The following is a 243,492-nucleotide window of genomic DNA, read 5'->3' as shown; positions in this document are numbered from 1 at the left end:
AAACTACTTCTACCTGCGGCTTCGCAAAAAGGGCAAAGGATAAGTTTTCAAACTAATGTACGGATACACATGGATAGTTTTTCAATCCCCGAAGGTATGTACATTGTACAAAGGTGCTCATATACTAAGTAAAACTTAGTTATCACTAGTTATGTTAGTGGTCCCATGTACTTAATAGCAGATAAGTCTGGGTATAATTTCGAATTCCATGCTAAAAAATCAATGATACTTTATCCACCAGACCAAGAACATTATCTTGTACTATGTCTGTTTTACATCAACAGCATATAATAGTGGCCACTGCTGACCAAAGCCTCTTCTCACAAGGAGGAGTTTTGAGCATTAATCATCACAATTGCTCAATGTGGGTTGGCCATGTCTCTTTATTACCACTCAAAGAAGGAGGCAGAATTTAAAAAAATAAAACAGTCGCCTAGCACTAGAAAGCTCCACTTGTCCGTCGAGCGGTGTTACGTCACGGCGATGCAATGGACAAATGGGGCCCAGTAGGGCCGATGCCTGATCCGGAGCTGCGGACTACCTAGCGGGTTTACCGGGGCTCCGGCTTGAAAAACAGAAGAAGGAACGGGGTGGTTTTAAGTCACCAAGAGTCTGACACTCCCTCTCGCCTCGCCCAAGGCGGGAAAAGTCATTGGATGATTTTCCGCCCTCAAAACAAAAAAAAGCCTTTATGTTTTGACTCAAAGTACGTAAAAAGCCATCAAACAAACAAATATACACATTTAACATTACTACGAATTCCCTGTAACGCTGGAATTCTCGCAACTGAAGTACGTTAGCACCAGGAACAAATACCTTCGGCTGCGGATGTTTGTAAATCAACACTCGATGTTTATTTTACTTGGAACTTAGTATAATTTGTAGGGCAATATCTGGCGGGCGAATAAATGGAAACGTCATATTATGTAGCTAAGTGTTGTGAATATGATTAACGTCGGAACGATTATGTAAGTTGGTATTTTATGTTGCTTTTGTATTTTCTTTAGTAGGAGGCATAATTAGGTACACCTACCTTTTTTTTATGACGCCGGAAAATTAGAAGGCGCCTAGATTTTTGTAAAAAGACTAGGGCGTGTGGGATTACGGGAAAAAATATTATAGTACTAAGGAAGTCTCCGTTTCTTTTCTCTGTTCTTCAAAGTTTAGGTTAATAAGCACTACCTATTCCTATCACTGATTATAAGTCACGGTGAAAAGTATAGCTAAATGCCAATCTTCAATCAAAAGGTAAAAATAAAACTACGAACAAAAATCGTGAAATACTTTAACGTACCAAGTGCTAACTAGATTCATATTCCTATGAATGTATTTATGGGCTTAAAAGTTCTCCCGCAAAGCCAAGATTAAAATAAAACGGGTGATATCTACATACTTAATATGTACCACTACAAAACAATGTTAATAATTTCTTAATTTTCATTATATGATTTAATTCAATCCATGAGAAAAAATAAAAAAGGGAAAAGAACTACATAATATTGTTTAGAATTTGAAATATAGTACCAGTACCTACATGACCTAGGAATGTATCGAGTATTGCACTGAGCTTGCCTTTAGTGATGTGAATTGTTTATTTATGTATTAAGATACATAAAATACATAACACAAAACAGAACTACAAATTATGTAGTTCACATCTGGATTATATCAAAATAATAAGTGCATACACCTAAATTTAAATCTACTAAGGTTTAAAATAATGCAAAAGAAAAAATATTTGTAATAGTAGCATAACAAAAATAAATCTGCCAAAATATTGTGTACCTAAATGCAACTCTGCATATATCAACAGAAATAATAGACGTAAGTAATGTTTTGTAAAGTCTGCAAATACCTGACAAAACAATATTTTTATTGACTACAACAAAAAATAGTTTACGATAATAGTCAATAATACTTTGATTTACTACCAAATAATTTTACCGTAGAATAAACATTTACGAACGTGAACGTCTAAAGACACCTACACTATGTTTCTCGAATATATTTTCTTATGAAACAACTCAAAGAAATATATAATCTATTTATATTTATTTAAAGGTGTTATTGCCCTGTCTGAGTGACTGACTGAGTTCAATCACCGGATGGTTTAAAAGAATGAGATTTGAGTTTTAATAAAAGAGTTTTTAATGTATGTGGAAGCGTAACTCTTTGCTGGATCATGTCGCTTTCAATCCGATGTTTAGTTGTTGCAGTCTTGTTAATGATAATTATGGCGAAGGGTCATTGTGATCCAAACACAGGGTGTAAACGAAACGCCGCAAACAGGGGCTAAAAAACGGTAAAAATATTAAGTAATTCAATGTATATTATTTGCAATAAAGTAACTGACGATGAAACAAAAACGAAACGAAAGATTAAAATTATATAAAATAATTTCTGTAACGTTTTTCGGAAACGTTCCCTTCTAACAGACGACTAAACCAAATACCATAATTTAATATTTTTGATAATTATCTCATAAGCTTTGCAGAAACACGAATATAAAAAACACGTCCAATGTACATTTAAGCCCAATACGTAATTTTATTGCTGCCTAAGGTTGAGCGCAAATAAACAAAAACGAAATGTAACAATAAAAAAGACAAAGTACATCACAAGAAGCGGATCCATCAAAATTTCCATTCAATAAAAGAAATGTTTGCACTTCCAAGTCAACTATGAAGCGTGTAGTCGTTCGTTTGAAGCCGCCCTTAGAATGTTTCGTTCCCACAATTTGTAATTTAGTTCAGTCGCTGGCATCACGCGGAGCGGTCGTGTGTTCCCGAGAAAACCGAACATAGCGTAAATTTTTAATACCCAGCCAAATCTGAAGGCGTAAAAACCGAAACTTCTTAATCCCACGTTCCGGTTTTTCCGTAATTTCGTGCAGTGATGTGTCAATAAATGGATGTTCAGCACAAATGTGAACAATTCGTGGAGATTTTTTTGTTGTTGTGTTGAATTTAATAAGTTTTTTTGAAGTGAACGCGTGCTACGTTCGAGCGGTCGTCGTGAAAATTATTTCGACAGGTAAGGGTTTTTTGTTTTAGGTTTATAATTTATTTTTTTCGGATTATCGGTTACATGCAACATATGTATAAACATAAGATTATTTTTAATTGTAAATAATTTGTATTAATTTTTTAAGGGGTAGGTAAGATATAATATAGTTTTAGTAGAACTTAGAATGTAATTAATTGGAATAGTATTTTATTACGTCAAAAAATTTAATAGAAATCAAAGTCTGAGTATAAGAATGGAAACCTGTTATCTTCAGAAGGAAACAGCTGTACTTATACCTATTAGATATATATTTTTACCGTAATCCACACATTGGAAGGTATTTGATATAACTTTCAGGGATTGATTTTATAAAAAATCCTTATGTACTCAAAATTATTAGTTCTTACATTGAAGATGAAAACTAAATACAGGCGAGGTATGCTTGCGTTAAATACCGAAATATGTTATCTCGGTTATATTTAACCATTAAAATATATTTACTAACAGTTTTTTTATATGTGTTATACAACGATAATAACAATTATTTAAACAGCATCGCGCGCTTCGTGAAAAATATTTAAAATTTGTAACGATTCTTTTCAATAAATAAACAGACGTATTTTTAACATACAAATAGATATAAATAGGAACTATATTTATATTTCTCTTTTTAAATAGTAGATATAAGTAACTACTTCATATTTTTTAATCATGTGTCCGAGATACAGTATAAAAATATAAAGCGTCATGTAAATATTTTTTTACACAAGTCAGATAAAATTTTGTAAGCAAATCGTAGTTTACAAATTGTACCAATTTGTATTCAAAGACATAATATATTGGTAACTTAAACTATTCCTTAGTAACGATTTTGTTCCGAAAATAATTGCTAAGGACTGGGTTAACCATTAAATGACTGAATACGGCGGTTAGTCAGTATATTTAATTACCATTAGGTAACTCAAGGTTGTAATCAATAAATAAATCATTACAGTACACTACTAACATAAAATCATTACCAGATAATTGATGGGACGGGTAGAAACTATACGAAATAATGAGACAAGAAACCATACAAATTTGATGGCAGCTGACATTTCTCATACATTAAAGTATCTGTACTAACATTTATTTGGTCTTCAATGTCCATTTTCGTTTTAAATTTTTAATGCCCAATACCTTACGTTTAGGGGTTTTACGTTGGAAGGCGAAAATAAAACCCTTTTCGTGTTTTACGCACAATTTTGTAACGTGTTTATTTTATGTTGTTGTCTTCGTCTTTTCACTTGAAATAAAATGTCATTAGTAATAATTTTGTGATTTTATCTTACTAGCTACTACTACTACCTAATTACCTGCAGCTACGCCCACGATGGCTAAATCAATAAGTAACTTCGCATTTCCAGATTTTAAAAAAATATACTCTTAAACGCGACGAAGTGTAACAAGTACAAACAAACATAGTTTCGCATTAAAAAAATATACTGGTTGGGTTGCGAATTATGACATCTTAAGTTACACTTAATATTACAATTAATATAATTTTTCACAGAAAACAGAATTGGTACACCTACCTACCGAATATACCGAAATTATACGTACCGAGATTTCCGACTTTCGTATTGGTTACTAGTTTTACCTATGTTTCGGAAAGCACATAAAGTCATTAGACCTGTGTTCTAATTCTCTCAGGTTTGGTTGGGTTGCCATCCTATCGAATTATAGGAGCGATAGAACTGAAAGTGCACTTGGATTTGCATGAACTTGTGCTGTATGTACCTGTAATATAATTTGCAGAGGTGAATAGTTTACTTGGCTGGTCAATTTATAAGTATGTGTTATGAACTAACGTCTCATTTTAGCTTTGCTTAGACCCTTGTTATTCGGTGAACTTTCTTTTTTTTTTGTAAATAAGATCTACCTGGTAGTTATGAAAACAGCTATCCATCTAGCAACATGTTATGCGAATTATTTTCGTGCGAAAAACTCATAAAATATTGGAATATTTTCAGATTTCGCATTGCAAATGTTGAATTCAGAATCTTATGACCTAAAATTATATTATGTATGTACATATAAGATATTATAACTTTCAAATTAAGTAATTTGGAAGTTGTCTTGAACAAATCAGATATTTTTTGTAGTGTCTGTCATTGTTAGAAAATGCTGTATATGAAAGAGTTTCTGAACACATTAACAATTTTAGAAAACATCCAGACAAAATTGGAAAGGAAGGAGTGTGACTTATTTATTGGAACATAACAACTATTTTCCAATAACTCTTCATATATCAGCTAAGAACTTCCAAATGTGATCATCAGTTCAACAGTACAGTCATAAACTTCACTACAGACTAAAATACTGCAGTATAAACAAAACATATTTCACATAATATTTCTATATCATAAACAAAGTGTCTTGAAATAAGCAAAGCAAATAAACGGATTGCTTTCAAAGTACTTGTTTCACACAAGTAATTTCATCGCATTGTAAATTGTATATTGTTGATAGGAAAATAATTGTATTGTAATGAATAGTTTAGTTTATGTTTTATATTTTAATTTTCAATATTCATAATGAAATTGTATTCTTTACGATTTATTTTTTCGTGCATAATGTTATTACAGTTGTTACGTATTGATGTTTAAAGTTTGAAATTTCAATTATCATTTTAGTAATATGATTCTCGTACCAGCTTCGACCAGCTGTTAGGTATTTCCCGATGTTCCCAGAAAATATATCAAGTTTTGCTTTCTTACATACATTGTCTTAAGTCTACAAAAATAATGATTAGTCAGTTTTGATCAGTACATCGGTACTTCATTGTACAACCTCGTTCCCATGGGATAAAAATCATATCATATATGTTATGATCATAACCATTTTGACGAGATTGAGTAAAATACCTTACACTTCATTAAAACTCATTAACATTTATAATATTAGTAAGATATAGCAAGTTTCTTGTTATATTAAGTGCCTAATGTGCCTAAATATTTTTGTATTTTAACATTGTATTTTCACAACTTTTCTCAAATAATCTTGTATTCAAACCACGGAAGCATGCTAATGACTGTTCGCCTAACGAAGTTAAGAAATATTTTTCCAACAAGCCAATGGAAGTTTTATCGGTAAAATGAAAATTGTGTATGAGGAAATTGTGGTTTTATGAATCATTAGTTAGACGTAAATTACAGGTTCGGTGGTGAAGCTAAATTATTTTTTTCGATACTATGTTAAAACTTAATAGTTGTTATAAAGGGTTTTTAGACATGAATTAGTACTTTTAGTCACATATTGTTTTTAAATATGCAGTGTCTTTGTTATAATTTCCAAACCTTTTAATTCCTATACGAATAGGGAGAAGCGTACTCAATAATTTCCTTTTCTATATGTGTAGTGTATGTTATAAAGTTCAGATTACAATAGCAAGCGATCTTGATCAATGTGTACGCAAGCTACACGCTGGGTATATTTCAAGATACTACTTACAGATCCAAAGCCAAAGAATATTCAACAATTTTTAATTAAAGTACAAAATTTTGTACATAAATTATTGAGCCACAAAACCTGACCTAGAATATTAAACTAATGCTACCGTATTTTATAGAAATACTATGCAAACTTAACAGTGCAGTATTTAGTTCTTTGTGTCCACTTTCTCTGAAGGATTTGCCTGCAAACCTGGTTCCCACATAATCCTACAAAGAGAAGAACATTTCTCTTGGTTTGTGAGACTTGAAACATTTGTCTAACGGATTTAAATTGGTTGCAAAGACCTGTAAAGAGTATTATATCACCTATTCTCCGAAATTATTTGTGAGTCCTTATTATATAGGTTCAGAAACTTACTCCCTTGTTCTATAAGGTCGATAGAAACTACAGAGCATAATCTACTACAGTATTTTATGAACCTTTAACTTTCATTTCTGCAATTTCTAAATTCTTCGGTAAGAAATGTTTTTTAGATACTAATTGGGATGAAATTGAGTCAACGGGAATGTCTCAATGATAATATTTCAGTAGACACGATTATTTTAATTTTGGTTAAGGTATGAAAATATCTTCCAAGGTGGGGAAGATCATCCAATGACTTCTCCCGCCTTGGGTGAGGCGAGAGAGAGAGAGAGAGAGAGAGAGAGAGAGAGAGAGAGAGTGTCAGACTCTTACTGACTATAAAACTCTTCCTAGTCAGAGCCCCGGTAACCTACTAGGTAGTCCGTAGCTCTAGAGAAAAATTCTATATTAATAATCTCATGAACCAATTCTCTTTCTACAAAAAATAAACACATTTAAATAAAGTAATGAACGTAAAGTGTCCCGAGACAGATCATTGTCATTCCCCCCTTGTACTCAATATAAGCGTGAAAGCATATAAGTGTACCTGACAGGTGACAGGTCCCGGGAGTAAGGGCACGGGAAATTCGCCATATTATCCACCTTTATAGTGACGTTTTGTGATCATATTTGTCTGTATTCTTGAGTGATTCCGTGAAAACAGAAGGTCTTTAGGTTAGATTTTGTTGAAGAGAATTTATGTTACTACCTATCCGTATTATATATTATATTTAGCATCGTTTTTTTGTTACTAAATATTCTTTATTCTAGTAATCAAATTAAATGGAGAATTTAGTCAAGTGCTTATTGTTTTTATTGAGCTTGTTTCTTGCAAAAAATCAATAAGATTCATAAATCAGTTGACGTCTGATTTGTCCAATGGAGAACATTTCAATGTGCCATCTAAAATTATGCTTAGATACTTCTTTACCTTCTGTCATTCCGTCCCGTCATTGTTGGTGCGGTGGCTGGGTAACTGGCTGCCGCGCAACGGGTAGCGGGTTCTGATTCCTGCACGGAGCAACTCTTGTGTGATCCACAAACTGTTGTTTCGGGTCTGGGTGTCATTGCATGTGAACTTGTATGTTTGTAAACGCACCCATAACACAGGAGAAAATCCTAATGTGGGGCAACGTTTTTTTTAAAAGAAAAAAAACCTCATATTTATGCATTTGGCTATTTAAGCACACTACTTAAGAGATATAATGTACGTTCCTAATATCATAACTCAAGAAAATTTTAATAACTCCTGTAGTTGTTCTATTTACCAAAAGCATAATATTCTGTTTTATTTACTAGAAACAAAAAGCTACTGAATAGTATTCGAAATCAAATCTTCGTGCAGACGCTACAATCTGTGAAACCATCACGATTAAGAACTAATAACTGTGGAAAGCGCTTTATTACCATCCTTAACTAAAGCTGTCAGCGTTCAATCCGCTCAGGCGTACAGCGCTCAAACGATTTTCATCTCGCTAACATTTTGAAGCGGAAAATTATATCTCTCGATAGTTGGAGATAGTTTTGTCTTCTTAAATGATGTTGTGGTGATAGACCTCATGATATAGTGATGGATGTCGCTAGCTATTATAATGTAATCTATATATTAATACGTGATGCAAAAACTTTGGACCGCTTTTTACGAAAATTGCGCGGACGTAGGAGCATAAAATTTGGTACATTTATAGTTTATGTGTAGGAGAAGTGGAGAACGCTAATATTTTTCAAAAATAATGCTTATAAAGTACATTAAATCAATAAATAAAACATTACACACACATGCATAGTATCTGATCGTATTTGACAAAACGTCAAAATTAATAGACATTGCGATGATATTCTGACGTCTCATATGAATAGAGTTTTATAAAAGAGTTTGTTTGAGTTTGAGTTAAATAAAAATTATCCTTGAACGTATGTTAAGTGGTATTGTAAATTAAATCGTATATGGTCGAATTTCGACCACTAGGCGACCACTAGTAAGTATTAATGGTCAAAATAATGACAATAATTAATATTATGTTTACGCTATTTATTGCACTTCTAACCCCCAAAAGGCAACGCACTTGTAACGCCACTGGAGATTCGGGTACCCATGGGTGGCGGCGATTGCTCACCAAGGCGTGATCCATCAGTTCGTTTACCGGCTTATACCATAAAAAACTATATTAAGACATCGAGAATGTTTTTTTTTAAACTTTGCAAGTATAAATAATCCACACTTAATATCCATTTATATTCGAAACCAGCAAAACAACTACGCTTTTTATATAATAATAGGATTAAAACACAAAAGAGTAGTCAATTAGCAACATCAGTCCGCCATCTTGGATGAGAAGCATTGTTTACTACCTCATACGTAATTAGCTTATACGTTCTACCTTTCAGTAATTAATTCTGTTTCGTGTCGCTTAATCCCCTATACATTTCCTCGAGATCTTTAGGGTTACTCTAAATCTAATTTTGAAAGAATTAGCTCCGCATATGAGGTAGGATTTAATATGAATTATGTATGGTGATTTCATACCCGCAATTGTACGACTTAAATGTTGCCTAGAGGGAGCCACTTACGTTTAAAAGGAGAACCGAGTTTACATTCGAATTTTGAATGTCGAATCAAGTCTTTGATTGGTTAAATTGCTGTCAAATGGTTGAATATGGATTCGAATCTGATTGGATTAGCTACTGTGTCAGTTTAGATTTGATTCGATTTGAGTGAAAACGTTGGGAATAAGCCTCCAGCTTATTTCTGATTAGTTTAATTTAGTGTTAAATCTCTTTGTTAGCTTTTTGATACTTGAGTTTATTGGTTTAAGTACTGAGTTTGTAGCACGAAAATGTTGAACTTTCTTTTATTTTTATTTTTTATTAAAGTTGCCCCATACTAGGATTTTACAAACATACAAGTTCATAATACACATGACACCCAGACCCGAGACAACAATATGTGGATTACACAAAGAGTTGCTTCGTGCGGGAATCTAACCCGCTACACGTTACGCGGCAACCGGCTTCTGATTTTTAATTTTGTTGTATTGTTTGAATTTAGTATTATATTGAATTCTGAACACTCATTTGTTTGTAAAATGTAATAATTATTATCGTTAACAATTTTGCTGTCAAATTGGAACATAAATTGGAATATGGATATAAAACAAATGAGCTTGCCAGGCAGCGCCGTTCTTCAAATAAATTAGTTTTTGTAAAACATTAAAATATTTAAATAGACAACCATTTTAATATCAAAGGACAAAGACTATCTAAAGGTCGTAGCCTAGTGAAATAAATGAAAAACTGCCCCAAAGTTTGTAGTATTGTTGGCTTATGAATGTGATAGATAACGATTAAAAAAATATATATTTATTAGGCTTCGCAAAGAACTGGCCACAGAAATGAAGTACACAAGGAGATGTGAAAAGTTTGTTACAAGCAAGGTGTACGAAATATGTCTTGACACCCTTACCCCGACACTCTCTATTATAGATTTTTTTATTTTTTTGAGGTGGTAAAATCATCCAATGTCTTCTCACGCCTTAGGTGAGCCGTGAGGGAGTGTCAGGCTCTTACTGACTAAAAACCACCCCGTTCCTGCTTTTCGAGACGGAGCCCTGGTAATCCCGCTAGGTAGTCCGCACCTCCGCGTCCACCACCTTATAATAGATAGACTACTAATTACAAAGCAAATTCACCATCAATTGAAAATCACACAACAAAAAATAATTAATCGTTGACGTCGAACCAAAGTTATAATATCTCTTTACAAAATTAATGTCCATCGTTCATGTCTGTACTTATTCATTATAATGATTTTTCCTATTTGCTTGAATTATCTACACATTGTAAGAAAAGTGTCATCTTAAATCCTAGGCAGCAGAGAGGATCTAAATACACGTACCGAAACATTTTTTTAAGATTTGAGGATTAGACTTGGCCTGTGACAGTTTCTTAGGTCTTATTTAGGCACCTACACGCTCCTAGGTTTGATGGATGATTTAGGGAACCTTATTACTTTTTTCTTGTGCTAGGATTTTCTCCAGAATACAATATTGTGGTGTGTCTACTATCCTAATTTAAACATACACTGTACTGTACATCACATCTATACTCAGAATAAAATTTAGTGGAGCTAGACATTTTTGTTCTTTTTTTATGGTATAAGCCGGTAAACGAGCAGACGGATCACCTGATAGTAAGGAATCGCCGCCGCCCATGGACACCCAAAACACCAGAGGCGTTACAAGCGCCTTACCTTTTGGGGGTTAGGGATTTCAGTATTGTTCAGAAATCTGGCTTTGAGAAGATAGGGAAGGGAGGTAAATAAAGGGCCTCCGGTAACCTCACTCACACAACGAAACAACACAAGCGTTGTTTCATGTCGGTTTCCTATGAAGCTGTGGTATCACTCCAATCAAGCCGGTCTATTCGTGCGGAAGCATGGCTCTCCCACGCTTAGTTAGGACTAAGAATTGGAACCATGTTTTTAATTTTTATTCTTTTTTTTGCGTCACACTTTATAAAGTATTTTAGACATATTTTTAAAGCTTTTAAAATAATTCTCAAATGAGCAATCGACAAACAAACATGAGTAAATAAAGTTCCGTATCAACATTTTGTTTCTTAGTAGTGTTTGAAAATGAAACTTCATTTCCTAGAGCAAATATTGAATTGCCGGGAACAGTAAGTACTATGTTATGAACGATTGCAACTTTCTTGCATGCTGCTAGTCTTTTTTTATTAAGAGAATACTTACCCTGGAAATAAAATTAAAATAAAGAAATGTGTTATGGCATCCAACTTGGGAATGGCAGAACCATTTTTTTTTTGTTATGTGGATTTTAAACTTAAGAAGAAGTCATCGTGAAAGTTGGGAAAATTCTTAATGTTACGCTTATTATAGCAAACATAAATTGCCTTCGGTTTTAAACTGGTTCACTTTGCTAATAAACCCCTAATTTGTGTTACTCATACTTCCTAAACTTATGTTAGAGAGATTAGTCTTTTCGTAGCAAAAAAAAAAGAAAAAAAATTCGGTCTGAAAATAAAATAGAATGTTCGCACGTAACACAAAGAACATTATAACAAATAAAAAAATCAACCCAGACACTGTCAAAAGCGTACGTGACCAGAAAACAACGGAGCTTCGTTGAAACTGATTCTTCGTCCGAAAAATAGGCCAGTCAAGTAGAAGTATAAAAATTTCTTTGGCAGTTTACAAGAAGTAAAAAGGACTATTACATACAACTTTTATCAAAAACTTTTCTGCTAAACCATTCAAACCAGACCTCAACAAATATTCCATCTTCATTTATTTTAGTTGAAGGATTTGAATCCTTAGGGACCCGTTATGTTAAAAAGTCAAACAGTTACTTTGTTCCAGTCCAATCTAGTGCTAATGAACCGAGGGAGCGCTATGCTAACTAATGAAATATCCACAATGCATTGGAAGTTACTCGAAGCCAGTAGTGGAAGCGAGTCGTGTTGTTATTCGGACCATATTGCTCAAGTTTGATTGTTCTATCGGTTCCCGTTTGACTTGTTTAATAACTTGCTTATTGTTGTATTGTACGAGTGAGGTTTCATACTAAACGGGGCACGGTAATTGAATTTCGAATGTCTACGTACCTAACAATTTTAGTTTTATTTTGTTTTATGTGTTTAGTGACCATTTACACGAATAAGCACTTTATCTACATATCTATAGGGCCGTCTTTTGATGTGATATTCGGATCGAAGATAATGATTACTAAAATTTTCCATTTCGTAAATTCTAAGTAATGTCTTTCAACAATCTTAATCTGTATTACTTAGAAATTATTATGGTTAGGCATTCGGAAAATACATCAATTTCTAAATTAAGATATCTAGCTGTTCATAGAACCGTCATGAATACATTATGAGATTCATGCACATTGAGGGTCAGGTTTTTTCATATATTTTTATGTAAGAAATAGTAAAGGGTATATTTGCTAACCCTTTAAATAATAAATAGACCTTTCACCTTCTGTATGTTGTCAATGACACTTCTGCAGAATCTAATTAGAATAAATAACTAATAAGTTTCAGAAGAAATAAATACTACGTAATATAACGTAACGTCACGACTCTTTTTTCCACGAAAAGGTAAGCAGGCATGCAAAATATATTAACTTTAAATATAATACACACTTTTTGCTGACCTGCATATCCTTACTGCCTGGTATCTGTTAATTGTGTAGGCTTAATCGACACCCACGTGAAGAGCGAAGTTGGTGATAAATGAAACACGTACTTTTCACCAGATTTTTTTTGAGGGGACAAAATCATCTAATGTCTTATCCCATCTTGGGTGAGCCAAGAGGAAGTGTCAGACTCTTACTGACTAAAAATCACCCCGTTCCTGCTCCTGCTTTAAGCCGGAACTTCGGTAACCTGTAAAATTATCCGCAGCTCTGGATACTTTTCACCAGCCTGCATACTTACTGGTATCTTTTAGATATGCCATCTTTTAGTTTGTTACTCAATCCCGTCAAAACGGCTGACGGGATCGGAATGAAATTTGGAACAGGAGTAGATTATGGTCTGGAATAACACATAGGATACTTTTTATCCCACGGGAACGCGGGCAAAACCGCTGACAGAAGCTAGTTAGTGCATATGCTAGGTATTTCATAATATTTCCTAAGAGTTACGACAGTCTAGGCTTTGTTACGAATCTTGTAATAAATTATTACCTTGTACAAGGCTTTTCGGGGCTATTTAACTGCTATTAGAAGTTAAAGTTTCTCCAAGGCTAATAGCTCGAGTAAGGAAATTGGTGACATATGATAAAGTGTTTCGGAAGTTTTAGTTTTACATACCTAAGTTGAGTTAGTATAGGTAGTATTCTATGGTATAGGTTCCTAAATTTATAATTTTGAAAGTACGTTTGTAGTTTGTCGTTAAGCTAGGTGTACCTATGTGGAATTAGTCACGAAATTTTGCTTCTCTCCATTTTTTTTTGTGGTGTGAAAATCATTAAATGACTTTTCCCGCCTTGGGCGAGGCGAGAAGGAGTTGCAGACTCTTATTGACTAAAAACTACCCCGTTCCTACTCCTGCTTTTCGAGCCGGAGCCCCGGTGAAAGCGGGTAGTCTCCAGCTCCGGATCAGGCTTCAGCCCTACTGGGCCCCATCTGTGGTGTTGTGGTGGCCGCGTCCTTCCTTGTTTCTAATTTGTTTCTAATACCTACAACGTTGAAATGAATAAAATTATAACTTATTGTGTGAAATCAGTTAATACGGTGACGTTTAACCCCATCGAAAGCAGATAAAACAGTTTCCATTTAACCAATTACGTATCGTTAAAACAATATTGTACTAAAAAAATCTATACACATATTTATATAACATTCAAATTACAAAGCTTTCTATCCATTATTTAGAATTGACTTGTAACAACCAAACAAAATGTAACATAATAATTTCCGGCAACAACAGTGTTTTTACATTTGCTCCTTTTAATTTCGATGATGACTGTAAGGCTATGGACACACCAGCGCTAGCGCTGTACGACATTTTTCTCGCTTGGTCGCGCTACGTTTGACACTCGTTATACAACAGTAGAAGAATCTACAATAGAGTACATGTTTAGTTAAGTTTACTTTCCATTTCTTCAAGTAAACATCTCATTAAAAGTTTCGTCTCATTTCGTTGTTAGGTTGGGTGTTTTGTTACTTATTCTATTAATGTTTACTTACGATCTTTTAAAAATTAGAACATAAAATAAAACGCACATTCGCGCGTCCTCGATTGTACACCAACCCTAACGTAGCCGCGGCTATTCCAGTTATTTAGAGGGCAATTTGTTAAGCGTCCAATTACGTGAAAAAAAAAATACAAAATTACGCACACGAATGACTATCAACACTGTTGAAAACGTAACGCTCATATTTCCCGTGTTGATCCTTTGAGCTCTCGTATATTTTCATTTAGGTTTGTATTCCGCCATTTTCTTGATGAATACCATTGTTCGTAACGACGGTCGAATTAATAAAAATGTATGGCGGTAGCTGCGATGGTTTACGGAGTCGTCAAAGTCAATTGTACGAGAATATTTATTTTGCGTTTGTAAATATCTTTATTGGTAAATGGAGCGTGTTTTTTTGAGCCGTTACAATGAGTGGTGAGCCTTAAAACAGCTTAGTTAAATTGTTTGGAATGGGTAACTCGATTGGTACCGTAGTGATATTGGTTGACATAGTACGTTTCCTATTTCCTAATACGCGGAATTGGGGAATTGGTTACACGTGCCGATAAAGTTTTGAGGCAAAAATGTGTATCATTTTAGTGTTGTATTTTTTTGAAATGTTGAAATAATAATGCATTTTTGTATTCGGTTCGATTAGTTCTATATTTAGATTGTTCTGGGTAATATTATTTTGTGGAAATGAAATTGCAATTCTCAAAAGTAGTAAGTGATTTAAATTTCTAGTGAAACAAATGTATAGTGTTAACCGAAATACCAAAAAATATAATTTGACTCAATAGGGATGATGACACAATGTTTTGTCATGTAAGATGACATACTTAGATAAAACAAGTCAAAGTTTAGGAGTGGGAGCAGTATGTCATTTTTACGTATGTGAAATCCTAAACCTAGAATTCATCGCAAAATTTAAATTCAATAAACTTTCGAAAGTATTTGTTTCCGTAAGAAAATAAAAAATACGTATCTAATGTTTTAAAATAATATACAAGACGAACATTAAAATTAGTCATCTATCCTATTATCTGGAATAAAAAACAGAGAAACTAAATACAAAAAAAATAAATGATTACCGCTATATATTTTTGTCAAACTCGCGTGTTATATACTTGCGTGTCGAGTAAGACTTGCCGCTTATTAAAAATAACTTATATACAGTGTAAAGGTTTGTACATGAGCAATATATTAATCTAATTATGTATAATGAGTCTACGCACTAATATAATTGTTTTAAATTATCATCGAGCCACGGTGTAGGTGGACAGTTGAAGGTTAGAGGTTAGAAGTATTGGTGACGTCACCCCGACACGTATTGGTGATCGATACATTTTGTGACGCGGTTTTTAATTTACCGTACGTATCATTTTTTTTTATTTGGCGCCCTAGTTCTATATGGGCGGTGTTTAAAAGAAGACGAACTTAAAAGTACTCTCAATCAATATGTGTGAAGAGGTTGATGAATATAGAAAACGCAAAACAGTTATGCTTTTTTAAGAGACTCTTACTGACTAAAAACCACCCCGTTCCTACTTCTGCTCTACGAGCTGGAGTCCCGGTAAACTCGTTAGGTAGTCCGCAGCTCCAGATCAAAATGAGTTATGCTAGAATCGTGACACCTGGGGTTCCGTTGACTAAACTAGTGGAAGACAGTTCTGGTTGTCTAAATAAATCTCACTATATCCAGTCCTAACCTTATGCTAAAACAACTTTTTATCATATTTTGGTTGATTTAACAAACACCTTTTCTACCTTATACGTGTCTATTATTCTACGTGTCATACGCTATATCATACTCAAGTTCAATTTGCAAAAGCCTTTGAAGTTCCTACGATACACTTAATATCAAAGTTTACGTCGCTATACTTATTTTTTCCGCTTACGACCGCCTATCTTAAGCTCAAGGGAAATTCAACCAAGATTGTGATAATGTTCTATACCGCACATGCTATGATGGTACCTATTTATCTAGAAAGAACTTAGTTTCAGTTTCAAGGCAGTGTAACGTCTTGTTTGTGAGGTAATAAGGTTCATTTTTCAGTGTGTTGTTCTTTGTGATGGAGATTTTGAAAGGTTTTAGTGTTTATTAAAACATGTTGTAATTTAAGAGTGTGGCGTTTATTGATATATTTTAGCAGACGGATATGATAGACACTGAATGAAATATAACAGTAACGTACGGGTGTCCATGGGCAGCGGCGATTGCTTAATCGATTGCATCAGGTGATCTTGTTAGGAAATGGTACAGGGGTGGTTGATAAAAACAGCCATAGTAATTATAAGCCAAGCAAATAAAACAACACCCTAAAAAGGATTAAGCGTTCACAACGCCACTGAAATGAATTTTAAACGTTAACTAAATATTAAAGTCAGTCATTTCATAAGTACTGCAATAGCACTCACGTGTCGCCCTCTCTGAGGCATTGGAGCGTAAACATTATCTACACATACTTATACAACTATGTAGCTTTATATTATGTTTGTAAAATACATATCACACTTTAACGGAATCTTTGAATATCAATCTTATGTCTTATGAAATATTTTACGTTAATACAAAAAGGCTGTAAGCGTGTGGTCCACGCGCTGACAACACGCTTACAGCATTTTTGTATTGTTTCCAAAGCAAAAAACGCCGTGCCGTCTCCGTGCCGGTTATGTGTGCGATGCTACTTCCATATAAACGGGGGAAATATTTCATCACACGTTTCTCGTTTTGTACACATTGAGTTATACAAAACCAGTATATGATGGTCTCTCTTTGTATGATCTTTCCGCACACTCGTCGGTCAGTTTATACTGGTTGTGTAACTTAAGGTGAAGCCGTATACCTGAAAATTTACATGAGCCTGTTGCAATGGGGGAAATAAAATGTCGGTTCATTTTGATGGCTTAAAATGTTTGTTGTATTTTTGTTTAATAATATCGTTTTTTTTTACATTCAGCGAAAAGTTTTAATAAAATAGGCTTGTGAATTGGGAAGGGAGAAGTCCGGTGAATCCTTATTTGGCCAACTTTTCCACTGGACCGTGATTCGATCCGTGAATTCCATGTAAAGTGGGTCATTTTTGTGTGGGTTTCGTCATGTGTGTGTCTGAAAGTAAATAAAAGAAATAAATATTTGTTCATAAGCGTTGTTAGGTGAAAACGAAACATATGAATGAAAAAATGGAGGAAGGGTTGAGTGAAGAACGAAAAGATCATGAGAAATTAACAATACCCTAAGTACGAGTTTGCTTTACGTTTAAAGTTAATGAAACGAGAGTGCGTTCGACGCTGTGATTCGTTGGTTTATTCGAGCCGATCAATCAGAGCGCTGAAAGCGCCGGGTACTGACATCAACCCCCCATAAGTTACGATAAGAAATATATAGTTAAATTATTTACAAAGTCACCTTATTCTTCAAAAGTAGTAGTTTAGTAGTCTTCACCTAAAACTCGATAAAATTTCAAGTAACCATCAAATAAATAACATTTAAAAACTCAGCCCAAACAAAACTACACCTTCATCCTCAAGGGAGCAAAAAACATCACTACTGCCATCTATCCTAAAGTTTGAAACCTTTTTCTTACAAAATAGTTTGTAAAACATTATTCAAAGCGATATGGGGAGTCCAGTGGAATCGCGATAAATCCGCTCTATATTTTTACCTGCTGTTTAAGGTAGTATAACTAAAAGGAACGCTTTGTGTGAACCTCAATTTTTGGAGTCGGTTAATATGGGTCTACCTTTATTAGTAGAATTTTTTTGGTCATAATTTTATTTTGCATAACAACGCATGGCAGAAACTTCATTTCGCAGAAAATCATTTGGTATACCATCATTTGCAATACATTAAATACGCATAATTTTGTAAGTCAGAATCATCTTTAGGCATAAATTGATACGCATAATAATTGAAACATAGAACCATCATATTGCAGAATGTTCACTGTCAGAATCGTCTTTTGGCATAAATTTCATAACCATAATAATTAAAAAGTAGAACCATCATATCTCAGAAAGTTCACAGTTAGAATCGTCTTTAGGCTTGCAACAAGCAAGCAAACAAGCATGCAGCGTGCAAGCAAGCAAGCAAGCAGCAAGCAAGCAAGCAGCAAGCAAGCAAGCATGCAAGCAAGCATGCAGCATGCAAGCAAGCATGCAGCATGCAAGCAAGCATGCAGCATGCAAGCAAGCATGCAGCATGCAAGCAAGCATGCAGCATGCAAGCAAGCATGCAAGCATGCAGCAAGCAAACAGCATGCAAGCAAGCATGGTTTCCGTCACGGCTCCGGCGCTGCGGGGCTCCGGCGGCCCCACGCGCGCTAATCGCCGCCTCGCCCCTCCGCGCCTACGCGATTTTAAATTGCACTCTAGGGGTAGGGCAGACAAGACTACGTGCAGTCGGTTTTGCAGCGATTCGGTTCTGTCACTTTACTAACTTTTATTCTACCATCTTCTTAATATGCCAAGTGAAATTATGCCAAACAATCGTCGCTCTAAATAAACGTTATGTGAAACAAAATTATGCAAAATTAAGCTTTGCCAAACGTACTTATCTATACATATAATAAAATCGTAGAAAAGTGCTGTCTGTACATTGAAAATAAAAATAAAAAAAATAGCAGGGGTTATTGTTATGTCGATGTCGAACCCAAAAATGTAATTAACTTTTTTTTTGTCTGTTTGTCTGTTTGTCTGTTTGTCTGTTCGTCTGTGCGCGCTAATCTCAGAAACGGCTGATCCGAGTTGGATGCGGTTTTCACGAATATATTGTGGGATGCTTAAATTTACATTTAGTGTTTGTTTCATGTCAATCGGTTCATAAATAAAAAAGTTATGTCAAATTAAAGAATCACGTCGAACATTCTATGCTTATACCATTAATCTCCGCAACTATTTGACGGATTTGGTTGAAATTTGGTACAGATATAGTTTAGAACCTTAGAAAGGACATAGATATATTTTTATTTCAAAAATCAAAAAATAAAAATAAGAAGTAAATTATTTATAAATAATTCTATGTCGATCGTTACACGACTTCGGTTCATGTTATTGTTTTAATTTATCGAAAAAAAGTAAATAAATAGTAAAAAGGTATGAAAAAAATAATATCAATATAATAAAACATTTAGTACAAAGAAAATGCTCTAACGGAGTATAGATAATTCTATGTCGATCGTTACACGACTTCGGTTCATGTTATTGTTTTAATTCATCAAAAAAAGTAAATAAATAGTAAAAAGGTATGAAAAAAATAATATCAATATAATTAAACTTTTAGTACAAAGAAAATGCCCGAACAGAGTATAAATAAATAATCCAAGTTGTCTTTATCCTCGATAGATGGCGTTGGGATCGAAATAGATCGCGCTATGGTTTCGTTACATTCATTTGGTTGGGTATCGGCCGAGCGCTTCGGTACTATCGTAGAAAAAGTGTATTATCAGTCGTATGATTATTTGTCTGTAGTGGTCCTGCTGTTTCGTATATTCTAAATTGGTTTCGTTGTATTTGTCAATTAATAAGTTTATTTGTTGGGTTTTCCTGGTTTTTTGGTTAAACTATTTAACGTAGGTTTAGTTTGATATCGATTATTAGTAGTTACTGTAGTTAGTTTTTTTAATAAAATTGTAAGTCTAATTTATAAATTAATTAGATTAGATTTAAGTCGTTTCTTTTAAATTATTTAGTTTAAGCTTGGTTATTATAGCATAGAGGATAGGTTGTAATATAGTTTCTTTTTTAATTGTTATAAATTCGTAATTCGTAGCTTTCTTTAGTTTTAAGTTAGTTTAAGTCCGTTTTTAAACTATTTTTTCAATGCCCTAAGTGAGTATACATCTATTAAATTAAAACGCAGAGCTCATTATGTTGATTTTTGAAGAGTTCCCTGGAATATCTTCCACATCTCATTTTTGAAGAGATCCCGCGAGATCGGGAACTATGTGGTTAAAACCAAAAATTTGCCGGAAGTCACTATTCTACGCGAACGAAGTCGCGGGCAAAAGCTAGTGCCAAATAAAATTCTACCATCTTAAAGGTATGCCTTTGTAAATTCGGACATATAAACATTCGGCAAAACAATAATTATATTAAACAATTTTTATGCCATATGTATATTCGTTTAAAGAAGATTCTGCCAGGTGTGTTATGCCAAACAAATTTCGGAGCATTAAAATTCTGCCAGATAGAGGGAACCCGGTTAATATACCTAAATTCTTCTCCTAAGTCTGAAAAATAAATGAACAGCAAACCAGTAGGTTTACTGTCCTATACTATAAAAGAAAAAAAAATATAATCCAACGGGATCGCGCGATAAAACCCTGTCTTGTTGAGATAATAAAAGGACAAGTATAAGAAAAATATTCAGAATATTTAAAACTACCACGCTGAAATAACTTTGTTACCGAAGTCGGGTATAAAGTGGATTATCTACCCACACATGCTTATACTACAGTTGCGTTGTTTTTGGGTTTCGTGATATTTTTAGATTGTGTTTTGAGATCAGAGAAAGAAGGATGCGAGTCATGGTGGGTTTAGCGCTTTAATTGAATTCGTCTTTTAATTTCAGGACCGTGAGGTTGAAATTTCTTTGTATTTTATTGTTTTGTGTTACTCATTGGTAAATTTGTATGAACATAAAAGTGATGTGTGCATAATTGTGGTATGTGTGCCATTCTTTAACAGATGGCTCACTTTGTGAAGATTTTAAAACACGCAGATAAAGTCTGGTTTGTTGGTTGCTGTTTAATTGAAATTGTCTTTTAATTCCATGACTATAAGGATGAAATTTCTTTGCATATTATTTTTAATTGTTTTCTCTGTTACTCATTGCTATATTTGTCTGAATATAAAAGTCATTCTTTAACAGATCTTATTTGATTATTCTTCACGTACTAAGCTCACTTGGTAAAGATTTTAGATCATACAGATAGAGTCTGCCGTGGAGTTTGTTGGTATTCAAAGGGTGCCGGAGAGTTTCCACCAGAGATTTGCTATGTAGCTTTACTATGAAGTTGTGATAACTAAGCTGTGAAACTATGTGGCCGTTTCCACTAATACTTAGCAATCAATGTATCGATAGTAGAGAAATCATCCTTAGTATACATCCATATTAAGCATCTTTCCATATAAAAAACATAGCATAGCTGAGTCTGTTTCCACCAGTGTTAAGCTATCTATGAATATGATTGCTGGAAGCCAAACGCTTTATAGCACATCTGTGGTGGAAAAGCACCCTAATAGTGTCAAATTGTAGATTTTTACACGATGATAATAAAAATCTTGTCATGTCTTAAACAAACAATTATTTCCGATCAATACAACAGTTATTAATATTAGGTATAATTTCTCCTTTGTCTCCGAAGTTAGACATAAATAACGACGAGGTGTTACGTTGTCTCATTGAGATATTTATTGTGACGGTAAGCTGCAAAACTTATGCAACAGTATCCTTCTATAGATAGAGTATTTATTGAAAATTAATATTAATGGCACAACAGGATTCTTGGTACAAAATAAACGCTCTGAAGTTTTTATATTCGTGATTAATATTGGTTTTATTTCCTAGATTAAAAAAAAAACGTGGCACCACACTAGGTTTTTATTCTGTGCCGTGGGTGCATTTACAAACATAGGAATTCACATACACATGACACCCGAAACAACAATTTGAGGATCACACAGAGAGTTGCTCCCTGCGAAAATCGAACCTATTACATCTGCGCGGCAACCTGTGGCCCAGCCACCACGCCAACCATGCAGTCTATTTCATTTATTGCTATAGTTTTTCAATTAATAAAGCACGTATTTACTATGTAATTTTACAACTAATAAACAAAACACCATAAGAAATATTCAGTTATGTGTAATTTAGTGTACAATTATGTTTTAAAATTAGGTTAATCGATGTTATCTATTGATAAATAGTATTTCTCTTAACTGTAATAATAAAATATTATATCTCAAATAAGAAATGAATAATCTCAAAACCCAGTACTAAGAATCCTAGAGAAAAACAAAAGTAGAAAAAAATGTCTCTAAAAAATACATGCGAGAAATCACAAACTTGATTGTGTGATAATACAATTGTTCTTATAGCTCCCTGCCGAGTAGCTCGGTAGCCATTTTGGGCGTACAACTTGCATAGTGTATGCCGGTCCTTAGCTATATGAGCGGTACATGGATTATTGAGTGAGGCTGGAAAGGACATGGTATTTTGGTTACGTATGAGGCCAATTTTTTATCCGCGTGGAAAATAAATAATTTAAATTAGCTATAAATCACGGGTTACACATGAAAATTAATGGAGAAAAGCTCTACTAGTTTCGAGTCATAGACGGATTCTTCATCATGAGCAGCGTGCGCAGACGCGGCGTTGTCGCGTAGCATACTCAAGTGTGTGTATGTGTAGTTTTGTTTTATTATTGACTTTATCAGTTAAAATACTATATTGAAGCTTTAAATCTCTCAATTATATATTTTTTAGCCCTTTAGCTTTACGAAAAGTGACAATTTTTGAAATTCGTCATTTACTTCGACGTTATTTGGTTAAAACGTGAATCATAACTGTAATTGTTTGTAAAAATTATCGCCAAACTTGCCCCATCCAGTAGCTATCCTAACTATGTCCGTGGAAAGAGAACTCGGTATTTTTCCTCTGGGACCTTAAGAGAAACTGGCCAGACGAAATATGTGCGTCTCTACTAAAAGTTATTCGATGTTAGCCATCTAGAGTCCGACATTTTTATTCGAGTAGATAGACGTCTTGAAATAATTCAAATCAACTTTGAAGTAATAAAATCAGCAGTCAATTGGATCATCGCAAATACTACTGTTAAGGAACCCTTTTCTTAACAGTAACAGTCTCAAGATCTTTTCTTAGGTTAAGAATTTGTCAATTTTTGGAATCATCGAAAGCTTAATTTGTGAATTTGCAACACTGCTCAAAGTCTGACAACTGACGAATAGTGGAATCTAAATATTAATTAATGTGCGTGTATATCGATCAACTCAATATGCTATATATGTATTAACAAATATTTGTGTAAACTGTACATGTCACTTGTTTATTTATTATTTTAAGGAAAATTATCCAATGATTTCTCTCGCCTTAGGCGAGGCGAGAGGGAGTGTCAGACTCTTACTAAACCACCCCGTTCCTACTCCGGCTTTGCGAGCCGAAGCCCCAGTAAACCCGCTAGGCAGTCCGCACCTCCGGATCAGCACTTGTTTATTTAGCGTGTGGAATAAATGTTTTTCTTTCTTTCTATGAGTATGAAGATTTCTAGAATTTTCTAATGAGAATGAGTTTCTAAGAAATAAGTAGGTATAATAAGATTTATACGTCTTCTCAAGCTCCATTTTTAACTAAAAAGAAATTAGTTTTAATATGTAGTTGTATATGTATAATGAAAGGTGTACTTACAAGTGCGGGTAAAGTTGAGAACACTAATTAGGTTTAGGATTAGGTTGTTTTGTTTGTAATTGGGTATTAGTTTGAAGTGTGTTTACTTTTACTTTACTTAGTTCTATAATAAATACTAATTTACTTGAATTATAGAAGTTTTTTTATTCGAGGTGAGAAAATAATCCTATGACTTCTCCCGCCTTGGGCAAGGCGAGAGGGAGTGTCAGACTCTTACTGACTAAAAACCACCCTGATAGTTGGTTTATTCGATATACCCACTATGGATATTTCAGTAGCCTCCGCATTAACAACTTCAACTTCCCAGTATAAAGTTATGAAACATTAAAAAAAGTGTGATATTTAGCTATGCTACGAAGCTAAGCTGTGAAATTATGTGACCCTTTATACTAAGCTATATAACTATGCGAGTAACATGTGAAGCTCGAGTAGCCAGCCGAGTATTGTTAGTAGGGAAGCTATCTATAACACACATCCATAGCACCATAACACACCTTCATATAAAAAAATATATAGATTAGTCGTATAGTATAGTATTATAGCTTAACACTAGTTGAAACGTACTGAACTAAGCTATATAATATGTACCAATGATAATGATTGATGGAAGCCAAACGCATCAACAACAACGTAGCATAGCACAGTATAGTGGAACAGCAGTCTATTTCCTAGACAGTTGGGACGTGTGACCGATTTATACCACTACAATAACTCAACCTAATTCCAGAAATACTTGACATCTCAGCTAACGTTAGTGGTCGCTTTTGTCAGAGGATCGTTAGGTCACGTGAAAACCTTTTGTGGTTCCAAAATACCTTAGTTTTGGGTCATTTAGGTCTTAGTATTTTGGGTAAAGGGTTATTTGATTATTGAACTAGACGAACTTATTTTGTTGGGAATGATATAGAGTTGCTTTTGTTGTTATTTCAGGTATGAACTAACTTTTATTATTAAGTATTTGTAATATGAAGTTTGTCGTAGTTTTTGGTGATATTTTTGTACGTTTCACACAGTTTCAACCATCAAAATGAGTAATTTTTAGCTATAATAGGTATTCAAGTATTTATTGTTTGATAAAATGCAGTAAATATTAGCAAATGCAAACTAAAAAATAAGACGTTTATAGAAGAATTTTAGTTCGCCCACAAAATAATCAAGTGAAAATGATCTAAGACCAAAGCTAAATTTTAGGATTCATAAGTGCGAACTAGACAAAACACTAATCCTCGCCTTTCAAGATAATAAACACATCAAGAGAACGTTTTAGAAGTGTCTAGTCGTGACGAAAAAGGTCGTCTGACCTCCCATTACAATTTATATGATAGGAACGAGTCTAAATGTCCATTTACTTAAGTTTGTCCATGTCCGGCCCCAAAAGTATTGTCCGGGATCATAGCTTGCCATTGTCCCATGGGAACAGCTAAACTCAAATACCATCGCTCGAGCAGGAAAATGGCCATGGGGAAAAGCTGACCAATTTTTCTTCTTTTTTTCATCTGTGTGTATAAAATATGGAGTTTTGCGTTGTCATCTGTTTTTTTTTTATTGGGACATCTCAATGGATGTTATATTCGTAAAATATTCGAAACTTAGTGTATTTCAGTGATCATTTGAGAAACAAATGTCGAACAAATTAAAATTAACGTAGGATTGGAAAAGTAGGAAAACAATACGATTTTCTTCTATATCGTGGGTGTGTTTACAAACATACCAGTTCATATACACATGACACCCAGATCAGAAACATGAAACTGTATTAAACCATGATGCTTACAATCATCAAGCTAAGTCGACAACAGTCTAAAACACTATTTCCATATTTTTCTCCACTTTTCATGCAAAAGACAACAAAATCACAGAGACTTTCTATTACCACAGACCTTTGCAAAAATAGAAGCAAACCGCCCAAGGATTCTTACACGATATTTGCATAAAGCTCGTGTAGTAACAATATCTGCGTGGAAAATATAAAAATCGCGATGTTTTCGCATTGAGCCTGCTCCTTGATGCGAGTATCGGTTGGCATTGTCAATATGTAACTACATTTATACCTACAATGCAAGGAAATAGGGTTGCTTCTTTCAATATCTTTACTTGATGGAAGATTTTGTTTTGTTAGCTAATAAAACATATATAACCTCACGCCTGTATCCCATAGGGGTTGGCAATGACTATGGAACGCCAAATGCTACGACTCTTATCTTTCATACCTCTTTCGCTTCATCAACAATCGTCAGACTTTTCATGCGTGATAGTCGGTTAAGAATACTTCTAATTTTGCCCTACTTTAATGTATCTAGTTCACCAAATAATCTACTGTGGGTTCCATTCATATCCGCTGGATTAATATTAGTGAATTCTGTATAGAAATCAAGTGAATCAAGACCCTCGTCGAACCGTTACGTGAGTAAGCTGAAAACCATACTCTTAGTTTCTTTGGCGTTCATGCACACGATGCCGTAGCCGCGCCACCGCCGCGCCTGCGCCGACTTGTCACCGCGCCGCCACCGCGCGGCCAACGCACCGTCTCCGCGCTTGTTCCCATCCCATTATTGGTCACGTACATACGTACGCATAGTCCGATTAATAAAATGTATCAGAGGTAATAAGGGCGGCACCATGTGCAGAAACGCTTAAGAAAAAGTGTTTTACTTAGCAAAAATCACTAACATCAATAGATTATAAGTCATAGTACGAACAGTCTTCTCTTCAAGTCTCAACAAAGAGATTCTCTTAAAATCGTCAACCCTATCCCAACTGCATATCATTATTTACACAATACGCTCCGTGTCCAGTGAAAATAAAAATATTTTTCTCTTTTCATTGTGAGTATTGCGGAGGTGTATGCCGATATGAATTTTATTATATTTCGGCTTTGGCTTTGCATATTACGTACAATACTCGAAATATATTTTTGATCACGAATATTCGATGACAAAAATTCTTTGTCATTAATTATTTTTTAATCTTTAACAAGGATTGAGCGCGTATTTTGTTACCCAAAAGGTTTAATGTTATAGATATAGACGCGAAACATCTATTAGGACTGTGGCCCCAGCTTGTGTTGCGTCAAGGTAGCGTCGTTTTGACATGCCCCATTAGTTCGTTGCGTTCAATAAGTGGGACCGGAGCCTAATTCAATTAATTCATTTCTTTAAAAAATGCCTATACATACATCTTATCAATCATCAACATCTAAACAATTATCAACCATAAAACCTTCCAAACCCACACCCAAAAGAAAAAAACATAACAAAACCATCCAATTTTCAATTTGCCAAGCGCAAGGCACTTTAGACACAACTTGTCCGCAAACTGAGTCCATTTTAAAGGCAGAATAAATTGCCATCAAGTGTTACAGTTCCATGTTGTAAGTGAATTGAATATTTGATGGAAGTCACATGTAACATGTAAATATGTAGATGTGTTGAGTGGTTCACTACAGTTTACGTGTGTAACACAATTTTGACGATTGCACTGCGGTGTATGACTATGTAAGTTGTCATATTGCGAAGTTACGAGTACCTACGTGTATAAGTGAGGGTGTAGATAGTGTAGATATTTGCATGGAATTGAATGATAGGTTCGTTTGAGTTGGTAGTAAATGTAACTAGTTTGTTGAGTTTGATGTAGTGGTATGGGTTGATAAAGATGTGTTGAGTTTTTCGACTTGGCCTAAAGACAGTTAGACAAAAAGTTTTTGAATATCGTATGGACACTTGATACACTAGAGACGTTACAAGTACGTTGCTGTTTGAGGGTCAGGAATTTAAGAGTTGTTGGGGAATCGAGGATTAGGAAGGGGAGTAATTGGGCCTCTGGTAACCTCACTTACACAACGAAATACAACGCAAGCGTTGTTTCACGTCGGTTTTCTGTCAGACTGTTTTATCAATCCGGTCGGTGGTTGGTGTACTAGCCTGAACCTATTGCCATATACACAATACGGAGTGGCACAATTTTAATAACATGAATATTAAAAATTTAAAATCCGGTCTTATCCGATCTTAATCGTAATCGATCCGTGATATGAAGCGTATTCATTAGTCATTTCACTTCATTTTCTTCCTTCTAATCGAGTATTCTACCAAAAAAAAAAACAAACAACTTTCACTCATCACGTTCAACCGTTTCCGACGTCAAAGTAACCAATCGATATTCGTACAGTACGGTACCCGAAAAAAAAACAAAACTCGAATTGGAGCACAATTTAACGAAATCGATTCGCTGAATAAATAATTATGGATGTCGATTCAATCTACCTTACGAATAATAATCTATATCTACTGTTTGTTTGGATAATAGGTTATCTGTACCTCTACCATGAGTTTGAAGCAATAGTATTTGTCGACAGTCGCTAGCGACGACGTAATTTTTTTGTAATGGAAATAGTTCCACAGGTGATCGGTAGAGGCGTTGTAAAATTCGACATACAAAAACATTCAACTAACAATATCAACATATAAGTGGTCACTGCCTATAAGTGGTCACTGCTGACCTAATGCCTCTTCTCACACGGAGAAGGTTTGAGCATTAAGGTCTCAGCACACATATGGGATCGGAAAGGGATCGTCACCGTATCGCCTCGAGCCGTTCAGAATGGTTTGTATTAAACTCCCTACTGCAACGCACACTAATCGGAATAATAACGTAATCGCCTCGCCTCGGAACAGGCTCCGAGCTTGAATTCCCGCGCTTACGGCTCATCGTCCCCGCGCTTACGTTTCTCCGTCCCCGCGCTTACATCTCTCCGTACCCGAGCTCACGGCACGTAATGCCGCTATACGACATTGTATAGCGGCATTACGTGCCGTAATGTGCACCTCTGCCTACCTCTGCGGGGATAAAAGGCGTGACGTTGTGTGTGTGTGTGTGTGTATTTCAATCGTGTTGTGCGTTTGTTTTATTTAAAATTTTAAGTTTACCGCTTAGATTTTGTCTAGGCCCCCAGGTCAGCCAGGGGGCGGCGAGGCGTAAGCGCGGTGTCGCCTAGCCGTAGGCGAGTTGACGTACAGGCGCTGCTGATACGCTTTCGTTACGTGCATACGGTAGGTTGACGCCTGGTTGACAGCGAGGCAAAAGGCGTTACGGTTACGATCCCTTTCCGATCCCATATGTGTGCTGAGACCTTTAATCACTACGCTTGTTAAATGCGGATTGGCAATTTCAAACTTATAAAAATTGTGTCATACTAGCTTCTGCTGGCGTCTTCATTCCAAAACGTAATTTAACTCTGTTCCCAATTTCATCTTCTTTTATTCCCTTCAGCCGTTTTGACGTGAAGGAGCAACAAACAAACAAACATACAAACATTCACATTTCTAATATTAGCAGCATTATTATTGTCTCTCTGCTTTTTATAACCGCTATACAACTACAACAGTTCACATAGAAGGTTAATCAACAACAATAGTCAGTTATTTACTAGTTCCTAGTAATAAATGACTAAATGACGACAGGTACGATTCTTAGAGCAACACAACCATTTATCATTCATTCTACTTAGAACTTAAATATTAAGTTCCGAAGAAAAAACTGTATGCTACCGAAAACTACTGAGTTTCTCAGTACTTTGTCACTGTTGCTGTTGTTCAGGACTGAGCTTCAAAACTTGTTAATTGTAGTTCAGTAGTTACTTGTAGGCATTCTGGAAAGTTCTTTCGTTTTTGTAGAAGTACAAGTCAGTCTAGTTGACGTTAATACTGTCATCGTTGTTTGTTATTGACTGAACAGGCTAAAATTGGTTTTTAACCGACTTCAAAAAAGGAGGGTCTCAGTTTGACCTGTATGACTACGATTTTGATGCGGTATTCAGCATAATATTTTTTCAGACTTATCATTAGGATAACGGTTTTTGAGATATTACCAGACTCAAACAAATTTGAGGTGGTAAAGAAAATTGAAGATGGTTCTTTTTTATAGCATAAGGGCAGTTTCCTCCAGAGATATTTACAATATGCGAATGAGCTACAGCTAGCGAGAGCTCATCCATTCCACTGTTTACTTAGTATGAAGAGATACATCTTTTTTTGAGACAGTTATGTACCTTTTATTCTCATTTAAGTCCAATCTTAATAAAACATTAAAATATCCACCTCATCGGTAAGTGTGCGCTCAGACTAATAAGTACCACTAATTGAGTATTAGTAATAAGTCTTAATGATTTTGTTTGCAGACATGAAAATAAAATAAAAGTACTCGTAGATCATTATAATAGTTAAAACTGTTCGAGAAATCTTGATATTGATAATGAGTACCTACCTAACCATTTACTTAATTATTGAAATGGAAATTCGAGTACAATCGCAAGCAAATGCTAATTCATTATGTCTGTTTGTAACCAATCAAAATATCGAATCAGACAACGATATCATCTGCCAAGTAGAATACCGAACATAAATCATTCGAGCAATTCGCCACTCGAATGATGATTAAATTCTCGATACTAAATCGATAACCGCAACTCGATTTGGAGCTCACATCGTGTGACTTCTAACTGATTACTATTGATCGAAGGTGACTTGTTTATACGTCTAAAAACAATACTGTAGGACTATCCGACGCTCAGGGACGGTCAACCGCGTAAAATCAATAGAATTTAGTTTGGTAGCGTTGCGTGTAAGTAAATTATGGAGACATTGAACTGCGTGTAAGCGTGTAACCGATTTTTTTTTTTGATAAACACACATGTCACGATGATACAAATGTTGATGTGACCTATATTTTGTAGGGCGAATACATTATACTGATGTTTCTTTAAAGGACTACTGATAGTAAAGGCCGAATATTCAAATAGGTAGGTAGATAGGCTAGACATTTTATGTGAAAATTATATAGAAAATTTGTATTTAAAGACGGTTTACAAGTATGTATATTTTTTTGTAGTTGGTTTATACGCTTGTCTATTATTTCGCTTGTGGTATAGTGGTGGTCAGACCAATGATGGAGCACGTCTGTCTTGAATTTATTAGTCTGCTACAAATGTTCCTAGCTTGCTTATGTTATACGTAAAGTGAGTAGGCCCAGAGAGAAAAAAATAAAGAATCAAATAATGTATCAGTGTGATTATAAAACCACGTTTTTTGAAAAGAGTAATGATGGAGTTTCTTGCTCGTTCTTTTCCATTCGAAACTATAGTTTGAAATGAGCACCTGACAGACATACTGACTGACAATTATAAATTTTGAAACAATATCTATTTATTTTCAAAGAATTGATTAATTTCTAGGCAGAATCATTGGATCACATTATCACCTTTCCACCTCTCTAAAAAAGCAAATAAATATGACCGTCACTGTCACTTTTCGAATTTTAAAATTTTAGAACGTTTATAGTGTCATGAGTGCACGACAGTTAATCACGACTGCACGGTTGGTGCGGTGGCTGGGCAACTGGCTGCCGCGCAACGGGTAGCGGGTTCGATTCCCGCACGGAGCAACTCTTTGTGTGATCCACAAATTGTTGTTTCGGGTCTGGGTGTCATGTGTATGTGAACTTGTATGTTTGTAAACGCACCCACGACACATGAGTATTTAAAGGAGGATTTAAAAAAAAAAATAGTATTTGTGTGACGCTCGTAAGCAAACGTCCACAGACCCACGTCGTTCGCATCGTACGCATTCCATATGATGTCATCAGTACGCATCGCATTTAGGCATTGCTGATGATGCGGTCCGTACGATGCGGATCAGTGAACGCAGTTGTATGAGTTTCTATACAAGACAAACTAAAATCCGTTGCGTGCGATGCGTGCAATGCGTACGTGCCTTTAGCCAGCATATCGTGCAATAAGTAACTTCATTCCAAAAATCTATGAAATAAATAAAATGACAAACCCGTCAAAAACAATATTCATTCATTGGTGCAAGCATATTGGATAATGTATAATGCAACAGGCTAAAGTGTTCAGGCTGTGTTTCATAACCTGCAATTGACGTGGGACGTGTCACATGTCGGCTCATTGATCGAGCCTTCACTTGTACTCAATAATAATTACCTACGATTTGTTGCTTATTATTGTGGTCTATTTTTTTGTTTGTTCATACAACTGCGTCCACTGATCCGCATCGTACGGACCGCATGATCGGCAATGCCTACATGCGATGCGTACCAATGACATCATACGGAATGCGTGTGATGCGTACGATGCGAGTCTGTGAACGCTTACCTTTAGCAAACGTACCATACGATAAGGAACTTCATTCCAAACATTTATGAAATAAATAAACTGACAAACAAATGTTCATCAAAAACAATATTCATTCATTGGTGCAAGCATATTGGATAATGTATAATGCAACAGGCTAAAGTGTTCAGGCTGTGTTTCATAACCTGCAATTGACGTGGGACGTGTCACATGTCGGCTCATTGATCGAGCCTTCACTCGTACTCAATAATAATTACGATTTGTTGCTTATTATTGTGTTCTGTATTTTTGTTTGACGGCTTACATACTTATGGTTCGTAGTTGAATCTTTGAAAGGGTGAGCAGAGGTGAATAGATAGACTAGACTAGTAAAAAAAAAATAGTGTTTGTTTGTGTATTGATATATCCGTTAACTACATACAATGTAGGTACATACGATACATATAACAAAATAATATTTTTTACTATTTTTGTGTCTGTCTGTTTGTTTGTTTGTTCTGGGTAATCTCTAAAATAGCTGGACCGTTTTTGACGAGAATTTTATTGATAGGTAGCCTAATGTACTAAGAAGTAACTTACGCTATTTTTATTAGTTACAGAGACCGTAATCCACGCGAGCAAAAACGCCTAGCTTATTATACATACATATAACTTCCACTTTTAATCGATTATTATGAGTTTTATGTAATAACGATGTAATCGAATCTACAAATAATTGTATTATTATTATACTCGGACATAATTTACGATTATTTGCAACTACAAAAGTTTTCTGAAAACCAAACACTTAGATTTTGGGATCAAACTCCACATTTTAATGTATCTAATCTAATCGCACTAATCTATACTAATCTATACTTCTATACTATACTAATATTATAAAGCTCAAGAGTTTGTTTGGTTGTTTGAACGCGCTAGTCTCCAGAACTACTGGTCCGATTTGAATAATTCTTTTTGTGTTGAATAGTGCATTTATCGAGGAAGGCTATAGGCTAAAAAAACTAAAACATCAAGCTATGATCAATAGGAGCCAAGCAGAGCGGGTGAAACCTATAATTAATATTATTAAACTAAAATCTATACCGAAACTATTCACTAATAATAATAAGAAGACATACAACAACCTTCAACGGACAGTAATTTACGCTTAGACAAATAAGAGAAGCGTTCACCCTGTACTATACAGGGTGCACAAACGTTCACAGTTCATACAAAAGATGGCTCGACATTCAGTTCGGCCGCAGCGCCGCTAGGTCGTTTATCATTGCCACACATAGGTAGCTTATGAACGTCAAGCCGATCTCTGAATGGGTAGAACTGATGTTACTATTGTACAAGATGACGGTAACTTTGTTTGTGTTCCGTGCGTGCGGCGCGTCGCGTTCCGCGCGCGCCTCAAAGAGCCATCAGACCACCACAGATGGGGCCCAATAGGGCTGATGCCTAATCCGGAGCTGCGGACAACCTAGCGGGTTTACCGGGGCTCCGGCTCGAAAGGCAGGAGAAGGAACGGGGTGGTTTTTAGTCAGTAAGAGTCTGACACTCCCTCTCGCCTCGCCCAAGGCGAGAAAAGTCATTGGATGATTTTCCCCCCTCAAAAAAAAAAAAAAAAAAAAAACTTTGTTTGTGTTGCTTTCCTAATCGCTGTAATTGGTTGGTAGATGGTTTTTTGTTTTTATAAAAATAATGTGTTTTTGATTGGGTATTACTGTTAGGTTGCGTCGTGGTGATCTGGAGATATAAGATGCCTCACAACGGCAAGTACCAATGTGACCTTTTTCGAGTTACATGTACTTTCTAAGATTATTTAGACACCACTGGCAAATGGTGAAGGAAAATAAAACCTGGGTTTATAATTTCTAATTATAAGTTTGAAATCGCCAATCGCCAACACGTATTGAACAAACGTGGTGGTTAATGCGTAATGAGTTGTGATCCACGGAATTGTTTGATATTATGGCCATTTTCTACCATCGCACCACTCGACAATATCAAATACACAAAATAAAAGAATATCAATGAATTCCTCAAAAAAATCACAATTTATTCAAATTCATTTTAACATTACCGTTGTATGTTCCTTTGTTTTGTTTTTAAAAACTTTGTTTTACGTACGTGGACGTATGAATACACAACGTTTGGCAGTTAAATTGCGAAGCTTGGGGCATGTTTAAGTTCTGAATTAATAAATGCATACTGTATTTGTTCTGAACGTATATGAAATACGCTAGGGACAAATTTAAAGGACGACTTTTGCCCGACATTGTTTTCAAATGAGAAAATCATTTTGATAAAATATGAGACGTTACGATTTTGTGTTCTGAAATTTAGACTGTTTCACCATGTTTTAGAATATTTAGGAAATATCATTTAGTATTTGCTTTAAATTCATATAGCTACTACACTTTTTGAAGTACATTAAAGAAAAGTTTGTCGTCAAAATATAACCCTATATTATGTGCCTATGGCTAAAGTGCGAAGGTGGTGATTACTATAGGTACATTTCTTCAATGATCACCAGTAAAATATGGTATAAAATAAATCTCTTCTGGTGTTGCAGGTGACCATGGGCGACGCTGATCGCTTACTATCAGTAACCTTAGTACCAGTTTGCTTTACGTTTAAAGTAATCGAAACGGAGCGCGTACGGCACTCTGAATGGCCTTATAAATACTTTAAACGTAAAACAAACACACATTTTAAGGATACAGGAGATCCGTCAGCTCGTTTGCCTCCATAAAAAAATGAAGGAAAGCACTACTTTCATTGGTAACACAAAATAATAACAAACCCTTTTTCAATCACAGCTTTATCCAACAATCGTATACTAGGTCATTGACCGAGCTACTGATATACTAAGAAACGCTTCACTGAACTCTTAATATCTCATCGGCTATTGTTGAAACCCTCAGCTTTCTTCTTGACATTGAATCTTGCCAAGAGTCCTTTATACTCCTTGAAAATCCCTTGATTTTGAATGAAAGCGTAGGTGATATGGATAAGATGGTAGGTAGGTATATTACTTTTCCTTTTTTATATAACAACATCGAATAATCTGGAATACACGTGGATAAACAAACTTGTTAGTTATTTTTATTTTAGGTAGATATTTTGGTTAAGAAAGTTTGTTACAAAAAAAAAATACTTTTTAGATTTAAGAAGAATACTTGTATGATCCGACTACTTATAAAGATACTTATAATCTCATTGTTGAAGTTGTTGACATACATATAGGAAACTAAGCAATAACACTTTCTGATAAATTTTAACATTTTAAGTTGCGATCTCTGACTCGGCTCTTAGGCTGAACATGGAGGTTATAACACAGAATAGAATCAGGCGTTACTTTGCAGAAATTCATGCTACATTAACGATCAGATTTTTATTGAATTTTTATTTTTTATTCCTATTGTCGGCGGCTCCCGCAGCACGAAAATAATTTTCGAGTCGACATCTCCTGAAAATGCTTTGTGGAGGAGCGTGACATATGTAGAGTGTGCTTCGAGTGTTTTGTTGCTTGGGTTTTTGTATTGCACCTACATATGCTGCGCGAGCATTTATTTGCGGGCGGGAGGGTGATGCTACATAGACCATACTGAAAAGATATCTACAAGCGCAATTAAAACTAAAAGTTTATCTGATTGTTAGCCCAAAGGTTATGTATAATTAAGTATAGAAGAAGTCTGTCTAGTAGTGTACTGATACAGATTGTATCACTATCAGGTACAAGGGATAAGTATTAAGTTGACAAGACAAATCTCAATTGAGCTTCTGAGTAAATTGTGGGCTAATAAAACGAGACGAGACGATAGAGGAAGAATTATTACCTAGTAAGACTAGACAAAGGCGATGGCTGCTCTTAAGAGAGAGAGACACCACACGTTTAACTCCTCGGCACTAGTGTTACCTGATACTTACACCGTTGTATTGTGCAAGAATACACGTCATACGTTGTCGCTCCAGTTGTAGAATTATTCAAATAATTACTATGTATTTATTACTGATTGAGATATTATCTACTTAATTAGACGTACATAATTTTGAAAATGATTTTTCTTCTAAGATTTGCTTTAAGGTATATTTAGTAAACGAGCTTACGGATCACCCGATGGTAAGTAATCGCCGCCGCCCACGGACACCCAAAACACTAGAGGCGTTACAAGTGCGTTACTGACCTTTGAGGGTTAGTATATTAAGGGATTAAGATATTCAAGGGCTTTAATCATTCTTGTAGACAGAAATGAGGGTTCATTAAAATTGTATAGCTCCCTTAGTAGCGAGATTTGATAAATTATTCCAGAATTGTAAACAGGCCAGATAGGCTGGATAGGATTTTATAGTTTATTTTGTATTTAGTCTTGGAGATAGAGATTTTAACAGCTGTTATTATGTTATTATTATATATTTTATATAATGAAAAGGTACAAGGCCATGACTTACTCATATAATCTAGCTTGATGCCCAACAAAACTTTATAGTTTGACTGTTAGGTCTTATTGTTTTTATATTGTATTCTGTTTGTAGTTAAAGTTAATGTATTTTAGTAACTGTTATAATATTTTATTTTATTAAAATTATTTCTCTTGGGAAATGACTCTTTGGTCTGCAATGTTGGTATAATTATGGTAGTTACAAATACGATTGTCTATCAAAAAGAAGATTCATAGACCCGGGATTCGAGTTAACCTTTAGACCGTGTTTATCTTCAGTTAAATTAAAACACGCAGTTACTTGCATGTTGCAATTATTAGGATTCAAAAAATTTATAATAATTCTGGAATGGTGTACGATCTCAAAAAAAATATGTCTTGCATTTAACATGACCCTATGTTTAGTTTGCAATTAGGATTTCATACGACATGACGATTGTCAAGTGCATTATCGAACTACTGTGCAATGGTCGAAAACATTGATTCTCAGGCATTGGATTAGTAGGGCGGTCCAACTAAATGGCATGCACAATGACCAGAACCTAACGCTGGTTGATTTTTACATGAAGTCCCTTGTTTATACAAAAGGAATTGGCCCCGTATCGTAATTCTTCTCCGAAACATATTTGAAGATAATTACGAAATAAGACGCATATTCAGTTCAAGAATGACCGTCATAGAGATAAGGAAGTGTGTTCGGGCATGTATTCGTCGTAGGGAAGATCATTCTGAACAAAATTTTGCAAATTATGATGTTTTTGAAATTGCACTTTTCTCTTTACACTCTACTTATCATCAATTAATTCATTAGTTTTTGGGAATTTTGTAAATAATTTGACGTTTCTGGGTAGCTAATAAACCAAGGAAGTTTTTCTAATAGTTTGTACGCTTAGTGTCATATATTTTTTTCGAAATAAATCCAGTTATCTATTGACCAAATTAGTGAAACAAAACAAAATTTCATAGAAAATTACTTGCTATTTTAAAACGAATGATATTTCTGCCATTATTAGTATTTATAAATGATAACTGAGGTATTGGCAACTGATTAAAACTAAAACTACTAAAATCCAACCAGTATTTTTTTATTTATTGATGTTTTTGTAATCAATTCGGGATTTTTTTACGAAAACCAAAAATGTTGAATATCTCAGAAACTAGCCACTTTCCGCCCAAGCACCTCAGGGCTATTTTTGTAGGAAATTAGTTGTATTATCACCTCCCGAGAGGAATACGTCGAATTCAAAGTCACCCTGTATAGAGGTAGAAAATTGGCAAATAAATACTAACCTACTCTACGATAATACAAGTCTCATTTTCACAAAAACACTATTTTCTTAGCGGTTGCAAGTGTAACAATTACCTAACACCTTTGTTTTATCTAACACTGGTGTTACTTAAACTAAAAAGCTGTTTCATTACTGAGAATATTTTTAAAACAAACAAAATAAAAAGAAAAACAAGCACCTCGTAATACTTACACAAAAAACCACTCTCTCTCGTCAGCTAGAAATAGAATTTCAGACAAAATTTCACGTACATACGTTCTTCTAAAAGAAAAATAAACAGGTTCCTTTTTTGTTATTAATGAATAAATTTATTTTAAATTTACATTTTACGCTGTTTTTTTGGCATTTAATTTAAAGCCTGTACGTATAAAATAAAGCTTTGAACAAAATCGAGTATCAAATAACAATTTTTAATTGGACATCGGTAACATTTATTTTCTTCTAACGAGCAAAAAAAGTACCCTCAATGAGGTCAATAGTTTGTTACTGTTTTTATTTATAGCTCTTTTAAAAGTAGGTCAATTTATCAGGTTGTATTCAAGCCTGTGTATTATGTTTTTTTTAATACTATATATTCTTTGTTATCTCACATTTTCATTTAACTTCTTTCGATGACTATTGTTAATGTTAAGTTAAGGGTTCCATCAATGACACTAAATCTTCGATTATGCCTTTAATGTGTACTGGAAGACCAGGGGTTTAAGACGCCCGCTTCTCATGCATAAGGGTGCGGATTCGAAGCTTACCAACGGTACCAATGTGACTTTTCTATTACTTAGACACCACTGATAAACGGTGAAGGAAAACATCGTGAAGACATTGAATGGCAACAATAACACAGATAGTTTAATCACTTTATTTGTTTAAATTGTTGAAAACCTGACCGATGCCTCAGTATAGTAGCTATCTCCATCTAATCCTTGCTTCCCATTCGATTTTCAACTTTATTTTTCTGATTATAAAGTCTGAAATCCAATGAAAACAATCGAAAGTATTTGTGTATTTAGCTAGCGACTGTACCTACACTCTACACCTCCTTAAACATGTTATGTTCTAGATTAATCACCGTTTTATGTAACCAGGTCGTTAAATCGATCGTATAATCTTACCTGAATTACGAAGATTATGGTTTCAGGTCGCGAAGACATAAAGCAAATTCATACTAATTGATAATAAAATTATGAATGAGGCTATTTAATCTTCATTAACAGTTTCTGAGATGTTTTAAACATATTATACTAGCTGACCCGGCAAATTTCGTACTGCCTCAAACAATTCTTTTTTTACCATTTTTTTAAACCTTACCTGAACTTCCACAAATAATTCAAGACCAATCTTTGCCAAATCGAGTTTTAGTGAGACTGACAAACAGTACTTGATTTTTATATACATAGATTACACATCACATCAACGGTCTGTGACAGTTCATAGCTGGATTATGAGCCTATTAGGGGTGTAAGGGGTGAACTACCACCATTTTGCCCAAATGCCAACCTCACCTGCCCGTGGTGCATCCTGCCGATTAGCGAACGAGGCTCTGGCGACCGACTGATGGCGGGATAACCATCACTATTAAGGCGTAAACTAAATTACAGGCCAGTGACGGGCAGCAGCATCACTGGCGCGAGAAGTTTACGCCCTGCGATCGCCAACCCGCCTGCCCAGCGTGGCGATTACGGGCAACTCCTCCAATGTTTAAAAGAACAAGGCCGCGGCCCGTAGTTCCCGGCGGCCCCGCTAGGCCTGGCCACGGTGGCGGTCATGGTAGCGGCGGGGCAGGGGGTGCGAAGAATCCCCGGGTTATGGGAGGCCACCAAAACAAATCGACCCTGGCGACGTACAACGGACGCACACTACGGCTTGACTCGCATCTGGCGCAACTGGAGGTGGAGCTTGGGAAGATTAGGTGGCACGTTCTGGGGTTAAGCGAAGTCCGAAGAGAGGGGAGGACACCGTAACCCTAGAGTCCGGCCACCTAATGTACTTCCGAGAGGGAGACCAACAATCCCAAGGTGGCGTTGGGTTTCTGGTCAATAAGTCTCTCTCTGATAACGTTGTGGAAATATCTAGTGTGTCGAGCAGGGTAGCGTACCTCATTATCAAGCTCACCGAGAGGTACAGCCTTAAGGTGGTGCAAGTGTACGCACCGACCTCGGCACATTCAGATGATGAGGTGGAGGAAATGTTCGATGACATATCGAGGGCCCTCCACTTCACTACTAAGACCCACTACAATGTTGTCATGGGAGACTTTAACGCTAAAGTGGGAGTACAGAATTGCAGTGAATCGGTAGTAGGATCCCATGGTTTTGGAGTCAGAAACCATAGGGGGCGGATGCTGGTCAACTTCCTCGAACGAGAGGGGCTGTTCTTGATGAACTCGTTTTTCAAAAAGCAGCCCCAAAGGAAGTGGACCTGGCGGAGCCCCGACACTATGACAAAAAATGAGATCGACTTCATCATAGCGGACAGGCGATACATATTCAGAGATGTCTCCGTGATCAACAGGTTTAACACCGGCAGTGATCACAGACTTGTCCGAGGCACTCTGAATATCGACTTTAAAGCCGAACGTGTCCGTTTGATGAAGTCCAGGCTCCGACCTACTATGCTCCAAACCATCACTGGATCTGAAACGTTCCAGCTTAATCTGGAAAACCGATTTGCTGCCTTGGAAACCACAACGGACGTTAACCAGAACCTAGAAAATGTAGTTCGAGTCCTCAGGGACGAAGGTACGAGATTCTGTAACATGCGACGTAAGGGCAGGAAGTCTAAACTTTCCGAGGAGACCCTGGGGCTGATGAGGAAACGACGTGAAAACCCACCCGTCACTTCGTCAGGAAAACGAGCACTGAACCGGGAGATCAACAAACGCGTGCGGCACGACCTCCGGTGCTCTAATACCGCTTCTATTGAAAAAGCCATCGAGCAGAATCGGGGGTCTAAGGTGTTCGTACAATCTCTCGGCAGAAGCCACCTGACGAAACTGACCACAGCAACTGGAGAAGTTGTTGCCTCTAAGCCGGCGGTTCTTTCGGAAATAGAGGACTTCTATAGCCGGTTATACGCTTCGCATGCATCTCGCCCTGATCCCGAAAATGAGGACTCTAGAGCTACATTAACGCGCCATTTCACTGAAGACCTGCCAGAAGTCAGCATTGGCGAAGTCGAGATTGCTCTTGGGCAGCTTAAAAATGGAAAAGCCCCTGGAGAGGACGGCGTTACCACAGAGTTACTAAAGGCTGGAGGCAAACCCGTACTGAGGGAGCTCCAAAAGCTTTTTAACGCTGTCCTATTTGAAGGGAGAACTCCAGAGGCGTGGAGCAGAAGTGTGGTCGTCTTGTTCTTCAAGAAAGGGGACAAAAGCCTTCTGAAGAACTATCGACCCATTTCACTTCTAAGCCACGTCTATAAGCTGTTCTCAAGAGTGATCACGAACCGTCTTGCGCGAAGACTCGACGAATTCCAACCACCGGAGCAGGCTGGATTTCGGAGCGGATACGGCACCATAGACCACATCCACACAGTGCGGCAGATTATACAGAAAACCGAAGAGTATAATCAGCCCCTGTGCCTAGCATTTGTGGACTATGAGAAGGCCTTTGACTCGATAGAGATCTGGTCTGTCCTGGAGTCCTTGCAGCGATGCCAGGTTGATTGGCGATACATCCAAGTGATGAGATGTCTTTACGAAGCCGCCACTATGTCCGTCCAAGTACAGAATCAGCAAACACGTCTCATACCATTGCATCGAGGAGTGAGACAAGGGGACGCCATATCCCCGAAACTGTTCACTAATGCAATGGAGGATATGTTCAAGACGCTGCACTGGAAAGGACGTGGCATCAATATCAATGGCGAACACATCTCTCACTTGCGATTCGCAGATGATATCGTCATAATGGCAGAAACGCTGCAGGACCTACAAGGGATGCTGAACGACCTGGCTGACTCCTCTGCACGCATCGGCCTACGGATGAACTTGGACAAAACCAAGGTCATGTTCAATGAACATGTTCTACCGGAACCGATTGCGACTCACGGAGCCGTCCTCGAAGTTGTTCAGAAATATGTCTACCTCGGGCAAACGTTGCAGTTAGGTAGAAACAACTTTGAGGATGAGGTGAATAGGAGAATTCAGTTGGGTTGGGCAGCTTTCGGAAAACTCCGTCGAGTCTTCTCATCGTCAATCCCACAGTGCCTAAAGACGAAAGTCTTTAACCAGTGCGTCCTACCCGTAATGACATACGGTGCCGAAACGTGGACACTTACGGCTAGACTGGTCCACAAACTCAAAGTCGCTCAGCGGGCTATGGAAAGGGCTATGCTCGGTGTCTCTCTCCGAAATCGCATTCGAAACGAAGTGATTCGGCAGAGAACCAAGGTGATCGACATAGCCCACCGGATCAGCAAGCTGAAGTGGCAGTGGGCCGGCCATATTAGCCGCAGGACCGACAACCGTTGGGGTAAGCGAGTCCTGGAGTGGAGACCGCGTCTCGGTAAACGTAGTGTAGGACGCCCCCAGGCGAGGTGGAGTGACGATCTGCGCAGGATGGCTGGCAGGAGCTGGATGCGAGTCGCTAGTGATAGAGCAAAGTGGCGAACAATTGGGGAGGCCTATGTCCAGCAGTGGACTGCTATAGGCTGATGATGATGAGCCTCCTCTACAAAACAGAGGATTGCTATGATCTCCATGCTGTGGAAAAGGTTCTGATAGGTGTAGACCTAGTGAAAAGGTAATATATTCAGATCTGCGGTTACGACGCGATAAATATTGATACATGCCTATTTTGTAAAATAATGTAGGTATCTGTGGCGACACACATGACAAGTGACAGATGACAGAAGTCGCACATAGACGATCGGCGAACAAATCAACGGATGACGTCATAAATCAAACAAGTGAAGTTTACATGGGAATAAATATGCGTAGAAAATTCTAACGAACAACAATGGGACAGAAAGCCCGCCAGACATGATCACCTGCCTCGCCTGGTCAAAAGATACTCCTTTTCCGATCTTATAGAAATTTTCTCTTCGATCTTTAAATATCTCTCATGAAACCAGTTTCAGAGTCAGTATAGGTACTTTAGCTTTTAATTAAAAAATGTAGTTGCTGGTGAGACGGAGGAAAAAGTTCATTGCTGTATTTTATTAGTAGTTTAATGGGATCTGAAACTGTCAGGTTTATAGATGTCGGCGCTATTAATTCAGACTAATACACACTCGCGTCAAACTCTTAACCAGACTATGAGTGTGAAAGAATAATGAAGGACTATAGTATGCTGTATCCTTTACACGTTAAGGTACTTTTTCCCTTGCCAGTATTTACGAATTTTGTATTAAGTGCTACCTTTGACGTAGTACACAATGTTCGTTTAATTCCGTATTCGTCGAACGTATTATTTATTTTTATTTCTCTTTTATAGAAGTGGTGACGTCAGTAATGTTCGCTGACGTAAAGGCGGCTTATGAAAGTAATTTCGTAATATCAATGAATTACTTTCTTTATAAAATCGGAGTTCTGGTGTCTTATAGTTACATAAAAGTTTTAGTCATTTGTAGGTATTTTTCCTTTACCATATACTCTTGAAACAGCTAACCAAGTGTCAGTAATTGTATTCATCTGAAAACAGTTGGTTGAAAAAGTTGCTGAGCAGCGATTTTTGTAGATTTTCTACCTAGCCTAAGTAAACGCTTTGTTTTCAGATGGGCCTATAAGAGGACACAAATACTTTTTTAATCTATCTTAAGATTTAAAACTGAATATTTCGTTTGAAAAAAGAATCTACACGATACGGACCAATCACGACGCTACTTTCTAATTAAGTACTCCGAATTCTCGTTAAACACTAAATAGCCATCAAAGTATAGAATTTCTTCTAATAACAAGTTCGGGAAAACATCGAGTATTTTCGTTGAAAGTGTATTTCATTTCAATCAATACTCCTTGCTTTAAATTCTTTATTGGGTTTCAACCCAATTTGTCCCACTTTGGACAAATTTAACTACTTTCTATACTTTACCGCCTTTTGTTGAACTTTGGCATTCGATTTTTGATTTCGTCCATTTAAACCCGTACAGTGTACAGTCTATTACTCGGTTATGAGAATTCTTTCGATGAAAGAAGGAATTTATTGAATGTTGAGGGTGGGTCATCATTAATTTTCTTTTCAGAAACAGTTTTTCCTGGTTCGGTCATCGGTTTGGAAAAGTATTGGGATATTCTTAAGATTTTCGAGTTGAGTTTCAATATTTTTAGGGTACAGTGAGTAAAGTTTCCTAAGAAAAGGAGGCGACGACCAGGCGAGGTGAACATGCCTGGCGGGCTTTGTGCCCAACTGTTGTTCGTTGGATTTTTTATCCATGTTTATTCGCATGTCAACTTAATATGTGCGATGTAGGATTTGATAGTCAATCATCTATGTCACTTGTTATATGTCATAACATATTAATTTGTGTTCATATCAGAAATCAAGAATGATACATAAGAAACTTGACACAAAAATGAAACGTAATTAGATTGTTTTCTAACGGAAATACAAAATTTTGGTATAGCAGCGATTAGGACAATAAATAAATATCATAAAAAATAAAACAATAACATACATTATTCGACCAAGAACAAGCTTACAGAAATCTCAATCTACACTCTACAGCCAATAGAAGAAAGATTATACAGAACAAAGAAAGGAACGAAAGAAATGAAATCCTTTTCCATGCAAATACTACACAAGCTTTACCTGGAGAATAATTGAAAATATAGGCATTTGAATATGGGTACCTCTAGCTACGCTCAAGCCGAGATTAGACCCGCTCGGCCCAATTACAATTGGTTCCCCTGTACCGTTAGCTCGGATATTTTTATACCCAATAAATCCATTACGCATTGAGCTTGAGTTACACAATCATTTGCGTCCGATTTTAAACTGTCAATCTTTGTACGTAGGTTTTAAAATTGATTGTGTTCTAATTACAATTTTTTACTGTTTAAAATAATTAGTTTTTTTTATGTAAAAGTATTTTTGTTTAGTACTTAGTACTCGAAACCAAAAATTTATTTCAATTAATCCTTAATTCGGCACTTTTGAAATGTCAAATTGAATTGTCCGCCAGTCTGTCTGTCAGTGAATATTATCTTTGTTACTTTAACTAGCATACATAGCTGTAAAAGAGCTAATTTGAATATGGCAAACCCAAAATGTCACTGACCCCATATGAAGTGATAATATGGCTAAGTGGGGTGATTGAACTCTGCTAATCCAATTAACATCCCTTAGAATCAAGTTCCAATCAATATAAGGAAGAAATTTTACGGTTTAAACTGTTTGGCAAATATTTGCTTTAGTAAGAGCCAAAGGTTGGAGATTTCCAATTTCCTAGATAAGTAAATAGTTCGGTTCGAAGTATTTGAGGTTGGTTCTCGAACGATGAGATTATTAGCTGTGATCTGTGATTAACTCTCGTTTATCTAGACTCTAGAAGAATAAATTATGTTCTTAGTTTGATTTCTAGACGGACAGTAATCAGTTGTAGTACAGAAAATTGGAAGGAATATTCTGGTGCTTTTTTGAAAACTTCATCAAAATCGGTTTGGATTTGGATTTGGATTTCGTGAGATAATCGCACACAAACATACATACATATATACCTCGATATTTTTTCAAGTCGATTAAAAACAAATTGTGTCTTCAAACCCTAGAAGCTGGAATTCAACCTAGTTGCTTTCTATTACTAGAATAGGACCCTGATTATTAACAAACTAGTTTTCGGAAAACTAATTCGAACTTATGACATGGGTTCGGTAACAATATGCTGTCTGTGACTGAAGTTTCAGAGTTTCACAACTATCCTACGATTGGATACACGATCGATTTGAAATTACTTTAAATCGATTTGTCAACCTATGTCAAACTCTTTTAACTGTAAGCATTTTGAGTTGAACCGGAGCTGCGGACTACCTAGCGGGTTTACCGGCGCTCCAGCTCAAAAAACAGGAGTAGGAACAGGGTGGTTTTTAGCCAGTAAGAGTCTGATACTCCCTCTCTTTTCTTAACCTTTTGAACGCCAATGGCATGTATAGATGTCATGCGCAAGCGTGCCCTGTGCGCCACCGACATCTATAGATGCCAAGAAACAGATCACAGAGAAAAACAAAATAAACACATTAAATCATTACTTTCACGTGTTTTATTGACCTATCTTAAGAACTGAATACCCAGTTATTACATAATTGTACACAGTGAACGAAATTGCAATATAGTTATTCTAATATTTGTTTGTTAAAACCAACTTAAATATCGGCTAAAAAAGAATGTTCTCTCGCGCCAATGGCATGTATACATGCCTACTAGTGATGTAGTGTAATTCAAGTAATATTAAAACTTCAGCTAACATGAACTCGCTTATTTTTTGTAATAACTATTAACAAGTATATATATAACCTTAGTCTCTGAGAAAAAAGGTAAATATACGATACTTTAAACTGACAAATGGGTTCGGTAACAATATGCATGTCTGTGACTGATAGTTTCAATAGTTATCGACATTCCCTATTCGCCAATCATGCGCATCCCTGGCATACTACCGATATGCAATCCCTTCTGCGCCATTGACATGTATAGATGTCGGACTCGTGACGTCGTAAGCGCGTGCCGTGTTTTTAAATGCGGGGAAGTTGCAAAAAATATTTTATCGAGTACCTACATTATAATTGCTATTTATTTAGTAAATTTTTGTTATTGACCACCATTATAGATAATGTACAATTTAGTTTTAAATTTTACAGTTTCAAGACTCTTAGTGAGCATAAGGTTTTATATAAAGGACAAACGAGAAGACTTTTACAACACCAGAAGAGTTAAAATTGCGTTGCCGATTTTTAAAGGAGGAAATTAAAATATTCTATACAATAACATTATAATGGGAATGTGTGTTTGTTTGAATGTTTTTCCGTAAAACACTCTGAAACCACTGAACGGATGAACGGATTTTAATTTGTAATGAAATTTGGTTGACAGGATATGAGCTGATTTGGGTGATAGGATATTTTGAATTTTTATCCTACAGGTACGCGGGCGAAGCCGCTGGCACAAGCTAGTATAGTTATAATGATACTAGATGATGTTAGAAAGTTTGTTATTTTGTGTGATTACGTTTTATTTTGATTTATTTTAGCAAGTAAGTGTTTTATAAACATTGATAGGTTGCCAGAACTACGCATAATAAAACATTTAAAACTACTAAAAGATAAAAATGAAAGTAAAGTAAAGCAAAATAGAAAAGTCTGATATAAATTTTATGTTACACTTTATAGCCCCACAGAATGGACACCTATTAAAACTAAAGCTGCGTTCGTAAATATAAAAGTTTCGATTCAATCGTTCTAGAAATATATTTTGATGTTATTAGTTTGTACGTCCATTTTATTAATACCAAAACAGTTAATACGTTATTTGGATGAATATAAAATAAAAGATTATTTATTTTAAAAATAGGAACATGTAAATATGTTTTAATGGGGACAACGAAACGAGAGCGCATTCGGCGCTTTGATTGGTTGGTACATTCGCGCCAGCCAATCAGAGTGCCGAATGCGCTCTCGTTACTTTTTTAGTACTAAAGGTAACAGACTTCGAAAAGAGGAGCTTCTCAGTTTAACCGATATGTAGATATGTATGTTTGTGCGCGATTATCTCGCGTTTGGTTGAACCAACTTTATGTGGTTTTTGGCTTGTGTTTTTCAGACTTAGGAGGAGGTTTTAGGTATATTTCGACTTAAAAAACTGAGGTCAGCATTTTAATATATGGTATGTATTTAGTTTAGGTTTATCTAGAATTCTTTTTGTTTCAATAAGTAAAACTGCAAGATAAGAAGACACACACTTCAAGTATCCTAAAAAACTGTAGTACACAATATCACGTACTAAATTGGACCTTGAAGTGTACGGTATACGAATAAATATCTCACATATTATTATTCCATAAAACCCGTCACGTCACAAGTGCTTAACTAACAAGTTAGGTACAACAATAAATCTGTTTCTAACAGCTCAATCAAGAAACAACGTTTGTTATATAATAATAAGTCGCCCTCTATTCATTACTCTAGGCCTAGTACGTCAGAGCCACAGAGCAAATTACTTTACGGTACCCAGTACGAAAGTTAATCGGATTTGAGCCCGTAATCACGTGACATCGAGTGGTTTTCATTAAACAAACATGGCGCTTGACAAGTATTATTATGGCTGCTCTCTCTACTCATTAAGTAGGTAATATGCAGGGATTTATAGATTATTTTTAAGTTGAAATTTTGTTATTGGTTTTTTGGATTTTTCATTTGTATTTGCAGGTGACAGCACACGAATAACAGAATAGCACACGAATAAATACTTCGACTTTGACATATTTTTGTGGAATTTGTCACTCCCCCATGCTGAGATGGAAAAGTAAAATGCTTTAGTTACCATCCCTACTATTCTCGGAATTATCGTAAGAACCGACTAAGAGTCATCGCAAACACAATCGGCAAAATGCTGTAAGCGCGCTGTTAGGGATAGGGCCGCGCGCTTGTAGCCTTTTTGAATTGACGTTATGAAATGTATCATACGACATAAGATTTAATGTTCAAATTTCAATGAGAAGTTTATTGCCTGTTTGGAGCGGTTCCGTTTAAATGTGATAATTATTATGTTCTTAAGAGACTGACAGAACGGACTCTCTCTGTTAGGTACTCATAGAAAACCAGCGTGAAATAATTTTGTTTTAGGCCAGACGCATTAAGTTTTAAGCAGAAATTAAATGTATTTGGTAATTTGTAATATTGTAAAATTTATTATCTAAATTCTGTCACGCCAGCCAAGCGAACCCATTGTACTAAAGTACTATGTTCTTTACAAGAAATAATTTTGAACAAGAAAGCGAACATTTTGGCTACAATATTGGTCAAGTAATAACGCCTAAAGATTTCAAGTTTAAGCAATATCGCAAGTTTACTTAGGCGAACTTGGTTAGGACACGGTCAACACTGACCAATTTGGAATTGGATGACCTTACCGGTACAAACTATTGCGATTATTAAATAGTATTCCAACCAAAAATATTTGATCTGAATATATCTCTTTGAAAAGCTTTAGTTTAGTACTGATATTAGTTGAATAGTTTTCGATTTGACTTGACTACAAGTCTTTGAAAGTAGTGGTGAAATGGAACAGTTTGTTCTAAGAATGAGGTCGTGGTGGCCTGGAGTTTTAAGATGGGGTTCGAAACTTAATAACGGCAAGTATCAATGACTTATTCCTAATAAATGCACTTTCTAAGATTATTTAGACACCACTGAGAAACGGTGAAGGCAAAAATCGTGACAAAACTAATATAATTTTTAATAAAATTATAAGTTTCAAATTGCTACCCGCATTGCTTTTGGTCAGCAGTGACTACTTATAGGCTTATAGGTTTATGTCTGAGTCTCGTAAAAATATCATACCACCCACCACCAAAGAAATCGGGGAAAAATGATAACAATTAAATAAATATCAATTTCATCATAATCTAAATACTGATGGAGTAAACAAAGCAATAAGTACGGTACGTATGCAGTTCGCAAATCCATTTGCAACTAAACGTTTGGCCTTCACGGATTAACAGATTGTGTTCATGTTAAGCACACATTTGTATACATTATAAAGTGTATGTTAGTTTACGCATACATATGTAATTATTATGCATATGCATGAAGCTGTTTCGTAGAGATAAAATTAATTATCGGTAATCGGTATCACAGCGTCGGTGACTAGAGTCTTACGTGGCAGTTAACGTGTTAAAGAGTGATTGTGTGTGTTTTTGAGTCTTACATAAGTAGTAGTACGTTGCATTTAAATGATTACCGTTTCTAAAGTATTTGTTTTTTGATGGGAGAAAATCATCGAATGACTTCTCCCGTCTTGGGCGAGGCGAGAGGCAGTGTCAGACTCTTACTGACTATAAACCACCCCGTTCCTACTCCTGCTTTTTGAGCTGAAGCTTCGGTAAACCTGCTCGGTAGTCCTCAGTTCTGGACCGTTTTTAAAGTCTTAGTGAACATTAGTATTTTGGTACAAAGTCAAAATCAAAATCAAGGTATTTATTTAAACTAAACTATTAACAGGTACATTTGAAACGTTAACTCGTAAAGTTCACGACTTAAATAAAACCTTTTTTTAACTCTAAGCGATGTCGATCTTCTTATTAATTTGTAAACATTTGAATAAAAACCAAAATACAAACACGTCTCGATTTTTCAATTTTCTTAACGACAAAAGTAAAATGTTATTCCTTTTTTTAAAAAAAAAGTTGTTCGAGAGAATAGCATTAAATATCACTCAATAAGTATATTTGAATTTCGAAACTTCATGAACTTTCTAGCCGATTACCCGTTTTCATATTTATGTATAAGATTTAAATTTTGTTCGAAAACGTTATTAAAACTGCATTAGCACGCTATTGTTTTTAAAATCTTTAAGCTGCTTTAGATAGAGATTAAAACTTTGTGTATATTGGAAAATAAACATAATAAACACAGATTTTTTACTTTTTAATTTTCGTTTCGTCTGTGGTAATAATTATTTTTTCAGTAAATTTTACGTAACGGAGTAAAATTATGTTGTGCACTTAAATTAATCTCGTTCTTCTTAAATCATCTCACAATAACTTACATTCTTTGATTATATATGTAATCAAAGCTTAGGTACATTCACTATTTCTAGTTCTACAAGACACAAAGAACAGCTGTAACCAACCAAACCAATTTATCAACACATTAATCACAAAACCGCTTAGAAACTCCCAGAAAAAATAACAAAATAACAATAAAATGCTGCCATAAAACTTTCATACGTTCAAACAATTCTTTTCGCCAAAAGTACGATTAACCCCAAAAGGCCTGCTGAGGGGTAAACCAGACCGGTTTCAATTACTAGCACATGTTGGCCATTACCGCGACACGACCAATATGCATTGCTCCTACCTACTGCGTATTTTTTAGCTTTCGTTGCAATGGATATTGAGATGAGATAAAAAATGCACGGAAATTTGCATTTTGTCGACATGCATATTTCTGAGTACTGCAAATTTTTGTTTCGGGTCTGGGTGTCATGTGTATGTGGTATGTAAACGCAACCACGATACAGGATAAAATTGTAGTGAGAGGCAATGTTTAAAAAAAAAATAAAAGAAATGAATAGCGTTATCGTGTGATCACGTGAACTTTTTGTATTGAAATTGTATTGGTTGTATCAATGAATATTTTTATTAAAATTTTATATTCAATGTAATTACGAAAATAAATGGATTGGTATAATAAAAATAAAAAGTTATTTGTGTTGTTTACAAAAACATCTGCAATTTCAAGAGCGGGAAATGCTTTTTATATCTTGTGTCGAAACAAAAAACCTTAGAAATTATATATAGTAATTATACAATACATTAATTTGAAAAATCGAGACTATTTTTATATGTACAAAACTCTTCTTGTGTGCATTTCCAGATACACATTCCAGAAAACGACAGAATAAAATAGCTTTTTTATTTCTATTAATTTAACTTTTTCCATTGCTTTTTCTTTTTAAATAGTTCAGAGTGTAAAAGTAGAATTACTTGTCAAGACATCTAATGCGATATAAACATAGATTTAATCTTAATAAACTGAAGAGTGCAATGTCAAACTTTTAATGCACTTGTGACAACTTTAGGAATTAGTCTGCAGCAAAGGGATTTTTGTAATACGTGTTATTTCGTTTGTAAATTAACCTGGGTACTGTTGAAACAAACATTCAAAGTACGAAATATAAAGCCAAACTAAATACCATTTAGTTCATCCAATGTTCACGCAATACAGATGCAATGAGCCCTAGTGTGGCAACTCAAGAGTACAAAATTTAACAATATTAATGTCGATCGACCGGAATTGGATTAAAGAGTAAGAGCCTCTGAGGTTTTATCAGGTGTCAGCATTTTTTTTTCAAGTAATGAACACCGCAGCGGGAATTATTCAATTTAAAAATCCTTTAGATTTTCTAATCTTTTTCTACTTATTTTTTTTTGTTTTCAATAATAAATTTCCAATATAGTTATTATTTCACTCTTATTATTTAAATTGTTTTACATACCTCTATATACATCTTATAGCTATTTATTGCAGACCAACGCTTCTACAATGTGATAGGCGTGGGACTTCTAACCCGTTAAGGCTGAGTACTACATCTAATTTTATCGACAAAAAATATAATATGGGGGTTGAAACCCTAAATGAAAATATTGAAAAATAGTGATTTTTTCGGTAAAAATTATTCACAAATGATTTTTTTTCTCACCAAAACATTATCGAACATATGAAAAAAGTAATGAATTAGTTAGCCAAGGTTATTAGCTACCGTTTGTCGTTTTTTTTGTTTCTACGACGCATACAACCTTTGATATCAAAAAAAATATTAACATAGCCATAACTTTTAGGGGGAGGGGATTCGACCTCTTCGACCCCCGACTTTTGTCGATAAAATTTGATGTAGAATTCAGCCTTAACGGGTTAGAAGTCTCGCCCCTATCACATTGTATATACCTACTACACAAGATCAGTAAGAGTGTTATTATGTTCGCACAACTCACATCTAATTGTGTTCCACAGATCGTTAAAAGCACCCGTAATTTGGATCCTTACTTTATTACTGTCTATTTTTGCCCTAGCAACCGTCCGGTGCTTATTTTTAGCAGACGAAGTTACCTTTCTAATACGATAAAATTACTTATTAATGTTTACATTGACATATTTTTTATGAGAAAGTTATTTGTTGGTGTAATTAATTATTATGGTTACTTCTTCTTACTTTTGTTAAGCCGTATGTTCAGAAGTTTTTAAGATGAAGAAATGGGGACAATAGGCAACGAGTATGGAACTGCATTTTTGACAATTAAGAGTGGCGTGGTTTGTAACGTTACGCATTATGTTAAAAGGAAATCCAGTTATGACATCTTCTCTTTGCATTAGCTCCATATCAGGTAAGGATTTTTGGGGATTTCTTTTTTAAAAGGCCATTAGAGAGCATGCTCTTTGGCCTATTCATGCTCATTAGCATTTCTCAAAAAAACTTACTAAAATGAAATAAAAAATGGAACTATTACCTCGGAATTTCGGATCAGTCATTTACTCACTCACGATACATGTCCTATACATATAAATAAAAATTGTTTTCACTATACTTTTCACGATAAATTATTGTAAATAATGGTTTTTGTTCAATAGGCCGATTAACCCTAAAGGTGCGGTGGGTTCAATACGGCCAGTTTCAATTAAAGCCATGTGAAAGCTATTACTGCGGTCCGACCCAGATGCACTATACCGTTTCATGTGGGAGATATCTACGTTTTACTAAAAGATTAACAGTTGAAGGTTAAAACCATGCGATAAATGGAACTCTATTGTGTGTCCCTTAAGGTACAATATTTTTAAACAAATGGGGCATTTAGTACGTTTCATCCAGTGCTCTTAAAAATATTTTGTTTCAGAATACAAAGTTGTTGTTGTTGCATGCATTACTGATATTTATTAATGCTGTACAGTATGATATTTAAACTTCATTAGGATGTGATATGCTACGTTGCTGTGGATATGTTTGGCTTCCACCAATCATATTCATTGGTACACATAGCTTAGCACTGGTGGAGACTAAACTCAGTTTTTATATGGAAAATGCGTGCTATGGTGTGTGCAGCACAGCTCTCGCACAGCTACTAAGCCCAGTATCAGTGGAAACGGTCACATAGTTTTACAGCTTAGCTATTACATTTTCGTAGCATAGCTACATAGTATATCTTTGGTTTAAAAGCACCCTTAGACTTAGACAAAACATAGGAAACAAATAAAAAAATCTACAAACAAAACTTTTGAATTTACTTGTATAAAACTGTTACAAGTACTCATAGAAACCACAGTCTTTTGTAACTTACAAAAGAAAAGTGTCACCCAAGGCTAGCTTAGTATACCTAGCCTGTCAGAGTTGCGATTCTAGATAACATAAAGTTAAAGTACAAAGAAAATAAAAATAATAATATAAAATGCGACCTTGTAGTGGAACGAATTGAAACACGACATCGCATCGTACTGTAATAGGTTCCGGGTTGAAAGAAATGTGCTTTATAAACGTAAGTTTCTAATTTATCAAGCGAATGGGCATTATGGGCAGGAATTTCCACCAAAATACCCTTTAAATTATAATTTGCACGAATTATTCTTTTTTTTTTCTATAAATTTATGTACCTACACCTAAATATCTGTATTACACAGATTTACACAACATGATTTATATTTTAAGCGTGGCCCAATCTTTTTTATCTTGCGTCGTTTACAAACATATAATTTTACATAGGTACACATGACATCCAGACCCAAAGCAACAATTTGGGAATTAAAGAATTGTTCCGTGTGAGAATCGAACCCTCTACTCGTTGCACGGCATCCAGTTACCCTGCTGCTACCACGATAACCGTGCCCGGCGCAACAACGTCATGTTATCAACAGAATTAGGTATCATTAGAATAGAATAGGTACTTACATACTTACCGCATATTCTCTGAAGGATTTTTTTTCTAAGACTATTGACTACAATATTATATTCTTGTGACGAAATAACCTAATTTTAGACCCTTATCTATTTTGTATCCTATACACTTTATTTTTGTACAGCCTCGACAATCAGTGCCAGACAGAGCCAGCCATGTAATCTGAAAGTCCCTTGAATAATTTAACCCAACAAGATCTGGTTATAAATCTCCCTTGTCCTCAGTCCCTTGGGGACGACCAAAGCCAAGGTTTGGCCTCCACTGGATGACCTTATAATAATGAGCTTCAATGTCCTGGTAGACAACAATGACTGCGAGTAGACATTATTGTTTATACTTAACATCTTAGTAAATATTCTGATTTGATATTCTAATACATGGGATTTATAACACATATAAATGATGAAAATTGGGTGTGCAGTAACGTAACGTGCTGCAATGTACTCTGCCCTTCGGGGATAAAAAGGCGTGACGATTCGAATTGGAAACCAAAAATGAACCGATCACCGTCTAAAACAATTTTTTACACAATAAAATCCCATAGACGTTAAAATACCAAGACCCAATCAATGTAACCCAACCCTAGTAAGTAAAATAACAAAGAGAAAGATTTAAAGAACAAAAGTCGACAGAGACAATTACAGAAACACCCCTTTTTTTGCACCAACCAATTTTCTCAACGAATGAAACAATCTGTAAGTGGAAAGAAATGGGAAAAACAAAGATAAAGCTAGCTGAATGGACATAATAGAACAATTAGCTCGTTTGAAAAGGCTGCAATAATAATTAGCAGTTCAAAACAAGGCCGTTAGGAATTCTTTTATTTTAGTTCGACTTGTTGCTCGGGTCGGCTTCGGTTGAAGAAAATGGAAGAGGAGTAAGGAAAATACTTCGTGTAATTTTATGTGTGATTTTTACTAGTAGATACTAATGTGGAATGGATAGAAACTAGTTATAGCCTAGGTGGTATTCATTTATTTCGGATAAATTAATGATATCAGTTAAAATTTCTTGGATAAAAAGAATCAAAGTTTAGAACTGGCAAATAGGAAATTTCTACGTATAAAACGTACCTAGAAGTGACTTTACGTTATATTTTAAATCAATATAATTATCTTTGAAAGTATTTGTTTCCGTAAGAAAATAAAAAAAATACGTGTCTAACGTTTTAAAATAATCTACAAGACGGACATTGAAATAAAAATTAGTTTATCAATTAAATTACCAATGATATTCTATCGGGCAATTGACATAAAACTACACTAGCGCCACTATTACCGCAAACACCCACAAAACATTCAACCTTAATTAATTAAACAAACAAAACGCACTAATGAATAGCAAGCTATGTATTTTCGAATGCACTACACGTTCCAGACATATAACTATATCAAAGCTAATAGCGTTAGCGTGCAAATTCAATAACCACTCATACGATCGTACACGGCCATTGATATTATATTCCTGTGCACACATTTACACATCAAGCTATACCACACAACCAGTATAAACTGACCGACAGACCTGCGGAAAGATCGTACAAAGCGGGGTCTTGATAAAGTGGTTTGGTGTAGTTTGATATGTAGCGGCTTACCTGCATTGATACCTGTATAGGTAGATCTGTAACATGTTACATTACATGGTGCTGTATCAATATTCATGCCGCGGGCGAATACGACAACGGTATCGTGGTTCTGTGAATTCCAATTAATACGTTGCATTTTGTAAAATTATTCAAATATTTATTTATTGTATGGAAAAGTGGAACCAGTCAGTCCCGCCATCAAACTATCTTAACAGTTTGGTGGGTTTATATACGTAAACCCATATATATAATATTTTGTTAAACAAATAAAGGATTTTATTATTATAAAACAAATATTGAACTGTGGATTATAGAATTAAAATTGTACGTATTTTTTTCTTTTTTACCACACAATCGCAATTTACTCTCTCCCTACAGATGAGAGAACGAAACTCTCATCAAAGTCACAAATACACACTCTCATTTTTTATCTCTCTCTACACACATATACATATAAGTATATAGGTATTTATACTAGTTGAATATAAAACGATCGTTGGGATAACTACAGCAAGCACTGAAACAAGCGTGCTGCATTTAAATCACAGTAATTCATATGAAATGTTTAACGTCACGAATTGTTTGTTTAGAGTTGCCGGAGAGTTGAATTTTCCAGTCAAAGTATCTATTAATGGTTTGTTTGCTACAGTCCATAATGCGGTCAGTATTCGGTTTGCTACCGTTCTGCTTGTTTACTGAAACCGTCAACATTTTTTGTCAAAGAATTTCGATAATGGTGTAGTTTTTTCTCGACTTTTATTTTGGACTAACTGATGCTCGCGCGGATTACGGACTTTGTAACTAATAAAAGTATTCTAAGCTACTCTTTATTACATCAGTTACCTGCCTATAAAAGCGCCTTCAAAACCGATCAAGCCATTTAAGAGATTAGCTAGAACAAAAAAATTATAACAATATTATATTGGTGTATGTATCGTATGCATGTATTAAAAAGCGGTTATTTCAATATTACAAACGGTCACACCAATTTTATTTGTTAGTCTAGACTAGACTAGTTTTTGTCCACGACTTCGTCCGCATGGATGGTGGTGGAAATTGGGATTTCTAAACCCTTCGTGTAATGAACTCTTTTCTTAAAACATTTCACTGACAACACCATGCAGTGAATTAAATTACAAATTTAAAATATTTTCTACTTCATAATATTTTCAAAATAAAAGTGAATAGTTATGTTCTTGCAATATTCTTGAAAACTACCTTTTTAGTGTTTTCAACTTTACTGCGACGTTGAATGTTATTAAAATGAATTCTTTTAAAAGTTGCATAGTAATTTCACTTTTATATTCTTGCTTGCTTTTTTAAAGGTGAATCACCTTGTATCTTTTAGTTTTCCATTAACAGAATTACTAAAAGGTACCTTTGAAAATAAAAGTCATATCTTCTACTATCTGTCTATCTATTATCATATAACAAAACTGTAGAAGAAGGTAATTCTGTACATTGAAAGTATTAAAAAAAATAGTAAGGTTTATGTAGTTTGGGTTTGAGATGTGAACGGATGTAAGGTTCGTTTTGACTGAATCGATTCTGATGTTTGATACAGATTTTAGTGAAGGCTTTATATATAAGTCAAAATCCCAAAGTCATTATTCCACGCGGTTATTACGGAATTACTTAACTATAAATAAAACACGTAATAAAACGTTTCATAATCTTCACCCATGTCCATAAAAGTTTCTCAAGGCTTCCTCCATCCCGACTAATTTGGTCCATATTTATTAAGGCTTAACCAGATTCTATTTATTACTTATTTTACGAGGACCGTCTGTCATCTGTCCTCAATAACTATAGAGGTGATACAACAATAGATTTTATATGGCAACCGGATCGATGCTTTTAAGTGTTTTCTTTTGAAGCAATAATTAATGTTATTCTATTCAATTCTTCTAATGGCTTTTCTTTTAATTCTCTGTGGAACCTAGCTTAGTTTATACATTAGGTGCTTGTTTCTTTGAGGGGATAAATTCTTCCAAATGATTTCTCCGGCCTTGAGTAAGGCAAGAGGGAGTGTCTGACTCTTACTGACTAAAAAGACCCCGTTCCTATTCCTGCTATACGTGCCGGAGCCCCGGTAAACCTCATAGGTAGTTGCATATACCCTATTGTGATGTTTGATACAGATTTTAGTGAAGGCAATAAGTCAAAATCCCAAAGCCATTATTCCACGCGGTTATTACGGAATTACTTAACTAGAAATAAAACACGTAATAAAACGTTTCATAATCTTCGCCCATGTCCATAAAAGTTTCTCAAGGCTTCCTCCATCCCGACTAATTTATTACTTATTTTACGAGGACCGTCTGTCATATGTCCTCAATAACTATAAAGGTGATACAACAATAGATCGTATATGGCAACCGGATCGATGCTTTTAAGTGTTTTCTCTTGAAACAATAATGTTATTCTCTGCAATCCTTCTAATGGCTTTTCTTTTATTTCTCTATGGAATCTAGCCTAGTTTAAATACAATATGAACTTTTTCCGCCTTTGGTGAGGCAAAAGGGAGTGTCAGACTCTTACTAGCTAAAAACCACCCCGTTCCTATTCTTGTTTTTCGAGCCGGAGCCCCGGTAAACTGCTAGGTAGTTCGTAGCTCCTGTCGGGCATCGGGCATCAGCCCTACTGGGCCCCATCTGTGGTGATCTGATGGCTCTTTGAGACACGCGCAGAACGCGATGCAAAATTTGTGGAAAACATTCGGTAGAAAATCATGTAAAGTCAAGTTATTTTGTGTAAAGATTCATAGTTCGGCACTGAAATGGCACGGGCTATTAATGATGATGTGGATTGACTGTAACTTCTTTAAGATGTTGAGAACGAGTGACATATTTATTCCAAAAACTAATTTTAATCAATAAACTGGTTTGATTAAATGGTTTGAAAAACTAACGAGCTCTCGTTTCGATATCCAACCAAAATAACTAAAGCAACGGAATTTGATTCCTAGAACATAAAACGCAGTGCAACACTATTATCACCGTAACCTACAAATGACGTTATAGCAGTCATTATGTCAAGTTGACCTTTCATTTTGAATCGCAAAGTTGTGATTTCTTCAGCTTTGTAAATATGACTGCAAATAGGTTCGTAGTTTCCACCTTCATGTGCCTGCAAACTTGTTTGAATAGCGATTGCTATCTAGATGGTATTTACTCGTATGTTGGTCACTTCATTCCTCATTTGATTCTCGGGCTAGCGTTTTGAGTTGTGAATTTTTGCTTACTTTACAGTACTTTTTTTATGACTGTTCGAGTTCTTACCATGTTTGTGGTTCAAGATTTGGTTATTAGTATACCTTTTTTATGGTATAAGCCGGTAAACGAGGAGACGGATCATCTGATGGTAAGCAATCGCCATCACCTATGGACATCTAAAACACAATAATAGTTACAATCGCCCTTACCCATGGACACTCGAAACACCAGTCATTACAAGTACGTTGCTGGCTTTTGGGGGTTAGGAATGGGGAATCGGGGATTGGGAAGATTGGGAAGGGGGATAATTAGAGTAAATCTTCTTCTTTAGATGCTGTCCATATTTAACTATTGGCATTTTTTCGCCATAAATAGTTTCTGTAAACAACTTTGCATACAATTTTAGGAAAAACTTCAATTAAAAAAGATTTTGAGAACGTTCATTATTCAAAGTTTACTTGTTTTTCTTTCGTAAGTTTGATATGTTTTCGATACTATGCATTTATGCATTGTATTTTGTGAGTGTGTGCGTTCAGTGATTGATAAAAAATATTTTCGTTCAAAAGAAATATGTAGTATTTTTGTTCTGTTATTGAATCTGCAAACCGAATTGTGGAATATTTTTTATTGAAGCGTGAAATTATAGTACCTAGGGACTGCTGTCATGAATTTTGCTTCAGGCGTTGGTCAATATTGTCGACAAGAGAGGAATAAAAACTAGCTGCTATTTTATTTATATTTATGTTATGAAAAGTTTTATTTAAATATTAACACCAACAGACACTCAAGATAATACCTTTTATCATAATATTTGACTATTTAGAGTTCTACAAAATAACCATGAATTGTTTTGTGACGAAGGACTGTCCTAAGGACAGAAGTTTTTGAATATTATTGCTCTGACGTTCAAAACTGCCTTCCTGGTCTATTTGAAATACTTCTACCGTACTACGCGTTTTTTTTTCGAAATCCCATTAATATTAGGTACATGCATTTTGGAGACTCGGTCGGAAAAGAAAGAAGGAAAAGAAAGGTGCAATACCTTCTTACAAACTTAATTTCCCTTAATTTCCATTCAGACAAATTGGAGTACCGTAACTAAAATTATACCATGTCCACTTTTCCGCATTTTTCTCAAAATAACACTGATTTAAAGGGCGTATGTTTTTCTTGCTTTGACATCATGTTATGTTTCTGTGACTTGGCATGTTTCCAACTAATATCAACTAGGAAGAGATACAGATTTTTGGGTCACGTTTATGAACAGTATGCATGTATTAAATTCGTGATGATTGCTCAAAATTCATTCGTAATGTTCATAATTAGTTTTATGTTTTTAGGTTAAATAAATACTTTTCTTTTAATCTAACTTTATTGCAAGAGAAACTTTTATTTCCATTTTATTTATTTCTGGTAACTAATTCCAAAGTATCTTATCAGAGTCTGAAGCCAAATGCCATTTAACGCTTGTCTACTTGTAGAGTAGAAAACTAAATTGTAAGGGATTCACGTTAATTTTGACATTTGTCAGAGTCATTATCCCCATACTATACCTACTATAGATTTCTATTCTCTCTGTAGACAAGCGCTAAAGCTGTGGCTAGTGGTATTTGACTCAGGCTCAGTAGTTATTATTTTTCATTACTTTTAAATGTTTTAATCATCTGTTATGATATGATACTAAATCCAGTGATATGGGTATATAAACCTAAGTTCTCAGGCGACAGGTTCGACCTTTACAATAAAAACAAACGCACAGTAAAATCCACATCTCTAAATGTAGGATAAATATCCTACTGACTGAATTTAAACATTCCAAAACATAAAACAGGAGGTCATTAACCTGACAAAAGCGATTAACGTAGTTAATTGCTCATATTCGCACCATTACCCACCTAATCGAATACTTAAAAAGAATTTTCGAAAAATCTCGCCTAACTTTATCGCTAAAATAAAAATAAAGCTTCAGGATTCACTGAGACGGAAACTAAACTCGGTGAAATTATGTTAGAATTGTGTTATGAGAGACATTAATTTCGTTTTGAATAATTTACCTAAATGTTCCTGGAAAACTACAGAGCTGGGTGGTAGACTGGGTGAAAAACGAATAGGTGGATCACTTGATGGCAAACATTCGGCGCCTCTCATGGATAATTAAAAGACTTTCTCGTGCGCTAGTGCCAACTTTTGGGGGTTAGAGATTTGACAATTGGGGGATTTTAGAGGGATTGGGGCATTTGGGGTGAGAAGGGAAGAAATGGAACTCAGCTAACCTCAGTCAAACGTGGAACAAAACGCAAGCGTTGTTTCGCGCCGGTATTTTGCAAGGCTGTAGTATCATTCATTACTGAAACATGGCTTACTTATACTTACTTTTTAAGTCATGTTATGAGTAAGTATCATGTTTTAAATGAATGTTTTATGGCAGCAATCAGCGACTGACCTAGTAAGTGAATGCAACATGTTGTAACATGCATAATATACGAAGGAAGCGCGGTAAGGTTGTATCAATTCCAGTGCATTCTATACTTAAAGCATACGTATAAACTCCACTAAAAATCATAACGTTGGTTTTTTTTCAGTAGAGAAAATTACTAAAAGACCGTCCTTGGATGAGGTGAGAGGGAATGTTAGACTCTTACTGGCTCAGCAAGAGTCTGACACTCCCTCTCGCCTGGCCTAAGGCGGGAGAAGTCATTGGATGATTTTCCCCCCTCAAAAAAAATACTCTTACTGACTACAGACCAACTCCTTTCCAACCTCAGCTTCGAGCCGGAGTCTCGGCAACCCTTGCGGTATTCCACAGCCCCGTCAAATAACATTGATCTAATTGTCACTACAATATCAAAAAAACTAAAAAGAAACTAACTATGTACCAACATAATTGAAACCTACAAAATTGTAACCCGCAACACCACATGGCATTTCCCTCATTTCCATAAACCACCTAAACAACACACATTGTTGCGCTAACTTCAGTGATATATTATATTTATTTCTATCCACAAATGGCTCTACGAATGGAACTGTTTGTCAATACGCCACAATTACGATAAAATGCTATGTCATTCAAAAACTATGTTCGAACTATTTAAATCGATAGAACTGCCGCGTACTATATTTAGTTATATGTTAGAGCTATGATTTATTAACCCACACGTCATCTAACATTTATTTACGTGGTTCTATTTGATTAATAATGTACACATGATAAGGTCTACGTTTTTTATTACCGGCTTTCTAGGAAATTAATTAATTATTCTATTTAGCTCGGGGTTTGGTCCGCTATTAGCGGCTAAACGTTCGCTATTGATTTTTGTGGGCTACATATTTATAAGAGATGTTGCAAGAGAGTAAAGAGTTATATGCTTATAACATTAAATTGAACTAAAAGTTATTAGAAATAAACACGAATCATTGATGAAAAATAAGCATCTTTAATCCCCAAAGGGGTAGGCAGAAGTGCACATTGTGGCACATAATGCCAATGCACACCCACATTTCACAATTGATGTTGTAAGTCCTATGTAATAGGGGTTGAGCCTATTGCCATATACTGAACACAATTCCAGACTCCGTACTACTACTGAGACATTTTCGAAAAACCGAAAAAAGACCGACCCGGGTATCAAACCCGAGAGCCCTTGTCGGGCAGTCACACTTGCGACCACTCGATCAACGAGGCAGTCTCGTTTATTATTATTAATGAAATATGTTTATTTAAAACTCTTGCCAAGCTTTGTTTGAAGACATGGTGTCAATGAAGTATTTATCCAATGATTCAGTTTACGTAAACAAATTTGAGATATTATGTTGTCATTAAACACATTAATACTTCGTCACATTATTAATTAGAAGAAACGGAAAATCCAAATGAAATATCTTCAAAGTTCTTTGTGTAACAGAAATAAATTTAATGACGGATATAAATTGGTTTATAAATACCGTGTTTATGATGTGGATGAGGATATTCCCGGACTTAAGAAGATTAATATTTTTTATCATACTGTATTAACACTCATCAAAATTTGTGTACAAATTTGCTAACGGTAATGAAAGGTTGTATGGAAAAACATCCACCCATTGTACGCATACTACTTCAAATTTATGTAACCTAGGCTACTCAAATGTTTACAAGAATAACATTAAGCAAAATATATAAATAAAAATAAAACAAATAAATGACATGTTGAACTTACTATGGTCATGAAGAAATTGCGATTCATTTAATAATTAAAAAAAAAATACTATTTTTCTTAAGGTTTTACCTCCATATTGGGGACTATTTTGCTTACAAATTTAAAAATATTTTATAGTATGAAGCTCACCATAACAACGATGAGTCAGATCTCAAAATTTAATGCATTTTCATCAAAATACCTAAAAGTAGAGTTTCGGAGAGCTGTGGACTGCCTAAAGGGTTACCGGGGCTCCGGTTCGAAAAGCAGGAGTAGAAACGGGGTAGTTTTTACTCAGCACGAGTCTACACTTTCTCTTGCTTCAACCAAGGCCGGAGAAGTCAGTGAATGATTCAACCCTTAAAAAAAGTGTTTCATGGAAACAATTTTGGTTACTACACAAACAACTCAAGCTGCTTAAACTAAAATATCAAGGTCAATTTAGCAATCTACATTTTCTTCCACAAACTTCAGAAACGTTTACAGCATAAAATATGAAGATTATCATGTCATTACAGAGATGTGCTGTTATTTCAGGCTCGATTACATTTTCAAAATGAGTTTGGAGACAGTAGGTAAGAGTATAGAAGCTTCAATTATATATTATACTGTTTGAAAACCTGTAATTTCGAATAATGTCTCAACCTTCTGATTCTTTTACCTATTTTTTTTATCCTCGAAAGAGCAGGTTTAGTTGAGCATACTAATCTTATTTTTTAAGTGTGGGAGAGCCACAAAGAGCCGGCAACGCACTTGTAACGCCTCTGGTGTTTCGGGTGTCCATGGGCGGCGGCGATTGCTTACTATTAGGCGATCCATCTGTTTGTTTACCGGCTTATACCATAAAAAAATATAACTTTCACTATTTCACTGTGAACTTATAAATAAAGAAAGTCTTTCAAAATTACAATTCACCTTACTCTAATACTCAAACTGTTGATATTTCCGCTACGTTATTCATGCTATTACGCTAATCACTCCGTTATTATTATAATCCAAGAAATGAATACTGAAAGGAAGGAAATAGTACTGCTTACTCGTAGTAAGCAAAAAACGTATACTACGCAAGCTCTAGGACTACTAATCCAGGAAGAAAGATTAAGACTCTGTTTTAATTAGACTCAACCTCACTGCATAATTTGCATTAAAAAGGTGACACACACTACAGACTGACACGCATATAACTTAACTTAGTTTATTAGCATAAAGTCCTAAGCTAGTTCCAAGTTGATATACATAAAGTAACACGTATATACATATGTATGTATGTATAGAGGTTTTAATACTATGCTGTATACCGGGATCTTCACTGGCTTAGATGCAGAACATTATATTCAGTCCATTTGCGTCGGTATGTAGTGCATAGTAAACATAATACACAAGGTAGCAAGGGCCTGGTAATATGCTGAAGAATAAAATTGTATTAGGTAGGTAGCTAGGTATGTTAAGATTCTTAGGTGGGTTTCATTATGAATTTATGTTTGTTAGGGATTACTTAATGTAATCGAAAATACATACACTGTACAGTGGCATTACGTGCCGTAATGTGCATCTCTACCTACCCCTTCGAGGATAAAAGGGCGTGACAATAATGTAATCGAAAATAATACCGTTTCTTTTCTGTCCCTCTATCCTCCTAGTAATCATCAGTATATGTAATACGTTTAGTTGCCATTAGATCCAAAAAGGCTCAATTGAGCACTGATTAATTTTATCAACAACCCTTAAAATTACTAACCCCCAAAAAGGCCAGCAGCGTCGGTAACGCCTCTAGCGTTTCGGGTGTCCATGGGCGGCGATTGCTACCGTCAGGTGATCCATCTGATCGTTTACCGGCTTATACCATAAAAAATATCTGATTAGAGTGAGAGATAAAGAATTAATTAGCCTCACGTCAATCACTCGCATCTCTTCCGACTTTTTGCCTCTTTCATCCATCAAAATAGAACATTTTCCTACTCTAACTCAACACACTTTTGCAACAGTTTATAAAAAATCTTTACTTCCTATATACGTAAGACGGGAAACTAACTTAAAATAAATTGACATCAATATACAAACTCGAAAATTTAATCCCCCAAAATAATCATCCACTATAAAAACCACAAAAGATATGAAGCTCACATTAACAGCTTTAAATACACCCTTTGACCATAGCGATGTCACATTATGGTCAACACTATGACTATTTCAATGTAATTAAACTCTATAACCTTCTCACTATCGGACCATCAGACATGCGTTATGTATTTGCATAGGGCGACCATCACCGCTGTTGACACGTGAGGCCATTTTAATCAACGACCCAGCATTACCTATGAGGTCTCTTGGGCCTACTTTATATGACGTTATAGCGACCAAGACCTCGGTTTATGGACGTGACATAGTGTTTTGTTTGTTGAAAAACTTTTTAGTTTGAAGTAGGTATTGTATTTGGATGCTATCATATTTTGTGAACAAATATCATGTCTTATTCCCTAAAGAGGTTCTGGTGTTATAGTGAGAAGAGTAAAAGAGATAGTTGATGATGAAACATGGAGTTTGCGTTAACGCGACGTCTTGCGTGAGCGATCTAGAAGCGAACGCGAAGCGGTGCGGTGACACGCGTATTCAACACGATGCGTTGTGACCAAGCCAATTGATCGCTCACCGCATGCCACGTGCGGTTGCTCACTTAGGTCATGTCAATAGATTTTGACAGTTTGTTGGTTTCGCGTTGCACCGCATCGTATTGCTTTCGCGTCTAAATCGCTCACGCAAGACGTCACATCAGATGGTGTTTGAGACGTATTAAGAGAATAAATTTTTTTTTTTTATTGAACTCAACTTTTCACTGGTGCGTACCATTAACTGACAAACTGGACATATTAGATGTACCAGAGGACCTATAAACTGCAGTCTTTCTAGCTATTACCATATCTGTTATATTTTCTGTAGTTTTTTTCGTATGTACTAAAGATTTGTTGTTTTTGTTTGCAGGTAATTCTTCCTTCTGTTAGCGGGCTAAGTTATTATGGACATCATGAGCTTAAATTCTCTAGAATCCTTTTGAAGTAAGTAATACTGAAATGTACCTGTTTGGTAAAGGATAATTTCATAAATTAATTTATGTATTACAAGTAAAAGATCAGTTAAATACCTATACTGATATCAAGTTTCTAACAAACAAGTTAATAACAAAAAGTGATGACTCACAAAAATCAATTCTAAAAAACAAATCACATAAATAACCTTTACAAAATTAATGTACAAACAAAATTACCGACATTCCATAGAAACTTCTGACGTATTGTTTCAAATAGCGTGATCGGCGTCCAATCCATACATAATGCGTTGATAATTACATTGTGTTAGCCTATTATACTTCTAGGAAAATTGTTCATAGTTTTTTCTTGCCGTGTGTATTCCGTTTAACGGTTTGCGTGTTCACAACTTATGCATCTTTGATGCACGGACGGGCCAATAATGTCAGAAACTTTTTTATTTTTAGGCTACCTTATAAAAGTCACACCGTATTTAGTGCATTAGGTCGACTTTATCGATCGATTCGAAAATAGTAACAAACGGATAGTGACCTAATTTTGGAGGTTTTAACTTATGATTAAATGTGTCGCCCGCCTTTTGAGTAATTGGATCTATTTATGGGGCGTGTGTGAGTCTTTTTTGTCGGAGGTGCGTAATTTTTTTAATGGCTACTTTATTATAACGTGGTTATTTTTAGTACGCATTAAAGTGTTTATGTTTTTGTTCTATATTTTAGGGTTTTTGTCTTTGAATGAACTTAATTGATATAAACACAACACACAACACAAGAAACAAATCAAATAAAAAGTTGCACTAAAATAATATACAGAACTTACACAGGTACATATAAAATACAAATATTTATTTTACTTAGACGAAGCTCCCGGGCTTTAGTCGGATAAGTGCGAACTAAAGTACTAGGCTATCATATTTTGACAGGAGCGTGCCTGTTTCGCAAAGCGTATTTTAAATGGGACCTTTATTTTAACTGTTAATCTGGATTTCGTTGAAACGAAAGAACTTCTGAATAAAAAAAAACTTTATAAATAAGTATGAAAAAATAAACTTACTTGTCTTTATTTCACATAAAAACAACAATGGTAGGTACATATTATTAGTATAAAAAATACACTGGCATTAGTTGAATATGCGTGAACAACGTACTAGGCGTTCATATTTTAGTAAGAGCGTGTCCAGTTTCACAAAGCATATTTTAAATGGGACATTTATTTTGCGTAGTGAAACTAAATACGTTGAAAGAACTTCAAGTACATTATTTTATTTTTGTAGTACCTAATCTATTTAATTATCTTTGATATAATTTGAGATTAAGGAACGTGACTGAATTACATTCATAAAATAAAAAGAGACGTGATAAGTAAAATAACTCAAAGAGCCATTAGACCACCACAGATGTGGCCAGAAGGGCTGATGCCTGATCCGGAGCTGCGGACTACCCAACGGGTTTACCGGGGCTGCGGCTCGAAAAGCAAGAGTAAGAACGGGGTGGTTTTTAGTCAGAAAGAGTCTGACACTACCTCTCACCTCGCCCAAAGCGGGAGAAGTCATTAAATGAATTTCCACCCTCAAAAAAAGTACCTTAAACAATATTTCAGAAACGTAGGCGTACTAGATATATCACATAACCTCATTACACCAGTAACGTAGCTTTGAAATAAACTCCATACGAAATTATAAACAAACAGCGAAGTGAAACAGAGTAAACATTATTTTGAGTCCATTTTGGGCCGCTGTCAACTCATAAATGCTTTAGTGCGATTAAAAATGTACGCAAGTAAATGTCTACTTATGTACTAACAAAACTAACATGGATATACGGTTCACGCTATATGTATAAAGAAAACAACCTCTTTACTTTACTTTACCTTGTATATAGGTCACTGAATTACGCGTTAATTTTTAGATACATACGTTTATAAAAGGTCACAGTTGTTTATTATGTCGTTTTGTTTATTAATTTTGTCCATTTTTTGTATTTGATACATAATATGTACAGTCTGATGTTTTTATCACCAGCTAAATTTTTTCTGATAGTTAAGTATCATTCAAACATTTAATTTAGCATTGTGAAGGAGTAAAGCTTTAATAAATAAATATAAAATTTGCCGTTTAAAATAATGGTAACAAAAAAAATTGAGAAAGAAGAGTCGGCATTATAATATTTACACGTTAGATAATGATTACATTTTAATAGCACGGATGCAGCATTAAATGCTTTTCATACTATTTAATGCAAATGGTTAATAAAACATAGCTTTTACTGCATACCATTTGCATCGATATAAGAAAGAAAGTCATATTAATGGCATAAATGCCCTATTTTCGTACCGGAACACTTTCTTTAATACTTTATAACCAAACTCATTTTACACTAGCGCTATGGTAATTGGTGGCTCTTTGACATTTATTAATAATAACACCGCGGTTCAACGTAAACGGTTCACGGGTAAATTGTAGTGTAGGGAAATTAGGCCACGCCCCCCACTTCTATTGGTTTATCGGCGAATCAAATTGTAGTACATTCGAATGACGTTTTGAGGTAGCATTTGGTCTTACTTTTTTTGTGATGTGAACCTCATGTAAACGCAATGATGATGATCAACTATTGACTGATACAATGATGTTTTGTTCTTATATCATGAGATGTCATTAAAATGAGACGAGTAATCATTAAAACTCCTTGAGATTGTATTTTCTAATTCCAAGGTTGTTCACAAAACCACTGGCACAAGATAGTAAAACATAGATTTAATTATGGTCAACGCAATAAGGACTAATAACATCAAGGCCAAGTTAAAAGTACCCTTAACCGACAAGTATGAATGTAAAGAATAATGACTGTTAATGAAGCGAAAGATGTATGTAAGATCCGTAGTAAAGTAATTGGCGTTTATTGTCTCTGCTTACCCCCATGGGAGCCAGGCGTGAGGTTATATATTATATATTACGTATGCAAGCATGACTCAATTCTTTTTTTTATTTCTATGATGGGTCGAAGTTTGGCTATTATCTCGGATTGTAGTATTTTATATTCATTCACCATTTCCATTTTCAAAAAACAACTAAACATCAATATGTCAGAACAAAATTTTTGAACACAACAATTTTCACCATACATGCATTCTTGTTCCATGCATTTCTCCGTTATTTTCAGCTAATTTCCGTGGCCCAAAGCACAGCAGAGACGTAGAAATTTCCATTAAAAACTTTACGCTTTGTTCCACTTATACAGTTTTTCAATTATATCCTCTAACCAAGCCAAACTTTATGGCTTCATAGTTACCGCAAAGCTTACTTCTGCTCTTTGTATTTACAAATTGGCTGCCCTGTAGATTCTGTGGACTATTCGTTACTGACTAATAAACTCCGGTTTGTTAACTAAAATTGTGGTATTTTTTGTTCTGAGTTTTATATTTTTTCCTTTGTTGGGGCAGCTGCGGAAATGTTATTTTTCTTTCTTATATTGGCATATTCAATACCACCATTCTGCTACATGTTTTAATTCGCATCCGCAGTGCTATGTAGAGGTGCACTGCACATACTAATCTTATGAAAGCGAAAGTTTTTGTTTTTATTTTTTATGTGTATATTTGTTACTCAATCAAGTCGAGTAAAATCTAGAAAAGAAAAGAAAATTACATTGAATGTTTCCCATATAATTTATACTGCCAACAGTCCTACTAACATTGTAATTCAAATATTTGTATGCTTGTTTCTCCTTCACGTCAAAACGGCTGAAGGTATCGAGATGATATTTGGAACAGACAAAGATTATGATATACGTATAGGCCATTTTTTATTCCACGGAAACGCGGCCAAAGTCGCTAGTAGAAGTTAGTGTACAATTATAAAATGTAACTCTAACAAGTAACACACGAGTCACATGTAACAAAGGGCGAGATTTTACAAATGCATGCTGCAGAAATTGTGATATTTTGGGATGATTTTAATTTGATTTTGAAACACGTCCTTAGTTAATGAGCATCTCAAGTTTAATTATCGTTCAAACAAAGCGCAACGTAAGTATGTTCACGAGCTTTTTGCTGAATGTAAGTCAATAAAAACTGAGGGAGAAACGTTAAAATTTCTCGTATTTTTGAGAAAGCGAGGAAGTTTGACCACCATCCATAGATATATATCTATAACACTACAGACCTTAATATGAGTTTGTTTTAAGTTTAACGAGATTGAAACGTTATAGTGTTCAGTGCTCTGATTGGCCTGCTCCAATGAAACAACCAATCTGACGGCTAGCGCGAATCATAAACCACAGTTAAATAAACTCGTACTAAACCCACAGACTAAAGGACTAGACTAGACTACGTGGAGGACTAAGGGGGAGGCCTTTGCTCAGCAGTGGACGTCTCTCGGTTGATGATGATGATGATGATGAAGCCCACAGAGGAGTCACCAGTGTACTCTTTAAAATTTTTTTTGCTATTTATATTATTTAGTTGGCTGAAGAGTAACACAGGTTAACTAATTTCCCTTCACCAAAGTCAGGTGAAGTTGTGGGTAATATCTAGTATCACATAAAAATCTAACAAGTTCAATTGGTTCACTTAACTACTTAATTTTCTAATACTCATAGCATGCTAAGCAGAAATAACCATTAGGTAACATTTTATATTTCGCATTCCGAAGTTGTGAATTTCAATACTTTAGTTCTAATTGCTTTATTTTGCTATTACCTTGTGAATAATAGTGCCAACAGCAGCTAACAGCTATTGCTAAAGATTGTAATAAATGGATATTGTGCCTCTATAAAATCATTTGCAAAGCCAATTTTATTTAGAACTTTGATATGTTTTAAATAAGATTAGTGTTAGCATATTAATATTTTAAAAGATACAATAACTGATGTTTATCATGGTACCTACAAATTTTTAACAAAGCTTTAAATTTAGATTAGTTTGTACTAAAGGTCTGAGAATAAGAACGCAACTTGATCGACGCATAATTTTGACACATTTTATAATAAAAATAAGTACCAATGCAAAATTTTCTATGAATTTATTTAGACATTATTAAAAACAATTTCAATTAATTTTAACTGCCGTACACAGACATTAAATAGTTACCTAACCCAGTCCTTAGCAATTGTTTTCAAATACAAAATCAATTGGATATAAAATCGTTTGAATAATCATTAATTACTGGTCTCTGAGTATAGTAAAATTCATTAGTTATTTCATTGTCACTCGTTTTATTTTTCACTTTTATATCAACTAGAGCGAAGTTCCTAGTATTCTTTTGTTCACGCGGTATTTTTTCAAATTCCATTCACTGCCCGAGTGTACAAGGAGCATTCTTCTGTGAAATTAAATTAAAAACTTGGAAAATTGAAGGAAAAACTGGGCGACTGTGAGACAAGTACGTAGATGAAAAAAAAAAATGCTGTCGCAACTTTTTGCTTTCAGGATACTTGATAAAATGCTGTTCAGCATATTTTTTGGGTACTTTCCTATTTGATTGGATGGTTGTATACGTGACGGGAAATCATAAGGTCTTAGACTATTCGATTTCGGGAAAATATTGTTGATTTTTAAATTATCATTTTCATACGTGCATAATTTGGTTTTATTGAAATACTTATATGAATTGAATTTGAATCTTCCGAAATTTTCATATACCCATGAATTGTAGAATAGTAGGTACCATGCAATAATGTGGTTGTGCACTGTGATACAAAAACTCAGTCCTGTCCAATGATAACCGAAATAAAAAGGTGTAAATAGGATATAAGCGCTCAGAAAGTGACACATTAAAATGTGGACAACTGACAACATTTTTGTAGTATGGGACCACTAACTGGATGGATAATAGAGAGGGGCGTGGTTAGCGCTGGTCGCGCTGCCCGTAAAATGTCATACATTATGTTAACGTGACATCTAGTTATGACAGTTACTCTTTGTATTTGTTTCATGGTAGGTACCTTTCCACCGTGTTTGTCTATAGCCTAACTCTCTATTATAAAGGGTCTAATTTTTTTAACTGACATGGTCACCAACTAGTATTAGAACTCCAAACGGGATATTTACCATGTTTTTCTATTTCTATGAGTTTCCGATATTTCGGCACTGTTGCAAGCACCAGATGAACTGGAGTAAATTCGGGTGGATGTTTAAGAGCAGACAAATCGGTCTGCCCTCTTTCTCGTTCGTTTTTTGCTGACACCGCTACCACTGTCGGAAAATATAGGAAACATAGAAATAGAAATACATGGCAATTATCCCGTTTCCAGTTCTAATACTAGTACAAAAGGTCTAATAATAATTACGACTAAGCGATTAGTTTGAACACATTACATCTCTGTGTATCTCTTAGAACAGCAGTCAGAACATTCCTTTTACGACATAGCAGCATTCAACTGCTTTCAAGTAATGAACTGGCCTTACAATGTATTTTTTAGTCTCTCTCTCAGTCACTATATTGCATTCTTTCATCCTACCGTGTCTCCATGGCTGGCGTTCATAATGTTGCTTCATTGAGACGAGTCGCGCGCTCATTACAAATTCTTAGGGCCAATTCCCGCTGGTACAGGGATGAAGATAAATAGGTAGGTAGGTCTGTTTTATGAAAAGTTTTGTTTTTTTTTTTTTTTTTTTTTGGTTTTTTTGGTTGGCTACTGTGAAAATAGTAAGAGATGGGGAATGTTATAGAATTTTGGAGTAGATCGGGGAAGGAGCAGGACAAATAAAAAAAAACACGACTTCTGTACTCAGGGTCAAGAGTTCTGGAGCTGCGGACTACCTAGCGGGTTTACCGGGGCTCCGGATCGAAAAGCAGGAGAAGAAACGGGGCGGTTTTTAGTCAGTAAGAGTCTGACACTCCCGCTCGCCTCGCCCAAGGTGGGAAGACATTGAATGATTTTCCTCCCTCAAAAAAAGGGTCAACAGTAGATTTGAATCTTACGATTAAATGAAATTCGTGAGCCTAACATGAATGGCTTGGGCTCGCTGTCATTGCAGCGGTAAGTCCCCTCTTTGAGTGGCTAGAGAGGCGCCATGGCGTCCTCATCTACCGCCTGACGCAGGTGCTTACCGGACATGGGAGTTTCGGTAGGTTCCTGTCTTTGATTGGGCGGGAGGAAACGCCCGGGTGTCATCACTGCGAAGACCGCCCGGAGGACACGGTGGAGCATACGGTTGCGGTCTGCCCTGCGTTTGAATACCGCCGTGCCCTCAGGGAAGTGATCGCGACGGCGACCTCTCGCGTCCGGCTTTGGTTCAGAATGGTGCGGAGCGAGGGGGACTGGGATGCCATCTCCTCCTTCTGGTAGCAGTTATGCTAGCTAAGGAGGAGGCGGGACGCGTGATGGAACGAACTTCCTCACGCCCTAGCCGACGCGAAAGACACTCCGGGCGTCGGGGATCGCGTGACGATCTCCGGCCACCGTAAGTGCGGGTCTGCGGACGGCGAGCAAGGGTAGCTCGCCGCCCGACCAGAACCAGAGTAGGAACGGGGTGGTTTTTAGTCAGTAAGAGTCTGACACTCCCGCTCGCCTTGCCCAAGGTGGAAAGACATTGAATGATTTTATCCTTAAAAAAAGGGTCAACAGTAGATTTGAATCTTCCGATTAAATGAAATTCGTGAGCGTAACATGAATGGCTAAATGTAGGTGTAACATTTAATTCGATTACTTCTCCCTACCCTTTTAAAGAAAAAGGCCCTAACATTCAGTGATCCCAACACTTTTCGCTCTCGTCCAACACGTACTATTTGGAATGATTGCGATTGGGGTCAATGACCGGGTCTGATTGAGCAATAAGTATTCCAATTGTCGTGTCGGCGCCTAACAACTCAATTTGGCCCGTGGGCTCAAACACAGGATATTGAAAACTCTATATTACCCTTTAGTTAAGGAGCTCTGAAGTTTTTGGGGTAAAACCCATTTGGTGGAAATGAAAAGGTCCATTGTTTGTTCCTGGCCAAGTTTGGGACATGTTCCCCATAGCAATGTGTGGGTTTGAGGGATAATCTACCCCTATGTGTTATGTGTGTGTGTGTTAAAGCTGTTTATAATTAATGTAATGAGTTCATGATTGTTGTTAATCTGTTTAACTTGATAATAACTCATTTGATTCCAATTTAAAGAAGAACTAAATGATTATCACTTTTATAACAAAACTAGCTGATACCCGCAGATTCGCTCGCGTTGATTGCGGACTTTGAGACTTTATTTTCTAAAATAAAAAAAAAAGTTCAGTTACTCTTTAGTATATTAGCTACCTGCCTGTAAAAGTCCCGTCAAAATCGGTCTAACCATTTAAGAGATTAGCCGAAACAAACAAACAGACAAAAATTGTTAAAAATATTATTTTACGTACGTGTATTCATATGCATGTAGAAAAGAGCGGTTATATCAATTCTTTTCTCCGATTTTTTTACTGATTTTACTCAAAACAATTATAACAATCAATCACACAGATAGTCTAATTTTATTTTATAGTCTAGACATGAAAAAAATATTGAGATCATTTGCATAGTATGAGCAAGATAAAATTAATCAAAAAAGAAAAATAATGTTACATAATGAATTTAGTATTCATTTATTGAAATACAAACTAATGGAATGCTGTTTGCAGAGTAAACTATGTTGGAAACGGATGCAAAGTAACGAAGATGTAAACATTAATATTTAATAACTACTTTCTAGAACAATTTTATTCATGCAGTGAGTTACTTAAGTAAGATAACGCAATGACTTTTATGTTTCGGTCTCCGAGATGCAAAGGTGCACTTAACTACTGCACATATTATTATTTGTGACTCGAAGGAACTATATGGGGCGTGATAATGTCCTATATAGTCCCATAAAGGCGCTAACCCGTTGCTTTTACTTTATAGTGAAAAAAAACAGTATTATATTTTCAAAACATCTTTTATACATAGCAAAAAGTCTAAAGACATTATTAGAAGCACAAGATTGTTAGAACAGCCCCAATGAAACCTACTTTTTATGAAAACCACAGAACAAAAACCAAACAGAGTAACTTTTTAAAAACACTGCTTTAATTTACAACATTTCATGCGTAAAAAGAATCAAGAATTTTCCCTAAAATTAAAATGCAATTTCAACAACTTCCCAAGTTTTTTGTCGACGCAATGTCAACATGGTAGCTTCGAGTAAAGCCAGTGACTTTCCCTAGTCTCGCAAAGTGAAGTGTGGTTGTTGAAGTGGTCGGTTCGCGCTTCACTCCACGCTGAAGCGGTTTCATGAATAATAAATTGGCCAATGGCAAAAATGAGAACGAAAAAATAAGTCGACGATTCTCTAAGAAAAGAATGTTCTAGAAAAGATTTAATTATTCTTTGTTAAGCTCTGATTTCTATGAAAGGGAATCGTGTGATGGTGTTTGTTTTATTTTCTAGAATCTACAATGAGAATTGTTCAATTAGATGAAAGCAAATATCTTGTGACATCGTTTTTTATTAATGATTTTTATTTACGTATCAGACAGACGATTACAGTCTGACATAGGGTTTTCTGTAGCCGATTTGACTTGATCTCTCCAGCGCATAGGTGATCTGCCTCGTACTCTCTACTTTCCCCTGCGCGATATGATTTTTATAGTAGGTATTTAATTTCAACATAAATAATAATATTTAAATTCTACTTTTAAGAATAATACAGGAGCTCTACTTTTTGAACCACTCTTTACTTATCTTGTGGATATATTAAGACTTTAGAAATACACACACAGAACATGTTTTTCTGATACATATTAGACAGGGGCACAATTACATGGGGCTTATAACACAAATGACAAGTGAATGTACATTGTATAGCGGCTTTACGTGCCGTAATGTGCACCTTTGACTACTCCTGCGGGGATAAAACGCGTGACGTTGCAAAAAATATTAGACAGACCATATTTTCTAATGAAAACACATTTAATGAAAAGTATATCAGAAGTTTTATCTACACTCTGTATAACATGACGTGAGAAATCTCCACCAATTATTATCGTTCAACTTGAAGAGTCTTGAACTCTTAATTATTACAATTTATCTCTCCTAAAATGTTCCCATCTTAATATTTTACCAAGAATATTAAATATTATTCTTAAAGATAAAAGTAAGGTATATTTATAAGTGAATTAGGAGACGCCGTAAAAAAGCGAAGAAAATAGAGCTGTCAGAATGCGAAGCACGTCCCATAAGTCGTCTCTTAAATTCTTCTAGTGATTTGACAAAAATAATATTCATCTGCTATTCCTAAGCTTATTACGTATTTTTATACACGTATATTTCTACATCATTAATTTATTTTTATGGTTAAAGAAAATAGGGTTATTATAGCAATTTAGTTTTAAAGAATTTGGTGTCATATGTATTGATTAATAAAACGAAATAAAAACGGTACCTACTGCTATATATTTAAAATCAACATTTATTGTCATTTTTGTGACACTTATATTGATAGATCCAAAATCTTTCAAGAATCACTCTAATAGTCTAATACTCAGTTGATAGTGAATGGCGGAGTTAATGCCTTAAGACTAAAGCCATTCTCAAACAGTTAATCATTACGAGGCTCAATGTAATAAAGCGTATATCTTTACACTTTAAATATTTGTGTTCTATGTTATACTATACACATCAGTTTATAATATAGAGATCTGTCTACAATATAGACATCCGTCTATAATATATCAGGAATAACTCACCATCAGGAAACAAGTTTACTCGTTTAGATTTTATCGCTTAGAAACAAGTGTAAAAGTACTTACAAAAACTAATTAATTGGCAAATGAATCAATTGGAAGAAACAGAAAGAAATATAAGTATACAATGTAAAACTTTTCAAGTTCCTTTAGACTGAAAATTAATTACTTATTCTTTCCTTCGGTGTTCGGTAGTCACTTTGGAAAGTCCGAATGATTCTTATGGGTTCTTTAATTAAGTGATTTCATTAAAAGGAAAATTGATTAAGGAAAAATAAAGTGAAATTGTTGCTAGGTAATTTCAATCTTTACTCGTCTTACTTCGAAATTTCAAAGGGATGTACGAAAATACTCTTCTTTTCATCTTCTTCGTAAAAAATCGTTTTTTATGTTGACCTTTGGCCGCTATCGTAAATAATAAAAAAAATCCTTTAAAATAATTTATGTATCTACCTTAGGTTTGTTATAAACCTACTATAGGTATATATTGGTATACTATTGGTATATTCTTTGGAAAACTTATGACCGTTTTCGCCAATCACCCATCTCTTAACTAAGAGTTACTTAACGTGAGGGAATTCCTAAACTAATCCCTTTACTTGTACTGTTAGGTTTCATTTATAAATTTTAGAACATCACGTGACGTCACTTCTAGATACGTTTTATACGTAGAAATAACGTACTTATTTGCTCCAACTCCTAACCTTAGATTCGTCTTGTCTTAGTATTTGTTACCTTATAAGACAAAATAAAAAATACGTGTCCAATATTTTTTCATTACCTAACTGACGGATTAAATAGATTTTAAATATTTCATACTCCGTCATCATCCCTATTATGGAAATGTCAGAACATCAACATATTTAGTTTCTAACTTAATTATATCATAAGGTTATTAGCGAACTTATCAGTCATTTCAAGTTTATTACCACCTAGTATAACGATCGTCATAAATCTTGATGTGCTAGTTAACACGCCCTCTGGTGTGAGGGTCAGACACCATCATTGGTATTCCAAACTCGCTCGCTATTACATGGAACTTAACTGGTCAAGACATAATGTTACGCCCTTTCATCCCCGAAGAGGTAGATAGAGGAATATTTATTTTGTAAAATGTAACATGTATTTTATGGTTAGTAATAGTTATGACGGGACGGGACACCATAGATGGGTACCCAGTAGGACAGATGCCCGACCTGCAACTAGCTGCCGCGCAACCTGTCGCGGGTATGATTCCCACATGAACTCTTTTTCTGGGTCTGGGTGTGATGTGTTACGAGTAATGTGAAATTGTATGTTTGTGAACGTGCCCACGACAGAAAATTCTAGCGTGGGACAGATTTTTTTTAAGTACTCATCCATCCTGGATAAAACTGTAAATGTCTACATATGCATTTCTTGCCAGATCAATTGAGTTTAATATGATTTTGTAGATGGTAGTTCAGCTGCTCTTTGTAGTCTCAATTCAGTTTTTCAAAGACTATATTTTTCAAAGAACTATAGAACTATTTGTCAATACAGGAACTGTAAGTACTGAAGATTCACAACAACCTTCACCTATATAAAAGACTACATATACCATATGTAATTATCCCCTCTACTAATTCGTCACGGAACATAAATACAAGTCGTTGCCTCAAATTATTACAGGTAAAAGGGTTTCCTAAAATAATGTTGTGTAAGCCGAATCCTCACAATATTTTATAGGAAGGACGTTAGGGTTTAGTACGCACAACCATACAGAATTAATTACCTGAATAATCAGTGGTCAGTGGTCAGCGAGGGCTTCCTCAAAGGCGACTTGTTATTGATCACTTTCTTGCGAAACACCCAATTTCCTTGTAAGTGTACTAAATACGTTTGTACTCATGTTTTAGTAGAAGAAGAGTTCTTTGTAAAGACGATTATTCAATGAAATTGTATCGGTTACGTGTAGGCTCAAAACAACATGCCTTTTCCCAGAAGGAATAGAGTTCACTTCTGTGCTAGGGTTCCAGCCGTTGAGCCTAAGAAATCTATGAAGTGACAAACATATTGCACACGTAACACGCCTTGTGTATTAGGTGCTTTTTCACCAGAGATGAGCTTTGTAGCTATGCTACAAAGATGTAATAGCTAAACTGTGAAACTATGTGACCATTTCCACTGATACTTAGCTATGTAGCTGTGCGAGTATGATGTGCTATAAAAATGTGCGAGAAAGTCGCGCAGCTCGACTATGCGATGTATGGATAGTAAGGAAGCCATGCATAGCCCACATTCATAGCACGCATCCATAGCACGCATCTTTCCATATAAAAAACATAGCTTAGCTGAGTCAGTTACCACCAGTGCTATGCTATGTGTACCAGTCAATATGAGTGGTGGAAGCTAAACGCAACTATAGCAATGTAGCACATCTCTGGCAGAAAAGCACCCTTATGCTGGTGCAGCGTTTTACACCAAAACTGTTTCTAAAGGCATTTTCTTTTCAAATTGCTAGTTTTCTTAAAAAATAGAGCACGCTAAAATGTGTTCTATTCCATTTTGGAAAGTAACAGAATTGTAAAAAAACGCTTTTATTCACTGCTTCAACGGCCTTCGCTTCGTTCACTCGGCCTTTTCAACTAAGAAATCACACACACGTGTAAACAGTTGCTCGTGTCGTCGAATAGAAATAGACCAGTCAAAAAAGGTATAGTCGAAGCAATTTTACTTACTGGCCTTCGAAAAATTGTTACAAAGGTAAGGTAAAGTTACCTTAATATAAGTCTAGTTGATATTCAACTAGGGCAGTGCTCAAATTAAACAGTCAACATCGTATCGCACATCAAGCTACAACAAACCAGTATAGCATGATCCTGCTTTGTACGATCTTTTCTCACATTCGACGGTCAATTTATACTGGTTTGTTTAGCTTGACATGTTGCTATGTGTAATGTTATTTCCTAAACTTTTTTTTTGTGTTACATTCTTTTTTCAATTTGCTATCGGAACCTGTTTTTGGCCAGTATTAGGGTAGACTTATTTCTTTTGTTAGAAGTAAGACGTGGCCGTGGCGTGAAAGGTAATTTGTTTAGTGTTTATTGCAAACTAGTTTTGCTTACCGACTTTGCTTGTTGGTACTTTGAGGTTGAAACTTTTTTATTACGTAGTCTTTTATTGTTTGAAAGGTATTGTTACAAGTCGAAGGCAGTTAGTTGAGCTGTAATGATTGTTAGACTAAAGTAATCTAGTTTTGAGAATTAACTTATCATCTAAAGTAATGAGGTTCTGGGTCGAAGAGCAGGAGTAGGAACGGGATGTGTTTTAGTCAGTAAAAGTGTGACACTCCCTATCGCCTGACCCAAGGCAGGAGAAGTTATTGGACGATTTTCCCCTCGAAAAAAACATACATATCTATCTAATTTTTGAGCTACTGTGGCAAAAAAGTATATTGACATGCTCAATAAATTCTATGCAGTCATTACTCGACTGATTACTCTGCCAAAGTGAACACAGCATAGACCTGCAAAAAAATAAGAATTGATATAAAAAAACATAATAAAAGAGCAACAAGTTACACCATCACTTTTTATACCACACCAACACCAAAACCAAGTCAAATGGGAAAAGAAATGAGTATTAAAAGAAATAAACGAAGTTAATATTGTCAGTAATATGTATTTATTGTTATGATGATAATAATGAATGGGGGAGAACTCCATATGAGGTACTTTTGGCTTTGTTCCAATTCTCGCGCGGCAATGTCGTTACAGCTGAGGTCAAGTTGCCTTCTTTAACACAAAAGGGTTTGAAACCAAGTATGTGTATTTTTAGAAATATTGAATTTCTGAAGCTTTCTGGTGGTGTGAGGTGATTGAATGGCTATTATGTTTTCTTATTTTAAAATCGTATAAAAAATATTTGGATTTGTACAAACATTGTTAATGAATACTAGTTAAATTGTGTTTATTTATATATATCGTATGGAGAAACCTTTTCTGACGTAAACCATATATTTGTTACCATCTTGACTGACGAAAAATGAGCGAAATATGACCAGTAGGTAAGCTAAAAAGTGTATTATTCTCTCTGAGCTTATTTAAACACTCTTTACAAATACGGCATTATAACAGCCGCGCTACACGAGTACTACTTCCAGTGTCATTTAAGTCTTATGAGTGATCTCCATACTGTATATTATATACAGTTTATAAATGTTGTTTATGAAAATTACACCTAGATTATTAACCTTACCAGATTTCAAAACTTACTTGAATACAAATTGCACTAAAATTTTTATTAAAAAAATACTCAAACTCTTTTTACTACAGGATTTTAAACACCACTGAATCTGTGGTGAATCAACAAATGGTGAAAAGTGGTGTACATTGTCCAGTGATTTTATGTGCCGTAATGTTCACCTCTACTTACCCCATCGGAGATAAAAGGCGTGATGATACTGCATCTGTATAGCCTGGGATGAAACAGGAGGTTTATGAACACCAACACTATTGTTTTCGAGTTTTTATAGGAATGGCAATAATTCTTGGCTCCATTAAATTGACCCTTCCCTTTTTTGCGGTAGGTGAGGCTATGGGGTTCTTTTTTTATTGTGACGTATTTATAGTCCCCCATGCACCAAATGCCACATAGATCTTCACTAGCCACTTATGAAAGAGGTATAGCGTGAATATAAAATGGCGTGAGGTTTTTGCTATTTGGGCATAGGCAAAAAGAGATATTTTCATTGGCTTTTTCGATTAAACGTTTCAAGTGTGGGAGCGCTCTGCTTTGGCTTGAATGGGCCATTTTGACAAGAGTGATATCACGGCCTTACAGAAAACTGACGTGAAACAACGCATGTGTTGTGTCAGTGAAGCCCATTTACCGGACACCCAATTACCCTTCCCAATCCCTGATTCCCCAACAATCCTTAAATTCCTAACCCCCAAAAGGCCGAAAAATTTTATAATGACTTGTTTATTAAATTGCTCATAGAAATTATAAAGGTTGCAAACGCCAACAAAATCAGGTTGCTTCCAATCAGGCGATTTAGAAGTCACTGGCATATGTTAAGCAAGAGACATCGTGTGGCTGATATGTGAGATGATCATAAAAATTACATTTGATCGTCCTTGTTTTACAATAAAAATAAAACCATTTGAAAACTCGGTTCCAAGTCATAAATTCTCACCAGTTCTAGCCTTGTGAATCGCAAGGTTTTAGTTTTATATTCATTTTATTAGACTTGCGAACGTTTACGAGTCTAGGCTAGGCGTATGTTTATGTACTATGCTGTAACAAACACATTTTGCCTTTAAAGGTATCGCAATAAAGTGTTACAGGACTATGCTGCGTTCACATTGGCAGAGTAATCAGTCGAGTAATGACTGCATAGAATTTATTGAACATGTGAATACGCTTTTTTATCGTAGTAGCTCAATAAGTGAGATAGATATTTCTGTCCTTTTTAACGGGGGAAAATCATTCAGTGACTTATCCCAGCTAGGATGAGGTGAGAGTGAAGAGTGACTTACTAACTAAATATCACTCTATTCCTACTCCTATTTTTCGAGCTGGAACCCTGGTAACTCGCTAGGTAGCCTGTAGCTCCGGGTAGATGTTTATGTATGTATGTAGGGGGATATACCATAACCACTATTTTCTCTTAGGTTTTATTAGAGGTCAATGACTTCATAGCGTTTTCACTTGTAAATTAATGGAAGTGTAAGGATGATTTTATAATTTGATTATACAAATCGATTAAAAGCATTTCGATCACCTTCTTTGTAAAATTAGCTCCAAAAAAAATAGAAAAAGGTGGTGATATACTATCACTCACACGTGTGTTCACTGGAATTCTATTCTATTCGATGTAAACGAGGCACGACATGAACTTAGTGATTTGCATGATTACGTGTTTGGATTTGCGCAGTTTTATATTGATCTACATTTTATTTCGCTTGTCCTATTGTTTTTATGTCAATTCAATGACAGATATTTATTTTACGAATAATAAATCTAACATATATCACAAATGCGAAAGATTGTGTGTTTGTGTGTATGTTTGCCGCTCAATCACGTCAAAACGGCTGAACGGATCGGAATGAAATTTGAAACAGGGATAGATTGTGGTCTGGAATAACATATAGGCTACTTTTTATCCTATGGGAACGCGAGCGAAACCGCGCGTAGAAGGTAAGTTCTAGATAAATAGTAATTAATAGTATTTCTATTTCTATAACTAATTTTATTGTACCTATGAATTATATTTCATTTCGAGTATTATTTGTGGGTAATGAATTGTTTTTATGACAAGATAATAACTCATTACTATTTTTGAAAATAAAAGATATATTTTATATCTCATGAACTAAAATATGTAAGGAGAATCGAAGGTGAATGAACTTCCAAAAATATAATGAATGACAGTGAAAAATATGTGTTACTAAATTAATCTAACACGATAAGAATAATTTGTAATACGAATATCGGTCATTATTTTTAATGATGGTATTAATTATAAGGATTGTAGCTGTTTATTTTTGTAAGTTGTGAACGTACTAAAAAGGTAAGCGTCCACAGGCCCGCATCGTACGCATCGCTCGCATTCCGCATGACGTCATCGGTACGTATCGCATGTAGGCATTGCTGGTAATGCGGTTGCGCAGTTGTACGATACAAGACAAACTAAAATCCGTTGCGTAGGATGCGTGCGATGCGTACATTGTGGGCCTGTAGACGCTTACCATAACAATTGGTTGTTGGTTAATTCGTTAATTACATGGTTTTCATTCTAAATTTTCTACTGTTTTTGGCAATCCCAAAAATCTTATCTGCACTAATCATTGCATAATTATTTGTTTAACGAAACAATTGTAGAAGTTTTAAGAAAATCCCAAAAATGTTAGTGAAATTTTCAACCGGTACCTAACTTCGTATGAATATTTTAAAATCTGATAAAAGGAAACGACGAACGGTCATAGTCGTATAAGTGGTTCATAAAATATTTGAACTTTTATGATGGCTGATGGCGATGTCCAGAAATGCAATTTGATTTTATTCGTTTAAAACAAAAAGTAATAAAAGAATGATCAAGATATGACGTTCGGACTCCGGACAACGTTTATAGCTGGTAGTTATATCGATAACTTTAGGAGATAAAATTAGATCATATTTTATTGGACTGCAGTTCTATTATAATCCTTTGTTTTTCTTTACATGCCTATTTTTCTACATATTTACATATATGTACAAAACTTCGCGCCTATGTCCCAGGCAGAGACTTATCCAATCTTTCTACATGTCCTTGTCCATTTTCTTCTCTTTATAAATAACATCAACATTCCGTGACAATCTACTGCTGGACTATGAGTTTTCTTTACAATAGATTATTTTATATAGTTTTCACGCTTTTAAGGTCCCTGTGTATCTTTTTCTAATGTTACACTTTATACTTTATGTCTATTAAATAACATTATTTTTTCAATGCATTTCCCAACAAATATCAATTCTACCATCACATAAATTAAAGCAACTTTATGTCACGATAAATACTACTACAAAAGTCATAAAGCCCAGCACATACAAAGGAAAAGCAAACTTCAGTCATCGGAAATATAGTTTACATTACAAAATCAAACAGGAAATCCAATCTATGTTGATGGAAAAATCAATGTCTTATTACTATTACATGCAAGTACTTAAGTTGTTATGCTATGATTATGAATTTAAATTTTAATGGTAAGTTCGTGTTAAACGCTAATGACGTCATAATGTTTGGTTTCGAACAATATGGATTTATAAAATCGTCGAACATGTTTATTAGAGACCGATTTCTGTGTTCAATTGAAATTTAAATTTGTGTTCGAAGACTAATTTTTTGTAAGATAAGTGTGAGGTTGGTGAGAAATCAATTTTGTTTTAAATTTTGATAAAACGAAGAGTGTATTTGGGATAAAATGGAAAAGCGCCTGAGAATTTTGTCACAATTTGTAGATCATTATACTAGGAGTAAAAGTGCTATTTTGTAGCCTATTTACAAAAATAAATGAATTGTTCCATCATTTCAATATTTTATATAACATAGTTTAGTGTTTCGAATAAAACAAATACAATTTGTATAAAAGATAGTGAACCTATTATGAACATCGAAAGTAAGTTGATCAAAACTTCATCGAATTAGCATAACCCTTACAAAATTCCAATCAATTTCATTTAAAATTCGATCCATTATTTAAAATTACAAATGAGAGGATTATGTAACCCGAAAGGTTTATTCGAAGCAAAATAATTACTCAACTTTGAGAACATCGTTTTGTAAAAGTTTTTGAACAAACTTTTTGTTTTCTTTTCAAGGTTTACTGTTCTCAATTCTATTGAGAAGTAAAGATTTGTTCTCTTTTAAAATGGCTAGTAAAAGATGTTTCGGAAAGGCTTTGGCCCGGAGCGGTGTATTGTGAGCTCCGAAATGTAGTGCCTAGTCCATGCGAGATACTGGAATTGAATTTTAAAGGGGAGAGTTCATGGTATTGTTTGTCTTTTATTTTATTTGTAAACTTGTCTAGATTTTATTCAATGTGATATCTTTTATGGTTAAAGGTCAGTGGATTTTACTTTTATTTCTTTCACCTATCATTCAATTATTATCAGAACTTATTTAATTTTCACAATGCTGAGAATTTGACAAGTTATTTCTGTCTAACCCAGAGGTGATGAATGAAATGAATCCAAGATTAAGTGATCTGTGATTATGCTTACATTTACTCAACCAACATGGCTAGTGAAAAGAGCTTCAAATTAATAAGTTCTCAAGAAATAATATCTGATAGTTTATTTTCAAATTAATGTTTTCCAAATAAACTTTGAATTTAACAGAATATTCCTTTTAATAGCTATAGCAAAAACTTATGTTATAATTAATAAAGATCTCTTATATTTTTGCGTAGCACATTATATTTCTTGGAATTCTTTTGGATCAAATAAATCATTAATTTTGACGAATTGTTTTCTGTTTTATTGCAAATAATATTTGTAAATTTGTAAGGGTCTTTGATCAATAATACAGTTTCTAGATAAGTGTCCTAGAGCGAATTATTTATGTACCTTATTGAGTGATGATTTTTTTACGTGTTTTCCCAAATAATGAAAATTCATTTCTTTCTTAAAACATTATGTTTCAGAAGCTAGATATCTATTAGCAATCATATAATTTATTTAGTGATACGACTTAAAACTACTACAAAATAATTCCTAAATCTAAAAATTAAAAACACAAAACATTATATATAAAACTTGAGAACCTAAGCAAAACCATTAGCACTAATAAAAAATAAAATAAAATAAAATAAATACCTAAACCATATAGTCGTTGCGGTCTTGACTTTCTTACCTTATCTGAAGTTATCCTATATGAGTTTCCGAACTAATTCCCTTATAAACTTCGCGGAATCTTAAGATGATATTAATATTTCATGAATCCTTGTCTATCCAGCGAGCAACTCCCAACATAATCACGTTGAGAAAATCTTAAAATTAATTCCTTACACAGCTTCGAAAGATTTTGTGTGCGAAAGTATTATGGAGTTTGTATTTTATTAGTATAACAACTTCGTTGTGCTTCCGGCAAATTTTTGGTTTTAATGTTCCCGGGTCTCTTCAAAAATGGATTTATGGGAACTCTTCAAAAATCAACATAATGAGCTCTGCGTTTGAATTTAATAGATGTATACTCACTTAGGGCATTGAAAAAATAGATTAAAAACGGACTTAAACTAACTTAAAACTAAAGAAAGCTACGAATTACGAATTTATAACAATTAAAAAAGAAACTATATTACAACCTATCCTCTATGCTATAATTTTATATAAATCAACGTCACGTCTAATATATCCTCGAAATAGGTAACCTAAAAACCAGAAAACCCAACAAATAGATACTACAACGATAGATAGAAACAGGGATACAGACAGAGAATTACGGCACGTTTTCTAATGCCAAGCTGGCCGATATAATGTACACCATAGCGCGACTATTTCGATCAACGCCATCTATCGAGGATAAAGACAACTTGGATTATTTATTTATACTCCGTTCGGGCATTTTCGTACTAAAAGTTTAATTATATTGAATAATTTTTTTCATACCTTTTTACTATTTATTTACTTTTTTTCGATGAATTAAAACAATAACATGAACCGAAGTGTGTAACTCGACATAGAATTATCGTTAGAGCATTTTCTTTGTACTAAATATTTTATTATATTGATATTATTTTTTTCATACCTTTTTACTATTTATTTACTTTTTTTCGCCTTAATAACATGAACCGAAGTCTTAAGATCGACATAGAATTATTTATAAATAATTTATTTCTTATTTTTATTTTTTGATTTTTGAAATAAAAATATATCTATGTCCTTTCTAAGGTTCTTATATCTGTACCAAATCCTCCGTCAAATAGTTGCGGAGATTAATGGTATAAGCATAGAATGTTCGACGTGATTCTTTAATTTGACATAACTGAACCGATTGACATGAAACAAACACTAAATGTAAATTTAAGCATCACAATATATTCGTGAAAACCGCATCCAACTCGGATCAGCCGTTTCTGAGATTAGCGCGCACAGAAACAGACAAACAGACAAACAGCAAAAAAAAAGTTACCATTTTTGGGTTCGACATCGACATAACAATAACCCCTGCTATTTTTTTTATTTTTATTTTCAATGTACAGACAGCACTTTTCTACGATTTTATTATATGTATATAGATTATAACAACTGTTGTGCTAATGGGTGGTTTATGCTGAAACTAAATGTTTAATTTATTGTATAATTTTGTTACGTTTTTATATAAAGTTATGATTTTTTATATACAACGTCACGCCTTTTATCTCGAAGGGGTAGGCAGAGGTGCAGATTACAGTCCGTAATGCCGCTATACAATTTATACGCACTTTGCACTATTTGTGTACAAGTCCTACCATTTTTTTTTCGGCTTTTCGAAAATTTCTTGGTAGTAGCATGGAGTTTAGAGTTGTGCCCAGTATATGACAATAAGCTTTTTTAATATCCAAAGAAACATACTTTTTTTCTTCTCGCCTAATAATATCTTCAGATTGATTTTGCTGTCCTTCGGACTTTAAGTGTTCCTTTTCATTGATTTATCTACTGTAGATACCGGCTAATAGGAGTTGTAGGGGTTTTAAGAGATTGTAGGACTTGTACCATTAAAAAAAGTACTTACATACTTTTTACTAGTTACGGTAGGTACAAGTTCTCGGTAATAGAAGGTAGACCTATTGTCATACACCGAGTTGAAATACAGACTCTATGCTGGTACTAACAATGTTGTATGTTCGGAAACATAATAGCCATAGGTATAGATAATCAGTGTAGACGTAAAATGACACACACACAAGTGCACATTACAGCACGTAATGCCGCTATACAATGTACAGTTGTACACCCACTTTTCACTATTTATGTTATAAGTCCCATGTAATAGGGGGTGAGTCTATTGCTATATCCTGGACACAATTCCGGACTCCGTGCTACCGAGAAATTTTCGAAAATCCGAAAAAAACCCAGTAATACTTTGCCCGACCCGGGAATCGAACCCGAGACCCCTTGTTCGGCAGTCGCACTTGCAACCACTCGACCAACGAGGCAGTCTGCAACGGCAACGTAAAATGAATAAATAATATAGTAGCAAAACAGTAATACTTGTCTCTCAGGTAAATAATTAGTTCTGTGAAATTGCGCAGTTTGTTGCCATTAATTCCTGCGATAAGCTGCTACATTTATAATCAATAGAGCAAGAGACTCGACGTTTACTCACGTGTATCCTGCACGCGTACATATTTAAGGTAATCAATCAAAATACAGTACTGTTTATTCAACTCCTTACGTAGCGTTTTGGATTCTAAGAAGCATTAAATTATGTGCTTGGTTTAGACGTTTTAAGCATAGTAAGTTAATAATACAACATTAATAATTTCTATTACTCTAAATTTTCTTCATAAAACACTGCAATATTAAAGGTTATTCAGTCAAATACGAGTATATTTTTTTGGCAAGGATTATTCAAATATACATATCAATTCAGGATAAAGAGCTTATTGATTTATGTAAAAAAGAAAAGATACGTTTTTACAATAACGTAAATAAAGTTAAATAATTGAAATGCAGTAAACTGTCACAACTGCTAGAAGATTAGGCAAAAATATTCCGTTCAGTAGGCTGCGCGACATTGCCGTGACTATACGCTGCTCATGATGAAGAGTTTAATTAATTAGTAGCGATGTTTCATACATTTACGTTAGTAAATCCTGATTTTTAATTAATTATTTTTGTGTTTGTGGAAGGCAATAGGCTATAAAACACCGCATTACGATCAATAGGAGCTAAGTAGCGGTTAAAACCTTCCGGGAGTAGCTACTATGATATATATATTTACACTGGAGCAAGTATGATGCCATAGCTAGTACGATATACACCTTTTCAACATATAGAGGTACGTATATAGGTTTAGAAGTTACTTCAACTATAGTTAACTATTATGGGAAAGTTCTCGTTGATACCTTTTGAGTGACGTAATACGTCTCAACTTGGGAGAATAGTTTGACACTACAATAGCAGTCTTGTTTACGTTCATTGTGTATTATTGTTCAAGTGGGTGATCATTCGCGGAAGGCGTGGCGCTGGTCACTTGTATTTGGATTAGATGATCTGTTTGATCCTGTTATTTAATACATTTGTTATTTTTGTTATTCTGTGAAGTATGTAACATTAACTAAAATAACGATTTACTCACGTAAATATTACTGAGAAAAGCTCTACTAGTTTCGAGTCACCGAAGACTGCAAGTCGGCGCCGCGTCTGCACACGCTGCTTACGATAAAGAGTCCCACAGTGACTAGAAACTAGTAGCGCTTTTCTCAGTATATCTACGCGAGTAATTAGAGATTTATGTATGACTAGCTTCCGCCCGCGACTCCGTCCGCGCGGATGTCGGTCTTCGCGTGGAAGTTTTATTTCTCCATTTTGAGTAATTCTGACAATGACATCTTATAAATATCTATTAGACCCAAATACGGCGAGGCCCATAATAATTAAGGAGATCTCTCTATTGAACTACTGCTGTTGAGCTCGCGTTCTGTAAAATAAAACTGAAAAATAAAGATTTTTTTCTACGTATTTTTCCATGATAAAAAGTATCCTATTTTATGACCAGGATAATAAGGTATTATACCAAGTTTCATCGAAATCAAACTGTTAGTTTTCACGTGATGCCTGAACGTACAGACAGACAGACAAACAAAAAAAAATTTAATCACATATTTTTGTTTGGTATCAATCCAGTAACACCCCCTGCTATTTATTCTTTCAATATTTTCAATGTACAGAATTGACCCTTCTACAGATTTCTTATAATATGAATGAATGAATGAATGAATGAGAGTGTTATAAACGTAAGAGTAGACAAATATAATCAGGAAGCTCCGAACTGCTAAGCTATCGGGAGTTATACGTGTTATTGTGAGTCAACCATAAAATATAGACATTTGCTGTCGTGGAATTATTTTAAACAATTTTAAGGAGAACATTTCCGTCATACATGATTTCTGTGTAGCTTTAACCATTAAGGCTGCACACGCGACGGAAGCTTAAAAATGGAGTAAGTTCTCCTGTTTTCCCAACATTTCCCTTCACTGCTCTGCTCCTATTGATTGTAACGTGATGAAAAGTATACTATAACCTGCCCAGGAGTATGAAGAACAATTGTACCAAGTTTCATTGAAATCTGTCGAGTGGTTTTTATTTCTATAAAGAACATACAGACAGACAGACAGACAGACAGACAAAAAATTTTCTAAATGCATTTTTGGCGTCAGTATCGATCACTAATCACCCGCTGATAGTTATTTTGGAAATATATTTCATGTACAGAATTGACCTCTCTACAGATTTATTATAAGTATAGATAGATGATTTATGTCCCACGATATTTATTATAAAAAGTATACCTATACTATTTCATCAATCATACACGTAAAGCATAAATATCATAATACTATACATATACATAGTAACTGAAGAATTATGAATACATGTGAAAGTACTTACTATATCTTCTTAAAGATACGTTTATTTAACAAAGCAGTAGAAAAATTAAAAATTAAAGCAATATAATAAGAAAACTGTATTACGTTAAGCCATATAAAGTACTATCACGTTTAATTTAATAAATAAAAAATGGCTTAGGCCTTAGACAAAAAGTATTTTCTTGAGAAAAGCATGTACCTAGTATATCACTTGTAATTTTTATTTTTCGCTTGGGATTATAGCGTGTATAAAGACTAGTCTTAATGTTTTTAAACTTAAGGTCTTAATTCAGTTACATAATTTTGTCGAAACTAAATCAGTCTTAAGCTACTGGCTGGAAAACTTAATAGATCAGACAATATAATCTCGAGAAATAGTATAACAGGTTGTCTAGTTCAAGATATAAAAAGAGTTACACGTGGGAAAGCTATGCTTCAGCACGAGTGAGTCGGCTTGATCGGAGTGATATCACAGTCTCATAAAAAATGCTGTGAAAGAATACTTGTCTTAATTTGTGAGTAAGTCACCGGAGAGGCCCTCTCTCCAAGACGCACTCTTGAAGCCAATCCCAATGTCAATCCAATAATGATTCAATATCAAAACTATGCAACCCTAATTAGAATTATTGTTGCAGTTAGAATAGCATTCAACGCATTTATAGCAAACATTTAGTTCATTCAATAAGCACGTAATACGCATGCAATGGACACTAGTGTTGCAGCTCAAGAGTACGAATTTTCACAATATGATCATTGGAATTGGATTCATGAGAAAAGCTCGTAGGTCTGTGCCAACAACGCCCGTTCTTTGGGGGTGAGCATATTATTTTATTAACAAAGTCTACATGGATTTAATGTATAGTAAGTAATCATCATCAATAAAAACCTAAGACTAAAAGCTATATCCGAAAAAGGATTAATAATAACATAATACCAATATACCTACTTATATCGAACATAAGCCTGTGGACGTCAATAATAAAGCGATAATTAAATAAAACCAACCAACAATCGTGAACAGTGTCACCGCAGTTCACACAACAATCCCACTCGACTACGTTTTATAGATAGTGACGGTGCAAATAAACACGTGTAAACTTACACGTGTCACGTAACCAAGTTGTAATAAAAAGGTTTATGTAATGTAGGACTCCGTACGTTTGATAGGTTTTAAAAATACTGGCCGTCGCGTCTGTACCTTAATTTGAGGTCCGCACATAAAATACACCCTATATTTAGATTGGGTAGTATTTTTGTTGAGACTGTTTTTGGGATAAGATTGAATTTTGTCTGTTTTAGGCACCTGTAAAATCCCTTGTATTATTGCAGGAATACCTAGGCTACGGTACCTACATAACAGTAGGGTTTTTTTTGAGGGGTGAAAATCATCCAATGTTTTCTCTAGCCTTGAGCGAGGTGAGAGGGGGTGTCAGACTCTCACTGACTAAAAACCACCCTGTTCCTACTCCTGCTTTTCGAGCTGCTTTCGAACTCAGGCACCCGCTAGGCAATCCGTAATTCCGTGTCGGCATCAGCCCTACTGGGCCCCAACTGTGGTGGTCTGATAGCTGTTTGAGACGCGGAACGCAAGGATGCATAAATAGGCTGATCATTGTTGATGAAGCGAAAGAGGAGTTGTCTCTGCCCACCACTGTTTGGAGACAGGCGTGAGGTTATGTATGTTTGTGTGAAAGCAAATGTAGGAAGGTAGTAAATACTATATACTAAATCAAATAGCGTTTATCCTACCTATCAATTCAGTTTAACACTAGCCTACCTGATGTTTTTGTACCTCTATCTATCTATCTTAATTACTTAGACAGTTCGCTCTTCGATGAGAAACACTTGAAAGACAGTTTGAAAGATCTTGTTTTTGTTTGACGGATAACTTTTTGTTGAAATAAATATTTAAACAGTATCGCCGAGTCTTGTTGAAATGTTACTGAAGTCTAAACGAGACTTTGATACCTTGATTTGTTTATTTATTTCCATATTTTTTTTACTTCCACGCTTAGTTACAAAGGGAATGATTTGCATTCAATATAAAGTGATCGGGGGTTTTTGAAAAGACTTTTGTTTTTTTTTATTGAGTAAGCCGGAAAACGATCTGACGGATCACCCGAATGAGTAAGTAGTCAACTCGGACCACATGCCTACGGCCCATTTGGGACGAGTTGGGGAAATTAAAAATAAATTAAATTTTTAGTGGTCAACTCGTCCCACGTCACTACCACAATGAGATAAGGTACAGTCAGTAGCAAAAGGGTTAGTGTGGAAATAATAAAGTTCTATTACTTTGTTGAAAACAAAAGATTTTCTAGGAACTTCATTCTATCTATGTTATCATTTACTTCATAAGTGACCGCCATGACCATTGTTTAAGCCACACATGTTTACTATTCTTAGTAATTTTGGATAACACATGAATTTGTGCGATTGCTAAAATAAATTGAGCTAATAAATTATTTAACCGACACTAAAAAAGAGGTTCTTACTTCGTAAGGATGTTGTTATATGAAATAATCTATAAATAAAACGAAAGTAAAGAAACAAAACAATAAAAAAATATTTTTAATCTTGTGTTGCTAACTGTACCAAACATTGATAAAGTTTAAAGATCCATACAAAAAAAAGTGGGACGAGTTGACCACTAAAAATTTTATTTATTTTTAATTTCCCCAACTCGTCCCAAATGGGCCGTAGGCATGTGGTCCGAGTTGACTACTTACTCACCCGAATGGTAAGAAATCACCGCCGCACTTGAAACACCAGAGGCGTTATAATTATGTACGTTTCCGGCCTGGGGGTTAGGAATTTAAAGGTTGTTGGGGGAATCGGGGATTGGGAAGGGGGGGGGGGTAATTGGACCTCCGGTAACCTCACTCATACAACGAAACACAAGGTAAGTTGTTTCATGTTGGTTTTCTGTGAGGCCGTGGTATCACTCCGGACGAGCATGGCTCTCCCACGCTTATGTCTTTTTAATGTTTTAGTATGTTTACGATTAGTTATATAGGAAACGAAAGTTATATTATTGAAAATATTTTTACGGTATTTTTTGTATCGATTTTTTTTTTAATATAAAAGTCATTGAACGTCATAGCTTCACCTACAAAATCAGTTATAACTTAATATAGAATAGGGTTGTCAAGGTCTAAAAGTAAAATCATTATAAATTATAAATAGATGTTACATTATATAACAGTAGCAGACAGTGGCTCGACACTTCAGTGCAATGAACGAACACCGCCGACAGATGGCGCTTTAATGAGAACTTCTCACACACTACCACGTGTTTTAAGTTGCATTATTAATTTTGATTATTAGATACTTATAATCCGATACAATGTATGTATGTGTTGTGATTCCGAAATGATTTCTATTTGATAAGTTTTAAAAGGTTGTGAAAATAATGGTTGTCTTTTTTATCGTCTTTACTAGATGAGATTATCTTTGTTTGAGTTTTATCATCATCATCATCATTATCATATCAGCCACAAGACGTCCACTGCTAAACATAGGTCTCCTCCAATAACTTCCATATAGGCCGGTTGGAGACAACATGCAACCAGAGGCTCCCTGCGACTCTGTATTGAGTAAATCAGCTACTATGTTATAATAATCTTTTACATGATATTATAATTTTGTCTCCTTTTTATCTAAAAAATACGCCTAATATTGTCTATTGTCTATTTACTGAATATGATAGACTTAAACGAAGACATCCATCACATAGCGCTTGTATCTCTAATGGGTAAACAAACTTAAAAGTGTTTACGGAAAAATACTACCTAAGTGCCGTCTGACTAATTTCCCTAAGGGATTGAATATCAATGTGTGTTGCTATTCACGCTTAGTTGCGACATATTGTATCTATTGGATTTTATCATAAAATATTACTGGCTACTACCATGAGGTATAGAACTAGTTACTCCTTCTCTTCCCTTGGATTTTACCTTGCTTTCTGGCTCCAATTTCGGAGTGCGATGTTCTATAGCGTATTCTTCGATATTCTGGATCAAATTTTTCTTATTCCCGAAGTGGTAAGCAGAGGTTCAGCATGCCGCTATACAATGTACACCTACTTCTCAGCATTTGCATTATAAACTATTAAATTTTAAGATATTAATACAGATTTTAAACTACAAGCCCAAAAATGGTTTGAGCAATTAGAGTTGCAGTGAGGTGTGTACAAATTAGAGACATTCAGTAACAGAATAATTTTAATTTTAATTGTTATTCTCTTTTACTGGGATTTTATGTCCAATTTTTTTTTTGTTTATTCACTTTATACCTTTAGCCCGTGTCAGTCCATTGCTGGATAGCAGATGCGGTCCTCCTCTATGTTAGAGGGATTTGTCATAATCTCCACGCTTATAAAGTCAGATGGAAATCTCAATTTAAAAATGTTTGGGTTTGTTAGACGGAGCTGGTGCTCGGTCTCTGTTTAATATGTTGTCCTTTAGTCCCTAGTAGTTTTGTAGGTTAATTATAGAAAGCAGTAGGGATAGTGACACACCAATAAAGACGAATTTTGTATTCTCTCGGACTTAGATGTCACCAGGCTATCAGTTTTATTAGCAAAATTAGGGTTGTAGACAGAACAACTAATTGTTTTAAAACGGTTTTATTTGACTTGAGTTGTTTGTTTGGGTCAAATTCAGTCATTTACATTTAACCCTTTTCTTGACTTCCGATCAATCAGATATTAAATTTAGTACACACTCTTTATCTTGATGGCCATATAATATTATTATGAACTCTTTAAAATAAAATATTAAATATATTTTTATACATTACTTGTTTTATACGTATAAAAACATCATGCAGCATCTTTGTACATACTTTTTTAACACAGAGTACAAAATATTTCCCTATAATCTTTTTCACCATCACGAAACCTGTTGACTCAGAGAAACACCAACTCCAAACAACAATGACATCACATTCCCTAACGTTGATAGATCGAAATAGTTACTTTACGCCTAATAAATGAAATCGATCAAACGAATTTCGTGCGTATCACATTACTTTAATTTATCACTAAAGTCCATAATCAATCACCAACCGACAACTGTTTTCGTCTTATCAACAAGTTTAGTTTGCTAATCAAAGTTCAGTCATTACTTGGTGTAGGTATGTGATATGGTGTCACACAGATATAGCGTATAGGAAGTTCCTGATAGGTTTGTGTGTAGACGGATATTAATCGAGGCTCAATTCCGTACTTTGTTATGTAATTTGTTGTGAAGTAAATAGACATACTGTTAGTATACATAGTTAGGGTCGGTAAAGATGATTATAAGAACAAAATAAAGTAATGACAAGATAAGTGTGGACTTATAATACACATACTAAGTTTTTAGACTACTTTCATGTCGCGTATTTTAAACGTATGGGATGTTTAAATATTGCAACAGTTTATTGCGCAATAAAAAATAAAATTTGCGCTCAGGTTAATTTAAATAATGATTTCACTAGAAAATTATACTCAATATTATCATTTTTATATCATTAGATACAATTTATTTAATAAACCTTTCGTTACATTTCAGCAAAACTATTCAAGTTCCAGCTATTTGCCAAACATTTTCATTGAAATACAAAAGATAATTGACCAATAAAAGTTTTATATAATACCTTGATAATTTTGCTAAATTACTAGAAACCGAGTTAAATTCGAGCATTAACTAGTTCATTGTAATTAAGATAGTTAGTATACAGTAAACGGTATTCTAACTAATAGCTTTAATTTCACAAATGGTGTGGTTAACGAAGTCAGTTAGGAATAACTATGAAGTTAAAAGAAAATGTATTAGGTATCTGAAGGACGAATTGTGTATAAATTTGTATAGTATTAAATAAATAGTTGTGGAATTAAAATTAATATTTTTGGCTAAATATTTATTTTTATATCCATTGCTCGGTTCCTACTGATCGTAGCATGTTTTTATAGTCTTTTGTTACGACAGGGGTAAACCTTCAAAAGGTGCCTATCTTTCTGGGGATAAAAATCTAAGGAGTGTGGGATTTTTACCTCACTAAAACTATCCAGTAGCCCTCAGCACCTGTAAAGGGCACTGGATCCTCTTATCCTAAGCCTACTGTGATTGTTTTTTTTTTATAGCATTCCTTGATAAATTGACCATCAAACACTAAACCAATAATTCATTTTCAAAACAAATAAACAATTTCAGCTTTATATATTGAGTTTGTGTATAGATTTCAATCTGTAAACTATGTTCAGACACTTTTAAGATAGGTAAACATACATACATTTAACATTCTTAGATGAGTTAACACTTAGTTCAAGATGTTACAGAAAAAAAAACATCAACAGCTGAAACGTGCCCAAAAGGCAGAATTGCTGCGCTGAGTGCCAATGCGGATTCTTTCATAAAAAATAGGCCAGTCGTCTAGTCACAAAGAATCGTTGAATTGTTCGTCTGTTTTTTGTTTTGCTTTTATGATATAGGCCGGCAAATGAACAGACGGATCACCTGATTGATGGTAAGCAATCGGTATCGCCCATGACAACCGCAATACCAGAGGAATTAAAACCGCGTTGCTGGACTTTTGGGAATTAGGGATTTAAGGATTGGCAATTTGGAAATTACGGGAGAGTTTCCCAAACTGGCCCATTCGTGCCGAAGCATGACTCTCCAACGCTTAAAATATACATATTTCGTTTTATAAAAGTGACCAACGTTAGCTAAGAATTGCTAATGGTTCTAATTTTAGCTCAAATATACTAGTAACAAATTAGTTACCATCAATCGAAGTCAACACTTGCAATAAATCTTTATTGCAGATCGCCGCCAACCTCTGACGGCATTATTACTACGGCGTAGCTGACGTCACTGCTACGCGTGCTACGACGTAGTCGCTTATATTAGATGTGCTACGCGTCGATTGTTAAGTTGGTTATTGAATTTTCTTATAGGCGTACCGTACAATAATATAGTCTTGTATTACTTTACAAAGAGTAGCAATGTTTAAAATAGGAAAGTAAAACGATAAAATTGAGAGCACTGATTTCTGTTATCAGCCTTAAGCTAAGATAAGTGATATTTAACGTTTTGGATTTCATAAATCTATTAGTGACACCTAGCAGTACAAGTAAAGGGGTTTATTTAGGTCGTACGTCACTCAAAGTTACTTTTTGTTAAGAGATCGTTTAGGGGTGGTCGATAAAAATCGCCATCAGACATTTCAACATGTTGACTTGAAAAAAATACTTATAATTTAATCCTTTTATTCCCCCATTTCACATAGTTCACATGTAGTTTCATAACCAATTCCAATCTACATTACTATAATGAAATGATAACTCCATTTCAACATCTAACTATGTACGTTGCAATTTGCATAATCTTCATTCGATACAGTCATTATGATTATTAACATTCAATTCAATCAATAGTTGGTTTCGGTCGCTGCATTTGATCAAAGATGGTTTGTGGTTTCAATTACCTGTTGTATAGTTATTGATAATGTCCAATTAATTGTGTCGCTCGCTCGCGTTTGTGATCACGTATTCAATATTTGCATGCCTAAATATCATGCATCCTATATTGTGTATTTGATAATACAATTTGCCTAAAATCGTTTTAAGAGACTTGTTTTGGCTTATAAATTTCATTTCAATTAATAATCTTTATGTAATGATGTCATTTAAGATTAAATAATGCTACATACAACTGTGTTTTAATTATGTCTTTCGTGAGACATACTAATTTATTAATTATGTTTTTCGGTTTATTCACGTAATTATTTGACTAAGAACTTGACTAGTTTTAAGCCATGCGAGAGGTTTATATTTATACGTAGCATTACGCGACACACGACGCGGTGACTGTCGCGCTGCTACTGAAACTAGTCGAGTCCCTTGTCAAATAATTACGTGAGCAAGCCAAAAAACATAATAATTAATCTATAAAAAGAGTCTTCAAAAATATGACTAGATTAAGTCAAAATGTTTTCAAAATACTATTTTTATACAACGAAACTAATTAATATTCACGCAACCTTCTTAATATTCCGCTACACCAATGCAAGGTCATCAATTTAAGCCTACTTAAATAAAATCCCTTCCTGAAATACATATTCATACAAAAGACAAGACTAATATCCCTTTCAAAGGCTTCGTTAAACCACTACCTGTAATTCAGGAGTTTGGTTAACAGGGTGGATGAAACGCATAAATTAATATTGTGAGCTGTACTAAACTGGGACACTTGAACACTTGGCCAAGGTTAGACTTGATTAAAGAAATAATTTTCTCGCCTCTTGACCTCGTGGTTACAAGACTTCTGGTGTTATATAAATAAGTATTGTGGACTCCGTTTTTCTGTATTCTGTTTGTGTGTTGTGGTTATTTATTTTATCTTTTATATGATACAAGCCGGTAAACGAGCACCTGATGGTAAGTATAACTAGCGCCACCCATGGACACCCGAAACACCAGATGTGTTACAATAACTTTGCTGACCTTTTGGGGGTTAGGAATTCAAGGGTTGTTGAGAAATCGAGGAGTGGGAAGGTAATTGGGCCTCCACTTTATGTATTTTGTTCAATTAATCTGTTTTATATGGAATCTCAGATTATGATCACTCAATTATACCTTTACACGAAATATCTACAGTTATATGTATATTAAGTTGCATCATTTAATTTTGGTCCAAATGTACTTAGCATAATATAATACAGACTATGTTCTGAAATGGAAAACTGATCGTAGTAAATAAGTCACCTACATACTTATTCTTAAACCACTGTTTGCTAAAAATAAGAGCGATTTATTCATCTAGTACGGTACGATATTAATATCTAAAGTTTAGGTGAAGGTAAAATCTGCTTGTAACTATGTATGTCTGTCGCCATCGATCCATAACTTTCACTATCCTGTGGGAATTAGTACACGACCTACATTTAATTTGTACTGTAACTACTTCGCTAGTTATCTTTATTTGTTTCGTGACTCGTTCAGTCTGTTCACGTACTTGTATGTAACTTATATACATAGTGAATTTCAATACATTTGTGGTAATAGTGCCTTCGGCAGATTTGTCAATATGTCATGATGCCAGAATTTTGGCCAAAAGGCTGGCCACGCAACACATGACTGACACGGATCTGACGATGCAGAATTATCGTGTCAATTAGTAGTTGATTAAACTTGTATATAGGTTTTTAAACTCACATGGTCACTAACACTAGTATTAGATTAGAACTTGAAACGGGATATTTACCATGTTTATTTGTAACTATGAGTTTCCGATATTTCGGCACTGTTGCAAGCGCCATGATCACGGATGAACTGATGACTGAGTTCATCCGTGGTCCCATTTCATGTTCTAATACAACCAATAATTTAACAAATATGTGCTTTGTTAAAATATCTTCTCTATCAATACAAATAGAGTGTTGTCTACAAGTTCCTAGTATCTCTATTTCATTTTACATTAATTAACAGTCCAGTATCTTAGTCTAACGACCATCCTGACACGACAACCATTTTCACGATGACCTGTCTGCGGTGATGGAATTTTAATGGGGTACGCCCCAAGCTATTTAGTCAAATGGCATCGTTCGAAGTTTCTTTACTAAACTTTTTGGAATTACCCACAGAATACGTAATTATTTCGTTTCCGAGTTTGCTTAGAGGATTTTTTGTTGGTTTTAAGATGTGCTAACTCGATTGTTGTTGTAAATGTAATAGTCCTTGAATAAGTGCCTGGATTGAACTAAAAATCACGGTTTAATCACGTACATTAATGGAGAAAAGCTCTACTAGTTTCAAGGGACTTTTTATTATGAGCAACGTGCGCAGAGGCGGCGACGTCGCGCAGCGTTGATGGACATGTGAAATGTAAAATGGCATGATGAAAAGAACCTTTTTTTGAGGGGGGAAAATCATCCAATGATTTCTCTCGCCTTGGGCGAGGCGAGATGGAGTGTCAGACTCTTACTGACTAAAAACCACCCCGTTCCTACTTCTGCTTTTCGAACCGGAGCCCCGGTAAACCCGCTAGGTAGTCCGCAGCTATGAAAAGCACTTTACGAGTATGTTGAATTAGTCAACATTTACAAGCCAACTTATCTTTTTTTCTTATTAAAACTTCAAATTATAACCTTTTTTAAAAAACATTTTTAATACAAAATGAAATGAAGCTAAGCCCTTCGAAGTAAGTGTGAAGTAAATTGAGTAATCAATTGAAAAATAGTGTTATTAGAGAAAATTGCGGCTTGAAAGACGATGTAGTGACATGGATTGAAAAGGGAATGTTACCATGGTTTGGACATGTAGAAAGAATGTATGAAAGCCGTTTTAAGAAAGAAGTATACAAAGCGGATATGAATGGGACCGTCGATAGAGGACGCCCTAGCCGGACATAATATATATCGATATATTGACCTGATTGGCAATGTATTCAAGAAGGGCCAAATTAAAAGCACCCTTAACCGACGAGCAAGCATGAAAGATTGATGACTGTTGATGAAGCGGAAGAGGTGCGTGAGATTTGTAGCAATTGGCGTCCATAGTCCCCCATGGAATTCAGGCGTGAGGTTATATTAGTTAGGTTATGTTTCAATGATCATGGTCATTCATGTGCTCAACAACTTAACATAGACTTAAATTATCTGACATAAAATGACAATGCCAGAATCTCTATAGAACTTTGCCCCACCAAAAAATATAGTATACAGGCATGTCAAATGTAGCATTCTATTGCTGCTCTATTAGTGACAACTAAAAACACGATTAAAGGCCTTTAGACTTTGCGGTTTCTATATAAATCTAAGAACAAAATATTACATTTAGGTTAGGTACCAGTTTAGGTTAATTGCAGTTATAATGGTAGAAATAATTAAATTAGTTGCTTTATATTATTACAATGCTATCAGAGGGTGTTTAGCTATGAAAGGCAGGAATGTCATCACCAATATCACCTTTAGTAATTCTACTTTTAATTCATCTGGCATTGTCATTTGCACATTATTCGGCCTTCTGTCAATTACTGTAGACTTATATATGTATAAGTCACCACAATAACTGGATGCTGACGTCATTTGCACGCACTCTATTTAATTCTACTTGTACAACGTTGCTAGGAAATTATGTAAACTTCCTCGATGACGTCATAATGTATTTGTATATACGTTTGTACGTACTGTACTGTTCGATTGATTATAATGTCCTGTTGTTAGTAAGTGGTGTATAGGAAACTGGGTTAAGGAAAATTGTTGTTATGTATTTTTAATTTCACGTTTGTGGCGTGATCATAATACGTACGTGTGTGTAATGTGTAATGTTGATGCTATTTATAGATTGTGTTTATTTCTCCATGTTTTTCCTAGCAGTGGTGGGGTATTATTTTTGTTATTGATCTATTGTTATCATTTACACTTCGTAATTGTAGGACTATTTAGGGTTTACCTGTTAATATAATGCTCTAGTCTAAGTAACATGATCAATAGATCATCAATAGGGTTAAGAATTTAACCGGACTACCCAACAAGTTACCGGGGCTTCGGTTCGAAAAGCAGGAGTAGGAACGGGGTGGTTTTTGGTCAGTAAGAGTCTGACACTTCCTCTCGCTTCGCCTAAAGTGGGAGAAGTGATTGGATGATGTTTCCCCTTTTAGAAAAAACTTATATCTAGACGAGGAGAGGGATGGTATTTGGAATGTCTTAAAGCAAGGTATCTTTATTCATTATATCCAAATTTTGGTTTGACCTTAAATTAAATGGACTCAATATATTTATGATTTAGAGGTTAAGTACTCGTAATACTAAAAGGAACTGAATGGTAACGTTACTTAAGTATTTTTACCGTGCCAATTACTAATTATAGTACTAAGTAATATTAGGTACTAGACGAAACTAGAGGTCAAGTTTTACTACTTTATTTTAACGCTAGTTAAAGCAAGCAAGCTAGTTAAATATCCAAGTATTTTAGTCTAAATGGTTTGAGCTTTTAATGCTAATAGCAAAATTAATGAATATTAACTTTTAGATTTTCTGTTTTGTTATATTCAAAATCACTTAAATTTTAAAATACATCCATTTTACTCCCAAATTATAACAAAAGGCACTTCCAAACATAAGTTTTACTTTGCATACTTTAGAAACTCATATAAATTTGTGAGTTTCTAAAGTATGCAAAGTAATAGTAAATAAGTATTTAGACAGTTTCCTCACAAGTATCTCTTTAAGACCATGCATTTTCACCAAATTAGTCATCAAAAATAAAATAAATGTTTTAAAATCACCATCTCTGCTTACGCCTTTTCTAGGAAAAGATATTATTACCTCCGCCTACCACCGTATTGAATATATTTCTAGTTCTAAGGGTTCTGAGGTTTGCGACAGCTGGTTTTCCGCCCTAGTAAATAGCAGGGGACGCGTAAAGGTTGCGCTTGACTACTTTAGATAATTGTAGTCCCCGATAATAGTTTATCTTTTAGATATACATATATCTACTGGTACACGAATAGAGAGTAGATTTACTACTCTCTACAAATGGCTAAAAAGACTAGTAAATAAATTTTCAAATATTTTGTTAATAGGATATTAATTATGTTCAGCTATTTTAGAACAAATATTTATTTATTAAGCAGAATTGTCTCAATACTAGTTTTTGACTCTTAATATACATGTAACTCATTTCATTGGTGGTAGTATAATGCATTTGAGATGTACAAAATAAATGTTTTTCAATTCTAGATTCTTTTTTGAGAAGGGGTCATCAGCCAAAGACTTCTCCCACCTGACTAAAAACCACCCCGTTTCTACTTCTGCTTTATGATCTGGTGCCCCGCAGTACGTAGGTCTAGTAGATATATCTAAGTCGGTGGTTTCGGTGTAAATATATTTTTTACATTAATTGTTATCGCCTGAATAGATAAGCTTTTATTAGGAAATGGCATAGTTAGGTTGAATAAATAAAGCTAATCACTTTCTCTATTTAGATAATCCCTACTATAATAAGTCCAGATCCTGTTACACTATACAATATGAGTAATATCCAAAAAATAATAAATAATTATCTATCTATACATATAATAAAATCGTAGAAAAGTGCTGTCTGTACATTGAAAATAAAAATAAAAAAAATAGCAGGGGTTATTGTTATGTCGATGTCGAACCCAAAAATGTAATTAACTTTTTTTTTGTCTGTTTGTCTGTTTGTCTGTTTGTCTGTTCGTCTGTGCGCGCTAATCTCAGAAACGGCTGATCCGAGTTGGATGCGGTTTTCACGAATATATTGTGGGATGCTTAAATTTACATTTAGTGTTTGTTTCATGTCAATCGGTTCATAAATAAAAAAGTTATGTCAAATTAAAGAATCACGTCGAACATTCTATGCTTATACCATTAATCTCCGCAACTATTTGACGGATTTGGTTGAAATTTGGTACAGATATAGTTTAGAACCTTAGAAAGGACATAGATATATTTTTATTTCAAAAATCAAAAAATAAAAATAAGAAATAAATTATTTATAAATAATTCTATGTCGATCGTTACACGACTTCGGTTCATGTTATTGTTTTAATTCATCGAAAAAAGTAAATAAATAGTAAAAAGGTATGAAAAAAATAATATCAATATAATAAAACATTTAGAGAAAATGCTCTAACGGAGTATAGATAAATGTCGATCGTTACACGAGTGTTATTGTTTTAATTCATCGAAAAAAGTAAATAAATAGTAAAAAGGTATGAAAAAAATAATATCAATATAATTAAACTTTTAGTACAAAGAAAATGCCCGAACGGAGTATAAATAAATAATCCAAGTTGTCTTTATCCTCGATAGATGGCGTTGGGATCGAAATAGATCGCGCTATGGTTTCGTTACATTCATTTGGTTGGGTATCGGCCGAGCGCTTCGGTACTATCGTAGAAAAAGTGTATTATCAGTCGTATGATTATTTGTCTGTAGTGGTCCTGCTGTTTCGTATATTCTAAATTGGTTTCGTTGTATTTGTCAATTAATAAGTTTATTTGTTGGGTTTTCCTGGTTTTTTGGTTAAACTATTTCGTAGGTTTAGTTTGATATCGATTATTAGTAGTTACTGTAGTTAGTTTTTTTAATAAAATTGTAAGTCTAATTTTTTTTTTAATTAGATTTAAGTCGTTTCTTTTAAATTATTTAGTTTAAGCTTGGTTATTATAGCATAGAGGATAGGTTGTAATATAGTTTCTTTTTTAATTGTTATAAATTCGTAATTCGTAGCTTTCTTTAGTTTTAAGTTAGTTTAAGTCCGTTTTTAAACTATTTTTTCAATGCCCTAAGTGAGTATACATCTATTAAATTCAAATTCCCTGGAATATCTTCCACATCTCATTTTTGAAGAGATCCCGCGAGATCGGGAACTATGTGGTTAAAACCAAAAATTTGCCGGAAGTCACTATTCCACGCGAACGAAGTCGCGGGCAAAAGCTAGTAGAACATAAATTATTTCAACTCAAGTAAATAAATATTACAAACAGTTGCTAATGATCAAACAATATAAAGTAAAGCTGAGTTCACACGCACGAACAGACAGTGCGACCGAACTAATTAGAGCAAAGTCGCTTTAAGCTGAGAATTATCATTCAACCAATCAGCAACAAGTTGAAACCAGTTCTAACTAGTTAAATTGTTGATTAGAATTAAATTACCGTTTTGTAAGTTAAATTAATTATTTGATACCATTTTAACATGTAATTGGTATGTGGTTATTGTAAGAGCAATGAGTTTCCATGTCGATTTGTTTGTTTAGAGAAATTAATTGAATGCGGCGGATTATTTCGGGTAATTGTGGCATGCATTATTTATTCATTACCTACGTCATGCGGCAGTAATTACGAGATTAATCAAGCATTACATAATTATAATAATGTATACGTACAGGATTTAATATTTTAATATTAATTTATTTTAAACTTTATTGCACATATAGGTACTTTGATGAAACTGGCGGACTTAATGCCATGGGCATTCTCTCGATACTCGAATTATGCGACTTAATAATATTTTTATGCTATATTGAATTTTTACTTCTACTTGATAATTTAAAATTAGTTTGATGAAGCTGGCATGTCCTATCTGACTATTCTGAGAAGAAATATCGAAACAGACTCAGAAGTTTTACCCTTTTCTTGGTCTTGTATTCCTTTACGTACGTCAGAAAGTGTATATAATATATACATACATACATTGTTAACTAATTTTAATAATAATATTTTGTTTGTTGCAGAAGCGGCATGGCATGAGCGGTGGGGTGGGCGCGACATGCGGCGCGCGCCGCCCGCGCAACCCGCCGCCGTCGCACTCGCGCTCTCGTTGCTGTTGCGTCTCGTGAACGCCGGTCTGTACACCCCTTTATGTACTTTTTTATCGTTTTTAAACATAGATATATGACTCTTGATATTATGACCATTATTAAGAAAAAAAGTTAGGCGGACTTAGGGTCGGTTCATATCTGACGGAACATGCGTCGCGTAACGCCAGAACAGATAAAATGTATAGAAAACAGTTGACCGTTCACACTCAACCGATGATACGTCAGTACGACCGATGATACGCTCGACGTATTTGACGTCAGACATGATAGTAGAGATGTTTTCTAGAATATTTTGTTTAAAAAGCTATATAAAATACATAATATCAATCTTTTATTAATAGATACAAAACTCATTCCAATTCTACATATACTTAAGTCTTATCATTAGTACTAAATTAAATGTATCGCTTCAAATCTATCAGAATAAGATCAGCAACTACTATTTTGGTACCTATCTGAAGAAACAAGTCAATAAAGAAATGTCTGAAAGCTGTAAGCACTAAGTTCTAGTAAACAAGGCAAGAAGTTGGTAACTCCGCAGCTATCACTTAATTAAACCCACTTTAGGTCCTCTTCCTCAGGAAATCTAGTCTCGATCTGTACCTGACTACTCCAGTAAGGCGGTGAAGTTGCAAACTTTTAAAGTGTTTCTGATCAATCCACGGAATACAGAAGCTAGGATCAATTAACTGTTGAAGGGAATATAAATGACGGGGGAGCTTATGTAGCGTTGTTAATAACTGAAAGGAGTGCATATATTATAACATTTTAATAACAATATTTTAACCTTTGCAATAAAAGATCTGTTAGCAATCACTAACAGTAATTATTTGATTCAGTTGTCCTAAAACATACCTACGTAATTAGTGAAAAATGGGTTTACTAACAGGTACAATAATTGATTAATGAGTAGAAAAAAATCATGCAGTGATCAATGATTAACTTAAAATAAAACCTATTCATTCTTTAAAATCACAACAACCTTGATTTAAAAGGTACTTGTTCTTCTTCTCATATTATTGTCTATCTGCAACACTGATGTATTGTCCATTTGCACTCTATCGTTTAAAATTACAAGTTTTCTTTTTTCTTCCTTAATAAAATAATACATAATTCCAGGATCAATGGGCCCCGGAGTGCCTGAGAACATTACCGTGACGTTCCTGAACCCCACCACGGTGAGGGTTTCCTGGTCCACCACGGCAGACCTCGTGGAGAAATATGACGTCACATACAAGCCTTCCGACGCGAGGTAAGATCGAGGCTTGCAATTTGTGACTGAGGAGTTTCCAGACTGGAGTTTTGATTATTAAAACTAATTTGTTGATTTGATGGTCTTATGACGTGTCTACTTCTGGCGAATGCGCTGTTGTTATTACGTGCGTTCATTTAAGTAGGCTTAGTAAGAGTTTGTTTTACGTTGAACGAAAATGAAACAACAAAAACAACGAAGTTGGGCGCTGTGATTGGCTGGCGCGAATAAACCAACCAATTAGAGCATCGAAGGCAAACTCGTACTAAGCGTACAGTTCGCAACATACTCTTAAACGTTTCGTGAACGGCACGCTGCATTTGTCAGATGTGGATCCATCTTAAGACTTTCAAATAAACTGTTCGATATGATTTCACATAATTATACCATTTCGTATATCACTGACTGTTGTAAGTACTGAAATTAATATCGGTGCATGAAAAAATTACATTAATGAATCAAAATCCAGTTTCTGCGAAACTCCTCTAGTTACCTATGTTCTCTGTTGCAATCTGTCTGTCTGTCTCTGTCCTTTCTTCTCAGCTTTATGTGTTAGTAGTATGTCTGTGTACCTAACACTAATTTCTTATTAGTACATTAGTAACGTAGTATTAATAGTCAATGTTCAGTATTAAATATTGTTTAAACCCAAGAGATGAAAAATAATTCTTACGACAATAGACCGTGAAGATGAACGCGACGATTTATGCGACTCAGCAAAATCTAACGTAAAATGGTGTAGTTATGTTAGTAAGATAGCTTGTTAAACAATGTAGCATTTGTATAACGTTTATTATACATATAAACTTTCGTGAGACCTATTAAATTAGTTATTAAGTTTTTGGGCAACAGTCACCGCGTCGTGTGTCGCGGAATGCTACTCATGAATATGAGCCTCTAGCAGGACTTGAAACTAGTCGAGTTCCTCGTTAAATAATTATGTGATAAACATAAAAATCAATTGGTTTGCTTAAAATTATTACAAATTTTGCTACCTTTAAGAGTATTTAACCCAAACTAAAATATGGATTTCCAAACTAAACTGCAACATAATTCGACTACTAAATTCTGGTGAAATTGTACATAATACGGTCTTTCAAAACTGTTGCATTGCACCTGACGAAACACTGAGCTGATTACATAACTATAATACACGTATTATTAACGTACACAATGTATAAATTAAGGGTACCCAGATCAAAATTTATTACGAAGACAATTTCTGATAGACGAAAAATTACAAACTTACATTTTACATCTATTTTTCATGTCATTACGCATCGTGAAAAAGAATTCGCAAACCCTCTTACATCTGGGGGCACGGTAGTGCCCCCGCCAAGACGAGCCAAGCGAAGCGCAAGCGCAAGGGCACTACCTACCTTTTCTCGAAGCGCTTCGTCGTATTTTTGAACCTTCATAACTTGAGTTTGGGTTATACCAGATAAACAAAATTTTCAGGGTATAATGTCAGTGGTAGACTTAATAAACCTCTAAAGTTTCAATTGCATAGCTCTTATACTTTAGATTTTATTGATATCTAAAATACCCCGATTTCGTCACTCACTCACTCACTGATGATCAACAAAATTCTTAAGGTACTTCCTGAAGTCCTAGAAAACTGAAATTTGGTATGTAAGCTAGTATTAGTACCCAAACAACAAAAAAATCCTAAAACTTGGAACTTTTACCCCCCAACCCCTTAAACTAGGGGGTGAAAGTTTGTTCGAGACTTCCGCAACTTTTGACGCTAGAGGTCTGAATGCGGCCGCGGAGGGGTAAAAATCTGAAATAGGGAAACTTAATTCCCTATTTCCTGCTTGAGATCTGAAAATTATACACAAGTACATAGAACACAAACTTTTCATCAAATCAAAACATTATCCTACCCATAAGTACTTAGATATGAATAATATTACTACACTTCACTTCGGTAAGTGTTTATTAATCAACCTATACTTTTGAACATAAGCATCGTAAGTATAGTATGCGCCAACGCCCGCCGCCTGCCCCCTCGTCCCCGCGCAGTAGCTAAAAATAATCGGCCCGTCAGCGAGCGCGGCACCCGAACGCGGGCAGACGCGCGAGGGCAGACGTCGTTGACGGTTGTCTCGTTGAATGAAAAATTTTCGGAATATTTCGGTGATTTAAAAGTTTGCTATCGCGGAGAAAAAAACCATTTGCCTAATATTTAATTGTTAGTAGTTTAGTAGGTAAAGGTTTATATACTAGTGTTTTAATTTTCATTGATAAAAAGTATTAGGATTACGTTTGCAATTTTCTTATAAATTTAGTAGTTTAGTAGGTGAAGGTTTAGTTAGGTACTAGTGTTTTAATTTTCATTGATAAAAAGTATTAGCATTACGTTTGCAATTTTCTCACAAATTTAATTAAGAAATTCAAAGATTGAATAAGTAGGTATTTGCAATTAAGTAGTACTTATACCCCAAAAAAAAAAAGAAAAAATGAGCGACAAAAAAATACTTGTATTTGTCGCTCATTTTATCTTTCTATCATAAGCAACCTACAAAAAGAAATGAAATCCCACAAAAACATTTCATGTTAAATGTTGCCAAGACGAGACCATATAGCTCGCACTGTCAAAAAGTAATCAGATCCCGTGTAGAGCCAAGTTTCTAACCCTACATGCCCAGACCTAAATCGATAAGCCCTAATTTCACACTCAAGTTACGGGGAAATTCTACAGCCATAGCTCGTACTGCGTAGTTCGTAGCGCGTAGCAGAGTTTTTACGCTATAATCTCGTAGACGTGCAAACCTTGGACGTAACTGGCGAGTTGGCCGCACGGAAAGAGTTTAGAAGATTGAATAGATTTTTAAGCTCAAGCCCATATGACGAATAGCAAAAAGTCCGTGCGGCCGACTCGCCAGTTACGTCCAAGGTTTGCACGCCTACGAGATTATAGCGTAAAAACTCTGCTACGCGCTACGAACTACGCAGTACGAGCTATGGCTGTAGAATTTCCCGTAACTTGAGTGTGAAATTAGGGCTTATCGATTTAGGTCTGGGCATGTAGGGTTAGAAACTTGGCTCTACACGGGATCTGATTACTTTTTGACAGTGCGAGCTATATGGTCTCGTCTTGGCAACATTTAACATGAAATGTTTTTGTGGTACATATATCAACAGCCTATTAGTGGCCACTATTGACCAAAGTCTCTTCCTGCACGGAAAAGGTTTAGCATTAAACAGCACGCTTGCCCAATGTAGGTTGGTGGGCGATTAGCAAACCCTGTCGTTCAAAATTTTGACGTACATGTGAAGAAGAGTTGAAGAACAGACATGCAGTTTATTTTGTATATTTTTTTATTGTTTAGTTAGTTTGATGTGTAAAAATTGAACACGACTTAGAATTCGCCCTGCATTCCATAAGATTTCCAAACATGACAGGAAAATTACGGATGCATGGCAACCCTACTTGTATAACACATAGGTAGATTAATACATAAGTAGATTGGTAACACATGGTACCTTGTTAACGCTTTCAGTGTGCAAACATACAACATAATTCATTGTTGAACATTTCACTTAGAAGGGGAACTCAGGTTTCCGCTTCGCAATAAATAGCTCAAGAATCACGAATGTATTCGTAATCAAGTATGTTTCGGTATTTATAAGACTGTTAAATATTAAAATATGGTTGATTAATTTACAAGTTTAATAATTTTTTGTTCGTTCTTTCTTTGTGGTTTCCTTGATTGATTACTAAAACTAACTGATCACATATACAGTGTTCTACACATCTTTTTTTGAGAGTGGAAAATCATTCAATGACTTCTCCCGCTTAGGGCGAGGCAAGAGGGAATATTACACTCTTAATGACCAAAATCCACCCTGTTCATATTCTTGCATTTCGAGCCGGAGCCGTGGTAGACCCGCTAGGTAGTCCGCAGCTCCGGAGTGTTTTACACTGACGTTGATGTCCACCTACTTACTACCATTACGTTAAAACGTGGAATGTTCATTATCTCGATTTGCAATTCAAATCGATTTCTATTCTGTTTTTTTTTCACTTAATTACAGTTCCATAGTGTGTTTGTATATTGGTTTTAGAACATTTAAAATGTAGGCGGACAGACATTCAATTTGATTGAAGGGTAGATTAGAATTTTCTAGTTAAACAAAATATATTCAATCATTCTTTATTTTCGTATATTTAAAAACAAATTGACAGCACAAAGCTGTTTGTATATTAAGCCAGTGCCATTTTTATTAATATTAAATTAAGTTCATTGTTTTAGAATCTAATAATATGTTCAGATTTCATTTATATCTAATTTTCGGTTTCAATTTGAATATAATATAAAGTAAAAATACATTGTGAGCCAATATTATATTAAAGGTTTTTATTTATCACACTAATATTATAAATGTGTTTGTTTGGATATTTAGATGTTTGTCCGTTAATCACGCCGAAACTACTGATCGGATTTTGAAGAAATTTTCTATATTATAGACCGGGTATGAGCTGACGTGAATTATAGGATACTTTCTATCCTACGGGAACGCGGGCGAAGCTAGTAAAGAATATTTATGAACTGAGAAGTTTATAAACCAAAAATTCTACAAAATATAATTCTATAAATTCCAAATCCATTTGCAGCTATCACGTACAAAAGCAATACCCTAACACAAAACAATAAAATACCTTCCTAAATTCAGAAGATAAAAATGTCATTATATTTTCACAGCACTTTAACTTCGGTTTAAGAAAAGAAAAACCAAAGGTAAGGAAAAACTACGCGTCACTGATAACACGGCAGAAGTTATTTTTACCCCCAAAAACATTCGCGAGTTGAAAAGCGAATTCTTTTTGAAGATAAAGAAAGAAAACGGTTAGCGGTAAAATGTACCTGGTGAAAAAATAATGTTATTATTTTTACACAAATACGCTGGAATTTTGTTTTTATGGTAAAGCCGATAAACGAGCTGTGGGATTACCTGATCGTAAACAATTACCGCCGCCCATAGATACCCGAAACACTAGAGGCGTTACAAGCTCGTTGCTGTCCATTTGGGAATTTAAGGGTTGTTGAGGTATTGGGAAGGGGAGGGGATTAAATAGGCCTCCGGTAACTGCACTCGCACGACGAACTACAACTCAAGAGTTGTTTCACGTCGGTTTTCTGTGAGGCCAATTCACACCAAACACATCATCACATCTCTTAGGTTATGCAGATCCATTCGTGCAGTTACACGGCTCTTTCACACTTACTGGGTATAAACTGGTTAAATAATAAAAAGATATCATCACAAAAAAGATTTGAAAGGATTTTTAGGCTAATAACTCGTTATCAAAATAATTTGTTATAATCAATAATACCATATAGCCAATCACTTAGATTGAAAAGCGAAGATTAATCGATATTTTGTAAATATCAGCACATTGTTTATTAACACTCAATAAATTAAAACATCACCATTAATCTCCATTAACTACAGCTGTGACCCACTTAAACTATACATAAATTAAAAATAATAACTTTTCCTCAATCTCCAAAATACTAGCAGATTTTAAAATAATGTATAAGCTAGACGCAATATAAACTAAAGAATCTTGATCGCATCAATCGTAAGGAAAACACAATAATATTTGACATTTTGATGTCGAATTTAAAAGAAGAATATTTTTCTGTAGTAAATATCTAGGTAGAATAAATTCTGTCCGTCTATGATTTTTACGCTCAATTCTTTAAATCAAAAATATAATGTAAACGTATTGTATATTTGAATGACACATTGGATCAACTAGGTTTAAGGACATTGAATCCAGATATTATTCCATATGAGGATGTGGAAAAGTAAAGGGTTATAACATGAATCTGTGGCGATAAATGATATGGCAGGTGGCAGATGAGAGAAGTCGCACATAAACAATCGACCAATTATTAATCAAACGGATAATGACATAAATCCTACATCACACATGTGAGTTTACATGCGTAAAAAATGGATAGAAAATCCCAACGAACAATTGTTGGACAGAAAGCCCGCCAGACATGATCGCGTCGCCTGCTCGAAGGATCCTCCTTTTCTTACTCTCTGTAACCTAGAGGTGTATAAAATGAATGTAAATTAAATAGGTGTATTAATAAAATAATTAATGTCATAAAATCATACGTTCGTTTCATAGGGTTAGTTATACAGCTTATACAAAATGACATGTGTTTTTATATATGTGTTAAAACATAAATCATAAATATAAATATTCTCTTTGAGAAACGTACCTCATCAACAACGAAGTCGTGGTTAAAAGCTTATACAAAATAAACACAACAAAACATTTGAAAAATTGGCAACGGGTTGAATAATTCGTTTCTCGGCGGATGATAAATCTAGATCGTGTAAGCTTGTATTTATGTCCTATATTTGCTTGGCGGGACATGTCATAAGTCACAGTTGTATCTGAGTTTATTTTAGGTGCCATCTTACCAAAATTGTAGATGGAAATATGAAATCAGCTTGAAGTAGCGTATGAATAGATGGATGGAGCTATTTAAGCTGATGTATATTTTAGTCTTTCAGGGCCTCACAAAAAAACTGAATTGAAGTGGAACAACGCTTGCGTTGTGTGAGTAAGGTTACCGGAGGCCAAAAACCCCCTTCCCAATCCCCGATTCCCCAACAACTCCTAAATTCCTAATAGGCAACACACTAATTTGTTGTTGTCACGGTGGCTGAAGTGCAATGTGTAGCGGGTTCGATTCCCGCACGGAGCAATTCTTTGTGTAATCCACAATTATTGTTTCAGGTTTGTGTTTTCCACATTTTCTCCTGAAAATACTAACGCAGTGCAAAGTTTATTAAAAAAATAACTCTATGGAAATCTCTATCCTTTTTAGAAGTAGGAACGGGGTGGTTTTTAGTCAGTAAGAGTCACTTCCTCTCGCCTCACCGAGAGCAGAGAGAAGTGATTGGATGTTATTTCTCCCTCAAAAAAGACAGATAGATATTATAATGTATCTTCGTAATATTTTCTTTCTTTCTTACTTCTTATGATATGAAAAGATTTACTAAGGCTTGATGAAACCTTGTATGAAATTAATTACAAAATGAAATCTTCGTCTAACAAATACCTACTTAGCAGAGCTTCAAATAGAGTATAATTTATCGTTTTCATTATCATACCATTTTGATTTTAGTCAAAACATTTGGAAATGTACAATAAATTTAACCTTTCCATTTGAATTCTAAAATATTCAATGATTCGTGCCGTGGGGTGAGTAGTAATGGCGGAAACATTTAGTAATTGAAAATCGCTGGTGTTTGTTTTAATTAGCTTGTGATAGACATATAATTGATAGACTGAATTTTAGTGTTAATTGTTTGTGTTATTATTTGTTTGAATTTTGATATTTAATTGTATTAAATCCTGCTCAATGTTTATTAAATAATGCATATAGATAGTGCCTGATATCTGCCTCCTATATCAAGAGGTTTTAAATGCAAATACTAAGTAAGGGGTTCTTAGTTCAATTCAGTATATAATAGTAATATAGTATTCCATGTCTCTGGTCTAGTCAACGATCACGTCTTTAGCAGTTTGATTATGGAAAACTGTATTTTTATAGTCTAACTGACGAATAACTCATTGAAAACCATGGTAAAGTCATTATAGCCAAGGTAAGTTTCAAACATAAATCCATAACATACATATCCATAACATTACATACGTACATTACTAAATATTCCAGCCACAACAAACACACAGTGTTATGTATATTGTTGATATACCTAGACATCACCCTTATAACACAATATTGCGCTTAAGCAAGGAAGGAAAACATTGAACACTGATATCGCTCCGATAGTGCAAACTTGGCAAAAGCCTTGAACGTCAATATGGTATCAGTATAAGGAATAATAAATCTTATTAACGGTATATGTAGAGTTAAAAGTTGCGTGTTATATATACAATGGCAATAGGCATATTCACTTTTTGTGACCCGAAACACCAGTGGCATTACGTTATTATTGGACTGTACAGTCCAATAATTGAGATCTGTTACAACGTGTCGTGTTTGCGACAAAAACTATAATAGCTTTTGTATTTATATAGCAATAGAAGACAGCAAATATCAGAGTAACTTACTAAACAAACCGTGGCATATCCAGGAAGAACACCAGTACGAACTTTAAGTAGATAAAGAAGTTTAAAAAATTAAAAACTTAACTTTCATCCATCTTATGTTCAAGTTTAATTTACGACTTAATTAGATTTTACGCTGAAGAGTAGCAGATGCACGTCATTTATTACGTTCCTGTAGTAAAGGTTAAATTAATTTGTTTCTGTTTTTTTTTTTAATTTTGATACTTAGTAGGCAATCCGCAGCTTCAGGTCGGTATCAGTCTTACTGGGCTACACCTGTGGTGGTCTGAAGGCTCTTCGTAGCTACGGGTAGGACTAAGTATATTTAAAGTTAACTTGCTGATAATATACAGGTTCACATATTAATATTATACTTGATATATGAAGGATTTGTTTGTTTAAATGCGCTAACCTTAGTAACAACTTTACTGGCCTTTCAAAAACAGGAGGATGAAGTCGGTTTTTTTAAAGCAGTTTATTGAAAATTATTTATTACCAGCGCGACAATCGCCGCGTCGTGTGTCGCGGAATGCTGCTCATGAATATGAGCCTCTAGCAATAGCATGGCTTGAAACTAGTCGAGTTCCTCATCAAACAGTTACCGTACGTGAGTTAGCCGATAATATAATAAAGAAAATTATTAAGTTTATTTTTTAGGCTAATATATGCATAACTGAGAGCTACATTAAGTAATCTACATTCGTATGCTTAAATTTCTACTACAAAACAACAAGAAAACTCAGGTGTTACAAAATATAAGGAACTGTTCTCTACCTCAAGTCACACTGAACGTGTGTTGTAAGCAATTTGTCAGTGTAGAACCAAAATATTACCAACAATTAACAATTTAAACCTTTGTATGATTGTGTGTGTTATTTACTGTACGAATTAATTTCTAGGAGAGATCTTGTTCCTGTCTCACGCAATCGCGTCTGGTGAAACGTGTGGGTGAATACACGATAACGGTGTTGAGTCAACAAGATGTGGTAGGAAATTAGACGTTTTGGTACATGACTTACGAAATGTTTTTGTTTGGCTATTAAGGCTGTGAGGATTGAGTTTATTCCTTAAATTAAATGGACTTATTTTTGCATTCAATGAAATAAATGCTAGATATTAAAGCTAAAATTATACTAAAAATGTAAGAAACTTAAAACAATTTATTTCTTCAAATAATTGACGATACAGCTCTTGTTCTTATAATTTATATTGTACAGAATAATATTATAATGATAATGCCCAAAAAAATAACAATTTAACAATTGAAATATTTTCTAATATTCTCTTTGTTATCAAAACTTGTCTAAAATAATCAAACCGTTTTTGATACACATATTAATTCCAACCATTTCATACCTTATCAAATACTATGTACAAAAGAAACATAACCACATAAGTTCCTACACCCAAAACTATACGCAAACATATGATTTGTAGTAGATAATAAATTGAATAGGTTTTCATTCAAAGGACTGTGGGTTTCGGTATACCCTCGCTTGGCCATGGGGTATTTGATAAAGGTACTGTTATTGTACCATATCACGATATCCTTTGTTTTATTGTACCGACAGAGTTCTGAGGTTTCCTCCTCTGTTTGTGTTATCCCCACATAATGCTATAGAAAGCCTACGGTTATCAGCATATTGATAAGTCTAAATTTTTGTTTGTTTAGGATCCTGTACAATGGGAATGGAAAATAAAAAGGAAATGTTTTATAAATGGAGAGAATTTAGGTTGGGTTTTTGCAAATAGGCTGATTTGTTATAACTGGGTAGTATTTTATGAAAATTTGCAAAGGTAGCTAAAATTTAGACTCCGGACTATCTTCTAATTCTAGCAAGATGTTATGTATAAAAAGTAGCATTGGGCATTGGGAAGTTTACTCACTGTTAGGAGGCTATAATATCTGAAGTTAATCTGAACATAAAACATTAAGAAAAACAAAGTAAATAAAACAAACAATTCAACAAAACACTCAAAAGATACACATTTAAAATTCCAAAAGCAATGCAAATGCAAAAGCTATACACTAATATTATTTACAGAATCAGCAACGTCTATGAGTTAATTTAATATTCAGTATAAAACGGGAACGCTGGAACTGTTCAATATTCAGCAGCTCAGTCGATAGTGCACAGCTAAAAGTTGAAAGTTCATACCACTAAAAAGGGGATATGATAATTAATGCAAACTAGACCACGGCTCCCTGACTATGCAGAATAGAATGTTGACACCGTTTATGACATTAAGCGGTTTAAGATCTACACCGGTGCTATTTGTTACCATCCTTTGATCGGGACTTGGTGGTAAGGTGAAAAGGACTTCAGTTTATGGGTGTTAAGGTGTAGTTTTGATTGGTAGCGTTCTTGGTTGGTTTAAATTGCATTTTATATTATCTGTCAACCAGTTACCTTGATCACTTCGTTGTATAATTTAATAGGAGTCTATTACCTTTTGAGCAAAGGTTTGCATTCTATCTTTCTATTGACAATTTAGGATTAGTAATTGGATGATTATTCCCATTAAAAAATAGGATTAAAGATTTTTTATCTCGAGTAGTCGAGTATCTCAAACTTAGTCAGATCGATAAAGCAATCAAATCCTAAAACCTTTAAAAAAACTTATAGTAAGTATTCAATTATTTTAAAACATTTTTAAGCAATATATTTTAAAACAGTGCGACGCTCGGATTCAATCAGATTTTGAATTGGTTTATCTATTCAAACACCAGAATTATCTCTTAGTAAAATTTAGAGACCAACCACCAACAAAAAGCATTAATTCCATATGTAGATACGTCTATACGGCATTGATCTTTTTACATCCTTTCAAAAGCCCATTTAGTAAATAAATTGGGTCGAAAAATTCAGCTAAGTCAATAAATATATCCATTTATCCCTTTCTGGAGTTTCTAAATAAATTATTAACATCGAGAGTTTTTCTCTCCTGCGAAACGTACTCAATTATGTACAGGGTGTGATAAGAGATAAAATAGGGACGACAGAGATAAAATATTATTTATTTGACTTTACTTCTTAACATTTTTCCGTTTATTCCGAGGTCCGTTAAAGTTGAATGTGTGTAAATAATTTTGAAGGCAGAATTGCTGCTAATTTTTTTTGTAATTTTATGGGTCTATAAGCTTCTGCCAGCAACTTCGCCTGCGTTCCCGTAGGATGAAAAGCCTTATCACCTAAGTCAGCTCATACTCTGTCTGTATACCAAATTTCAACACAATCCGTTCAGTAGTTTCAGCGTGATTGACCGAAAAACATCCAAAAAAACAAACACATTTTTAATATTAGAGAGACTTAACTATCAAGCTAGCTTTTTTATAAACATCATCCAGCTTTGGTATGTATGATATCAAGTAAAATAGTTTAAATTAAAATAAACCTTATGTTATATAATTAAAAAGACTACTTTCAAACAAAGATCAAATTGATTCTACCAAACATTAAGGCGTGTTTTGAGAAATGCCTAAAATAACAAAAGGCAAACTTCTTCCATTACGTTTCTTAAGCAAATTTTATAAGTAGAAACAATATAATTTCACTCAATAATCACCTCTAGGCGTAACCTTTCACTGCACTGTTCCCAACTTTGGAACCAGGGAAGTTTGTACTGAGTTGAGTCTCAACTAGGTAAAGTATACATTTTGTTGTACAAAAGTTGAATGTGAATTTGTAACAATTTCAATCTGCCACATTATATTTTAGAATTAATGATGAGTACTTATGTGATTTTCTGTTTAATATAATGTTGTAGATTTTAAATAAAAAGATTTAAATCACATTTAATATTCTGATGTGAAAGTTTGTTGGTCAATCACTATAAAATTTTGTATACAGACAAGGAATGGGTGATAGAATTCTTTTTATCCTACGGCAACGCGGTAGGTAAAACAACGCAACACAGTAAAATCCGCTGGCAGAAGCGAGTCTGATCTAAAAAATAAATGCAAATAATTCTGAATCATGGCTCGTCATATTTACTATAATTAAATACTGCTAGCTAATAGTACTTATTTCAAAAATGACAAATCAGTTGCTTATTCTGTAAACATACCTACAGGTCGATCAATAATCGCATATAATGATACTTCAGAATGTGAATTGGAAACAAAAAAAAATACATACACAAATAATATTTCTGAACCGTACAAAATACTTACAGGTTAAGTACTAAAGACGACTTAAATCAAATCTAAAATACATCTAAAAGGACAGCCTTTCAAGAGGAAAATAACATTTTAGACATTTGACACAAGTCAGTGTAATTTCAGCGCGGAAAGAATTGAGAAATGGAATCAGCCGTTTCGTGCCTATAGTCCTGTGACAAAACGGATCGAAATTTGATAAATGAAATATTGTAATTTGATCGGAAATGTTCCAAGGAAATTGAAGTTTCATTTATTTTCGCAAAATATTTGTAAGTAAATTTGTTATTGGTTATTTTGATTAATGTGTGTGATTGGTCGTAGATGAAAGGTTTTCTTTTGTATTTATTAGTGGTCAATCCGATTGCGTCCTTAGTCGAGAGAGATATATTCCTATGACAACTATTTGTGAATCATTATAATGAATTCTGCCATGCGGAATTTGAACCAGTTGCCTAGTAACTGCGTCTTCTAGTTCAAATGCTGAAATACCCATAGCAAATAAGTCAACATCATCATCAACAGCCATTAATTGGCCACTGCTGACCAAATGCTTCTTCTCGCACGGAGAAGGTTTTAACATTAATCACTACGGTTGATTAATGCTGGTTAGTGCAAATAAGTACTTTTATAAACACATTACTAACTATATTAATCGTTCAATAACCTCAAACTTTGGTCTTATTCCTTAACAAAATCCAAATTTATCTTAATAGCTTTTACGCAAAACAGTAAAGCATTACGTTTACGTGGAAACAGCAATAAAAAGACGTTATTTGCAACGAAAATTGATTTTTACCTCTGAACACGTTTTATATTTGCCGAACAAAGCGAGCATCCTGTGTACATACTTACGCAAACAAATTGAATTTCTGTATGATAGCCGTTTTAAATTCTCTTTGTAGCAGTTATTGGATAAAATACCCTATTGCTATTAATATTTGGTCTATTACTCTCTGAAATGACCTTAGCCTTTACTCAGTACTTAATTAGGAATTTATTTTCTTTGGTTTGGCATTTGATTACTTTGTTGTAAAATTGGCAAAGCAGTTTTGGAATTTCCAAATATCACATCAGTCAATAATTTTGTTCGGGTTAATTCATGTTCATGTTTCGGTTCACATTCCTGAGACATAAAAAAGCTATACTTACTTCATAACGCAATTGGGCAACTTAATTATTCTCAACTATGTTTGGGATAAAAAGTATCCTATCATCCATTTCAACTCATACACTGTCTGTATACAAAATTTCATTAAAATCCGTTGAGTAACTTCAATGTGATTGACAAACTAGAATCCAAATATCCAAACAAACAAACGTTCACATTTATAATATTAGTTTAATAAACACGAATAAAGTATTTCTTAGAGATGAAACTCCGACAAATAATGTCATGAACAATTTCACACATACAACAGTTAATTCTGATCAACATTTCAATGAGCACAGTGACGTAAAAACTCCGATCAACGCAGATATACTTAGCGACACAGCTCACCTGACAATAACCAGTAAAACCTGACCTTTCATTACACTGAAATCTTTTTCAATTCAAGGTCAGCTTAAACTGGGCGCTATTTAGTAAGGGAGAATGCGTTTACCAATACATAGAGACTGGAGCAGGTCGTCAGTATTGATTACAGCTCGTTGTACAGGTTCTAGATATACACTATCTGTGAGATTTACTGAGATCATGATATTTGGGGTAGGTAAAGGCAATGAAAAGTCAATTATACGATTTTAGTATATCTTCTTGGTTTCCATTTGGCAAAATTAATCTAAAAGAAGTTTTGTTATTAGTATGAGACTAGAAATATGTCCAATATAGTGACAATAAGCATTAGGGTGTCCCAAAAAAATAAAAGTCGGTATTTTTGAACGCATACCCTCTAATTATTTTCGAATAGTGTCAACATACACGTATATAAAGTTTCATTTACCTAGAAGCATGGTAACCCGTGCCGACTTGCCTTGATACATGTCAGTACTTGCAAATTTTTACGCGTCGGAGTTATCGTATCGCAGTGTTAGTTATTACTTGTTTGATTTATTTGTGAACATATTGTTTTCGTTTAGTCAAGATGTCAGGGGTATTACGCAGTTTTAAAAAGTGCATAGTCTTCATAGGTGATGTAAAACATCAAATTTGCGGTTCGAAATTGCCCTCCAATTGCCAAGTATTGGCAGTTTTGTTTTACAACATTCGCGAAGACAATATAATCAATGAAAGTGCAAACCTAACTATTCGTGAGTGCATTATTTATTGGGAAAAGGCCCGTATATCAACTAAAGCATTACCCAACTCTGTTAAGAAGCTAGTAACCATATACCAAGTTTAGAGAGATCTACAAAAAAAATGCGAACAAAACCCAAGACTTATTTAAACGGCCTCCTCAAGTTTATTTCTAATTTGGACAATTTATTCGACATTGCATATCAGATTTGAAGCTCAATAAAGATAGATGAAGATAAGATCTTCTTGCAGCGACAGAAAGAGTTTGGCAGGCCTGGTCACTTAGCTGGAGTGGACAAAAACCGGAGCCTTGGTAAACTTGCTAGGTAGGTCGCAGCTCCGGATCAGGTATCAGCCCTACTGGGCCCATCTATGCTGGTCTGATGGCTCTTTGTGCCACACGGGTCTGGTTCTGATCGGGCTAGGAGCTACCTTTTGCTCACCGTCCGTAGACCCGCACTTACGGTGGCCAGAGATCGTTGGGCGATCCCTGACGCCCGGAGTGCCTCTCGTGACGGCTGGATCTTGAGAAGGTTCGTTTCCTTACGCGTCCCGCTTTTTCCTTAGCTAGCATGACTGCTTCGCAGAAGGAGGAGATCGCATCCCAGTCTCCCTCGCTCTACACCATGGATTGAACCAATGTCGGACGCGAGAGGTCGCCGTCGCCGAGCACATCCCTGAGGACACGGCGGTGCTCAGCCCATACAGGGCATACCGCCACCTGTACACCAATATGTTCCAACATGTCCTTTAGGCGGTCACTATTGAGGCACTTGGACTCAACATTGATGATTAGTCCATATGTAACTCCTCCAAACTCCTCCGGCCTTGTTCGATCATTTTAAAATTGATGACAGTTTCCTACACTAGGTCCTATTCATGGTCAAAGAACGCTATTTTTCTACAAGTAACGGCACAAATGTTAATACTGAAGCCGTTAATGATACAGCCAATGAGTGAGCAGTGAAATTAATGCAAGATTTCCACCAAAAAAATCACACTTGAAGAGGAACAAAAACAGTTATTACTACACTGCGCACAGGAACCACTGACTGAAATATCCTGACTGTAGAAGAATGCCATTACAGAGCAAATGTTATATATAATATTATTTTAATAATAAATAAATATTTACAATAATAAAAAATATTAATTTATAACATTAAAGCTAACTTAAAGTGATTTTCCTTACAATCTCCATACAACATTTTTCTTGAAACTTTGACATCAAGTCGGCACGGGTTCCCGTTATCCGATACCAATGATATTTTTTATTTTAGTTATTATGGTCAAATAGAAAAAATATAGAGGGTATGCGTACTTAAAATCAAAAAATTTTTTTTCGCCCTACTTGGCTGGGACACCCTAATAAGCATAGTAACCTAATGTAATATAGGAGTCATAATATAACTGGTGAAACCATTTTCACCAGTATGTTATGTTCCATGTGAACGTTGTGTGTAACGTGAATGTATAAGAGGCCCGACGCATGAGAGAGCGGGTTCAAAATCTACAAACAGCAAGTACCAATGTAACTTTTTTTGAGGTGCGTATACTTTCTAACATTATTTCGACACCACTGTCAAACGGTGAAACAAAACATCTTGGGGAAACCTACACTTTGAGCAAGCGTGGTGATTAATGCTCAAGCCTTTTCTGTGATAAGAGGTTTTTGGCCAACCACTGACTACTTATGAGCTGATGATATTACATGAGCACCTCTGCCTATTACGTCGAGCATGAGAGATATGACATTATGCCATGTCTTCTCTAATAATACTTTTCTGCTCCAAGAATAGCCAACACATAGCTAAATAAAATGTACCAATACACAAGAACGAAGCTAAAGTTCATACCTACATAATATTGATTAAATATACCGTAATGGAATTAACTTCGTCTGAAGTAAACTGATTACGATCGTGTACTGTAATAGTGTACACGACATTGCTTTTGAACTTGAAATAGTAACACGTTAAGGTATCGATGTGAAAGCCAAGGTTTGTAGAGCAAAGGGCACGGTTACAATATATTTTAAGATTATTATTGGGTTTGGTTTCAGTATCAAAGTCTTGTGTGGCGTCTCTGTTAGAATATTTGAATACTTATTGTTTATGTTTTGGTAGTATTTAGATACAATGACATTATACGTTTCTTGAATTACTGTGATGATACCAATATATTCAGTTTCCAACGTTTATTATGTTGATTGTCAATCCCATAGTGTCTCGGGCGAGGAGAGACAGAGTTTTAGACTCTTACTGACTAAAAACCACCCCATTTCGCTTTTCGAGCAGAAGCCTCGGTTACCCACTAGGCAGCTGCAGCTCCGGGTATACACTTCCTATCCTATCCTAGTCTCTAAAGTTACTATTAGACTCCGTTGTAGATTGCAATTTAGTACTGCGATGAAACCAACTAGACAATAGTCACATTCCATTTCAAATTATGTAGCGGCTTTATGACTGTCATGGAATAAAAGAACAAAAAAAATATCACTGGATAATTTTGTTCAAGTTACTTAACTTTACTTCACGTTTCTTAATACTATTATTAAAATAAATCTCCTCTTCAACGATATTATTTTTATCAGTTGAGAAGTTACCTGTTACTTCAGAACTTTTATGATTAATATTCATCCGTTAGCAGCTGTTCTAGCCACTTCACTCCTTCGTAGATAAAACAATCAAGATTTTTACAAGCGACACTTTTCCTTACATACTAACTTTGATGGCTTAGTAGTTTATGATCCTCAGTTCTTAAGACGAGACTTGTAAAAGTGAGACCCATCTCCGGTTTGTTATGTCTCTTTTTAAGTTGATTTTCTTTGACTTTTCAGTGTATATTATAATAATATACTAGCTTCTGCCAGCGGATTTGCCTGTGTTTCCGTGGATAAAAAATAGCTTAGTATTATTCCAGACCATAATCTACCTCTCTTCTAATTTCAGATAATTTTTCAGCAGTTTTCAGCTTGCATAAAGGAATATTCTAATTCCCAACCCGCAAAAGGCTGGCAACGCACTTGCAACGCCTCTGGTGTTTCGTGTGTCCATGGGTGGCAGCGATTGCTTACCATCACTGACCTCTTATACTAGAGACTCGTTTACCGGCTTATACCAAAGAAAAACTAAATGTAAAGCTCATGTAACATTTCAATAGACTATGTTTATTAAAGATTCATTTATTCTGAGGCAAGCTGAAGTTTCGAGACCTATAAAATGTATTATTTAAAAGTAAAATATTAACCGTAATACACTAAGATCAGAACAATGTTATTAAGCTATCAAAATAAGGTTTCTTTATAAGAAACAAAGTAATCCCGAAGAATTTTTTATACCCTTTTAAAATATTCTTTTACAAGATTCGCTCACATTTGGGCGAAGTTTTATAAAAAACTTGTGAGGCATTAATCTTCAAAAATACATACAACTTTTTAAGACAGAAGCTGAAGTTTTAGTTCATTATATTTGTTGGGTGTAGGGATGTAAATATTTGAGCAGTCGTGCTAAAAATCGTAAAGGTTGACACATGAAAGTCAGTAGTGCGAGCTTAGGGTAGGGCTCGTTGATGCGGGTTTATTTGAAACAATCATGTTGACGCACACGCTTGATTTGTCTGAAGGTAAAAAATATCTTCTTTTGGACCGGTGAGATTCAACAAAAGAAAACAAACGATGTCATACTTAGATAAATCCTAGTAGATAAAATAGGACTTTTGCAAACGAACTTTTCCTTAATGTATTTATCTTCTAATTTATACCATTACCGATTTTATTAGGGACTCTAAGGGCTTAGTACGAATTTGTTTTACGTATTACGAGATCGAAACGAGTGTGTTCTGGCTCACATTGTTCGGTTCATACGCGCCGGCCAATCAGAGGGCCGAACGCGCTCTTGTTTCATTTTCGTTTATTGTAAAGCTAACTCGTACTAAGGGTATTGGCTAATTTATGATATTAGTTAAGACAAATAATTTTATACACCACAACATTAAGGTTTTAAAGGTCCATTCTAAAGAAATTTCAGATTTAACTCGCTATACCTAAAGTGGGAGTTGGCCTTTTAGGTCATGTATATTCCCCCCTAGTCCCAAAACTCCTTCCTAATGCATCGCTCCACCAAATTGAGTCTGGATTACTTATCGCTCACGTTGTTAAGTGTCTGATTATAAATTCATTTATCTGCAATCCAAGTTTGTTGTTAGGTACCTATAAACGTTGTTATGTAATTTTATGGCTGTGTTATAACTTATAGTAAGATTAGTTTAGTTATGGTGTCTCATAATTATTATTGTTAACTGTTGTGTCAGTACCTTATGTGAAATTAGTAAGCTACTTCATAATCTTCATAATAAACTTTTTTTTATTGCATTTTGAACATGTGTCTTGAGAATTGTCTGCGGTTACTATGGCGCGTTGACTACTGTGCAACTTGTAGAGGGTTCGATTCACGTACGAAGAAGCTCTTTGTGTGATCCACAAATTGTGTACCGAACCGTATGTAGCCAATTAACTAATTTTACGACAACACTTTATTACGGGGTCATATAAAGATATGCTTATGATAGAATAGTAGTATTTTAAAAATCTCATATTTTTCAGGGCAAGGAAAGACAAAATCAAAACGCAGTAGAATATATTTCTCCTTTCTTTTTTTCAAACACAAAATTATTTTATTTCATGTTAAAGCGTTAAAACTTTACAAAACTAGTTTTTCAACATAAAACCGGTGTAAAAATGAAGTGAATTTATTCTAGATGCAAGTAGGAAAGGATTTGGAGTAGTCTTGCAAATCCCCGCGGAAAGCGTTCGAGGTAGATACAAAGTGTAAGAACAAGATTTTACTCTCCTACTTTATAAATAATACAAAAACTAGACGAGCATAAATGATAAACTCTTCTGTGTACTTTAGGAAATAATAATAGTAACAAATGTTAAGGTTTACGTTACGTATTTTATTTGAACATAAATTAATCTAACAAAATCCAAAAGTAAAAATCACCCTAATTAACTAGCTACTATTGAAATAAATTACAGACAAAATGTACATGTCTATAAAACCTGCTCCTAAGTGTCACAAACACTTTTCTGAAAACTGTATCAAAATCGGTTTGGCTAATCGTGAGATATAATTGCGCACAAACATACATACATATCTACATAAAGGTGAAACAGAGATCCTCCATATTTCTAGACGTTTGTTAAAACATTACAAACTATGACACAGGTTTCATAAATTATAAAGATACTTAACTGTACAAAAATATGTTACACCTAGAAGATTATAAAAAAAAACCATAGCTATTGTAACTTTATACATAAAAACCATTCTCAGAACTAACTTCTGAATTGTTTACCGCCCACATAATGTGTTACCTATAAACCACAAAAAAGTACTAAAGAGATTTTCATAATAAACCTCCAAAAAAATCTTCGCCGTCATAATAAAAAATAGACACAATGGCCGATGAAAAAACCAAAGAATTTACCACAAATTGTAAACGGAATAGGTAGGGGTGGCAGGCGGAAGTCGTATTACCGATAAATTTCCTGGCGAAAACACCGGCGCTTTTGTTGTCCGTGCAACCCTAATTTGTTTCGATGGAGTTTCTGACAATGCTATTGATTATAGACATGTATTAGGACATAATGGATTGTGATCACGAAAAATGTGTTCTTAATGTGATCGGCTACGTATTGTGGATGGTTGATGGGATTTCTCTTTTGATATTTGAAGCGGTAATGAATTTTGTGGTCATTTGGAACCGTATATACTTTTGTAGGTTCTACAAAAAACAAGTCATAATGCTTTATTTACTGTCCAATAATCAAAATCAATACATGACAATACTTGATTAACAAACCTAACCCACAAAAAACCGGCAACGCATTTGTAACGCCTCTGGTATTCTTCAGGTGACCATGGACGGCGGCGATTGCTTACCATTAGGTGATCCGTCTGGTCGTTTACCGGCTTACAACATAAAAAAAACAACAAATATAAAATAATTTAAACTAACTGATAAATTTTATTTAAATTAATAGAGTTTTCCTGTGTAGCGTATGTGTTTAGTATGATTTTAGTTCCAAATTTTACCTTCTACTTTAATTGAAATCTTTGTTAGATTTTTCAAACTTTTTCATACTTCTTTTTCCTTTCGATGAGGTCACATATTTTTGGTTAGGTATTTTAGTAACTAAAGATTATTTTGAGACAAATAAATAAAAAAACAAATTGTTTCAATCTGTTTTTGTTAAGCAATTTTCTATTAAAACTCCGAATATGTTTCGGTAAGTAAAACAAAAGGAAAATTAATTAAAAATAATACACAATCTACATAATTATGTACCTATGTATTAATGGAATCTAAATGTAAATAATCGTACTAACATGTCTTACGCTTTCGATGTCATTAAAAACAGCATGTTGAACGCTTAAAACTAAAGAATTAGAACAATCTAGAACTTGTATGTGACCTCATCGTGTACAGCTTGTTACGAGACTACAACGAAATTGACTCATCGTCTATTAGTTACAGAGTCGTGCTGGAAGTGGCTGGCAACTCGGACGCAGTAATCCTGAGCGGGTTGGAGGCAGACACGCAGTACCAAGTCACTGTCGCCGCGCTTTGGGGCGGCCATAAGTACAGAAGTAGACCTATTGTCTTCCGCACGCTGGGTGAGTTTGTCACTTCTATTTTTTTATATATCGGCACGCGTTTTATCCCCTAAGGGGTAGACTAGGTACTAGACACATTGTGGCACGTAATGCCACTGTACAATGTACACCCACTTTTCACTATTTATGTTGTAAGTTCCATGTAATAGGTGGTGAGCCTATTGCCATATACCGGGCACATTTACAGGCTACGTGCGCGTGCGAATACCGAGAAATTTTTGTCACTTCTAGTTGTTTGGTTTCTGTGTTCCTTGATTACTTTTTTTCCAAATTCAAACCTGAGTTTGGAGTTTTTTTCCACTGCAGACATTAATTTTGACACATAAACTTGATGAAGCAAAACATTTTGAACCATCCAAAAGCGATTTAATTAAAAATAACTACTCAGTGGCTAGGCAATTGGCTGCCGTACAACGTGTCGTGGTTACGATTCCCGCAACGAAAAGCTCATTATGTGATCCACAAATTGTTGTTTCGGGTCTGGGTGTTATATGTATGTGAAGTTGTGTGCTTGTAAACGCACCCACAACACAAGAGTAAATCCTAGTGTGGGGCAAAATTGAAAAAAGAAAGTGTGAAAGTGAAAGAAAAAAGTTACGAGTTACGCTAGGCGTTATAAAAAGAAAATATCCTACACTAACTTCTTCATCTTCCAAATACAAACTTAATACTCTAACCTTTTTAATAAAATTACCGCACACACCGGCAACGTGTTAACGAACTTTAGACCTCTTACAGGTGATGTTTCGCGTGTCAACTATTAATATGTCGAAGTGAACATGCAATATAGACATTACCATTAGTAGGATAAGGTCGATTCTAGAGGTATCTATGATTTCAACATTTTATTACTATGTGGGCTTTCGAGGGTTGGTAGTGTTACGCCTACATTTCTTGTTGAATGAGGCTGATGTGGGTTGATTGCTTACTTTTTTGGATTTGTATATTGAGTCTTATTTTATTGAGTGTCGTGGTAAAGTCTATTGATTATTTCATAATATATAGACGCTAGACGCTTCCGCACCCGAAACTCCGGAATACCTAGCGAGATACCAGGGCTTTGGCTCGAAAAGCAGGAGTTTGACACTCCCTCTCGCCTCACCCAAGATGGGAGAAGTCATTGGCTGATTTTCCCCCCAGAAAAAAAACTTAATTAATTTTAATACTTAATTTAAAACCTCTTTTCCTAAGACCAGTCAAATAAGATCTATTATCGCGTGATCGAATTGCGTGGTTTGTACATACACACAAAATAGCAGGTCATTGACTCCCCCATTACTTAAAATTACCATCAAACAGTTGGCGATGTATTAATTATTTTAATGTATTTCATAACAGTCAACTTTTTGATGAAATTATTCAATTGCGGTATTTAAATGTCGCGAGTTCGAAGTACTTCTGTCAAAGTCAAATAAATATGAAAGAGTTTTTTTTTTGAGTTTCAAAGTCATTTGAATAGAGCATCAGTGAGTTGGAGCGTAGGGGTGTTATTGTAGCCATCATCAAATATCACCAAGTTGTTTTAATGGTAATTTTAATTTTATGTGGAGTTTAAAAATACAGTTCGACCATTTTATAAGTTTCAATGTTTTGATGATGACATCAAATATGCATGTAGTAAATACTGCATTTCATTTTAGTTAGTATTTTTATTAATATAGGAAAATTGTTTTACTATCAAACTTAGACTTAGACTCAATACAACTATATTTTAAAAAGAGAACCGTCTTCAATTTTCTTTTCTGCCTCCGTGTTTTACGTACGGTAATAACCCTAAAGCCTCCTAAATCTGAAAAATATAATACTCTGCTGAAAACCGCACCAAAATCGGTTCTGTCAAACGTGAGATAATCGCGCACAAAAATACATACATACGGGTCAAACTGAGAACCTCCTTTTTTAAAGTCGGTTGAAAGGAGGAGTACCATAAAACTTTGCTATGATACAGCTAGACACCGTCTAGTATAGTAGAGTACTCACAATTCATCGCTATGATAATGTCATATTTTTAAATTACAAAATCCATTTAGTATTGGTTAGTAACAAAAAACAATTCTATATTTAAACTTATCAATTTTCTATTAAGCCAAAAAACGACAGAGTTTTTAATAAATACATAATCTGCTCCAATCCCCTAGCTGGAAACGAAGGCACGTTCGTACTGCGAACGTACACAAGCGTAGATTAAACAGTCACAACTAAACAGAAAAACGGACCGAGATCAACATTGGTTCAGTTGTTAATGTAAATACAGACCTGTTGCGTTGACATTTAGTTTCAAAATCGTTTTTCCCGAACGGGATATTTGTGTGTTCTTTGCAGATCCTAGGACTTGTTTTGAATTTAGAATTTTGCTGGTATTATTTCAGGTACCTAATCTATTGCTGCAAAATATGTGCCTGATTTTGTTAGGCCCATTTTTTATAATTTCACGATATTTTCCTTCCCCATTTGTTAGTAGTGTCTAAATAATCTTACAAAGTACATATAACTCGGAAAAAGTTACATTGGTACTTGCCGTTGGCAGTATCCGAACCAGCACTCTCATGCATGGGAAACAGGCGTCTTATCTCTGGGCAACTCTGGGCAGGGAATCTCCGGGCCACCACGACACCCAATGTCCTCTTAGAGAAAACCAATAGTACCTATATCTGAGACACAATCGTAAAGTAAATATTATACACACATTCATATAGAAAAAACAATGACCTTGGGGTCAAAAACTTGTTTGCTTGTACAAAAACCAAAAATCACACCCAAGGGAAAACAGCACAGTTCACACAAAAACTATTTTCTTTTCTCATTCCTTGAGCGACAAAAACAACATAAGCTACTCGTATGTACATGTCTTGTACATGTATGTACATACAGCATGTTCAACAAAAACAGCAGTTGTACCAAAGTTGGTGAACTGTAAATAAAGCGACTTGTTGCGTGTGACGCGTGCGTGTGTGCGCTCTCTGAGGACTCACTTTGAGGGATGGTACTTTTGTATTATTAGGAAATTTTGTCATACTGTATATTCATACATTATTGTCATTACAATTGTAATGAATTGGGTGATGTAATGCGCAGAAGTTTTGGCTTAATAGAAAATTTATTGTTGAGAACATTAAAGTGGACTATGAAACTTAGTTTTTACAGGTTATAAAACATAGTAGTAGGTTTGTAGTCGTAAAGCTTTTACTCATTTAAGGTTTCGTTTTTATTAAAGAAGTATAATTATAATGTAATAGGTTTTAATATCGAATAGTGTAAAGAGAAATATTTATGTGACAACTAGCACTTCAAATGAATTAAATTAGAATGTAATGTCTACACATACCATATGGAGAAACCTATTATTACTTAAGTTTAACCACATATTTGTTATCACCTTGGTTGGCAATATAAGAAAAATGAACGAAATACGCCCGGTAGATAAGCCAAAATATGTGCTTTTACTAGTTTAAACACTCTTTGCAAATATGGCATTGCGATCTTCAATTCCAATCTTCCCGATTCCCTAACAAGCCTTAAATTCCTAACCCCCAAAAGCACCAGGCCAGCAACGCACTTATAACGCCTCTGGTGTTACGGGTGTCCATGGAGGGCGGCGATTGCTTGCCATCAGGTGATCAGTCTGCTCGTTTAACGCCTTATACCATAAAAAAATCCTTCTGCATTCAAGACCAATTCAAAGATCTCCCAAATAATTATCCCCTTTTTTTGTAAAATTCTTCAAGAAAAAACAGGCCATTAGTACGAGTATCTAAATGATACCAAACTGAAATAAACAAGGTGCAAATGGTCGTCGAAATCCTTCACTACATTACAAGGTAATTTATAAGACATTAAGAGAATCCAACGTAAGTACTTTTTACTTGAAAAAATATTGTAAGTTGAGTGAAAAATAAATAAAGGTAAAGTATTTCTTTTATCAGCCTAAACTAAATATAAACGGATTCCATATTTGAAAAAAGAGGATCATGTCGTTATAATTAAGGATTTTATTATATGTAAGGTTAAAAGGCGGGCAACGCCCCTGTGACTCCTCTGGTGTTGTGGGTGTGCATGGTGATAACTTATTGTGTGAATTACAAATTGGGTTTAGGTGTCATGTGTATATTTGTAAACGCACCACGACACAACAGAAATTCCTAGACTTGAGCAAATTATCTATAAAAGAAAAAGAAAAGAAATTGATAATATTACAGGAACAGTAAAATAAAACACGTATACACTGAATCAGTAACATTATCACTGTAATACCAACGCGGGTAAAATGGTTTCATTACACAATGAAAACGAACCAAGAATACGTAGCGTTTGTAATAACAAATACTTTTCTAGAAAAAGCAGGCGTAATATGAAGTTCCATGTATATTGAGTAATACAGTTTATCTCTTCCTTACGATATACGATATCCAATATATGTACCATGTATGAACCGTCTGGTAAAGAAAATCCATAATCAAAAAACAATAATTGGATCAATCAAGAACGAAAATTTATTTCTGTGCCTATAAGAGTATATAATCCCACCCAAAACATAAATGTGAAAGGCTGCCAAGTTCGATAATATTGGAATGCTTCGCCTATAAAAGAAGTGAGATCTAAATAAGTACCAAGTTCCATACACAGACCTCAGTTAAAAATGATATAACAAGTTGGCAAGTTTTCACACACTTTGTTATAAACCTACTAAACGCAATGAGTCAAGTATATAATTTTCTATTAAAACTTGCCAAGTTATATCATTTTTAACTGAGGTCTGTGTATGGAACTTGGTACTTATTTAGATCTCACTTCTTTTATAGGCGAAGCATTCCAATATTATCGAACTTGGCAGCCTTTCACATTTATGTTTTGGGTGGGATTTCATTTATTTTTGTAAGGTTTATTTTCTTTTTTTCTTATTTTACTTTACTTTGACTAAATACAAACCTTGGTAACGAATTTTAGGTCGGTACGACCATTGGAAGATATAGATAATTTTTTTGTTTTAGTTCCTTAGGGGTATGAATTTACACCTTCATTATTTTTAAAACCGACTCACACTTGGCCATTTTCAGATTTTTTCCTTTACCTTGACCTAAAGACCTACCTCCATGCCAAATTTCAAGTCAATACGACCATTGGAAGTGGTCTAGGTTTTTTAATGAGTGAGTGAGTCAGTCAGTCAGTCAGTGAGTGTATAGTAAAAATAGCGATTTTCTGACGTCAATATCTCAAGATCTACAATAGGTACATTAATGAAATTTTGTATTTTAGATAAGTAAATAGATCTCGACAGATACTAGAAATTTCATATGCGTAGATAAAATAGATTTTGAGTTATAGGTGGGTCGAACTTGGCCCGAAATGGTTCGTGTAATATAACCCACGGCCGGTGTGTCGGTTTTTTTGCTCGAACTTGGCGGACACACTGCCGTGTGTCTAGATAAGTATTCACTGCATAAGAAAGACTAAAAGACCTACTTATATTGTGTCTGCATACATATTTGACACCGAGAAGTGTTGTTTTTTTCGAATAATGAAACGAACGTTACTAGGATATTTTCCTGTATCGTGGATGCGTTTACAAACATACAAGTTCACATATACATAACACCTTTTTTTTTTTTTTTTTTTTTTTTTTTTTTTTTTTTTTTTAGCGCACGGGAGGTCGCACCAGGCGGCGGCCAATTTTATGGCGAGAGCGGTTGCGACGGTCGTTGCAAGGATCCGGCAATTGGGACTCGAGGTGGCGCTCCACAAGTCCGAGGCCATGTGTTTTCATGGCCGCGGGAACGCGCCACCTCTGGGTGGGTCCCAAATAACGGCAGGAGGGGTTACCATCGGTGTCGGGACGACGATGAAGTACCTAGGACTCGTCCTCGACAGTCGATGGAACTTCGTGGAGCACTTCCGACGTTTGGCTCCTAAGTTGGAACGGACGGGGGCTGCGCTTAAGCGGCTCCTGCCCAACCTCGGGGGCCAAATGCCTCCTGCCGGAGGTTGTACGCGGGGATCGTGCGGTCCATGGCCCTCTACGGCGCCCCTGTATGGGCCCCGAGTCTGATGCGGCGGCCAGCTCGGGCGCTACTTACGTCCCAGAGGGTCATGGCCATCCGAATAATCCGTGGATATCGTACGATCTCCGGGGAAGCGGCGAACCTCCTTGCCGGATTGCCACCATGGGATCTGGAGGCAAAGGTGCTTGCGCGCGTCTTTAGTTTGCACGCCGACGCGCGTCGCCGGGGCGAAACTCCGCTGCCGCGCCAGATTAGTGCGTGGCGGGACGAGTTCCGGCGTGATCTCATGGTGGAATGGCAGCAACGACTGTCGCAACCTAGGGCTGGGCTCGCTGTCATTGCAGCGGTAAGTCCCCTCTTTGAGGAGTGGCTAGAGAGGCGCCACGGCGTCCTCACCTACCGCCTGACGCAGGTGCTTACCGGACATGGAAGTTTCGGTAGGTTCCTGTTTCTGATTGGGCGGGAGGAAACGCCCGGGTGTCATCACTGTGCGGACCGCCCGGAGGATACGGTGGAGCATACGGTGGCGGTGTGCCCTGCATGGGCTGAGCACCGCCGTGTCCTCAGGGATGTGGTCGGCGACGGCGACCTCTCGCGTCCGGCATTGGTTCAGACCATGGTGCGGAGCGAGGGGGACTGGGATGCCGTCTCCTCCTTCTGCGAAGCAGTCATGCTAGCTAAGGAGGAGGCGGGGCGCGTGAGAGAACGAACCTCTTCACGCCCCAGCCGTCGCGAGAGACACTCCGGGCGTCGGGGATCGCGAGACGATCTCCGGCCACCGTAAGTGCGGGTCTGCGGACGGTGAGCAAGGGTAGCTCGCCGCCCGACCAGAACCAGACCCGTGCGTGCGGCGCGTCGCGTTCCGCGCGCGCCTCAAAGAGCCATCAGACCACCACAGATGGGGCCCAATAGGGCTGATGCTTAATCCGGAGCTGCGGACTACCTAGCGGGTTTACCGGGGCTCCGGCTTGACAAGCAGGAGAAGGAACGGGGTGGTTTTTAGTCAGTAAGAGTCTGACACTCCCTCTCGCTTTGCCCTGGCGAGAGAAGTCATTGGATGATTTTCCCCCCTGAAAAAAAAAAAAAAAAAAAACATAACACATAGACCCGAAACAATAATTTATGGATCAGACAAAGAGTTGTTCCGTGCGGGAATCAAAAACGCTATACGTTGTGAGGCAGTCGGTTACCCAGGTATCGCACTAACCGTGCAGTCATATGAATAAGGAAAAAAATAATATCTTTGAATCTTACCTATCATTAACAAACATGTGTAATGTTTGCTTTGAACAGGCTTCAAAACTTTATTTTTTTTAAATATTCACCTTTAGAAAGTTTGATTTTAATTCAGTAACGAACCTAGTTCCACAACTACTAGTTATTGGATTCTACGTAAAATAAATCTTCTGAACACAAGGGAAAACCTCAGGCGGGAAGCTAGCTACTATTATTGTATACATACATAGACTTTGACGCTACTAAACGTGCAGGGTTTTGATTTCGTTAAACCATATTGTTTCCACCCGATACACTCGAGGAAGTTACTGTTCTACTTCGAAACGTTATTAAGCAAATATACTTCGAAATATTATGTATATCGCAGAAATGTGGTGAAAGTTTGGAATTTGATTTTCTATGAATTTCCTACTTTAGACATTGTTTTTCTCTAAAGACTGAAGACTATTTTATCTACCTATACTTATACTTTGTAATTTATAAGGCTGAACAGTTTGTTTTGTTTGTTTGTTCGCTAATCTACTACTACTAATCAGATTTGAATAAATATCTCTGTGTTGGATAGTCCATTTATTGAGGAAGACTATAAAATATCACGCTATTATCAATAGGAGCCGAGTAGAGCGGGTAAAACCGCTCGGAGTAACTAGTTCATTATAAAGTTGTACTCACTGTCTTTATTCAAAAATATTTCAATAGTTTCTTTAAGTCAGGCTTCCTTGTGACCACTGATACGGCTTATGAAACTACTGATCAATACTTATTCCTTGTCCATATAAGAAAAGGCTTTTATCCGACGATAGACTGTTACAAGCCGTTAATATGATATGACACGGTTATAATATACCTAAGACCCCAACTAGTTAGGTGATCCTAACTTAGACAAATTGTAAAAGCAATTTCACTCTCCCTTTCTGATTAGACCCATCGCCTCGCTGTACGAAATGGCTGACACGTTGCACACACATATTGTGTTTGCTCAGTGCGTTTTGGCACTTCTCCAGCCAGTTCATTTATCTGACGAACAGTGAATCTTCCGGATGCACCTTCGTATAAGTATTACTGTATAACACCGGGTTATTCTGATGTTGCTGTCATGAGCTATTTATGGATATGATGAGCTTAGTGACTGATTGTGTGAAATGTGATTGTAACAAGATGTCCTGCGTGAGCGATCTAGACGCGAAAACAACTGTCGAAATCTATTCACGTGGTCTATGTGACCAATCGCTCGTCGGATGCGGTGAGGCGCGGTGAGATGCGGCGCGAACGCGAATAATTGGCTTTTTTTTGGTTTTTCGAAAATTTCTCAGTAGTAGCACGGAATTTGGAATTGTGGCCAATATACCTAAAGTTCATCCACTAGGTATTACATGGGACTTATAACACAAATGGTGAAGTGTCACTATGTGCCGTAATGTGCAGGTACATCTCTACCTATCCCTTCGTGGGAAAGGCAAGAATTGTGACAAATCCCAAAATTTTAATAAGTTCCTGTCATACCTACTCTCACACGGTTTTTAGTGAAGGTCTAATTCTAATTATCACAAAAATGGTTATGAAAAATATTGTCACAATCTACTAAAATTTTCCCTCAAAATTCAAATCCGACGTCAAAAGCCGGATAGTTTACGTGCTCCACTACATTTCAAACGATTTTAATCTCTCGAATAAACTCCGATTTAAGTAGTACTTGCCGATTTTATCAACTTTTTACATTTCTCGTCGGCTTGGGGACGTTTTAGCACTCCAGTTGCGCTGGGACCGGTGAATCTAAATTGACTTATTTGAAGGATGAATAATATTTATTTTCTTTTAGTTTCTACCATTTCTTTTAGGTTGTCGTAAGTTTTTTTAATACCATATAAATTCGAGTCCATTATTTGGTCATTGTTTGATACAAACTATTATATTCATATTAACTAATAATCATGGTTTACTCGCGTAAATTAATAGAGAACTCACTCTTCATCATGAGCAGCGTGTGCGACGTCGCTATATCAGCGCACGCTCTCTGTGACGCGAAACTAGTAGAGCTTTTCTCTATTAATTTGAATGAGTGAATCTTGATTTTTGGTTAATTTAAAATGTCTCACGGTAATTATTATAAAACCTATTTTATTCTTTGCATTATATCATTATTATTAAATAATCTATTACTACAGTTCAAGCCCAAATATTGCAATGAAAAACTTATTCTCATGCATACATAAGTCTTGAAAGATTGACGTTCATTCATTCTTAATCCGCAATCAGACTTCAAATCTTTCTTTCAATCCATGAATTGATTGCACAGACTTAGATACATAGGTATCTTCACCTTGTTTCATTTAGTTCAATATGAAACCAGTCTATGTATTCTGCTAAATCAGAAACTTGAAACCTTGTTAAAGTTTTGAATATCTCAGCTGTAAGTCTGAAGCTGAATTAATTTCTAGCAAGTTCTCTGGTGCTATCTACATCATTGCACTTTTGTAATTATGTGATTCATTTTCAAAGGTGGATAGATTGTGGTTTAGTTCAAAAGAATATTTTTAAACTGTTGTTTGTTGTCCAAAGATGTTTGTTTGGTATAGTCATCGTCGCAAACTAGACTGCATGTTGCAAACATTACAAACAAAATTTGTTTGGGCAACGATTTAATTTCAAAATTTCTTGACTAATACATTAACTTAAGACATCGAGAAATTTTTATGACTGCAAAAATGGATTCGTCGTAAAAATCATTCTGTATTCAGCGACACTTTGTGGCCTATACCAGGTTGCTCTAGGTTAATAGGTTTATCTGGTAATTTTCCCCAAAAACCTAGGCGCGTTTTGAAGGTTTCCCCGTCAAATTTTATAAATTAAAGTACTCGAACGGAACTCAAGACGATAATATGTTGTTACATAACAACATTTCATAGCGAAAAATATTCATTTTCCTTATACGTATTCAGAGGCTTGACAAAGTTAATTTCTTGTCGACGAGCGCTGAGCAAACAGAATATTCCCGCCGAGTACAAAGTACACAGGAGAGTGCTTTGACCGATTTCTAAAATTGGATTCGAAATTTAGTTTACTAGGTCTTACTGGAGTAGCGCTGCGTATCATCGGGAATACGAATTCATTTCGTCGGGTTTATGATTACGAGTATTTCCTAGTTAGAACGTTAATGTTATTTTAAAGACTGACATGTTTTTGTTAGTACGTACTGCCTCGTTGGCTAAGTGGTTGCAGTCGGGTGAAGTACCGCTGGGCTTTTTTCGGTTTTTCGAAAATTTCTCAGTAGTAGCACGGAGTCTGGAAATGTGGTATATAGTAATAGGCTCACTATCTATTACATGGGACTTACAACATAAATTGTGAAAAGTGGGTGTACAGTGGCATACGGGCCATAATGTGCACCTCTGCCTGCCCCTTCGGGGGTAGGCAGTATCTATCTAAACATAATAGTAACAAACATTTTAGCAATTCTGTATATAACACACACTTAAGTATATTGCTTCTTTTATTTGGTATGGAATTACTTATGTATCTTTACCATACATAAGAGTTATAGATTAATTCTTTTACTCTTAATTCTCGTTAATACTTTTATACAAAATTTTATTCCACAACGATTCGCAGCAATACTTTCGTTATAAAATGTAAAATATTAATTTTCTTTCTGATTTCTATTTCACAATCAAACGTCACAGAATGAAAGAATTGCTCGAGTTAAGCACACAAATAATTTTGTATTACTACGGTTTTCATTGTAATATTTCTTTTACAAATAATATACAGTGCGGAGTATTTTTCTACCCCTTTGTTACCGCGATAAAGGTTCTTACTTAGATTAAGAACTATTATATTTGTAGATTATTTTGTTGTTTTTTCTTGAGTCAATGTTGTTATTACATAAAACCTTGAGTATTTGAGTAAATAATGATTATAATGGAGTCTAGAATAAATAGATTTCTCTTTTTGGACACTACTGTTAATAAACTTACCCCCGTACTCAGAGTCATTTAATAGTTACTTAACCAAGTCCTTAGCAATTGTTTTCGATACAAAGTCGTTACTAAGGAATGGTTTCAGTAATCATAAAATGTATCTGAGTACGGCAGTTAGATAGAATATTAGAAGAATGCTTTAATAAGCAGTATCAGTAGTATTTAAATAACTTTCCTTCAAATCTAGTTTAAACAATAATCATTCTATTAATAACCAATGACACAAAAAACAACGATTCGCAATTGAAACAGCAGACACCGCACACATCAATTAAATTCAATGGTTGTGTTTATTTTATCGCCGTTTGATTTAAAATAACATCATCCCGTATGCAGAATTCATATACTATTTTTGTAAGCTTGATTGGATGTTTTACAATCTACTGAATATGAATATTCGTATTTGATATGAATATGCTATCTACATAATAATCCACGTGCGTGCATATTTAATTAATTATTTTGGATTTAAATCATCTGTTGGGACGTTATGAGCGGAAAATTATAATCATAGGTACGTAGGTATAACAATTCAGTTTACTGTAGCGAGTTGGTCTAATATTATCGTATGATAAATGTAATGGACCAGTCGCTTTATTTGTATATTGTAGTGTCTATTTTCTGATCCGTATTTAAGATAATTTTTAACTGTATTTGACATAATTATTAGATGTTGTTGAAACACATATTTTTTCGACATATTGTTGACCCTGATTTATAAGACTATTTTTTTTCTACGTCTTTTATATATTTTATTTTATAAAGTAATAATTAGATAATTTTTTTCACAATAAGTATCGTGAGACTAACCATATGAGCAGCGTGCGCAGACGCGATGACATATTCATATCCAATAGGCTCCGCGTGATGAAGAGTCCCTCTGTGACTCGAAACTAATAGAGATTTTCTCCATTAATATGTGTATTTTAGTTAACATTTTTCACTATAAGCAAATCCTGTAGAGAAACGAATTTAAAGGCTGTGGCAACCATAACACAATTTGTTGAACCGTACACTTTGATTCAAAGCAAACTCGATCCAACGGCAGCGTCCGTTTCATTTCTGGAGCCAACCGAGCGAATATTCATTTAGATATCTCTCGTTTTCGGTAACAAACATTGCTTTCGTAAAACAATAGTATTATCGACACTATAATAACTTTAGCTTGTGGCACCGACTTCTGACCTATTAGTGGGTAACCTATCAGTACTTATAATATAATAGTTACAGTAGTTTTTAGTTTTGCTTTTTTGAAGTCGGTTTTTAAACGCAGTTTTTTACTTTAGTCCAGATTGACTCACAATGTTTTCCTTCGCCATCTGTAAGCGGTGTCTCAATAATCTCAAAAAGTACAGAATAACTCGGTAAAAGTCACATTCGTACCTGCCTAGTTTCAAACAGCTCATTGTTTAAGAAGTAGGCGTTTTAACCTCAAGACCAACACGACATTTTTGGGTTAAAGATCTAATGAATAGAGAAAATTATACAATGACTAGCAAACCCGGCGAACTCCGATTCGCCACCAATGATTTTTCCTGTTTTCCTGCTTTTCTCTTGAATTTTTTTCTGATTTTTTTTTTGCTGTAAACCTTACGTAGCCCGGAACCCTTTTCATCGAATGCAAAACCGTGGAAATCGGTTCGTGCGTTTTGGAGTTCTACAGCGTCGGGAAAGAAAACCCGAATATTTTTTATATTATAGATATTATCAACTAATGCTAGTACCATGTTTGCGCAGAGCCCCCGCGGACGTCTCCGCAGCAGGACGGTGGGCTGGTGGGAGCTACGCCCCGATCGTCCGTGTCTCCGCCTGATCCCTCGCCCACGTTTCCCACGGTAAAGTATAGTGAGGATGCTTAGAAGTTATGAAATGGTTTTAATTTGGATGTAAGTAATGTATCTAGAATGCTCTAAATGAAGGATTCCTTTTTCTGGTCAAGGATCACTTTTATAATTCTTGTTGTTTTAAGGACCACTGTTACTAAGGTAGTTCATGTGGTCCCATAATTGTACAACAGTGATTTTTAGATTATTATTTTTTATGTTTGTTTTTTTTTTATTTATTTCAAATCAAGTGTTTCCTTTCATATAAGTTTAATTAGATATTTAGGGCACTTTTCCACCAGAGATGTGAAAAGCACCCTGAACTATGGTGTTTCTGGGATAGAGGTTTAAGTCTTTGTATTTTCTTTTTTTTTATATTCATTTCATGGGCCATTTCTTGTTTTCTACAGCCCACTAGTAGTTCACGGACTATCAGTTGAGAACCACTGCTCTAAACAGATCATAATTTGTACCTGTATACCAAATTATTGTGCTGACTGTACGCATAGTAACAAGATAACGTACATAGAGCAGGAATGATTAACAAAATGTTGCTTTTACATAGCAACGGCTTAATCAGATACCTATGTAATTAGATCTTGTAATCAGGTAAATTACCGAATGTCGTTAAAGCATTATGTCTTAAGATTTAATTCTAATCTATAATTAACCTCCAGTCGAATTTCACAGAAGACATAATTGAATCAATATCCATGTCAATTAGCATAATTAGGTTCAGTTGTTTAGCCTTAAATAGAGAATAATTCAATGTTTAACATGTAAGGTAAAATGGTTCTTATCATGAATGTTTTAAAATTCAGAATTAGTTAAACCGTAATTATTTCTGTTCCTATTTTAGCAAGTAATACTAATACGTATTTTTAACACAGATACGAGGCGTGGAGATTGGCATAGTAGTATTGGTGCTAATCGTATGGATTGGGGCGATCGCACTGTTCTTCAATAGATGGGGAAAGATCAGAATGCTGCTGCCATACCAGCCAGACTATAAACAGGAACAATTAAAGGTAAATCTAATGACATTAATGATATTTACACCTATAGTAATATACAAAGCTGAAAAATTTGTTTATTTGAACGGCTAAACTTTAGAACCACTGGTTTGAATTGAATAATGCTATTTGTGTTGGGTAGTTCATTTATCGAGGACAGCTAAAGGCTATGAAATATTACCCTATGATTTAATAGGAGCCCAGCAGAGTGGGTGAAACTACGGGAGTAGCTAGTTAAAGATGCTAATGAAGAATTTACGAAAGTAAAGTTAATAGAGATAGTCAAAAATAATAAAATCAGATTAAAACTAAGATATGAAAGCTGTTCATAATAAAGTTAATGATAACAATTAGCTAGAAATAAGTTTAAGAAAAATCATGAGCAAAGCTAAAGTTTTTAATGAATTATTTTAGTTTAGTTAATTTCTATTCAATTCACTATGCACAATGGGAGCTAACAATCAAATTACTTAAAAGATTTACTTGATGAATTCTATTTCTTTTATCTAAATTAATTTGAAATGCAATTAAGAATACTAAGAGGATTATTTTACAATTGAATTTTATTACATTTTGGTTTTAGAAGTTTATTATTTTAATTGAAAATAATGGTTTACTCCTGTGAATATCTAAGAAAAGCTCTACTAGTTTCAAGAAAAGCTCTACTAGTTTCGAGTCACAACGGGACTCGTCCTTATGAGCAACGTTATTTTCAATTAATTTAGTATGTGACACGATAGTTGTTATACAAAATTTGATTCGTACCAATCAATATGATTTCAACAGGTGGATCAATGTACATCTCATGTACCGACGTCGCTATAGGATTTCAATATGGTTTGTTCATGGCCCAAAAATTGCTAATCTATAATCTTTCCCAGTAATTCTAGTATCCTCTACCTTAGTTCTCATGATAAAGTATTTAGTCCAAATTGCCATGAATTCTTCGGATAACCTCTTTGTCTCCGATGTTACCAAACCTCTTTTATATTTGCTTCTGCATAATGTACCATTAATATTTTCAATCCTTGTTGAAATTTTATAATGTAGGTATTGTTACAGTAGATAGGTACTTCTAGTTTCCGTCCAGCTTAGCTTGCAGTAAAAATCTTCTGTTTCGTGGCCCTAAAATTATAATAACACTATTTTAAGCTTAATCAACATAAATTTTGCCGTCATCAGTCATAAGTTGGTTACAATTATGAACCAAAATTTTTGCTTGCTTCAACAAAATTTTGAGGGCTTTACAAGAACGTATAAATGTCATACTTCTTAAATTAAATTGTATCAGATCTCTAGGTATTTTAAGCTTCAATCCCATTTTGGAATTTAATTCGTAGTTGTTATGATTGGTTTTCGCTTGGCAGGTGCCAGGAAGCAGTGCTTTAGCCGCTGCAGCGGCTGGAGGCACATGTGGGGCTCATTCAGCACCATCTGCGTGTTCGGTAAATGTAATTTCATTTTCTTCTCTATTTGTAGATACTCAATCAATTCTGCAATCAACATTGAACCTTATGAACACATCAATATAAAGTACACATTTCAAAAACTTATCTACGTTATTATAATTTGTCTCATCTTCAGTATTGATTGCAAAATTGTAAGTAGACTTTGTAGTTACGAAAGTAATTTTAATATTTTTAAGCTAATCTCCTTCCAAATATTTCTCATCAAAACTTATATCATTACTTGATTGTACATTTTCATCAATTCTACTAAACTCACTTACTGTACTCTGAATAACCTTAGACAGAATTAATCCAATCTCGTTCTGGTCATTGAAAATTTAAGGTGAACTAAATTAAAAATACTAGAATATATAAGGTGTTCTAAAATTACCTGCCATGGCTTTAATAGGAGGTAGTGTTGTCTTTGAAGATTACAATAGTGAAGAAATTTCGCACCCCGCATCAGTTAATTTAATTTGAAAACATAAGGAAGTAAAATAAACATTCACTCTACTCTGCATAGCGTGGTTAACAAATACGCAAGATGTGTTGCTTCAGCGAAAACAATTGCTTTCATTGAAAAAAAAACGATAAAGGCACTGAAAGATATAAATCACACGTAGGTAGATTTACTTTTATGAAAGAAGAAAATCATAATTAATAATTTATATTTACTGTTGTAATCTTCAAACACAACACTACCTCCCAGTAAAGCCGTGGCAAATATTTAAGAACACCTTAAATTCCTTTTTGTCAAATTAACAGACCATACTTAATCTTACTTTAATGATTCAAGATCGCCAACTCGTATAAAATCTAACAACTCTATAGATTTATTAAATTAAAAGCATTTTGATAATTTCTAGGTAAATTGAAAATTTCCACGATCCAGACTATTTATTGTTCCCTTGATTTCTGTTGGCAAGTGAAATTTATTTAGTCTTATGAAAAAATATGGACTTAGCGTACACGAACATGCACTTACCTATTTGAATAAAATAAAATCTAAGAATGAACATACAAATCTGATACTGTCGGGGTTTCTAGCAAATGGTATCGCATTTTTACATCTTTCAAGGCTAAGCTTTATTACTATAAAAGGTTTCGTTACTATTATTTCTTTGTAGGTAAAATTATGATTTTTAATTGTGATTCAAACAGGTGTTGTTAGGGTAAAGGGTATGTACCTACAACAGATGTTTAATTTAATTTCTAGTTCTATTAAAACATAAATATAAATTATGTTGTGTATGTAATAATTAAATGGAAAACACGTATACACTGCACTTGACTAGAGGGTAGACTAGGAAGTAGAGGGTTCGCACGGAGTAACTCTTTCTGTGATCCACAAATTGTTGCTTCGAGTCTGAGAGTCATGTGTATGTTTGTCAACGCACCCACGACACAGAAAAAAATCCTAGTGTGGGGCAACGCTATATTAAAAAAAACTTATTCATTATCGAAGAAAAATATCAAGCTATTACTCGTAGCACGGAATCTGGAATTCTGCCCGGTATATGGCAATAGCCTCACTACATGGGACTTATAATACTAATGATGAAAAGTGTGTGTACTATTGTACATTTTATAACAAGAACACAATAAATTAGAATACGGATCCAATCAGATACCTTCATTTACTATCTGGAGTGTATCATCGACTGCCAAGGTCAGTTGAATTACTTGGCTTGCAGTAAAACTGAGTAGCGTGATTCCGAACCGCAATGCAGCATTACTTACGAAGGTCACGGTAAATCCTGCAGCTTGAATCTAAATTTAGAACTATGGGCCATATTGTTTTAAACATTGCGTGGCATAGATTCTCACGATATAGGCTTATAGCTGATTGATTATTTTCTTTTAATTGGTTTAGATAAGTTCCCGTTTGTAGGAAAATTGTAGTTAGTTTCTTAAGGGAATGATTTGTTTGTACTTTGTTGCGAAATGTGTTAATGAGATGGGTTTATAAGAATATCTTTATAATTATCAGGTATGAATTTTCTCATTCATGAAACTGTAGATTGCAGTAATAATCTGCTCTAGAGCTTAAAGTACACGTATGCTTTCTTACGAATAAATAAAGCATAGAACAGAATGTATGATGTGAAGTTAGTAAACATGGCAGTAAAAATAAACTTAGACTTGATCATTTCAACCCTGAGGCACAATCCTATTAATCATATTTAGTTTTTTTTTACATTTGATTCTTTTCAACACTATTAACAACGCTCCAAAAAAAGCTGCTGAATTTTTCCCTTAAATAATTTTCTATAGATACCATTCATACATATTTTACACATACATTGCGCTGTTTATATACAAACAAAAATAAAACCAGTAATAAAGTCCTCAAATGCAAACACACTCGTTCACTGATAAAATATTGGGCGCACATGTCAATTCAAAAGCTATAAAAAACCAGTTAACATGGTCTCCTTTTGTATGATCTTTCCACACATTGAACAGTCAATTTATACTGGTTTTGCATAACTTGACGTGTAACTATGTACTGGGATATGAGACTTGGTATTTACCTTTCTGCCGACCCTTTGACGAAGTTATAAAGGTTCGCATCAGATTTCCTGTTTTGTGCGTTTGTTTCCTAGCATCTGTGTTTAATTGAAAACTGGTGTACCATGTGTATTCGGCTGTCATGGAGAATTTATTGTGTGAAAGGGCTTTGTGAATGGGTCAAAATTTTACTGTCAGTGGATGTTACTGTATATGGTGAATGGAGTAGAAAAATGTGATTTTTTGAGGGGGGAAATCATCCAAAGTGCAGGAGAAATCCCGCCTTGGACGAGGCAAGAGGGAGTTTCAGTCTTACTGAGTAAAAACCACCCCAATCTTACTTCTGCTTGTCAAGTAAGATCCTGTAATAGGCAATTCGTAACTCCGTGTCAATACTGCTATGACTCAGTTTAATCTTGTTTGTGGTTAGCGATCTTATCTAAAACAGGGTATTTATACCCTGATCAAAAAATAGAAATAATCAAAACGAAAGAAAACTCAATCTTTTAAATCCACCATAAATACCCAAATCAACCGCTTGAATTACAATACATTACATGAAAGTACTCCACTTCGCCTTTTATAAAACTTTTACTACGTCACAACCGTTTTTATTTTTATTGAGTGATGGGGACTGAGTTGAAGTCGAACCAATTTTATAGGTTTCACCTCCTTAAAGTATGTTACGAAGCGAGCGGCAATATCATTTTAAAAACTTTGCTGGAAAATGTGAGAAAATGCTTTCCTTGCTCGATGAGGCAATAGCACGTACGACTACGACATAAAATCGTTTCGCTGAAGATGTTACGTGCTAATAAAATCGTCTTCGCATTTTTACAAGAAGTATGTTTGTAAAGTGTTTATGTTTGCGTTGAACTTTAACTTTAGCAATTTATTCGGTGGATAATAATGTAAGGTAATAAATATTTAGGGCTGACTTTGATGAATCAGGTTGAAAATTAAATGCTTTATTATAATGTGTCAAGAAAAGCCCTAGAATTTGTCTCCGTAAAAATGTGTATTAGTATAAAAAATTGAGTCTTGTCTCCAATATACTGCCGCACTCAGACTCATTTAATGTTTACTTAACCCAGTCCTTAGCAATTGTTTTCGTAACAAAATATTTACTAAGGAATAGTTTAAGTAATCATAAAATGTCTCTGAGTACGACAAATAGTAATCTTCTGTACTACTTTTCGACTTTTACATAATATGTAAGTAAGTCTTATTCACAATTATTTTCTCAACCACAAATCAAACAATACAAATACAAACAAAAACAAAACAAAAACAAAATCTCTTCCGCGCACTTAATTCAAGCAAAACCAACAAATATTTACGAACGGACACATTAAATCGATAATAGGCCCTAAAATACCCCATTTCCTGCTGATACGTAAAATGGGGAATAAAATATAATTCTTATTACAATTCCCTTTAGCGGGGGTGGAAGTGTGCCTTAGTATTTTAAGTGGTCGTAAGCAAATTATTACGGGTATTCGCAGCTGCTTGCGCTTTGCAAACCAGGTTTGCCTGGCATAATTAGGTTAAATATTTTTGACTAGCCATCCGCCCCGGTTCTGCACGAATTTGTTTGTTTTCTATATTATACATGTATAATTTCTCTGTGATCACTCTATTTATAAAAATAAACCTACATCATTAATAAACTTTCTTTGAATAAAAATTTTATCTATTAAAAGAAACAGCATTAAAATTCCTTGCGTAGTTTTAAAGATGTAAGCATATAATTATGTAGATGACTAGAGATCGATAGATTCATTTTAGATAACACCTTCAACATACGTGTTAAAGTGCGAATCCTATTATTTTTGAATTTGGTTAAAAAGAGACTATGATTTATATCATGTAATAATTTTCTTCCTAGCCTAACCATGCTTTTAACTGCTAATGACCAAATTTGAATAGTCAATAGGGCCTTACGTCTATTTAACTATTATAGTGAACCCCGAAAATGAGGTCTGGTAAGTGGCAATGACCTCACTACATGACATAGGATGAGACAGCAACACATAATAATGGTCACGTTTAGACAAGCCCTTCAAAATTAATTATTATATTTTTAGGCTTACTCACGTAACTATTTAACGAGGAACTCGACTCTATAAACAAAGCTCTTCAAAGAAAAAAAAATAGCGTGAAGTTATAATATCTTTTGTATGTTTTATAACTAACACATAATACTTAAAACGTCTTGCGGCCTTTTAAACGCTCATTCACTACCATCTGCATAAGCCTTTATAGAAACGATAAACTAAGTTGTAAAGCGTATTTTATATGGCATTATATAGCACCAAGCTTCTCGTTTCAAATAAAACAAGCTTCGCAGATGTGTCTTTTTTCATTACATCAGTCCGATGTGATTTGGAGTCTCTATTTTATTAGGCGACAATAAAATCCTTGTTGATGGGACGTTTGATTAGATTGTCACAGTTGACGTCAATGAGACGGCGATTTTTGAGTTGTGAGATGTTGAGGGAAACTAAAATGTTTTGTTTTTGGGTGCTTTTCTAATTGTTGTAGAGGAGTGTTAGAGTGCTTTTCTAACTGAGATGTGCTATTCTACGTTGCTGTGGATTCGTTTGGCTTCCTCCAATCATATTCATCGGTACACATTAGTTTAGCACTGGTGGAGACAGACTCAGCTTTCTATGAAAACCATGTTTTCTTATATTGAAAGATGTATGCTATGGATGCATGCTATGGATGTGTGTTATGCTTTCGCATACTTGAGCTGCGCATCTTCATAGTACATCTTACTCGCACAGCTATAGAGCTTAGTATCGGAGAAAACAGTCACATAGTTTCACAGCTTAGCTATTACATTTTAGTAGCATAGCACATCTCTGGTAGAAAAGCGGGTGCTTTTAAAGGTCAAATTAACTATAAAGATAGTTAATTTCATTAACAATATAATCCCAAATAAGAAAAAGAAACACACCTTTAGCTTAATCCTATTAGAAGTTTACGAAGAAATCTTCTAAATAATAAACATCCCCACGTAAATTTGAAACAAAGCAATCTATTCTCCACCTAATGCTATCCATAATTGAGTAAAAAGTTTAATGAACCACAAACTTCTCTCTACTAGTAATGATACCATCAATGGAACTTTCTCAAACTTCACTTGTTAAAGGTTCGGGTACCTGATATAATTATTAGTTGAAGTAGCTACGGCTATATTACAAGGTATACAAAACCAATTTATCATGATCTCGCTTTGTATCATATTTACACATAAGCTAAGGTCAGTTTATACTGGTTGTATGGCTTGATTATGTATAGTCATGTGTACCTACTTTGTTTGTTAACAATTTGGGTGTAGTGTAGACTATAGAGGTATTGTTCAAAGATCAAATGACGTTTAGTGGTTGGCTAAAAGGTGGAAAGGAATTTTAACAATGGGTTGTGTCGTTTGATGTTACATTTTTTCCTTTTAGTTTTCAACTTTGCTTTTATCTTTTGCGGAGTATATTTTACTATGTTATATTGGGAACTAAACTGAACGGAAGTGTGGGAGACCCATGCTTTGGCTAGAATGGGACGGCGTGACTGGAGTGATACCACGGCTTCACAGAAAACCGACGTGAAACAACGCTTGCGTTGTGTTTCGTTGTGTGAGCAAGGTTACCTAAGATCCGATTATCCATCTTCTCAATCCATGATTCTCCAACAACTCTTAAATTCCTTACCCCTAAAAGGCCAATATGGCCAGGGACTGTATATACCATTATACAACTTTTTATTGAGGGGGAAAAAATATACAATGAGTTCTCCCGCCGTGAGGAAAGCGAGAGGGAGTTTCAGACTCTTACTGACTAAAAACTACCCTGTTCCTACTTCTGCTTTTCGAGCCGAAGCCTCAGTAAACCTGCTAGGTAGTCCGCAGCTCCGGACCATTATACGACTCGGGTTGTATCACAGATATCTACCTGCAATTTTTCTCTTGTCTCTCTTAGATTGCAGAAAGGTTAATTGCCTATACTTTCAACTTACGGTGAAGGATCTCGTTTCTCGAAAACTGTTTGGATTTAATAGAGGGCATTTATCTACTGAATTGTTTCGTACAATGCTGCATTCTTGTTGCAAAACTTACTGTTGGCTAGGAAATTGTATAGAAAATGTTTAAGAATTTTATCTTGTTCCTTCGCTGTGAAAAATACAGGACATTTTTTCTTGTTATCGTAAATACAGAGTGATAAATACAGTACAAAATGTTTCACGTGCTTTTAAAGAAATATTGTATTAAAGGTTACTTGTTGTTTGTTTTTATATAACTTAGGTATTTATTTACATAATTTAGAGTTTGTTTTTACAACGTAACAGGTTACGTTAAACTCCCTCCCACCTCACCCAAGGCGGGAGAAGTCAAAAATGTATTGTATTTATTTACATAATTTATATTGTTTGTTTTTAATTAGTAAAATTTTGAATGACTCAATAACTAAGCATATTGTGTTCAGTAGTGCATTAGAGGTGAGAATTACAGAACAGACAAAAACGTTTTATCTGCACAGAACAGAATAATCTCGACCAATGACGGATGAGAATGGAATCTGGCTCATTTCGAATGTTTCGAATTGACAATTACAGTAGCTTAACATGATCGGGTTATGCTGGTATTTGTTTTAGGTATTATTTCGACTGTAAAATCTGATTTTCAGCAATATAATCAGGTTAATTCTATTATTAAAACGTGGACCATATTTTTCACAATATTCAATAATAAAGAAAATTTAAATAATTTCATGTCATTCTTGTAAAGTACTAGGTTTACTCAAGATTGTTAAAATTATGAATATCCAAATATAAATCAAAATAATACCGCCATAAGAAGCATTTTAGCCTAAAACCAACAAAAGCGTTACGATCCATAAAAATAAACGTTCCATAATTTGTCCTAATGAGATATCATCAGTATTCCGTCCCATCATTGTCTGCCACTAGCGTTCTAATTACTGTGTCAATCTAAACTGATTGATCGTAATGAGTTTAGCTTGTCAGATTCAATTATTCAATGGATTTTGAACTTGAATGTCAAAGAAACACGGATGAATTTCGCAATGTACCTATTACCAATTGTGTTTTCAGAAGTTTTAGTAATATACTTGTAACATGTTTATGTTTTCTAAGGAAATTGGATTGCTCACACGCTCTCATATACTTTTCACTTCTTTATTTTACAATTTTCATCTCAGTTTAGGGAGAAGTTTAGGAGATATATATTTTTTCAATATATAAAGAAAGAAAAATTAAAACTATTTTCTTTAATAAAATTTGGCACCGGCCACGGTACGCCAAAAATACAACACAAACAAAAGTAATAATTGTTACAGTACAACATATTATTATTTAATAACATACATTAATTATAAGTTTTGCTGGCGAAGTATTGCTGGGCTCTTTTCGGTTTTTCAAAAATTTCTCTGGAAATGTGCTCGGTATATGGCAATAGGCTCACCACCTATTACATGGGACTTAATCATAAATTGTGAAAAAGTGGGTGTACATTGAAAAGTGGCATTACGTGTCATAATGTGCACCTCTGCCTACACCTGGCGTGACGACACAACATCTCAACCCATGCCGAAAGGGTTGCAACCTCTGTATGTTTGCCGTCGCGGTCGTGTAGGCCTCCAAAGTGACTCGAATATAATAAACATTTAACATAATCTAGGTACATACGTAACTGACTCACAAGAAGTTTGCAGTTCACTCTTAACACTTTTCTAAGACGGTATAGAGGTACCTAAATCCTTTTTAAAAACTTCTAAGTGGAGATTATATTTCGATTCATAGAATTTGAAGGACAAAAATAAGACAATTGGCTATCAGGGTTTTTCTCACTACCTTTCTGTCTCAAGATATCGAATTTCACTTGGGGATCCGAAACTAAAAATAGACTTCAATCAACAATTTCTCGTCGTCCATTTTGATCGCAGATAAAGGTTTAACGTGGATCTCGGAAAGTGGAATAGAGGGTGTGATTTTTTATCCGTTTTTTTTTCAAATTGTTAAAATTTTTATCATTTCTTTACCAGAAGATTGATTTACTCGTACGAATATCGATCTATCTGCTTAAGAACATTCTTGTTATTCCAAGAAGTAGAATAGATGGATAAATTTGAAGTAATTATAAACAGTTTTTACTGGTCCAAAACATTCATAGGAAAACTCCTACAACTACACTACATACACCAAAATAATAATTTTGATTTATTTTGTCTGACTGTCGGTTTGTTCTGGATAATCTCTGAAATGGCTGGACTGGACGGAACTTTTATTGGCAGGTAGCTGATGTACCAAGGAATTACTTAAGCTATTTTTATTAGTCATAAAGTCGTAATCCACGTGAGCAAAGCTACGGGCATAAGCTGATTTAAAATATAATACGTAAGTTTTTACAAAAAACTAATTCCTAAAACTCCTATAGAGTAATACTATCAAAAATATAATTCACATGACAGATTTTGAAACAATAACAAACCTATCAATGATAGCACGCATCCTTTGAGGATAATAAATTAATTTCGTTAACCCTCTGTCACTGACAGGGCGGACTGATAGGCCCACTAAATGCTAGTGTTCTCCCCTGGGTCACCGGTCAAGAGGCCGGTATCAGTCAACCATTAAGATTCCTGACCGCAGTACTTTGGGTCATTTAGTCCATTCTGTGACGAATTTGTTTTTAGAAAAATAAATAGGATGGATGTTTCGGAAGTATCTTGAGAAGTAAAGTGATGAAATAGGTTATAAATTTGAGTTAGGATGTTTGTTGTGTATGCTGGTAAATAAAACGACTGATGAGGTCTCGTTATCATTGACGAGGTATTCGACTAGTTACAAGCTATGTCAGCTGCAGAGCGACAGTCGCTACGTCGTGTGTCGCAGAATGCGTCTCCTGAATATGAGCCTCTTGAAACTAGTCAAGTTCCTTGTCAAACAGCAGTAGGTAGTATGTCTCACGAAAGTTATTATTATAACTTAAACTCAATAAATGACTTCACAGTAGAATTACTATGCATCTCTATTATAGTCAAGAAACACGAAACGCCCAATACATCTTTGCTCACATTTTTGAACTCTTGATATTTATTTATCCGAAAACTCATGATATTTATTTATCTAAATTAAAACGTATTACTAATCGTTGGCGCTTACCGATCTTACGATAAGTTCTGTGGCTAGCGTATAAAGAACATAGTATTCCCTACAAGGAAACAATATAGGATGTTCATAATCCTTAGATTAACCTCTTAAGAGCACTATAGTAAAAGGAAGGAAGGAACAATGTAATTAAGTACTTCCACATGAGCTATTAATACCTTTATAAACACAGTTACTTTATTGTAATACTTTTACTGATTATTCTTTTATTGGTCAAGTATGTCAGTGGTAATTAAGTGCTGCTGATTTTGAGGTCTTAAGATGGGATCTCAGTTCAAACAAAGTATTATAGACTCGTGCATGCGAGTGACGCGCGCGTGCCTCAAAATATATCGATATATTAAAAAGGGCCAAATTATAGGACTCTTAAAAGACGAGCATGCATGAAAAGACTGACGACTGCTTATCAATAGTTCTCAGTCTTTTCATGCTTGCCTTATAAGGCGAAAAAGGTATGTATAGCAATTCCATAGTCTCTGTCCCATTGGAAACAGACTATGTGTGTGTATGTTATAAAATATCCTCTCGTGTCGATATTGTGAATGTCATGGCAGATCGACAAACAAAATATAAAATTTCTATAACATAATATAACATTGCTACGCAATGCATTGCAATTGCACAGTATCATTAAATACAAAGTTCAAAAACAACGCTAAATAAAATAGGCATATTTTAAAACACAAATTATACAACACATTACTTTCTAAACGCACCTTAACGAATCTCCTTTGATGGGTTAATAAAGTCTGCTAATAAGATAATTTTTCACGGAATGCGAATTAACGTCTCGTGTCGCCGTTCCGCAGCTTAGGTCCTATTTTTGGCTGTGGAAGCCTCAGGAAGACTCATTTTCTCTTTGCAAGGAAAGTATTACTGTATGTCACGTCTAATACTACTAATATCTAAAGGGATAGATAGTACCCTAGTATAAGTTTGAACGCACTCTCGTTTGCGTGTAACTTCGACACTGATAATTTTCAATTCACAATAACTTCTCTTTCCCTTAACCGCAAAAATACTTTAAGGTAGTAAAGAGCACATTTAAAAGGTAATATTCAAAACGTATTCGTTAGTGAATACTGATTTTTTGGTCAAACAAGCTTATACTAGATTATGAAGCTCTTTTTTTGAAGGGGGAAAATCATTCAATGACTTCTACCGCCTTGAGTGAGGCGAGAGAGAGAGAGTGTCAACTGACTAAAAACTATTCTCGAGTTAACCAATTATATTTATGAGGTCGATTTTTTGTTTTGTTATAAACTTTTCCGCCACACTAGGATTTTTTCCTGCATCTCCTGGGTCCGTTTACAAACAAACAAGCTCACATACACATGATACCCAGACCCGAAACAACAATTTGTTGATCACAAATACTTTTAACTTATTTATCTCGAACAATCTCGGCCCATTAATAATATTCCCTTGTCATTGGCCAATCATGAGTAAAAATTCAGATTGAAATTATCAAAAATCAATTTTACCAACAAGCTTTCAATTTCCATACCCATCAAAATCACGTCCACCCGTAATTTAGATCACAGATTCCAATCAACAGAAAACCGTTTGAAAATCCTCACGAATTCGAAAGCCATTTGAAAAATGGAAAAATGTTTGACCCTATAAAACTCACGACCCTTTAAAATGAAGCAATACGTCACTGACGTTAAAGGTTGGGTTTAACACACTTTTAAAAATAGTGGAAGATTGGTGTCACGCTCTCGCACTTAATCTGCTAATAAAATATATTAAGCACATATTTAATAATAAAATTACCTCGTTAGTCAAGTAGTCGCTGTTGCGACTGCCGGTCAAGCAAGGGACCTCGGGTTTTTCAGTAGTAGCACGGAGTTTGGAAATTCGCTCAGTATATGGCAATAGGCTCACCCCATATTACATGGAACTTGTAACACAAATGGTGAAAAGTAGCTGTACAGTGGCATTACGTGCCATAATTTGCGCCTCTGCCTACCCCTAAAGGCGTGACGATACATACATACATATTTAATAATAAAATTCCAGCACCCTAAAAAGAGTTTTATATCTGATCCAAAATAACTCAGTGAAGTACGCAATGTGAAGACTGAATAGCCTCTCATACTGATATGCATCAATACGATTATCTTAATAAAAATATTGAGTGCCAATATCATCTGATTTATTGATACTTTGTAATACATTTTGAAGATACTCAGACTTGTGAAACTGGAGTTTATGATATGACGCAAAATCAGGATTGAACTAGAAGGGGAAAATAGATTTTTTTCTTTTTAAAATTGTCTTTGTGTGAATCATATTTGTACAAATTGAATTGTTCAAAATTTATACTAAATGGTAGACATAGATTTATAAAATTCTATAGTGAATACGTTTTACTCTTGCGTTTTATAAAGAATATATTTAATAGGATCAAAGCTAAACTTAATTCAATTGAAACGCATGAAAAATCCTTAAAACCCTATAAATAAAATACTATTAAAGATATTCTTAATATGATCGCAAACTCGCCGTCCAAAACTTTGCTTACTTACTATGTTTAAGTCGCGTGACTAAAACAAATCAAATTAAGTATAATTTATCGAAATTATACCCCGAATCCAATACAAAGCTTAAGTAGAGCGCCTCACAAATATGCAGAAATACTATGTAGAATATTAACAGTACGGGATCCTATCTGACAGTCTATACAAAATCTTATGGGATAGTAAAAATAAAACGACAATTTCATGCATGTATTCAAAATAAAAAAATACTTATACTAGAATTTAATAACTGGATTGAAATGACGCTCTGTTAAGCGGGAAAATCATTCATTGACTTCTCTCGCTTTGGGCAAGGCGAGAGCGAGAGTGAGACTCTTACTGACTAAAAACCACCCCGTTCCTACTCCTGCTTTTCGAGCCGGAGACACGATAAGCCAGTGCAATGTTCTGGTTGAAATGACATGACACATGAAATAACATTTGTCACAAATGCTGAATACATCAAACATACTGACATTGTTGCAACTCTAATTCGAAAAAAAATTTAAACAAATTTCTAACATTTGAATGTTCCAAAACAAGTCTGAAATCTTTCAAATACACTTCATAACGAACGAATATGTACACTGTGATGTATACACGACAACTTATCAAGCTATATAAAACCAATTTACCAGTTTATCATGGCCTCATTTTATATGATCTCACCACACATTCAACGGTCAATTTATACTGGTTTGCATAACCTGATGTGTAAACCGTGCATACAAACATCTTCACTACCATTCTCATTCACGACATCCTAACACATTTCCGTCAGTTCCCCAACGCGTGCTACAATTTTATTGACCTCATTCACATCGGATGCTGTACAAGGGTCTCCTCTTAAGACAGCTATTAACTTCCTAAGTTTTATTTTCCTACATCACGTGATTCATGCTCCGATTAATTTCACTCGGACATGTCGGTTCGACCTCTTACCAAGGGGTCAAAACTAATTTGGTGACACCGTTTTCTAGAACAGTGACGTCACAAGATGTATTGTGACGTATGAGAGGTTGTGGCTTAAGGATTCTTAATAGGAGAATTAAGTATCACTACATAGTATAAAACAAAGTCGCTTTCTCTATATGTATGCTTAAATCTTTAAAACTACGCAACGGATTTTGATGCGGTTTTTTTAATAGATAGAGTGATTCAAGAGAAAGGTTTATATGTATAATACATCCATAATATATCACGATTGCACCTATGGGAAGCTGAGGCGGGTCGCTAGTTGTATAATAAAAAGTACAATAATAAGCATTTTTTATTTATTTTTTTCTATGAAATAGCATTTCAAAAAACCCTAAAAGTGTTAAAAGAGAAATAAATCGAAATATATCAATCTTTTCTATGACAATGCGTTATCCTGACAACGCTCAATCATTTAGGCTACGTTATTCCTACCGTTGAAATCCCAAGGAACGATCGATCAAACTGTTTGATTTGTTCGTAGTACCTGCACTTTGTTGTCAAATCAAATTGAGTATGAAAGTAGCAACTTTATTGAAGTTCTTCAAGTAAATATATTCTTCTTTTGTTTCGATCAAGGAGATTCTCAGCCCTTTGTGTATGTTTCCATAAATTGCAAGCCTTTGACGTGGTAACAAAATACGCTACATACATTTTATAAGCGTTCAACTGTTTAGAAATGAGTGTAAGAACAAGATTTTAGTTGTTGAATCAATAAAAAAATGGTTTTATCATTTTAGTCATAATGACTGTTGCGTGTAGCAATTAGGTTTACAAGATGGGTGTATATTGAGCAGAAACTGTATTTAGCCCGGCGTCATGGGGGTGAAAAAGTGTTACACGGACGTTGGGGTGGGTCTCACCGACCCGTTCATAATGTCGAAATTATTTCAATACATTATAAATAACAAAAACTATTTTTATGCGTGTTTATATTTTTGGGTATTTTTGCGATTAAATAAAACACGGATATTATGTTATATTATGTTTTAATTATATATAATAACATTTAAAAAAAGTAAAATTATCAACAAATTGATTAACGATTTTATGGTTACAGCAGATTTATTAACTTGGAGAAAACTAGTATACACAAAACGGTTGCCCCGGAGAGCAATATATAGGTATAGCAAATTGAAAGAATCGTGTAAATTGATTAAAATAAACACTTTTTATCTAATATCAAAAATCAAATCTCATCTTTTTCCTTATATACTTGAATTTCTATCTTGATTATTGTTGATAAAGCTGACAAAATTATATGTATTTCTAAAAAATAAACATAATAATAAATACCAAGTATGAATTCGTTTTACCATAGCAATAACATTTACTCGTAATATTTTCCATATAAAACAAATAGCAATTTTCTCTGAGGTTTTATAATAAAATCGCTTGGTAAAGTATAACAGAGAAGCGCTGAGCGTTCTTGCAAGTGAACCTTGATGTTAAGCCAAGTCATACCACAAAGAAAGTGATTGGCTTAGGGTTTTCATTTTACTTAAACCACAAGAATACTGTAACAGAAATTGTTATGAGATTCAGTGCAGTTCACAAAGAGCTTGGTTTCATGTGAGACCTTTTTAGTATTTTCAATATACATGTAAATCATTTTGGATACTAGAAATGTCTTCAAATGTTTTAGAAATAGTGATGTGATTTTTTTGGGTAAATTACAGGAGATTTCAAATAATAATGGTCATTAACCGACTTAAAAAAGGAGGTTCTCAATTTGACCTGTTTGTATGTAGGTATGTAGGTATGTTGTGTTTGTGCGTAATTTTGTCGCCTTTGACTGTACCAATTTTGATCCGATTTTCAGCATAGTATTTTTCAAACTTGGGAGCAGGTTTTTAGGAATATTATCAGACATAAAAAATTTAAGTGGTATAGAAAACTGAGGGCAGTTCCCTTATTAGAAAAAATTATATAGTAAGAAATGTTTATTACCGACAAACATAACCAGTAACCACGTAAAGTCTTGCAATACACAAATTTTTGCTATACACTCAACATACCACACAAATCCAGATTAATATGAGCTCTTAATACGATTACCTAGATTAAACCTGCATTGGCCGGATATAATGCACTCAAATGTTATCATGTCAAAGCGACCGCTGATTAGTTGGTTAACCACTTCATTATGAGGACAGCAGTGATACTAGTACAGTTATACGGTGTTGATACAGACTCGTAATGGCTTTTCAAAGAGCAGATTAGTTCAGTGCTTTTAAAGAGGATTATGTCCTGTAAGACTGAAATGGGCTGATAATGATGGGTGTTGCCTGTTTGTCGTACTTTCCTAATCAACTTACATTAAAATGGACGTATGTGCCATTAATTAAATGATTAGGTGCAATACATATATGTATATAGGTTTTTTATGCTATAAGTTGGTATACGAGCAGATGGATCACCTGATGGTAAGCAATCACCGCCGCCCAAGGACACCCAAAACACCAGAGGCGTTACAAGTGCGTTCCCGGTCTTTTGGGGATTAAGAATTTAAGGGTTTTTGTCGATTCGGGGTTTGGGAAAATTGGGGAGGGGAGTAATTGGGCCGCCGTAACTTCACTCATACAACGAATGAACGCAAGCGTTGTTTCACGTCGGTTTTCTGTGAGGCCGTGGTATCACTCCAATCGAGCCGGCTCGTACGTGCCAAAGCGTGGCTCTACCACACTACATATATATGTGTCATACCATCGCATTGACAACAAATATCTACCAATCAGATTCAAATCCAATCTCGTATGAATGGACGTCGCATAAATGCAAACATATTCAAACGAAACATACATACACACACACATACATACTAAGTCTTTTGACGTTGATCACATTATTTTGTCTTTGAAGCCCAATATAGCTCGAATTGCATCGAGCTTTGTCAAAACGATACAGTGCATATTGACGTCCCTATTTTGTAGAGAAAATGTTGGATGTAAAGACCGGACATTTTAGTTTGGTCTTTGATTTCGTTTTTTTTTATATCATGAAGCAAGTACAAAGAGGATGTGCCATAATGTGATTGAGTACTGTGACACAAAAGATAAGCCCTGCCTAATTCGTTACCGGCTTTTTGGGGGTTAGGAATTTAAAGGTTGTTGAGAAATTGAGTCGAAGATGAATATAGATTTGGCAATTTGAATTTTATTTCTCTGACTTCATATATTGTTACCATGCTCGTTAGGAGGGTGTGGATAAACCAATAAATATTATGATATATTTCTAAAGTCATTCAACGTTTGTATCGATATTAGATCTTTTTCATTAAAATTCTAAATAAAAACAAAAACATTATTATCTACACATACAAAAACAACACAATCTGCTGTAACAAGCATTTCTATACCATCTTTCTTCGTCACACCCACAGCTGAGATAAGTAATTTTCTGCTAAAAAGAGCATCGCTTTATCTTACTGAATTATGTTCCATTTTAAAATTTATTGTCTGAAGTCTTAATGAGATTGAGTTGTTAACCTTTATTAGTGGTCCTTCATCTCGAGTGCAATCTGTAGCTTTATTATGATTCACTTCTTTGTCAGTTACGCCTCGAGCTGTTTCTTTCATTTTATAAAGAAACTAGTTACCTCCGCGCGTTTTCATTCCGCTTTTCTGGATTTCTATTGATCGTAGCGTGATGTTTCATAACCTACGAGCTACTGTCATGTGGTTTTACTCTGCTTACTTTCCTCGATAAACGCACTATCCAACACAAAAATAATTATTCAAATTGGACTAGTAGTTTGGGAGATTGGCACGTTTAAAAAACAAAAACTCTTCAGCTTTCTAATAAATGTAAGTATTAGATATAAGATAACCTTCCTTAGGTATATAATCTATTCAACACAGTTTTTTGTTTTCACTAAGTACTACAAGCACAGTATGGAGTTTCTTTTTTAAAGCTGTACATAAAATGTGTAGGTACCTACAACCTGAAAAAATATGAGGACCTAGACAGTGTTTTTCTGTAAAGCATATTGTATCTAGTTGACCGCTGCAGTGATTGACCAAAAAATCCTTTTGCTACATTTGCGTCAAAATTGGCACCTGTTATGTAATATTTAAAAAAATAATTTTCTGAAGTCTTAATGAGATTGAGTTGTTAACCTTTACTTGTGGTCCTTCATCTCGAGTGCAACCTGTAGCTTTATTATAACTCAGTTCTTCGTTAGTTAGTTTTTTATTTATTGCAGGAATTCTTCCTTGTTTTATTTCAGTAGTCTTCATTTCAATTGCGTCTCTATTTTATCTGTCTTTTGTATTGTGATTTTGTTGTTTAATGGCATTTTCATCGATTTTGAACCGACTTAAAAAAGGAAGGATCTTAGTTTTACGTGTATGAATGTATGTTTGTCCTCAATCGTCTTACGATAGGCTTAACTAATTTTGTTGCGGTTTTCAGAAAAATTTCGGCGGTCCCTACTTATATTAATCGATTGCAAAAAGGGGTTTAAAGTTGGTATTTTTAACGTAGTTTATGCAAATTATTTTTATGACCAATAGGTAGCTTTTACTTACAATATATTTTGATATCAGCAATGATATTTTTTAATCTTAAGAAATTATGCTAATCTTACTCGTAAACCGTAACATGAAATTAAATTCGTTTCTAAAACGTTGGAAAGTAATTTCGTTTTAAAATTTCTAGGTAGAAATTCCACTAAAAGGAATGTAACATAATTTTTCAAACATTCAAAGGTATACTTAGGCGGCTAATCTACTCTAATAGCTGGGTATTAGACGAACCTACACTATAGCAGTAATTGCAAAAACTGTGTTACACAATTTTAAAATTGTTCGTCAACAATGTATTTTAGATTCCATTGTTAGTTGGAAGGCTTTTAACTGAAACCTAGCCATTTTTGTATGGGAAAATCAAATTATACGAGTATATTTGTAGATTGTTTATATGCAAGGTTTTGAGGTTTAATAAAATAATGTCGTTATAGTTACATTATTTATATATCACACAAGAGTTGGTATAAATCGATTTGGCTGAAAATTGGTTTAAACATTTTTAGCGAAATAATTTAGAGGTACTTTGGATGTAGCTTAGAACCAGGTGATGAACTTTGTATCCAAGAATTTTCCGAAAATCGAACGCGAATCGCACGGGAAAAAGAGTATTGCCCGTTCGAAGTTGCTGGCATTAGCTAGTATGGTATGGTTAAATTAAATTCCATAGTGTGAATATCGCATTATGGAATTAAACTTAGCATTATATTTTACCTATTTTAGCCTAAAAGTAACACATATTATAACAAAAAATTACGAAAAAGGTATATCGTAACCGCAAGTTATCCTAGTTTTCAAAATCACTTTTACGATTACACAATAGTGTGCCTTATATACAATTGTAAAAGAAAACAAAGCGGCTTGCAGAGTCATCGTGTGCCAATACCTTTAGTGGTGCGATTCAGGATTGTTGCTTACTCATTTGCCAGAAGTATTGAGTTGTCCAGTCGAGCACGTTTTTCAAGTCATTCACCTAAATTAAGATCGGCAATGGCATTTTATTTAAATATAGAAGATTCCATTTTTAGAACTGATTGTGATGGTATGTAGTATAAAAAAAAACTTATAAATGATATTATGTGCGTAAATTTAGATGTTCGAATATTTGAAGTTGCCGTTGCCGACCTTTTGGGGGTTAGGGATTTAAGGGTTGTTGGGGTATTGGGGATTAGGAACGGGGTAATTGGGTTTCCGGTAACCTCACTCACACAACGCAACGCATGCGTTGTTTCGTGTTGGTTGTCTGTGAGGCCGTCGCATCACTTTTGTCGATCCGGCCCATTCATTCCGAAGTATGGCTCTCCCACACTTAGTGTGATGATCATGAAGAAAACTCCTGTTTTAGTTGACCTTATGGACAAATTACTATTTGTAAATTAATACAATTATCTCTCACTTGCATGTATCCCAATGGATTTCTTAATCCAAAAAACTACCTAATAACGAAACAAGACACAGTTTACAAAAAAATACTGTTTGATAAATAGGTAGGTACAAATTTTATGTACAACTTCAAAAACGAAACCACATACTGTACTGTGTTTTTTGTTAAAAATAACGTATAAATTGTCCAAACAGAAAATGCAATTTTTATTATTTGAAGTTTTTAGCCAATTAATTGTGTTTTTCATAACGATCTGTACTCAGCTTTGTTTGAGATAAACATTGCAAGTTGTAACTAGTTGGGGATCGCAGATCATTGACCCGTGCTTATCTTTCTATCCCTTCGTTTTATCCCTCAAAGCCAGCAAACATGGCTCTACACAAAGCCAGTGTACTATTTGTGATACTAATGAAATGTCTTGTTAAGAATGTTTAAAAGTTATTTATTTGTTTTCAATGTTTATTGTTGGTTGTTAAATGTGATAAAAATGCAATGGCATTCTTTGATAAAAAAAATCAAGAACACTTTTTATTTAATCTGATTACTACTACAATTTGATGCTTCGTTAATAGTAAATAATTCTTAGCTTTCTCTTATTTTTTAGTTTTGTTGTAATATTTATTTATAATTGGAAGCAACAAAAATATTATTATAGTCAATCAATAAAATCTTCCACAAAAAAAAACAGGTTCCCGATAGGTTTTTTAAATTTTAGATTCTTCTAACACAATTAAGGGTATTCGTCTTGTTTGATTCCATATCATATCATCCTTATTTTTAAATGTCATATTTTACAATAATGAAGTGTTCAATTAAATAATTTCTACTAAGACTGTCAAAGAATGTCATTTTCCTAGAATACCAAGCTGGAAGACATTCTGACGAAATCATTTCTTGGTAGTACTTATAAATCCTTTATTGAGACAGGACACAGAAATATGATTGGCAACCAATCAAATCCAACATCTGGTTGTTTTTACGGCAACATAATACTTAGGAAGTAGTTATTTAGCCTCATTTTAGGTTAACATAAAACTAAAAGTGAACGTTGACGACTTCCATTCATACAAACGTTGGACTTGATCCAAACTCAAACTATAACTGATGTACGTTCATTGTTATTCAGATTCTCGGAACTTTATTAACTGGTAATAAAGTCCACTTCTCGTTGGCATTAAATGCATTTGGAACCTTTTGATATTTTTTTATGTTACATCGATAGTTTTCATGCAAAAATGGAAATCGTTCCTTAATCGATTCTGATTACATTTATTTTATAGCAGGATATATGGTGTTTCGATGACGCGAAAATATTTTTAAATATATAATATAATACAATATTTTTCTTGAAAAGTAATTAAGATATCAAAATAGCAAATTAAAACGTTTTTCTGGATAAGTTAATTACTAAAAAGCAATCAATTTTTAATTGTAATTTGAGAATCAATCTGTCGAAAGCAAATGGCTTTATATCCATATTTTAATCCCATTTAACTTAGCGTTTATAAACTTTTATATCAACAAACGCTTGCTTTTTTATTTTAATTGTTCATAAACCTCAATTACACAATATAATATTTTTTCAAATAAACATTCTAAATCTATTACGCCTATGTTTAAATTACCCAAAGGAAAACATCGTACATAGGTTTATGACTTTTCAAATGTATGAAACTATTAATGGAGGGTCGTTGTTCTAGTAAAATTGTTTCATAATTTTCCAGGAAATGGCTCGTTTTAATAGTCACATAACATTCAATCTTGCATGTATTTATTTCCCTAAAGTCGAAAGCAAAGGAATGCTTATTACCAAACTTCGAATAGGTATTAAAATTTTCATGGTCGACAACAAGCGCGTTCATGGACGGTAACAAGACCATGATGGATTGATAGAAGAGATGGAAGTTAAGATATAAGCGTATAATTCTTAAAGAGTTATGGGATATAATATTATATTCAAAATAATGGTATTTATTTGCAAATAGGTTATAAAATTAAAATTATGTGAGTTTGGCATTTCCTAAATAGCTGAATACAAACACCGAAACAAACGCAAAGGCCACAGTCATTTTTCAGTTGTATATTAATAAAAAAGAAATACAAGTAAGAACTATGCAAGTTTATTTTATGCGAACCAATTCTAATGGCAGTTTATATTTACATACATACATACATAACCTCACGCCTGTCTCCCATGGGGGTAGGCAGAGACAATGGAACGCCAATTGCCACGGTTCTTACACACTTCTTTCGATTCATCAACAGTCATCAGTCTTTTCATGCATGCTCGTCGTCGTAGAAGTTTATATTTAACTATATTATATCACAGTATTACACGTATCACACTAATATTATAAATGTGAAAGTTTCTTTGTTTGAATGTTTTTCCGTCAATCACGCCGAAACCACTGAACGAAATTTTATGAAATTTGGTTTACAGACAGAGTATGTGCTCACTTAGGTGATAGAACTTTTTATCCCACGGAAACACAAGCGAAGCCCAGGGCAGAAGCTAGAAGATACATAAAATATTATGCCAATAACACGGTACAATGCAAGTAAACCCAAGAAAATAAAAAGAAAAAGTGTAAAAAAATACTTGGCTTTTAGTGTCAAGTTAACACTTTCCGTACATAAATTCCACTTAAAGTAATTGCTTATATAGCGCTCATTTAAGTACATTAATAAACTTAATTTGTCTAAAGTTAATTAAGTCTTTTTATTACGATGACGCATTTGAACGAAACGGGTAATTTTTCATTGAAACACTGTAAGGAGCGCCGTTTCATTTTTATGACTACCTATATTTTTCATAGGAAGCCATTGTTTTTAAAGATTAAAGCCAGTCTCAAGGTTTTATTATATTTTTTTATTCTTTATATGTATATATAAACGTTGCCCCACACTAGGAGAGGAGCACGTACTTGCTCCTATGTCATGGGTGCGTTTTGCAAACATACCGGGTCACATACACATGACAATCAGACCCGAAACAACAATTTGTGGATCACACAAAGAATTGTTTTGTGTAGGAATAGAATCCGCTACACGTCACCTGTCAGCAGGTTGCCCAGCTAGACTTTAATTGTTAAAATTTTAAGATGTGTTTTTGAGGATTGATAAATAAACAACCACTGAAATAAGAAACTGAAATTATTGCCACTTGTTTGCATATAGCTTTTAATAAACCTTAAATGCCTAACCCCAAAAGGCCGGCAACGCGCTTGTAACGCCTCTTGTGTTTCGGGTTTCCATGGGCGGCGGCGATTGCTTATCATCGGTTGATCCGTCTGCTCGTTTACTTGCTCTACATAAACAAATATAAATTCAAATCTCCATTGTTCTAAGGTCATTGTAACCTTATAACTTTAAACAAATTTAAAGTCCTTTTATTCCATAAAAAAACCCAAAAGCAATTTAGACTGCAAGGCGACAAAAAAACAAGTTTAATTTTAATACATGATTAGTAAATGTGCATGGGACACACGCTAACCATTCATTATATATGCTTATCAATTTTAACATCTATGATTATCATCCATTGCTCATACTACGATCTGTTATCAGTATTGATGGAGACAGTTAAAAAATGTATGAATGATAAATGAATAAATAATGACGAATACTAAATGCATCTAAATGTGTTTGTTACGATTGGCTTGATTTTGTTTTAAAGGATAAAGATATGATGTTTGTAACATTAGAGACTTCGTGTTGTAATTTTTATTTAATAGCCAAAGAATTTTTTTCTGTCTTGGTTGTAGTTTTACTCTGTATGCAGAGAAGTCAGTAAAAATTCTTTAAAAACTGAACGACAAATATTTTAATAGTGTCAATTTCCTTGAATAGAAGAAATCAAAGAAACCCTTTTGTTTAAAGGGGAGAATCATTCAATGATTTCTCCCACCTTTGACCATAGGCAAGAGAGTCAGACTTTTACTGACTAAAAACCCCGTAGTTACTCTTGTTTTTCGAACATCAAAGAAACCTACCAACCAAACAACTTTTAGCTTTATAAAATACACCTTTTCAATAATAATTATAAATCCAACCACGCTTTTTTCATGTTACACAAAAATAAAAAATAAAAACATTATTTATCCGCACTGTTCATGTAAATATAATCCTCGTACAGAGTTATCAATATGAAAAGGAATTATTTAAACATCAATCAACACGATAAACTGAAATGCACTTTATTTAAATATAAATAAGGCTTTACTTTACAAAATAAATACAACTCACAGATTTGTGGTGTATTAAAATTAAATAATGAAAATGGAAAACGCTTTGCACGTAAGTACCTACCGCGGATTAATTCCCAGTTCTCTTTATAATTCAATCAGATTGCAATTCTGTTACTTGGAAATTCAATCAGGTTGCTATTAAATGTTATTTGTTTACTTTCAATATAATTATGTATTTTAGTACATTTAATAACACCCTACGTTTTAGGTCATAGAACTTCACTTAGGAGGATTAAAAATCGCAAACATTAAGATATAGTTTTAAGTGTGGGAAAGCCATGCTTCGGCACAAACCAGTCGGCTCGACCGAAGTGATAGCACGGCCTCTTAGAAAACCGACGTGAAAATACGCTTACGTTGTGTGAGTGAGGTTAACGGTGGCCCAATTACCCTCCTTCCCAATCTTCCCAATCACCGATTCACCAACAACCCTTAAAGTCCTAACTTCCAAACGGTAGACAACGCAAATGTAACACCTCTGGTGTTTTGGGTGTTCATGGACGGTGGCGATTGCTTACCATCAGGTGATTCGTCTGCTCGTTTATTGGTTTATACCATAAAAATATACATACACAAATACATAATCTTATAACTTTAAACTAATTTAAAGTCCCTTTATGTATGAGCTCTAGTAGATACACGGTTACAGATCGAGCTACAGAAAACCAGTTTAAACCGACCGCTGTATATGTGGAATGATCATACAAAATGAGACCATGATAAACTGGTTTCGTATAGCTTCATACATCATGTAGCCGAGAAACTCCAAAGAAAATTACTGAGATTATATCAACAAAGACAGATAGACACTACAATAGAGATTCAGTGTGTTCAAATGAAGTGCCAACATTTAGTAAAGACAGTTTACTAACATAGATAAGACTGTGATGACAAGTCACTGAGACAACAGATTATATTGGCTTTATAGCGTATTAAATAGTCCTAGCACCTAGCTTCACTGACGGACATACTGACAGACTATTGTTTGTTTCTTTCTTTGTTGACGTTTCAAAAGTACCTAAGTATATTATGGTTTAATTGGAATAAATGATTTGACTTTGATGCTCTTGGCGTATACTAGGACCATAATGTTAAACTAGTTATTTTCATTACTAAGCATATAAAAGTGGCTGAAAATAATAATAATGTTCTTATATCATGAATTATTATGTTATCGGCTTATTCGTTTCAAGACATGCTAGAGGTTTTATTCATTCGCAGCAAAACGACGCTGCGACTTTCGTGCTGCTATTGAATAAGTTAAATAGCATGACTTGAAATTATTCGAGTTCCTCGCTAAAAGTTAAATGACTAAGCCGATAACATAATATTTAATTTAATTTGTCTCAAGAAAGTTATAATATCATTAAATCATATTTAATTTTTGAGCTTAAATTAAAGCGTCCTGGACGGACGTTTTTTGTTCAGACTGAAGATAATTATATTAAAGAAAGGCCAAATTAAAAGTGCCTTTTCTTTTAAACTTTAGACTACTTTAACACTTTCCGACACACTCAGAGTCATGTAAAAATAGTAATTTAACTCCGTCCTTAGCAATTGTTTTCAGAACAAAATCGTTACTAAGGAATAGTTTAAGTACTTTAAGTATAAGAGACATTTAATAATTTAAATGTCTCTGAGTAAGTCAGTTAAACAAACTCGCCATTCCCTTTAATGTTGCTACGAGTATTCGCACATCTAAATAATAATATGACATCACACACACAAAACTAGCCCAAACAATATATAACACGAAATTATGAACGGTTTACCAAATAATAAGTATTGTTTGTTTTTCCTCACTACTAAGGCTTTGTAAGTAGGATTACGTACAGATTAGTCGTGTCGCGTACAAGCTCATACGATTAAAAATGTCAGTTACTAACATAAGCCAGCAACTAGGGACGGAGAAAAATGTAATATTTTTCTCCGTCCGTCAAATGTATTATTTATTTAGTTTTGGGAATGGTTTACGAGTATAAGGGACTTTGGTCTTTTAGTTGTTTTTTTTAAATTAGGCTATATATTATGTGGTCTTTTCTGGACCAAAGGACCATATACATATATCACATCTATGTAACAAAGTATCTTAAAACTTCACTACATTGTATAAAACAAAGTCGCTTTCTCTGTCCCTATTTCCCTTTGTATGCTTAAATCTTTAAAACTACGCAACCGATTATGATGCGGTTTATTTAATAGATATTATGATTCAAGAGGAAGGTTTATATTTATAATACATGCATAATATAATACCACCACTTCACCCATGTGAAGCTGGAGCGAAATGTATGAAAAGTACTAGAATTTTATGAATATCGATGAAATCATTTTGAAATAAATCCCAAAGGTGTCTATGACTAACCATCATATTATGTAGATTATCAGGCAACCATACAACATTGTGGTACTATTATCCTTGTCTCATGATGAAAATAGGAAGGTTCATCAGCTGGGACTATCTATTAACATATTATAGAGTTTGGGTATGTTCACAGTCCATTTCTCCCAATGACGAGGAAATAAAGACTAAAAGCGTGTTTTTAGTTATTTTTTAATGAATTTTATGAAACATACGTTTCATTTAAGTCCAATATAAAATGTATTCTCAATAAATAATGACACTCCATGCATAGACTAACGTGTTTATTGTAAGTTTGCTTAACCTACTTTGGAAGTGGAACGGAGCCTTATGATTGTGTTATGAGTTCATGACTAGAAATTGCGTTCAAGATCGAAACTACTATTAAACATTACACGTGTAACAAATTTAATGATCGTTCGGTTAAATATTTTGATATATTTTCTGTAGTAAAAAGTCTTATCGTGTGTTTTTATTACAGAGTTTGACTATTTTTCAAAGTACAGAAACCTCTTTATATTAAAAAAAAATGAAAAGAAAAAAATGTAAATGTCAACGATCAGTTAAAAAAATAAACATCTTTTTGTAAAAAAAAATATTGTTTGAAATAACAACTTACTCGAATATTTGTAAGAATAAAATATGTGGATGAAATCATTATTATTAACTTTTAAGAATGTTTACTTCCTGGTACATATTTGCTATCATCACCCTGTGATAATGTGTTTGAAATATTATTATCTATTATTTTATAGTCCCAAAAATTCAGATATTTACACCTAGTACAAAAACAGACGCAAATTCATAAAAACTACTGAACAAATACTACATCGTAGATTGCTATTGTATCGTTCTACAAAGCTTGGAATCATTAGACCCGTATGAATGTGCTAGAATACGTGCAGAATCAGATTTTTAATGTATTGGTGACAAGATGTCTCATTGTATCGTAACATATTCTGGCATGTACATAAATAATGTCAAATGATTTCCCACCTTATGACTACATGTATGACGTCTCATGTTTGTATAACGTTCGTAGCGGGCATAGTATAGTTGCTATATGTGCGTGTTGCTTAAATCGTGTCGTGCGCAGGACGTATGCTGCCTCCTGGACCGTTGCTTCCAATACCCGCGGCGGAGCGCCCGTGACTGCGGCTGTCAATTTGCATTGCTGCATGCCGCGCCAGACGAACAAAACCAGGGTAGCTAGCGGAGCCCTGCCCGCGGTAAATCGCGGGCATGCCCCCACTGCCAATGCCGATGTGCCGGTTGCGACCACCAAGTAAGCAGTAGCACGCTTACTAGTGTGTTACAAAGTCGCGTTGAGTTTACACGTATTTCTGCTAAGCACGCTACTCACGGACTCGACACTTTATGCACCGGTTCACGTCTTTTCATTCATTTCAAACGTCTGACGGGCGTTCACCTCCGGACGTAGCTCCATGATCACCACAGACGGGTTGTCAATCACAGTTTGATGTTATTTCACAGGAAGATGCTGCTACCCATCCGTCTGATATATTTATTCAGAGACCTACTGAGGCATCCAGCGAAACGAATGTGGTGGCCCTATTTTCTACCGAGAGCTATTCAGCAAAGGTTTGATGACCCTTGAATCCAAATATTTTCAGCACATTTCAAGTGATACGTCACTTGTAAGGGTTGACACGAGGTCACATAGGTATTGTTGTCCGTTTGAAGATACATAGATGTGTATAATAATAATATGTGTTGAGCTTCAAAGGTGTCAAATATGAAAATGTCGCTTTGACCTGTCTGGTGCTTTGACCTTTTGGTTCAAAATGTTGTTTCATGAAAAGACAAATACTGTTATTATACAAAATACCTCACAATCGCACTGGCAGTGTTTTCGGTTTTCAAACACGTTTGTTCACGAGACCCCAATGTAGCACGCTAGTATTCACAACACTGAATGTACTGTACAATATTCGTTCGTTCAAAACGATTTTCACGTTTTCCCGTGTTTTAAAGGAAAATTTTCAGTCCACTTGCTTCTGTTAAAATCTCTACCACTAGAGCTTTAATGACGTTATCCTAGGGTCACGTCTAACCTCTTTTAGAGAGATTCTTATCGCTCAGGTTTATGACAAGTACTTACGTTTAAAGTAGACGCTAAGTAATATGGATCAAAGAAAATTGGAAAGGTGTTAAATATTCTCTAATATTCATACCTTAAGAGATAATAGTGTACAAAATAAAAATGATCTGATAGACAACGGTTTACAAATACTAAAGAGTTACAACAGAACAGGAAAACCGCAATACACCCAAAAACCAACAGATGACTCTCAAAAACACATAAACTGTACTACAATAACCATTACATGCGGCCTACCGTCCTAAATTGCATTCAACCGCTTTAAACCCAGTTGCTTTAACCGACGCTATTTGCCGGACAAAGGAAATATTAGCAACGTAACAAGCCGGCCTCATTTCCCCCATTTCAAGGATTCATGATCGATGTTCGGGGCCGTAATAATTTGTACGTAAATCTAGTAAAACCCACTAAGTCCATTATGGGAGTGAAATTGCGAACCGTTTTGTGTTGACGGCAATGAATGATGGATAAAAGAAATGTTTTGTTAAGTTGCTCTAATCCTCCTTTGTTCACATCTTTTTCTGGCTTTTTGCCAGATTCCGCTTTGTTTAAAAAGCTGTGTATTTTAGCGAGCATGGGTAGGTTTTACTTTTGGGTACAATTTGTATGTTCTTTTTATCTTTCGGTTATGAAAAAATGTCGGTGCTATTGTCCTTATATTTTAATTTCCATTGAGCTGGAATATATACAATATGTAAACTGTTTCAACCTTATCAATGACGTCATTATTTCTCTTCAATAGGGTCCTCTTTAATTATTTTAAAATATAGCCATGTATTTTTTCTTAGAAACAAATATTTTCGAAGATCGATTTGAAATATCGCGTGTCGTCACTTCTAGGTCCATTTTACTCGTAGAAATAACGTAATTGAATCCAGTCCTAAACTTTGTTTCGTTTTATCTAAGTATTAGTAGATATAAAAAATACGTTTCTAATATTTTTCATTACCTCAATGACGGACTAAACAGATTTTTAATGTTCATACCCCGTCATCATCCCTATTACACAAGAGTAGCGTCTACAATACGAACGTAACCGATAACCAGTGACTCAATAAATAAAAACTGATGTACTGGAACAATATTCCCTTGTCAAATTACATAACGTAGCTTGCAACATGCGTCAGTTGCAGGTATCGCTATCAGTACTCGTTGCATAAAGGCTCTATACACCTTCTGAAGTTAATAATTGAATTTCCTGGGAACTCCAAACAGTGTTCCTACTGCATTGCCTGTTCCATTTTAAAATAAATTAGTCCATACTCATTGTAGAGCAATATGTTACCTACGGAAGTTAATTTAAGATCCATTTTGGATTAAATTTTGCTAATTAGTTTATTTAGTTGCAGTTTCTGAATAATGTTGCTGATTAGTAAAGGAATTTGATTAAAACTGAGATGAAATTAAAATTTATGAAGTTACTGTGAGGAAATAAGGATATTATGAAGAACTGATTGATGATTGTGGAGTAAGAATTAGAACTTTGAGCTAAAATAAACATAAATTGTTACTGCCATAAGGCAACAAATCCTATGAACATAGCATTACTATCAATAAAAATGGAATAATGCAATCTATTTAAATATTAATTATAACCGATCGCTAGTCTTGCTTAATCTCGAAAACAGCTGAACCGATTTGACTGATTGTATTCTTGAAATATTGGCTGAAGTCCAGGGAAGGTTTAAAAGGTAGTAATAAATGTAAAGGCAATACGAAGTAGTTTAGTAAGAATCCTAAAGGGTCCTAAAAATTAAGATATAAATCTTGAGCTCTATCACTTTAACGACTAGATGAATGAAGCAAGCTATTTACCATTACCAAGATTTCAACATTAACGAATCATAAAGTATTGGTTTGCATTCATGTAGTACAAACATTTATTTAAACGTAATATCCAATTATTTACTTTAATTACTTCTTAAACTTTATTGGCGAAATACGTGAGCTGTATAATCGTCAACAGAAATCTGAAAAGCGACAGTAAATAACACGTAATAACATTATTTAATACTCTTACAAAAGTACATAATTAACTTGGAATTTTCAACACAACTCCGTACTGAAATTTTACTTGAGGAAGTAAAACTGAAGTATGCCGTAACAAATATCTTGTAAAATTTTCATATTAATTAAGAATTCAATCCGTGATTCTGAAACGTTTTGTCTTAAATAATAATTATAGGTTTTAATAAGCTTTTTCAGTGTACGGAATGTCCTTTTATTTTTATTGGTACAATTTATTGAGTTAATAAAAACTGTATTAGAATGAAAATCACAAAAAGAGACGTATAAAAAAGTAGGTCGATTATTTTTGTTCATAAATTAATTAGTAAATATTTTAATACTACTACTTAAACATTATTACTGGTTAGTTTATTTTTGATTACCTATTTAATTGATTTACTGTAATCCAAATAAGTATTAGTAATTACCTCTGGGAATCTTAGGCATGAAGAAAAACATCTTAAAGCAAGAATTTGAAGTATTTTTACAATACCACTTAATACACTATACCACAAAAAACGCACCTTTGTATACAAAAGGTACTAAAGTTAAACAACTGTAAGTTATTACAGGATAGATATTATTATTATATAATCATTACATAGTATAAAACTAAGTCAGATACCGTTGTCTGCCCCTATGTATGCTTAAAGCTACACAACTAGTTTTGATGCAGTTTTTCAATAAAATGAATAAAAAAAAGGTTTAATTTAACATTAACGTGTGCAAAGCTACGGGTGTGTTAGAAAAAACAGTAATTACTAGTAACTGAACACGTGACATTCTGTTGTTTAATTATGATATTTATGACATGAAAGCTTTTATCGTATTTGTATTAACATTCAACGTTTTTTGCTATTTCATATATAAGGTGTTCTAAAATTATCTGCCAAGGCTTTAATGGAAGTAATATTAAACCAGTCAATTGAATTTGAGAACGTAAAGAAGTTAAATAAACATTGACTCTACTCCGCATAAAGTAATTCACAAATACGCACGAGTCTTTGCTTCGACACGGCAGAGACAGTGAAAGAGATAACTCTTTCATAAGAAATTCATACGTAGATTTTTTTGTATGAAAAAAAAAACATTACTCATAATCAATAATTTATATTTTCTATTGTAATCTTCAAACACAACACTACCTTCCATTAAAGCCGTGGCAGATACTTTTAAAGTTCCTTATATTTTTATTCAGCAATACTCTGTAATAGCGTGTCCTCTTTAGGAAAATCCAGGACAATGTGCAAATACGATGAAATAGTAAAGACATAAAAAAAATCACAACCACGCTATAATTACGCACACAACACACCCCTTATACCATAAATCTAAGAGAAACATTTATAGAACAGCGTAAAAACTTTCACTCTTATTATAATAGCGTTAAGGTTGAATAGCTATAGAACAGAAATAACAGGCACTAGGTCATTCATCCTTCGATGTAAATAAAAGCAGGTGAAACGGTGCCTAGTGTTAATAAAAAATTGAAGGAAAACCCTGCCCCACATTCTCATTGTCGGTGGCTGCACGCGACGCCAGTAGGCAAATAATACAAGTTTCAAACACCCTTGTAACGTTTAGGCTGTTAAAGTAATCGCTATGAACATTAGTAGAGCAGTGAAAAATTGACACGTCACTGGCGGGTACACGTAATAGGTTTTGTTGAAAATTGAAAACTATTTTGCTGGATATAGAATATGTTTTTCCATAACTCATTACCGTATGTGGGTGTATGTAGGTCTAGCATTAACATATATCAAAAAATTGTATTTTGCATTCAACTGTGGTGGAATTCAATTTTAAAACAATTATTAATTTATTATACAAACACAAACATTTATCAACAACAAAAGTTTTACTTCCGAAACTCGTGAATCGCGTGCACAGCAATGACAAGTTACTTCAAGGATATAAAAGTTAAGCAAAAATCAACTTTATGCCTTTAATAATTAAATTGTTTTGAGTAACTTGAATTCAAAGTGTATTTTCACTTTGATCGTGGGCTTGTTGATGTCACAAGCGTCGCATGCTTGTCGCATTGACGTTCCGGTGACACGCAAAGAATAATACTCAATTATTAATATTATTATACCTGTTTTTTTTTGTCAATAACTTCGTATCCAGGAATAGCTTCCGTATTTTTCAGTTTATAGATAAGGCCACGTAGACACGCTACTTTTACCACAAATAATTTGTCACAAATAATATAATAAACTGACCTTGAAATTTATCATAAAACTAACATATTTTATTGATCAAAAATAACAAATATATAGATAGACTGTAGATAAAAAAACAAACTCAAAAAGATTTGAAAAATATTATATAAGATAGTTTAGATTTTTTAATCGTATAAGCCGGTAAACGAGCTGACGGTTCACCTGATAGCAAGCAATTGCTGCCGCTCAGATACCCCAAACACAGAGGCGTAACAAGTACGTTGCTGGCCTTTTGGGGATTAGGAACATTGGGAACATTGGGGGGGATAATTGGGCCTCCGGTAACCTCACACGAAACACAAGACAAGCGTTGTTTCACGTCGATTTTTTAAATAAAAAAAAACTGTTTAGCAACAACGTTAAATAATAAACACGATCACATAAATGATCACTTAAACCTCAAACATTGAGAACGGAATAGAAGGCTAGTTAAGTTCCAAAGTTCACGTGGGTCGTTGCCAATTCACACGTACTCGTCCAAGTTTTAGATTGATGTTTAGAGATCTCAAGAAATTGTATAGGATATTGAATTTATCTTCCCAAGTATCATGCGGGTCAACTTCAAAACTTTTCCCTTGAAGTTACACGACACTGGTTGGCAGATCTTGTTCCGAACTTGTTATCTAATACGACAATTGTTTTTACAACTTCGTTCCATGTTTTTATTTCTATTTCACTTCATTCTTCTCTTTGACTTCTAGACAATTTACCTATTAATTTGTCTTCAGTAAATCCTTGTTTGAATGGTTGATTTTATTGATCAAACTTTGTATCATATTCTACTGTTACAATTTTTAAATGGAGATCTGAGATAACCTTTCAGAAAAAATCTTTGTCATTTAATAGAATTAAATCATCTCTCGGAGATCTGTCAACTTTGAAATCTTCTGTTCCATTAAAAAAAATGTTAATTTGATTAAATACTTTCTTCTATGTTTTAAAAGTGATGGGAATTTTGAATATAAAAAGGTTCCCAATTGAATATTTTTACAACCACAAACAGTACTATACACTTTTCTTCACCTGTTATGAATTGTCTTTTTGGAATGATTTTTGAGCACTTTCTCTTTCTTTCTTGTACTTATTGAACCTTTTATCTCTTTCACCTTTTTATTCTTTTTTTATTTTTAGCGCTAGAGATTTTAGAACACGGAGATGGACCACTTCACCGAGTTGGATTTCTCTCCATAGCTGAGGATATTGATAATTTTTCCTAATTTTAATTTTATTTTTTTCTTCTGTTGCAGCACATGCGGTGGTCACACACGCACACACAGAGCTTGGAGTGTGAGGAGCGATTATTGGCCCGATGCAGTCGTCCTCGGGTCAATTCGGCAATTTTCGTGTCAGCCGAGCCTGCTGGCGGTTTCCCAGGCTTCGATGCTGGCGAGTTTCTGAGACGACACGGGTCTCAGTCGAAACTTTGTCGTAAAGCTAGGTAAGTATATATCTTAAAATTGTCAAATGCTAACAGTGAAGCAAAAAATAATTATTATTATCAATAGAAATTAGATAGAAATTAAAATTACTTTTATAACAATACTCCCGTTTTGATGTGGTTTTACGAAAGCAGTTTTTCTTCAATTTCAGTAACAAACACAACCAAGAGCACTTAAAGAAAACTTAAAGTATTATACGATTGTTTAATTAACACAAACATTATCTTACAGATCAGCTGACAACATACCTTTAACAGCATTAAGTGACTCATCTGAGAGACTTTGCAAAGGCAAACATCCGAGAGAGGACACAATAAACGAAGAAGCCAAATCTGATGACAGTATCAGTGGAAGCGTGGAGACTGTCAAACATTTCGGTCTACCAATCCTCTCAGTATCTGGTCCCTCACCCCCAGACGAAGACTACGACCAGATAGATGAGTATCTGTAGCATTTCCATACCAGTTTCCAGCTGAAATACGTGCTGGAAAAGGTGAGGCCGCCTTGGCCCAGCCCCGCACAAAGTCCCTAAGCTGACGACTAGTTTAGCTTCACTGCACTGGACTACTATAAACCTTTTCTGTTTGTGATAGTGTGTGTTTTTGAATGGCTGGTTCAGACTCTGCGGCGTCACAACGAATTTCGAAGACTATCCGCTGAAGTTCTTATTGTGTGTCTTGATGAGGGACCATGGCATAGCGTGGCGTGTTTCCTTTAATCCCTAACATTGATATTTTTGTATCTAATCTCCTGTGTCTATTGAGTGTTAAGTAATCGATTAGACTTTTAAATCACTTTGATAGCGTAAGGACTGCACAATAACTTTACTAAATATACTAATATTATTAACAGTGCCACTTTTAACTTTATTGGAAGTGTCTATAACATTATTATAAGCAATCTTAATGTAAGTATTATCTAAACTATCTTGTATAAAATAATAATCTGCAGTGTCTTAGAATTTTTCATTTAATTTAGTTGCTAATTCACTGTGAGTATAATTATAATGCATATAAGGTTTTGTATCGCATGTAGGTATGGAAAGATTTTGCATGTATTTAGTATAATTATGTAGTGGTAGAATCTATGAAATGATTTGAAGGTTGAACTTTGGTCCAATGAAATGTATTACCTGCACATGGTGTGTTAGAATGTAAGGTTGTATTGGTAAGGGGATTCTGTGTGATGGGAAGTAATTGTAGAGCTCTGTAAAGTAATATAAAAGTGTGTAACATAGTATATCGTAGTCGACTTTGATACTATCCTAACCTTCAACTGTGTCCTTTCTTTTACCTAAAACAAAACTAATATTTCTCCCTTTAATACTTTGTATATTTTTCTCAAATTCCTTAATTTTGATTTTTTTATTTCCATATCATGAAATTGCAAAATGTTTTGGACATGTCAATTAGATCTCGATATATACTTAATTATTATTTGGTTAACATTAATTCGTAATTTTGTAAATAATTAGGTACGTTGAAGGCACTAATTATTATTAAATAAAAAAATGGATATACTTAGTCTATATTTCTATAATGTAATGAAAAACTATTGGTTTTCTAAATGTATGAATCTGAACTGGTGATTAGGGACCAGATGGACAGGACATGTCACAGTAGGCCTTAAATCCAAATCACGGAGTTTTTCCAAAATCCTATATAAATAATATTTTGAAATTAATAATACCTATTTCAAAGCTAAGACTATATTATTCCCTCCACTATGTATAGATTATCCTTCATCAATTTTTATAGTAGTGTGGTGCACATGACTTAGGTGTTACTATTCCTGGCATGAACAATGGCCAGATTTTCACGTGGTGCGGGTAAAGTCAAAGTCAAAGCTTTTATTTCAACTAAACCATAAACAAGTACTTTTGAAACGTCAACAAATAAAGAATATTGTAAGTTTTGTGTATAGTAAAAAAAGGAGTATGTATATTTTTTTGCCCGATTATCAGCCAGCCAAACACAAGTGTGGCTGAACCATTTTTTCAGCGTAGTATTTTTCAAGCTTAAGAAAAGGTAATTGGCATTATTAAAAAAAATAAGGCGATAAATAAATTTGAAGGCGGTTCTCTTTGCTTATTTCTTTAGTTAAATGTCATCTGAGTGGAAAGAAAAATTGAAGAACAAAAGTAAATCATGAAAATGACCTTAAATAATATATAATGATAAATAATGAGAACATTATTATAGAACATAGTACGCAAATTACTTGTCCCACCTTATAAAATTCTGGCCATTATTCGTACCGAGAATCAACATGAGTTTAATTTTAATTTACTCACCAAACGATTTCTTTTCATTTTAAAATGTAGATCCACATCGCGGAACTCCGTTTCAAACGCTTTAGACATTAGTAAATAAAAATTAGATTCGCCATTTTGAAAATAAATCTTCATCTCATATCTTTATAGTTATAAAACCCTTCCGAAAATCAGTTTCAATAATAAATGTATTTAATAGTAAATAATATAGTCGTCAATTTTAATCTGAAATCGTAGATACACATGGATATTGTACTTTTTGATTGATAGATTTAGTAGAATAATTATTACTATAGAAAACTGTACAGACCTTATTCATGGTTTCTGTAAGAATCAATTTGTAGTCTATATTATAAGAAAGATAGATATCTCGTATTTACAAAACTTTATCATAGTAGATAATGAAATACGAAAAATACTTAGAATTAAAAAGATATTCCTAGTTTATTAAAAACATAGTACACTTTAAATTAAATAATAATGAAATATTTTGAATCGATTGCTGTTCTAAAAAATCATATCGCAAATCGATTTTCGTGTGTAAATTTAGTGGTGAAAAAAGAACATTGTTTATTTGTCAATTCTGAATCGTTTTAAAAAACTGTATTTGAATTTGATCTTTTAATGTTTTTCATTAAAATCTGTGTATGATCGAAGTTGTCTTGTGCCAATCTTGATGTTTCTCTATTCCTTTATTCTTTTACATATTTAATTTTTATTTAAATATTTGCTAAATTTAAATTTAGAGCATTAATTTTTGAAGCCATTTATGTTTTTGATATCTATGATAACTGTCAAAATAATCGATTTATTCTTTGTCATTATTCGGTATAAATCGATTCTATTCTTTATTTATTTTCTCGATTCGACGATGTTCTAAAATTAATATATTTAAAGCTAAAGGTTTAGACGTTACACCATTAAAGTTATTTTGTAATTTTAAATTATAGTGTAGCTTTTACATGATATTAGAATGCATACCATATTTAGAATTTTATTAATTAAAAGTTGTACATATCTCTGAACGATCACTATTGTTATAATTATAAATGCTCATAATTTTAATGTACATTAAAATGGTCTATTAAGTATATTGTACAATTACTATTTACATCCCTACGTCTATTTACTATCACGATGAAATAAAATTTTAAAAATCTTAGCGCTTGTTTTCTTTATTCATTTTGATTTAGTTTAAAATGTATTTTGTTAATGGGTTGATGTACAACAAGTTAACATTTTATTGTATAGAAATACAATAAAGTTTCTAGATTTTATAATGTATTTATATCAGAAATTTTCATGTGAAACATGACCTGAGTTGTACATTAACCAACTACATTTATTTAGTAATACTATTTATATTAAATATTTTAAAGATTTTCGTTTTCACAGCAGTCCCCATAGTATGAGTTTGCTTTACGTTTAAAGTAATCGAAACGTGAGCATTGGCGCCCTGATTGGCAGGCTCCAATAAACCAACCAATCAGAGCGCCAAACTTTAAACGATTATTTTAAGGGTTACCCATTAACTGGTAATACCCATTAAGGGTATATACCTAATTGTGTCGATATAAATATTTAGATATAGATATTATACATATTTAGGTGCAAAAGTTTCAAAATCAGTGACACTAATATTTTAGTTAAGCACTATTTCTTTGGTAAAATCACAAAGAAGTAACAGATAAAAGACAACAATTTTTTTGTCATGACACTAACTCTAATCCTAATCATCAGCCATCCATACTTTAGTATGTACCCATTATTTTTCCAATTATTTTTTCTTCCAATTCCGTTTCTAATTTTACCCCGAATAAAGGGCGTTGAACTTCGAGTCATTAACGGCGATGCTCTTTGTACTGTCGCCTGTAAAACTGATATTAACAGCCTTCGTGTAACATTGTTTGATGGCTACCTTCCATACTTTATGAAGCAAAATATTGGTACACATTTGAGCCATACAAATCCAGTTTATCACGGCCTCGCTTTGTATGATCTTTCCACACATTCGACGGTCTGTTTATACTGGTTTTGTGTAGCTTGATGAGTAGTCGTGTCCCCAAAATAGTTCTATTAGAGAGTACAGTTCTTTACAAAAGTGTCACTTGCTGATTTTCCGCCCAAAAATAATTCAATTTTGCCTGTAACGTCACTATAATATTGCATCAAGTCCCTGGCAGACGTTCATAACTCATTAGGTACAAAACGAGGTTAGTCTGTTTAGGTCAAAGCACATTTAACAAGCGCGGCTCTGGCTCCGCTTCAGTATGGCTTGTGGCTACCGCTAGCTGTCAGCGTGGTTACGGTAAGTCGCCCGCGAGGTGCAAGCTTGCAGTCGGCGAGCCGACGGCGAGTGATGCGACGTTGTTTCGCTTGTGCCTGGCAGGCGGGTCGCTGCCGCCACGTAGCCTACACGCTTCCAGCAGGCGGTCCGTATGCTGCAAGCGCACGGGCGCTTCAACTACAACTCAAGAGGACCGTATTCTGGCCACATATCTTCGGCTTTTTTGTATTGACGTTATGAAATACATCATGCGACACACAATTTAAAGTTCAAATTTAAATGACAATTTAATTGCTGGATTGGAAAGGTGCGTTTTATATCCTTTAAAACCCACTTCTGTTTGCTATTCATTCGACTCAACAACTTTTGTTATCGACAGTTAATGTATCAAACATTCAGTATTTCCTAGTTTTTTGTTAAAACAATGTTCGATCAAGTCCATTTCTGTGAAGGTTTTTATTAGCACGTTAATACTTCATTAGTATCGATCTATTCAAGTATTGGTGTTGCTTCGAACAGAATGTTGAAGTACTTTGATATTATTTAGTTTTCTCGACGTTTCTGAGAAAAGTGTGAATACGCGTCTATACTTAGTAATTTGGCAATGTTACAGAAACTGTATTTTTCTTCTTTTTGTAGTTTGAATTTAGAAACATGTATTTCAGCCAAAACTAAAATTTGTGAATCACAAAAAAAAATACGAGATACTTCGGTAATCGGTATATCTAATTTCACGATAAGGTCATCATTATTCCAATTGAGACCAGGCAAACTGAAGGTACATAAAATCTTAGATCGATCAGTTGAATCAAGATTCCATTTCCCATACATAAAGTACAAATAAATTAAATTACTTTACTTTAATTCTTTTACTTTACCATTTACCTGTATAACTATTAACATCCTTTTCTAATAAACTTTTCCGCCCTGGAAACATCAATTAAAGTTACCGTAACTTACTGTTACTTTTATTGGCACTTAACCTATTAATTGGTTTCGTACATTAATTATATAGTTATTACCATTTAAGTCCAATAATCGTAAAGATACCTGGAAATGAAGTATCAGAGTTCCATCAATTCATCTAATCTAACCAACGACCTTTTTCGCATCATATTACGCTTAATGACTGTTGATGAAGCGAAAGAAGTGTGTAAGAACCGTGGCGTTCCATTGTCTCTGCCTACCCCCATGGGAGACAGGCGTGAGGTTATGTATGTATGTATCACGCTTAATCAAGTCTCACTTAAGTAAAGAATAAGAATAGAATAAGGCCCCTTATCCAAGTAACCGCACGTCTTATCCACGTTTTCGGCAATTGACGAATACAAAACAAATGCTTGCATCTTGTTCTCTTTAGGTTTAGTTTAGGTTAAGTTAGGTTTAGGTTCATTGGCAGGCACACTTTCGTGGGAGCTGGAGGCGTGGGTGCTCGCCAGAGTTTATGAATGGACGGCGGAGCAGAGGGCGCGTGGAGAGTGCCCGGCTCATGAGGTCAGGGAGGCCGTGTCTTGGGCGGACTACCTTGCCGCTGCTGCCTTTGGCAGACGAACGCTTGACGCCATCGGGCCAGTTCTCCAGGCTTGGCTCGAGCGGCCGTTTGGTTTTCAAAATTACTTTATGTATCGTCCTCCCGTACAAAACCAGTTTATCATAGTCTCGCTTTGTACGATCTTTCTGCACATTCGACGGTCAGTTTATATTACATTACAGCGTAGCCATTATTTACAATTTTTATATAACCCTTTTCAGGAAATAAATAAGTGTTACTTTTACAGTAACATAAATGAAATTGCCATTAAACTATATGTTATACATAAGGAAATATTTTAAGATATTCTTTATACACTATTAACTTAGTTATATAGTTCCTTACACGCTATTAATTCACTTTATACACTATTGCGTATAGTGTATAATAGCTTTTGAAACAACTTGCTTAAGTATTTATAAGACTGAAACTATAAGAGGGCTCCGATTTATTAGTTTTGTCACGAAACACTTACAAGCGATACTATCAGTGCTAAAATCTGAACGAATTACACTGCATTGCAGTGTTCATTTCACTTAATTATTTTTTATGTTTTCATTTAAAACATTGCAGAATGAAAGCTGCAATGTAAAGTATGATGTGATATTAATTTTGACAAATGATGAAATATACTTTAACATTATAATAATCATTACACACGGTACACATTTTGAGGAGGTTTCTGTCTCTGGAGCCCAAACCACCGGTAGCTTTGACAATGCTCCCGCTACCAGTCGGCTTCATTTTCCAAGGAACGTTTTAGACTATAAAACATCACGCCATAATCGATAGGAACTGAGCAGAGCTATAACCGAGCAAAAGTAGCTAGTATCTAAAAATATTGTATGACATCATCAGAATGAAACAGGATAGTTTCGATTTCTAGCAATTAATGTCGGCAAATAACTAAGTACTAACAGAAGTTTGCTTTAGTTTAACGCTAAGACTACACGTGTACGTTTCATGAATAGCTATTATTTCAGAGATAACTGCACTAGGAAACTGTGTAAACAACATTGTTGGTTTATGTTCCTCGTGAGTTTAATGACTTGCACATTATAGAGTTTGGACACTAAATGCTTTGTAATACTTCAATCCGAATTATATTACCATCTGTCAAATCTGTTCCAAATTGTGATCGCCGAGCTATAAGAAGATAAAACTTTAGAGTTTTCGTGATATGAGGTGTCTAAATTGACGATTAAATAACACATTAGGGGTTGCTTTTCCACAAGAGATGTGCTATGCAACATTGCAGTGGATGCGTTTGGCTTCCACCAATCATATTCATTGGTAAACATAGCTTAGTACTGATAGAAACGGATTCAGATAAGCTATTTTTTTATTTGGAAAAATGCGTGCTATGGATGATATCCCTGCTATCTATACATTGCATAATCGAGCTGCGCATCTTCTATCATCTAGTGTCAATGGAAATGGTCACATAGTTTCATAGCTAACTATTACATCTTCATCGTATATCGTCGTACTCACCATATTAAAATTCGTCAACAAGAAAAATAAATAGCAATTACTACTTCCCTCTCTTTTGAGCTCAGCTACAAAATATAACACATAAGTATATACTTTATACGAGGTTCTCTCATCACATTATAGGATGATGAAACAGCCAATGAGCGCTTAAGTTGATGGTATGGAATAAACATAATAATATTGCAAAATACATTTTGCTTTTGATAACCCAATTTCTGACAAAGGTTATGATATCTAATATCGCCATGATGCTTAGGTTTGGAGTATAAGTATGAAACTGGAAGCTAAAACTTAAACATAAAACTGGTTTGATGATAAGTAGATTCATTCATGTGGACGACGTTTAGATATCACATAAAACTATGGACGTAAAGATGTTAGATAATGAAAGGATATTAACCTTTAAAGGAGACTAATTTATATCTATACTTCTAGGCTTATAAATATATTTTAATAATATTCGTATCGTAGCGGAGTCCGTTTACCACAGATGGGGCCCAGTAGGGCTAATGCCTGATCCAGAGTCCTGCGGACTACCTAGCAGGCTTACCGGGGCTCCGGCTCAAAAAGCAGGAGTGGAGAGGAGATGGTTTTAAGTAGAATGCGGGGCAACTCTCTGGACCTACTTATCTCTTACTTGAGTAATAGAATTCAGAGAGTTGAGATTAACGGGAAAATTTCTGCCGGGTCTGTTGTTAGGATGAGTGTTCCGCAGGGGTCAATTCTCGGTCCGTTTTTATTTCTTATTTATATTAATGACTTACCTTACCTTGTAAAGGATAACCATGGGATAGTACTGTTTGCTGATGATACCTCTTTATTATTTAAACTCAAACGTGGACAATTAGTCAATGATCATGTAAATAGTGCTCTCTCAAAAATAGTACGCTGGTTTAGTGCCAATAACTTGCTACTTAATGAATCAAAAACTAAATGCATTAAATTCACAACACCAAATGTTAGGCATGTCAAAACCAGCGTGCTAATCAAGGGCGGGGAGTTGGACCCTGTAGATTCAGCTATCTTTTTAGGTATAACCCTAGACGCTAAGCTACAGTGGGCCCAACATATAGATAAGTTGTCGAAAAGGCTCAGCTCAGCAGCATATGCCGTTAAAAAAATTAGAAATTTAACTGATGTAAATACAGCGCGTCTAGTATACTTTAGTTATTTCCATAGTATCATGTCATATGGTATTCTCCTGTGGGGGAATGCTGCTGACATTCAGTCTGTCTTTGTGCTGCAGAAGCGAGCCATTCGATCAATTTATAATCTTAATCCGAGGCATTCTCTCAGGGAACTATTTAAAGAAATTAATATAATGACTGTTGCCTCTCAATATATCTATGAAAATATAGTGTATGCTCATAAAAACATAAAATTATTTAAAAAGTACAGTGATATACACAATATCAACACTAGAAATAAAAATAAATATGTTGTTCCTACTACTAGACTTAAGAAAATAAGCGGTTCGTTTAGATGTCAATGTATACGCTTTTACAATAAAGTTCCCAGCCATATTCAAAGTTTAAACCTAGGTAAATTTAAAAAAGTTATTAAAGAAAAACTTTGTAGTAAAGCTTTTTATAAAATAAAAGACTACTTGGAGGATAGTCAGGCTTGGGAATGAACTGCTATAATGTCCACACAGGTCTTGCTGACATGTTTGTAACATATAGTTACATTTTTTATACAATTTGACATTAACATGATTTATATATTTGACATTGTTTTATATATTTTTTTCCTTTTATATTTTTATATTTCCTTTTAAAATTGTTAGTTTGAGGACCGTGTGAGACTTTTGCTAGTCATTTTATTTTTAGTAAATTATATTCTGACAGTTTGAGCATTTGTGTGGCCTACCCAAATGTTCTTTTGGTTGGTGTTGTTCGTCGGATCATTCAGCAACAGCCGTCAGCTGAGCTGATTGTAAACTGACACATGCGTGCTGCCATCTGAACAGGTCCGCTCAAACTGCTGTGGTTCTTTCCTCAAAAGACCACTACAGAATCAACTTGCACGGTTCTCCGACATCTTTAATTGATTTTGTCTGGACTTTAAAAGAGACTATGACCTCTGAGTTTGTTTCGGCATTTCTTCTCAGAGTAGTCGGATAGGAAATGCCGGCCCCATCTAGTTATTTAAGAGATTGACGTGTAAAAGTGTTATTTTATAACCTATTTGCAAAATAAATATCATTTATCATTTATCATAAGAGTTTGACACTCCCTCTCGCTACGCTTGAGGCGAAAGAAGTCATTGGATGATATTGCCCACTTAAAAAAAGTACTTATAGTCCGTTTTTACCAGTGCTAAGCTATGGGTACCAATAAATATAATTAGTGGAAGCCAAACGCATTCACAGCAACGTAGCTATAGCACATCTCTGGTAGAAAAGCACCCTTAGACTATAGTATAAAAAGGTCATATAATATTTCACCAACCTCTATTAGGTTTTAAGGAATCTCTTAATTAAGATAGGTAGGCATAATAGGATAAGATAGGTAACATTAACGACAGTTTGTTTTTCACCACCCTAGAAGTGCCACCTAAAGACAAAGGGTTAGTTGAGGTTGAGATACTCCCTCACGCTAAGTAACTCTTAGAGGTGGTTGGTGATCACGGTCATTAAGGATTTAAAGTTTGTAAAATATAGTAGCATTTAATGAGAAGTTCTAGTTGTGTGAACACAATATAGTGGAGCTATTGTCTACGTTAGGTGTTTAATTAAATAATTTTCTACATCGCCATTTTAATTTTGTTTAGTCTAAAGACTGTTTTGAAATGATTCCATTAAGTCCGTACATGTACGTACATAACTTGTATTTCATAATACGACCACATCTTTTACTTTCAAAAGAACAGCAGGAAACCATGGAACATCATTGGTGGCAAAACGGTGTTCGCCGGGTTTACTTAAGATTTTCATTCATTTTTCATTTTCATATGACATTGATACTTTAAGGTATTTAAAAATTTTAGATTGCTATTATTAATTTATATGTAGATACTACGACATAATTTGTCAGTTTTTGTGAGAATTTACGGAAAGCATTTATTTTTAAATCATAGTAACATAATATAATAATTACATAATAGCCATTTTAACAAAAATGAAATAGTTTATAAGACCAACGTCTTTGTACCCCTAAATCTTCTAGAACATGATCAAAGTTTGCAATTTAATGAATAGCGCTTAGCACAAGTACGAAGGCACGTTCGGCCAAAAAGCCCCTGAACTTGTCTCGACAAGTTGGATGGCTTCATCGCTTTATTACACGACTACATAGCTGCAGTAGCGACAGGACGGAGCTACGACCTGACGTGGACTTAAACTGGAAGGTGCTAGATTAGAAGTTGTGACGGCTGGTTAAAGTGCTTCATTTTGGAGATGATAGTCTGAGAGTTCATCATTCAGTTTAAATTATAAGTAGGATAGATTACTTTGGGTACTGTTTAATTGTTAATGAAAGAAAATTAAAAATTTTGTAAGATAACTAAAAATGTTATTAGTTTATTTCATCTTCCAATTCCTAAATACTAAACAATCTAACTGGATTTGACGTTTAAGAACATCATTTAAGCAATATAGTTTTTCAAGTCATTATAGATTAATAAAAATATTGTATGAGTAGCTTAGTTATAAGCGCGAACTCAGTATCACACAAAACTTATCTTCATTATTATATACATACCTAAATAACACCTAAATGTACGATGTTCGCGCATAGTAATTGAACTATTGGACCAAATTGGATAATTTATGAAATGTTGTCATAATTGTTATTATCAGAGCAAGGTTTGTTTAAAAAAAAATAAAAAATCGACACATTCACAGGGAATATCGGCATCCGAGTGAAGCTAAAACAGCTAGTTGTGAATACAATATAATGTTTCTATCACAGCCGTCCAATCAGATCTAGTCTGTCGATATCGAGATCTGCATTTCTATTCAACGTCTGTCGCCAGTTGCATGTTGGAATCTTAGAATCTATTTCCACTGAACATGACGCTTTTGAAATGGTAGCACATAGATGCTTTCTAGAACATTCTTCGAGTATTAGTACAGATGTTATGTTGGAAGCGTCATGTGATCGAATCTTTAGGGTATCTTCATTATTTGGGTTGTTTAATACAACACCTTTTTTATTGTGTTGGTTTTTATAATAGGACTGTTGAATATTGATTAGTTTGACCAGGTATATTCTAAAATTGCCATGTGCAACCTAAAAACAGGCAACATCATTGGCAAAACGTTTGGTGTCCTGTGATCCGTGGACATTATGGCAATTTACTTCTAAAGGGAAACGGTTTTAGTAACAGAATACGTAATCATCTACTAAATATATTATATTCGGGTACTGAAACTGATGAAAGAAATCACCAATGCAATTATTTAGAAATTCAATCTGTTTATTCAAGGCCACACTATACTTTCTATCCAAGGTACATAGTATTGGACTCTGGAGTACATGCCCGATCCAGCAGAAATGCCGCACTGTCGGCCATATGACGTCACACCGAATATAATTGATGCGCAGTAGAACGTGTCATAGTTTTTCGATTGAAGAGGACCACCACTGTCACCCTGAGGAATAAAATTACAGTTGACGTCTTGTGGCTGATATGATGATGGTTGTTAGAATAAAGAGAAATTATGATTTTTTATATCCCCAAAGACAACTAAAATAAAAACTATGTTTTTTTGTGGAACAGGTAATAAACGAGTCGACGGATCACCTGATGCTAGCAATCGCCGCCTTTTCTTGCCGAGATTTTGGGGTTAGGAATTGAAGGGTTGTTGGGGAATCGGGGATTGGGAAGATTGGGAAGGGGAGAATATGTGTACAATTATCATAACTAACTATGAATAATAATTTAAATAACGTACCGAACAAGTATCTTTTGCCTCTAATCTGTCTCCGTAACACATTTGTGTAGTGTTATTATATCCAGACTTCAAATGTCTATGTGGTGGATAAAATTTGGAGCATTCCTTGTCATCAAATCTTGATAGTTGTACCTGGGAACATATTCCATGTTTACTCATATGTTTTACTAAATTAGAAATTAAATGACTGCACGGTCGGTACGGTGACTAGGCAACCGGGTGGTGTACAATGTGTAGCAGGTTCGATTCCTGTACGGAGCAAATCTTTGTGTGATCCTCTTGTTTCGGGTATGGGTGTAATGTATTATGTGAACTTGTATTGTCAATGCACCCACGACGCAGACGAAAATAATAGTGTGGGGCAAGGTTTAAAAGAAAACCTAAAAATGGAACATAAAGTCAACAAGTTCAGTACTATTATTTTTGAAGTTACTAAAATTGCGTATTATTAATTTTTTTCATTTTGCAAGGTGTCCGCTAAGTCTTTGTTATGCCCAAGTGCACCCCAACCAGTTGCAAATAAAATATCTTCTAATTCTCCTGTTGTATGCAGACAGGCTGGTAAGACTTGATCATTAAACGCTATCCTAGAACAAGGAAAATATGCATTTTAATTTCTAATTTTATTGATAAATCATTTCTAATTTTAAGTTTGAAATCGCCAATCTGCATTGAGCAAGCGTGATTAATGCTCAAACCTTCTCCGTGCGGGAAAAGGCCTTTGGTCAGCAGTGACCACTTATAGTAATGTAATAAATTACACATTTGATAAAAATCAGGCACCAGCACCCGTGTAGAGGAAGCCTTTGTAATAGTCCAGTAGTGGATTATCATGGTTTGCTGATCTTGAGAGATACTTAACACTCCAGATTCCTCAATCATCAGAAGACCACCAAACAGAGCTTACATTATATGGGCTCAAATTCCGTTTTACAATATTTTTGTGTCTGATTTTTTTCTTCTTATAAACTTACTCAATATCCGTCTCTAAGAGTGCGATGTCGTGGTACTTGGAAGGCGATTTATACCCAGGGTGAGCAATGATCCTCTTCACGTTGTATATCTGCCACAACTCTGGAGGGTCCGTGCGTTTCAATATGCCCAGAGCTATGTACTTGACTTGACCTCTGTAAATATTTGAGACCATTTACGACACATTTTTTGGAAAGGGGAAATCATTAAATGTTTGCTTTCAGGGGTGAGACGAAAGGGTGTGTTAGACTTTTACTGACTAAAAACCATCCCGAACAAACTTCCGAGTCACAATTCCGCTTTGACCGTTTATTTACTAATGGTTAAATTGAAAGGCTATTAAACATGAGTTCCTGTGATTAATTCACGGGTCAATGGAATTGGACTGCTTAAAATGTGGGTACAATAACAGCATACAAGATGAGATGGTTCTCGATGTTAAGTAACAAGCTCGTCTGCTATTAAGATGGGACATATAGTTAAAGATGAAACTGTTATTCAAGTTATAAACTTGAATATTATTTTTTTCAGTGCATTGAAGTATTTTTAAAACTATTATTATTTAGGATGAGGAGTCGGATAATAAACAGTTGCTTACAGGGTAGGACTTGACAAGCAATGGCCGGCAGTGAGAATAAATCTTTCACTGATGACAGAGCCTCCACAAAGCCACTCTGCTGATTTAACGTTAGGACCATATCCCAACAAAGCCTAGACCAAAAATAAAAATGCATAAATAACAAAAAATATTTTATAGGTAATAAAAAAGAAAATTAATACTGAAAATTTAAATCTAATATATAAAATTCTCGTGTCACAGTTTTCGTTGCCATACTCCTCCGAAACGGCTTGACCGATTTTGATGATTTTTTGTGCTTATCCGGTATCTATGAGAATCGGCCAACATCTATTTTTCATCCCCCTAAATGTTAGGGGTAGTACAACCCTAAATTTTTAAATTTTCCGCGGACGATGTCGCGGGCAGAAGCTAGTATTGATATAAAGCTTATGCATTGTACTTTTACTCACGGCTACATACCGAGCTGCATTTATAACAAAATCATGGTCTCTGTACACTATCTATTCGCGCACAGGGGTTAAGCGAGGGAAATACTTGAGCTCATGTAGGTACAATGATATTTATTTTGACCACTGTTCAAGCTTATACTGAAGTACATAAAATTTAAAACGAGGTATGGTCTATCGACGGAGAATCTTAACACCGCGATTTAAATTATGACGTCATCTAACAACGCCATCTAGTTCAGTTCAGTAGAACTTCTTAACTACGAATAGTGTCTCTTTAACAATTGACGGTCAATTATTAGCGCTTATATTAAGCTTGATGTGTTTATGTATTAAAAATAAAATTTTACCATGTGTGGAAATTCTCCTCTTAATGAATCAGTACCTCCTGATGTAATGTTAGTTTTTTCTTCCTCAATGACTTTATTGCAATTCGTCTCAGGTATATAGATTCTGCTCAGATCAACTCGACGAAATAATTTACAAGGGTAATTCAGCTTGTCTATAAATTCCATACATTCTGGAATATAAATGATTTTTATAATAACTATTGTTAAACATACTAAATTAACTAAAATTGCGGTTTCCTCACGTAAATTAATGGAGAAAAGCTTTACTAGTTTCGAGTCACAGAGGGATTCTTCATCATGAGCAGTGTGTGCAGACGCGGCGACGTCGTCGCGTAGCATACATAATTTACGTGAGTAAACCGTGATTTTAAGTTTTTATGAATAAAATAAAATATTGAGATTATTTAAAAATATTAGATTTGATCATTTTTTTTAAACCTACTAAATTGGGTATTTTTCATCTAGTAATATTCTAAGAACTATAATAATTATAATTATGTTCTGAACTTGTGACGTTATGTTATTTTTGCGTCAATTGGCGTATTCATTTCTTGGCCTGCCTAGAAAACGCTAATTTCATAGGTCATAAATAAGTTTTTTTTATTAATTTGATACTCACTGTCTCGAGCTTTTTGTCCAGTTTTGTGAATAATGCCAAAACTAGGGCTTATGATCATTTTTCTGTAAATAATTTAAACTTAATATATTATTATCTTGCACTGAAACGTCTTAATTATAAAACAATGTATCTTATTATTTTCTTTTTTATAAAACCCAATACCAGGATTTGGTCCTGTATCGTGGGTGCATTTACAAACATACATCACAACCAGATCGGTTGATGGTAAAATGGTTTTTGGGAGTTTTAGGAATGAAGATTTGGGGATTGGGGCTGTGGAAGAATAGGATTGGGATACCAATAACCGGCCGGTCTTCTGTTAGGCGGCGGTATTACTCTGATCGAACCAGTCCATTCGTTCTGAAGAATGCATCTCCCACAGTTATAAGTTAATAAGTGAAATATTGGATCTTATCTAATTTGTAGATTTCTCCTACCTTGTATCATTGACAAGCGAACAATCTGTACAACAAATGATTGGCTCTTTCCCATCAAAATCACATATCTGAAATTAAAAATAAGGAGTGGTGAAATTAAATCCAGTTTATATTTGCATCCACCAATTATGTTCATTGGTGTCAGCTAAGCTATGTTTTTATATGGAAAGATGCGTGCTTTGGATGCGTGCTATAGATGTGTGCTATGGATGGCTTCCCTACTATCGATACATCGCATACTCAAGCTGCGCATCTTCCTCACACAGCTACATAGCTTAGTATCAGTGCATTCGTAGCATAGCTACATAGCACACGTATATTATTATCAAAGCACTCTTAGACTAAAGAATTAAGTTGAAAATGTTAAAGCCCAAAGATGTTACTTACCGGAGCATAATCTTTGTTCTTGAAGTCAATAAAACTGCTTAAACATCTGTACATGCGTACACACTCTCCCGGGACTCCGTTCCATGCGCATTTAGACCCTTTAAATATTAAAGGAGACTATTAAATAAAGAAGACTGGGTCATTCTATACAATAAACCAATTTACAAACAAAACAAGTTGCAGGCTATTCGAAATAAGCAATAATATAATTATATACTGTTATTATTTAAATTAATATTTATAATCACTAATTTATTATACTGTCAGTTTTAATAGTTTACTACCAGTTTCAATAACCTTTTTATTTGTAGTTTGCTTGCTAGTGACACAATTTCAACACATTTTGTATGGAGATTATTTCAAAATAGTACCTATCTATCTAAATAGGTTATTGAAATTGACCGTTAGTAACTTTCATTCTAACCAAACAAAGATATAAGATAAATAAACTTACCTTCGTATAAATTTAACGAACTATAAGTCACACAAACAGGACATAAAAATAAAAATATAACACCAACGAACATTTTGAAAAAAAAGCTCTAATTCTTTACACACAACCAACGCACTTGGAATTTGTTTCGGAACTAAAATGGAGTAGGTATTTAACAAAGTGATTATTTGCGGAAGGATTCATCATCAGAGGCCAATAACAGGAAACGATAACACTTATGACGCATCCTATGACGTGTAAATCAAGTTCACGGTTCTGTTTTCAAAGGATCGAGCCCGCATTTTTTTAATTACAGTGTATATAGAAATTAGTCATCTCTGTTTTGATTAATTTAATTTCATTAAAATAATTGTTATTCCCCGAAAAAGCTAAACGACTTTAATAAAAACAGGGAATTTACATGTTAATGTATGTATGTTTGTTTGTGCGCGATTATCCCACGATTGGCCGGAACGATTGATACGGTGTTCAAAAAATTTTTTTTACGTATAACCTGATGGTAAGCAATCGCCGCCGCCCATGGACACTTGAAACACCAGAGGCTTTACAAGTGCGTTACCGGCTTTTTGGGAGTTAGGAATTTAAGGGTTGTTGTTCGGGAATGGTGATGGGGAAGATTGGGAAGGGGGGAATTGGGCCTCCGGCAACCTCACTCACACAACGAAACACAACGCAAGCGTTGTTTCACGTCTGTTTTCTGTGAGGCCGTGGTATTACTCCGGTCGAGCCGGCCCATTCGTGCCGAAGCATGGCTCTCCCACACTTAAAATTTTATTTCAACTTTAATGACCACGACGTGATTGCGGGGCTCCAGTTCGAAGCAGAAGTAAGAACGAAGAGGTTTTAGTCAATAAGAGTCCGACACTCCCTTCTACCTAACCATCAGCGATTGTGTTAAGCTGTAATACCAGCTGACTTGATGCTTATTGTGTCATTATGTGTATTCCAGGTTCCTAACTGGGTTTCATGTTGAAACTAATGTGCTAATGATAAAATAATATCTACGAGTCTGTATCTAGACCTACACATGAATGCAATAAATGATTTGTTTGAGTTTGAGAATTAATTAAAAAGTCTTCTTACGATAGAAATGTCATTCGCACACATTCACCGAACTTGAGTTCGAAATCTTACAATCTAACTTCAAACTGAATTCATGCAGAGTTTGCCAAAGCCTGCATATGTACAATTTAATTAATAGTTTTAGCTTTTAGTAGAAATCTGAAAACGTAAACGTAACATGCTGGTCGTTAGTTTAATTAATGAATTAATATTAGATATGTGATTTTAAAAGTTTAATCACAATATTAGTTTAAAATCATTATCGAAGTTTTACTTTATATAAACTTGTAAATGATATTTGATATAAGATTGCACTGTTGGTGCGGTGGCTGGGCAGCCGGCTGCCACGCAACGTGTAGCTCGTTCGATTCCCGCACGGAGCAACTGTTTGTGTGATCGACGAATTGTTGGTTCGGGTCCGGGTGTCATGTGTATGTAAACCTCTGTACATGTTTGTAAACCACCCACCCACGAGACAAGAGAAACTCCTAGTGTGCGTCAACGTTTTTTTAAGAAAATAAATACTTAAACTATTAAGTAGGTATGGTATTATATCAAAAGATAAACTAAGTATTTTGTAATACAAATAAGTTCCACATCTTTTACAAAATAAATTACCTCACATTTAAAAAAACCCTGAAGAAAAACTTGACAGTCCCTCAAGGATACTAAAAAGGCGAGACGAGGAGTTACATACAAAACTTTCATCTTAGCATTCAGACAAACAGCCTACTTTCCATTCAAACACTTACACGGTACGTTTCATAAACTGTATTTAGTGACGTCATTCACGATTCAGTCATAGAAATTTTCTCTTGCGTAAGCCATCATGCGCCGTGTCGTGCAACAGGGTAGAAGCAAGTATCTTGAATTATTCATAGCGACGTACTGACATGTTGTTTTATGTCCCTAGTCCGACAATGTGGCTGTCCCGCTGGTCTGTCAACGCGTGGAAGTTATACGAGATTTATCGAACTGGAAATCGAGTGAATTGTAATGGGTTGTCGCAATTGTTCGTGGAAAAAATTGGTGTCTTTTGGCTGAGATTCTGAACAAACGATGGAACGTTGTAAGAATTAGTAATGAGACAAAGTGTAATTCAACAAAGTATATAACAATTTCCCAAATAATTTAAAGAGTGAATCGATTGCATTGTTTAAAGATAGGTTGAGAAAAAATGTGCCAAAAAAAATAATTAATACCGTTTGATCATTGTCATTTCTGAACCGTACGAAAATCTTTGGATAGCTACGATTCTTCGGCTCAAATGAGCAGTGATAGCTGTGGATTGTCTCAGTGTCATCATTGATGGTGATAACAAAAGACGTTGAAATAATTATAAACATCGAAAAGCCAAAATCAGTATATCGATCTTCATTTTTAACAGAAACTGTATTATACAACTAATGTCCAAAATCTATCTTAATTGTGAAATGAAGTCGGTAAACAAAACAATGTCCATTATCTATCTCTTTTTACACCTTTGTCACAAATCAAAATAGCTTATAAAAGAAAGAATAACAAACAATACGAGGGCGGGTGAATGATCGATTTCGTGTATCGTACAAAACAGTGGGCTCATAATCAACGTTACTTAATTATTTATTTATTACAAATCCAGCTGCTTTCAAGGTCGCCTAATTAGTGGTCGATCGATCACTGTGTACTGGTATTTGGTGGAGTCAGTATAAAATATTGCGTTATTGGATGAACATTGAAATTCAATAAATGAAAGTAGGGATGGCAATTGAAAATCAGTGTTAGGTGCTAAATACGCCTGGCTTACGGTGGTTTTCCACCAGAGATGGATGTATATGCCACCAATCATATTCATTTTTACATTAGTGGAAACGGACTTAACTAAGCTATGTTTTTATATTATGGAAAGATTCGTGCTCTGAATGTATGCTATGGATGTCTTCCCTACTATCGGTACATCGTATACACGAGGTGCGGGTCTCGTGAAAATATTCTTATCAAATTTCAAAAGATACGACGTTATGCGTTTTAATTTTTATTGACTAAATTTAATTGTATTAATCATTATTTATTTAATAGCACGTATACATATACCAACATTACTTAAAAGGAAAAAATAAAAGCATTGTATCTTTGTCTAGTTCCCTATTCATTCTAAACGCTAAGAAACATAATGAGTCTTCATAATAATATTCTTTTGAGTTTCCACTGTCTTTAATGCATATTTGAGTGACATGAGCGCCTAATGAGCTAGCTTGTGACGCCATCTTTAGTAGAGAATTGTAAAGAGTGCAGAGGTTCTTTGTATATGACATAATAAATTAATTATTATGCTAGTTATCAGTATCCGCTCATGAATATGAGCCTCTAGCATGGTTTGAAACTAATCGAGTTACTCGTAAAAACACGTGTGTAAGCGATAACATAATAACTATCTTGTTTTTTTTTTTATGAAATAGGCCAGCAAAGGAGCTGACGGGTCGCCTGATGATACGCAATCGGCACTGCCTATGGACACTCACATTACTAAAGGAGTTACATATATTGGAGATCTTTTGAGAGTCAGGGAAGGGAACAATTGGGTCTCCAGTAACCACACTTTCATCTTGAAAGAAATGCAAGGAACATTATTAATTTTGAAAAAACGGCAATTTATATTTTTTTATTCAAAATACGACTTATCTACTAGATAATACAAAAAATATAACGATCTTCTACAATCCTAGTTTTTAATTCAAACTATATGTAACATAGCACGATAGCCGAAGACAGACAAAAGACGGGTTAGATATCCATATCATGCTGTCGGGATCCATAATTCATAACAATTCAACGGTTAGCAAATAGTACCTGGACAGACAATGAATAATTTAAAGAGAACCAGCTTTTGCCAAAGGCTTCACCCGCGATATAAAAAGTAGCCTATGTGTTATTCCAGACCCATAATCTACCCCCGTTCCAAATTTCAGTATGATCCGTGACGTTACGTTGCCCCATGCTAGGTTCACCTGTATCGGGTGCATTTACAAACATACAAGTTCTCATACATATGCCACGCAAACCCGAAACATCAGTTTGTGGATCACACAAAGAGTTGCTCCGTGCAGGAAACGAACCCGCAACACGTTGTGCAGCAACCGGTTGCCTTTTTTTTTCAGGGTGGAAAATCATCCAATGACTTCTCTCGCCAGCGTAAGGCGAGAGGGAGTGTCAGACTCTTACTGACTAAACACCACAACGTTCCTACTCCTGCTTGTCGAGCCGGAGCCTCGGTAAACTCGCTAGGTAGTCCATAGTTCAGTCGATTGCCCTGCCACCACGCCAACATGCAGTAGTTGAGTTACAAACATACACAATAACACACAAAATTATACATTTAAAAAATTAGTAAGAAACAGCAGTCAGTTAAACATGCCACCAGAAACGTCTTCCATTTAAAAAAAATAATAAAAAAACGGAGTTCCCTTTGTGTTGAGAATCAGTTTTTAAAATAGAAACAAAAAGTTCTTGTGTCTGTGAATACAAGTGGTTCTTCATTTGTGTGGGTTCTCGTTAGTACATCTGATGGCACTTGTGAAGCTTCCTCGCAAACAAAGTGACCTAAAAATTTTATATGCATATCTTTTTTGTATGATTTACTCGTACAAGAGCGAGAGCTTAATTTTAATTTGTTTTTAGTCGCGTGTAATTTAAAAATGGTGTTGACTTAATTAGTTTTCGAAAAGAAATACATGGATATTATTACACACGTATATTTTGTAAAGAAATAAAGGTATATTATTTAACAGTTATAATATAATTATAATTAAAATTATATATCTTGTTTGAATGTTAGAACGCGTTAAAATGTGGTAATACTGGTCCAATATGAAACATTATTTTTGTGTTGGATAGTCCATTTATCAATAAGAGCTAAGCAACATTAACAGCAGTTGTAAATACTATTTAGTACCTATTCATATAATTATTAATTATTATCGATCGATTTGTTTTTTTTTCAAGGTAAATGGCTTTTATATTTAAGTGAAATAAAAGCAATATTTATTTCACATACAAATTAAGAGATAAGTATAGTATTAACACAGAACAATTAGTACAAGGCAGTAGTGCGTTAATATGCACCTCCATTTAATATAATATACATACATTTCATATGGAATGCACATAATAATGAAAACGCGAGTAGTAACACAAACACTTCATTACCGTATTGCTCTACGTATAATTTTCAATACAACCTATTAATTACTTGTAATCAAATTAGTCACGGGTAGAATTCATATTTTAATATCGAAAATGAATTTTAATGATCTCTGATATTTTAAAGGGTGTCCTGTTCAATTTACATACGTCCGAGTAATTGTAGCGCGGTAATTTCAGTAATTAAAGTAAGCGTCGTATGTGTAATGTTGTTCGTTTTAATTAATTAAAAACACTCTGTATGTGCATGTGGCTATAAAGTAGACACGGATATCTATAAAATCACATTTTTATAGGAGAATATAGAAACTCTTACTATACGTGTTGATATAGTAAGATCTAGGACCCACACTAGGGTTTTCTCCTGTTTTGTGGGTCTACGAACAAACAAATTCACAAACACAAGACACGTAGTAAGTAATTGGGCCGGTAACCTCACACACACAACGAAACATAACGCAAACGTTGTTTCACGTCGGTTTTCTGTGAGGCCGTGGTATCACTTCGGTCAAACCGAACCATTCATGCTGAAGCATGGCTCTTAAAATTTAAAAGAATATTTTCTGTAACAAAATTCTGGGTAATCATATTATTAGCATCATCAAAGTTAATTCAACTACATAATTATGGTAAAAAGGATGTTTTGTAACAGGAAAATATTCTTTTCAACAGAAAAAATAGGTCTTCAACCTTGCTAAGCGACGATTAAGATAAAATAACGTTCATTCCGGATTTTATAAAAGTGGTGTTCTATTTTGGCTTAATGGTTGTAGGTAATATATTATAATACATTTCAAAGAGGCTTTAAATTGAACTCTTTGTTCAATCATATAATAAAAGTTTCTAAATCCCACCATTCAGAACCAAAAGAAAATAATATAATTTGATAAACTATGTTTAAGAAAACTGACTTCAACCTCCTTTTATGAAATTTTTTAATTCGGTTAATATATTGAAACCTGCTCCTATACGTACCGATTTTTATACTCACCGAAAAGAAATACATTTCTGAAAATTGCATCAAAATCGGTCTAAACTGAGAACCACTCCATTTTTAAAGCAAGATATTGTTAAAAAGGGCCAATGATGGCAAACGCGATATTAAATTCACCTTCTTTTATAATAAGTATCAGTATTGAATATCTTCAAATTCAAAAAAGGGCAACCGTATTATCTGAATTTTAATCTCTTAAAGATACACCAACCTTTTTCGTGGTAGAAAATTGGTGAAATAACTTCAAAGTAAACATTCACTTACTTATCTTTCTTTGATTGATCCAAAAAGGAAAACTTTGGAACCTTTGACGTTACAACCCTGAGCTTTGTATTTTACCAAATAAGTTTTATTCAGGCTATTGAAGAAATAACCCTATTTGATTGAAGTTTCATAAAAGATCTACTTTATATTCCATTTACTAAGTTATTGGTAAAGAAAGTACTTGTAAGTACCTAAAATGTTTTTTATTAATATGTAAAGACATCCAATAATAGTTTAATATTTACCTACCAACTACATATTATTTAATTTCACATCGCCTTTTTGTAGAGATGGACTATTTTTTGGACAAATACTTAAAATAGATAAATACTGAGTCACCTCACTTTGATTAGGCCAAGACTATGGAACGCCAATTGCTACAAATCTTATATAGGTACTTCTTTTGCTTCATCAACAGTCATCAGTCTGTTTATGCATGTTTGTCGGGTAGAAGGCGCCCTAGACTAAGTAAATATTGCAAAAACAAAAAACAACATTTGTCTAGTGATGTTGATTGTTATATTAGACTAAATATTGTTACAAATCGACAAAATTATTTCAGGTCGTACGTTGTCAATTAGTTATTATACCTTATATTTTAATAGCTATGCAACTATTTATAAAATAAACAGTCATATTCTGATAATTTTTATTACAAATCATGACATTTTGTTACCTGAACTCATTATGCTAAAAATGTGTAAAAGCTAGTCTGGAACGCTGTAGTCAGCGTTGGCAGACATTATCTGTACGTGATTTATGGATTCCCGTGCTACTTGTTACACTAAAAACAAATAGAAATTAGCTCAGTAACTGTGTTGTGTACATTACAAGTTTGTTCAAAATTGTGAAATACAACAAACAAAACCTGTTAGACCAAAAATAAAAACCAAAATCTGAACATAAAATAACTAAGGCTATATTCGTTCGGCAACAATGGATAAAGTAATGACGTATCAATATCTAATGCATTATGACCCATACCTGTGGTGGAAAACCTTCTACCATAAGAAATTTTACGAGTGGGCAAAAAACCCTACGATAGAAAATTATGTTTACAAACTCAAAGATATACATAAAGATGACGTTATTGCCGGATGTTGCTGATTATCAGATAATGGTCACTAAACAACCTTCGCTGGAGAATAATTCGAAGGAAGAAAAAGCTGAAACAACGAATTTGGTTAAAACTAGACCATCTGAAGAGTTGTGGCATCGTAGACTTGGGCATCTGGATTTTCAAAGTATGGAGCTACTCAAGCAAAATGAGGCTAGTGGCATTGATTATGATATTGACCAACATACCCCCTGCGTAGTATGTGCAGAAGGAAAGCCAAGTAAGCGGCCATTCCGTAGTAATTGTTTCTTTAAATCAAATGAAAAATTAGATCTCATACACTCAGACATTTGTGGACCTATGGCAGTTCCTTCATTTGGTGGTGCGAGATTCCTACTAACCTTTATAGATGACTGCACTGGAATGGTCTTTGGCTACTTTATCAAAGATAAAGATGAGTTATTACCCACTTTCAAATCTTTTAAACAATTCGTTGAATCGCAAACCAAATTGAAAATAAAGAAGCTTAAAACCATGACCCGAAGTTATTATTTTAAGAGGCCATTCCAACAATTTCTTAAAGATTGTCAGATTGAACACCAGACGCCAGTGAAATGGTCACCATACTACAGCGGTGAAGCAGAGAGACTCAATATTTGTATCATGGATACAGTACAATGCATGATTAACGACGCAGGAATGAACAGTCCATATTGGGCAGAAGCAGTAAACACAGCAATCTACATTAAAAACAAATCACCAAACAAAAAGCTAAATGGAGTCTCTCCTGAGGAAAAATGGACAGAGACGAAAATCAATTTGTCTCATTTGCGAGTGTTCGGATGCATTGCTTACGCGAAAATATCTAGAGATAAATGCCTGAGCAATGTAATAGATGAAAACAACAGATATGTATTTGTTGGTTACTGTGATGAGACTAAAAGTTATCGACTGATAAACCCTTGCAACCCTATTGAGTGTCTCAAGTCAAGAGACGTGTTTTTCTTAGAAAATCAGATGTATAAAGATATGTTGGGCGACATTCCTTTAAATTATAAGATTTAAGAATACAATCTTATATAATATCACAAGTCAATGTGTGAATCTATTAGGCTAACAAATATAAATGGATCTCTTGATAATAAATAAATATGTACTGTAATAAAACTAATCAAGTAATGAAAATGGCATGAAAATGGCAAACGGAAAAATTCAATACATATTTTATATATCAAGTAGAAAATAAATTACTTGATTTTTGTGAGAGGTAACGTGTATTGCATTGCACATTTTATAATATCTTTTCTGTTACCTGTAGTTGCAGTAGTAATAAATAATAGGCTTGAAGGAAGGTCGTACATTGAGTGATGCGAACACCAGACTAGACAAGACCTTCAGCAATGAAGAGAAAGACTGAGAAGAAGATGGAGATTGGTTTGGAAAATGAAAACTTAATTATAAAACCTCTGTAAGATATGAGAAATGAAATTCTGAAATGTAATGGAAGGCTGCGAAAAGTTTTTTTTTTATAATAATATATGTATTTTATTCAAGATATTGATATTTTTAGTAATTTTAATTACATATACATATTTTATAAATAATGTCGTATGTAATACATTGGCATTACATGCCGTGTGTAGGTACACCTCGGCCTACCCCTTCGGAGATAAAAAGCGTGACGTTATGTGTGTGTACCGTAATGTGCACCTCTGCCTACCCCTTCTGGGATAAAAGGCGTGACGTTGCTTATATTTTATAAATAGTGAATGTGTTGTAAGTGTATATGTAAAGAAGTGTATATCTTTGGCTATGTAGATTGGAAAGTACTGGTTTAGATGTTTCTATAAAATGTATGTGAAAACTGGTTTTATTGAACACTGATAATAATAATCGAAACTTAAGATTTTTTTTGAAACCAATGTTTAGAAAAATATTTTTCCTGTCATAATGTACTTCTTCTATTACGATAATGAATGTTTTCTATTTAAAATGTATTAAATTAATCCAATAATTAATGTTGTAGTAATAAATATTAAAATGTATAGAAGTAAGACATTTAAAAGTAAAATAATTCATTCCAATTAAAGTAATATAATCCCATATTAGTTTAATTGAAATTAATTTCAAACAAAATATTTAAAGGTAAAGTGTCCATATATCGGTTCATATATCTACGCAATCTAGTCCTAAGAAACAAAATTCAGCTAAAATTCAGTTTTAAATCAATATTCAGCTAAAAAAAGAAGACTAGTGAAAAAAACCTCAATGACTATAAATTAATACAGTTTAGAATTTTTTGGCGTCAGTTATTTAGCGCCTGTTTACTAACTTGACACGTGATTATTGTATGCCAAAAATCCAAAGATTATATTGTAATTCAAAAAAATATTTATTTATGTCGGTGTTAATTATATACACAAAAATGTAATGATGTAGTAACTAAATAAAGTGATCAAACAATATTGTCGTGTTTTATTAGTGTCTAATTTATATTTATGTTATCAAGATATTTTTAAAATTTAATATACACATCATACCCAGACCCGAAACAACAATTTGCGGATCACACTTAGAGTCGAACCCGCTAGACGCTGCCACCGCGCCAGCTGTGCGTGCAATAGTCAAAGTATCCAGCAATGTTTTCTCATTAATCTAGTAGTTGGAATTGTGATTGTGGAGCTAATAGCTGTTGTTACAACTAAATAATAATGAAGCCATATCTACTGTTACTGTTCAGTTACGCAGCAAAGCAATGTTTACTGTCTCTGTACTGAACCTATGTTTGTTTTCGTACGTATAGGCCAAAAAAGTGCAGCCTTGATATCCAGTACATAACGTATAAGAAAAGTTAAAAGATAAAAAATAAAACACAATAATTATTGCAAGAACATTGATTTCTCTTTTTCTTGACCAATTTTTTATATACATACAATATTATTTAGAAAAAAAAACACAATTTCTCGTACAACAAATATTTAGCTTGATACAATTCCAGTCGACATCGATATGGTATAACATAGTTTGTTTGTTTTAGTGTCCAACTAAAACTAGCAATAATAAAACCGCATTTATCTATACAGTCCTTTATCAATATATAAAGCAGAAGAGTTTATTTGAACGCGCTGATCTTAAAAACTACTGGTTCGAAATAAATAATAATTTATGTGTAACATTTATCAACGAAGACTATAGGCTATCAAAAATCACGCATCGTCGCTAGGATCAACAAGATTACTTGGGCGGCGGGTGAAACCATGCATGAGTAGCTTGTCTCAAATATATGTACATAAAACATAAGGCTGATTCAGCTGATTTCTCCTGATAGTTCTAAATAGTAGCCCTTGAAAACACATGAGAAATTGAACAAAACAGAATTTATTGAAATGAGTTTTATAAATAAATTCCTGAAGATAACCTCTTTGATAGTAACTCTAAGATCTGAGTTTTCCCCACAATATTATTATTTATAATTTATAATGCATTAATATAAAGATTCCTAAAATTCACTACTTTATGAAGTAGTTACTACTTAGTTTATGCTCAGAATATTCTTGTTTTGTGTTCTATAATATCTCAATAAAACTAAATGAAAATTATTTCCTCATTTTGGAAATACCTCTCCTAGAAAGTATGAATTTTTAGTTGGACACTACAACAATAGATTATTTCACTTATATTACACAGAACACTGATTTAAAATTGTTTAAAAAATTGGGAATTACCTACCTACAATTAGACATTGATATTTTATTGATAGAGGCAAAATAACACACGGGTATGATTACAACAACATTTTTTATCTTAATATTATTTTTATTCTGGCTATGGTCTTCCTTTCATTAGTATTTTTTCACGTAATTTTATGCAAAAAGTAAAAAAATTATGATGTTATCTTTGATATGCAATTGTGTAGGAAGATAACTCTGTGAGACATTTAATTTATTTAATAATATTTTACAGTTTACTGACCTAACCATCTGACCAAGTTATTTGGCTAGATTCAAGTTTTGCATTCTGATTGGTTGGTTTATTCGATCGAGAGCACGGCCCATCAGAGCGGTGAACGCGCTCTCGTTTACAGTCTTGCAGCTGACAAAAAGTAAAATATTTTCACAAAAGAACTTAAAAAAAGTACGACAGAGTCCGTTAGTACGACAGAGATATAATATTTTTTTAATTACAAAAGCTGTACTTCTTCAACTATCACCATTGATAAATAGCCAGAATATTTTTATATCTATTTGGATGGGGCAATACAGACAATGATCAATTCACACAAATCACAACAAATATTGTGCCTTTATAATGTGTTTAAATATATCAATAAAAATACAATGCTTATTATAAAGAATATTAAATGAATGCTCAAATCTGTGGCCTTAGTGAAAAAGGATATGAGTCCTATTTTATAATAACTGTCGTGAGTCATACTAAACTAACTGAAAATCAAGGTTTACTCACATACGTTAATGGAGAAAAGCTCTACAAGTTTCGACTCACACAGGGACTTTCCATAAGTAGCGTGTGCAGATAAGGCGACGTCGTGCGCATCCTACAGTATTCCACTTTTGTCGAAATTAATTTAATTATTCATTCATTCATTCAAACTGTTTACCTATAAAAAACATTATATGCATTTTATCGAGAAGCGATACTATGTCAAAGAAGCAACGTTTTTGCGTTTGTAAAGTTGCATTTTTGGACTTAGATCCTTTTTCACGAAGGTCACAGAAATAACATCGAGATAAGTTTGCAATATCTTAAACTATTCTGTGATATTTATTACATCAGTATGTCTGAACATATTATGGATTTGTTTCTATCTATTTTCAAAAATAATGTGCAAAGGGTATCGTTATGGAATATAATATAAACATACAGTTTATTATCACCATCTCCAATCTTAAGATCACGAATCAAAATACGAAACGCACTAAAATAATGTCCATGTAGCTCAAACTGCTCTTAATAAAAAAAAGTTGATTTGATTTTACACTGAATATAATAATACATACTATGTAGAAGGCAAGAGAAGTTTTAAAAGGTATTAAAAATAATAAATAGGCATCCTTGTCCTCCCAACCAGAACAAGGTAACCTACTACTAGAAAGAAGAAAGTTTACTGAAGAAAATATATTAAAGAAACGCTAGCAGTCAAACATTACCAAGACCATATGAAGCATTGGTTACATGTGAGACTAAATTATATAGAAGAGCTCCATACTTCAGTCAGGATAAGTAAAATCTCTTCAACTATAGAGCAAAGGATTTTAAGTATAAGTATGGACTTAGAATTATATCCCAAATCCATGGTAGGTTCAAGAATAACGAACGAGATCCCTTTACCCTTTTAAAAGAAGATTATCATAAGTTTAAAACTGCTATCGAAGTAACAACAAACATCTCCATCTATATACAATATTATAAAAATACTTTCACGTCAGACAATTTGTATAACATCGAAAATACATTTAGACTGCCCATTTATATGTCAGTGATCGTATAAAAGTACATAGCATACGTATTATATATTATTAAGTGTAGTTTTTTCACCAGACATACATAGTTAAAGAATTCCATAAACACACATTCATGACAAAAAGGATATTTAAGTATTTTGTGAACATCATTGTGGTTGGAATTTATCGAAAAACATATTAAAAGGCTTATCGTTAAACATACATTTCGCACAAAATATTTTCTTCACAAGAAGTTTTACTCACTAGTCATATACATCACACAAACGCACTCATGAATAAATTTTCATCGTGTATTATTTTAACAACAAGTATATGAACCATATAAATTTCAATACTTTTAACTTATTTTACAGTCAGAAGTCCGACACACAATGTCGACGTACCAACCAGAGGACCAGCCCCTGAATTCATAAGAATACGAAGAAGTTTCCGAAGCGTCATTGATTGTAATACAATATTCGTTGGCGTGTCTTCGTCATCGCCGCTAACTAATCTATGCTAGCTGTTTCTAGAAAACGGAGAAAAGCGCGTCTTTACCTCGAGTACCCCACCGTATAACAACGGCCGCGCTTAGAGGAGGTACTCTCATTGGTCTGGCTTATCAAATGATGTATTTGGAGTGCTCTCTACTTTTTTCAGTACTATTTTGAATGCAAAAGTATGTTTTGGAGACACAGACGCTGGACGAGGAGTCTGAGGAGAACGCGGAGGAGGTTCAGGTGGCATCTCAGATCGAGTCCTCGTGCGTCGCGGTGGTGGAAGATTCCGCATCACTGGAGCCGATATTGGCTCTTTTGGTCTTTGCGGGGACAGTCTATTTGGAGTCAAACGTCCGGGTGATGGCTCAGGAGTAGCAGGCGGTAACATTAAAGGTGGAAGATTAGCACACGGCGATCCACGAGAACCTCGACGTTCCTTCAAACCCATCGGCGGTGGTGGCGACATAGGCGCCTCATCTTCCTCAGCCGCTGCAACTACGACCACTGGCTCAGTCCTTAACAATGGAGGCTTCGGTTCAGAAGTATCTGACGCAATCGATCTTCTAAAATAGTTAAGTCCATTTTCTATCTCAGCTAGAGCACGCCTCACAAACGGAAAACTCTCAGATAACTCTGAAGTGGACTTGCGGACGGGAAACTCTGTTTCACTGTCACGCTTCCTCGGCCTACAGCGCTCGAACGTAGGGTCTCCTGACGCTCCCACCGTTTCGGAGACTTGTCTTGTCAGAGCTGCGTGCTTGATAGAATCCGACTTTGATCGGGGCTCTCTTGTTTTTGGTGTAGGAGAGCGTCGATCACCGAACTTCTTACTAGCAGCACGCTTGATGGAGGAGAAAAGTCCGAGTTTCTCCGGAGGCTTGTCCGTTGCGGGTATGGGAATGGGTACAACAGGAGCTGAGGAAGGGCCAGGGGTGGGTTCGGGAGGAGGACGGGGGAGGTTCCCCTCGCGTTAGTTGTGCCGAGAGTCCGACGACGGAACATCGCTCGAGCCGGTGGAGGAGAGGGTGGTGTTGGATCCGTAGGGATCAAGCGAAGACTGCACGGACATGGAGCGACCAGCGCGTCGGACTCGCGCTGGGGAGAGTTTGCCTGGATCTACGCTGGCCGGGTCTGCCTGCAACAACAGCGGTTTCAGCGCTCTATTCATTGCACTACTACTGAAGGCATAGAATTTTGCATAAAGAAGGATAGATTATACACATTAAAAGATAATACAAAATACATAAAATATACTAATAGGCTATCACAAAATTAGAAAGAAAATTTTTCAATGATTAAGTTTTGAATGTTAGAACTAATGACGTCATTATAGTTTTGCATCAAATAGCATAGGTATTTAGTCCTTAGTCCTTAATAGCTATTTGCTATAAAAACGTTAAGTATAATGAAATCTAAGTTAAGTGTAATCAAACAAAATTTAACTTAGAAAACTATCCACTTTGGTTAAATTTCTCTTTTCATCAATAACTACTTATATAATACATGTAGTACTATTTGCTGTGCTCTTTATAACTAATAGAATAAGAAACTAACTAAGACAGTATCAAGCAAAAGTATCTATAGAGTAATAGAAGAATTAGTCTCTCCGCTGCCAAGGTAGGCACATAAGACCAATTTTAAATAAATAATTAAAGATGTTTCGTAACAGCACCTGGTATGCCAGCGCGTTCATTATGATGGAGTATGGAACCAGGCCGAGGGGGTGAACTTCTCTCATCAGCACGTTAGCAGGGATCTTGTGGAATTGGATGTACTCCAGAAAGTTTCCAATCACTTCTTTCAAATTCATGTTCTGGTTGGTGTCGCAATACTTTTTGCTCCACATCAAAGCTGCCTGGAATTGAACAAAAAATATTCTAAAAAATTGTGTTACCGAAAATATTATTATTTATGTATGTATGATGTATATATATTTGTTAGTATATTTATATTGTAATATTTATTGTATGTATAACATGATAAGTGTCAATATAACTATAATTGATTTATCTTTTAATATTTCAACACATGCCTGTTGTTACACCTACTGTTGTCTCTCTGCATCACCCCAAGGTAGACTGGTAGAGAATGCCAAATTGGCATTAAGTCCACCTTTGTATGATTGTACATAAAGTATAAATAAGTAATAAATAAATAATAAAATTTATTTCTCATTGGTCATATGGTACTCTTCGCTGTATTTTGTACCTTTTTGCCAATACTCAATATCAGCGCTGCGGACTCGAGCTTTTGTGCCCAGGCCACAACCCTAACGCATTAGCATTCATTCATTCTTACTTTAGAACTCACAACGCATTAATATCAGTCCAGTCATGTTAGCATCTGAACTAAACTGACAAAACTACGTGTTGTACTTTAACTTTTTTGAAAAAGCCTAACAAAAGGATAAATAACAGTGACTATGGTGACTATACCTGGAACTTAGTAAATTCATCAGCTCTCAGCTCATCTCGCGCCAGTATCAGCCTCACAACGTGTTGGGGCAGCAGCGTGAAAGATCCGAGATTCAGCACTTCATTACCATGCTCGTCTACAAATTCCAATACCTGAAACATTTACAAAAATATACTGTTATAATGCAGTATCATCAACAGCGCATGTCACTTCCCTGCTGAACTGTAACTCCGCTCAGTTTAAAAAGTTCAGGTTTACCAAGTTCATAGTTTTGACTGCACGGTTGGTGTGCAACCGGCTGCCGCGTAAAGTGTAGCGGGTTCGATTGCCGCACGGAGCAACACTTTGGGTGATCCACAATTAATTGTTCTTAGGTTCAGGCATAGATGTCATTTATGTATGTGAACTTGCATGCTTGTAAACGCACCCATGACACAGGAGAAAATCCTAGTCTCATGAATAGAATCAGGAGAGGCTTTTGTCCAGCAGTGGACGTCTCCCGGCTTCCGTAGGTAGAACTGCTCTAATTTTAAACTGGGTTCTCCAACCCAATCACTTAATACTTTTACTTTCTTTTATTCTATAAAAAAGGTAATAAGAATTGCGAACCTTCTGCACAAGTGACTTGGTGCACTTGTACTGTATGTATCTCTCAGCTGAGGCAAGCAGCGCGCACACGGTGTCTACAGTGATGCAGCATTGCACGAAGCCCGCGCATGCGCGCCGCAGCTCGTCCAAGCCGTAGTAGTCAGCAGCATTCATTACTCCTGGAATTGAGAAGATATTTGGATTAGATGAAAATATATTTTAGTGTTTGTTGAAAATATTTTATACAACTTTTGTGGGCTTTCTTCCTATCCGCAATCTCCGATTCATTAACAACCCTTAAATTCCTAACCCCCAAAAGGTCGGCAATGCACTTGTAACGCTTCTGGTGTTTCGGGTGTCCATGGGCGGCGGCGATTGCTTACCATCAGGTGATTCGACTGCTCGTTTACCTACTTATACCATAAAAAAATCTTGGTCAAAGCAATTTAAATTTTAAAGTATTAAATGGCTTAACTAGAGCATCCTGTGTTTCAGGCTTGATTCGGTTAAAGTATTAAAGTGTTTCATAACCATAAGTAAAGATAAATAAATTATGACAGCACTTCGTACTTTTTTCAGAATATTAATATAAAGAAATGAACGTACTTTTACTGCCACACTCAAAGTCATTTAATGCTTACTTAAACTATTCTTTAGTAACGATTTTGTGTGAAAAACAATTGTTAAGGATTAGGTTAAGTAACCATTAAATGACTCTGAGTGCGCGAGTTAATCCATTGTTTGAAAGTGACGTACGAATATCTACAAATACTACGCTTTTAACTTCCAAACTTCAGTATACCTACGCATTTTCATTGAAAGGATAAATATAAAGTAAAATACTCTTTCCCGATGAATTTTTGAAATGTGAAACGTTTAAATGTTAAGAGAAATTCACTAAAAATACTTAATACTACGCAAGTATCCTCATTTTGTGTGGGCGACAAAGTTATATTTGGAGTTATTTTTAGATTGGTACATCGTCGTAAGTTCAACGTGTCCCTGTAGGCGTGAAGTGGAGAGGTCGATAATAATAATAATTTTAGGCAATGACGAATTTGAAAATATAGACACGTTTTACATTGATTTAGGACAAGTAACCCCCCTTCCCAATCCCTATTCCCCAACAACCTTTAAATTTCTAACCTCTAAATGGCCGGCAACGCACGCGTAAAGCCTCTGATGTTCCGAATAATCAGGTGATCCATGTGCTGGTTTACCGGCTTGTACCATAAAAAAAAAAACATTTTACAAAGCAGAAGTAGGAACGGGGTAGTAGTCAGTAAGAGTCTGACTCTTTCGCGTCACACAAGGCAGAAAAAGTAGTTGGTTGATTTTCTCGCCTCAAAATAAAGATGCAGAATAGTCCTAGGTATTCGCTCGATATGTGTAGGAATTATCATTTAAAAATAATAAATTAGGTATTTGTTAACTTTTTTAATCATGGAAAATACTTATAACACTAATAATAATATACGTGAAAGTTAATAGTTTGTTTGAATGTTTGTCCGTCAATCAAGCGGGTTTTAGCTGAGGTGATTTGGTACGATACTTTTTATTCCAGGGAAACGCGGGCGAAGCCTCTGGAAGAAGCTAGTAATATCATAATTATGTGTTGGAAAATACTTATTTACCTAAAAGATATTTCAGTCCTAAGAATCTCTTAAGTATTCAATATTGAAAATAAAGTTTGAAACTCCGATAATTAAAGAGAGGATCCTTGTTTACGAGTTATGAAGAGAATTCGCGTGAAAATTGAAATATTTTCTGTCTGTCTTATTTATCTTGTACTTCGAGTGAGTTACCAATATACTAATATTAGAATTTTTATGGGTTAGGAGACAATTTTTTTTATTTATTGCCTCACACTATGATTGTCTCCTGTGTCGTGGGTGCGTTTACAAACATACAAGTTCACATACACATGACACCCAGACACGAAACAACAATTTGAGGATCACACAAAGAGTTGCTTCGTGCGGGAATCGAACCCGTTACACGTTGCGCGGCAGCAGGATGCCCAGCCACTTTGTGATTTTTAGATCAACGACGCGAGTTCTTTGATTCTTCTATCATAATATACAATTATTAAATGTGACACAGACAGATATTGAAGTCAGTATCATGATTTAAAAATAAACTGAAACGATTGAAAATTGACCCGAATACTATAGTATACAAAATCATTCCTATATATATATAGGAATAGTTTTTTAATTCCTATATATATATAGAATAGTATACAAAATCATTCCTATATATATATAGGAATGATTTTGTATAGAGCATTGTGTTGTAATATGGTAAACAAAACAAACACCATAGCGAAGTGGAGAACAAATAAAAGCGTGGGTGTTGTACACTTAGGATCTCTAAATATAGAGCCGATGGAAATTCTCTACTTTCCCGTATTTAAATTTCCGTAAAATGACAAAAATAACACATTTTAATCGTCGAAGATATTTAAATAAATTGAATATTTTATAGTGATACCACTAAGCCCTCACAGAAAACAGGAGAGAAACAATGTTTTCTTTATGTAAGTAATAATATCTCGAATCTCAATCCCCTAATTCTTAAGAGTGTCAAGATTGAAGAATCAGGGTGCTGATCTTCGGGTGGCTAACTTCCAACTCAGAACGAAAACTATCAACGCACTTGTAACTATTCTGGTGTTTCGGATGTCCATAGGCAGCATAGATTACTTAAGTACCACCAGGTGATCCATCCGCTCATTTGTCGATTTATCTCATAAAAAACACACTTATTTTTTATCTATTCCAAGTACGTAATAGAAATAAACTATAACAACGTCATACAAAACCAGTAGCCTTTCGCAATACTTCAATATACCTTATCTATAAACCCGTTCCGTGTAATAAAGCCATACAGTTATTAATTTCACTATCGACTACTGACCTTTCAAGTTAATGAATAGAAAATATCAAAACAACAATATGATAAGCCGAGCATTATCTCTGTCCATGATTACTTCCACTGATTTTGTGTGAATACTTTGTTATTTACTTTGTTGTCATGGAAACGGCCTTGATTTTCGGCATCAGGTTACTTTACACGAGGAATGTGATGTGATGGATTTGCGAATCTGGAGAGAAGCGTTTTGGTACTATTTGTTCATAGAAACTAAATTTGGGTATTTGTCAGTCTATGTTCTGTCGACACCATGACGATATTAAGGTTTACTATTTAAGATTCTGCAAGGCAAAGACAGTAAAAAAATATTAAGTTAATTTACTGCACTTTAAAAAAGTAATAAACTTCCCCTGTCTGCGATGTAGAATCTAGGGGACATAGGGTATTGACTAGTGTCATACATACATTTAAAAACATAATTTTACGAACATACACTTTCCCACCAAAGCCCGAAACAATAATTTGTAAGTCACAGATATATTTTTTCGTGCCGGTAACCACAGTGCAGCAATCCGTTATGCACCAGAGCTGCAAATTGCCTACCGGGTTATCGGGGCTCTGCCTCGAAAAGCAGGAGTAGAAACGGAGTGGTTATTATTCAGTAAGAGTCTGTCACTCTCTCTCTCACCTCGCTCGAAGAAGCCATTGGATGATTTCCCTCAATAAAAAAAAAAACAATACGTTTTCCAGTCACTGCACCAATGAGACAGGTCTCGTATTAAAGTAACCACCCTTTTAATATTCAACAACCTCTTAATATTCATCTATGAAAATATTTGGGGCGTATGAAATTCGGTAGTGACATAATACTGAGTTAGACAGTCGTAAACATTTCATCACGATGCTCATTACTTTGCCCCCACTATTTCGGCATGAACTATTTGCAAATGGAATGAAAGTTCGGGGTAAGCATAAGGATGTCGTATATGGAATATGTTTAAAGTCACCACCTATACTCTTTCCGTAGGTATCGTAAGAGCCAATTAAACGACTCCATATTTGACAGAAACAGTGCAATAGATGACACATTTTTTTATTGAAGTAGTGACTTCACGCGATATTGCAAACCAAAAAAAATAGAAGTGTCTAGTCACGTTTTAAACGTAGAAATGGCGTATTTGTTCCTACTCCTAATCTTTGATGCGTTGTATAAAAAAATAAGTGTCTAAATTTCTTACCTAACTGACGGACTAGATATATTTTTAATTTTCATACCCCGTCATCCTTATTGGAAGATAAACTTGCACTTCTTAAACTGCGATCTATAACCCAAGCATGGAGATTGATAGTTATATATATATAACTTTTTTATGTCAAGAGGGCCCATAAACCAGTTGTGGACGAGTAATGACATTTTAAAGTTGTATTTTAGTGTATTTATTTCAGGTACGTACAACATTATGCACGACTAGGAAATATTATAAGCAAAATTTTAGTTTAAAATATTGTATCGTACCTTCATGGTTGGGACGCGGGAATATTACCTCTAAGCCACTACGACACATAGTGGTGAACTAATACTTTGTTAACCTACTTTATAAAACTCACTCACAAAGCCTTTTTTCTTCTAAGTAAGCCACTTGTGGTTTTAATGATGTTAATGTATCTCATTAACTGTATCCGAGAGCGGTTTATTATAAAAGAATATAAAATGTGAGAATTTCTCTTGCGGTTTCACCTATTTCTAAGCTTCGATTAAATTATTAGTAGCATTATTGATTCAATATTTTTTTTAAACTTTAGTGAGACATACTAAATTAATTATTATGTTATTAGCTTACTCACGCAGCTTATGCACGACAATCGACGCGACGAGTGTCGCGGAATGTTGCTCATGAATATGAACCCGTAGCATTGCTTGAAACTAGTCGAGTTTCTCGTCAGATAGTTACGCGAGTAAGCCAATAACATAATAATTAATTAAAATGGAATATTCAATACAAAAATAATTATTAAATGCGGGCCAGTAGTTTCAAAGATCAGCGTTGTCAAACAGAAAAATAATCCATATAATATTAAGTATGGATGTTGATACTAAAATTCTTATAGAAAACTGAATCTTGGTCCGCCTTGGTATGTTAAAAGGCCATTATTATAAGATGACAATAAAGTGACCAGTACTTTGAGAGCCGATATTAATACCGAGAACACATGAAAGCTCTTTCGACTTTATTGCGTTGGGCTCTATATTACAGAATACATTCTTCTGTGATACTGAAAAGAAAAAAAAGTTATTAGATTCCTGTCTACTTTATTGGTAATTCTATTTTATTGGAATTTGTCGGTTGAGGGATGTGATGTTTGAGGACTTTCTCTCAATATTTCGTTCTATTTTGGAACGGAACTGATATTGATTCGTCACTAAGCCGCTATTCGCACTAGCGGTTGACCGCGCGGTTTTCGCCCGTCGTGATTTTTTTTATTCTTTTATAAGCAATCTGTCGCCATTGGGACATTAAGCAATAGTTACTAGTTAAGTTTGTTCAATAAAGGCGTGTTTAATGTAGCGACCTGTGTATCGCATTCTTTTTAATATATTTTGTGTGTCTACTACAGAACATATTGGGAAATCTTTCGTTTCAGCCGTCTGTTTGATTTTTTGTTGTCTATCAACGCGATATAGAAATCGCCGAACCTCCTACCATCAAGTGTACATAGGACCTTAATATTTCATGTATAGAATAAGAAAATCGTCGCTCCGATTTTAAAAGACTACATCAAAATCAATACAACACTTATAATGCACTCAAGCTTTTAACACACACATGAACACTCTAATCCATTTACAGAGCATCTTTACGCAAATGCATCTGTAATAGAATTCCTAACATAGTTTGTATGTAAAGCATCTAGAACATTCTGTATCTCTTAATAAATCAAATTTAGGGGGGGAGTGTACGTTATAATGGAATTTACGTCCCGGTTGCGGTAGCAAATGAACTTACATTATGAGGCTGTCACAAACACCGGTTGGAAACTAGCAGGCACCTGTTTAGTAAAGTAGACTTAATTGCATTGGGGGAGAGACGATATTACTATGTGTACCACAAGCCGCAGTATTAATTAGTGTTTAGTGTTTAGCTAGATATAATATATTGAGTAAATATTTCTATTACTATTAAATATTTATATATGGTTAATGCATACGTGTCGCATTCGCTATCAAAAAGTAAGTAGGGTCTTCAGCTGTAACTATCGTTTTCAAGCTATTGAAAAAAAAACGCGTTTTACTGGGTTTTAGCAACAATTGCAACTGAACGACGAAATGAAAATATTAATTATGAACTTTATATTTTTAACAAAAGGGTTCAAAATTCAATTTGCACTGACAGGGGATGAAAAGTTTTAAATTGAAATGTGTCAAAACCATACACACAGCTACACATGAAGGTATGTATCACCAGTATAAACTGACCGTCGAATGTGTGGAACGAACATACAAAGTGAAACCATGTTTAACTGGATAGTATAACTCAATGTCGTATTGTGTGTACACTTAACAAAGCTATCATACTATTTAATTGGGTACCAGTCGATACATGGTTTGTTTGGTCAGAGTTGAAACAATTGGGACTCCAGTGAGAACTATGTTCTTGATCAAGTTTGTTTTGTTTAACGTTAACGTAATCAAAACTTGACCGCGTTTAGACTTCTGATTGGCTGGTTAATTTGGAGAACCAATCAGAGCGCCAAACGTCATAAACCTGTCGATTGCAATAACGTAAAATAAACCCGAACTTGGATTTGCTTCTAGTTAACGGTAAACTGGATACTGCGGTTTACCGTAAACTTGTAACAGGATCATCTCACTCCAATAACTGAGGTAGATGCGGATTGCCTAACAGGTTACCGGGGCTAGCTAGTTTTTAGTCAGTTTGAGTCTGACACTCCCTCTCGCTTCACCCAAGGCGGAATTAGTAACTGGATATTCCCCTCCTTAAAAAAAAAACACAAAGTAACTCATGTAACTAACGGCAGTAGTTTAATTAACTCAGTGACTGCATTAAAACTTTATAATTGGTTTAGACGATACTTCAGGCAACATTTTATATGTTCTCCTTTGAGTCTTCCATGTCTTTTTTTCTTTTCAAAAAGAACGTTGTAAAATGCATCTGCGTAAATAAGTAGTACGGCTTTATTTATCTCATCCTAACTGTGTGAAACATAAAGTTCATTATCTTGTTAGTAGTTAAAGACTTAAATTTTATAATCATTTTTTTAAGTCAGGTAATATCCCTTAAACCTTCTCCTGAGTCTGAAACATACTTGCGCACAAACATACATGCATATATACATACAGGTCAAACTGAGAGCACTGTTTTATTTTTAAGTCTTTAAAACAAAATAATGCAGCTTAGCAAATCTCGTTCTCAAAACAAAATTTTCAGTATACGATCCTAATTAACATAAAGCATTGGTCTTCTCGTTTAATTAGCAAGGATAGAAACAAAAAACCAAATAAGTTAAAAGAAAGTCTAACTAATTAGACACAAAGGTTCATACATTACACGAGACCCCAAACTTTGAGCAAACATTTCAGTGATGTGAAAATTTCACCCTTCAAAGTGACCAAAATCTAGCAAATTTTGTCTCATATAAGTATGTACGGCAGGGATTTTGTGGTACAAGCCCTAGTAGGTACAGTCAGTACAGCTATTTACTATGCAGATAAGAAAATAAATTGGTTCAATACTGAAACAGTAACCATTGGTTGGCTACTGAACCGATTAATTGTTCCAGAAAACGTGGCTTGGATGGAAACTATATAACTTTGTTGCGTAATAGCTACTGACTTTATTTTTTAAGATATAAGCCGGCAAACTAACAGAAAAATTATTTGATGGTAAGCAATCGTCACTGCCTACAAGTACGTTGCCGGCGTTTTGGGGTTACCTATTTAAGAATTTTTGGGAATTGGGTATTGAAAAGAGGGCCTTCGGTAAGCTCATTTACACAACGAAACACAACGCAAGCGCTTTTCATGCCGACTTTCTGTGAAGCCGTGCCATCACTCCAGTCGAGCTGTCCCTGAAAGCCTGACTCTTGCACACTTAATACAATCATTATTTTGATATCTGCATAGTAAATTAATATTTACTATACGTATATGTATATACGTATATGTACGTATATTCGTATAAAACAAAGTTGATGAACGCATTTGGTATTCCGCGCTGGAAACTAATAAAAATTCAATTTACGCCGACGTTAAACTTGACTTTCTTTTAAAAGCTGAAGCTTTAATAGAGGTATCGATTTTTCCGATTCGTAATAAATTCTACTCTCTTCTGTTACGCTCCACTTCACTCATTGTTGTTAAATCGGAAATTGAATCGCGGCTCTCGATTTTTTTTTTTTTTCATATCGAATCGTCAGATTTCGTCTATTTTTAGATCTTGTTCAAGATTATCGATTTGAGTATTTAGAAATTATATTTCGTGTTAGGATAGTTAGGACACTAGACACATAAATTTCATTAGGTTTTAATACCATTTTGACAATTACGTACTTTATGAAAGTGTATTTTGTGTCTTACATTTCAAAACATACAGTCACATGACTTTAATCTATGATTTCCAAAACGTAATTTGAAAAAGCAGAAGTGAATTCAAATTCAAATTCTAAATAAACATCGATATTTCGAGATAAACGATTTACTCTCCTTTGATCCGAGTATTCGTAGTTCAAATATTTTCTCACACTTCAACCCTTTACAAATATTTGATGGCAGCTTAATCAAATTCAATTTTCTGGAGGGTCGAACACAGAACAGATTTGGGAAACTTACCGAGCAATGTTCTTGGTTGGAGAGTCACGCAACCCGTGTGAATGTACTCGATCAATTGACGAAATACGTCGGGCTCAAACTCTTCAATGATCAGAGTTTGATGCTGCTGCGAAGATGGCTGTCACAAAATGAAAATGAATTAATTGATGAAATAAGTAATAGTTTTCGTCAGTGCTTTGTACCAAAATTTTCTGGTTGAGTTTATTAGTTTAGTCCAGAAGGTTGAATTAGAATTTATTACACTCAAATTTTGGTATAAAACACGGAATTAATCAGTAATTTGAGCCACATGTAAATTATTGAACTCATAAATAAAACTCATTGTGCTTTTATTTACAGTTTAAAATTCAGTGCCTCATAAAATCATTCATGAACTGAACTGAAAGCAATTTAAAAGGCACAAGAGATTGTGTTTTGCATAATCGAATACACGTTGAACAACTAATAAGATTTTATTCTTGACAATCTTGTGGTTATAGTGAAAAGTAAATTGAAAAAAGTTCAACTTGACGTAAAAAGTATAAATATTAATAAGACAATTAATCGGTAAACAGTGGAACAACATCGAATAATAAACGAGAAAAGAATCGATTCTGTGACCAAAAAATTAAAACGTCAAACATGCTTGAAGCTACAATCGGATCGAAAACAAAAACAGTGGAATTCGAAGTGAAAAATAAACAACACCAATTGACTCACCTTGTTAATTTTAATGAGAAAAATTCAATAGTATCATGCATAACAACAACAGAACTGTGACGCAATAACCGAATAAATTAAATTAAAAGTTTATTTTAAAAAGATTCAATTTAGTCAGACGTATTCAGTCCTATCTACATTGTGTACTGAAAGGTGAAAAAATTTGTACAATATGAACACCGAGTACTGAAATCGATTAAAAAAGTGAGACCCCTAATACACCGTTAATTTTGTTTTTACCTCTTGTATTGGTGCCAATTGCTGCGCGAAAGTCGACCTCTGTAGCGAACACAGTAAAAATTCAACGTTAACATTCAATTTGATTCATGCTACTCTGCAATTTTGTGGAACATTTTCCCCTTTTAAAAGTACTCCACTGTCGCGTAGAAGATTCTTATAAAAAATATGGTAGTGCAAAGGATTTATCTTTTCACAAAACTTTTTCGCATTCGTGATTTTCTTTTATTAAGTTAGTTTCGCTCGAGTAAAGAGAGACCCTTTGAGAATATAAAAAAAATATTGCTGGTTCAAAATATGGACACAAAGATGTAGAAGACCCATACAGTTCGAAGGCTTCTCTTTGTGCAGCAGATTTCCAATGCAGCAAAAAATAAACTAAAAGACTTTTTGGACATACTTAAAACTCCATATTGAGTAAAAAGAACATGACACAATCATTTTCATCTTTTAAACTTGTTAATATAAAATGAAATAAACAATACTATGGACCGGTAGGCAACTCATTGAACTTCACAATGGATATCAGGACTTTTATATAGGTTAAAAGTAAAGGCGATTGGTAATGATGATTTTGTTAAAGGTCGCCAATTAGGGAGGTTTAACATTTAACATTCCATTGCAATCCAATACCATTTATTATTATTTGACTATTTAAGTATTACCTGTTGGGCAGCGTTCTGGAGATTGAGAAGGGGTTCTGAAGATCTTTTTAAGAAGAGTCGTAGCTTGTTCTCCCTTGGTGCCGGTTCCTTCTTGCGTTGGGGGCTTGGAGCTTGGTATAGCATCTTTTGGAACACTCTGGTAACAAAAATATTATCTATTCTATGAAATGTTAAAAAAATTGTTTTAAAATGTTTTGTATGAATATTCCGCTATCATCATAGTGTATCAGTTATAATGTTTTTCTGTTATAAGCCGGTAAACAAGCAGAAAGATCACCTGATGGTAAGCAATCGCCGCCGCCAATGAACACCCGAAACACTAGAGGCGTTGCAAGTGCGTTGCCGGCCTTTTGGGAGTTAGTATACAAGTAGTTATCATGTTAATTTAGAAGATGGATGCATATTTAGTCAGCTAAGAGTTGATATTAAGTATTAAGTTTAGCAAATACGTATACAAACGGGATGCTTTATTTTGTTGCCGATCGATGCCGAACCCTCGTTAACAAATTTTTATTCTGTAATAAAATCTGCAAAGCTAACTGGACATGAAAATATGCGATGACACGCTCCGAAAGCCTATACAAAATGGCGTACATTGAATGCATCGGATGGGTTTTAATTAAACTTCGTTCGACATTCTGGACATTCATACAGAGACGTACACCCAGGAAACAATGGATAGTGTTCAGTTATAGCTGTATTTTGTAATATATATTTTTTTTTTCAGGGGGAAATCATCCAATGACTTCTCTCGCCACAGCAAGGCAAGAGGGAGTGTCAGACTTTTACTGACTAAAAACCACCCCGTTCCTACTCCTGCTTGTCGAGCTGGAGCCCCGGTAAACCCGCTAGGTAGTCCGCAGCTCTGGATTAAGCATCAGCGCTACTGGGCCCCATCTGTGGTGGTCTGATGGGTCTTTGAGGCGCGCGCGGAACGCAACGCGCCGCACGCGCATTTTGTAATAATTAGACTTCGAATGGCCATCGTAAAATACAAAAGTTTGTACAAGCATTTTCTTTTTTATTGAGTGGATAAGTCATCAGATGGCTTCTCTCGCCTTGGGCGATGAGAGTGGGAATGTCAGACTCTTATTGACTAAAATTCATCCTATTCCTACTCCTGCTTTTCGAGCCGGGTAGTTCGTAACTCCGGATCAAAAATAACAATAACTATTGCATTCAATGCGAAATAAAGCGATAAAGCGAAATATGCAATCGATAAAGCGATTGTCAATCTTCATACTTCTAAACACATTATATTAATCAAACAATTCATCAGTCTCCCTAACGTAGACAGCTACACATAAAGCTACCAAAACCCAAAATAAATTGACCGTCAAATGTATGCGAAGATCATACAAAGCCAGACCATGATAAACTGGTACCGTATAGCTCGAATTGTGTATGTATAAACTTTATGAGTAATGAATTTCATCTATGTTATGTCAGATATGCAAACTGTCCACAATGTAACATGAGTTTCAAAGGAAAACTTAAAAGTAATGTCAGTTATGTCGCGGTTTTATCAAAAACATTGTTGAGTGACATTCAGAGCACTTTTTTATTTCAACGTACCTTAGGTTGACAGACCTTTACTGTTCTGTCATAGAATTGATATGAAAAGCGAAAACGTATCTTTCGTATTTTTTTTCATTCAAAGCGATTTTTCGTTCGGATGTGATGAGTAAAGTTGTGCAAAAGTTAGGAATTATTTTTCGTAGATATTTATATTTGTTTATGGCATAAACCAGTAACCGGTAAGTAATCGCAACCGCACACCGCAATGGTCACCCGAAATACCGGAGGCGTAGTACATTACCGGTCTTTTGGGGGTTAAGAATTAAAAGTTGTTGAGGAATGGAGAATTGAAAAGATTAGGAAGCGTGTATTTCGGCTTCAGGTAACTGCACTCACAGAACGAGTCACGACTCACTTTAGTTATTTGCGAGCGATTTTGAAAACAAATTCTATTTAGAAGTTAAATAATTTATGCGTTTTATTAAAATTTTACAGATTCCTAATTAAAAAGCACGACTTTCTACAAGACATCTCAAGAAGCACTTAATTTAAATTATTTCAATTTAGTTTTACGCCCACGTTACCTTACCTAATTTCCTAATTAATTTTCCTTAATCACAAGAAGTACAAATTATCATCAAGATCCATTTTATTAATTTCACGTTAGTGAAGTACCTACCTACCGTTTTTTTGGAACGTTAAAATCCAATAAAATCTACTTTGAGAGCTACTTTATTAAAATTTGAGCGTGATACAGATTAATTAATTATATGGATACAGTGAAATTGTAATTGGAAATGGGACATTTTATTTTTATTCAAGCAAACTGAGACTTTTGGTGTCAAATTGACCATAATGGAAGAATCGTAAATAAAAATACACCATAATTATAAATAAATAGCATTGCTTACACCTAACTGTAGAAAATCTATTACTAACATATCAATAAAAAAATGTATTTTAACGAATAATAGTCAAAAATTAAAAATCTGACACATCATGTGGAAATCCGGATAACAAATCCTCCTTGCTCCCCTTCCCTTTCAACCTTCCTTCCACGTTCAGAAATCTTAAATCTCTAACACCCAAAGAGCCGGCAATGTCCTTGTAACTTCTCAGGTGTAGCAGTTGCGTATTCATGTGCAGGACAGACTGCTTACCATTAGTTGATAATTATGTCCGTAGTATTGAGAAGTTGTACAGAACTCGCTCCCAAACCCATTAAACGCACAAAAATCATTGACAAGAAAATATAGTAAAAGAAGAAAATTAAAGTGGAATTCTTTGCCGAAGTCTGTGTTTCCTGATGGGTATAACCTGGGTGTCTTCAAAGCCCGAGTAAATAGGTTGCTTATGGGCAGACGTGTTCCATCATAGGCCGCATCATCACTTACCATCAGGCGAGATAGCGGCCAAACGTCGACACATCAAACGTAAAAAAAGAAGACAAACCTGCTCCGGGCTGCTAGTACGGCTTTAACGGCACATACTGGCTCCCTAGTATCCCCAACTAGGAAGGTGACGTCACAGAGTTCGGGCATGGAAGCGAGGAACTTCATGTCCTCAGCCAGCCCGGACTTGTTCTCGAAGGTGCTGAGGTCAGGCTCGGCCTCCATTGCCGCTAGCGCCCCGCTTCGCATTGACGACTGTAAAAGAAATATAATGTTAATTTGAGTAATCGTTATTACCCACCAGGACAGGCCCAATCCACCTTTCCCAAAAACCCCAAGAGAAGAAAGGACTTAGTTAACAGTAACTGTGATAATAGGGATGATGACGGAGTATGAAAATTAAAAATCAATTTACTCCGTCAGTTAGGTAATGAAAAAATATTAGCCAAAAAAGACAAAACGTCATTTCTACGTATAAAACGTACCCAAAAGTGACGTCACGCGATATTTCAAATCAATATATCTATTTTCGATAGAATTAGTTTGCGTAAAAAAATACGTGTTTAATATTTTAAAATAATTTAAAAGACGGACCTTAAGATAATAATTCGTCATCTACCCTACTGTTTCAATGATAATTGGACATAAGTAATTTGAGTAAGTTTTCATTAGTACCGTAGTACTTTCGCTGATTAAACATCGTTAAACAAGTCAACACAAAACCTGTTTGGTGATCAATCTTTTAAAGTTCCTGTCAACTTCCTTTTTTCCTTTAAACATTTTTCTTTTTGCCTTTCCTTTCCTTTAAACTAAACTGTAAAGGAAAGCCAACTATGAATAAAGAAAACTATTTTCTAGAAAATGTTAAAGGCGTAATAAAAATGTTTTGCTCCAATTCAGATTTAATTAAAGTGTCTTCTCAAAGAGTTTCATATTTTACTAGCTTCTGCCAGCTGCTTCGTTCGCGTTCCCGTTGTGTAAAAAGTAGCCTATTTGTTCATCCAGACCATTATCTACCTCTGTTACAAATTTTATCCCGATCCCTTCAGCTGTTTCCGCGTGATTGAGTAACAAACATACACACTAAATGCGATTACGTGTGGGAGAGCAATGCTTAGATACGAATGGCAGGCTCGACCGGAGTGATACCACGCCCTTACAGAAAACCGACGTTGTTTTTCGTTGTGTGAGTGAGGTTTCCGGAGGCCCAATTACTCCCCTTTTCAGTCCCAAATTTCCAAACAACCCTAAAATTCCTAAACCCACAAAAGGCCGGTAACGCACTTATTACGCCTCTGGTGCTTCGAGTGTCCATGAGCGGCGGCGAATACTTACCATCAGGCGATCCGTCTGCTAATTTACCGGCTTATACCATAAAAAAACACATACATAAACACACGAACTCACAAACTTTCGTATTTATAATATATGTAAGTAAGAAGTAAGATTTTACGAGAAGATTCTACTGATGCAATAAAAGGTGACTTCCCACGTAACGAAATGTTTAAAACCGGCCATAACTCTAAGAATAGTTCGATACGGCTCCATATACTTAGCTTCTTGGCCATAAAAGTCACGTCTGTGTACTAAAATATTAGAGATAAAAGCCATTTCCCCAAAATCGATTTTCTTATTTTATGATCTCTATTTTTACGTTACGGTAAGATACTGTCTGAATTTTCCAATACTGGATAATTTTTCGACTTCGTTTTATGACGAGTAGAAAATGAGTGAGTGGGTTTCTCGTTGTAGGTAGTCATGAAAAGGTACTGAATATCATGTAATCGTATTATTAGGGATGATTTCTGTTTATTCCGGCTAATCCCTGAAATAGCTGGAGCGATTTTCACGGGCATATTATTTGTAGGCAGCTGATGTACTAAAAAGTAGCTTAGGCTACCTATATTTTAGAAAAAATATTAAGTTTTAGAAAAAAAACTCGAATTCTGTTAAAAGTCATTATTCTACGCGGACGAAGTCGCAGGCAACAGTTAGTCATCTATAATAATTTATAGATAATAGTGATATATGTATAGATAGGTACCTATCACATGACAATCCTACCTATCACACGACGATCAATGAACACTACTCGTATAAGCAATTATATTGACAAGGTGTTAATAAGCAAGTCTATACCGAAAATACCCTTTGTAAAGTTCATATGAATCCAGTATCAGTTACGATAGAACCGTTTCTCATTAATTAACATTTCGAAAATGAAGAGAATTTATCCGACCAAGTCTCTCCTAATTGGACGTAAATGTGCTCGTTAAAATATTTAAAATTTTCAAGGGTTGTTTTGACGTTGGAGTAAGTATTCAAGGCTTTTTGTTAAAATATAGTTTTCCTTACAAAAGTAGAAAATTTAATGTTGAATTAACACTGCAAATAAAATGTAGATTCCCTTTTGAAATCGTATGTAGTTTTAGTCAAAGACTGGAAAGGGGTTTTAAAAGCTTATGTCTGCTCGTTAGGTCGTGTCTCTCAAAAGGATGCAACGTTAATTAATGCTATGTGGAATTAGAACGTAATTATTTTTATTTTTTAGTTCTGGTAATTATAAAATTTTCATATACTTAGTAATCCTTATTATGTATTATCAGCTTCTGTCCACAGCTTGGCCCGCGTTCCCGTGGCATAAAAAGTGTTATAAGCCTATGTATTATTCCAGACCATAATTTTCCCTGTTCCAAATTTCATCCCGATTCCTTTAGCCGTTTTGACGTGGTTGAGTAACAAAAATACACACAAAGATACAAATTCACAATTAACTCACAACTTTCGCATCGCAAAAAGTACCTAAGATAAAGAATCGGCTACCAATCTGCCCGTTCAGAAGGTTACGCTAAGTTCGCACACATTTAAGCAATAGTAAAATTAATAAAACAGTGATGCAAAAACTTTCTCAATCATCTCAACTTATGTTTATATTATAACTTTCGTGAGACACACTAAATTAGTAACATTGTGGCAGTGTGACAGTCACCGCGGCTTGTGTATGCTGCTCATGAATATGAGCTTCTAGCATGGCCTGAAACCAGTCGAGTTCTTCGTAGAATAATTACGTGAGTAAGCCGAAAAACATAATCATCTCAACTTAGATACAAAACCAATAAATAAATAATCCCGTCTATATCGCATTTCATAACCCTTTGAAGATTCAAGCAAAAATAATTTCTATCCTAATCGAGTTAATACTAACAGCACCCAAAGAGTTTAATAAGGAGATACGACGTTTTGTAATTAGTGGAGATTTCCGGACCCCGACCCATTAGAGGTTGATCAAAAAGAGCCATTTGATAACTTAGGAGTACTAGCCAGAGAGGATTAACTCCGTCGACAGATTAATTAGGATTTATCGGAGAATGTCGAAGGAAATGGTCGGGATAGAAAATGTTTGACGAATTAAGGACATGTAATAAGATAATTCCTTGTCCTTTGTGTGTAGGGATTACGGTGCTTTTCCACGAAGATGTGCTACTCGTATTCTACGTTGTTGCTGTGGATGCGTTTGGCTTCCACCAATAATCATTGGTACACACAGCTTAGCACAGATGGAAACAGACTGAGCTAAGTTGTGTTTCTTCTATGCAAAGATGCGTGCTATAGATGCCTTCCCCAGTATCGATACATTGCATACTGGAGTCGCGCATCTTTTCCGCATAGCCACATAGCTTAGTATCAGTGGAAACATTTTCGTTGCATAGCTACATAGCACATTTTTATTTGGGCGAGGCGAGTGAAAGCGTCAGACTTTTACTGACTAGAGGTGACGAAGTCTAAGGGTGCTTTTCCATAAAAATCTTGGCCTACATTATTTTGTACCAAACAGGAGTTAAGAGATTTCTTAAAATATCGTAAAAGTCACGTTCAGCGTATCGACATACATAATACTCAAGTGATGATAAATTGAGAAACACGAGGAGTCTGCAATCATTACCTTTAGGTAGATTTGTAAGATGAACCATTTTGTGAATTTACATCTCTGGGATTTTTTTATAACTATGCTTATATTAATGTTTTTATGGAAATTATCTCAATTTTTATTCGGGTTTTCATTTTACGCAGGAAAAAAATTGAGTTAGACGACGACTTTTGTCTTGTTTATTATAATAGTAGTTTCTACCTGTAGCTTCGCTCGTATTCGCGTCGGATAAAAAGTCCCTATCCTATCACCCAAGTCGACTCATAGCCTGCCTGTATACCAAATTTCATCTAAAATCCGTTCAGTATTTTCAGCGTGATTGACGGACAAATATCAAAACATTAAAACACCCAAACAAACAAACTTTCACATTTATAATATTAGTGTGATTCGATACTGTGTAGACATTTGTGAAAAAAAAACAATCATGTTATTTGAATTTAGAGTTTTTTTTTTACAACATGACAATATCAAAAAGTTCGTTACGGTAACAAACTAAATTGAAACAAAATGTGCAAATCTAATTTTGTTCGTTATTTTTGGACAAATCACCTTTGTAAGCAACAAAGGGTTAAATGAGCATTCCAAAATTGAATTTGGTCACACACAGATTTGTATTTAGTATGTAGATAATTTGGAAACAAAACCTGACACTAACTCTTCACGAATGGGCCGGTTCGACCGGAGTGATATAACGGCCTCACAGAAAACCGACGTGAAACAACGCTTGCGGTGTGTTTCGTTGTGTGAGTGATTGGGACTGATGTGATTAGACATTTTGGTTAATAGAGTAGATGACATTTTTTACGGAAACAAATACTTTTGATGATGTATCGGTTTTAAATATTCCGTGACTCGGCGGGATATTTTATACTCAAAAATTACGTAGCTAGTTTCCACTCCTATCCTTTGATTTCTTTTTATTCTAAGTGTTGTTTTATTATACAAATAAATAAAAAACACACGTGACTAATAGTTTAACAACCTAATTGACGGACTTAATATATTTTTTTAATTTCATACCCCGTCATCATTCCTATCCTTTAGTAAGGTTTATTCATTTAAATTCCGTTCAAACGTTGTTCTTTGTCTAGATTTGGTAGATACATTGTAAGATTTTTTCTTGAAAATACACGCGTTAGCAAAAGTATAATGTAAACCATATTGTATGTGGTAACCCTACAATTTCCTAAAAAGTTGGACTAAATGTTCACGTCGAAGATAAATGAAAGACTTTACAAAGTCAAAAGTAATTAATAGACCGTAATATCGTGTAAGGAGTAAGTAACCAAAAAGTTTCAACCCCTTCAAAGCATATTGAAAGCTTTAAGAACTCAGATTTGAGTTTGCAAAAGTTAATAAGGAGACGTGCAGAAAAGCATATATACAACATGTAATGTTAATATATGGTTTATTTATTGGTTCTTCATTATGACTTTTTTACTCACAAAATCGGTATTATAGGTAGGTATTTGAATACGTGTGGGTGAAATACGCTTCGGCCCGAATGGGCCGGCTCAACAGGAGTGATACCACCCACGGACTCACAGAAAACCGACGTGAAACAACGCTTGCGTTGTGTTTCGTTGTTTGAGTGAGGTTACCGGAGGCCCAATTACCCCAAATTTATTAAAGTATACGTCGAATCACGTCAACTAATCGAGAAAAGCTCTACTAGTTTTAAGTCACTTAGGGACTCATTGAGAAATACATGGGCGGGTAGCGTGCAGCCAAGTCATTTAATATATCGTCTTATGGTTGTTCCGTCAAAATTTTAACCAAATCTAATTGTGAATAAAAATATTCAATGATTTTGACTAGAACTTGCATTAGGTATTTAAAAAAATAAATGATTCTTTGTACCGTATTGTTTATCTGGCAAAAATGGGGCACAGATTCATTTGGGCCACTAGTAACAATGGTCACAAAACAAAGGAAAAACAACTGACCAAGGGAAGAGATTTATTTGTACAACTGATTACAGGCTTTAATGAAACACGAAACGGACGTTTGATGACGTCACTCCGGTACTACGGATGTAATATGGACAAAGCAGTGAAGCGTAATGCGAGGACATCAAATTAATGATGATTACAAAATCGTTGCTATCATAATGCATAAATTAATTAGTATGGACAAAGCTGATTCGAAATAGGGTTTTAGGTTAAAACTGTTAAGGTACAAATTAATTTGTGTTTTAACATTACCAACATAATAGGCTAGTTTCCTACTAGTCAAAAACGATATTTTCTATGAATTTTGTATGAAATAGTCTATTATGACGTCATCAGATTTTTACGTCAAATAGCAGACTTATTCCTAGTAATTTAGCTAGAAAAAATCGAATACTAAGTAGTTCATCAAATTTATGAATGAGAGTGTGATTATTTTTGAATATTTTATTGTATTGAAAAGTAGTAATAATTTATTTTTGACCGAGGATACTAACCAATTGATGACAAAAACCAAAATATATTATCTTAATTAGACATAAGACTTAATTAGACATTTAAAAAGAAGAAGAAAATTTTTGACAATTATTTTCTCAGAATAGTAAAAATCTCGATAAAACTAAAGCACCCTCAATTCATCTCGAAACTCAATTCAATGGATTTAAGACAAGTCCGGATGGTACTTGAAATATCGTATCCTTCGTCTCGTAAGAGAAACTCAAGTGTTTGATCTCTGTCATAGGTATGTTCGTAAAATGTCCCTAAAAGCTTTTGAAGTAGACTCTTCATCTTGAACAAAGGTCCAAAATAAAATTACATTTGGAAGTCAAAATTATAAATTACACATACATATAAAAAGTTAACAAAAAAGTAAATTATTCAAAAACTAATTTCAAACCTTTTCACTTTATATTAAGTTCTATTATTAATTGAATTTTTACTTACTTCGTCTAAACTGAAATGTCTGGTGATGGTGATATCCATTTTGGATTAGATACTGATGACGATTTTGCAATTAATTATTATTTTCCGACGGACAAGACAGCGGCGTCCGATGCGCGCGGCGTCTCAACTACGACTGAGGGAAAATAGGAAATAGAAGTGACGCGTGCCTTCACGCAGAATGAAAGGTTTGTGGTCCAAGTGAGGAAAGGATAGTCGACAAAATATTACTTTTTGTTATCCTGTTTCATTATTGTCGTCTTGCTTTTAGTTATAAAGCTGATTATTTGATGAATAACAAGTGCTAATTTTAATTGGCAAATACACTTAGTTCTTTTATAAGCCGGTAAACGAGCAGATGTATCACCTGATGCTAAGCAATCGCCGCCGTGCATAAACACCCGAAACACCAAAGGTGTTACAAGTGCGTTGTCGGCCTATTGGTGGTTAGAAATTTAAGGGTTGTTGGAGAATCAGGGATTGGCGACGATCCTCCCAGTCCACGATTCCTCGGTGTTCTATTTTTAAGGGGTTAATAAAGAGGCTTTGTGCAAACTAAACAAATAGGCTCACACAAAAACAAATTATTTGCGCCGCCTACAATTACTTAATTAGTAACTTTAACAGATTAAGCTGAGGACCTAACTACTTTAAAAGGTACGATAATAGCTCTTAAGAAAAACGTAGACAAATTATTTTTGCTTCACCAGCTTACCGGAGCAACTGTCAGCATTTTTCTACAACAGTTAGCTACACAAACAGAAATCACGCGAATACCTTTAGTTCCTTCAGCAAAGGAAGTAGTGACGGGAAATTCCCTCAAAGAAAATGGAATTCTTTGCTTCTTTACTTTGAACTTTTATTTCTTTGACTAGGTCTGACGTCATTACGAAGAAATATTCTTCTTTCTTTGAGTGCATAGCTTTATGAAAGATTGTTATGATTTTAGTAGGCGGTGAAGACGGTAAAGTGTTATTAACAGCCGCTGATTAAAATTTTCCAATACATGCTTCATTAGATAGCTAAGGAGCTACGTATTTTAATTAGATGCCTCAATCAATACCGTACGGTACTTTATGGGATAAACTTTAAACGAAGACAAAGTCAAAGTATTTATTAGGTGATATAATAGGTCTTATAATTATTATTATAGTATCGCAAAAAGCTGACCATTAGGCATGCACTATTTAAATGTATTAAAAAGAAATTAATCAATATGAAAAGCTACTCTTCTGTGTAGATCTTTTATCAAAATTACCCATTGTGGATTACTGTTTAATCTTATAATCAATGTTACAACTCATCAACAATACATAAAGTTTCATCTATACATATAATAAAATCGTAGAAAAGTGCTGTCTGTACATTGAAAATAAAAATAAAAAAAATAGCAGGGGTTATTGTTATGTCGATGTCGAACCCAAAAATGTAATTAACTTTTTTTTTGTCTGTTTGTCTGTTTGTCTGTTTGTCTGTTTGTCTGTTTGTCTGTTTGTCTGTTTGTCTGTTTGTCTGTTCGTCTGTGCGCGCTAATCTCAGAAACGGCTGATCCGAGTTGGATGCGGTTTTCACGAATATATTGTGGGATGCTTAAATTTACATTTAGTGTTTGTTTCATGTCAATCGGTTCATAAATAAAAAAGTTATGTCAAATTAAAGAATCACGTCGAACATTCTATGCTTATACCATTAATCTCCGCAACTATTTGACGGATTTGGTTGAAATTTGGTACAGATATAGTTTAGAACCTTAGAAAGGACATAGATATATTTTTATTTCAAAAATCAAAAAATAAAATAAAATAAAAATAAAAATAAAAATAAAAATAAAAATAAAAATAAAAATAAAAATAAAAATAAAAATAAAATAAAAATAAAATAAAAATAAAATAAAATAAAATAAAATAAAAATAAAATAAAATAAAAATAAAATAAAAATAAAATAAAAATAAAATAAAAATAAAATAAAAATAAAATAAAAATAAAATAAAAATAAAATAAAAATAAAATAAAAATAAAATAAAAATAAAATAAAAATAAAATAAAAATAAAATAAAAATAAAATAAAAATAAAATAAAAATAAAATAAAAATAAAATAAAAATAAAATAAAAATAAAAATAAAATAAAAATAAAATAAAAATAAATTTATTTCGGACATACAGCGCCATCTATTGTTCAATTTCGTACTTATAGTACGGAATTGAACAATGTCGGGCTGTTCCTATACTCCGTAGATAGATGGCGTTGATCGCGCAATGGTGTAATTACAATTGTTCAGTTCATGTTATTGTTTTAATTCATTGGAAATTTGTTTTTACAAAATAGTAAAAAGCAATGAAAAATATAACATAATACAACTTTTAGTACAAAGAAAACGCTCTAACGGAGTATAGATAATTCTATGTCGATCGTTACACGACTTCGGTTCATGTTATTGTTTTAATTCATCGAAAAAAAGTTAACAAATAGTAAAAAGGTATGAAAAAAATTATATCAATATAATTAAACTTTTAGTACAAAGAAAATGCCCGAACGGAGTATAAATAAATAATCCAAGTTGTCTTTATCCTCGATAGATGGCGTTGGGATCGAAATAGATTGCGCTATGGTTTTGTTACAATTATTTGGTTGGGTATCGGCCGAGCGCTTCGGTACTATTGTAGAAAATGTGTATTATCAGTCGTATGATTATTTGTCTGTAGTGGTCCTGCTGTTTCGTATATTCTAAATTGGTTTCGTTGTATTTGTCAATTAATAAGTTTATTTGTTGGGTTTTCCTGGTTTTCTGGTTTAACTTTTTAACGTAGGTTTAGTTTGATATCGATTATTAGTAGTTACTGTAGTTAGTTTTTTTAATAAAATTGTAAGTCTAATTTATAAATTAATTAGATTAGATTTAAGTCGTTTCTTTTAAATTATTTAGTTTAAGCTTGGTTATTATAGCATAAAGGATAGGTTCTAATATACTTTTTTAATTGTTATAAATTCGTAATTCGTAGCTTTCTTTAGTTTTAAGTTAGTTTAAGTCCGTTTTTAAACTATTTTTTCAATGCCCTAAGTGAGTATACATCTATTAAAATCAAACGCAGAGCTCATTATGTTGATTTTTGAAGAGTTCCCTGGAATATCTTCCACATCTCATTTTTGAAGAGATCCCGCGAGATCGGGAACTCATCATGCATCATCATCATCAGCCTATAGCTATGGGAACTATGTGGTTAAAACCAAAAATTTGCCGGAAGTCACTATTCCACGCGAACGAAGTCGCGGGCAAAAGCTAGTAAATCATATTTTAGTAAGCAAACCAAAAAGGTAAGCGATACAAAATCCATACATTTTAATCTTCTTTACTAAATTCACTCGACCATGTGAAAATTCAATCATGTATGGCGTACACGAACATTAAGCGGAGGCTGTGTGCAACCAACGGACGCGAGGGTGAGGCAAGCTAAACGATTCAATTAGGATGAAGCTCTATCGCAAATTTCCACGCGTTTCATTCATATACCGTCAGTATGGTACACACAGATTGGCCTTTATGAAGAACATTTTCGATTATTTGACAAAGGTTAGTGCTATGGGTTTGTTGATCAAGTAATCAGTGTCGTGTTCGATTTTGGACAATGTAATAGTTTTAGTCATTTATAAAAATGCTGCAGACATGTGCGCACTTTTTTGTTTACATAAGTGTTCACATTGTAGACACATACAAAATAGCATCAAATATTTGTGACATACAATGGGAACGCATAAATCATAGTTAAGTGCGCACATGAGTGGCGCTGTCATAAAACCTTTTAATTATATTTGTAAGGAGTCTCTGCTTCTATCTGTGTGTAATGCTATAATTGGGCCATTACAAATTTGCTAACGCACATAAGTAATTTTATCAGATCTCTCTCACAATTATGTGAGTTTGTACGGCATTGTCACCTTCTTTCATCGTGACAGTTTGCACGTTTATAATAGTCCAACTATAGTGAAAATTCATTCCATAATAAATGGGGACATTTTGATGGACACATTCGTTTCAGAAATATGAAACCTAGTACCTATATTTCAAAGTTTAAAATAGTTTCACAGCAAAGTTTGGACAACAAACATTAACTTCACGTCCGATTTTAGAAACAAAATGTTTTCCTTCTCTGACAGTTGTTTCCTGGAAGTATAACCTAGTTTTTTTTATGGAATAAGCTGGTAAACAAGCTGACGGATCACCTGATGGTAAGCAATCGTTGCCGCCCATGGACACCCGAAACACCAGAGGCGTTACAAGTGCGTTGCCGGCCTTTTGGGGGTTAGGAATTTAAAGGTTGTTGGAGAATCGGGGATTGGGAAGAGGAATAATTGAGCCTCCGGTAATCTCACTCACACAATGAAACAACACAAGCGTTGTTTCACGTCGGTTTTCTGTGAGACTGTGGTATCACTCCGGTCGAGCCGGCCCATTTAAGTAAATGGATCTTTAACTAAAAAGGTTTCGCGAAATGATATTCAAACTACCTTTAAAAAAACATTACTACAGCTTTTAAAAACCAAAGTACCTATTATTTTGAAGTTGATTATTTAAAGAAGAAATTTCAGTTTTCAATAAACTGTGAATTAAGTTTTCTACGAAAGCAAACAGAGTTAAAATTCTGTGAACACAGATCGAAATTTAGTGCTTGCGAGTGTTTCTAGGGAACAGACACCCATTTCCTTGAAATGTTTGTGCAAGATCAACAGCAATTCCATTTAGCAGTGTGGGTAAGTATTTCAAATGTAAATTAATATTTACATAGCAGTTATCAAAAAGATTTCGATATCAAGTTTGAATTAATGTTTTCGCACAGTTTACTGTTTGTTTGTTGACTCGTTCAATGATTGGGTATCGTAATTCCGTCTATTTCGGGGTATTTGATACTCTTGAGTGTGTCGGAAGACGTTAATTTGATTTTATGTTTGTGTTAAAAGTAAAACGTATTTGGTTTGACATAAGTAATTGCATAAATATACAACCAAGTTGGTGTTAGAAGGTGTGTATATATGAAAACTGTAAAATACGAGGTATTTTTATGAAATGAAAACAAACGAGCAGATGAGCCTGGTGGTAATCAATTGCTACCGCCTATAAATACCCGAAACACCGGAGGCGTTACAAGTGCATTGACGGTCTTTTGGAGGTTAGCAATTTAAATATTTTTGGGGAATCGGATTAATTTTTTTTTAAATTGCTTAAACATAAAAATACTTATTTAGTGAACTGCATAATGCTGCATGCTTTATTTTAACGCACAAAGTGTGAGGTGACGTTTATTCAACTATTTTTATTTATTTAAATATTTCATGTTGTTCATCAGTAACATTAATTAGTTTTACAATTTGTACAAAACCATCTTTACTGATTATATACGTGGGTGAGTTTTCACTTGATGTATAATGATTATAATATTTAGGTAGTTAATCCGGAAAATCTCATCAAACTACGTAAGTGGGCGAAATCATCCCACACTAAATTTACTGATTACTAATACTATCCGCTTTTCAGGGAAGGAACGATGTAATAAATATTAAACGCAATGAAGACGTTTATACAGCGTGTAACAAAATACCCATACACATCAAGAAGCACTGAAGAATACAGGTTGAATAGAATCTCTACCTACACAAAGTTTCAGCTTAAAATACGTTTAAAAAAAGTGGTACCAAATACTTGGTGTCGCATGGTTCTTGATTTTAAATTAAATTTAAATCATCATACAAACGTATCACAACACTACAGGAGTCACTCGCTAATTACGAAACATTTCTTCTATAAATCTGATCGCCTAGTACCTGTATCTACCTAATTTTGATGTTCGGTTTCTGGAATTTTATGTATTGGAAAAATTCATAAACTTCGTTCCATGAAAGCATGAGTTTAAAATACCCTTCCCGTATCGTTTGTTATATTGTCTAGAAACCGTGCACTTTACCTCCTTTTTGTTACACCAATCATAAATAGTTTCCACTCGTATAAGTGGCCAGCTTAACAGCACAGATAGTATAATGTAACAATAAATAAAATATAATTATGGTTTTGTAAATGCACCTTTGATAAAGAGTTAAATCCTAGACTAGAACAAGTTAAAAAAAATACACACTTTTTCCATTGTCATTCCTCATCTTCCCGTATACTAAATAGGCTGCTTAGTATCTAGTGATAAATGTTTATTGTTATTTGTTAGCAGCTCTATACACCAGTTAGCGCCATTTGTAAACAAAATAATCAATCACGATAGTTTTCAACGTAAAGTGATGTATGGGCACTATTAGTCACTGTTCGTGTTGGACAAAATGCTTTATATCTTTTGAATGAAAAATCAATGGATGACTCGTAAATTCTATCCATAGGGTGGACAGACTACCTGATAAAGGTCGCAGGGTCTTTCAAATGGCCTATCTGGAAGTCATTTTACTATGTTCAGCAGAGGACGTGTCATGGCTGATATTATGATGATGATGATGATGATGATGATAAGATGATTCGTAAATCAGTCAAAATTAAATCATTTATTCCAATTAACCCATAAATTAACCCAGTTTTGAAATATCAACAATAAGTAAGTAAATAGTTGCCTGTCAGTATGTCCGTCAGTGAAGCTAGATGTTCGTTTCGAGAATCTCTGAGTCGTTCTTATTTTTTGACAGAAACTCCATACAAGCAATATCGAAAATCAATCTTAATGCATAGATTTTGGATTGAATTCGCATCAATTTCGACCTTTTGGAGGTTTTTACTGAATTCCCTAAGTGAAGAATTAAGATCGCTATTTTATTATTATGTATTCCATTGAAAGTAGTTTTTTTTTGTTTTATAAGTTGTGTGTAAATCTTAAGACCACCCAACTTAATAACATTTTAATTAATAAACAGCTCGACAGTAAAATTACCTCTCCAAAATTTGCTCCATACACAAATAAATAAATCAATAGAGTTACAACCACGTAACAAACTGAAGGGGTGCAGCGGACGTAGGTACTTTAGTAGTTAATTCCACTTGAGTATCGTTAGACCGTCGTATATGGGACACGAAGCGACGACCCGTAAGCATTTGCAACGCACCCAATAGTCAATATTGATTTTGTGAGAATTTACAACACTTAACAAGGTACTGAGATATTTTGAGAGTTTGAACTTCGAAATAATGAAGAGGAAGAGGGAGCGAGATAGAGATAGAAATCTTGAGAGGGAAATGTGTTTTTAAGTTTAATTGGTTTTGATTGATAAAATGTTTGATGAGTCAGTCAAGTACAATAATTAAGAGTAAAGATATAGTTTGTTAATATTTAAATTAAATATTATACTTTATGCACGTTGACGTTTCTAACTCGTCTTTTTTTAATAGAAAAATTTGTCAAAATGTACTTGTGTATTGTATAAGAGTAAAAATCTTATAAACTTAACTCATATCTGAAGTTGATGGTACTAGATCGTGTTCTAACAAAAACGAACTAAAAGTATGAATAAAATACTTAAAATATTTCATTGCTATTGACATGTAAACGGAAAATGACGTCACAAGGCGTGTTATACAATACCGAACCAGATTCCCAACGACAATCGAAGTCCATTTACATTAATTTCGATCTGCCACAAGCATCGTATTTGAATCGTTCGTGAGTTGAATTTATTTACCGTAGTTCAGTCTACGACAAGCCAGATGTTCCACCCACGCACTTCGTCTGGAGTAACGCCCACTACCATCGTACATCTATACATTTGTCATCAGATAACTATAAGCAAACAAAACCTACCTGTTGATATATCACCTTCACCACTTCAATGAAACTGATTCTTGAATTATTAACGTGTGGCCAATTAACACTGAATGGAAAATGCTTTATCAATTACACTGCATTCGTAAGTCCAAGTGATAAACACTGTAACGTCCAAACAAGCTAAAATGTCGAACAAAGAACACTACTGAACAAAAACTAACTACAGAAAGGGTTTTAAGCACGTTTAGTTAACCATTTCAATATAATGCAGACTTATTATTGCAGCTTGACAGATTTTGGTACATGAAAGTACACAGTATACACAACATTTTTAGATGGTGGGACGCATGCGCGGGGTTTAGCGCGCATGCTCCAGGGCGATATCAATATGACGCTGTCGCGACAGAAGGTCGTTGTTCATTGGATGAAGGTGAAATTCATGAATGAATGAAGATAGTCAAAGCTTCATTTTAATTGCGAATATTAAGAATCTTAGCTTAAATTGTGTAAAAATCATCATCAGTATTAATAATAGATAGCCTAACAGTTATATGCTATGGAGATTCAAACGACGAATTACTTCCCAATCGCCCATTTCTCAGTTTTTAGGCTTTAGACGTCTGAACGTGATTGTACGCATATACCTATAACTTATAGGCACACGAGAGTCAAGGTAACTTCATTCTTGAGTTCACTTCAGTTCGATATGACAATGAACTTTAATTTTAATGTCTTTTGGGTGTAAATTATATTGGCAACGTCTAACGATGTTTGAATTAGTCGATTCAATAAGGCGTTTTCGTGTTTGGATAAAACGTAGGATAGGAAAGTTAAAATTTAATATTATTTTGTGTTAAGTACATAAATTATTAGTACTTTATCTTCTAAAGAACATGCAGTATATAATATGTATAGCTATCACTGAAATTATTTAATTGATCTTTTACTTCGATAGAATGACATTATTTAACAGATTTTTTTCTTTGATAGAAACCAACTTGAAACTTCTATATTGAATAATCTTTTGAGGTATCTGATCTTTTAAATAATAATATTATCAAAACATAATCTTAAAGCATAACTGCTGTAACGGTACTCTAAATATTTTTATCTCTAAAGGGAAATACTTATAACAGACTCTCTAAGAGACATCTACAATAATTCGAAGCAACTTTTACTAAAGCAAGGACCTGAATACAACTAAAATTCCACGCGTTCGTTCGCCCACAAAACCCTGATATAGGGCGGACGGATATTACTGCGAAGGCAGCCTTCAGCCTTAATCGTTCAAAACGTGTCCAAGAGATGGCGTTGTTTTAAGTTTCTTTCTTAAACTTACTTAAATCAATTAATTTACATTCAAAGTTTTATTAGTTTTCATTATTTGTAGGAAATGTTATTGAATACTAGGTATATTTTTGTTTCAGAAAAATATTTCAATATTCACTCGAGTATTAAGTTTTCCACGTTTTAATTTAAGTCCGTTAGCAAACAAGCTGAACCTAAAACGCAAACTAATCCTTTCAAAACTACTTAAAGTAGAAACAATAAAATCTAATTCAGGAGTTTAATTAACGTACACCTTAGGGGTAGCAGCTGAATTTAATTCTCGGTAGCATTTAAGACATCTTCAGGGGACGGCTGAATGTAAGCTATTAATTAGAGGCATCAGCGTGGAATCTCATACGATTAGTAGTGTAATGGAGCGAGAGGACTGGGGAGACGTTGATGTATGTACGCTTAGTAGACGTAGTACGAACATTATTTGGTAAATTATGGATTTTCTTAACGTTTTTGGTGATTTTTCAATGAAGTGTTAAGCGTGGTTGTTGATAGTCTTGATTGTAAATATTGAGAACGTTTAACAATTTTCATATTATTACTTTTACCGATATTTCTTTAATTTTAAGCATCCACTAAGCTAAGTTAGATGGATCTTAACGACATTTTGTTTTCATGTGGATGCCTTTTACTGACAACTAACAGCAAACGTAAAAGATTAGTTTGTGGTACACATAGCTTAGTCACTGGTAAAACAGACTCAGCTAAGCTAAATTGTTTATATGGAAAGATGAGTGTTATGGATTGCTTCTCCGGCGCCTTAGACATCAATACATCGCATCACAAGTGCGAATCTTCTTCGAATGTAAGGGTCTGTCGAGGAATCAGGGATTAAGAAGGTGGGTAATTGTGCCTCCGCTATTCTTATCCACACAACGCAAGCGTTATTTCACGTCACTTTTCTATAAGGCCGTGGTATCACTCCGGTCGAGCCGGCCCATTTGAGCCGATGTTTGGCTCTTACACACTTAGGTACTACTAAACTTAAACTACTAGTTTTTTTTGATAGCACTAAATCAATATAAAATTAAATTAAAGTAATTCTTGTACTCATACAAAAATTACATAATATTTTATTCATGACATAAGTTTGCATCCTCAGAATGCCATTTTTAATAGTCATTCTACTTCGGACTGATGATACAAATTACTATAATTATGTTCATTAGAATTTGAAATTAAAGAACAACAATAGTATTTTATTCTAACAATACTTAATCCCAACGTTAAAGTTTTGAACTCTTACACTGAAGACAATACCAACCTTTTCTAAAACCATTTCCATTGAAGTGCACTCCAAAAGTCTATTATCATAAGAGAACTTGGCTGCAGATATATTAAATCCCTTCTCTCGGGAAGTTCACGAGCTTACATAATAGATTACTTCAGAAGCATAAACCGCTAAAAGAACTTGAAGAAACACTTTTTTTAACGTGGCCTCACACTAAGATTTTCATCTGTGTCGTCGGTGTATTTACAAACATACAATGTCACATACACATGACACACAAACCCGAAACAACAATTTATGGATTATATAGAGAAATCGAACCCGCTATACGTTGCATGACAGCCAGTTGCTTTTTTTTGCATGGCAGCCAATTCCAACAGTGCAGTCAAACTTGATTTACAACGTTGCAACGCAAAATCTCTTCTGTGCGTTCGTAGGTGCGTTCAGCTTCATTAACGGTGAACGTGATTGATAAAACTTTCACATTTATAATAGTGGTGCGATAGTGTGATATAGTTTCCATATACAGGTTTCAACTGACATCAACGTTATCATCACCAGCAGCCTATTGCCATGTCATTTATTTTAATATGACTATAAGCAATTTTTAAACAAGAAACAGTTTGATTTTCTCCTGTGTCGTGGGTGCGTTTACAAACATACAAGTTCACATACACATCACACCCAGACCCGAAACGACAATTTGGGGATCACACAATTAAAAACGGTTTTAAATGCACCTTCTGAATAAGTACGTTCGTTTTGTTCCGTTATGGTACTTCAATGTCTCACGTTGATGTGACGTGACCCCATTTCACGCTTAATTGCTCAAGAGCCTTTTTGTTTTTGAATGTAAATCGATAAAGACATGGGTACGTTACATTATTGATTTTGATTCTTGTATTTGATATACGATTGTTAGGTTAAACGTTTAAGGGTGAATGTAATTTCAACCTCGAACGATAATTTAGAATTTTAGCGGGTTACCGAGGGCTCTGGTTTGATGGGGCGGGGTGGTTTTTAGTCAGTAACAGTCTGACACTGCCTCTTACCTCACACAAGGCGGGAGAAGTCATTGGATGATTTTTCCCGTTAAAATAAAAATGTTTCGATTAAAATACTTTGAATCCAAAATCGTAACTAAGTTGTAATTATTTGTAACTAATCTACAATCGCAGTTTTCTATCGGCTTTTGTCATTTACAGAATTTTCGTAATTTTTATTTATCTCATGTTTACTAGATTGTTAACTAAAAAACAATAGAATTATGCTAGAACACGAAATGACGTCACGCCACCTGTCTATCCCACATCTCAAAATTCAGAGTTCCACATTGCTGCATAAAAAGTTCCGACGAGAATCGCGCCATGTTTGAACTGGCTGATGAGTTGTTTGCGTTGTAAACGAGACCCGTATTTATTAAATATATTCCTTCCTTTTATATCGCGAGTTCAGTTAGCCTTCTAGACAGATTTACCTAGACTGTGTGTATTTTGTTTATCATGTTAGCTATCTCTGTACGCTTACAGAATTTGTTAGATGTCAAGTATTATGTTTTTCGGCTTACTCGCGTAATTATTTGACGAGGAACTCGACTAGGATCTTTCCTAGTTTATATAACATGCATTGTTAGATGTCATCGTTTGTAAGTAGTATCTTAGATTGAATCGTCATTTAAAATTTACATGTTCTACAAATAACAGTTTTACCTCACATCCTCAGACATAACATTGATTTTAGAAATATACCCGTATAAAAGTCTTTCTTATACCTCTTTCAAGAATAAGACCTATATTTCTTTGAAAAAGTGTGTACTAATACATTTCAGTTTAATGAAACAAACAAAAATAGAAATTCTACTACATCTGAAACGAAATATCACTTTCCCTAGATAAAAAAAATGTCTAC

At 34.6% G+C, this 243,492-nt stretch overlaps 3 protein-coding genes across 9 annotated transcripts; 1 reads left to right on the top strand and 2 right to left on the bottom strand.

Annotated features, from left to right (window-relative positions):
- The first annotated feature begins 2,709 nt into the window (after positions 1-2,709).
- On the top strand, positions 2,710-181,404 carry LOC118269237 (uncharacterized). 4 transcript variants are annotated; one of them, XM_050700428.1, is made up of 9 exons: positions 2,710-3,033; positions 106,452-106,562; positions 107,658-107,790; positions 128,833-128,972; positions 141,919-142,016; positions 142,895-143,032; positions 144,385-144,468; positions 177,779-177,969; positions 178,202-181,404. In XM_050700428.1, the coding sequence occupies exons 2-9, from the start codon at positions 106,487-106,489 to the stop codon at positions 178,419-178,421; spliced, it is 1,080 nt and encodes a 359-aa protein (XP_050556385.1). In that variant the 5' UTR covers positions 2,710-3,033; positions 106,452-106,486; the 3' UTR covers positions 178,422-181,404. The 4 variants fall into 4 exon arrangements, with proteins under 4 accessions (XP_050556385.1, XP_050556387.1, XP_050556378.1 ...); XM_050700430.1 differs by having other exon boundaries at positions 2,712-3,033; positions 144,385-144,462; XM_050700421.1 differs by having other exon boundaries at positions 2,712-3,033; positions 128,827-128,972.
- Positions 181,405-189,969: 8,565 nt separating this feature from the next.
- On the bottom strand, positions 189,970-194,821 carry LOC118269233 (serine protease snake). Its single transcript, XM_050700435.1, has 10 exons — positions 194,697-194,821; positions 194,243-194,340; positions 193,856-193,923; positions 193,419-193,480; positions 192,800-192,969; positions 192,022-192,134; positions 191,426-191,578; positions 190,912-191,038; positions 190,452-190,583; positions 189,970-190,148 (listed from the first exon to the last, which is right to left on the bottom strand). Exons 1-10 carry the CDS (start codon positions 194,767-194,769, stop codon positions 189,978-189,980), a joined length of 1,167 nt encoding a protein of 388 aa, XP_050556392.1. The 5' UTR covers positions 194,770-194,821; the 3' UTR covers positions 189,970-189,977.
- Positions 194,822-205,131: 10,310 nt separating this feature from the next.
- On the bottom strand, positions 205,132-239,348 carry LOC118269367 (serine-enriched protein). Of its 4 annotated transcripts, none has more exons than XM_050700413.1 (9): positions 239,049-239,348; positions 224,511-224,704; positions 221,541-221,676; positions 220,879-220,917; positions 219,940-220,057; positions 211,239-211,396; positions 210,650-210,781; positions 209,887-210,069; positions 205,132-209,349 (listed from the first exon to the last, which is right to left on the bottom strand). In XM_050700413.1, the coding sequence occupies exons 2-9, from the start codon at positions 224,696-224,698 to the stop codon at positions 209,185-209,187; spliced, it is 1,119 nt and encodes a 372-aa protein (XP_050556370.1). In that variant the 5' UTR covers positions 224,699-224,704; positions 239,049-239,348; the 3' UTR covers positions 205,132-209,184. The 4 variants fall into 4 exon arrangements, with proteins under 4 accessions (XP_050556370.1, XP_035440328.1, XP_050556368.1 ...); XM_035584435.2 differs by lacking the exon at positions 239,049-239,348 and adding an exon at positions 231,275-231,420; XM_050700416.1 differs by lacking the exon at positions 239,049-239,348 and adding an exon at positions 231,275-231,421 and having other exon boundaries at positions 209,180-209,345.
- Positions 239,349-243,492: the final 4,144 nt, after the last annotated feature.

This window comes from Spodoptera frugiperda, chromosome 2 (genome assembly GCF_023101765.2).
Source record: "Spodoptera frugiperda isolate SF20-4 chromosome 2, AGI-APGP_CSIRO_Sfru_2.0, whole genome shotgun sequence".
NCBI classification, from domain to species: Eukaryota; Metazoa; Arthropoda; class Insecta; order Lepidoptera; family Noctuidae; genus Spodoptera; species Spodoptera frugiperda.
Note: the sequence above shows the minus strand (reverse complement) of the source record. Positions and strands in the feature narration are given on the sequence as shown.

Bases quoted from the DNA above. Each gene is read 5' to 3' on its own strand.
- LOC118269237 (XM_050700421.1), top strand. From the start codon at position 106,487: ATGCGGCGCGCGCCGCCCGCGCAACCCGCCGCCGTCGCACTCGCGCTC. The intron at 107,791-128,826 runs GTAAGATCGAGG...ATCGTCTATTAG, and splicing joins TACAAGCCTTCCGACGCGAG to TTACAGAGTCGTGCTGGAAG. The intron at 128,973-141,918 runs GTGAGTTTGTCA...ATGTTTGCGCAG, and splicing joins TATTGTCTTCCGCACGCTGG to AGCCCCCGCGGACGTCTCCG.
- LOC118269233 (XM_050700435.1), bottom strand. From the start codon at position 194,769: ATGTTCGTTGGTGTTATATTTTTATTTTTATGTCCTGTTTGTGTGACT. The intron at 193,481-193,855 runs GTAGGAGAAATC...AATTATTTACAG, and splicing joins TCGCTTGTCAATGATACAAG to AAAAATGATCATAAGCCCTA. The intron at 192,135-192,799 runs GTAAAATTTTAT...TTTTTGGTCTAG, and splicing joins GAGGAGAATTTCCACACATG to GCTTTGTTGGGATATGGTCC.
- LOC118269367 (XM_035584435.2), bottom strand. From the start codon at position 231,313: ATGGATATCACCATCACCAGACATTTCAGTTTAGACGAA. The intron at 220,058-220,878 runs GTAAAAACAAAA...ATTTTGTGACAG, and splicing joins AATTGGCACCAATACAAGAG to CCATCTTCGCAGCAGCATCA. The intron at 210,070-210,649 runs GTATAGTCACCA...GTTCAATTCCAG, and splicing joins ATGAATTTACTAAGTTCCAG to GCAGCTTTGATGTGGAGCAA.